This window comes from Hyperolius riggenbachi, chromosome 3 (genome assembly GCF_040937935.1).
Source record: "Hyperolius riggenbachi isolate aHypRig1 chromosome 3, aHypRig1.pri, whole genome shotgun sequence".
Taxonomy (NCBI): domain Eukaryota; kingdom Metazoa; phylum Chordata; class Amphibia; order Anura; family Hyperoliidae; genus Hyperolius; species Hyperolius riggenbachi.
In genome coordinates this window covers 501,453,183-501,741,540 of record NC_090648.1, presented here as the reverse complement: position 1 = coordinate 501,741,540, position 288,358 = coordinate 501,453,183, and the positions used below count along the sequence as shown (strand labels likewise).

The window sequence follows — 288,358 nt, the reverse complement described above, 5'->3', positions numbered from 1 at the left end:
GTGGGGCTCCAGGAGGGAGTGTAGCCTGATTGGCTACAATGTGCCTGCTGACTGTGATGTAGAGGGTCAAAGTTGACCCTCATGATGCACTATTGGGGCAAATCGAACTTCCGGTAAAGTCTGCGGTTTTCTGTGATCGCGAACCCCGGAAGCTCGCCGGTTCCCGTTCGCCGGCGAACCTTTCGTGCCATCTCTACCGGGGGCGGTGTAAGCCTGTGGTCCTCAACTGGCTAAGTGGCACAAATTATTTTGTTGGTCAAGAAGACGTGCAGGATGACTAGCTCCTGGTACGTACGGTATGCACACTGAAGTTAAGAAACACACAAGAACAGTGAAATTGTGCAGAAGGAAAAAAATAGTGCAGGAATAATAGCTGACAAATCAAAAAAACATAATCGGGACAAATATCAAAAAGTCACAATTTCAGACAGGAAGAGGCGGGCTTGTGGTGATGTTCCCTCCCAGTACTCTCCCATTCCCTTCCTCTTAAGGGGAGTGAATGGGGCGGGGAAGAGGAGGGAACAGCAGTAGAGGAACGGACTATGCACAGAAGTGTCCAGCATGAACACACCTCTGTTCTCTGTTCCAGTTACCGAACGAGAGAGGGACTGTAGGTTTGTTTTTAAAGAGATTGAAGCATTCTAAAAAACTTGTTTTTATTTTTCAGTCCTCTTTAGACTTCAAGTCATACCTGAAACACTGCATCCCCACGGCTGAACTGTCAAATAAACCCCCGAAACAAAAATCTACGACTTTCGAAGTCGTGGATTTTGCTGCCCAGGGGAGGCAGAGCTTTGGGCTGTAACTCTGCCTCCAGTCCAATCTCTCTGCTCTGATCGCCGCCTCTCCCCGCCCCTCTCAGTGAAAGAAGACTGAGAGGGGCGGGAGGAGGCCCAGATCCTTGCAGATTGACGGGAGAGGCCCAAAGCTCTGCCTCTACACAGAAGCGATCCCCAAATCTCCCCCTGGGGATTTCGGGGGGTGGGGGGAGGCGCTTAATTGAGAGTTAAGTCAGAACACTGTGCCATCTCTGTCCCCTGTGCCTCCAGTGTCCCCCTCTGTATTACCTCTGCCCCCTGTACCTGCTTATATAAGTTTAAAAGACATTTTTTCTTTGAATTTTTTTTTAAATTGATTTTCTCAAACTACGGCCCATATGCAATTAACTTTTTCTCCTGAGTTTTCTCCCAGGAGATAATTTTTCATCTTTAATTTATAATAACTTTTTAGCAATTTGCCATGGGAAAAAGGACCAAAAAGTTAATGAAAAAGTACTGTCAAAATTTATTTTGAGTTTTTGTTTGCCTGCTGGTGGCTTAAAAGGCGTTGTATTTAGAAGTTGTCAAAATATCAATTTGCATATGGCCCTACAAGTCCAATTTGAAATTTTATTTTTAATTGTTCCCACAGAATCCATGCCGTTCGTATCGGCGGGTCGTTCGTAAGTCGGGGACTACCTGTATATTGAAGGGTATTAATTATATTTGTACGTTTGTTTTAATAAAAATTTCTTAAGCTACATCTCCACTAGGGTGCCGTGTCCGTCTCTGAATCAGACGTTAGAGCAGCCTGTAACTCAGCCCAACTCACAGTAATGAAAAATCAATGGGCTGTTCATAGTAAAAAAATTACAATTTAAAAACAAAACAAAAACAACATAAATGGTTACCTAAGGGTCTGAACTTTTTAAATATGCATGTCAAAGGAGTATATTAACCACTTAAGCCCAACTGGACGAGATTTCTCGTCCAGTTGGGCTGTGCGCACTCCCGCGGGTCGCGCGCGCTCCCGCGGGCCCCCCCGTGCGCGCCCCCGCTGCGGGCCGCTATCCCACCGATCAGTGAAAGGGATTATAAATCCCTTTCGCTGATCGGATCCCCCCAGAGAAAAGCCGACAGCATCTCTTCAGATGCTGCGGCTTTTCTGAGCTCTGGGCTCCTTTCTTCTGCCTGGGAGCGAGATCGATCGCTCCCAGGACTTTTTGATTCTGGCCATCTTGTGGCCAAATAGCTAATTACACCCAAAAAAAAATAGTTTTCAAACTAAACATATACATATATTAAAAAAAACCCTGTTTACCTCCCACACCAAAAAATACCCACATACAAGTTTACATTAAAAAAAAAATTACAATAATAAAAAAAAAAAAAACATAAATAGTTACCTAAGGGTCTGAACTTTTTAAATATGCATGTCAAAGGAGTATATCAATATGATTTAATAAATTATGGGCTTCTAAACAGTGATGGACGCAAAACGGAAAAAATGCACCTTTATTTCCAAATAAAATATTGTCGCCATACATTGTGATAGGGACATAATTTTAACGGTGAAATACCCGGGGCATATGGGCAAATACAATACGTGAGTTTTATTTATGGAGGCATGTATTATTTTAAAACTATAATGGCTGAAAACTGAGAAATAATGAATTTTTTCCATTTTTTTCTTATTCTTCCTGTTAAAATGCATTTACAGTAAAGTGGCTCTTAGCAAAATATACCACCCACAGAAAGCCTAATTGGTGGCGGAAAAAACAAGATATAGATCAATTAATTGTGATGAGTAGTGATAAAGTTATTGGCAAATGAATGGGGGGTGAAAGTTGTTCGGATGTAAAAAAATTTCAACCCTTCGGGCTTAAGTGGTTAATATATTTTTTTTTAAATTGTAGGCTTGTAAATAGTGATGGACGCAAATTGAAAAAATACACCTTTATTTACAAATAAAATATCGGCGCCGTACATTGTGATAGGGATATCATTTAAATGGTGTAATAAGCGGGACAAATGGGCAAATAAAATACATGGGTTTTAATTATGGTAGCATGTATTAATTTCAAACTATAATGGCCAAAACCTGAGAAATAACATTTTTTTTCCATTTCTTTCTTAATCTTCCTGTTAAAATGAATTTAGAATAAAATAATTCTCAGCAAAATGTACCACCCAAAGAAAGCCCTAAATGGTTGCAGAAAAATACAAGATATATATCATTTCAGTGTGATAAGTAGTAATAAAGTTATTAGGGAATAAATGGGAGGTGAAAGTTGCTTGGATACATAAAGTGAACAGCACTGTAGGCTGAAGTGGTTAAAGGGAACCAGAGATGAAGCACCCTTGTGTATTTTACCATATATATCAGTGGGAACATTAGAGAAAACACCTACCCTGCTCTCTGTTTCATCCTCACTGCTAAAAGTGTCTGTTACCAGCTGTGATAAGAATCCCGGACTGAGCATTCAGTCTGACTTTGCAGGGAAAATATATAGCTGAGTCATTATAGCAGAGCCACAAGGGGGCAGGCTTGGGCTTGAAAAGACACCAGAGAAGACAGACTCCGCTATAATCTTTCCATAGCAAAACTAGACTGAGTGCTCAGTCGGGGATTCTTATCAGAGGTGATAACAGTCAGATTAAACAGAGAACAATGAAACAAAGAGCAGATTAGGTGTTTAGTGTCATGTTCCCACTGATTTATAAGGTAAATTACAAGAGGGTGCTTCATCTCTGCTTCTCTTTAAAGACTGCAAAAAAAACCTGACGCAATCAGTTGTAAGTCTCACATCAACGGTGTAAATTTAGCCGAAATAAATTCCTACTTCGGAAGATTCCAGTCCTTTTGCTGAGGTCTTTGAAGTTGTTTATTATGGGGAGAAATAAATATTAATCCCTGCCGGCGTGGGCTTTCTTCCCGGAATAGCTGCCCCTCAATGTCTCTGCGTTCCGCTGGAAATTAGTGGGGACGAATGAAGGGGTTATAAATAGACTGACCCCCGGCCGCCTGGGGATTCTGAGAATGGAACTTCCTCTCTGCGCGGCACTCGCGGTTTCGTTCTGTGCTGTCAGGCTTTGTTCCCAACGACTTGATTAGAGGAAACATCACACCTGAAATGCCAAAGCAGCTTCTCGTAGCGAGACCTCTGGCTACAAATGCCTCCAATTCCTGTCCGGCTGCTCCACACGCAGTAAGGCGACCACCCACGATACAATTTTAAATGAAGAATCGTCTAAACGATCAGATATATGCGAGCAGAAATAAAATGATGTAATACATCGATGATGTCACCATCAATGGGAAAAATCACACTCGATTATAAAAAAACATAACTAAAAACGAAAGTGTCGTCAAACGATAACCATTAAAGCGGGATTGTCAGCCACAAAATCAAATTCCTTTAACCCACTGCTCTGTGTTTATTATGAAGTCTACATCTTGACCCTGCATTGCAGGCATTCCAATATAGTCATAAAGGTTTCTGCTGTAATAAATATTATCTCAGTCAGCCTGGCTCTATTCTGGTACATTGTCGGAGAGAGGGAAGCTTGTTATCTCCCCCTCCCACATTCCTGCTCCTCACTGATTGGCTGAGGGCAGTTCAGTGTGACAGGGGGCTGAGAAGGGAAATACACCTCACACCTCTGCAGAAGCTGCTGAAATATGATCTATGCTGTGCTCACATGTTTACATAGCAAGTTAGATATGACAGTGCAGTTTCTAGGAGGAAAAAAAAGAGTAAGGGAGGAAATGACATCAGGATTGGCTTCAGTCAGAGGTAGTAAAGATGGAAAATGCCTGAAACAGTTTTCTCTTTATTTACAATATAAAATAGAAGTAGAGGGAGGGTTCTGTGTGAGAGTATGGGTTAGGATTAGTTGTAGTTAAATATCGCTAATATATTAGTGTTTTAATATCATTACCTCTGTAAATATTTTTCATGTTCATTTGGAGTTCAATACACAAAGATATTTATCAATCACACTTATTTTAGCTTCACCCCACGCCCTTTTAATACTGTTATTTTCCATATTTATTAGTCTAACAGAAATATTCATGAAATAACAAAAAAAATGGGTATATACTCTATTTTGCACTGTCGGCTTCACCCGATTTAGCCAATTCTCAATCGCTGCGGTGGGGTTACCTCCATCCACTTTCATTGGCATAGTGATTTTTGGAATCGCCGCTTTTTGGAATACCTAGAAAGCATGAATCGCTGCTTAAAGGATACCTTAGCCCTAAATATAATGAGAAATAGACACCCTGTGTGTGTTTGCGGAGAGGTGCGCAAAGACTTACAGCACCTCCTGTGGCCCGGTATCTCCTTCCGATCATCTGTAAACAGCCCCGGTGTAAAGCCCTGGTCAGCATGGTCGGCACGTACGTCCCTGGGAGTACGCGCGCACTGCCGTGGGGAGACGTAGCAGGCGCACGCGGTCACCTGACCTAGGCATACTACGAGCACATGCGCAGTATGTCCACTATGGCACCTGTGACCACTCGCGCCGCCTACATCTTCCCGCGGGAGCGCATGTGTTCATGTGCCTGCGCCGACCCCGCCAACCAGGGCTTTACACTGGGGCCATTTACAGATGATTGGAAAGAGACATCGGGCCACGGGAGGTGCGGTAAGTCTTTGCGCACCTCCCCCTACACACACAGGGTGTCCATTTCCGATTATATTTAGGGCTAAGCCTAAGGTATCCTTTAAAGTGCTCTCATTGGTCCTAGGCCTTCCCGTGATGTTCCTGTTCCCCCCCGCAAAACTTTTATTCTTCCGAAAAATTCTGCAGCCCCCATAAAGGCACGTTTCGCCGCTCCCGTCGATGAAATTTAGCTGTGGAAGACGTTTAAGTGATGCGATTTTAATGAATCATAGCGCTGAATCCTTTGTAAGCCTGACGTTTTAATTGCTCTATACTGGCGACCGGTTCCTCGCCGCCCTCCGTCTGCGGCGGCGGTGTTGGAGGAGGTCGATCAGTCTTCCCATAAAGTCACTTTCTTTGTCCTTCCTGTAGCTAAATCGCCTCTTACAACCGTTTCATAGACTCTCCTCCCTAATGCAGTGCTAGAACGTGGCTGTGAACCAGGAGGAGGGGGGAGGGGGGCATTAGCCGGCCGCCAGAGCCGTCTGCTTCTTTCCCCGCCGCCGCTGCGCCTTATAGATTTATTTTTAAAATCTACATTTTGACAAGGTACCGGATTTTTCTCCGCGTTTGCAGATCCTCGGCCCGCCGTGAAGGTCACTTCAAATGACACAATGCCGTCCTGGCCAAGGTGCATTAAATGGCTTTTTATTGGCTGCCTGGGATGGCTGTTATTGTTAAATTACAGCCTGCAAACACCATTTGCCTGCCTGATTTCAGCAGAGGGATGGAGGGGGGGGGGGGGGGAGATCTCACTTTTTTATCGGCGTTATAAAGATTTGTTACGCTTGGAAAGAAAGCTGACGGAAGGAATTGGCACGAGAGGCCATTATCCTGAGTTTATGGAGAAAATGTTGTATGTGCAAAACTAATAACACCCCCCCTCCCCCCTCCTGCTACCCACCCCTTCAGATTTACCCTTTCCTTATCATTTAGAATTATCTGTTCCAGGGCCGGATTTACTATGAGGCAAGGTAGGCACGTGCCTACAGACGCCTGATAATGGAAAGGCGTCTCTCTTTCCCTTCCTGGCGGCTTCCCTCCTTCCCTATGCAGAGTCCCAATCAGAGTGTAAATGAGGTTACTCCCCCTGCTCTCGGCATTCCACTGACCAGATCTCCCTTCAGTCAGGGGTACCTCTAGCTACTTAATATTAAGGGTACTTCTGTCTACCTAATACCTAGAGGCACCTTTAGCTACCTATGACAGGCAAGGGAAATAAGGAAGAAGTGAGAACTTGGACAGCCAACACACAGTTGCGGAACAGTTTGGTGGGGTTTGTAGGTACATGGAGGGCGAGGTCTCGGGTGCCAGGACATTTGTGCCTATAGACTCTTGTGATGTAAATCTGGGCCTGATCTGTTCCATTACATTTTACTAAAGAGGAACTATCCCGAAATATAGTGGGTGGGAGAATAAATCAATGCATTGCAAAGTGAGAAGTTAAAGAGGAACTCCAGTGCAAATAAAGTAATGAACAAAACAAAAGTGCTTAAAGGGATACTGTAGGGGGGTCGGGGGAAAATGAGTTGAAGTTACCCGGGGCTTCTAATGGTCCCCCGCAGACGTCCTGTGGCCGCGCAGCCATTCACCGATACTCCGCCCACCGCAGACATCCTGTGCCCGTGCAGCCACTTACCGATGCTCCGGCCCCGCCTCCGGTTCACTTCTGGAATTTCAGACTTTAAAGTCAGAAAAACACTGCGCCTGCGTTGTCGTGTCCTCACTCCCGCTGATGTCACCAGGAGCATATTGCGCAGGCCCTGTATGGTCTGTGCCTGCGCAGTACACTCCTGGTGACATCAGCGGGAGCGAGGACACGACAGCGCAGGTGCAGTGGTTTTCAGACTTTAAAGTCAGAAATTCCAGAAGTGAACTGGAGGCGGGGCCGGAGCATCGGTGAGTGGCTGTGCGGCCACAGGACGTCTGCGGGGGACCATTAGAAGCCCCGGGTAACTTCAACTCATTTTCCCCCGACCCCCTACAGTGTCCCTTTAATTTTTACAATAATTATGTATAAATGATTTAGTCATGTTTGCCCATTGTAAAATCTTTCCTCTCCCTGCTAGTGATTTGAAAAAGCTCTTGCTAATGCAATGCTATGGGGATTTTTATAAAATCACATCGCTCAAGTGGGATCACACCCATAGCATTACATTAGCAAGAATTTTTAAAATCGCAAAGCACTCCGAAAATCACTCCTAGTGGGTTTCTGGCCTTACATGGTGATGTCAGTGGAAGGAGATGCTGCTTGCTTTTTTGGCAGTTGGAAACAGCTGTTATTTCCCACAATGCAACAAGGCTCCCACAGTGTGATGTCAGAACCATGGTCATGACATCACACTGTGGGAGGGGTTTCACCACAATATCAGTCACACAGCGCCCCCTGATGATCTGTTTGAGAAAAGGAAAAGATTTCTCATGGGAAAGGGGGCATCAGCTACTGATTGGTATGAAGTTAAATTCTTGGTCACAGGGAAGTAATCACATCACTCTTACAACAAGTGTGTGCTAGGGTTAGTGCATACATGTTCAAGAGAGGAGATAAGCCCATTTAAAATAATAAATATTTTTCATACTTTTTCATATTTATATAGAGTACTGAGATAATCGACACCACAATAAAGCATAAAACAATTAAAACAAAATTATACCATCTGCAATCATAATAATATATCCTAGATGCAATAACAATCCATAATAATATCACCTCATATCGTGACTCATAAGTATAAGGATATTCAATCTAGCAACTATCACCTGAGATGCTCAGTATTAGAGATCACTCAAGATCAGAACCCGGGTTCAGTGTCCACTGTCTAGATGAAAGTGCATAATGCAAAGAGAGTCTCGTATAATGTGCAATTCCTGCCATGTACTGATGAGGGCTAAATGCCCGAAACAGGCTGTCTACATGTGGGGTTGGTGTGGCTGTGTAATATTTAAAGCTATAGACTTGCTATACACCAGCGGTTCTGGATGCTTGTCTGGCTTACAGGGGCGAAAAGAGATAATTTGCATATTCAGTAGTGGTGCATTGTGGGTAACCACAAATGTTCACTTATAGCTGAATTATTGCAAATGTCCATCTGTTTTAAAGAGACTTTGTAATAAAAAAAAAAGTTCCCCTGGGGGGTACTCACTTCGGGAGGGGGAAGCCTCAGGGTCCCAATGAGGCTTCCCCCTCCGCTGTAGCTGCAGGCAGTCCAGCGCTGGCTCCCCCGAAGTGTCCCGCAATCCTTGCTCAACAAGCCTGAGAAGGCTTGCTATATTTACCTTCCCTGGCTCCAGCGGGGGGCGCCGTTGCAGCTCTCAGCACAGAGATAGGTGCTAATAGCCGATCTCTGTCGGGTCCACTTTACTACGCAGGGGCAGGAGACTTGCAGGAGACTTGCGCCTGCACAGTAAAGCGGACTGACATCGATCAGCTATTTCTGCCTATCTCCGAGCAGAGAGCGGATACTGCGTCTAGCTGGAGCCAGGAAGGTAAATATTTACATCACCACTGTTTGGAGGGCCAGAGCAAGACCGCTGTGGGACACATGAGGATGGGGGAAGCCTCGATAGGATCCGGAGGCTTCCCCCACCCGAGGTGAGTACCCCCCAGGGGAACTTTTCAAAGTTACAGGTTTTCTTTAAGAAGACAAATTTCACCAAGTATAATGTGCAAGAATACAAAAATCATATAATGAATGAACAATCAGAAGTTAAACAGCATGACCACACATACCAACCATTGCAGTGAATATCAAATTGCAAGTGTGCTAAATTTGGATAAGACAGGAGAATGATCTAATGTGCAGCGGCGTAGCTACAAACCTCTGAGCCCCCGATGTGGAATTTGGACCCGTGCCCCCCCCCCCCCCCCCCCACACACACACACACACCCTACATTAAATAGCCAGATATCGGTGCCCCAGTATAGGTAACCAGGTATAGGTGCTCCAAAATAGATAAACTAGGAATAGGTGCTCCCAGTATAGGTATAGCCAGGAATAGATGCTCACATTATAGATAGCCAGGAATAGGTGCCTCGGTATAGATAGCCAGGGATAGGTGCCTCGGTATAGATAGTTAGGAATAGGTGCCTTGGTGTACATAGCCAGGAGTAGGTGCCTCGGTATAGATAGCCAGGGAGAGGTGCCTCGGTAAAGAGAGCCAGGGAGAGGTGCCTCGGTATAGATAGCCAGGAATAGGTGCCTCGGTATAGATAGCCAGTAATAGGTGCCTCGGTATAGATAGGCAGGAGTAAGTGCCTCAGTATAGATAACCAGGGATAGGTGCCTCGGTATAGATAGTTAGGAATAGGTGCCTTGGTATGGATAGCCAGAGATAGGTGTTTCAGTATAGATGGCAAGGAATAGGTGCTTCAGTATAGATGGCAAGGAATAGGTGCCTCAGTATAGATAGCCAGGGATAGGTGCCTCGGTATAGATAGCCAGGGATAGGTGCCTCGGTATAGATGGGCAGGAGTAAGTGCCTCAGTATAGATAGCCAGGAATAGGTGCTTCAGTATAAATAGCCAGGAATAGGTGCTTCAGTATAGATAGCCAGGAATAGGTGCTTCAGTATAGATAGCCAGGAATAGGTGCTTCAGTATAAATAGCCAGGAATAGGTGCTTCAGTATAGATAGCCAGGAATAGGTGCTTCAGTATAAATAGCCAGGAATAGGTGCTTCAGTATAGATAGATAGGAATCGGTGCCTCGTTTTAGAAAGCTAGGGATAGGTGCCTCGGTATAGATAGTTAGGAATAGGTGCTTCAGTATAGATAGTTAGGAATAGGTGCCTTGGTGTACATAGCCAGGAATAGGTGCCTTGGTATAGATAGCCAGAGATAGGTGCTTCAGTATAGATAGCCAGGAATAGGTGCTTCAATATAGATAGCCAGGAATAGGTGCCTCGGTATAGATAGCCAGGGATAGGTGCCTCAGTATAGATAGTTAGGAATAGGTGCTTCAGTATAGATAGGAATAGGTGCCTTGGTGTACATAGCAAGGAATAGGTGCCTTGGTATAGATAGCCAGAGATAGGTGCTTCAGTATAGATAGCCAGCAGGGCCGGCTCTAGACAGGCACATATGAGGGGGCAGACAGAAATTTGCAGGGGGCACGAAGAAACCCTGCGCCGCGCGTAGCGCGGCGCGCCGAAAAATGGGCGTGGTCATGCAACAGACCGTGGGCGTGGTCATGGGTGGGGCCAAATATACATGTCATGACCTTACAGTGGTGTTAAAGGTCTGCTGGGGAAGTTTGAGCTCTGCTGTAGTGTATCCCCCAAAAATTTACAGCACAGACCAAAAGTTTGGACAAACCTTCAATGACTGTCATTACATATACATATATTACCACTGTGCCCAGAATTGTCTTGCAAGGAACCTCTGCCAGATTACATGTATTTTTGGTGAAATGCTGTCAGATTACATACTGTATATGTATATATGTAATGACAGTCATCTGAGGTCTTAGAGGTTGAGGCTTTCCAGATGAATAGATCAAGTTGTTTGTAGAGACTCTAGACAGGTGTTCCAGGTTAGTGAAGCTTAGAGTGTCCAGAGCTAAGGAGATTTCACATGTTAGCTCTGGACACTCTAAGCCAAAGTCAGTCCAGGCAGCGTTAAGGCAGATCCGTTAATCAGGCAAAAGTCAGTCCAGGCGGCAAGCTAAGCGTAGTCAAGGTACAAGGGAAGGGTCGGCAACAGGAATCAATACAATGGTGAGCGTTACCCAGCAACAAGCCAAAGCTAATGCTATCATGGGCGATAACTGGGGGCGATCACCGAGATTAACTAACAGGACTAAACAATCAACAGAGAAATCTGCGCACTGCAGATTATCAAAAAAATGTTCTCAGGTGTAACACAGAAATATTTTTCGTCAAATGCTAATATACTGGTATTGCGTGGTGTTTTTTACCACAAATACAGTTCTGCGCACTGCAGATTATCAAAAAAATGTTCTCAGGTGTAACACAGAAATATTTTTCGTCAAATGCTAATATACTGATATTGCGTGGTGTTTTTTTTACCACAAATACAGTTCTGCGCACTGCAGATTATCAAAAAAATGTTCTCAGGTGTAAACACAGAAATATTTTTCGTCAAATGCTAATATACTGGTATTGCGTGGTGTTTTTTACCACAAATACAGTTCTGCGCACTGCAGATTATCAAAAAAATGTTCTCAGGTGTAAACACAGAAATATTTTTCGTCAAATGCTAATATACTGATATTGCGTGGTGTTTTTTACCACAAATACAGTTCTGCGCACTGCAGGTTATCAAAAAAATGTTCTCAGGTGTAAACACAGAAATATTTTTCGTCAAATGCTAATATACTGATATTGCGTGGTGTTTTTTACCACAAATACAGTTCTGCGCACTGCAGGTTATCAAAAAAATGTTCTCAGGTGTAAACACAGAAATATTTTTCGTCAAATGCTAATATACTGATATTGCGTGGTGTTTTTTTTACCACAAATACAGTTCTGCGCACTGCAGATTATCAAAAAAATGTTCTCAGGTGTAAACACAGAAATATTTTTCGTCAAATGCTAATATACTGATATTGCGTGGTGTTTTTTACCACAAATACAGTTCTGCGCACTGCAGGTTATCAAAAAAATGTTCTCAGGTGTAAACACAGAAATATTTTTCGTCAAATGCTAATATACTGATATTGCGTGGTGTTTTTTACCACAAATACAGTTCTGCGCACTGCAGGTTATCAAAAAAATGTTCTCAGGTGTAAACACAGAAATATTTTTCGTCAAATGCTAATATACTGATATTGCGTGGTGTTTTTTTTACCACAAATACAGTTCTGCGCACTGCAGATTATCAAAAAAATGTTCTCAGGTGTAAACACAGAAATATTTTTCGTCAAATGCTAATATACTGGTATTGCGTGGTGTTTTTTACCACAAATACAGTTCTGCGCACTGCAGGTTATCAAAAAAATGTTCTCAGGTGTAAACACAGAAATATTTTTCGTCAAATGCTAATATACTGATATTGCGTGTTTTTTTAACCACAAATACAGTTCTGCCACGCACTGCAGATTATTGAAAAAAATGTTCTCAGGTGTAACACAGTCAGAAATAATTTTCTTCAAATGCTAATATGCTGCGTGTTTTTTATTTTTAGCACAATTACAGTGCTGTGCAGAGGGCCTGAGGTGGCAGCAGATGGCAAAGAACGCACACAAAATAAATGAGGCACTCTGAACTATTGATTTGCCAGAAAGGCTGCAGTGCACTCTGGCAGTGACACTGATTGACCTTAAATGAGGCAATTATCGGATTTGCCAGCCAGGCTGACTATTGGACTGGTCACTGGCAACTGAACTGGCACAGCACACCAGACCTGCAGCACTCTGATCGATTTTGCCAAATGCCAATGCAATTGGCACAGCACACTGCGCAGCCACACTGCCACAGCCAGTGTCTGGAGAGGCGGGTGGCAGTCAGATGGCGGCGGGTAGCAGAAGGCGGGCGGACAAATATGCTGGCTGAAAAAGTTTGCCGAGTGCTGCTCTCCGAGAGGAGTCTCAGCTAGCTCTGACGCAGGCACAGTGGCGGGAGCGGGACCTTAAGAGGCCGCCCTGCATAGAGGAGGAGTCGACTCTCTCAGAGGAGGAGAATTCCTCTTTCTCTGAGAGAGTCGACTCCTCCTCTATGCGGGGCGGCTCTTAATGTCGCCACACTGCCTGCGTCACAGCCGAGACTCGTCTCGGAGAGCCGTCGGAGGAAGAAGCGGTCATGTGACTGATCACATGACCGCTCTGCGCTCCACGCAGGACCAGGAAGCAGCCGCAGCGGCAGAGCGAGAGCCGCTCTGATTTGAGGGGGCAACGAGTCTGTTTGAGGGGGCTCTGCCCCCTCTCGCCCCCCCCTAAAGCCGGCCCTGATAGCCAGGGATAGGTGCTTCAGTATAGATAGCCAGGAATAGGTGCTTCAGTATAGATAGCCAGGGATAGGTGCCTCGGTATAGATAGCCAGGGATAGGTGCTTCAGTATAGATAGCCAGGAATAGGTGCTTCAGTATAGATAGCCAGGAATAGGTGCTTCAGTATAAATGGCAAGGAATAGGTGCCTCGGTATAGATAGCCAGGAATAGGTGCCTTATTATAGATAGCCAGGGATAGGTGCTTCAGTATAGATATCTATGGATAGGTGCCTCGGTATAGATAGACAGGAGTAGGTGACTCAGTATAGATAGCCAGGGATAGGGAGTACATTTGAAATCGGCGCCGGTAGACTTGGGCGCAGGATACAGCGCTATATGGCTGATCCTGCTTCTGCACAAGTCCGGGCCGATTTAATTACTATTCCCCCTCCAGGCCGAAATGGATAGTGGGGGAATGAAATAATTCGGCTTCCAGCGATTGCTCGAGGCCGAATTATTGTGTTTTTAACTTCGGTTCCGTCTTCTGACGGAGCCGACGTTACTCACTGAGCGCCGCTATAGACTGATTCCCATTACAGTCTATGGCGGCGCTGGCTGCGCCCAAATCTAGCAGCGCTGAAAAGCACTGCTCCGAGGGATAGGTGCCTCGGTATAGATAGCCAGGGATAGGTGCCTCGGTATAGATAGCCAGGGATAGGTGCTTCGGTATAGATAGCCAGGGATAGGTGCCTCGGTATAGATGGGCAGGGATAGGTGCCTCAGTAAAGATAGCAAGGGAAAGGTGCCTCGGTATAGATAGTGAGGAATAGGTGCCTTGGTATAGATAGCCAGAGATAGGTGCTTCAGTATAGATAGCCTGGGATAGGTGCCTCGTTATAGATAGTTAGGAATAGGTGACTCAGTATAGATAGCCAGGGATATGTGCCTCAATATAGGTAGCCAGGCGGAGGGGGGATGCAGCTGCACGCACCAGCACCAGCAGAGGGAACATCAAATACTCACTTCACTGCGATCCATGTGCTGCATCTACTTACGTCTTTCTGTACTTGTGTTCCATCTCACAGTAAGAGCGCCCCCTAGGGGGCCCTGTTACAGTGAGCTGGAATGCAGGACAGGAGGAAGTTTGTAGATGCAGCACATGGATCACGGCAAAGTGAGTATTGATGTTCCCTCTGCAGGTGCTGGTGCGTGCCGCTGCATCCCCCCCACACAGCACGTGAGGAGGACGAGCACGTAAGGAGGAGTCGCCGCACAGGCGACTGCCCCTACGCACCTGCCAATGTGGACACAGAGTGCAATAAACAGAGCAATGTTTAGCCGGGTTCAGAGGTGCAGACGCAGGAGGTATGGGAGAAGAGGAGCCCCCGGAGGACTTCTCCACCGGTATCGCGGCCGTCACGCCGCTTTTTCACAGAGCGGGGGAATCTCTAACAATTTACTGGCGTGAGAACAACCAGATTACGCAGTGAGGAGCGGAGGTCATGTGTGCGCACCAGGCGCGCATCACACGTGGCTCGCAATGACAGCGCGGGACAGCCTCCCGGAAGTGCCGGAAACCACGCTGGAACGCATAGACAGGAAGTAAGTATAAGAGAGCAGGGCTGGGCCGAGGCAGAGGCGAGAGAGGCTCCAGCCTCAGGGTGCAGTGTAGGAGGGGGCGCAGGGCTGAGGCAGAGGTGAGAGAGGCTCCAGCCTCAGGGTGCAGTGTAGGAGGGGGCGCACAACTCACTCAGCTATCAGTCCCCTATTGTATTTGCAGCAGAGAGAAATAAGAAAAGTGGTTACATGGCAGTGACTGCAAGCCAGATAACCAGAGATTAAGGTGTTGGGGGCCCTGGGGAGCCTCTTAGTCTAATAGCAATCAGTGTGTGACGGCTGGAGTGGGAGGGATGGAGGGGCGCACTTTGGTGTCTCAGCCTTGGGTGCTGAAGGACCTTGTCCCGGCTCTGTAAGAGAGATCTAAACTTTCTTAGATTTATGTGTAGTGCTACTTCAAATGGGCATATCTCCTTCTCTCTTGCAAGTGAGAAGTAAAAAAAAATAGAAGATAGATCAAGAAATGATTGATACACGCATCATCATCTTTACTGCTGGCAGACAAGAAATAAACCCAGACAACGCACACACGTACGTACACAAGATACTTATTGCTTAGCAGTTGGAAAGAGAGGTTATTTCCCACGATGCAATAAGGATCACAGACAGGAAACAGTCAGGGCCATGGCAATTTCATTCTTTAAAGCTGTAACCACTTCAGGAAGGATCTGGGGTTTTTACCCCTGTAGCGCACCCAATTTCTAGCAGTTTTTATCAGAGTGATCGAATCTGCCGGATATTAACGTGAGAAATCGGTAAGTATATGGCCACCTTTAGCTTAGGCTCATGGTTATTTTTGTATATTATCTGTACTATCGTACTTTACAAGGCACACGATTTTGTGTATTGCACGTCGACCATTTTTGTATTATTAATTTTTTTCTTGTTCTCTAGCTTTCAATGCTGACATCCTACTACGTCATTGTCTGACGCTGCTTGGCTGGACAGAACAAAAGTATGTGAACTGCCTAAACTCCTCCCCCTGTCCCATCATCACTCACAGGCGGTAGACCGCAACGGTGATCAATGAGATGTCAATGTTTCTGAGTTGATTCAAATTATGAAGCTTGAAAATAAACCAAACAAATCCTGCCGAGGTGGAGTTCGGCTGGTCCATTTTTAAGCTGCATGGATTGCGAACAAAATTTGCATGATCCTGCACCAACTCGGAATTATTCATTCACCATCCCTAGAAGACAGGGAGGAGCTAGTGGGGGGAGAGCAGGCAGACATTTTTCTGTAAGAGCAGAATTGGCCCTGCCTACAAGAGGGCGGAGTTGGGCATGGTCCGGTGATGGCTCTGCGTAGAACTGCTTTATACTGAGTGGAACAATCTCTGGGTCACGTGACTGACTTTTCCAAAGGGAATTTCTCTGGATCAGCTGCATCAAATAGGAAATTTGTGTGAGCAGTATAGCATAGTCCCCTCCTATATTCAGTTTTAGTAACAATGAAATATACAGGAGAGTGAACAGTACTTTTAAAAGTCATTGTAGTCAACAATGTAAATATATTGCCTCATTGATTTTACATTTAAAGGAGATGTTGTTGTGAAATATCACCCGTCAGTCTCTGGAAAGTTCAGTATGGATTTATTACCTGCACAGGAGACAAATTACAAGTACAGCAGCAATATGTCCGCCCGAGAAAAGCTTGGACCAGACGGATGGGCACTTGGGAATGAATTACAGATAATTCATCTGCCTTTCTCTTGGCCACACATTGGGTCCTAACTTCTAAATCAACCATTGGATATTACAGCGATCCTAGATAGATGAATACCTAAGGTAGCCTTACATCTAGGGATGAAGGGCAGAGTCTACCAAGAGATAAATCTCTCTCTAATTGATTACAGAGAGATCTGTCGGCTGCCCATACACCCAGGCCCGGATTTAGGCCAAGGCCACCTAGGCCATGGCCTAGGGCACCACGGGAGGAAGGGCACCAAAGCAGCAGGCTAAACTGGTGCAGCATTTGCAAGCTTGCAGATTCTGCAATGCAGGGAGATCAGGCGAGCGCCTGACCGCGGCTTTGGAGACTGAAAGGAAGAGGTCGGTTCTGCAATCTGTACTGGAGACGAGCGGGGAAATGAGTGACACTGATGGCTGCTGCGGTGTGAAGGTGAGCTGGCTACCTATACTGAAGGGGGGTGGAAAATGGAGGGATTAAGGGAGTAATTTGACTACGTATACTGGAGGGAAAGGGGGGAGGCTACCTATACTAGAGGGAAAGGGGGAGGGGTCCTCTGTTTACCTATACTGGAGGGGAAGGGGTCATCTGGCTACTTATACTAGAGCGAAAGGAGGGACTAATCATCTGGCTACCTATACTAGAGGGAAAGGGGGAGGAGTCATCTGGCTACCTATACTAGAGGAAAAGGGGGAGGGGTCATCTGGCTACCTATACTGAAGGGAAAGGGGGAGGGGTCATCTGGCTACCTATACTAGAGGGAAAGGGGGGAGGGGTCATCTTGCTACCTATGCTGGGGTGGGGTCATCAGGCTAGCTATACTAGAGGGAAGGGGGGAGGGGTTATCTGCTACCTATACTGAAGAGAAAGGGGGAGGGGTCATCTGGCTACCTATACTAAAGAGAAAGGGGGAGGAGTCATCTGGCTGCCTATACTAGAGGGAAGGGGGGAGGGGTTATCTGCTACCTATACTGGAGAGAAGGGGGAGGGGTCATCTGGCTACCTATACTAAAGAGAAAGGGGGAGGAGTCATCTGGCTGCCTATACTAGAGGGAAAGGGGGAGGGGTCATCTGGCTACCCATACTGAAGGGAAAGGGGGGAGGGGTCATCTGGCTACCTATACTAAAAGGAAAGGGGGGGTGGGGTCATCAGGCTTCCTATACAGGGAGAGGTCATCTGGCTACCTATACTAGAGGGAAAGGGGGATGCGGTTATCAGGCTAGCTATACTAGAGGGAAGAGGCAGGAGTCATCTGGTTTATACTGGAGGGAATGGAGGATGGGTCATCTCGCTACCTATACTGAAGGGGGGTGGCTGGTGCCAGTGGCCTTGGGCGGTTAAGAGTACAAATCCGGCCCTGCATACACCTCAACCCGATTCCCAATCAATTTCATGCTGAAATCGATCCGGAATCGGCCTTGTGATGCCGCTTCCGCTGCCCCGACGCTTTCCCTCCTAAGGTCCAATGTGTCTTCCCGTTAATGATGCCCAGTGCAGTATACATTACCCTACTGTGTCCGCCGCTGCCTCTCTCCTCCGTCCATACACGCCCCCCACGTGGTTGCCGGAGCAACTTGGGTGCGTATGAGACATCACACATGCACCCACGTGTACGCCGACAACCACATGGGATGTTTGGAAGATGGACGCAGCCTGGAGCCGGTGGTGGACACAGAAGGGTAATGTATAGGGGGGGGGCACATTGAACATTGGGGGGGGGGGAGAGTGTCAGGGGTTTCATCCCGTTTGTCTCTCGCCCTTACCGCTGCCCACCCGATTGACCACGACGGCCTAACATCTTGCAGGATATCCCCTTACATGCTTAGCCCGAAATTGGCCACATTGTCGATTGGGCATGCACTCAATTCCACCAATTCTCCTCCGATTTGATAATAATTATCGGATCGGATGGTCGATCGGCCGCCCAGTCACCTTGATGTGTGGCCACTTTTAGGTTAGCTTGTTAGCAGTTAAAGTGAACCTTCTTGCGCCGTGGGCGACTGACTTTTGTGCTACGGCGTATACTATACTTGCGTATGCACAGTGCTGCCACGCTGGTACACAGATGGGAACGCGGGCGCGAAGAGGATCCTGGGCAGCATAGATGGGGGACAAAGAGTTCATGGGAAGCCTCTGGCTCCTCCCCTGTCCCCTCCACGGTGCCGATCCAGTGCAGGCCCCACCCCCCCACCCGGGAGCGCTTTGATAAGTCCTTGTCAACTGAGCATGGTTGCACTACGCAGGTGCAGATGGCTCACGCATGTGCAGTAGCACTTAACTGAACAGGATGCCAAACACAAGGGAGTGTGGCTGCAGGATTCAAGCAGACCTGAACTCAGAACTTCCTCTCTGCTCTAGACAAGACAAGACAAATAACATTTATATCGCGCTTATTAAGCAACAGCATAATAACCTTTAAAGAAAAAACATTTCTTTGTTACAGCTGATACAAACCCTGCAATTCATCTGCAGTGCTTCTACTTCCTGCTTTCATGGAAGCAGACATATTGTTGACATCCTGTGTTTACAAATTAGCTTCTCTCCCAAGGCAGCCAGCTGACACAGCTGAGAGATCAAATTACACTTGTGATTAGTCACATATGAGGGGGAATTAGACAGGCTAAACTCTCTAAATACACACCGGGTGCATTTCTCTATGCTTTCCTTCTGCCCAGTGCCAGAGTTCAGGTCCATGACTCTTGTCGTCACCTGTTAGTACACTGATGGCAAAATGGGAATAGGTGTTCCCAAAGCTGTTTAAAGTGCCTGCAATCAATGACCACCATCGATAAGATGCTGGTGGTCATTGACAAAGTGAATGTAAAAACATACTGTATGCAGGTTAATTCCCATGTACTGTTCACCATTACCACCCCCCCCCTTCCCCCAAAAAAGTGACATTTAAAAAAATACATAATAGTTGTATAGATTTATTTATTATTTATTTATTGTATTTATAAAGCGCCAACATATTACGCAGCGCTGGACAATAAATAGGGATACATACGGTACAATATTTGGGGGTGACATACAGCAAAATGACAATACATGAATACAAGAAAGACCAGATCACACAGCACAGTATGAGTACAAGGTAATGCTTAGTCACTGGATGGAGCATGGAGATTAGGCAAGTTAGGTTCACTCAGATGCATAGCATGGGTTCACAGTATATAGATACAATAGTTTCCTTAGGCCTTAGGTACTCAACTTTTTAAAGGAAACATCCAAGCAAAAAATAAAATTTAAAAAATCCACTTACCTGGGGCTTCCTCCAGCCCCTGGCAGCCGTCCTGTGCCCTCGCAGCAGCTCCGGTGGCTCCCGGTGTTTTTCGCTGCAGTAGCCGACCTCACCAGGTCAGCTTCCGGGTCGGCTTCTTGTGCGCTCCACGGCGCGAGTCACATGGTCCCGCCAATGTCATCAGGTCTGTATTGCGCAGGCACAGTAGTTCAGTACAGACCTGAGGACATCGGCAGGACCACGTGACCATCGCCGTGGAACGCACAAGAAGCCGACCCGGAACCCGACCTGGCGAGGTCAGCTTCTGCAGCGAAGGACACCGGGAGCCACCGGAGCTGCAGTGAGGGCACAGGACGGCTGCCAGGGGCTGGAGGAAGGTCCAGGTAAGTGGATTTTGATTTTATTTTTTGCTTTGGCCATTCCTTTAATGTGTATGTAATGGGGGTATATTACTGTTATTTTTGCAAATAACGGCTTGTAATTAGTGATACAGGTTAAACAAACACAAAACAGAAAAATACACCTTTATTTCCAAATAAAATACTTTGGCTACACATTGTACTAGGGATATAATTTAAAAGCTGTAATAACCGGGACAAATGGGCAAATAAAATGTGTGGGTTTTATCTACAGTAGCGAAAAAAAACTATAATCGCTGAAAACTGAGAAATATTTTTTTTCTTATTTTTCCTATTAAAATGCATTTAGAATAAAATAATCCTTAGCAAAAATTACCACCTGAAGAAAGCCTATTTTGGTGGCAAAAAATAAATAAATCATTTTTGGTGTGATAAGTAGTGATAAAGTTTATTGTCAAATAAATGGGAGGAGAGCTGAAAGGTGAAAATTGCTCTGGCCCATAAGGGGAACACAACTTGTAGTGGTCAATGGGTTAAATTGTTTTAAACATTTTTGAGTGCCACAGATCAAAAGTTACTTATAATCTAAGGAAGTTAACCAATGTAAAATATTCAAATTATTATATAGGTTAATTTGCAATTGTTAAAAAAAAAAAGATAGTTTAAGAAGGTTGCACTAAAAATCTATAGGTGTGTGGCCAACATAAGTTGTGCTAACGCCTGGCTGTGTAATCCTCTCTCCAGCGATGGCTGCGGACGGCTTGTTCTCCCCGCTGTGTTCCTATACGTTCCCGGCTTATAGGATGGAGCTCACATCTCCCTCTGTTAATAATAGGGGCCATTAGCGCTGCCATTAGGTCTTTCCTCATCTGCTTTTCCATTAGTGTTGTGATCAAAGGTTATTATGAAACTCATTTGCTCTGCTTGTCACCTTAATTAATCACTTTCTTAAAGAAAATTCTAATCTATATATTCGTTAGGCTTCTCTCGAGTTAAGCTGCGGGGGAATGTGGTGAAGGGGGGAAAGGAGATGGTTTACTTCTTTTTCCCCATGACGGCCTTAACTTAAGGTTAGTAATGCTTATAGATAAGTAAAGATGCTAGAGCTTTGCTGTTACTAAATTGTTCAAATGTACCTGAGATGAGGGGGGTTGTTACTTACCTGGAGCCAGGGGCGTAACCAGAAATCTTCAAGAAAATTGACCGTTACGCAGTCACCGCCCATCTGTACAGTGCCTTCTTTGCTATGGATAAGTTAGTTCAAAAGATCACTCCTTTGGTGCAACCGCATATCTCCCAACTTTTTGAGATGAGAAAAAGGGACACTTAAGCCACACCCCTGCCACACCCCTGGCCACACCTCTAGACACATATACCATAAAGATTTCATAAGAAACATGTTTTATAATTCAAACCACACTGGTCCTTTCTATCCTGGTTCATTTTCCTTCATAGTAACATTTTAAAATTAGTAATATATCAATTTAAAGGTTGGGAATAAAGTTTAAAGTCAAAACACATTTTTAGTATAGAAATATATATATTTATATAGAAAGTCCTGAAAGAGGGACAAATGAGGAGGAAAGAGGGACAGAGGGACAGGGCTCCCAAAAAGGGACTGTCCCTCCGAAAAAGGGACAGTTGGGAGCTATGGCAACCGTAATCAACTATTTAAGAACATACAATACATTGGTCTATGCACAGCTTATATGGTGATCAGTGAAAAGAGTTTATTGCACATAAATTCTCCATATTACTCCAAAAAAGAGCCTACCGCAGCACAAATACAGCACAAAGTTTAAACGTGACCAGAAATCACCGGGCCCCTTGCAAAAAATTGGATGCCCCCCCCCCGAGCCGTTTTGGGGGGCAGGAGGGGTGGCAGCATGAGGGGAAAGTGTGGCCACACATCAGCGGAGAAGGAGGAGACCCTCACCTCGGGCTCTCGCCTCAGTGCGCTCCCCACCTGCATCAATCATCAGTGGTAGCGGGTGGAGGCAGGAACACATACCTCCATCCGCCACGGAGGTCCATCTCTAAGTGCCTCATGCTACTTCCTGTTTATACAGGATGTAGCATCAAACACTTAGAGATGGACCTCCGCGGCGGTCTATCCCGCCGCCTGTTACCACTGATAATTGATGCAGGAGGGGAGCGCGCTGAGGGGAGAGCCCATGGTGAGGCAGGGAGGGGACTGTTCCTTTCCCCGCTGATGTGTGGCCACACTTTCCCCTCATGCTGCGAGTCTGCGACCCCTCCTGCCCCCAAAACGTCCCTGAGCAGGCCCCAGAGGCCCCAGCTTTTGCATGCCATTACTATGTGCCCGTTTTTTATCACGGGACAGGCAACTGGAATGCTGGTGTATTGTTCTGATGGATCTTTAGTTTGCTTGTACATGCAATGGTTATCTACCCACTGAGCCTTTGTTTATATATCTGGAACTTGGATGTTGAGATTGGACATCTGTGGACTGCATATAATATCTGATCTCCAGTTTACATTGGCAGCAGGACATTCTGGTCTGCACCTGAGTCAGCTATCTATGAACATTTACCACAATCTACAAGCTTTCCATACCAGCATCAGAGGAACCTTGCTTGATTTCATTGAAGCTATATGGCTACAGACAGTCCCTATGCAATGGAAAACATGCTAAATGCAGATTTTATTTATAACTTTGGAAGAAACTCTAGTATAATCAGGCTGTTCCCTTGAGCTGCGCTGGCTTTCAGACTGTTAACAACATACTCCTTTTATATGCCTATATATGTATGGATATTAATATATTGTTTTCTATGTGCTTTTATGTAATAAATATGTTTCATTTTTTGATAACCACATGACTCATTGAGTGCTTTGGCTTGCAGATGGGTTCTGCTTTTCTTTTACACAGGCCCCAGAGGGGCCCGGGCCCTTACGCCAGTGCCTGGAGCTTCTTCCAGACCCTCCCCCTGTCAGCTCATTCCATCTGCAACAACCTGAGATCAACCTTCTCCAATGACCTGAGCTGGAAGGCAAACCCGCCTCTACCCAGAGAAAAGCCCAACAGAGACTTCCCTTGGCCACTGAAGTTTGGTATGGCCCAGGAGCTCCTGACGAGCAACAGTACTGAATCTGTCCTCTGCTCATCCATCTTAGTCTGGTTCGCTGGTTCCTCTGCCAGCGACAGACAGGGCCGGCCTTTGACCTGAGCGACCTGTGCGATCGCTCAGGGCGCCGGCTTCCAGGGGGCACTCCTGCCGCCTGGCCGCATGTAGCTGGCTGTGTCCGTCTCGCTCCGCCCCCCCCCCCCCCCCCCCGTGCGGCCACCGTGATGGAGGGGGGAGCCGCGGGGAGAGCAGCCCGTCCTCTCCCTCCCTCCTCTCCGGGCGCTCTCCGTGCTCCCCCCTCCGATGCTGCTGCAGACTGCAGAGAGAACAACTCACCTCCCTGGTTCCGATCGCCGGCGCCTCTCACTTGCCGCTGGTCTCCTCTTGTACATTGTCACTGATGCACAATAAACTTCCTGCTTAACAGGAAGTTTACTGTGTATCAGTGTCAATGTACAAGAGGAGACCAGCGGCAAGTGATACACCGTGAGAGGCGCCGGCGATCGGAACCAGGGAGGTGAGTTGTTCTCTCTGCAGTCTGCAGCAGCATCGGATGTGGGAGCACGGAGGGTGGCCCGGAGAGGAAGGGAGGGAGAGGTCGGGCTGCCCTCCCCGCGGCTCCCCCTCCAGTATGAGGGGAGGGGAGCACCTACCTACCTACCTAATCTATACTGGGGGCACCTACCTATCTAGCCTGTACTGGGGGGGCAGCTACCTATCTAATCTATACTGGGGGGCAGGCAGCTACCTATCTAATCTATACTGGGGGCACCTACCTATCTAGCCTGTACTGGGGGGGCAGCTACCTATCTAATCTATACTGGGGGGCAGGCAGCTACCTATCTAATCTATACTGGGGGCACCTACCTATCTAGCCTGTACTGGGGGGGCAGCTACCTATCTAATCTATACTGGGGGGCAGGCAGCTACCTATCTAATCTATACTGGGGGCACCTACCTATCTAACCTATACTGGGGGGGGGCAGCTACCTATCTAATCTATACTGGGGGCACCTACCTATCTAACCTATACGGGGGGGGGGCAGCTACCTATCTAATCTATACTGGGGGCACCTACCTATCTAACCTATACTGGGGGGGGGGGCAGCTACCTATCTAATCTATACTGGGGGCACCTACCTATCTAACCTATACTGGGGGCACCTACCTATCTAACCTATACTGGAGGGTTAGATAGGTAGCCTAACCCCCCCCCCCCCCCCCCCCCCATTAGTGTATGTGTGTGGTGCGCTCACACGCGAAGAGGATGAATTTGGGGGGGGCACCAAAATCTGGTTCTGCTCAGGGCGCTGTGAAACCTAAGGCCGGCCCTGGCAACAGATAAACTACAGAGGGTCATCAGATCAGCGGAGAGGATCATTGAGAAACCTCTCCCCAAAGTGAACCAAAAACGAAGCACCGTCATGTATTTTATGATATATATCAATGGGAACATTAGAGAAAGCACCTACCCTGCTCTCTGCTTTATTCTTCACTGCTCAGCCTGCTTCTAATCAGCCCTGATAAAATCCCCGACTGAGCATTCAGTCTGGCTAACCCAGTGCCTGACCCTAGCCCCCCCCCCCCCCCCTGTGGTGCCTAACCCTAACCACCCCCCTGGCATTGCCTAACCCTAACCACCCCCCTGGTATTGCCTAAAACTAACCGCCGCCTAGATGGTGCCTAACCCTAACCACTCCCCCTGGTGGTGCCTAACCCTAACCACTCCCTCTGCAGAAACACCCTTTTACATATATTAACGATAATACCTTTGAAAACGTAAAATCTGTACTTATTAACGAAATAATATGACAAAAACCATACCGTTGTAAACTTCTAAAACGATAACTACCTCAAAAACTATAATGTTGTAATGTTATTAACTCATTTTTTTGCGGTGCCCTTTTTCTGCTTTTTCACCATATTAACGATAATTGCATTAAAGTCTACGGCGGCGCCCTATTCGTCTGGTATGCATGACTAGGGGTGTGATGGGGGCATGGGGAGTGGCTTAAGTGTCCCTATTTCTCATCTCAAAAAGTTGGGAGGTATGCTTACTCTCAAGAATAAGGTTAAGGTTTCAGGTAGAACGCCCAGGCCGAGCGCTCTCCCTCTGTCAGACCATTTCCTGGTCGCATCTGCGCTCCACTGACAGGAAAACGGAAGTGGTCACTAGAGCAATGGAGTGAACAAATTCCCCTCATCAAAGCCGCATATCCGCGACTCAAACTGCCGCCCAACCAGAGGTGACATCTGTCTACCTGCCCCTCTGCAGCCGCTCACCAATCATATGGCTGCAATATCGGAGTACTATGACCCGGCAAATCAATTGCCATAGCGACCTAGTAAACAATTAAATTGTCAAAATATAAAAAATGACAAATATAATGTGGGCATATAGAATAGAGGGGGAAAAAGATTAATTTTTATAATTCAATAAATTATCAATGAACAACCCTGACGAGGATGACCTACATACAGTGGCTTGCAAAAGTATTCGGCCCCATTGAAGTTTTCCACATTTTGTCACATTACTGCTATAAACATGAATCAATTTTATTGGAATTCCACGTGAAAGACCAATACAAAGTGGTGTACATGTGAGAAGTGGAACGAAAATCATACAGGATTCCAAACATTTTTTACAAATCAATAACTGCAAAGTGGGGTGTGCGTAATTATTCAGCCCCCTTTGGCCTGAGTGCAGTCAGTTGCCTATAGACATTGCCTGATGAGTGCTAATGACTAAATAGAGTGCACATGTGTGTAATCTAATGTCAGTACAAATACAGCTGCTCTGTGGCGGCCTCAGAGGTTGTCTAAGAGAATATTGGGAGCAACAACACCATGAAGTCCAAAGAACACACCAGACAGGTCAGGGATCAAGTTAATGAGAAATTTAAAGCAGGCTTAGGCTACAAAAAGATTTCCAAAGCCTTGAACATCCCAAGGAGCACTGTGCAAGCGATCATTCAGAAATGGAAGGAGTATGGCACAACTATAAACCTTCCAAGACAAGGCCGTCCACCTAAACTCACAGGCCGAACAAGGAGAGCACTGATCAGAAATGCAGTCAAGAGGCCCATGGTGACTCTGGACGAGCTGCAGAGATCTACAGCTCAGGTGTGGGAATCTGTCCATAGGACAACTATTAGTCATGCACTGCACAAAGTTGGCCTTTATGGAAGAGTGGCAAGAAGAAAGGCATTGTTAACAGAAAGCATAAGAAGTCCCGTTTGCAGTTTGCCACAAGCCATGTGGGGGACACAGCAAACATGTGGAAGAAGGTGCTCTGGTCAGATGAGACCAAAATGGAACTTTTTGGCCAAAATGCAAAACGCTATGTGTGCCGGAAAACTAACACTGCACATCACTCAGAATGCACCATCTCCACTGTCAGATATGGTGGTGGCAGTATCATGCTCGGGGGGTGCATCTCTTCAGCAGGGACAGGGAAGCTGGTCAGAGTTGATGGGAAGATGGATGGAGCCAAATATAGGGCAATCTTGGAAGAAAACCTCTTGGAGTCTGCAAAAGACTTGAGACTGGGGCGGAGGTTCACCTTCCAGCAGGACAATGACCCGAAACATAAAGCCAGGGCAACAATGAAATGGTTTAAAACTAATCATATTCATGTGTTAGAATGGCCCAGTCAAAGTCCAGATCTAAATCCAATCGAGAATCTGTGGCAAGATCTGAAAACTGCTGTTCACAAACGCTGTCCATCTAATCTGACTGAGCTGGAGCTGTTTTGCAAAGAAGAATGGGCAAGGATTTCAGTCACTAGATGTGCAAAGCTGGTAGAGACATACCCTAAAAGACTGGCAGCTGTAATTGCAGCAAAAGGTGGTTCTACAAAGTATTGACTCAGGGGGCCGAATAATTACGCACACCCCACTTTGCAGTTATTTATTTGTAAAAAAAAAAGAGTTTGCAAACATGTATGATTTTCGTTCCACTTCTCACGTGTACACCCCTTTGTATTGGTCTTTCACGTGGAATTCCAATAAAATTGTTTCATGTTTGTGGCAGTGATGTGACAAAATGTGGAAAACTTCAAGGGGGCCGAATACTTTTGCAAGCCACTGTATTTAATATAAATATAATATGCAGTCCAGTTTTTAGGCACAGGGAAGGCAGGTCACCCCCGGGGATGAAGTGGAAGCAGAGTTTGCAGAAGAGCAGGACCCAGCAATGAGACACACTCCATACACCTTCTCCATGGCTTCTCCCGATCTCCATGGCTGCAGCAGAGTCTGTTAACACGTGTCCCGCCAGCACCAAAAGCTATGTAAATACACAATAATAATAATGACACATTCATAACAAAGGGAGGAGGAATCTTGCACATTTGGGCAGGGCTGTGGAGTCGAGGAGTCAGAGTTGGGGCCATTTTGGGTACCCGGAGTTGGAGTCGGAGTCGTGGTTTCATAAACTGAGGAGTCGGAGTTGGAATCGGAAGATTTTTGTACCGACTCCACAGCCCTGCATTTGGGGTGCTGGGTATTTGTACACATTAGTTTGAGTAATCACTCCTATCTCAGCAGCGGGTGTCAGCATGTTCAGCAGCATTTGAAGTAGAATGCATGTTTAGTTCCAGAGCTGTTGTCTGCACAATACACCTTGTTAAAGAAGAGCTGTCAGCCATCCTATCTCAGAAACCCCCCCCCCACATATTATTTGGTACACACAAAATGTGGTACACAAAAAGGAAGTTGCAGGGCATGCTGGGTTGTCTTTTTTTGCTGTTCTACTACCCCTCAGACTTAAATAATGCAGCCTGATTGGCTGAAGCCTCTTTCCCTCCGGTCTTCCCCTCCCACACCTCTGTTCCTCTCTGATTTGCCAATATTTCTCATGCTGAGACAATGCACTTTATTTAGTGAAGTGTGGATAAATCAGGCAGAGGACATACTTACATAACACATGTATTGCACTGTCTACATTTTGATTTTAGTGATTTTTCTACAGTAAAAAAAGGGGAAATCCTGCTTAGTATTTCCCATTTTAACTGTGGCTATTTTGAAGCCAATCCTGATGTAATTTCCTCCCTTACTCTCCTCTGCCTGATTTATCCGCACTTCACTAAATAAAGTGCCTTGTCTCAGCATGAGAAATATTGGCCAATCAGTGAGGAACAGAGGTGTGGGAGGGAAAACAGGAGGGAAAAAGGCTTCAGCCAATCAGGCTGCATTAGTTAAGTCTGAGGGGTAGTAGAGCAGCAAAAAAAGACAACCCAGCATGCCCTGCAACTTCCTTTTTGTGTACCACATTTTGTGTGTACCAAATAAGAGTCAGGTAAACTGGGGAATGACCCTTTGTCAACAAGAAAAGTAATAGTGATTTTAACTTTTGGATTGCCTGGTTAGCATCCTTATTACTTGTTTACCAGATTAAAAATAAAGAATTGATTTTGATTTTATGCCCGACAGTTCCAGAGCCTGGAATATATATAAATCTAATAAGAATTACGTTTCAAATAATCTTAGAGACCATGAGCCAAAGCTCAGGTTCAGAAAAACATACTTACCTAAGTAGAGGGAAGTTTCTAGGTCTTTCTGTCTTGTTGGGACACTTCTACACATCAGGGCCATGCCCCTTTTTTGTCACAAGCGCAGGCATGCTGCACCTGCACAAGCATGACCACAGGTTCGCAGTAGCACAGAACCGCTCGTGTATGCGCAGCTGCCTTTGCTCAGGCGCGTCTGTACTAGTGTTGGGCGAACAGTGTTCGCCACTGTTCGGGTTCTGCAGAACATCACCCTGTTCGGGTGATGTTCGAGTTCGGCCACATGGCCGAACTAAGAGCGCATGGCCGAACGTTCCCTGAACGTTCGGCTAGCGCTGTGATTGGCCGAACGGGTCACGTGGTTCGGGCCCGAACGCGCTCTGATTGGCCGAACGGTCACGTGGTTCGGGTAAATAAATACCCGAACCACGTCATATCTCCGCCATTTGTCTGTGGGTTTAGCTTTGGGTAGGCAGGCAGGGTAGTTCGCTCTCCAGCCACGCTAGCCAGGGTCCCCCCCAGTCATTGTGTGTCGCTGCTGGGAACAGTAGTACACCGCTCGCTCAGCCACACTATATATAGCATTGTTTACTGCCACTGTGTACCTCGCTCAGCCACGCTATATATATAGCATTGTGTTTTCTGACACTCTGTGTACACGGCTTAGCCTGACTAATATAGCATTGTGTGTACTGCCACTGTGCACCTCGCTCAGCCACGCTATATATAGCATTGTGTGTACTGCCACTGTGCACCTCGCTCAGCCACGCTATATATAGCATTGTGTGTACTGCCACTGTGCACCTCGCTTAGCCACGCTATATATATAGCATTGTGTTTTCTGACACTCTGTGTACACGGCTTAGCCTGACTAATATAGCATTGTGTGTACTGCCACTGTGCACCTCGCTCAGCCACGCTATATATAGCATTGTGTGTACTGCCACTGTGCACCTCGCTCAGCCACGCTATATATAGCATTGTGTGTACTGCCACTGTGCACCTCGCTCAGCCACGCTATATATAGCATTGTGTGTACTGCCACTGTGCACCTCGCTCAGCCACGCTATATATATAGCATTGTGTTTTCTGACACTCTGTGTACACGGCTTAGCCTGACTAATATAGCATTGTGTGTACTGCCACTGTGCACCTCGCTCAGCCACGCTATATATAGCATTGTGTTTACTGCCACTCTGTGTACACCGCTCAGCCAGACTATATACCGTTGTTTACTGACACTCTGTGTACACCGCTCAGCCAGACTATATACCATTGTTTACTGACACTCTGTGTACACGGCTCAGCCTGACTATAAAGCATTGTGTGTACTGCCACTGTGCACCTCGCTCAGCCACGCTATATATAGCATTGTGTTTTCTGACACTCTGTGTACACGGCTTAGCCTGACTATATAGCATTGTGTGTACTGCCACTGTGCACCTCGCTCAGCCACGCTATATATAGCATTGTGTTTACTGCCACTCTGTGTACACCGCTCAGCCAGACTATATACCGTTGTTTACTGACACTCTGTGTACACCGCTCAGCCAGACTATATACCATTGTTTACTGACACTCTGTGTACACGGCTCAGCCTGACTATAAAGCATTGTGTGTACTGCCACTGTGCACCTCGCTCAGCCACGCTATATATAGCATTGTGTTTTCTGACACTCTGTGTACACGGCTTAGCCTGACTATATAGCATTGTGTGTACTGCCACTGTGCACCTCGCTCAGCCACGCTATATATAGCATTGTGCTTTCTGACACTCTGTGTACACGGCTTAGCCTGACTAATATAGCATTGTGTGTACTGCCACTGTGCACCTCGCTCAGCCACGCTATATATAGCATTGTGTTTTCTGACACTCTGTGTACACGGCTTAGCCAGACTATATAACATTGTGTGTACTGCCACTCTGTGTACACCGCTCAGCCAGACTATATAGCATTGTGTTTACTTCCACTCTGTGTCTGCTGGGCCTGGGAACAGTAGTACACCGCTCACCCGCCACTGTATAGCATTGTGCTCTGTGTCGCTGCTGGGAATAGTGGTACTGTATAGCATTTCTGTACTGCCACTGTACTGCTGCCAGTCAGCGTGTACTGTAAGGATAAGTGAAATGAGGAAGAAATCCGGTGAAAGAGGAAGGGGCAAGGGAAGAGGTGTTTCCCCTGACGGTTCACGTACAGGCCACAGGGGAGCACCCAAGAAAACCCACTCAATACCGCCCATGTTGTCCAGGACAACAACCCTCACAAATCCAAAAGAACAGGACCAGATAATTACTTGGATGACCTCTCAAGCGTCCAGCAGTGGGTTAAGCAGCACCAGCACATCACGCACGAGGTCCGAGTCCTCAGCCAGTTACAAGGAGCCAGTGGGCACAAAGCTGACACAACCGGCAGCGACACCACGCACACAACTGCCAGATAACCAGTCCTATGAATTACCTCAGGACACAATGGGGTATTCGCAGGAGCTATTCCCAGCCCAACAAACTTCCACCTATGAAAGGTCAATGGAGGAACAGCCAGAAATGTTGTGCCCGGATTCACAACCATTAACTGTGGGAAATGCACCGCGCACTGAAATACAAGGCGAGTCCGAGGAGGACTCGGAAACCCAAATCCCAGAGCAAGTTGGGCAGGAGGGGTTGCAATTGCAGGAGGTCGGCCGACAAGATCTGGAAGACGACGTTGGAGTGAGCTGCTCAGAGGTTGTTCTGGGGAGCTCTACTCCACGGCGGCGGCCCCCCACAATGACATATGACGAGTTTGAGGAGATGGAAGAGGAGGGTATGGACAATGTGGACAGAGACCCAGATTTTATTTGTGAACGAGAACATCGCCGTCGTAGCAGCAGCACAGATGAGTCTGTTGAAGAACCCACTGCTGCACGAGTTCGCCTTGTGCCACAAGGTAGGCGGCGCGCAATTTCAGGCACCACAAGCGTGGAAGTTAGAGTGAGAGGCAAAAGAGGAGGAAACAGAAATCGCCAGCAAGGAGGCAGGTGCTCCAAAGTCTGGGCTTTCTTTGAAGACTGCACTGAGGATGTTACCATGGCGATTTGCAAGGTGTGCAAGACTCGCCTGAGCAGGGGGAAAAGTATTAACAACCTCTCCACCACCAGCATGAGCCGCCACATGCTATCCAAACATCCCACTCTGTGGGCAAACGCGGTAGGACAGGGTACCAGCAACACTGCCTCCCTTGGGTTCACCAGACTCACCACCAGACCCGCCTCAGCAGCAGCAGTAGCCCAGCCATTGCGTGGTTCACAACATTCACAAACATCAGACGACGCTGACACTGTCACTTTCCGGAGTAGTGCTCTTGAGGTCTCCCAGTGTTCATCAAACACAACAACCAACAGCCTTTCCGTGTGCAGCGCTACGGTTCAGTTGTCTGTGTCGGAGATGTTTGAGCGCAAGAGGAAATTGCCAGCAAATGACCCCCGGGCCGTGGCAGTAACAGCCAGCATAGCCAAGCTTCTGGCCTGCGAAATGCTGCCATATCGAGTGGTGGAGACAAACAGCTTCAAGGGCATGATGTCAGTGGCCATCCCACGTTACGTGGTTCCCAGCCGCTACCACTTTGCGCGCTCTGCAGTGCCTGAGTTGCATGAGCACGTGGTCAGCAAAATAACCCGAAGCTTGAAGAATGCCGTTGCCTGCAAGGTTCACCTCACCACTGACACCTGGACGAGTGCGTTCGGCCAGGGTCGATACATCTCCCTTACCGCGCACTGGGTGAACCTTGTGGAGCCTGGCAGCGATTCCTCACCTGCTACGGCGCGGGTGTTGCCCACGCCGCAAACAGCTGCACCGCCGTCCCTCCCACTGGATAACAACAGCAGCACCTACCTCTCTGACTCCTTCTCCTCCAACGCATCTCAAAGCTGTACCTCTTTCGGAAACGCTAACCCAGCAGCAGTAGGATCGTGGAAGCAGTGCAGCACAGCTGTTGGCATGCGTCAGCAAGCGTTGCTGAAGCTGATCTGCCTTGGGGATAAGCAGCACACAGGGGAGGAAATTTGGAGGGGAATAAAGGAACAGACGGATTTGTGGCTGGCACCGCTGGACCTGAAACCGGGCATGGTTGTGTGTGATAATGGGAGTAATCTCATTCGCGCTTTAAGGTTGGCTAAGCTGACACACATCCCTTGCCTGGCGCACGTGATGAACCTAGTAGTTCAGCGGTTCCTGAGGACATACCCAGGCGTGGCCGATCTTCTGTTGAAGGTGCGTCGAGTGGCCAAACATTGTAGAAATTCCAGTACTGCTTCGGGGGCACTCGCCAAGATGCAGGAGCGCTTCAATCTCCCCCACCATCGCTTGCTGTGTGATGTCCCTACGCGCTGGAATTCTACGCTGCACATGCTAGCACGCTTTTGTGAGCAGAAGAGTGCAGTGGTCCAGTACATGACGGCGCAGTACCGAGGCGCATCCGGACAGCTGCCAAGCTTCTGTGGATCCGATTGGGCCAACATGTTGGACCTCTGCCAAGTCCTCCAAAATTTTGAGCAATCCACGTTGCTTGTGAGCAGTGACAACTCTTCAGTCAGCATTACCATACCACTGCTGTGTTTACTGAAGAGGTCGATGTTAAAAATCAAGGAAACAGCTGTCATGATGCAACTGGGGGAATCTGAAGGAGAAAACGATCAGCGTGATGGTACCAACATCAGGCCATCCGCCTCAGGGAACGCTGGCCCCAGCAGCTATGACGAAGAAGAGGAGGAGGAACAGCTGGAGTTGGAGCAGGAATTTCATGCCACCACTGACGAGGGCCAGAGCGGTGCACGTTGGACTTCCACAATTCAACGCGAATGGTCAGCAGAAGCAGACCAGGAGGAAGGTGACGACTATGATGCATCACAACAACTATCACAACGCTCACAAGAGGATGATGAGGATTCTGGTAGGACTCTGGCACACATGGCTCAATTCATGCTAGACTGCATTGAACGTGACCCACACATTGTGCGCATTCTGGACAACACCAATTACTGGGTTTATACCCTTCTGGATCCACGGTACAAACACAATGTTCCAAAACTGCTTGAAGAAAGAGTCAGACAGGTCAAAATGGAAGAATACCAGCAGGCCCTTGTGGAGACTTTAGAGAGGAGATTGACATCCTCCCCCTCCTCTAGCCAGTTGTACGCAGACAGACTGACTTCCGCAAACCCAGGATGACCAGGAGGGCAGCAAACAACGCAAGCCGCAGCTAGTACCCAAAAGGGAACGGTATCGGCAGTGTCCTTGGAGTGGGAAAATTTTCTGACACCCATGCAGCAGCAGCCCACTGAACAGCAAGCGTGCAGATCCACCTCCAACACCGATCGCCTGGAGAAGATGGTCAAGGACTACATGTCAGATGACGTAGCTGTGTCGAACAATCCATCTGCACCCTTCAACTATTGGGTATCGAAGCTAGACACCTGGCACGAACTGGCAATGTACGCAATAGAGGTGCTGGCTTGCCCGGCAGCCAGCGTTATGTCGGAACGCTGTTTCAGTGCTGCCGGAGGCATCGTCACAGAGCGGCGTATCCGCCTCTCTACAGAAAATGCAGACCGTCTGACTCAAATTAAAATGAATCAATCCTGGATTGGAAATGACTACGCAACACTCCAGGACCCCAACCAAGTAACATGACCAATGAACATCTGGGATGGTGTAGCGTTTCCGGTCCCTGTTTATTGAACCTCTCATCTGTATTACATTTATGACTGCATGGCGGCAAAAAGCATTGCTGCTATATCCGCACGCTTTTTGTCCTCATGCAAGGCCTGGGTTGTTGTGTCTCAAAAACCGTGGCCTTCTCCTCCTGCGCCTGCTCCTGTTCCATCACGTCTGCTGCTGCTGGGTTAGCGTTGCCGCGTGGTCCCTGTTTATTGAACCACTTATCTTTATTACATTTATGACTGCATGGCGGTACAAAGCATGCTATCCGCACGCTTCTTGCCCTCATGCAAGGCCTGGGTTGTTGTGTCTCACAAAGCGTGGCCTTCTCCTCCTGCGCCTCCTCCTGTTCCATCACGTGTGCTGCTGCTGGGTTAGCGTTGCTGCGTGGTCCCTGTTTATTGAACCACTTATCTTTATTACATTTATGACTGCATGGCGGTACAAAGCATGCTATCCGCACGCTTCTTGCCCTCATGCAAGGCCTGGGTTGTTGTGTCTCACAAAGCGTGGCCTTCTCCTCCTGCGCCTCCTCCTGTTCCATCACGTCTGCTGCTGCTGGGTTAGCGTTGCCGCGTGGTCCCTGTTTATTGAACCACTTATCTTTATTACATTTATGACTGCATGGCGGTACAAAGCATGCTATCCGCACGCTTCTTGCCCTCATGCAAGGCCTGGGTTGTTGTGTCTCACAAAGCGTGGCCTTCTCCTCCTGCGCCTCCTCCTGTTCCAACACGTCTGCTGCTGCTGGGTTAGCGTTGCCGCGTGGTCCCTGTTTATTGAACCACTTATCTTTATTACATTTATGACTGCATGGCGGTACAAAGCATGCTATCCGCACGCTTCTTGCCCTCATGCAAGGCCTGGGTTGTTGTGTCTCACAAAGCGTGGCCTTCTCCTCCTGCGCCTCCTCCTGTTCCATCACGTCTGCTGCTGCTGGGTTAGCGTTGCCGCGTGGTCCCTGTTTATTGAACCATTTATCTTTATTACATTTATGACTGCATGGCGGTACAAAGCATGCTATCCGCACGCTTTTTGTCCTCATGCAAGGCCTGGGTTGTTGTGTCTCACAAAGCGTGGCCTTCTCCTCCTGCGCCTCCTCCTGTTCCATCACGTGTGCTGCTGCTGCTGCTGCTGGGTTAGCGTTGCCGGTCCTTGTTTATGGAACCTCTTATCTTTATTACATTTATGACTGCATGGCGGTACAAAGCATGCTATCCGCACGCTTCTTGCCCTCATGCAAGGCCGGGGTTGTTGTGTCTCACAAAGCGTGGCCTTCTCCTCCTGCGCCTCCTCCTGTTCCATCACGTGTGCTGCTGCTGGGTTAGCGTTACCGGTCCCTTTTCCTGGAACCTCTTATATGTATTACATTTATGACTGCATGCCGACAAAAAACATGTTACCTGTGCAAAGAAAACAGACATTTCCCGCATTTAAAAGACAGTTTTCCCTTTGAAACTTTAAAATCGATTTTCTCAAAAACTATAAGCTCTTTTTGCTAATTTTTTTTTCCTCTTGTACCCACTCCCAAGGTGCACATACCCTGTAAATTTGGGGTATGTAGCATGTAAGGAGGCTTTACAAACCACAAAAGTTCGGGTCCCCATTGACTTCCATTATGTTCGGAGTTCGGGTCGAACACCCGAACATCGCGGCCATGTTCGGCCTGTTCGGCCCGAACCCGAACATCTAGATGTTCGCCCAACACTAGTCTGTACTCATGCAGGCGCAGTACGGCTGCACTCAAGTCTGAAGTGGGGTGCAGGCTGCGGGAAGCCTCTATAGGATCCAGAGACTTCCCTTTTCTTAGGTGAGTATGTTTTTTTTTATACACCTCAGGTACACTTCAAATAATGAACTGTACCATTTATTTAATTTATTTTCTAATCCATTTCAGCATTCAATTCCGAAAAAATGCCAATATGTAGATGGAAACCTATCTGGCTTGTGATCTGCAGTTCGGTCCTGACACGCATGCAGGGTAGCCGGGGTTCCGGATCGCTGACTTCTGGTTGGTTGACGCCTTGCCTGCAGTGAGTGATGTAGCTGCCAATCATGTGTCAGTTTCCCGCTGTTCCCCAGACGCAGTAAAACTCCCCATAGAGACCTCACTGCTGGTGGAGGAAGAATTATTTCACTCTATCCTTTTATCAACCATTCCAGATTCCCTGACATAGCTTCAGAGGTAAAAGCAATGCCTGGGCACTTTGCTATCCGCTGCAGGTGCATTATGTGTATCCAGAAAAGGGAGTCAGTTGCCTTGAAGGACATCTGAAACGAGAGGGATATGGAGGCTGCCATATTTATTTCCTTTTAAACAATGCAGATTGCCTAGCCAAGCGGAGATGTGCATGCAGCGGCGCACGACCGTCTGCAAAAACCAGCCCCAGGACTTTACGCTGATTGGCGTTAGGCTGCCGCGGTCACGCCCATCGGCGTGCCGCGGTCCGTAGAGCAGTTAAAAGGAAATAAATATGGAAGCCTTCACTTCAGGTTTCTTTTAATTTGTTCACCACTGAGGGGTTTCTCCCTTTATGGACCAGAGCAATTTTCACATTTCAGTGCTCCTCCCATTCATTCGCCAATAACTTTATCACTACTCATCACAACAAAATGATCTATATCTTGTTTTTTCACCATCAATTAGGTTTTATTTGACTGGTACATTTTGCTAAGAATTGTTTTATTCTCAATGCATTTTAACTGGAATAATAAGAATTTAAGAAAGAAATGGGAAAAAATATTATTTCGTTTTCAGCCTTTATAGTTTTAAAATAAAATGTGCTGCTGTGGATACAACCCACACATTTTATTTGCACATTTGTCCCGGTTACTATAATGTGTATAGGGACAATATTTTATTTGCAAATAAAGATGTATTTTTTCTGTTTGCATCTGTCACTAATTACAAGCCCTTATTTGCAAAACTGAAAGTATTATACCCTTATGACATACATATTAAAAGGACTTCCAAGGTGAGAATCATAAAAAAAAGTGAAATACCTATGTCAATGTATCATCCTCAGGGGATGCCATCTGCGCCCGCTGTTTCATTCCGCCATGTGTTTTGTTTAAATTACAGGCTCTGGTCCGGTCCCGACCCCATCCCACGGGTTGTATTCATATTCCCCAATTACTGCGCCTGCTCAGTTCTCATAGCCGCAAGTGCGGCCGAGCAGCTCTGAGATCTCCTCCAGCCCCAATCTTGCTCCCAGCAGTCTCGCGCGCATTACGCCCACAAGACCGCCAGAAACAAGGTCAGGACTGGAGGAGGACTCAGAGCTGCACAGCCGCACTTGCGGCTATGAGAACTGCACAAGCGCAGAAAAGACCGGGCGGCCATCTTAATTGGGGAATATGGAGAAGACAACCCGAGGGATGGAGTCAGTATCGGACCAGAGCCTGTAATTTAAACAAAACACACGGCGGAATGAAATGGGAGGCGTGGATGACGTCCCCCTTTTGAGCTTACAATCTTACTAGAGGGTAGTGGGGTAGAGACACTAGGATAAGGTCCCTGCCCTTGGGAGCTTACAATCTAGAGGTTAGTGGGGTAGAGACACTAGGAGGAGGTCCCTGCCCTTGTGAGTTTACAATCTAGAGGGAAATTGGGTGGAGACACTAGGAGGAGGTCCCTGCCCTTGTGAGTTTACAATCTAGAGGTGAGTGGGGTGGAGACACTAGGGGAGGTCCCTGCCCTTGTGAGTTTACAATCTAGAGGGTAGTGGGGTGGAGACACTAGTAGGAGGTCCCTGCCCTTGTGAGTTTACAATCTAGAGGTGAGTGGGGTGGAGACACTAAGGGAGGTCCCTGCCCTTGTGAGTTTACAATCCAGAGCAGGGGTCCCCAAACGTTTTGGGTCGAGGGCCGGGTCAACATGGTTCAGACTGCTGGGGGGCCAGAGTATATATAAAATGATGTAGAAGTCTTTGCGGGCCAGACAGTGAATCATACCCAGGTGACAACCTGCAGTCCAATTGGACAGCAGTGTCACCTGATGTGGAATTTGGAAACCAGCGAATTACTGCTTTCTGGCTTCATTCTATATGCTGACCACCAATATTTCAAGATGTAGCTGACTGCATCTGTAATACATTTTGTGTGTGGGGGCCTTTAAAAAAGCCTCAGAGGGCCACATTCGGCCAGCGGTACCTTAGTTTGAGTACCACTGATCTAGAGGGTAGTGGGGTGGAGACACTAGGAGGAGGTCCCTGCCCTTGGGAGCTTACAATCTAGAGGTTAGTGGGGTAGAGACACTAGGAGGAGGTCCCTGCCCTTGTGAGTTTACAATCTAGAGGGAAATTGGGTGGAGACACTAGGAGGAGGTCCCTGCCCTTGTGAGTTTACAATCTAGAGGTTAGTGGGGTGGAGACACTAAGGGAGGTCCCTGCCCTTGTGAGTTTACAATCCAGAGCAGGGGTCCCCAAACGTTTTGGGTCGAGGGCCGGGTCAACATAGTTCAGACTGCTGGGGGGCCGGAGTATACATAAAATGATGTAGAAGTCTTTGTGCACCAGACAGTGAAACATACCCAGGTCACAACCTGCAGTCCAATTGGAAAACAGTGTCACCTGATGTGGAATTTGATTGGAAACTATGGGGTCATAAGAAAGTCCCGCGCCTCCGGTATGCTTTGCTGTCAAAGAGTAAAATGAGGGGGGGATTGGGCCTACCCGACTTGGAATTGTACCATAGAGCAATAGCACTGTCCCATATAATAGACTGGTTTCACAGTCATGAAACGAAGCAATGGGTTAAACTGGAATCCCAGATAATAGACTTGGATGTCAGGGCATTACCCTGGATCCCTGTGTGTCTTAGAAGGTCTCTAGTTGATATCCCCTTGCTGGTACGGAATGTATTGACAATTTGGGATGCCTTGTTGTCAGGAGGGGGGTCTCATTTACTGTATTCATCTATTCCGAGTCCTCTCACTCCCATTTTTGATAATTTGAGCTTTGCAGTTGCAGTTAGAGCGAATACTTTGTTGGGCCTTAATAGAAGGGACTGGCCAATTATGGGAACTTTTTTGGTTAATGGGTCCCCTCCCCCCATCGGGGATCTGCTATCTGCAGGCAGTAGCAGCCCCAACATCTCACAATGGTTACAATATCATCAATTATGTAGTTATGTTAAATCCTTTTCACTCTCATCTCAGTTAATGAGGAATTGTACAGCCTTTGAGAGCCTATGTCTCAGTGAACATCGACCAGAACATGCCATTTCAAAAATTTATAAAATACTGTTGGATGTTTCTCCCAGTCAGCTTAATCATATCTGCTCACAATGGGAAGCAGACTTAGGCAAACAGTTTACAGCTAGTGACTGGAAAAAGGCATTGGCACTGACGCATGGGGCATCGAGGTCAAGTAAAGTACAGGAAAGGAATTATAGGCTCCTGATCCGATGGTTTTGTACCCCAGCTCAGATTTCAAAATGGCAAGAGGGGGGCTCGGACATGTGCTGGAGATGTGGGAAAGAGGTAGGGGATTATTTGCATATGTGGTGGGGGTGCGATAGCATTTCTCACCTATGGAGACTAGCTTTCGAGTGGTTTGAGGAAATGAACTTATGTCATATAGCCCACTCCCCAGAGATTGCGTTACTCTCAATGTTTCCAGGTCCAATAAAAAACTCAAAGGGGTCTATACTTGGCCATTTGATGTCCTCAGTCAGATATCGGATAGCCAAAAATTGGAAAGTTGACGCCCAACTGGGGGCAGTAGACCTGGCTGAAGCCCTAAATGACACAATGAGGATGGAGGAATTAGTAATGTCGGCACAAAATAAGATGGGGAAGTTTTATAGTCAATGGACAACTTGGTTGGAGTTTAGGGAGAGGCTCGGGGTAACGACTTTGATTGGAGACCATGGGAAGCTGGTGGAGGATAATATGTAGTAGGATCTGAAGGCTGTGCATTTGGTCGAATAATCCAATTGGACTGTTTTTTTTGTTTGTTTTTGTTTTGTTCTGATTTGTTGTGTGATTGGGGTGTGTGTGTTATGTTAGTTCTTAAATTAAATTTGGGTCTGAAATATTTTCAGGACCACCAAGATTTTAGCTACTGAGAATACACCCAGTATTGTGGTGTTGCCATTGAGTTATATCTGTAACGGCATGTTTTGGTGGCTGTACTGTTTTATATTATTGATTGTATATTTTTTTTCCGACTCAAATAAAAAAATAAAGATTTGTAAAAAAAAGAATTTGATTGGAAACCAGCGAATTACTGCTTTCTGGCTTCATTCTATATGCAGATCACCAATATTTCAAGATGTAGCTGACCGCATCTGTAATACATTTTGTGTGGGGGGCCGGTAAAAAAGCCTCAGGGGGCCACATTCGGCCAGCGGGCCTTAGTTTGAGTACCACTGATCTAGAGGGTAGTGGGGTGGAGACACTAGGAGGAGGTTCCTGCCCTTGTGAGTTTACAATCTAGAGGGTAGTGAGGTGGAGACACTAGGAGGAGGTCCCTACTCTTGTGAGCTTAAAATCTAGAGCATACATGTCAAAGTCCGGCCCGCGGGCCAAATCTGGCCCTCATAGCCATTAAATTTGGCCCTCATGTGGTTTCCCCACTTTGCATTATGTTTGGCCCTCTCTAGATCACCAGGGAAGCTATATTGGAGGTGAAGCCCTAGATCACCAGGGAAGCAATACGGGGGAGGTAGGGGGAAACCACTAAACACCAGGGAACTGTATAGGGGAAGGTGGGGGCCTCTAGGCACCAGAGAACTGTATAGGGGAGGGTGGGGGCCTCTAGGCACCAGAGAACTGTATAGGTGTTCAATGCGGGCCATTAGAAATCAGGTAACTTTATAAGGGAGGAAGGTGGCCAGTAGACATTGAGGTCGGTCCACGTCTAGGTCCTAGTAGACAATTTCGGCCCACTTTGCATTTGAGTTTGACACCCTTGATCTAGAGGGTAGTGGGGTGGAGACATTAGGGAAGGAGACACAGACGTTAGCGGATGAGGCAGTGGATCTCCAATGCTACTAATAGCAAATTGTAAGCTATTCTATATACAGTAGGTGTGTCTTGAGAGTATGTTTGAAGATTTACAGGCTCCGAGCTTGATGGTCCAGGTGGAGGAGAGCATTCCTGAAGGAGAGGTGATGGCCATGAGAAGTCCTGGATACGAAAGTGAGAGGAGGTGACCAAACTAGAGGACAGGAGGGTCTCCTGGGAGGAGCGATGTTTCCAGGTGGGAGAGTATCTGGAGATTAACTAAGAAATGTAAGGAGGTGACAACTTATGTAGAGCTTTGTATGATAGAGTGAGCAGTTTGAACTGGATCCTTTGGGTATCAGGCAGCCAATGCAGAGCTGTGCAGGGAGGGTCATGAATTAAAAGAATGGATCTTCCTCTTTGATTATCTAGGAGGCCCATCAAATTGTTAACTGTGATTTGTGGCTTTCACCCTTTAGCAGCCAATTTATTTAGAGGCTTGCAAATGCCCCAGGAAAATTTATTTTATCACATTTTTTTTATTTCCTATATGTTACATTTCCCTGCTTCTAATTAGTACTGCTGTACTGTGTGTTTACGGCCACTTGTCACTAGGGGGCAGTGTGAGACAATAACAGAGGATTTCTGCCTTTAGTTTCTATATGTTCTGCTAGTAGAGAGAGATCAAAGCATTCCAAGAATTTACAGCACAAGAAGTTCTATGGACAGAAGTAAAAAGCAGTGCACTTATCTCAAATGAGATAACTCTATTGAAGATGCTAATGGGTTATAAAAAGGAAAGGAAAGGGAGAATGAGCAATCTGCTAGGTGAAATTAGTAGACTTCAGTCTTTACTTTAGGGGCCTCTCAAATGGCCAGATATTTTAAAAGCTGACTCATCAGCCTGGAGAATGAAGGAATTATTCTCCACACAAGGCAAGTATGAGCGTTGAGTGGTGCCGGGAGACGTTTTAAGCCTTCGAGAATAAAGATGGTATGTTATTAGCTAGAATTTCAAACGTGTAGAACGTGAATAATCATATTCTAGAAATCTTGGACAAAAAAGTGGTTGATAAAATTCTAAGAAACAGGTTATGAGAGTATCATGCACTTAAGACTATAATACGAAATGAAATTATCTACTCATGTAATGTGCTGGACACGGAAGGGGAGTCTTGGGGTTAGGTACTTGAGAACCATACAAAGTCTGGATTAGGAGGGCTTGAGGAGCTGTACAGAAGCTCCATGAGATATTTGTCACCACTGGAAAAGTTTTATGAGGTGGTTGACAAAACTCAGGACCCAGAGATGGTTATATTGGATCCATCTGAAAATGGCGCCTGCGAATAATGGCGCACGGCGTTGCCGCTAATCCGTTTACAGCTTATCGCTATTTATCGTTAAAGCCTTATTGTTATTTAGCGTTAAAGCCTTATCGCTATTTAGCGTCAACATCAGAACCCTCTCTGTACCTATCCCTAACCTCTAAACCCCCCCTGGTGGTGCCTAACCCTAAGACCCCCCAGGTGGTGTCTAACCCTAAGACCCCCCTGGTGGTGCCTAATCCTAACCACCCCCCTGGTGGTGCCTAACCCTAACCACCCCCCTGGTGGTGCCTAACCCTAAGACCCCCCTGGTGGTGACTAACCCTAAGACCCCCCTGATGGTGCCTAACCCTAAGACCCCCCCAGTGGTGCCTAACCCTAAGACCCCCCCAGTGGTGCCTAACCCTAACCTTGACAGTGTTACATTAAATACATTCACATTGATAAATAACGTTAGTGTGTGCCACTATTGTTAAATAACGTTAGTGTGTGCCGTTTTTCTTCTTTTTTCCCTGTGCGCCATTATTATGCAGTACTAACGATAAATAGCGATAAGCGTATCTTTTTAATGCGCCGCCATTTTTATGCATAGGCGCTGTGCACCATTATTCACTGATCCGGGTTAGGATTATCGCTTATCGTAAAGTGATGAAAGAACTTCCTCACTGTCTGGTTTGTGAAGGGTTTCCAAGAGAGGATAAGGGTTAGGTAACTACGAGAGGCACGTTCGGTGGCCGTAGGGGGTCCCAGGTATGGTGGAGGGGGGCAGCTACTTACTGTCACTCCAAAGCAGGGGCTCCTTCTCCATAGCAGGTATTGTGGTTGCCCACCCTTTTTATGGGTAAAGGAAGTCATGGTGGTCAGACTACTTCTATGACCCTCCATGGATAGGTCCATGGCAGTGGTGTAACTCCAATTCATGGGGCCCCCCAGTGAAACTTTGATGGGGGCCCCAATGTTAACACCCCTTCCCTTGCCTCCTATTGGTGCCCTTCACAGCCTGGGGGTCCATCTCACAAGGGTCATAATACAAGTGTGGCAGTCATGATCTTCACACCCATAACAAGTGTGGCCACAAAACACCTGATCTGAGGTATAGCCCCCTGTATCAGAGGAAGGAGAGGTTAGTAGTTGGGGCCTCCACAGCTCTGGGCTGCTCTAGTTACACCTCTGGTCCATGGGCTGCGGAAAACACTGCAGCCAGGAGACGAAAAGGGGGTTGAATGGTGGAGGAGCCCATTGCTGGAGGACCCTATGACTTGTAGTTCCTCCAACGTGAAAGAGGATGATACTTGGCTTCCCACCTCTGGCTGAATGTCGATGTTGTCTTCATTAGGTGAGTATTCAGCTTATCTTCTAGTGCCCGCCATAGATACAGCCTGTTCATGTACTCCCTGCATCCTGGTGCCCCCCTCCCATACACACACAGCCCACTCATGTACTCCCTGCATCCTGGTGCCCCACCCCCCATACACACCCAGCCTATTCATGATCTCCCTGCATCCTGGTGCCCCCCACCCCCACATACACACCCACCCTACTCATGTACTCCCTGCATCCTGGTGCCCCCTCCCCCATACACACCCAGCCTACTCATGTACTCCCTGCATCCTGGTGCCCCCCCCCCATACACAACCAGCCTACTCATGTACTACCTGCATCCTGGTTCCGCCACACACACACACCCCACTCATGTGCATCCTGGTGCCCCCCATACACACCCACCCATGTGCACCCTGCATCCTGGTGCCCCTCATGTACTCCCTGCATCCTGGTGCCCCCATGTACTCCCTGCATTCTGGTTGCCCCCCCCCCCCCCATACACACACAGCACACATGTACTCCCTGCATCCTGGTGCAATCCCCTATACACACACAGCCCACTCATGTACTCCCTGCATTTGGTGCCCCCCCCCCCCCATACACACACAGCACACTCATGTACTCCCCGCATCCTGGTGCCCCCCATACACACACAGCACACATGTACTCCCTGCATCCTAGTGTCCCCCCTATACACACACACAGCCCACTCATGTACTCCCTGCATTCTGGTGCCCCCCATACACACAGCACACTGGTGCCCCCCCTCCCCCCATACACACTCACCCATGTGCACCCGGAATGCTCCTGGTGCCCCCCATGTGCTCCCTGCATCCTTGTTCCCCCCCCTCCCCCATACACACCCCCCACCCTCCCCCGTGCACATGATGCGCTGCCTGCATCCCTCCCACTCACCTCCAGCCAGTCCTGTGCGCGGAGCGGCAGCATCAGCATCCCCATCATCGCACAGCCATTGCCGTTACCGTAGTGTCGGGAGCAGCAGCGCGTCGGGGCTGACTGACAGGCGATATATCCATAGAAACAGAGCCGAGCAGACAGCCGGGGACGAGGCTCTGCCATATACGGCTCTGCTGCTGCCCACCCTACATCCCTGGCCGGGGGCTTCACACACCGATGAGGAGGGAGAGGCTGCTGCGACCCCCGGGGGCTCCTCACGTGTTGCAGTGTGTGCCCACCAGCCTCTCATAACATCATCTGACTCCCCTGGATTGCTCTGCCTAAAATCCTCCATTCTGCAATTTTTTGGGATTTTTTTTTTTTGGCACAATTTTTTGGGGGGTATTTTTGTGTTTTTTTTTGTTCCCCCCTTGGTGCAGCCCCCGTGGTGGCCGGTGGGCTGGGATCCGCAGTGCTCTGCTGCTGCCTGACCGTCTTCTCCTGGTGGTGGTGAGTACAGTGACTGGCTGCTATAGAATGCCTGCAATGTTACAATGTTACATCTCTCCCCCAGTGCCTGGCATATCTGTACATACATAGATTCTGCTGCTGCTGGTGGGTGGAAGGGGGAGGGAGGGGGGATGCATGCTGCTGCTGGGGACTTCTGCAACTTTCAGCCAATGTGGGGGAGCTGAGATGCTGATATATCACCCAGGGGGGGATCTGCTGGGGTCGAGGGGCACCTGTGATGGGCAGTGGCAACAGGGAAGGTTTAAAGACAAAATGGCAAGATAGTGGTTCTAGCTCCCCCCATAGTCTTTTTGGTAATCTACAGTGGTGGAGCGGTCAGAGAAGGTGGACACCGGGCCCCTTGATACCCTTTAGGCCCCAGGCGCTTGCCTTGGTTGCCATCCCGCTCTTAGTGGCCATCTGGGGCTGAAGCAGATTGCTGGGCAAGTGGGCCACACATACAAAGCAGGGCACAATCTGTGTGTGTGTGTGTGTGTGTGAAAGGGATTTATTCAAGTCACACAGAAATGTGTGTGTGCCTATAGAAAACACACACACACACACACACACACACACACACACACACACACACACACACACACACACACACACACACACACACACACACACACACACACACACACACACACACACACACACACACACACACACACACCTGTACATTCTATAAAACACACAGACACAAAACTATATACACCATACACACCTGTACCAAAATATGCTTGTATGGTACTTAGTTTACATCTCAGTAAGCAGTAATTGTAAGAATATATTGCAACAGCTAGCCAGATGGACGTTCCCGCTGCTTTTCTGTATATAGCTGACCCTGCTTTCCAAATATATATATAAAAAACACACACATCACACACACACTGTACACACACTATACACACACACACACACACACACACACACACACACACACACACACACACACACACACACACACACACACACACACACACACACACACACACACACACACACAAACACACACACAAACACACACACACACACACACACACACACACACACACACACACACACACTGTACACACACACATACACCCACACACACATACACACACTGTACACACACACACACATACACACACTGTACACATACACACACATACACACACTGTACACATACACACACACACACACACACACACACACACACACACACACACACACACACACACACACACACACACACACACACTAGACACACGCACGCACGCATACACACACACACACACACACGCATGCATACACACTGTACACACACACACATACACACACACACACACACACACACACACACACACATACATACACACACTGTACACACACACACACACACACACACTGTACACACTGTACACACACACTACACACACACTGTATACAAACACAGACACACACACTGTACACACAAACAGACACACACACAGTACACACACACAGTACACATAGACACACAGTACACACACACACACTGTATACACACACACACACTGTACACACAAACACACACACACACACACACACACACACACACACACACTGTACACACACACACCACACCACACACACCACACCACACACACACACCACACACACACACACACACACACTACAGAGACACACACACTGTACACACAAACAGACACACACACAGTACACACACACAGTACACATAGACACACAGTACACACACACACACTGTATACACACACACACACACACACACAAACACACACACACACACACACACACACACACACACACACACCACACACACCACACACACCACACACACCACACACACCACACACACCACACACACACACACCACACACACACACACACACACACACACACACACACACACACACACACACACACACACACACACACACACACACACACACCCCTTGTATATGTATAATTGCATTGATGCCAGATGACATCTGGGGGGCTCTCGCATAGCGTTTGCTGCACGTGAATGATGTGGATGGCATCACTGGCGATGTGCATAGCAGAGACTATATTTCTTGCCATCTATCATCCCTATTCTTCATTCTATCCGTGCAGGCGTGCAGGGTTAGCGGGCGGCGCTGCGCAGGGCCTGGGGGGCGGCCGTGAGGCCCTCAGACGCCGTCAGGTTGCCTTTGACTTCTGTACGGTGTCGGTATGCATGTATGTGTGCGTGGATGTATGTACGTGTGTGAGGGGGTGGAGGGAACGTCTCATCTCTGGGAGTTAGGAGGCACAGGCCTCATGGATTCCTTTAAAGGGAGGCCTGAAGTGAGAGGTATATGGTGGCTGCCATATTTATTTCCTTTTTAAATAATACCAGTTGCCTGGCTGTCCTGCTGACCTTTCATGCATCAGTAGTGTCTGAATCACACACCTGAAACAAGCATGCAGCTAATCCAGTCAGACCTCAGTCAGAGCATCTGATCTGCTGCATGCTTGTTCAGGGTCTACGGCTATAACGTATTAGAGGCAGAGGATCAGCAGGAAGGCCTGGCAATCTGAGAATATTAACATGTCAGCCTCCTTATTCCTCACTTCAGGTAATATTTCCATGTGTGCAAACTGACCCCCCCCCCCCCCCCCTTAATAATAGATTCTCAGGCTCTGAATCGCGCTGGGCTGCTACGTACGCGTCTTGAATATCTCTCCTCCGCTCGCCGCATCCTTCCTCACCTATAAAAGGCCGATGATTGGGATCTGACAGCTGCATTAGCGAGCAGCAGGGCCGAACGCAAACCGCCAGATCATTTGCAGATGGATTGAAAAATTGCATGCATGATATTGAATTATTTGCTCTCATACATCAGATTCCATTAACTCCTACCTTGGTTTTTTTTTTCTCCCCTGTCGCGGGCCGCTGCTAGCATTAGGCAAATGAGGCGAGAGCAAAAAAAGTTCAGGGTGATAAATTGTCATGATGTAAAAGAAACTCAATTTAATGCCTGGCTGTGCCCTCTGATGACAGATTTGATATTGCGAAAGTAAAGTGGCGATAATAATAATAAAAAAAAAATCTATATAGTTTGTACAAGATGTCATGTACCCCTGGCCCTGATGGACTGGCCAATGGCCATTACCTGGGCTGGATTCATTAAAAAAATCGCCACGTGGATCATATCGGATCATAATAAGGATTGCTAAAATGTGAGTGAGATAGCAGTGTGCATTTGTGATAACACACACCTGTACATCCAGCTTTAACACAGCTATCTAACCTTAAGCGACAACTGAAGTGAGAAGAATATGGACGCTGCCATATTTATTTCCTTTTAAGCAATACCGGTTGCCTGGCTGTCCTGCTGGTCCTCTGATAATATGCATGCTTGTTTCTGGTGTTCGTCAAACACTACTGCAGCCAAATAGATTAGCAGGGCTTCCAGGCAACTGGTATTGTTTAAAAGGAAACAAATATGGCAGCCTCCACATATCTCACTTCAAGTTCACTTTAAAGGACAAATGAAGTGAGGATACAATGGAGGCTGACACATGTATTTCCTTTTAAACAATACCAGTTGCCTGGCAGCCCTGCTGGTCTATTTGGCTGCAGTAGTGTCTGATTAACACCAGAAACAAGCATGCAGCTAATTGTTATAGCACCTGATCTGCATGCTTGTTTAGGGTCTATGGCTAAAAGTATTCGAGGCAGAGGATCAGCAGGACAGCCAGGTAACTAAATAACTAAATAATTATGGCAGCTTCCATATCCCTCTTCCTCCATACGCAGATCATGTCCCCTTGTCCGTTGTACAACCCTAGGGACAAAAAGCTCACCTGCCAAGCTTTTGTATTGCCCTCTGATATACTTATATATGTTAATTAGGTCACCTCTCAGTCACCTTTTTTTTTTAAGCTAAATAAGCCCAGTTTGTCCAACCTTTCTTGGTAAGAGAGCTCTTCTATCCCTCTGATTATTTAGCCTCCCGTCTTTGTACCCGTTCCAGAAGGTCAATGTCCTTTCTATAGTGTGGTGCCCAAAACTGTATTCCATACACCAGATGTGGCCTCACAGGTGATTTATACAGAGGGAGAGTATACTAGCATCCTGAGATATTATTTCCCTTTTTATTCATCCCTGAATTTTTTTTGTTTTAGCTACAGCTGCTTGGCATTGTCAGGGCCGGCCTAAAGGGCCCCCGGGGCCCTGGGGCAAATTGAATGGGGGGGCCCCCTGCCCGAATACCCCCCCCCCCCCCTCTCCTCCCGGCGACTACCTCTGTTCCCCAGGCTCTTGCTAACGAGCTGTAGCAGCAATTACTCATCTCTTCCGGCGTACGGCACAGTCCGGGCACTCTTGCCATGTTGTCCTCCACCTCCTCTTATTTGTAAACACGCGCCGGGTCATAGAGGAGGTGGAGGACAACATGGCAAGAGTGCCCGAACTGTGCCGTCCATCGGAAGGGGTGAGTAATTGCTGCTGCAGCTCGTTAGCAAGGGCCCCGGGGAGCAGGCAGCATTTAGCAGGGTCAGTGGCCAGGGGCCCATGCAGAGGTGCCCCCTTTGCCTCTATGGGAGCACCGGCCCTGGGCATTGTATATGATTACCTAACTTGTTATTAACCAGTATACCGCCGCATACGAGATAAGCGACCGCCGGGAGACTTGGGCACAGGATAGAGCCGGTATATGGCTGATCCTGCTGCTGCACAAGTCCCGCCCATGTTAACTACTATTCCCCCTCCAGGCAGCCATGGATGGTGGGGAATGCGCCCAAATCTCCTGTGCTGTATTCCCTGTGTTCTCGTATTCCCAAGTCCTTCTCCATGCCTGATGTACGCAGCTGTATGCCATTTATTTTATATGGTGATCAACCACTGGTATGTCCAAGGTGCATGACTTTACATTTATCAACATTAAATTGAATCTGCCATGTGCCTGCCCATATGGCCATGTTGTCAGAGTCCTGTTGTAATATGTGTCATATTGTTGATAATTCTGCATAATTTTGTATCATCTGCAAAGATGGCTACATTACTCTGCATTCCGTCTATTTGCGAGATACAATATTGAGCAGAGTCTGGTCTTTGATCGATCAAACGCTAATCAGACTCAGGGCCGGTACGCCCATGAGGCGGGGTGAAACAAATGTTCAGGCGGCACTTCTGGGGGGTCAGACCCCCCCCCCCCCCCACCTCGCCTGGATCTTCCGATCTGCGCTCCCCCTCCAGCTTTAAAGAGGTAAATAGCAGTCGCTACTCGTAAGAGGCAACGGGCGGGGATCACTCACCTCTTCTGCGTTCCAGCGTGCGTTCCACTGACGTCACTTCCTGCAATGCCGTCCACTTACAATACAGTGGGCGGTGTTGCAGGAAGGGACGTCAGGAAGTGACTTAACGTCGAATTACAGCACAGACTCGCCATTCACGCTGCTCCCCCATTTCTGCAGGCCCCCCAGCTCTGCCATCGCTATGAGGGCAGAACTCTGTGAGCCGACCAAGAGCCGCTTTCAGTGGCTCCTGATCCTGTCCATCAATTACAGTGATCATACGGTCAGGAGACAATGAAATCGGCTCCCGACAGGCTCACAGAGTTCTGCCCCCATAAAGACGGCAGAGGGAGGAGCCTGCAGTGAGGAAAGGTGTGGCGAGAGTGGCGGGTCCTTCTGGCGCGGTAATTGAAATGTACTCCCTGGCAGGAATAAGCAGCCACAAACAGGGCATAGATTTCAATGACCTGGCTCCAGAAGCGCTTAATAATCATAAAATACGATTAGTTAACCTTGAGGGAGCCGTGGAGCACAGTCTTTAAAGGATACCCGAGGTGACATGTGACATGAGATAGACATGGGTATGTACAGTGCCTAGCACACAAATATCTAGGCTGTGCTCCTTTTTTTCCTTTCTCTGCCTTAAAGAGTTAAATATCAGGTATATAAGAAATTCCAGCTATAAAACACTTTCCTAGCAGAAAATGGCTTCTGAGAGCAAGAAAGAGATAAAAGGGGGGGGGGGGTTTCTTATCAGTGAGGGTCACACTGTAGTCACTTCCTGTCTGAGTCAGGACTGAGTCAGCCACTTACATACCTGATATTTAACTCTTTCAGGCAGAGAAAGAAAAAAAGGAACACAGCCTAGTTATTTGTGTGCTAGGCACTGTACATACACATGTCTATCTCATCATGTCACATGTCACTTCGGGTATCCTTTAAAGTGTAGCAGAGCTGATAAAATATAAAAATATTATACATACCTGGGGCTTCCTCCAGCCCCATCCGCACGGATCGCTCCCACACCACTGTCCTCAGTCTTCTGCAGCGCCGGTAACTGGTCCCGTCACTTCAGCCAGTCGCGGCCAGTTTACGCAAAAGAAGTGCGCCTTCTACGTATCTCTCTGGCGGCTGCCAGGAAGCCTCAGGTATGTATAAAACGTTTATATTTTATCCGCTCAGGTTTCCTTTAAGCCTCACTTACACCAAAAATTGAAAACGCAAACACAAGCGTTTTGTGTGCTATTTTTTCCCCCTCCTGGCGCTCCACTGCGTGCTGCGTTTCTGGTAAAAGCGCTTTTCTAAGCGCTTTTCCAGAGCTGTTTTGTAATTCATTCCCTGATGCAAGTCAGAAAGTGAACCCGGAAAAGAATAAATACAATGTATTTAATAGTATTTATTCTAAAAAACGCGAACGCAATTGCCGCATAAAGCGGTTTTGTCAGCGTTTAGCGCTCTTCCTTTACCTTCCATTATAGCAAAAAGCCCTTAAAAATGGTACAGGCACCGCTTTGCTGAACGCACAGCGAACAAACCGCGCTGATATGAACCTTTACATAGAGATTCATTGTACAAGCGTTTAGTGGGCGATTTTGAAAATCGCCTGTGCTTGAAAACGGGCCAAAAACCCCCCTCATGTGAACAAACCCACAAACTGCCTAAGAAACTGGCCTTCACCACTGTGAGTTCTGCCGGCGATTTGTGCCGGTTGGTTGAGACTGCTGGTTAGTTGAGTTCAGGATAACCGGGACTCTACTGTATTTATTTCTGCTAAGATAACGCTATTTTTTCACATCTATAAAAGTGTCGTTCAGGGTAAATGATTGCCAGTTTTATACAGCAATAATGGCAAATCAATCGTTTTTTGTGCCATAGTCGTATTTATTAGGTGGCGAGCAGCAAAATAACCACTTTATCGCATCACTTTATCGCTTTGTTTGATTGCGCTGTAAACCTGCATTGTGTTACCGTTTTACGGCAGGGTAACACAAAAGCAATGCAAGGCAATGGGGCTCAGCATACTTAGGGCCCTTTTCCACTAGCTGCGTTTTTGCCAAAACCGCAAAACACATGCGTTTGTTGAATCTTAAGTGCAGCCTGTTTAAAATAAGAATCTTGGGTTTCCTTTTCCACTGCTGCCTTCCGATTTTTTTTTTAAACGCAAACGCATGTCTGGGAGATTATGATGCGTTTTGCATTTCAATGTAAGGTATAGGAACGCACGAAAAACGCATAGAAATGCGTTTTGAGTTTCGTTTTGATTTAACCACTAGTATCTATTTTCAAATATCAAGACAACACTTGCCAATCAGAAAAGCATTAAAAAACGCACAAAGAACGCACATCAAAATAGGTAAAAAGCGCATGCGTTTGCGTTTTGCAGTGGAAATGGGCCCTTACTGCATTGCGCCAAAAGTTTCCAAAAGGCATTGAAATCAATAGGCATCCAATTCATTTTTAAAATGTTGGGCAGGGCGGTGTGGCGCGCATGCGCGGAACAACCGAAATACAATTGAAAATCCGGGGAATGCCAGTGGCTTACTTCCTGTCCAGCAGGGAGTACGTCATGCGGCGAGGGGCCTGTGGTGGGGAAGATGGCGCTATGCATATGACCCCGGCGACGCGCTCTGCCACAGGGTCATATGTTTGTGGTTGGGCCACATCGCAATGACGATCTGTTGTTTACATTGTATATATATGATCTGGAGACAACCAAGGGTACCCCGGAGTGTGTGTGTGTTTGTATGAGGGGGAGGGGAAACGTGGGGACACACCCTGGGAGTGGGACCCTGTGTTCTGGAGGGAATTTTGGACAGTAATATAAGCCTGGCTTTTCACAGCAGCACTCACTTCTGATGGGGCTGTTATGCTGGTGGTTTATTGATTAATGGTGGTTTTTTTTTGTTATATATATATATATATATATATATATATATATATATAATCTATGTACTTCTGACGAAGCCGGTTTATGGGTGAAACATGTTGCGTTTGTGTGTGGCTTAGGGCAAGATTTATACTCCACCCCACTGCCTTGCATGTTGTGATTGGTCACTGGGGTATATTTGGTGTATTATACACTGTAGTGGCCCAGGGCACTTTGCCCAGCCCTACTCCTAACTGGTGTGTATCCCCTCATGTCTCACCTGACCTATTGATGAGTTACACAAACAGGATAAACCCCGGTACCTGTAATGTTTACCTGCTCACACATCATTTCAGTGTTGAAACCGATGACACTGATGTATATAGTATAGTCCTGTTACTTATATTTACGTTGCTACTGACATTGATTTTATCTGACTTAAAGGAAACCAGAGCTGGTGCTAACATATTATACATACCTGGGGCTTCCTCCAGCCCCATACGCACGGATCGCTCCCACACCGCCATCCTCCGCTGCCCGCAGCTTCAATACCGGTCCCGTCACTTCAGCCAGTCGGGGCCAGTCTACGCAGCGACTGCACTTCTCCTGCGTCAGACTGGCCCCGCCCCCGACTGACGTAAGTGACTGGACCCAGTATTGGAGCTGTGGGAAGACTGAGGACGGCAGCGGGGGAGCGATCCGGGCGTATGGGGCTGGAGGAAGCCCCAGGTATGTATAATACGTTAGCTTTATACCAGCTCTGGTGCACTTAAATAACAGTTATGTTTTAACGCCATTGTGACAATCGATCTGTTGTTTGCCAGTTTACTGCTGATTGCCACTTAAAAGTAACACCGAAGAGAAAGAAAACTTATGATATAATGAATTGTATGTGCATTACGATAATTAATGAAACATTAGTAGCAAAGAAAAGGCTCATATTTTTATTTTCCGTTATATAGCTTTTTTTTCCTATAACATTGCATCATTCTCTATTATTTGCAGTTTACACACTACTCTCTGCATTTTAAACTATGAAACAGAGCAGAGCTTATGTCCCATTGAACTTCCCTGCAGTAAAATCTTATCTGAAGTTGTCTTCTTTGATCTATAAGTGCTTTAGAAAATAGCATTGCTTTCTGACTAAATTAGTCTTTGCATAAGTAACACGTGAAGTTTCTTAACTCTTCCTGTGCTGGAAACAATATGAGACTCTTTTCTTTCCTACTAATGTTCTGTTTCTAAGCTGTACTATACATACAATTCATTCTCATAAGTTTATTTTCACTTCAGATTCATTTTAAAGAGGAACTCCAGTGAAAATAATGTAATAAAAAATGCTTCATTTTTACAATTATTATGTATAAATGATTTAGTCAGTGTTTGCTCATTGTAACATCTTTTCTCTCCCTGATTTACATTCTGACATTTATCACACTGGGGCATTTTTACTGCTGGCAGGTGATGTCACTGGAAGTAGCGGCTGCTTGCTTTTTTGGCAGTTGGAAACAGCTGTAAACAGCTATTTCCCACAATGCAAAGAGGTTCACAGACAGGAAACTGCCAGGACCATGGTTTCCTGTGGGAGGGGTTTCACCACAATATCAGCCATACAGCGCCCTCTGATGATCAGTTTGTGAAAAGGAATAGATTTCTCATGGGAAAGGGGGTATCAGCTACTGATTGGGATGAAGTTCAATTCTTGGTCACGGTTTCTCTTTAAGAAGCAACAATACGGGGCAGCAGTGCAAGTCAGTGGGCCGGATACTGCTACATTCTTTGGCGATCTTTAATCATCACGGGTGATGATCCAGTACTCTATAATCAAGCGAATGGGGCTGCGGATTGCCACTTTAGGGTGATTACGATACAGCGATTAATTCACTGTTTGGCATCGTGCAAAATTTTATTTTCCGATTCATAAATCTGGCGTCATAGAAATGGCAATCAAGAGTTTGAAAACCGAGGAGGAGCGGATCATCAATTCTTAGTAAATAAACATCAGCATTCTCAGTTTCATTTTAACGAGGTTGTGCTGAGTAGGAGCATACATTGATGATTTTTCAGTGACCTCTTCCGAAGCACTTTACAGAGTACATAGTCATGTCACTGACTGTCCTCAGAGGAGCTCACAATCTAATCCTACCATAGTCATAGTCTAATGTCCTACCATATTATTATAGTGTAACTGTATTTATATAGCACTGACATCTTCTGCAGCACTTTGCAGAGTACATGGTCATGTCACTGACTGTCCTCAGAGGAGCTCACAATCTAATCCTACCATAGTCATAGTCTAATGTCCTACCATATTATTATAGTGTAACTGTATTTATATAGCACTGACATCTTCTGCAGCACTTTGCAGAGTACATGGTCATGTCACTGACTGTCCTCAGAGGAGCTCACAGTCTAATCCTACCATAGTCATAGTCTAATGTCCTACCATATTATTATAGTGTAACTGTATTTATATAGCACTGACATCTTCTGCAGCACTTTGCAGAGTACATGGTCATGTCACTGACTGTCCTCAGAGGAGCTCACAATCTAATCCTACCATAGTCATAGTCTAATGTCCTACCATATTATTATAGTGTAACTGTATTTATATAGCACTGACATCTTCTGCAGCACTTTGCAGAGTACATGGTCATATCACTGATTGTCCTCAGAGGAGCTCACAACCTAATACTACCATAGTATTAGTGTAATGATTCATCTGATAGCAAGCTACATACATTTTTCGAAGTATTGCAAAATCACGCTCGCCATTACGGTTTACAAGTGTGAATGGGGCCTTAAAGAACAAGTGACCCCCGTGCTAACCTAGAAATAAAAAACACATATGTAAGTAGATAAATACTAGTTCTACTTACATAACAGATGTATTGCACTGTCCACGTTATGATTCCTGTGAATTTTTTGAAGGAAAAGCAGATACTCCTATTCTAGTCAGTTTCCATCTTGGTTACCTTTGAATGAAGCTAATCCTGATATCATTTCCTTTCTCACTCTTTTTTCCTCCTCTTGCTAATTGTGTATTACCCACCTTCCTCCCAGTCTTCAGACACTCCCACTGAGGTCTATACTAGGAAGTGCACTGTCTTATGTCATTAGAAGAAGGGGGAAAAATAGGGAAGAGGAGGTATATATTATAGATAAAAAGACCCCCCCCCCCCCAGCATGCAACTGTTAAGCAATGGCAATTAAAGAGCCAGTGCTCCTAAGGTATGTGATAACTCCAAACCATAACAGCAGAAAAAGATTTGAATGCAGGATTAACATCTTTATCACTTAATACACTCAGACCAGTTGCTGTTGAAATTTGATTTTTATGGTGACAATCCCACTTTAAAGTATAACTGTTGGGCATAAAATCAAAAATCAATTCATTATTTTTATCTGGTAAACAAGTAATAAGGATGCTAAGAGTAGAAAAAGAAGGTAGAAAACCACTCACTCCACGAAGGGCAGTGCCAGACCAGGACAGCTAATCCTAGGATACACTTGAAACGAAAGGTGTCCGCACGATGCTCCTAAAATCCAATATCTTTATTTATGAACGTATCCAAAAAAGTCAACACATATCACCAGCTGACATGTTTCGGACCTACTGGTCCTTATTCATAGCTAGCTAATAAGGATGCTAACCAGGCAATCCAAAAGTTAAAATCACTATTACTTTTCTTGTTGATAAATCATCATTCCCCAGTTTACCTGACTCTTATTTGGTACACACAAAATTTAGTACACAGAAAGGAAGTTGCAGGGCATGCTGGGTTGTCCTTTTTTGCTTCTATATTTCCCCTTAGACTTCACTAATGCAGCCTGATTGGCTGAAGCCTCTTTCCCTCCTGTTTTCCCCTCCCACACCTCTGTTCCTCTCTGATTGGCCAATATTTCTCATGGTGAGACAATGTACTTTCAGAGTGAGTGTGCCATATATACCGTAGCACTGAAAGAAAAGGTCAATCAGAGGTTAATAATTGCAGGTTTGGTGCAAGTTCCAACACTGCAGGAGCGTTCCGTATTTTTATTTTTTGGTATATAAGATGCTCCGGAGTCCGGACTATAAGAGGCACCTGGGTTTAGAGGGCAAAAACCTTTGCTGTGTACGCCGCTCATAGTGAAATTGAACGGCGCTAGCTCCCAACCCGCTGCCAATCGAGCAAAATGACTGACCAAATCGATCAATTCCAACCAAAAATCGATCAGAAATCAGATCAGATTTGGCCCGATATTGATGAGAAAAATCGACTAGTGTATGGCCTCCCTTATTTTTATCCTAAATATAATCTAGCCTCTACATTTGCAGTAGAAGGAACACTGGAAAAAACTGCCCCCCTTACATTGGCCTCAATTCACTAAGGGCAGTTCAGTAAAATAACATAGGTTTGTAAAATACAGCATTCGGTATGCTACACTTCTTTATTTCTCAAATTCACTAAGATTTCCCGCATGCGTAAAAAGCATGCTTCAATTCACTAAGCCCTGCTCGGTAAGTCTCCCCAGCTGTGGAGCAGGTCAGGCAGCAAGCTATCAGTAATGTTCTCTTAGGCACAGTGCACACTGGGCGGATCCGCCGGCCGCATCCGCTTGAAAATCCGCGTGGCTAATGTATCTCTATGGACTGGTGCACACCGGCGGTTTGAGGTTTTTAGCAAGCCGCAAACGTGCCTCTTGCTGCACGTTTGCGGTTTGCTTAAAACCTCAAACCGCCGGTGTGCACCAGCCCATAGAGATACATTAGCCATGCGGATGCGGCCGGCGGATCACATACAAAATCCGCTCGGTGTGCACCCGGCAAATATTGGCTCTCTGCTTCCAAAACCGCTAGCGTTTTGACGATCTGCTAGCGGTTTTGGTTTGCACTGGGCCTAACAAGTTCTGTGCATGAGTCATTCTGTTTTCTGTCCCGGCACCCCTTTAGATGTGCATCTATGTTAACTAGAGAGAGCTCTTCTGTTTAGGTGTATATAGATATGCACATCTAAAGGGATACAGAAATGCCTTTTTAAATGTTTCCTTCTCCTCCTCTGCCGTTCTGAAGTCCCGCCCTGCAGAGTATCGGAGCAAATGGGGTGAGAAGCAGGGCTGTGTGGCTCTCCCTATTGGCTGTCTGCTACATCTGTCAACGCTTGCCGCTCTGAGATCGTGAGTTACTGGCTGAGGTAAATACTGAACACTTTTACTTGATTTACTGAATGCTTTAGGCCCGGTTCACATCTGCTAAATGAGCCAAAAGGATCCAGTGAGTGGATCAGGTCTCTGCTTCACCGGATCCGGATGCCTCAGTCCGCGGCCCGGTTCACATATGAAAACGGATCTGATCAATGATTGATCTGATCCGTTTTCACTCAGCAATACATACCTAATCTTCCGTAGCAGCCGGCAGTAGAGGCTTCCTCTTCTTCTGTGGTGACTACACAGCGCGTCATGTGACTAGTCACATGACGCGGAAAAAGACAGAAGCCTCTGCTGCCATCTGGTACGGAAGATTAGGTATGTATAAACCTTCCCTCACCCACCCACCCGGCTGCTGCACCCTCCCTCTCCCTCCCGTCGCTCAGGTTCGCGTCGGCACATGCCCCCATCCCCCGTGGAACGGGCCGTTTCTTCACTAGTGTGAAGAAACGTTCCGTTTCCCATTGCCCCAATGCTGCTGCATTTTTTGTCCGGATCCGCTCCGCTAAGCAGAACGGTCTGGAAAATTAGGGCCTGCAGCATTTTTTAGGTCCGGGGACTGTAACGTATGGAACATATCCGTACCAACGGACGCATGTGAATGGATCTATAGGCTAACATTGGATCCATTCACATCTGTTCTGTTTGTACAGTATACGTTCCGGTTCCGATCCGGAAAAAAAAAAAAGTGTAAACCGGGCATTAATCTTTGTGAATTGCAATTTCTTGACATTTCTTGAGGTATTCACCACACAAGTCGGTAATTTACCTCACTAGTTGGTAATTTTACTTTTCAGTGCAGTATAGGTTCAGTGAGGGCTGGTGCACACCAAAACCCGCTAGCAGATCCGCAAAACGCTAGCAGATTTTTAAACGCTTTTTTTTATTTTTATGAGGCGTTTTGCTAGCGTTTTGCGGATTGCTGCTGCGGTTTTCAGTATAGTAGATTTCATATATTGTTACAGTAAAGCTGTTACTGAACAGCTTCTGTAACAAAAACGCCTGCAAAACCGCTCTGAAGTGCCTTTTTTCAGAGCGGTTTGCGTTTTTCCTATACTTAACATTGAGGCAGAAACGCACCCGCAATCCAAAAAATGCCTCACCCAGGCATTTTTCGTTTCTGCAAAACGCCCCCCGCTCTGGTGTGCACCACCCCATTGAGATACATTGACCAAGCAGATCCGCAGCCGCAAGCGGATCTGAAAACGCCCAAAAAGCCGCTCGGTGTGCACCAGCCCTGAATTGGCATTTGGCAAGGTGATCGGTGACATCAGCAGTAGCGAATGCGGTAACACTTAGTGAATTGGGGCCTTGCTGCCCTTCATTGCTGAGCTGAAATGTCACTTCAGATGTCAGACATGTCCCCCCTCGGGCGGCGCTGGTGACAGACAGGCTGAGGGAACAGATTGCAGGTACCGATGGCAGATTGCGAGTCCCTCCGTGGCTCTCTGTGACCAATTGACACAGCCGCCGTTCCAATGTGACCTTGAACTTCATGTTTTCTCCTTTGTTAGTAACCTGCAGGATAGCTTATCGCTAGTGTGACCTGGAGCATTGTGGGCCCTGCTGACGCTGTCTGTTATTTCGGGGGGATTATGTCACGGCTGACGTTAATCGTTCTCTTTTATGCGTGCCGCCGCCCTGTGCTTTTTGTCACCGACTAACGAGCGTGACGTAATTAGTCCTCTTACCAAAATGAACAGCACTAATCACTACTGCTCTCTTTTCAGGTCGTGTTGACAGAAAATTGTTACAAAGCGGTTTTCGTAACGGTTTTTGTTTTTATAGCGTGGAAAACTAACCTTGCTTAAAGGTTGTTTGTGTGTGTTTATACCCCTATGTCAATCTGCTTTACTTACCTTTATAGCCATTGTTCCGTATGTTTTTGTTTTTTTTTAATACTTTGTAATGCCTATTGCGTGGCGTATACTGTAAGGTCAGATACAGTTTTGTGCTTTTCACTTAAAGCGGGCCTGAACGCAAAACTTCTTCTCAGCTCTAAAAGATAAGCAACAGCATAACAAACTTTAATGAAAAACATTCCTTTGTTACAAATTCTGCAATAAATCTGCAGTTTCATGGAACCAGATATATTGTTACCATCCTGTGCTTTCCAATTACCCTCTCTGCCTTGGCAGTCAGCTGACACAGCTGAGGGATCAAATTACAACTTGTAATTTCATTACACAGATGAGGGGGATTAGATTAGCCAGATGTGCCCCCCTTTAGATCAGCCAGATGTGCCCCGCGAGCTCCCTCTCATGCACATGGGGGTGCAGCGGCTGTGCTGAGCACTCTCACAGTGCTGCGCCCGGGGCAAATGCCCCTCCTCGCCCCCCCATAGGTACGCCTCTGGATCGCAGCTGATGCTGTGCGATCCATGTAGCATCGAAGGCAAGATAAGGGGATCTACTGCAATGCAGTGTTCTCCCCAGGCTCTTTTAGCCGGGTGCCCCACCCGGCTAATTTTGGTGAGCACCCGGCTGTCATTGTCCTGCCTCCTCATTCTCCCCCCCTGCATTCGCTCGTCACACCTCACCTGGCTACTTTTCCATGCCACCCGTCTGGAAAACATTTTTGGGGTGAACACTGGTTGACGTCTGCTCCGGAAATCTCGGCAAAATCCCGGACTTCCGTTATTACAAAAATCAAGTCGCAAAGGGCCGTCAGTCCCAGGCCTAAAGGTGCGTACACACATGCGACTATAGTCGTTTGTAACGATCGTTCCCCGATCTTTACCAACGACGATCGTTACAAAAAACGAACCACCGACTATTAAGGCAAACGACGAACGAGCCAAATCGCTACAAAAGAAAGTTCTGTCTCGGCGGATTTTAACCAACGACGATCGTTTGCAAAAGTAGTACATCGTTGGAAACGATCGTTCGTACTAGGCTTGACATGCGCATTTCACTATTTCTCCATGGAACTTCTCATTTTTATGCGCAGGCGCAATAGTTGCTTTACGTGATGTAACGTTCGTTCTAACGATCAGATCGTTACACACATTTTAAAACTACCTTTACTTAGGTCGTTCTTTCATCAATTAAAAGTTCGTTCGTCGTTCTTAACGAACGATCGTTGTCGCATGTGTGTACGTAGCATTAGAGCGTTCGATTGGTCTGGTTCCCAGCTGCATACAATTTGCATGCGAGCTGAAATTTATTTGCATTTCATGGACTCTTCTCTACTCATTACCGGGGAGAATGCTGGTGAATATGCCCCTGAGTGCACTAATCATTTTTCTTTGCAAAGGGAGAAATACGTAGTCGCTGCTTTGCATCTTTATTTATTAGTCAAAGCATTTTTATTTGGCTATTTAACTCTAGGGATGCCTTTTCTGTTTTATTTTATCTGCTTTCCGGAAGCTTTATGGACGCTACGCAAACCACAAAGAGGGCAGAATTTATTATGCGCCTGATATATTATCACTTTAAATCTCCCCGCTTGTGTCCTCACAGCAGGGCTGCTGGTATTGTTGCCATAAACAGCCACCGATAGCTCAGTCTAACGTTGTTGAGAACCTGCACTGCGCTTGCGTTGTTTGCAGCACGTCAGTAGAAATGTTTGGTTGTAAACAGAAGGATGTTTTGGGTGTTTTGCTTGCACTCTATAGCGCTGATTGGGTAGGTCAATCAGAGGCTAATAATTGCAGGTTTGGTGCAGTTTATGTAGTTTTGAAATGGACCAAACATTGCAGGCCAGGAACATTCATCATTTTGTTAGATCCTTGCCAGGCATTTGTCGTTCAACCAGACAGTTGACCGTGTCCCATACAGTGGGAGTTTGAACTACTCATAAGCGGATACGAACTTGAATTGTGTCATATTTTACTTGTTGCGAGTAACCAGTCACTTTCAGTTTATGGGCTGGTGCACACCAAGAGCGCTTCTGAGTGCTTTTTAAAATGCTAGTGCTTTGAAAAGCACTTGGCTGATGTATTTGAATGGGATGGAGCACAGCAGAGCGATATGATTTTCTCCCAAACGCAAACGGTCCTGCAGCATTTCTGCTGATTTCTGAGGCGATTCAGCCTCAATGTTAAGTAAAGGAAAGTGGAAAATCACTCTGAAAAGCGCTAGAGCAGAGCGATTTTCCAAGCGTTTTTGTTACAGAAGCTGTCCAGTTACAGCTGTACTGTAACAAAATGTAAAAAACGCTACACCAAAACGCTCCAAAAATCGCTAGGCTTGTTTAGAAAATCGCTAGGCACATGCCTAGAATCGCTCTGAAAAATCACTTCAAAAAGCGCCGAGCGTTTTTGATTATTTAGCGCTTTTTGGTGTGCACTGGCCCTAAGTTTGCTTTTAGTTTTACTGTTGTGTATTATAGGGAACCGAGGTGAGAGACCTATGGAGTGTAACGATTGGTGTCAGCACACAGAGTGTATCTGATTATTGATGATCTGCAGACTGCAGTATCACCAATAATACAGATGTTATACCTGATTATATGGTGATCTGCAGAATCACCAATAATACAAGTATAGCTTGACACAGGACACCTAATGTAGTGTGAGTGTTTGGCGCAACAGTAAGAAAGGTTATCTCCCGAGGAGTGGGAGATACAGACACTATTGCAGCCAAGGATTCCCTGAAGAGCAGGGAATTGGACTGCACTGCAGCCAGTGGACACCTGAGGTGCAGATGACCTCTGACTATGTAGACACTAACCTCCTTAAGAGGAGGAGATGGAGATTGTACTGCAGCCAGGGATTCCCTGTGGGATCGGGAATCAGACTGTACTGCAGCCAAGGATTCCCTGATGGGCTGGGAATCAGACTGTACTGCAGCCAGTGGACTCCTATGGGTAAAGTCCCCTGACTGGACACAATAGAGACTAAAGCGGAATCTGGCTAAGTGTGAATTCCCAGCTCCAACTGGTTCTAACACACTGTAAGATCTGACTGAGGTCTGAGTGCTCACACATGAGTATTCGCAACGGCAGACAACCTGCAACTGAAAAGCAAGTCCTATATATACTTGCAGCGCCGCCCCAGCCACTCAGCCAATCCAGAGTCCAGCTGGGATCAGCTGATCGGCCTGATCAGCTGATTTCCCTTCTGCTGGCATAAAGGTCCTGTTGCCTGGCGTGCACGCGTGTAGCTCTCCATCTGTGTGCACTAGAAGGACCAGGCGAACCAGAGACATGTTGCTGCGCGGAAAAGGCCGCCGGCTTGAACGCGGAGACCGCCGCCCTGCCGCTTGCCCGCGCGGCGGTATCTCCGCTATTCATTACATGGAGGCTGACATATTAATTTCTTTTTAACCACTTCACTACTGAGGGTTTTTTTCCCCATTCTGTATCAGAGCAATCTTCACTTTTCAGCACTCCTCCCTTTCATTCTCCAATAACTTTATTACTACTTATCACAACAATCTATATCTTGTTTTTTTCATTACCAATTTAGCTTTCATTGGGTGGTACAATTTGCTAATAATTATTTTATTATGAATGCATTTTAACGGGAAAAATAAGAAAAAAAATTATTATTTCTCAGTTTTCGGCCATTGTAGTTTTAAAATAATACACGCTACTGTAATTAAAACCCACACATTTTATTTGCCAATATTTTAAAATTTTTCCCTAGTACAATGTATGGGAACAATATTTTATTTGGAAATAAGGTGCATTTTTTTCAATTTTGCGTCCATCCCTAATTACAAGCCCATCATTTCATAAATACCACTAATATACCCTTTTGAAATACATATTAAAAAAAGTTCAGTCCCTAAGGTAACTATTTTTTTTAATTGTCCTTCATTTTTTGTGTTTATATGCATATAATTTATTTACTTAACTATGGGAAAGTGTGAGAGGTAAGGGGTTAATTTTAACTGTATGTGAGGGTCTTTGTATTAAAAAAAAAAAAAATTGCATGTAGGTGTAATTTTACTATTTGGCCACAAGATGTCCTCGCACAATTTTTCATGTCAGCGTACTATAAGTAAGCGAACAGGAAGGAATGCGTGGATGTGTTACTTTATTTTGTTACTATGACTGCGGCATCTCATTGACGCATCTCATCGATGCCGGTGATCAGTGACATGGGGACTTAGATTGATGAATAGGAACTGTTTTCCCATTCATTCATCACCCATCTAACAGGCGGAAGCAGCAAGAACGCGCACAGGAGCGAGCGGTGGACATCCACTGCAATAGACGAATATCTACGTCCCTGTGCAAGAACTGAAGTCCTGCGAGACGTAGGTATACCGTCTTGAGCCACATAAGTGGTTAAGCAATGCAGATTGCCTGTCCTGCTGATCCTCTGCCTCTAAAGACTCGTACACACGCCTGACTTAAGTCGGCTGAAGTGGTAGAGATAACGACCGCCTTAGCCGATAATCAGGCGTGTGTATGGCAGCCGGCAACCCGCAAGCAATCCGCCTAGTGGATCTTCTCACTCCTAGCGATGCCAACCTCCCACAGATGCCATTGATGCCACTTCCTGATGTCTAACCTTAACCGCCTCCCCCGGTGCAAACCCCCTTCCTGAAGTCTAATGACAAGTGACATGATGAGATAGACATGTGTATGTACAGTGCCTAGCACACAAATAACTATGCTGTGTTCATTTTTTTCTTTGTCTGCCTGAAAGAGTTAAATATCAGGTATGGCAAGTGACAGTTTCTGTCTGGGCCAGGACTGGGTCAGACTACAGCGTAACCCTCACCGATAAGGAATTACAGCCATTAAACACTTGAAAAAAAAAAGTCATTTTTAGGAAGAGGAGGACAGATACAATTGTTTATCTCATCAGTTCATTTTCACTTCGGATGCACCTTAAACCCCCTTCATGACGCGTAAAAGCGTTACCTTATGTCCACACACAAAAAACAGAAAACATCAGAGTTACTACATAGACGATAAACTATTTCATCAAGCAGGCAGACAGACAAATGACAGCGCTCAAGGCTGCATCTGAAATGCAAACTAACAGAGGCATGCAGAGCCCCACTGAAGGTAAGTATACTAGTGGCTAGCTGCATTCATTGCTTCAAATCTACATTCAAAATTTTAGATTAAAATGAGTACAGAATTGTGCATCTGTTTTGCAATCAAGGCATGTATTTTGCCCCAGTAGGGCTCTGCATGCCTCTGTTAGTTTGCACTTCAGGTGCAGCCTTGAGCGCTGTCATTTGTCTGCCTGCTTGCTACTATTTATGATTAGCAGCACAAGGAATATTATGTTTTTATTGCTAGACTAGTGTTAGGCCTTCCTCGAGAGGGTCCATCATTGCCGTGGGGAAGACTATTAGGTAATAATCTGTGCACACATTATTTAGTGAAGCTAACACCCTCCTTTGCCTGTTTTGAGTGTTAGGTGTGTAATATAGTCCAGTTCCTGGAGCTCTGCACATCCATGCAGATAGATCATTCAGGTATGTTTGAAAGCGCTGCCATGTCTCCCGCTGTACAAAGTGATGAACTATGATGTTAACAATACATTTTACAGGGTGCCCACATTTCTGCTTGAGCACCTGCTTACTGCTTATTCACTTTAGTGCCTATGGTGACGCCAAATTGTCCATTTACTGCTGGTGCCCAAATCCCCTCGCAGATCTTGTATATGTTACGGCCAGAACCCGAAGTGTGGCCACTTCTAGTTCTGGCCGGCCACTTCGGGTTCTGGCCGGCCAATGCGCGAAGTGGCCGCAGCTCAGCGGCCAATGTTAGAAATGGAATGTTTCCTTTTAATATTAATGTAGTTTTCCTGGCCGTCTCCGGCCAAATGTAGCAAAAAAAAAACCAGTTCGTTCATTGAATGAGATGAAGCCGCCCGGCTTCTGCTCCGCCTCCTCTCCTCCGCCCCTGCCTCTCTTCTCCCCGACACTGGCAGCGGGGGACATGCGTGTCCCCTCCAGAGTCGTTCGTCGCGGCAGGCAATCCTGTCGTTCATCCCTGCAGAGCGGGGGCTGGCAGAAGCAATGTCTGCAGCCTCCCCGCTCTGCTTTCCTGGCGCCACGAACGACTCTCGGGGACACGCGTGTCCCCGCCGGCTGCCGGAAGAAGAGAGAGAGAGGCAGGGGCGGAGGAGAGGAGGCGGAGCAGAAGCCGGGCGGCTTCATTTCATTCAATGAACGAATAGTTTTTTTTTGCTACATTTGGCCAGAGACGGCCAGGAAAACTACATTAATATTAAAAGGAAACATTCCATTTCTAACATTGGCCGCTGCGCTGCGGCCACTTTGCGCATTGGCCGGCCAGAACCCGAAGTGGCCGGCCAGAACTAGAAGTGGCCACACTTCGGGTTCTGGCCGTAACATATACACATCGATCATTCATAAACCTAAAATAGCGTCATCCCGGGTAAACGGCTAAACTTGCCCACGATCCGGTAACCAGTCCACATGAGACAACTTATAATCAGCATTCCGGGAATGCTGAGATGCATGATTAATGCTTGCCATACGCTTCTTACCATCTCGCAGGACCACAGAGTCCCCATCCAACCAATTATGACAAGTTTATGAAATAACAATAGAGATAATGGCAGCATTACTGGTCTCAAGTTTGTAATTTGCTTCCCTTTGTTAATGCACGGCACTGTATACGATGTGTTGGCCGCTAAATAAAAGAAAATGATAATAATGAATGCCGGGATTTTCTGAACAGTAAAAATGTAGGAGGAGAAAAGTGCACTTGCATGGAAAAACAAGTAAACAACCAAAACAAACAGACAAAAAAGAAATCATCGCTTGTAAAACAAGGAAGTTATCAGCACTGATGTTTTGTGCTCTGCTGGTTGTTGTGTCATCAACAACTTGTACTTGTGGCTAGAATTAATCGCTCTCTGTCGAGGGGTCAGCCACTTCCACTGTTAGAGCTAGTCCACACTAGGTCCGGAAACGTATCCGTGGCTGCATTTTTCAGCCCTGATGAAAAACGCTTTTCTAATGAAAGTGTATGGAAATGAGCTTACTAGAGAGATTGCAATTTTCAAAATCGCAATTGCAGGACATGCAACAATTTGTGAGCGCTTTTGCTTCAATGCACAGCATAGGAGTACGGGCAAAGCGCAAATACATTATAAATGTTGGAACTACCCAGAAGCACAGTGCATTTTAATGCACTAATCAAATTGAGATTCGCACGCGCTATGAAATCGCTGACACTTAACAAATCGCTACCTTAATCGCCGGAAAATTGCAGTTGCAATCGCCTGCAAAGCGCTTACATAAATACATTTGGCGATTTCTAGGTTGTCTCAGCCCTTACCCAAAGTAAAAAAAAAAAAGTAGAAAATCACTTTACATGTACCTGGTCAGGAACCACTAACTGTCATGGCAGCCTTCTCAATGAAAAGTCTGTGCCCAGCCCCATAACAGTCTGAAAAGCAGGATGATGCAATCCGAGCAGAAGCAGCTCCACCCACAGAAGCCTACAACAAACACTCTCAACTCAGCTGCCTCCAGTTAAAGTGGTCCTGAACTTCCTCTCTGCTCTAAAAGATACGCAACAGCATAATAAAGGACAACTGTAGTGAGAGGTATGTGGAGGCTGCCATATATATTTCTTTTAAAGCAGGAGGATTAGCCATACTATGCCAGGGGGGAAAAACCATATATACAGTAAGTAGATAAATACTTGATCTACTTACACGTTCCACGTTTTGATTTCAGTGAATTTTATGTTCAGGGAATCATGTCTTTTGCCCACAGTTTGAGGCTAAATACTGATGTCACTTCTGCCAGGGCCGGATTTAGGCCAAGGCCACCTAGGCCATGCTTGTTTAGGGTCTATGGCTAAATGTATTAGAGGCAGAGGATCAGCAGGACTGCCAGGCAACTGGTATTGTTTAAAAGGAAACAAACATGGCCACCTCCATATCCCTCTCATTACAGTTGTCCTTTAAAGGAAAAAAAACAACTTTGTTACAACCGATACAAATCTTGCAATAAATCTGCAGTGTGTCTACTTCCTGCTTTCATAGAAGCACACATGTTAATATCCTGTGTTTACAAATTAGCTGCTCTGCTGTGGCAGAGGAGATTCTTGAGCTGACACAGCTGAGAGATGAAATTACAGTGGAGATTAGTCACCGGTGAGGGGGAATTAGAGAGGCTAAACTCTGTAAATACATACAGGGTGCATTTCTGTAGGTTTTCCTTCTGTCCCGTGCAAGAGTTCAGGTCCACTTTAAGGGCTCAGACACACTATGGCCTGGTGCACACCAAAACCCGCTAGCAGATCCGCAAAATGCTAGCAGATTTTGAAATGCTTTTTCTTATTTTTCTGTAGCGTTTCAGCTAGCATTTTGCGGTTTTGCGAAGCGTTTTTGGTGTAGTAGATTTCATGTATTGTTACAGTAAAGCTGTTACTGAACAGCTACTGTAACAAAAACCGCCTGGCAAACCGCTCTGAAGTGCCGTTTTTCAGAGCGGTTTGCGGTTTTCCTATACTTTACATTGGAGGCAGAAACGCATCCGCATTCCAAAATCTGCAGCAGCCCGGGAGTATACGTTTCTGCAAAACGCCTCCCGCTCTGGTGTGCACCAGCCCATTGAAATACATTACCCTAGCGGATCCGCACCCGCAAGCGGATCGCAAACCGCAGCCGAACCGCTCTGGTGTGCACTAGGCCTATAAGTGCTTTTTTGAGCGCTTGTGATTGATTAGCGCTTTTTAAAAATCGCGATTGTGTATGTTTTTACGGGTATGCAATAGCGCGATTGTGGTGCTTATAGTGTGTCTGAGCCCTCAGAGAGACTCTCCTTAACACAAAGAGGTGTGCACTCTGATTCACTGTATTGCATTGATAAATCTGTGCTGATACTGGTGTGTTTTCATGGATCGCTCCTTACGTTTCATTGCACAACTTTCAGGCGGTACTGAAATGGGATTACTAATTCTCAACTGTGATGTACGCACACTTAGAATTTTTTATATTGGATCCAATACAGATCTTTGTATTGAATCCAATACGAAAAAATGTGCCGCTGGATGTGATGTGATGTTGCGTACGCCCGACACCAGGGGGCGCACACAATGTCATCAGAGGGTCACAGCGGGGGACGTGATTGCCGAGGGACAGGAAGTAACAAAGGAGGAAGAAGAGGAGATCCCTGCCGAGGATCGCGGAGAAGAAGATGGGAAAAATGCGCGCAGGGAAGCTGTGAGGTGCCAGCGAGAGATACCACATGCCAGCACCGCCGCAGGTGAGAAATTGTAATTACTGGACGAGCCTGACTCGTCCTTACCTATAGTAGCTATTTTTTTTAGGATGAGTCATGCTCGTCCTTAAAGTGTCTAGTCTTGGTGTGAGGTCCGGGGTCTCCACACCCTGGAACTAGTCTGATGCATAACATAAATGATAATACAGTTCCCTAGTCTTGGGTGTGAGTCCCGTGATCATCAACACCCCGGAACTAGTCTGGAGCATAACATAAATGATAATACAATTCCCTAGTCTTTGGTGTGAGTTCCGTGATCATCAACACCCTGGAACTAGTCTAACAAATAACAATAGTACAAAGTAATCTGGCTCAGTGTGAATTCCCAGGTCCACCTGGTTCAAACACACTGTAGGATCTGACTAAGGTCTGTATGCTTCCACGTAAGTGTTCGCAATGGCAGACAACCAGCAACTGACAAGCAAGCAGAATATATAGTAGCTGAACTCTGCTGCCCCGCCCGAGCCACTCAGCCAATCATGAGTCCAGCAGGAATCAGCTGATCGTCCTGATCAGCTGACACTTCCCCTGCTGGTATAAAGGTCCTGACTTCTGGCCAGCGCGCGCGTAGCTCTTCATCCATCTATGTGGATTAACAGACCCAGCCACTCCAAAGGCACGCTGCTGCGCACAAACCGTCACCTTGGACGCGGAAACAGCCGCTTTGCCATCAGAGCATGCGGCGGCTTTTCTGCGTTCTGCCACATTACCAGACGCGTGCCTACGCGTGCAAACCGCCGCGTTGGACGCGGAATCAGCCGCCTTGCTTTCAGCGCACGTGGCGGCTTTTCCGCGTTTTCTCACAGTAACACAGCAATCCCCTAGTCTTAGGTGTGAGGCCTCCCCCGGTGCAAACCCCCTTCCTGAAGTCTAATGACAAGTGACATGATGAGATAGACATGTGTATGTACAGTGCCTAGCACACAAATAACTATGCTGTGTTCATTTTTTTCTTTGTCTGCCTGAAAGAGTTAAATATCAGGTATGGCAAGTGACAGTTTCTGTCTGGGCCAGGACTGGGTCAGACTACAGCGTAACCCTCACCGATAAGGAATTACAGCCATTAAACACTTGAAAAAAAAAGTCATTTTTAGGAAGAGGAGGACAGATACAATTGTTTATCTCATCAGTTCATTTTCACTTCGGATGCACCTTAAACCCCCTTCATGACGCGTAAAAGCGTTACCTCATGTCCACACACAAAAAACAGAAAACATCAGAGTTACTACATAGACGATAAACTATTTCATCAAGCAGGCAGACAGACAAATGACAGCGCTCAAGGCTGCATCTGAAATGCAAACTAACAGAGGCATGCAGAGCCCCACTGAAGGTAAGTATACTAGTGGCTAGCTGCATTCATTGCTTCAAATCTACATTCAAAATTTTAGATTAAAATGAGTACAGAATTGTGCATCTGTTTTGCAATCAAGGCATGTATTTTGCCCCAGTAGGGCTCTGCATGCCTCTGTTAGTTTGCACTTCAGGTGCAGCCTTGAGCGCTGTCATTTGTCTGCCTGCTTGCTACTATTTATGATTAGCAGCACAAGGAATATTATGTTTTTATTGCTAGACTAGTGTTAGGCCTTCCTCGAGAGGGTCCATCATTGCCGTGGGGAAGACTATTAGGTAATAATCTGTGCACACATTATTTAGTGAAGCTAACACCCTCCTTTGCCTGTTTTGAGTGTTAGGTGTGTAATATAGTCCAGTTCCTGGAGCTCTGCACATCCATGCAGATAGATCATTCAGGTATGTTTGAAAGCGCTGCCATGTCTCCCGCTGTACAAAGTGATGAACTATGATGTTAACAATACATTTTACAGGGTGCCCACATTTCTGCTTGAGCACCTGCTTACTGCTTATTCACTTTAGTGCCTATGGTGACGCCAAATTGTCCATTTACTGCTGGTGCCCAAATCCTCTCGCAGATCTTGTATATGTTACGGCCAGAACCCGAAGTGTGGCCACTTCTAGTTCTGGCCGGCCACTTCGGGTTCTGGCCGGCCAATGCGCGAAGTGGCCGCAGCTCAGCGGCCAATGTTAGAAATGGAATGTTTCCTTTTAATATTAATGTAGTTTTCCTGGCCGTCTCCGGCCAAATGTAGCAAAAAAAAAAACAGTTCGTTCATTGAATGAGATGAAGCCGCCCGGCTTCTGCTCCGCCTCCTCTCCTCCGCCCCTGCCTCTCTTCTCCCCGACACTGGCAGCGGGGGACATGCGTGTCCCCTCCAGAGTCGTTCGTCGCGGCAGGCAATCCTGTCGTTCATCCCTGCAGAGCGGGGGCTGGCAGAAGCAATGTCTGCAGCCTCCCCGCTCTGCTTTCCTGGCGCCACGAACGACTCTCGGGGACACGCGTGTCCCCGCCGGCTGCCGGAAGAAGAGAGAGAGAGGCAGGGGCGGAGGAGAGGAGGCGGAGCAGAAGCCGGGCGGCTTCATTTCATTCAATGAACGAATAGTTTTTTTTTGCTACATTTGGCCAGAGACGGCCAGGAAAACTACATTAATATTAAAAGGAAACATTCCATTTCTAACATTGGCCGCTGCGCTGCGGCCACTTTGCGCATTGGCCGGCCAGAACCCGAAGTGGCCGGCCAGAACTAGAAGTGGCCACACTTCGGGTTCTGGCCGTAACATATACACATCGATCATTCATAAACCTAAAATAGCGTCATCCCGGGTAAACGGCTAAACTTGCCCACGATCCGGTAACCAGTCCACATGAGACAACTTATAATCAGCATTCCGGGAATGCTGAGATGCATGATTAATGCTTGCCATACGCTTCTTACCATCTCGCAGGACCACAGAGTCCCCATCCAACCAATTATGACAAGTTTATGAAATAACAATAGAGATAATGGCAGCATTACTGGTCTCAAGTTTGTAATTTGCTTCCCTTTGTTAATGCACGGCACTGTATACGATGTGTTGGCCGCTAAATAAAGGAAAATGATAATAATGAATGCCGGGATTTTCTGAACAGTAAAAATGTAGGAGGAGAAAAGTGCACTTGCATGGAAAAACAAGTAAACAACCAAAACAAACAGACAAAAAAGAAATCATCGCTTGTAAAACAAGGAAGTTATCAGCACTGATGTTTTGTGCTCTGCTGGTTGTTGTGTCATCAACAACTTGTACTTGTGGCTAGAATTAATCGCTCTCTGTCGAGGGGTCAGCCACTTCCACTGTTAGAGCTAGTCCACACTAGGTCCGGAAACGTATCCGTGGCTGCATTTTTCAGCCCTGATGAAAAACGCTTTTCTAATGAAAGTGTATGGAAATGAGCTTACTAGAGAGATTGCAATTTTCAAAATCGCAATTGCAGGACATGCAACAATTTGTGAGCGCTTTTGCTTCAATGCACAGCATAGGAGTACGGGCAAAGCGCAAATACATTATAAATGTTGGAACTACCCAGAAGCACAGTGCATTTTAATGCACTAATCAAATTGAGATTCGCACGCGCTATGAAATCGCTGACACTTAACAAATCGCTACCTTAATCGCCGGAAAATTGCAGTTGCAATCGCCTGCAAAGCGCTTACATAAATACATTTGGCGATTTCTAGGTTGTCTCAGCCCTTACCCAAAGTAAAAAAAAAAAAGTAGAAAATCACTTTACATGTACCTGGTCAGGAACCACTAACTGTCATGGCAGCCTTCTCAATGAAAAGTCTGTGCCCAGCCCCATAACAGTCTGAAAAGCAGGATGATGCAATCCGAGCAGAAGCAGCTCCACCCACAGAAGCCTACAACAAACACTCTCAACTCAGCTGCCTCCAGTTAAAGTGGTCCTGAACTTCCTCTCTGCTCTAAAAGATACGCAACAGCATAATAAAGGACAACTGTAGTGAGAGGTATGTGGAGGCTGCCATATATATTTCTTTTAAAGCAGGAGGATTAGCCATACTATGCCAGGGGGGAAAAACCATATATACAGTAAGTAGATAAATACTTGATCTACTTACACGTTCCACGTTTTGATTTCAGTGAATTTTATGTTCAGGGAATCATGTCTTTTGCCCACAGTTTGAGGCTAAATACTGATGTCACTTCTGCCAGGGCCGGATTTAGGCCAAGGCCACCTAGGCCATGCTTGTTTAGGGTCTATGGCTAAATGTATTAGAGGCAGAGGATCAGCAGGACTGCCAGGCAACTGGTATTGTTTAAAAGGAAACAAACATGGCCACCTCCATATCCCTCTCATTACAGTTGTCCTTTAAAGGAAAAAAAACAACTTTGTTACAACCGATACAAATCTTGCAATAAATCTGCAGTGTGTCTACTTCCTGCTTTCATAGAAGCACACATGTTAATATCCTGTGTTTACAAATTAGCTGCTCTGCTGTGGCAGAGGAGATTCTTGAGCTGACACAGCTGAGAGATGAAATTACAGTGGAGATTAGTCACCGGTGAGGGGGAATTAGAGAGGCTAAACTCTGTAAATACATACAGGGTGCATTTCTGTAGGTTTTCCTTCTGTCCCGTGCAAGAGTTCAGGTCCACTTTAAGGGCTCAGACACACTATGGCCTGGTGCACACCAAAACCCGCTAGCAGATCCGCAAAATGCTAGCAGATTTTGAAATGCTTTTTCTTATTTTTCTGTAGCGTTTCAGCTAGCATTTTGCGGTTTTGCGAAGCGTTTTTGGTGTAGTAGATTTCATGTATTGTTACAGTAAAGCTGTTACTGAACAGCTACTGTAACAAAAACCGCCTGGCAAACCGCTCTGAAGTGCCGTTTTTCAGAGCGGTTTGCGGTTTTCCTATACTTTACATTGGAGGCAGAAACGCATCCGCATTCCAAAATCTGCAGCAGCCCGGGAGTATACGTTTCTGCAAAACGCCTCCCGCTCTGGTGTGCACCAGCCCATTGAAATACATTACCCTAGCGGATCCGCACCCGCAAGCGGATCGCAAACCGCAGCCGAACCGCTCTGGTGTGCACTAGGCCTATAAGTGCTTTTTTGAGCGCTTGTGATTGATTAGCGCTTTTTAAAAATCGCGATTGTGTATGTTTTTACGGGTATGCAATAGCGCGATTGTGGTGCTTATAGTGTGTCTGAGCCCTCAGAGAGACTCTCCTTAACACAAAGAGGTGTGCACTCTGATTCACTGTATTGCATTGATAAATCTGTGCTGATACTGGTGTGTTTTCATGGATCGCTCCTTACGTTTCATTGCACAACTTTCAGGCGGTACTGAAATGGGATTACTAATTCTCAACTGTGATGTACGCACACTTAGAATTTTTTATATTGGATCCAATACAGATGTTTGTATTGAATCCAATACGAAAAAATGTGCCGCTGGATGTGATGTGATGTTGCGTACGCCCGACACCAGGGGGCGCACACAATGTCATCAGAGGGTCACAGCGGGGGACGTGATTGCCGAGGGACAGGAAGTGACAAAGGAGGAAGAAGAGGAGATCCCTGCCGAGGATCGCGGAGAAGAAGATGGGAAAAATGCGCGCAGGGAAGCTGTGAGGTGCCAGCGAGAGATACCACATGCCAGCACCGCCGCAGGTGAGAAATTGTAATTACTGGACGAGCCTGACTCGTCCTTACCTATAGTAGCTATTTTTTTTAGGATGAGTCATGCTCGTCCTTAAAGTGAACCTCCAGACTAAAAATCTACTCAGCAGCACTGGAGAGGCTTGATGATTCTTTAACAGTTTCACAGCATCAGAACTTTTACCCGAACCTCATTTTTAGCTGCACAGAAGAAAACTGCCCAGGCATTTTTCCCCTGATGCTGTGCAAAGCATGATGGGATTTCTGATGTTGTTGTTCTCCTTCTGCTGTTTTGGTGCAAATTTGCTTTTTTAATGTTTAATTTTGAGATGTGAAGCCTAGTGCGCATAGCTGGGAGAGGTGATCAGGACACAGGACAGTTGGAACTGTGTCTCATGCTCCCTGTCACCTCCTTCCAACCAAAAAGATGGCTGTCCCCATGAAAAAGATGGCAGCCTCCATGAAATCACAAACATTTGCCTGTTCTTTTAAAACAGGGTGGGTAAGAGATTATATTACCTATCTATTTTAATTAACATAACTAATGTAACTTAATGAAAGTATGTTTAGGCTGAAGTTTCCCGTTAACGCTAGGGAAGTTAACCAGCTGAGCGGTCTGGACGAGCTCAGCTCGTCCAACACCGCCAGCGGCTGCCGCTCAGGCCCTGCTGGGCCGATTTTGATGAAATAAAAAGCAGCACACGCAGCCGGCACTTTGCCAGCCGCGTGTGCTGCCTGATCGCCGCCGCTCTGCGGCGATTCGCCGCGAGCAGCGGCGAAAGAGGGCCCCCCTAGCCGCCTGAGCCCTGCGCAGCCGGAACAAAAAGTTCCGGCCAGCGCTAAGGGCTGGATCGGAGGCGGCTGACGTCACGACGTCGGCTGACGTCGATGACGTCACTCCGCTCGTCGCTATGGCGACGATATAAGCAAAACAAGGAAGGCCGCTCATTGCGGCCTTCCTTGTTTATTCTGGGCGCCGGAGGCGATCGGAAGATCGCCTCCGGAGCGCCCTCTAGTGGGCTTTCATGCAGCCAACTTTCAGTTGGCTGCATGAAATAGTTTTTTTTTTATTTAAAAAAAACCCTCCCGCAGCCACCCTGGCGATTTAATCAGAACGCCAGGGTGGTTAAACTAGCGGTACTGCCCCATTGGGCTCCTGGCCTCTCTCTGTTTGCCACCTAGGTGTTCCGGGGGTGCGGACCTACTATGCAAAACACCAAAACCTTTCTATATACAGTCTATAGCTATAGTCCTGGCCAAAAGTTTTGAGACTGTCAAAAATATTGGAAATTAGAAAAGTTGGTGGTTAAGTTTTTATAATAGCAATTTGCATATACTCCAGAATGTTATGAAGAGTGTTCAGATGAATTGCATAGTCCTTCTATGCCATGAAAATTAACTGAATCCCAAAAAAAACCTTTCCACTGCATTTCACTGCTGTCATTAAAGGGAAGGTTCAGGGACTGTTTAAAAAAAAATAAAAATCCGCATCCACTTACCTGGGGCTTCCTCCAGCCCGTGGCAGGCAGGAGGTGCCCTCGGCGCCGCTCCGCAGGCTGCCGGTGGTCTCCGGTGGCCGACCCGACCTGGCCAGGCCGGCGGCCAGGTCAGGCTCCTTCCGCGTTACAAAATGCGCCTCACGGCGGCGCGCTGACGTCATCGGACGTCCTCCGGGCTTTACTGCGCAGGCTCAGTAGTTCTGAGCCTGCGCAGTAAAGCCCGGAGGACGCTCGATGACGTCAGTGCGCCGCCGTGAGGCGCATTTTGAAACGCGGAAGGAGTCCGACCTGGCCAGGTCGGGTCGGCCACCGGAGACCACCGGCAGCCTGCGGAGCGGCGCCGAGGGCACCTCCTGCCTGCCACGGGCTGGAGGAAGCCCCAGGTAAGTGATTGCGGATTTTTATTTTTTTTAAACAGTCCCTGAACCTTCCCTTTAAGGCCTCCTTGCTACAGACTGTTGATAGGCAGTGAAATCCAAACTCTCACAACTGCTCACTGCTGCCTAGTAATTGCTCACTGCTGCCTGATAACTGCTCACTGCTGCCTGGTAACTGCTTGCTGAGCACACAGCTCAACAGTCCGTGGAAAGGAGGCCTAAAAGACCTGCTGAGATCATTTCAGTAATCGTCTTGTTAACTCAGGAGAGAATGCTGACGAGCACAAGGCTGGAGATCATTAGGTCAGGCTGATTGGGTTAGAATGGCAGACTTGACACGTTAAAAGGAGGGTGATGCTTGAAATCATTGATCTTCCATTGTTAACCATGGTGACCAGCAAAGAAACGCATGCAGCCATCTAATTGCATTGCATAAAAATTGCTTCACAGGCAAGAATATTGTGGCTACTAAGGAAAGGGGTTCAAGGGGTGTCCAAGAAAGTCCAGCAAGCGCCAGGATCGTCTCCTAAAGAGGATTCAGCTGCGTGATTGGAGTGCAACCAGCGCAAAGGTTGCTCAGGAATGGCAGCAGGCAGGTGTGAGCGCATCTGCACACACAGTGAGGCGAAGACTTTTAGAAGATGGCCTGGTGTCAAGAAGGGCAGCATAGAAGACACTTCTCTCCCCCAAAAACATTAGGGGTAGTGGCGGCGCCAGGGGGGTGCTTTGGGGTGCTGAAGCACCCCCTAAAATTGTTCAAGCACCCCTAAAGCACCCCCAGCGTGAACTGACTTTCGGCATCTAGAGTTCACCGGCAGCAGCCCGCAGCTCATAGCGCAGCTCCGACAGCAGCAGAGCAGGGCTACGGTAAAATGGCGTCCGAAGCCCTGCTCTGGAAACTTCGAGTGGGCAGTGCAGGGCTTCGGGCGCCATTTTCTCGTAGCCCTGCTCTCAGCGTGGGAGTTTCAGTTGCTGGCTGGTAGAGGATCATGGGAGCTGCGTGCCTGATGGAGGCCGGGACAGGAGGTCTTCTGCAGGTGAGTAAATTGTTTTTTTTTATTTAATAACATAGGTGTATTTTTTGGGAAAATCTGCCACATGATTGAAGTGTTTTCTGGTCAAATCTGCCACACAATTGAACGTGTTTTCTGGGCAAGTCTGCCACATGATTGAATGTGTTTTCTGGTCAAATCTGCCGACATGATTGAACGTGTTTTCTGGTCAAATCTGCCACACGATTGAACGTGTTTTCTGGGCAAGTCTGCCACATGATTGAACGTGTTTTCTGGTCAAATCTGCCACATGATTGAACGTGTTTTCTGGTCAAATCTGCCGACATGATTGAACGTGTTTTCTGGTCAAATCTGCCACATGATTGAACGTGTTTTCTGGTCAAATCTCCCACATGATTGAACGTGTTTTCTGGTCAAATCTGCCGACATGATTGAACGTGTTTTCTGGTCAAATCTGCCACATGATTGAACGTGTTTTCTGGTCAAATCTGCCACATGATTGAACGTGTTTTCTGGTCAAATCTGCCGACATGATTGAACGTGTTTTCTGGTCAAATCTGCCGACATGATTGAACGTGTTTTCTGGTCAAATCTGCCGACATGATTGAACGTGTTTTCTGGTCAAATCTGCCACATGATTGAACGTGTTTTCTGGTCAAATCTGCCGACATGATTGAACGTGTTTTCTGGTCAAATCTGCCGACATGATTGAACGTGTTTTCTGGGCAAATCTGCCACATGATTGAACCTATTTTCTGGGCAAATCTGCCACATGATTGAACCTATTTTCTGGGCAAATCTGCCGACATGATTGAAGTGTTTTCTGTTCAAATCTACCACATGATTGAACGTTTTTTCTGGTCAAATTTGCCGACATGATTGAACGTGTTTTCTGGTCAAATTTGCCGACATGATTGAACGTGTTTTCTGGTCAAACCTGCCACATGATTGAACGGGTTTTCTAATCAAATCTGCCAACCTGATTGAACGTGTTTTCTTGTCAAATCTGCCGACATGATTGAATGTGTTTTCTGGTTAAATTTGCCACATGATTGAACGTGTTTTCTGGCCAAATATGCCACATGATTGAACGTATTTTCTGGGCAAATCTGCTCACATTACGTGTATTTTCTTGAGAAAACCTGCACAATTATGTGAATTTTCTGGGGAAAGGGTCACCAAAACTTGGGCCCACTGTCTTTGCATTGCACTTTTAAATTACAGTTAGCTCCTCCCTCATCAGGTCATGGCCGCGTCCATTTTTTTTTGCCGGGTCATCAGCTACCCCTGAAGTCGGTCCAGCACCTGCATAGCACTCCCCAACCCCCCAAAAAATCCTGGAGCCACCACTGATTAGGGGCAAAGTCATATTCTCCGTTGAAGGCCCTTTCCGATTGTTTGGGGCATCTGGAAAAAGGCTTTTAAGGAGAAGAAAAGGTGAGCGCTACCATCAGTCCTGTGTCATGCCAACAGTAACGCATCCTGAGACCATTCATGTGTGGGGTTGCTTCTCATCCAAGGGAGTGGGCTCGCTCACAATTTTGCCAAAAACACAGCCACGAATAAAGAATGCTACCAAAACCCCTTCACATAGCAACTTCTTCCAACAATCCAACAACAGTTTGGTGAAGAACAATGCATTTTCCAGCACGATGGAGCACCGTGTCATTAGGCAAAAGTGATAACTAAGTGGCTTGGAGACAAAAACTTTGAAATTTTGGCTCCATGGCCTGGAAACTCCCCAGATCTTAATCCCATTGAGAACTTGTGGTCATTCCTCAAGAGGCGGGTGGACAAACAAAAACCAACTAATTCTGAGAAACTCAAAGAAGTGATTATGAAAGAATGGATTGCTATCAGTCAGGATTTGGCCCAGAAGTTGATTGAGAGCATGCCCAGTCGAATTGCAGAGGTCCTGAAAAAGAAGGGCCAACACTGCAAATACTGACTCTTTGCATGAATCTCATGTAATTGTATAGCTACCAACTGTCCCTCTTTCGGAGTACCAGTCCCTCTTTGGGAGCCCTGTCTCTCTTTCCTCCTCGTTTGTCCCTCTTTCTATGTAAATATATATATATTTCTCTACTAAAAAATTGTATTTGATTGACTCTAAACTTTATTCCCATCCTTTTAAATTGATATATTACTAATTTTAAATTGTTACTATGAAGGAAAATGAACCAGGATAGAAAGGACCAGTGTGGTTTGAATGATACAACAACATATTTTTCTTATGAAATCTTTATGGTATGCATGACTAGGGGGCGTGGTGGGGTGTGGCATGGGTGTGGCTTAAGTGTCCCTCTTTCTCATCTCAAAAAGTTGGGAGGTATGTAATTGTCAATAAAAGCCTTTGAAACGTATGAAGTGCTTATAATTATATTTCAGTACATCACATAAACAACTGAAACATAGATCTAAAAGTCAAAACTTTTGGCCAGGACTGTATAGCAGAGTTTCATCCTGTTTTTCGTTTCTTTACCCCTCGGTGAACTTTAGAGCAAGTTTTTGCTGTCGGCAGCAGAGTACGGCCGGGTACATCTTTGTTTCAAGGACTCGACGTTCATTTTCTTTACGCAAGAACAGGTTCCCTGTCGCTGACTGGGGTGATGACTCAGTACGGTTATCTAACTGCGGGATTTGTGTGGCAGCGGTTTTCAGAATGACATCTTACAGGGTGCTAAATCTTTCATCGACGCCGGCTTGTAATGATGGAAGAGGCACGCGCTGACGGCTAATGGCGGCCACTGAAGGTGACAGCAGGTGACAGAGCAGTGACAGTCCGTCCGTTCATGTTGCGTAACCAACCGAGTCACCAGCGGACATCATCTTAACTCCTTTCTAACAGCTTAATTGTAAATCAAAGTGCAAATGAAGTCTTGAGACTTAACCTCCCTGGCGGTAAGCCCGAGCTGAGCTCGGGCTATGCCGCGCAGGAGGATTTCTCAGGGCCTGCTGGGGTGATTCGCCCCATTCAAAGTGCTGTGCGCGCAGCCAGCACTTTGCTAGCCGCGCGCACAGCTCGATCGCCGCCGCTCTGCGGCGATCGCCCGCACGCAGCGGCGAAAGAGGGCCCCCCCCCCTGCCAGAGCCCTGCGCTGCCCGGACCAATGACTTCCGGGCAGCGCTATGGGCTGGATCGAGTGCGCAGGACGTCAGGACGTCGGCTGACGTCCATGACGTCATGCCGATCGTCGCCATGGCGACAGGAGAAGCCAAACAGGGGAACGCGTTATATACGCGCTCCCCTGTTTGCTATTGATGCCGGCGACGATCGCACTAGAGGGCCACATGCGCCCTCTAGTGGTGTTTCATGTAGTTACCACTCTGGTAGCTTTACATGAAACAAAACAAAAAAAATTAAAAAAAACGATTGTTTTTGCCCATTTGCAAAAAAAAAAATTAACCGCCAAGGAGGTTAAAGAGAAACCGTAACCAAGAATTGAACTTCATCCCAATCAGTAGCTGATACCCCCTTTCCCATGAGAAATCTTTTCCTTTTCACAAACAAATCATTAGGGGGCTCTGTATGGCTGATATTGTGGTGAAACCCCTCCCACAGTGTGATGTCAGGACCATGGTCCTGACAGTTTCCTGTCTGTGAGCCTTGTTGCATTGTGGGAAATAACAGCTGTTTCCAACTGCCAAAAAAGCAAGCAGCATCTCCTTCCAGTGACATCACCTGCCAGCAGTAAAAATGTCACCATGTGATAAATGTCAGAATGTAAATCAGGGAGAGGAAAGATTTTACAATGGGCAAACACTGACTTAGTCATTTATACATAATTATTGTAAAAATGAAGCAATTTTGAATTACATTATTTTCACTGGAGTTCCTCTTTAAGGCTACGTTCACAGTGGGAAGTTGCGTTGTGATACGATGTTAAAGTCACAATGCAGCATTACAACATAACGCAAAAAAAAAAAAGGAGGTAGCGCACATTAATGCTGCATTGCTGTCGCATTAAGTAGGTACAGTAAAGAATACAGACAATCAAAAGTATGCTTCCCTTTACCCGTTAATGTGTGTGTTTAGAGGTAAGGCATTGCAGCAGTGCGTTACCAATAACGCTACATGTTACAATGCGATGCTAACGTCGCACTGTGAGCGTCCCATAGGATTAGCATTGCAGTGCGGTAAGCTGCGGTATAAGGGCCCGTTTCCACTATCGGGGAAACTGCCACGATTCCGCAGAGTTTCCCCGCACATGAATCGCACGGGGAAACTCTGCCATGGGGAGATTGGCGCCACCGGCGAATCGCCTGAAGTAGCGATTCGGCCGGTACTAGCTACAGAATTCGCTGCGGAGGCTGCGATTCCTATAGCCGTGCATGGCATGGCTCATGGGATTCGCCTGCGATCCCGCTCAGTGACGGCTAGAGATGTGGCGAACGGTTCCCGAACCGTTCGCCGGCGAGCATCTCTAAATCCATGGGCCTCTTACTACTTCCGGGTCGCAATGACCCGGAGTAGTACGCCTGCGCTGCCCGGCGGAGCGCGTCCTAGATTGCGCTCCCGTTGCCGGGCACTCTCTGCGCATGTGCGTGATGTCATGAGTGACGTCACGCTCATGCGCAGAGAGTGCCCGGCAACAGGAGCGCGATCTAGGACGCGCTCCGCCGGGCAGCGCAGGCGTACTACTCCGGGTCATTGCGACCCGGAAGTAGTAAGAGGCCCAGAGAGGTTCGCCAGGCGAACTGTTCGGCCCAACACTAGTGGAAACGAGCCCTAAGAGTTTCCACTGTGAATAAGCCCTCAAGCAAACCTGAACTCAAGACTTCCTCTCTGCTAAAAATACACCCCCACTGACTTGACAATTGCCGTAAAATCAAGCCAAATTTGCTGCAAATGCGATTTTTTAAAAAAAATGTTGCCTCGATTTTACTGCAGTTGTAATGCAAGTCAAGGGGAGCGTGTTTTTAAAAACAAAAAAAATGGATTACACAGCGCTCTGCAATGTGTCTTTGCACTTACTGGGAGTTCTAAAGCCAGTATCCAAGATCTCTGGTCTCCCAGTATGTTTTGTGGGGAGGGGATAATTCCGCATATTAACTACATAACGACCACATCAAGCCAATGGGTGTGATTGTGGCGGTAGCCCCGGGAACGCCTAACGCCAATTGGCATCAAGTCCTGGGGCTGGGTTTTGCAGGAGATCTATTTAGTTAGATCTCCTGCATCTATTTAGTTAGTACAGCACTGCGATCTACAGCAGCGCTGTACTGGGGACACGGCTGTCCCTCTGGGGGACACAGGACTGATCGACAATGATAAGCTGAAGCCTATCACAGCCGATCGCTGTGATAGGCAGACGGGGGGAGGGAGGGGAATGAAAATAATAAAAGAAAACAGCACAATTTAATAAAAAATAAAGACATATATATTTCTATAAAAATAAACAAACATCTGGGGGGGGGGTGATCTTTTCCCACCAACAGAAAGCTCTGGTGGTGGGGAGAAAAGGAGGGGGGAGGGGAATAACTTGTGTGCTGAGTTGTGTGGTCCTGCAGCGAGGCCTTTAAGCTGCAGTGGCCATTTTTGTGAAAAATGGCCTGGTCTTTAGGGGGGGGGGGGGTAAAGCCTGTGGTCCTGAAATGGTTAAACAGCCTAGGGTACGTCTCACTCAGAGGGCGGGGCTATGTACCAGTATACAGAAATATATAGGTATAGGACATTTTTCTGATGCTGAAACCAGGATACTTATCCTGGTGGGGGTCACCTCTTGATGCATGATGGGGAGGGGGGCACCTCCTGCTTAGTAGAGCTGAAGATTTGCAAATGGATTCCATTTTTGGAAGGCAAAATTGCACCTGTTATGCTTCAGACCATCTCGCAGCTAGCGAAAATCAATTAAATAGCTTTCTGCTTAGGCCGAATTTTGCTAGGAGGCTGCGATCATCCAGATAAAAATGCTGCGACTTTTCATTTGACCTTGGAAAGGCTCAGTTTACGGTTTACATTCTATACGCAGGCTCTTGTAACTGGAAAGCTATTGACTGAAAGAGGATATATATATATATATATATATATATATATATATATGTAGCCTAATGGATCTATTCTGCGAGACGCTCTGTTAAAGATGCATAGAGTAAAAATAAGCGTACTATGCCAATAATACTGCAGCGTATACTATAACTAAACTGCTTCTTTCTACCTTGCCGATAGTGAAACGAATCTGCGGTCAAAACCTCAGCATCTCGTCTCCTCAGCTATATTTCTAGCCGGCGTATATTACCCACTTAAAGGGACTCCGAGCTCATCTAAAAAATAAAAGTTGTACTCACCCGGGGCTTTTTCCAGCCCAGTGCTGGTCGGGAGGTCCCACAACGGCGTCCTGGCTCCTCTCGAACTCCCCGCTCCGGAATGGCTGACCGGCCGCAGCCCGGGCGACACTCGGCCGAGTGTCGGGCTGCTCCTTCCGCGTATGACGCGGCTGACGTCACACGCCGGCCGCCTCGCCTCATCGCGGCAGCCGGCGTGAAAGTACTGCGCATGCGCGATTAAAGAGCGCATGCGCGGTACTGCCACGTCGGCTGCCATGATGACGCGAGGCGGCCGGCGTGTGACGTCAGCCCCAGGTGAGTACAACTTTTATTTTTTAGATGAGCTCGGAGTCCCTTTAATGATAACTGGACATTTATAAACATCCAGTGTATTTGTGGAGAGTACACCAACAGTTTGTTACTAAATGAGGCACATGTGGCATTTTAACCGTGACGAGTTGTAGAATACATCTTGGTGTGTCTTAAAGCTTGGACACACGTCACATAAAAAATAGGTACGGACAAACTTAATCCAACATAAAACAGTCGTTTTCTAAATTCTGATTAAATTTGGGAAAGTTTTAGCAAAACTACAATAGACATATGTGGTAACATTTTAACCCTGATAAGTAGTAGAATAGCGTTGATAAAGTTTTAGGGTTGAGGCCCATGTCTTGTGTATTCTTTTTTAGTCACAAACTGAATCAAAGGCAATTACATTTTTACATATCTTGTACCAAAATGAAAGACCTGTAAAATGAAAACGAAGTGACAGAATATGAAAGAAACAACATATATTGTTACCTTAGAAACTTGGCTTTTTAAATATGTATGCCATGAGGGTATATTACTATTATTTTTGCAAATAAGGTCTTATAATCATCAATAGTGTACAATGAGAAAACAAAAGCAAAAAACAGAAAAAAGACAACTTTATTTCCAAATACAATATTGTCACCATACATTGTGCTAGGGACATAATCTAAATGTTGTTGTAACCAGGATGAGTAAGCAAACTTAGTGCGTTTAACTTATAGTTAGCACTGTTTATTGTAAAACTATAATGGATGTAAATGGAGAAATAGTGTTTTTTTTTCATTTTTTTTCTCTACTTTTCCCTTTAAAATGCATTGAAAATAAGGTAATTACTAAACAAAATTATCACACAGTAAAAGCCTAATTTGTCCTGAAAAAAACAATATATAGATCATTTAGGTGTGATTAGTAGTAATAAAGTTATTGGTGAATGAATGGGAGCAGTGCTGATATGTGAAAATTAATTTGGTCCTGAAGTGGTTAATCTAGGCATTCATGTGTATTTGAGGTATAATCTAATCTGTTTCCTATAACCTGACTCACCGACATGTTATTGCCGAATCACTTACTAGGAAACACCGGCTGCAGAGACAGACACACAATGGCAGCTGATGCTAGAGGGGAAGAGGAAGCTTCGGCACTGGAAGTGAGCGGAGAGGTGAGTGACTCTCTCACTGGGCTGGCTACTTCTGGTCCTCTCTCCTCTATCTGCCGAGCTGCCCCAAACCTCCTTGGGGGGAGGGGGGGGGGGCTCTGGAGCTGCTGGGAAAGCCCCCCTCTGAGCTTCTTCTGGTCACAAGGCTAAACATGTTACATTTGCTATAAAAGGCAAATTCACTGTCTGTCAGCTGCTCGCTTTGTACCAGCGTTGGCTGGGAGTGTCCTGTGCTTGCCCTGAACACTCCAAGCCATGGCAGCACTATCGAGGAGGCGCATGCGCAGTTGCCGGCAACTGGCTGAGTTCGCCAGCTTCCTGAGGGCTACAACTGCTGCATCATGGCTGAGAGCAGATCGAAGGTGAAAGACCAGAACGACTACAGGGGGCAAGAGGAAGCCCTGGGTAAGTTAAACTGGGGGAAAATTTCCACTTAAAGGAAACCTGAGACGACGGTAAGTAAAAGTTTTGTTCACACCTGGGGCTTCCTCCAGCACGCCCCCCCCCCCAGCAGATCACTCCCACGCCGCCGTCCAAAGCCTGCTGGATTATCCGGTAGCAGCCCCGTTCTCTGCGGCCAGTTGGGCGTACTGCGCATGCGTGTCGCGGCCATGCGCACCTGCCCCGCTCCCGTCGCCGGGAGCGTTCTATGCCTGTGCATTACTACAGCGCATGTGCAGCTGCGGGAGCGAGACGGGGAGGGTGCATGGCTGCACTGCGCCTGCACCGACTGGCAGAAGAAACCGGGGCAGCTATGGGAGGATCCGGAAGGTGTAGGACGGCGGCGTGGGAGTGATCTGCTCGGACGGAGCTGGAGGAAGCCCCAGGTATGTATTAAACTTTTACTTCCCATCATCTCAGGTACACTTTAACATACCCTTTAAATGCACTATTTTCTTGCTATCTGATAGAAGCTCTTAGTTACGAGAGGACTTGCGTAACAGCGATCTACGTCACAGCAATTTTTTAACAAAAGTCATGCCTCGCTATAACTATCATCCATTGTGAATAAGATTATTTCTTTTCCCCGTTGTAAGTGGTGATTTAGATCACAGCGGGGGAGGCAGGAGTTAGGCCAGACCCTCTTTCATGCCGGTCGGAGTTGCCCCGTAATGAGGTCCGTTGCCCCCTGCAGTCAGCGTGAGATGAAGAGAGCAGTGTGCGGGCCCAGGGGGATTTCTCCTGCCCCCCTATTCCCCAGTGCCCAGGCAGGCAGCGCGGGATGGAGAGAGAGTGTGGTGTGGGCCCAGGGGGGCTCCTCCCCCCCCCCCATCCCCCAGTGCCCAGGCAGGCAGCGCAGGATGGAGAGAGAGCGTGGTGTGGGCCCAGGGGGGCTCCTCCCCCCCCCCCCTTATTCCCCAGTGCCCAGGCAGGCAGCGCAGGATGGAGAGAGAGCGTGGTGTGGGCCCAGGGGGGCTCTCCTCCCCCCCCCCCCCCCCCCTTATTCCCCAGTGCCCAGGCAGTGATATGATTTAGCAGCTCTGCTCATGCAGGCTGAGATATCTTTTAAACATGAGAGCGTTCTGCTGTTTGCCATCACGTTGAGGATCGGAGATCATACATGCACGCAAATCGTTTCCTCGCAGTGAGGTTTACCCTTTACATGCCACACCGCTGTCATTAAGCGGGGGCATTTATTAAAGAATAATCAAGACAAACGAAGAGGGGATCAATGAAGGACATTCCAAGGTCACACGTTTCCCTTCTCTGTTTCATGTTTGTTATGTTTTGTTTAAAGGAAATCTAAAGTGAGAGGGATATGGAGGCTGTCATATTTATTTAATTTTAAGCAATACCAGTTGCCTGGCTGCCCTGCTGATCATCTGCTGTCAATGCTTTGAGCCATAGACCCTGAATAAGCATGCAGCAGATCAGGTGTTTCTGACTGAAGTCTGACTGGATTCGCTGCATGCTTGTTTCAGGTGTGTGATTCAGACACTACTGATGCCAAAGAGATCAGCAGGGCTGCCAGGCGACTAGCATTGTTTAAAAAGAAATACATATGGCAGCCTTCATATACCTCACACTTCAGGTTCCCTTTAAAGGACTACTGAAGTGAGAGGGTTATGGAGGCTGCCATATTTATTTTCTTTTTAAGCAATACCAGTTGCCTGGCTGTCCTGATGATCCTCTGCCATCAATGCTTTGAGCCATAGACCCTGAACAAGCATGCAGATCAGGTGTCTCTGACTGAAGTCTGACTGCATTTGCTGCATGCTTGTTTCATGTGTGTGATTCAGACACTACTGATGCCAAAGAGATCAGCAGGACTGCCAGGCGACTAGCATTGTTTAAAAAGAAATACATATGGCAGCCTTCATATACCTCTCACTTCAGGTTCCCTTTAAAGGACTACTGAAGTGAGAGGGTTACGGAGGCTGCCATATTTACTTCCTTTTAAGCAATACCAGTTGCCTGGCTGTCCTGATGATACTCTGACTCTGATACTTTAGCCATAGCCCCTGAACAAGCATGCGGCAGATCAGGGGTTTCTGACATTTTGGTCAGATCTGACAAGATTAGCTGCATGCTTGTTTCAGGTTTGTTTCAGGTGTGTGATTCAGACACTTCTGCATTACTTAAAAGGAAATCAATATGGCAGCCTCCATGTCTCTCTCACTTCAGTTGTCCTTTAAAGCGGGCCCAAACCAAATATTTTTTTAATTCAAAGTATTTAGTTGCACCGCTCTGACACATACAAAGATAAATAAACACTCTTTCAAGCCTATAAGCATTTCAGTGCATGCTTTTCACCCTTCTCTTTTCATAACACGGGTTATACAGGTGGCAGCCATTAGCAATTCCTCCTTTGCTGGACACCATCTACTCCACCAGTTTGCCGAATTCTGTCCCGGCAATATGAAAGGAAGGGCGGTGTTCCTCCAATAAATGTAAAATATTTTATATTTGTCATTATGCAGCTGAAAAAAGGCTGCTATTTATTATCATAATTTAGAAAATAGATTTTATTTCTGAAATCTTGTATTTTTAGTTTGGGTTCACTTTAAGTGAACTGTAATCTTGCTGTGGAGGGAGGAAGGAAAAAAAAAACTCTCCGAAGTATATGTTGTAAAGTTTGCACCAATGTTAAAGAGGAACTGGAGTAGAAATAGCATAATGAATAAAACAGTTTATTTTGTTTTTTTTATTTTTTGCAATATACATGCATAGGTTATTTAGTCAGTGTTTGCCCATAGTAAAATCTTTCCTCTCCCTGATTTACTTTCTGAAATGTATCCCTGGTGGCAACATATTTAATCCTGTCAGGTGCATCTCTGCAGAATGTTTGTTTCTAAGAATTCCAAAAGCAGTACAAAATATACCTGTCTCCCAGAATGCTGTAGGAGGAGAATGCTGCATAGGTAAACACCCTAGACTAGGGGTAGGGAACCTATGGCTCGGGAACCAGATGTGGCTATTTTGATGGCTACATGTGGCTCACAGACAAATCAGTAGGGGTTGGTTCACTAAGCTACACTGCTCAAGCAGCGCAACTTAGTGTGGCAGCGCAAGTCACATTTTCAAAGTCGGCAAACTACTGCTGTAGCACTACTAATTTACTCGCACTATCCCAAAACTAACAGCCGCTCCAATTTCTCCCACTCTGGGTCCTTTCAGGTCCAGTGACTTTGTAGGACAAGATCCCCACACTTTGATTGGCCCAATAGGCTGTCTATCACTTGACAGGCAGGATATTGGGCCAAAATGCGGGGATCTCGTCCTACAAAGTGAATAATCCCCCAAGTCAGCTAGCTAATTGTACAAGCTGTTAGTCTGTATTTCTCCTGTCTGGGGAATTGCTGATGTTGCTGAAACCCAAGAGAAGCTAAAGAACGTGTCTGACACTTCCACTCAACTGTATTCACATCACCATGGCAACAGGAACGTGAGCCCTACTGTCCCAGTTTGAAACATATCGTATGGCTCTCACGGAACTACATTTTAAAATATGTGGCGTTTATGGTTCTCTCAGCCAAAAAGGTTCCTGACCCCTGTCCTAGACTAAGCATAACTGGCAGGGTGGAGCTACATACCAATATAAGGCAATGTATAATATAGGATTTCTTTCTGATGCTGTAACCAGGATAATTACCATAAAAGTGGGTATCCTGAATAATTTACTGCATTATACTATATGTCACTACAGGGCCTCTTTACTGCATTCTGCTATATGTCACTACACGGCCTCCTTACTGCATTCTGCTATATGTCACTACATGTCCTCTTTACTGCATTCTTCTATATGTCACTACAGGGCCTCTTTACTGCATTCTGCTATATGTCACTACAGGGCCTCTTTACTGCATTCTGCTATATGTCACTACAGGGCCTCTTTACTGCATTCTGCTATATGTCACTACAGGGCCTCTTTACTGCATTCTGCTATATGTCACTACGGGGCCTCTTTACTGCATTCTACTATATGTCACTACGGGGCCTCTTTACTGCATTCTACTATATGTCACTACGGGGCCTCTTTACTGCATTCTGCTATATGTCACTACAGGGCCTCTTTACTGCATTCTGCTATATGTCACTACAGGGCCTCTTTACTGCATTCTGCTATATGTCACTACGGGGCCTCTTTACTGCATTCTACTATATGTCACTACGGGGCCTCTTTACTGCATTCTACTATATGTCACTACAGGGCCTCTTTACTGCATTCTACTATATGTCACTACAGGGCCTCTTTACTGCATTCTACTATATGTCACTACGGGGCCTCTTTACTGTATTCTACTATATGTCACTACGGGGCCTCTTTACTGCATTCTACTATATGTCACTACAGGGCCGCTTTACTGCATTCTGCTATATGTCACTACAGGGCCTCTTTACTGCATTCTGCTATATGTCACTACAGGGCCTCTTTACTGCATTCTGCTATATGTCACTACGGGGCCTCTTTACTGCATTCTGCTATATGTCACTACAGGGCCTCTTTACTGCATTCTGCTATATGTCACTACAGGGCCTCTTTACTGCATTCTGCTATATGTCACTACAGGGCCTCTTTACTGCATTCTGCTATATGTCACTACAGGGCCTCTTTACTGCATTCTGCTATATGTCACTACACAGCCTCTTTACTGCATTCTGCTATATGTCACTACAGGGCCTCTGCAGATTTATCTCTAAACCTGCTCTGTAGATACTGAGATACTGCAAGTCATTCTTCTGCACTTGCTTGGATCAATGTGAAGCACAATATACACATCGGAAGGGGGTCAGATAAGCATCTATACAGCTGATCTCTCCCATCTCTCTCTTGTCTATCTGTGGTGGTACGTATGGATTTAGTGGAGTGGTTTTGAGCACCAGCCCTCTGACCTACCCTACCGAACATTAACTCATTCCTAGTGCCCAAGGATAAGGAATGAGGATTGCAAATGACCCCCCACACCCAGGCCACTGCTTCTTTAGTCAGCTACCATCAGGCTGCAGGGTCAGGACCATCTCCACTAAAACTTCAAGACATAAGAACTCCTTTTTTCCCCTCTGCAGTCAAACTCTTGAACTCCCTCCAGGCCCTCCCACTTCCAGCACCTCCCCCAAGGGCGCAATAGAGATAGACTCAGTGGCGTATCTGAGTAATAAAGTGCCTATGGAAAACTCTAAAAATGCACCCCCCAGTCAGAGCCCCTTTCCCCTCTAACCCCCCATTCCCCTTTACAGACCCCTCTCCCTCTAATAACAGCATCCTTTTTCGCCTACATGTTTTATGGTTGCCTGTGTTTTTTGGCGATTGGTCGCCATAGGCAGCAATGCAATGTGATTGGTCCATGTCCATGTCTTGTTACTTTATAAGGCCTAGTGTGAATGTTATGTGATTTTAGACACGGACATAAGCTTGAGAAAGGAGGAGCTTCCTCCGAAAAGTCGCATGATGTTTGTAGTGTCTTTTTATTATTAAAGGGCAATAATACATCTGGGTGGTGCTGGTCTTTACTTTCTGCGGGGTGTTTTTTGGCTCAGGATATTGCTGAAGTTACTTTTATGGAAATATCTCTTATTCCCTCTCTGTCCTCTTTTCTAACTCTCACCCTGCATACATGAGTTAAGTACCAGAGTGGAAAGGAAGGTAGAAGACTAGGGATGCTCATTCGGATTCCACGGAAATGCAATTTCCGAAATTCCGATCGGAAATTGCATTTCCGCATCGGAATGCGGAAATCGGTAATGCAATTGCGTTAGGCGGATTTCCGCCAGAAATTGCGGAAATTCCGCCCGACTTTAACATCGATTTTCTCAAAAACTATAACGTCTTTTTGAAAACTGTTTTTTGCATCTTGTTCAGGAGATTCTGCTTAATAAACCCTAAAAATTTGGTGTTTCTAGGACTTACGGGGGCTTTGCTATTAACCGCTAAGTCGGCGGATGTTTACTGTAATGTAAAATGCAGAAATCTGCATCTGCCTATTTTCTGCATTTACATTACAGGAAAAATCCGCCGACTTTAGCGGTTAATAGCAAAGCCCCCGTAAGACCTAGAAACACCAAATTTTCAGGGTTTAATAAACAGAATCTCCTGAACAAGATGCAAAAAAAGTTTTCAAAAAGACCTTATAGTTTTTGAGAAAATCGATGTTAAAGTCGGGCGGAATTTCCGCGATTTCCGGCGGAAATTCCGCATTGGAATGCGGAAATTCCGCATTGGAATGTGGAAATTGGTAGCGGAAAGCGGAATCGGTATTTGGCAATGGCGGAATGCGGATTTACCGCGGAATCGGAAGTTGGCATTTCCGACCATCCCTATAGAAGACCGCTCACTCCACGCAGGGCAGTGCCGGACCAGGACAGCCAGTCCTAGGACACACTTAGAACGAAGAAAGTCCGCATAATACTCCTAAAATCCAATATCTTTATTTATGAACGTATCCAAAAGAGTCAACACATATCACTAGCTGACATGTTTCGGACCTACTGGTCCTTAATCATTGTTTCCCATTGTTTTGCGGGAGTGATTTTCCCGCGATTAACGCAGAAAAATCACTGGACACTGCGGCGGTTTTGGAGCGATCGCGATTAGCGTGCTTTCCGCGCTAATCACGATTGCTAATCGCGGAACGCTCGTCGCCGGCAAACCACTGCATGCAGCGCGGTTGCGGTCATCGCTAACCGCAACCGCAGCAGTGAGAACACTGCCACTTGCTACATTGTGTATATTGTGTATATTGTTGCTACAATCTGTGCTGCTGAAATTCACGTTCGTGGCTTAATCGCGCAGACCTGTTAAATAGCAGATGCTGCTTAGTGAGTCAGAATTTCCTCCCGTTGTGTTTTTAAAATATAAATCCCGCCTCCTTCTATAAACTTATCGGCCCCCGATACACAAAATTTTTTACTTGAGATAGCACTTTCTATCTTTTCCCCACCTTAGTTATGTAGTAACTCCTTCAGAGCATGGCAAGCAAAAAACAAAAACATGACTGACCCACCCGACAGCTGCACCCAGAGGGGGTGAAGGAGAAAGTTGCAGTGGAGTTTGTCTATACACTACATAATATAAATATATATATATATATATAAATATATATATATATATATATATATATATATATATATATATATATATATATATATATATATATATATATATATATATATATATATATATATATATATATATATATATATATATATATATATATATATATATATATATATATATATATATATTCACCTACCGTCCTGATTACCATTAGAATTTGCCTTGTTGAGTTCTTACATGTAGCTGTGCTTTAAACACCTAAATATTAATAAAACAGAATAACTAAACAAATACAATCAGAGTCATGAGGCATCTGTTTGTTATTTTCGCTAAACGTTGCTTCCAGCGGGAGAAAGCAGCACATGTTTTTTGAAGTCGGTGTCTTTTATCCCGTTTTGTAATGCTAATTCCCGCTGCGCGACGTGGAGATTTAGGCTACTCGGCGAGTCGCTAATGGAAATGATGGCCCTGAGTTTGCTTCAGACGCGCTCAGCCCAGCGACCGGCTCGCTCGGGGATCTTATTTGTGGGGTTATAAATAGCATCTCCGTGCCAAGCCTGAGTCATGACTGTTAAAAATGAAGCTTTAAAGATTAGGATGCCCGGGCTGGGGGGGAATGTAACGGAATCAGTGGCAGACGGTGATGGAATCTGCAGTCTTTGCATCTTATTTAAAGAAATCCTAAATCCGCTAAAAGTATAAAAGTTAGATACTTACCGCATTAGTAGGAAGACTCTGGATAGTCGAGAGGCCTTCAGGATCCTTTTCCAGTGCTCAGATCCACCGCTGGGTACCCCTGTATCTGTTGGCTCGCATCACGGCCGTGATGAGCTGATCTAGGTACGCTAAAAACACTGGCGGAGGCCCTCATGATCAAACAAGTGACAGCGCTCCAGGCTGCAAACTGAAATGTAAGCCAACAGAGGCATGCAGAGCCGCACAGGGGCTAAATATATGCCTTGAATGCAAATCAGATGCAAAATTATGTACTAATTCCTAATCTAAGAATTTGAATACAGGTTAAAGCACACGAATGCAGCTAGCAAAATAGTATACTTACGTTAATTTTGTACAGCAGGAGGAAGTGGCAGCGCTTTCAGACAGGCTGTCTGGCCCGAATTAGCTATTTGCAAAATGTGCAGAGCTCCACAATGTGGCCAAAATGACACAGGCATTCAAAACAGGTACAGCAAAGGAGGGCGTTCTCTTCAGTATTAATAATATGTGCACAAATTATTCCCTACTGGACTTCTCCACATCGTTGTGGGGAACTCTAGTAGGGAATAATTTGTGCACATATTATTTATACTGGCGCTAACACCCTCCTTTGCTGTACTTGTTTTGAATACATGTTGTGTAATTTTGTCCACATTGTGGAGCTCTGCACATTTTGCAAATAGCTAATTCCAGTACAGCCTCTGTCTGAAAGCGCTGCCACTTCCTCCTGCTGTACAAAACATAGTACTGTAAATGTTTAAGGAAATGAGAAGGACAAACTGTAGGTTAATGGAAATGGTAAATGTATTAATGCATGATAGACAACGCGTTTCACGGGTCTCATTCCGCTTCCTCGGGTCAATACAAGTGCCTATAAATAAAAACATATACAGCAAAGTCCCCATTATCCGGAACTCAGGTAGTTGGAAGTCTCAACTAACCGACATGCCTGAGGGATAACAAGACTTTGTTTTGGGGGGTGTTTGCAGGTTCTAAAATACTTTATGCACCTCTAGCGACATCTTGCAGCCTCCCGGCAGTACCTAGTGGGCTTCTAACGACTTCTGGCATCTGTGCACGCAAGTTGGAGTGTCACATGAGCCCATTTCTGAAAGGCACCTGGCTTTTTTAGAACGATATGGTGGGGTCTAGCATCCTCCAGGCCCCTATACTCTCTCCAGGCCTGGGCAGCTGCCTAGGTTTGCCTTATGGATGACGCTCTGCTCTGCCTAGAATACTTTTGAGTGACTGACCCCGTGCAAGTATGCAAATCAACTGTTCTGATTCAACTCCAACTGCGCAGGCTCTTTCTGGTGTGACTCATGCTGTCCACACACTGGCAGATTGATCTGGCAGAAATGTGTCAGATCAACAGAATTTACCTATGGAGTTGGTGACGAACACTAGGGGCTTGATTCACTAAACCGTGCTAATTCATAACACGGCTGCGGTAGACTTTTTGCGTGCGCAATTGCAATTTTACACAATTGTGCGCAAAAAACGCACACAACGCGGGAAAACGCACGCAAAACGCTAATGCGCCCGTGCTATGAGTTAGCACGGTTTACTGAATCAAGCCCTAGGAATTTCTTTATTCTGTATTGTACTAGTTTTCAGAAAAGACAGCCCAGGTACTTTTCACTTCCTGCAGGTGCACTATTGTTGCTTGTTTTCTACACCTGCACAAACTGCAATCTCTGTAGCCTTTTGAATGCGTATGATCCATTATTCCTTACAATATGGCTTTGCTTATTTCTCAACAGTGGAAATTTACTTTAAAGCCCCATTCACACTAGAGCGTTTTGCCGCTTTTGAAAGCACTAGTGCTATAATAGACTATGAGCCCGTTCTTACTTGGGCGATTTGTGTTAATCGCCGGCGATTAACGCAAATCGCCAAACGCGTAGCCTGCACCATTTTCAGGCGATTTCCCGGCAATCGCGTTTCAGTGCTATAGAAGCGCTAAACACGATCATGGAGAAATCGCTGCAGTGTCCACTCCCGCAAAATGCCGGCAGAGCTTTCTGTTGGTGGGGTCTGATCGCTCCCCCAATGTTTTTTTTATTTTTTTTTATTTATTTTTTTGCATAAATATTTATGTTATTTTATTAATAAATTTGTGTTTTTTTTTTTTTATTTTTTTTGTAATTTTACCCCGCTCCCTCCCTTCCTCTCTCCCCCCTGCCAGCCAATCTGGGTGATCGGCTGTCATAGGCTTCAGCCTATGGAGGGGACAGCCGTGTCACGCGATTATCACACGGTAATTAGACGGCGATCTCCTGCAAAACGAAGCCCAAGGACTTTACGCCGATCGGCATTAGGCGGTCCTGGGGCTGCCGCCACGGCCACGCCCTTCGGCGTGACGTGCTCGGCAAACAGTTAAACAATACCAGCTGCCTGTCTATCCTGCTGATCCTCTGCCTCTAATACTTTTATCCATAGACCCTGAGCAAGCATGAAGATCAGATGTTTCTGACTGAAGTATGTCAAGATTATCTGCATGCTTGTTTCAGGTGTGTGATTCAGACACTACTGCAGCCTAAGAGACCAGCAGGACTGCCAGGCAACTGGTATTGATAAAAAGGAAATACATATGGCAGCCTCCATATTCTTCTCACTTCAGCTGTCCTTTAACACATTTGGCATCCACAGTTGAGTGGTAAAATAGTGTTGATATCAGTGTTACTGAATCTTCGAGGATGCGAGTCCTGGGCGTCTTTTATCCTGCGACACCTGTTCATTATCTGCCGTTTGATTTGTGTGGGAGATAAAATAATAAATGCGCAGGATGCTCTTGTGTACTTTTCCGCGTACGCGTTACGCATTTCTTACTGCCGCTAATGCGAGCTTTGGAGGTGAGTATTCGAGGAATAGCGCCGGCGCGGCATTGTGTAACGCCGCCGTGAGTGGGCTGCCTGCCGCACACAATGCAGGTGCGAGTCGCAAAACAAGATATAAACTTGAGATGGCCGCAGAGACCTCTGCTGAATAGTCATTGTCGGAGGAATACATTAACCGTGTCACTTTGACGAATTATCTCAGGCCATGGCGCTGACAATGGATAAGGTCCGCCTCCCGGCGCTGGCTGCGACAGAGGTGAGCATCCGCCAGACTATATATTCCAGGAATCGATGACTAAGTATGATTTATGAGACTGTTTTCCTAAGGAAGAGAAAAAAAATATTTTTCTAATCCTCTTTATATATTACTACTGATTTCCTGGAATGTACCCCTGGTCAGTGCTGCTCGGATACCACTTTTCACTATCTGGATCTAATTCGGATCCGGATACCCAGATATCCGATCCGGGTCGGATATCCGAGTTTAAAATTTTCCAGTCCGAATCGGATATCCGACCTCAGTATCCGGCCGGATTCAGATATCCGGATAGAAATCCGGATAGAACACCGGAAGTGTCTCTTGGATAGTCTATTCGGATTTTAAAAAATATCTGAATTGCTACCGTATTCAAAGTTCAGATAGTGGAAAAAGTTCGGATTATCTGGGTAGTTCGGATATCCGGACTCTGGATGAGCACCACTGCCCCTGGTCACCTTCCTCTCACCCTCTCCATGTGACAGGAAGGGACGGGGAATTGCTTCATTGGGGGAATGGGGGGGTGTCACTAGACAACAGAGAAGCTTTATTGGGGATTGAGGTGGGGAACTACTAGACACCGGGGAACTTTATAGGGGAGGCGTCACATGTTAAATTATGGCTAAGGGCGTGGCTGGGGTGGGGCTTAGTCTCCACTTTTCCTGGCTCCAAAAGTTGGGAGATATGCGTTCACATTAGGGATGCTCAATGAGAAACCAATTGGAAAAGCTCTTGTTGAATATGTTTAGAGGCACTAAGACTGTGTAGTGTAAGAGGGTCCTCCGGATCTCTGGTCATCATGCAAATAGCGAAAGCGCACGATGCATACAAATTATACTCCCCCCCCCCCCTACCTCCCATTACACTTTAGACCTGATGCATGAAACAGTGGTTAAATACCATGCGTAGACATCGTACGGCAATTTTACCGGCACTAACAGAAAGAAGCCAGCACGCCCGGGTTATAGGCGTAGCGCTTTCCGATTACTCTGGGATTGTAACTCGGCAAGGGGAACCACCCCAATAGGGTTCCACTCTTGCAGTGCTTTGCAGTTCGCCGACGATTGGTAAGCCCTGCAATAGCGCTCCCAGTGGGCCTCAAGTCTAACAGATTCTCCCAAGACTGGAAGATACTTTGATGCAAACCTTCCCTTCAGCCATTCATTTTGTGCAGGTGTGGAAAATAAGCAACAATACTTCCTGTTCGCTGTGATGCATTACTCATTCAGGAAAAGGAAGATACCTGAACTGTCTGTACTAAGCACTAGTGTCCAACACAGTTCATATTCCAGACTAGGCATGTATCGCAGTTTGGGCTTACAGTCCGGTTTGGAAATTCATAGCTGTCTGCTGCTGAAATTTCTTACATTAAAGAGGAACTTTAACTCAGGATTGAACTTCATTCCAATCAGTAGCTGATACCCACTTTCCCAGGAGAAATCTTTACCTTTTCTCAAATAGATCATTGGGGGGGCTGTCTGTAGATCATAGTCTGTCTGTATGGCAGATATTGTGGTGAAACTCCTCCCACAGTGTGATGTCATGACAATGGTCCTGACAGTTTGCTGTCTGCGAACCTCATTGCATTGTGGGAAATAAAGGCTTTTCTCCAACTGCCAAGCAAGCAGCATCTCCCTCTGTGCATAGAACTCTCAGTAACGAACATTCCACACAGATCACCTGACAGAACTAAAGATGTCACCACCAGTGATACATTTCAGACTGTAAATCAGGGAGAGGATGTCTATCAAACGGGCTTTATGCCAGGGAAGGGTACAGATATCAATCTTAGAAGGCTACATACTAACCTTGTGACTAACCATGATAATAAAGGGGACAGGGTGGTGGCCTCGCTGGACAATGAAAAGGCTTTTGAGTTTCGGTGGAATGGAAATACCTCTGGAAAGCGATGGCTAAATATGGCATTGGAAATAATTTTATAAAACTAGTCCAACTCCTTTACAAAAACCCTACTGCTACACTCCGTATTAATAACAAGACTACGCAAGCCTTTCAACTAACTAGAGGTATTAGACGGGTCAGGGTGTCCCCTTTCGCCGGGTCTATTTTCCTTGGCCATCGAACCGTTGGCAATCAGACACTCCAGTAACATTGTGGGATTGAAATTGGGGAGATTAGAGGAAACAATGTCACTTTATGCAAATGACGTCCTATATTTAGCAGATTCGGGTCTCTCTCTTACCGCAGCTCTGGAAACTGTTGACTATTGTGGCCGATGATCGGGATTGAAAATGAATAGAACAAAGTCCATCCTATTCCCACTAGATGATAACTCCTCACTCAATAACAAACCCTGGCCTAGTGCTACAGTGGTCAAATAAATTCACATATCTAGTCCTTGTGATACAAAAAGACATTAAAATGTTTTTAACCAATAACTTTATCCCCATCATTTAAAAAGTGAAAGATAAATGTGGTGCCTGGCAGAACCTACCCTTAAAGCGGAATATAACCCAGCATTTCAACTTTGCTCTAAAACATTATTTACAGCATATTCTATGCAACCAGCATTTTTTTTTACTAGACCAGCATTGGAAGGGTTACACACAGAGCTTTAAAGTTCCGAGAGAAACGCTGCATCTGCTGAGGTTTACATAGATACATTTAAGTAAACACAATGTAACAAGTGTGGAATGTGACACACTCTCTGACTGTGCAGGAGCTCCCTGACACAGAGAGAGAAGTCACATACCTCACTTGTTACATTGTGTTTACTTAAATGTATCTATCTAAACTTCGGCTGATGCAGAATTTCTCTTCACGGAACTTTAAAGCTCTGTGTGTAACCCTTCCGATGCTGGTCTAGTAAAAAAAAAAATGCTGGTTGCATATAATATGCTGTAAATAATGTTTTAGACCAAAGTTGATATGCTAGTTTATATTCCGCTTTAACCTTGATAGGGAGAGTTAACGCTATAAAAATGATGCTACTGCCTAAATTTACATAATTCACCAGTCTGGATACCTAAAAAATACTTTACTGAACTAAATAAAATTCTGCTCCCCTTTATTTGGTCCAATAAGCTCCCACGCTTATCGCTTAAAACCTTGGAATGACTGGCGACAGAGGGAGGCGTATCTATGCCCAATTTTTACTATTACTTTCTGGTGTCAATACTAGTTACCATTAGATGGTGGTTTTCTAGAGATGAGCCGTAGTGGTGCAGGCAGCCATCATGGGCTCCTACGAAGCTCTCCTTAAATTACCGTTCCGAGGTTCTAATTCCTCTTCTGATATAACAACAGTTATGAAAACCACAATCCATGCTTGGCAATATCTCCACAGCAAATTAGCTATGCAACTTAGGTGGTCCCCATTAGGGATGCTCACCACATTCCGCGGAATTCCGTTTTCCGCGATTCCGGTCAGAAATCGGAACGGAATTGTTATAGTGTTCCGACGGAATTCCGGAATTGTTATGTGGAATTCCATCGAAATGTGGATTTTTTTAAGCCAATCACAAGGAAGCCCCTAGAAGAAGCTTAAAGTGAAAACAACAAGATTTCTGCATGAAAATCGGAATTTCAGCACCAATTAGAGGCTTAACAAAAAACAACCAACAGGATTTCTGCATGAAAATCGGAATTATTTCAGCACCAATTGTAATTTGTAATGACCGCCGTGGAACCACCTCTAGGTCCCATAGCTTATGCAACAACTCATGCTGCTCCAAACCAAAATTACAATGACTGCCGCGGAAGCACCTCTAGGTCCCATGGCTTACGGGACAACTCCTGCTGATTCAAACCAAACTTATAATGACCGCCGCGGAACCACCTCTAAGTCCCATGGCTTACGCGACAACTCCTGCTGATTCAAACCAAACTTATAATGACCGCCGTGGAACCACCTCTAGGTCCCATGGCTTACGCGACAACTCCAGCTGATCCAAACCAAACTTATAATGACCGCCGTGGAACCACCTCTAGGCCCCATGGCTTATGCGACAACTCCTTCTGCTGCTGCAAAAAAAAAAAAAAGACCGGTGGAACAGCCACTAGGTCCCATGGCCTACGATTTATCAAAAACAAGGTTTCAATTGAGATTACTGAAATGTTTCCATCGGAACGCGGAATTCAGTGGAATTACGCAAAATTCAGACGGAAGGTAACGGTTACGGAATTCAACGCGGACGGAATTCCGCAATTCCGCGGAATCGAAAATTGCACTTTCCGATCATCCCTAGTCCCCATATACAACGTTATAGGGTAATCCCAATATTCCCCATTTTTCTACCATTCTTTCTACAATTCTGAAAGATATAGCCCCAAACAGGACTCTGCTGTCCTTTTCGGAACTGCAACAATTGTATGGTCTTCCTAATTACATGCGTTTTAGATTCCTACAACTCTCACATGCATTTATTGCCCAATTCGGTAGAGAAAGATTGCAGTTGGCATCTGACCCACTCGAATCTCTTCTTATAGTGGAGAGACTGACTAAGCCATTATCAGCCATTTACGAAGAACTCCTCCTTCAACTGGGTCACAACGCTAATAAAATCTACAGACAATGGGTAAACGACCTGAGAGAAATAGAAGAAGAATAATGGGAGTGTAACATTTGCGGAGTTGTTTCCATGGTCAGCGCACAAGATGCGCGTTGACACAGCGGAAATCCTCCACAGACGTGTAATTTGGAGAACCCAGGTTAGGTGCAATGCACCAGCAGAGGGCAATTCCCACCGGCAGATGGCGCTGTGGAGTGCAGACGAGCACAGCCTCTGCACAGCCACAGATGCCAGTTGTAAATTGTACAGATAAAGGCAAGGCAGGGCTGAACAGCCCTTAAAGAGAAAGAGCACAGATACAGGATGAATGTGTGTCCACCAATCTAGTCGCCACCCAGCGACGGTGAACACACATCAGCAGAAATAAAGCAAGAACGCAATCGCGAAGAATGGCGATTGCCAACAGACACCAGACAGAGAAGGACAGAACACGAGAGTAGCAAAGGCACAGCAAACAACAATAAGAAGATAACGAAAATAACAAACACTAGCTAAACGCGAACACCGCACTCATTCGCAACAGCGAACGCGTTTACGGCGCGGTCTCCGCACGAAAAGCGCAACAGAGACAAGCACGTCACCCTGACTAACCAATGACAGACAAACACGAAATAGACTGAGACAGACAGAATGAACGCTTGCGAAAGCAAGCGATCAACACAGACAAACAGGATGCGTAGACGCTTGCTAATCGGTTGCCTCACACCAGGCAACAGCAGGCGTAAACACAGGACAAGACAGACAGATGAAAACAGGAATAAGGTAGGATATACCGCTCTTCCGCCAGAGCAAGTGTGATCCAAGTACAAGCAGGAACACAGATCAGAAGGATCCACAGCTGCTACTACTAGAGGCTAGTGCGATCCAAGCAAGACAGACAGATGAGGTAGCCAGTAGCAACCGCTGCTCTAACTTACACTCCAAGAATGCAAATCAGAAGGATCCACAGCCGCTACCGCTAGAGGCTAGTGCGTTCCAAGCAAGACAGACAGATGAGGTAGCCAGTAGCAACCGCTGCTCCAGCTACACTCCAAGAATGCAGATCAGAAGGATCCACAGCCGATACCGCTAGAGGCTAGTGCGATCCAAACAAGACAGATGAACAGAAGGGGCTACCAGTAGCAACCGCTGCTCTGGTTAGCACCCCCAGACAGACAGAGAACGATTTCCTGTCGACCACCGCTGGCGACAGGACAATCGCAGCAGAGAGGCAACATAGACAAAACAGATAAGCAACCTAACTGCACTAGAGGAGCTGCCTAGTGCTGTCCCAAGAATTACTCTAAGATAAACTTTAGCAAACAAACAGGGCTGATACTCTAGGAGAGTTCATCAGAAACAAACCATGAAGGATGACCAGCAAAGGATTCTGGGAGAACATGGCTTTTATACTGCCAGCCTTCAAAGGAGGCAGGTAGGCGATTTGCATAACGAATGTATGCAAATTCCTCAGCAGCAGAGCAGGTCAGAAACTTGCAAAGGAAAGACAGGTCTCTCTTCCAGAGACCTGCATCCCACAGACTAGAGGGATGGTCAAACAGCTGTCTGCCTGTGCAGCCAGCTGAGCGGATCACTACAGAGAGGAGGTGGTGGGCAGGGGAGCTGGGGTTCTGATCTCGTCCAGGGATAGATTGCTTCAACTGAAGTACCTACAGGGTATATTTTACCCCTAGCAGACTACACAAAATCAACCACTCCCACTCTAACCTATGTACCAGATGCAGGGCAGCAGAGGGAAGCTTTCTCCATATGTTCTGGACATGTCCAGCATTGGCAAGATATTGGGATCAGATTGAAAACACTATAGAAACTGTTTTAGATACACCTTTTAAGTTTGAACCGAAAATGGCCACGTTGGGTATATTCAAAAAAGATAGCTATGGTAAGCATAGACAAGCGATGCTATTTACACTTTGTCGTGTAGCTAGGAAAGTAATTTTATCTCATTGGAACCAGACTACTGAACCCACTAAAGCAGAATGGATTAATGCAGTTAACAAAATCCTTCCATTATGTAAAATGACGTACAAAAGTCAGAACTGCCCTAATAAATTCGATTATATCTGGTCTGGATGGTGCTACAAGTATTGTAGGACTGTACTGACAGACATCTAACAATACATACTGGATGAGATACTTTGGTGTATGTTTCACGACATGCATGCTTGTCTCGTGAAGGGAACTAACCTCCAACAGACTGATTTCCCTGTCGATATACAGAGATCTATGCTCGATAAGCTCCAGTGGGTGGAAAGGATCCATATGAAGGTACCTAGAACTACTTGTATTTGAGGAGACTCTTGACATCGTATAAGTTGATAACCTTAAATATATAACCAGTGACTCTGAATCAACAGATGAATGAAGATCTTTTATTTGATATATGATAACGTTCCATGAAATGTGATGTACAGTATCGAGACTGGCTGTAAGACAAATATGTTCTGATATGTATAACATGTAACGGAGATACTTCTCTTCTTTTTCACTTCCTCATATGTTCTTCATATAAGGGAGCCTCTATCTTTCTTCTACATTTTCTCCTCTAAGAATGTACCAACTTACCATTAAGTTTTTGTTCTGGTATGTTGAAATGTTTTTTATGTTGTATTTTGTATGCAAAACTAAAAATACAATAAAAATGTACCTGTTAAAGTGTAACTGTCGGGCATAAAATCAAAAATCAATTCTTTATTTTTATCTGGTAAACAAGTAATAAGGATGCTAACCAGGCAACCCAAAAGTTAAAATCACTATTACTTATCTTGCTGATAAATGATCATTCCCCGGTTTACCTGATTCTTATTTGGTACGTTGCCGCACAAAGGAAGTTGCAGTGCATGCTGGGTTGTCCTTTTTTGCTTCTGTACATTAGTTTAGTCTGAGGGGAAATAAAGAAGCAAAAAAAGACAACCCAGCATGCCCTGCAACTTCCTTTTTGCGGCAATGTACCACATAAGAATCAGGTAAACTGGGGAATGATCATTTATAAACAAGAAAAGTAATAGTGATTTTAACTTTTGGATTGCCTGGTTAGCATCCTTATTACTTGTTTACCAGATAAAAATAAAGAATTGATTTTTGATTTTATGCACGACAGTTACACTTTAAAAAAAAAAAAAACTCAGGGAGAGGAAAGCTTTTACAATGGGCAAACACTGAGTACATAATCTATAAATGAATATTGTTAACAATAAGAAATTTTATTAATTATGTTATCTTCACTGCAGTTCCTCTTTAAATTGTAAAAACGTTTGTGCAGCCCTGATGCACGTTCATATAGCAAGTTTGTAGCGAGGGCGGGGTTCCTCTTTAACAAAGCTAGCATTCAGCCACCCCGACAGCTCTTCCTCTCGGTTAGAAGCTCTTTACTCGTGAGACCCTCTGTCACATCTACCTCAGGTAACCTTTTGTGAGGCTGACATTCAGAATGTGACCCTTTCACCGCAGACACACGGCGCAGCGCGCTTCCTGCGCATCCCAACCCCCCCACCCCCGCAGGGCATTCCTTTCATCCTCGCAATCATACACAACCAGAGTGAGAAGACCCAGTGTGAACCAGAGTTCCTGGAACTGCACAACTTCCTCCCATTCTCCTGCAACCAACAAGAATCACGAAACTGACATAATTCATGATGACAAATTAAATTCCACTTTGCTTTCTTCAGATCAGTCATATGATCGATGTACAGGCAGGGCCAGATTTAGACCAAAGCCTCCTAGGCCATGGCCTAGGGCACCACAGGAGGAAGGGCACCAAAGCAGCAGGCTAAACTGATGCAGCATTTGTAAGGTTGCAAATCCTGCAATGCAGGGAGATCAGGCGAGCTCCTGACTGCGGTACTCTGCTGCTAGCCACCTGTGCAGCAGCCACCTGGCGGCTATGGACTTGGGCAGCATTGGAGACGAAAAGGAAGAGGAAGCTTCTGCACTGGAGACGAGTGGAGAATTCAAATGAGTGACACTGATAGCTGCTGCGGTGTGAAGGTGAGTCACTTACAGTAGGTAGTAGAAATCTCGCCATTAAATTTCTCCCTCCTAATGTGCCCCCTTCCTGCAGAGTAAAGTGCGCAGCGGAGCGGGCTGTCATTTAATCTTACCATTGCCTCTCCATGTGTACTGGGAATGGGATCTCATCTGGTCTTCTCGGCTTCCTGCTTCCTGTGACGAGAAGAGCCAGATCCCGGTACGCACGGACAGGCAATGGTAAGATTTACAGCCCGCTACACTGCGCACTTTACTCTGCAGGAAGGGGAGGACACTGGGGCACATTAGGGAGGGAGAAATTTAATAGCAGCGGCCATCCATCCTGCATACCGCATCCCCGGGGCTGGTGCCTCGATCAGTTTTTTCTCTCGCCTCCTCCCCACCCACGGCCACCCTCATCCTCCTCCCCACCCACGGCCACCCTCATCCTCCTCCCCACCCACGGCCACCCTCATCCTCCTCCCCACCCACGGCCACCCTCATCCTCCTCCCCACTCACGGGCACCCTCACGCTCCTCCCCATTGGGGGGTAATATACCTCCCAACATTTTAATTAATAAAAGCGGGACACTTAGACCACACCCCTAACCCCCCCCCAAACAACCCCCTAGTCACGCCCACCAAAAAGTTTTTTAAATAAATATTTATTTCCATTAATATTACGAATAATATTAATATTACTCCCCAAGGGGAGGGGCGTGAGGGTGGCCGTGGGTGGGGTGGAGGGTGAGGGTGGCGTGGGTGGGGAGGCAGGTGAGGGTGGCCGTGGGTGCGGAGGCGGGTGAGGGCGGCCGTGGGTGGGGAGGAGGGTGAGGGTGCCGTGGGTGGGGAGGAGGGTGGCCGTGGGTGGGGAGCAGGGTGAGGGTGCCCGTGGGTGGGGAGGAGGGTGAGGGTGCCCGTGGGTGGGGAGGAGGGTGAGGGTGCCCGTGGGTGGGGAGGCGGGTGAGGGTGGCCGTGGGTGGGGAGGAGGGTGAGGGTGGCCGTGGGTGGGGAGGAGGTGAGAAAAAAACTGATCGAGGCACCAGCCCCGGGGATGCGGTATGGATGGCCGCTGCCATTAAATTTCTCCCTCCCTCCCTCCTAATGGGCCCCCAGTGTCCTCCCTGCCTGCAGAGTAAAGTGCGCAGGGGAGCGGGCTGTAAATCTTACCATTGCCTCTCCGTGCGTACCGGGATCTCATCTGGTCTTCTCGGCTTCTGGCTTCCTGTGACGTCACAAGATGCAGGAAACTGAGAAGAGCCAGATCCCGGTACGCACGGAGAGGCAATGGTAAGATTAATGACAGCCCGCTACGCTGCGCACTTTACTCTGCAGGAAGGGGGCACATTAGGAGGAAGGGAGGGAGAAATGTAATGGCGGCGGCCATCCATCCGCATACCACGTCCCTGGGGCTGGTGCCTCGATCAGTTTTTTCCCCCTCTCTCCCCAGCGGCCGGGACCAAGGGGGGGCAGCGCGGGATAGCGGGAGGGCCCCCCAAAATCGGGACAGTCCTAACGAAAACGTAACGGTTGGGGACTATCACATAGGAGAAAATAACGTATGGCTCATTTTACTCTGGGAGAACCGTACTTCTCATTTATAAGTGTTTACATGTATTTTAAATTTTAACCATTTCGTAATAGTGCTCCTTTAAAGTGATCCTTAAGTGAACTATAAAAAAATGAGATTTACTCACCTGGGGCTTCCCTCAGCCCCCAGCAGCCGATCGGTGCCCTCGCAGCCCCGCTCTGACGCTCCAGGACCTGCCGGCGAACACTTCCGGTTTGGCCGTCACCGGCCGACAGGCATGGGAACGCGAGTGATTCTTCGCGTTCCCAGCCTGTATATCGCCCCCTATGCTGCTATTGCGACCTTCTGGCCGGCCAAACCGGAAGTGTTCGCCGACGGGTCCTAAAGCGTCAGAGCGGGGCTGCGAGGGCACCGATCGGCTGCTGGGGCTGAGGGAAGCCCCAGGTGAGTAAATCTCATTTTTTATAGTTCACTTTAAGTGACATAACGATATACTGTGTACAGCGCTGCAGAAGATGTCATTGCTTTATAAATACTAAATGCTAATAATAATATAGTGTGCATATTGTTTGGACCAGGACTGTGGAGTTGGTACAAAAATGATCAGACTCCTCAGTTTATGAAACCTCCGACTCTGGGTACCCAAAATTGCTCCAACTCCTCAGCCTGCCCTGGTTTGGGCATAGCGGGAATAGAGCCTAGAGGTAGTTTCCCCAACTCTGCACCGGAATCATTACTATCACTGGGATGTTTGGGGTTTGGTAGTTGGAGGTGGTTGGAACAATAACAGATTAGCTTTACGTATCCTAATAAAAGCTAACTGTCCCTGCGTCATCCTCCTGTCCGCGTGTCCATGGTTTTGCGCTAGTGCACGTGTGTTGGGACAGGAGGAGGATGGGGACAGGGGGGCGGGCGGCTGTTGGTGCGGGAGGCGGGCATGCGGGTGTGCGGGCGCTTGCGCACTGACATGCGGGACAGACCTAGAGCCCGTTTTTAAACCCCTAGAACCTAATAATACTTCAGCCTAGGACAAGTTCATTTTTGCATGCTTTCGTTTTGTTTGTTTCCCAAAATAGCGTTGTTATTTAATGCCTCCAGAGGAATGGATTAATTGATTTTAATTACAAGAAAATACACACCATTGATGCTGCAAATAGATTTTATGGTGATTACACCGAAGAAAGTATATTGTTTCCTAAAGGCATTTAGCTAAAAAAAAATAAATAAATGCAATTTTCGCTGTTTTTTGCATTTAACCCTTAATACTTAGCTTGTAGAGATTTGCTCCCTGTTTTTCTATGAGCCACGGCTCCCCTCGTTTTTTGTCCTTCATAAGCCCACAACGCACACCCCTCCGCTCCCCGCGTGTGCCAGCCCTATGCACTCAGCCCAGCGCACACACCCCTCTGCTCCCCACGTGTGCGAGCCCTATGCACTCAGCCCAGTGCACACCCCTCTCCCCCTGCGTGTGCCAGCCCTATGTACTCAGCCCAGCACACACCCCTCTGCCCCCCGTGTGTGCCAGCTCTATGTACTCAGCCCAGTGCACACCCCTCTTCCCCCCCGCATGTGCCAGCCCTATGTACTCAGCCCAGCACACACACCCCTCTGCCCCCTGCGTGTGCCAGCCCTATGTACTCAGCCAAGCGCACACACCCCTCTGCCCCCCGCATGTGTCAGCCCTATGCACTCAGCCCAGCACACACACCCCTCTGCCCCCCGCATGTGTCAGCCCTATGCAGGGCCGGATTACCGACCAGGCAACAAAAGCAGTCGCTTGGGGCCCCATTCAGAGTCAAATGGGGCCCCATCAGCACATAAACCAGCCCTTGCCATCCTGTCAGTGGTGGCTGGATGGTATAATGGTTAAAGGGACTCTGAGCAGTGCAGTAACTATGGAAAGATGCATATCATTTTAAAGCTCTCTTTCTCCTCTTTCCAATGATATATAAACGGCCACCCTATGCCTTTTAGTTTTCGCTATTTTCGCGATCGAAATTGCAGCCACAGGACAACTTTTCTCCAAAGTCGGCAGCTCGATTCAGCACAATGCAATGAAATATAAAGAACCCCGGGATATATAATTATAAACATCATGCTGGTAGGTGTGAGGATGTAATTAATTAGTTGTGGGTATGCTTAAAGGCATACCCACAGGCACTGCTCGGAGTCCCTTTAAGGGCTCTGCCTCTGACACAGGAGACCAGGGTTCGAATCTCGGCTCTGCCTGTTCAGTAAGCCAGCACCTATTTAGTAGGAGACCTTAGGCAAGTCTCTCTAACACTGCTACTGCCTATAGGGTGCGTCCTAGTGGCTGCAGCTCTGGTGCTTTGAGTCCGCCAGGAGAAAAGTGTGATATAAATGTTATTTGTCTTGTCAAATGATGCCGTGCGCTGCTGATTGTCTTCAGAGCCAGGCTCTCCTCCTAGGTCCCCCTCCTGCTACTGTGCTCTCTGCCGCTGCCCACTCTGCCCTCCCTTCCCACAGAGAACCACAGCTGCAGCAAGAATGATAGCAGCAGATGGCAAATGCTCACTCACCTATCCATGATCCAAGCAATAGAGATCCCGTCATCTGAAACCCATCTGTCTCTTCTACAGTGCAGCCGCTCGCTCTGAACTTCCTGATTCTCAGATCAGACAGGAAGTAGGAAGTAGTAATAGCAGTAGTAACAGAGCGGCAGCACTCTAGAGGAGACAGATGGGCTCCGGATGACGGGACCTCTATTGCTTGGATCGCAATAGGTAAATGTGAGTCATCTGGTGCTGTCATTCTCCCCCGCTGCGTGTAACGATCGGTGTAGCACAGAGAAGGTCTGATTACCGGTGATCTGCAGTATCACCGAGAATGCAGAATATACCCGATTATTGATGATCTGCAGTATCACCGATAATCAGATATATATTCTAACCTCTGGACACCTGAGAGATAAGAGTGTTTAGGTGTAACCGTAATACTTAGAGTAATGCACCTTAGGAGAAGGTACAGAAGCAGTAAGGAGTACTGCACAGAAGTAAGTTCCTTCCGTATGCCTAGACTCTCCCAGGGGAGGAGCTAGGCTGAGGGTAGGAAGGACAGAACGTGAGTGACACCAGTGAGGGAGTGTCGCTAACAGATCTGGGAACTGCCTCTAACAGTAAGGCCAGTTCTCGAGGTCGGACAAGCCAGGTCGTCAACACACAGACAGATAAGGTACCAATACAGGAGACAGAAACGTAATCCAATAGACAGGCAGAGTTTGGCAACGGGGTATCAGAATAGCGAGGTACAGAGTCAGAAGGCAAATACAGGGTTCAGGAACAAGCAGAGGTCGGCAACAGGATATCAGAAATAGCAAAGTACAGAATCAGAGATCAGGAGGATAAGTCAGGCAAGCAGAAGGTCATAACAAATAATACAGTTCAATTTCCTAACGCTAAGGTGTGAGGTCCGTGATCATCAACACCTTTGGAAACTATGCTAGAACATAGATATGACAAGGTCTGAGTGCTACCATGTTGTGATCGCAACGCCAGACGCCAGAGAAATGACCAGTACCCAGTATATATACATCAGCGCTTCCAGCGCCTCCCCTAAGTGTTGGACCAATGATAGGTGGTGGAAATGTCAGCTGACCAGCTTGGTCAGCTGACCTTCTTTTGGCTGTCATATAAACTCTGCCTCTCAGCGCGCGCGCGTCATTCTGAACCTGTGTGGACTATCAGTCCCAGCCACACCAGTCACACTTTGCAATGTCTCCGCTGGCCTGCATGCAGGGTGGGACGCACCGCTAACAGCCCATGCGGTGGCCTCCCCGCGCCTGGTCATACTGTCAGTAGCAGGCCTATGCGCGCAAACCGCCACGTCAGACGCGGCGGTTTCTCCCCGCTCCGCCATGCCAGCCGCGGAAACAGCCGCCTCATCCTGCGTCCATGCGGCGGCTTTTCCGCGTTTCTTCACACTGCGGCTGCCTTCTCTGCTGGACTATCGTATTCACTGGGATGGAGGCTGCATGGCGGCTGTCTAGTTTGGGAGAAAATCGGTTGTTCGGTGGTGGGGTTGGTTATGTAATTCTGTCTGGGGAACGGCTTCCGGGTTGGCGGTGTCCAGAGCTTTCTGCTATTGCCAGGCTAGAGATGCAGGGGGAAAGTGCTGCTGCTATGATATCTGACGCCTTCTTCACAGGGGTGCCCCAGCCCCTGAGTGCAAATGTCCCAGCCATTCATCTCTCACTCTGCATTTTGCCGCTGCTATTCCCTGCATTGTGCACCCACAGAGGAAAGCGGGCTGTTGCCCATAGCAACCAGTAGCTCGGCTGCCCTGGTGTGTGCGGCATGTTGCTGTGCAGCTGCATCTTCTGATTCTATTACGACATGATGGGGGCCCAAATCAGTTACTTTGCTTAGGGCCCCATTTAGCCTTAATCCGGCTCTGGCCCTATGCACTCAGCCCAGCACACACACCCCTCTCCCCCCCGCGTGTGCCAGCCCTATGTACTCAGCCCAGCGCGCACCCCTCTGCCCCCCGCGTGTGCCAGCCCTATGCACTCAGCCCAGCACACACACCCCTCTGCCCCCCGCATGTGTCAGCCCTATGCACTCAGCCCAGCGCACACACCCCTCTGCCCCCGCATGTGCCAGCCCTATGCACTCAGCCCAGCACACACCCCTCTGCCCCCTGTGTGTGCCAGCCCTATACACTCAGCCCAGCACACATCCCTCTGCCCCCTGTGTGTGCCAGCCCTATGCACTCAGCCCAGCGTACACCTCTCTCCCCCCACATGCACCAGCCCTATGCACTCAGCCCAACGCGCACAGCCCTCTGCCCCCTGCTGAAAGCGATTTTGGAAGCAGCGGGGTTCAGACCTGGGAGGGGAGGAGAGATTCGGTCTCTGGCAGGCACCGTGCGAGGCAGGGAATTATCTGAGCCAGTCGTTTCATCGGGGAGCAATTATACACAAGTGGAAGGCATGTTTTTGTAGAGCAGCAGCTGAGGACGCGGACCGGGAGTCGGGCAGAGGGCCAGCTGTGAACCGTTCTGCGCAGAGGTCTGCTGCCGCCATCGTGTACTTTATACTGACAGGGTCTGAATAAATTATGCAGTATTTATTTTTGCATTACTGATCAGGTAGCTATTTAAAAGTTTTGTTTTATTTTTTTAGTAAAGTAGCCTAATGTACGTCGCTAGCTATCTCCTTTATTAGAAATGATATCTACAGGGCCGGATTGAGGCCGGGAGCACACATAACATAACATGAAACGCTGCATTTTATGTCATGTTTCATTTCATGTTGTGTATGTTTTTTCTTGCTTTATTACTGCATTTTTGGTGCGTTTGCATTAGCGGTTTTTTTTTACAGCAGATGCGTTTTACTAGCGTTTTGCGTTCGTTTTAATGCGTTTGCGATTCGCTTGCGATGCGTTTTTTCAATTCCGTTTTTGTGCAAATCAATAGGAAGACAACAGGAGGCGGAAATACATCAGAAAACATTTTTTTTCCCAAAAATTCATAGAAAAACGCATGGAAACCGCACACCATTGCGTTTCCATTGATTTTCATTATGTGCGTTTTTGCTGCGTTTTTGAAGATTATGCAACAAAACCTGCGTTTTAGAAAAGGCACGCATCAAAAACGCATAAACGTTTTTCCTGCGTCCCATAGACTTCTATTAGTGGCAAAAACACAGCGTTTTCCACAACGCTAGAATTTCTGCTTTGTGTTCACCTAGCCGGAGAGGAAGGGGAAAAGCATTAGACACCAGGAAACTGTATGAGGGGGGGAGGGGGGGTCACTTGACACCAGCAAATTGTTAGGGGTGTGAAGGGGTACTACTAGACACCAGGGAACTGTTTACTGGTATGTGGAGAATCACTAGACACCAGGGAACTGTATAGGGGAGGGAGTGGAGCCACTAGACACCAGGGAACTGTATAGGGGAGAGAGGGCACCATTAGACACTAGGGAACTGTATAGGGGAAGGAGGGGACCAGTAGAAACCAGGGAACTGTATAGGGGAGGGAGGCCACTAGACACCAGGGAACTGTATAGGGGAGAGGACCACTAAGCATAAGAGGATTGTATAGAGGAGGGAGGCAGGATCACTAGACAACAGGAAAAGGTATAGGGGAGGAAGGAGGCATTAGACACCGAGGAACTTTATAAGGGAGGGATGAGGGCCAGTTAACTTCAAGGAACTGTATAGTGGAGGGGTACACTAGTCACCAGGGAGATGTATAGGGGAGGGGGGCACTAGACATCAGGGAATTGTACAGGGTAGGGGGCCACTAGACACCAGGGAACTGTATAGGGGAGGGGGACCACTAGACACCAGGGAGCTGTATAGGGGAGGGGGGCACTAGACATCAGGGAATTGTATAGGGTAGGGGGCCACTAGACACCAGAGAACTGTATAGGGGAGGGGGACCACTAGACACCAGGGAGCTGTATAGGTGAGGGGGGGAACTAGACATCAGGGAATTGTACAGGGTAGGGGGCCACTAGACACCAGAGAACTGTATAGGGGAGGTGGACCACTAGACACCAGGGAGCTGTATAGGGGAGATAGGGCACTAGACATCAGGGAATTGTATAGGGTAGGGGGCCACTAGACACCAGGGAACTGTGTAGGGGAGGGGGACCACTAGACACCAGGGAGCTGTATAGGGGAGATAGGGCACTAGACATCAGGGAATTGTATAGGGTAGGGAGGGGCCACTAGACACTAGAGAACATGACAGGGGGGGGGGGGGGGGCGTGAGTACTAGACAATGAAGTTGGTCCACGGGTGTTCAATTTCAACTCACTTACTATTTGAGCGTGACATCCCGCTCTAGAGGTATGGGTAGAGCCAGCACATGGTATTTTCATTTACCACCCTCCGCTGTTTAGCTTAGCTCTCATTTTCCAGTTTAGGATCATACACTGAGTCACAGTTCTAGCAGGGCTGTGGAGTCTATACGAAAATCATCTGACTCCGACCCCTCAGTTTATGGAGACTCCAACTTTGACTCCTGGTACCCATAATTGCTCCGACTCCTCGACTCCAACTCCACAGCCCTGATTTCTAGGGTGTATCTGATATTGACAAACAATTGTGAGGATCGGAAGCTGCGAGTTCTGCTTCCGCGTAGATGCTAAACGTAATTATTGTGCCACGCTGCATTCTTGAGAAACCTGGAATTCTCAGCTTTACAAGGCCGCATGGCCCCGCTGTTTGGATTGTTTGAAGTCAGGACTTCAAGTGGAATTCACCTGGATTAACTGCATATTCAGAATCCTTACCATTCTGAAGTAATGACAATGTAGATTGTTGGATGGCGCCTATCTGGAGAGGTCACTCACAGGTCACCTAGATTTGCTAAAAACAAACAAACAACCTTTGAATGTGTATTGGATATGTGTTTGGAGCACAAAAACTCTTGTAGAGACTTGTTCAAGCTCCTGCGCACCCATTATTTACAGTTTTATGGCATCTTGATGATCTCTGTTTTTTAAACTTTGTCTTCTAAAGGCTCCTACACATATCCAAACTATCTTCCAAACTTGGTTTGTTGGAAGACAGTTGGGCGTCTGCCCAGCTGGCAAAACAACCAGATAACCAACTGGATAACAGGTTGTTTGCCAGATCCAACCGGCGGATCAATCTGCCCAACTATCATGCAGGTTGGCCACGGGAGTACAAGTCTTTTGAACAACTTTGTTGTTTTTGAATGCGGACATGTGCAGTTTGTCGTTTAGCTTGCACACTAAGGGCTTGATTCACAAAGCGGTGCTAACTGTTAGCACGCCTGTGAAAACCCCCTTAGCACGTCTAAATGAGCTTTTCGCACGCAAAACTTTATGCGCGTAAAACTTTACGCGCGCACTGCACAGAGCACAGGGCACTCCGCGTGAAGTGCCCATTAAAGCCTATGGGACTTAGCACGCGCATAGGACTTTGCGCGCGTAAAACTTTGCACGCGATCTGATTGAGAAATTCGGTGCTAACCTACTTAGCACCCTGGTTAGCACGTCTAAAGACTTTAGACGTGCTAAGTAGGTTAGCATCGCTTTCTGAATCAAGCCCATAGTATTTCAGTGAGTTGGATGTTTAGTTGGTTGGCGTGTGTATACGTATTTGTCAGGTAAACAGCTTGTTGTGCGGTTGGTTGTGCATTATGTTGGACAGGTGTATGAGTCGGAAGTGGAGAATGGTCTCTGTTTCTAAAACTCTGTCTAAAGAGAAACTCATTACATCATCATAAGATTCCAAATCTTGAATTCTATCATGGATTTTTGTAAAGACATTTACAGAGAGTCTGGCACCTGCCAATTCTTATGCTGGGTACACACGTTGCGATTTCCTGCTCGATCCGCAGCATCGATCGGGATTATTTCCGACATGTTCGATCAGGTTTCGATCGATACAGCTGTCGATTTTGCATTCTTAACATGCAAAATTGACGACTGTATCAATCGAAACCCGATCGAAGATGTCAGAAATAATCGATTGATCCCGCTCGATCCCACGGAGCCAGACCCCAGAGGTTAGCAGAAGTGGACAGTGTAGTGTCCGCTCCTATGTACTGTTTGGGGTCTACTTGGTGCCTCGGGCAGATGCGTTACCCCCATAGGCTATATGGGAACCGCATTTAGGCGCCATTGGAGGGTTAGGCACCTCGGGATGGGGGGAGGGGTCTTAGGGTTAGGCATCAGTAGAGGAAGGGTTTTTGTGTTAGAGTAGGGTTAGGTTTAGCCATAGTAAGTTGTCGGTAAAAGCTACCGATATTTTACTACTGGAATTCAGCAGCAGAATATTGCTAATTTTGGCAAAATTCTAATGGCAATCCCCTGCGGCCTTTTTTCCAGGCGCCTTTATTTAATGTATGCGCCATAGCTTGCCCGCTCCTGCTTTAGCAGCACTTTTTTCAAATGTCGTCCCTCCCTCTTCTCTCACTGGCTGGCCACAGCAGCACTAGGATTGGCTAAGGGAAGCTGGTGCTGCCCCCATTGGCCAGAATCTCTCCTCAGTGCTGCGCTGCCCATGATCATCTGTGACTGCAAGACCATGGGACATAAAATCAGTGTGTGGCGGGACAGAGCCTCAGAAACATTCAGGGCACTCTGCATCCTGACGACTGGATCGCATTGGGCGGAGATTCAGGGAAGTCCATATTCCTCTCTCTTCAGGTGTGATTTAAAGAGACACTGAAGCGAAAAAAAAATTATGATATTATGATTTGTATGTATAGTACAGCTAAGAAATAAAACACTAAGATCAGATACATCAGTGTAATTGTTTCCAGTACAGGAAGAGTTAAGAAACTCCAGTTGTTATCTCTATGCAAACAAGCCATTAAGCTCTACGACTTTTCAAAGTTGTGGAGAGGGCCATCTTCTGACTTTTATTATCTCAACTGTTAGTGGACAAATTTATTTTCCTCTGCCAGAGGAGAGTTCATTAGTTCACAGACTGCTCTGAAAGAATCATTTTGAATGCTGAGTGTTGTGTAATCTGCACATATTATAGAGTGATGCAATGTTAGAAAAAACACTATATACCTGAAAATAAAAATATGAGAATATTTTCTTTGCTGCTAATCTTCTAGTAATTATTCATAGTACACAACCAATTCATTATATCATATTTTTTTCCGCTTCACTGTCTCTTTAAGAGTAGACGGTAGGGCCTGGAATCCACTAGAGAGCTTTTCTGAGTGTTTAGGGATCATTTTAAATCGCTACCTAAACGCTCTGCCAATGTAAGTAAATGTAACAAATTCCACAGTAGGGATTGCGATTAACAAAATCGCAATCGCATGAATGCAGCATTTTGGAAGCGTTTGCGCTCCAGTATAAAGTATATAAGCGCTGGCTAATCGCTCATGAATCACTACACATAGGGATTGTAAATTACTGCAAGCTGTAAAAAAAAATTATAATAATTTGAAAGGGCCAATCAGAATTAAAATCGCTAATTGCAAATCGCTACACAATCGCTGGCAAAAAGCTTACACTTTTTAAAAATCGCTCCCAAAATCGTCAGAAAACGATCATGAAATCAATTACAAACCGCTAATTAAAAATGCTAGCGAATGCAATTTGCCACCTGTAGTGGGTTCCAGGCCTAAAGGGCGGGCGGTGGTAATGGAAGGAGCTGGCTGTGGAAGCAGCAAATTTGGGCGCATGAGACAAGTAGACAAAAAGGGCGCCACCATTTAGGCCCCGTTCACACTTGCGGTTTTGTAAAAAACGGAACGGATGTCTGGACCGCACCGGATCCGGACCGGACCTGATCCGTACGGTTCCTATCCGGATCCGTTCCGGATCCGGTCCGTTTGCATCCGTTTTCCGTGCGGTATGAACACGGTTGCGGATCCGTTTTCTTAAAGAGATAACAACCTGTCCCACAGGGCTGGTATCTGCTGCACCTGTAGGATGAGGTCTTCTGCTGTGTAGGGCCTCACCCCCTCGTTATCAGACAGATCGTCGGACATGTTGCTGCCAAAGAGCTCCAGCATGAAATCACTGCTGCTCCACTCTGTGAACGCTGGGCCCATGTGGTCCCCATCCAAAATGGCCGCTATACCATAGAAAAAGCATAGGAAGAGGGGTAGAACGTCCGGTTTTTATAGCCAGTGTGTTGTGCGCTCTCCGTTTCTCATTGGTTTGTATTGGACGGATGCAACAGTCAGGCTCCGCTCCGGATACGTCTGCTGGAGGAGCCGGACCAAAAAATAGTGCATGTTGGATCTTACGCCGGAGTCCGGATCTGGTCCGGCTCCGGTCCGCATGGTACGGACGCATGCGAACGGACGCATAGACTTTCATTGCTATGCCATGCGTCCGTTACGCATGCGGTCCAGCTCCGGCACGGCGATTTCGGACGGCGACCGCCAATGTGAACCGGGCCTTACTCTCATAATAAATATTGTTTAATGGGTGCCAGGAAAAAAGGGCGCCCGGAGATTAACGTTTTCAAACTGCGCTTGTGTTGATTTCAGTTTACAAAATGCGCCGTGACGAATAACGTTTACAGAAATACTAAACATATCTATCGTATTTAACTAAAACGTTATTTAAAATTGTATACCTTACTGTTTGTAAAACATTATTATTCACATAATAAAGCGATCAGTAAGTAAATTATAACATATTTTTTACAGTCACTATTTGTAAAACATTATTATCCACACAACAAAGCGATAACTAAGGGAGGTCTTAGGGTTAGGCACCACCAGGGGGGATTTAGGGTTAGGCACCACCAGGGGGGATTTAGGGTTAGGCACCACCAGGGGGGATTTAGGGTTAGGCACCACCAGGGGGGGTCTTAGGGTTAGGCACCACCAGGGGGGGTCTTAGGCTTAGGCACCACCAGAGGGGTCTTAGGGTTAGGCACCACCAGAGGGGATTTAGGGTTAGGCACCACCAGAGGGGATTTAGGGTTAGGCACCACCAGGGGGGGGGGTCTTAGGGTTAACACCACCAGAGGGTATTTAGGGTTAGGCACCACCAGGGGGTGTAATGGTTAGGGATAGGTAGAGTTCTGTGTGAGAGGTTAGGTTTAGTTGTAGTAAAATGTAAGTAATATTTACTAATGTTTTACAACAGTTATTACGAACGTACTTATATATTTTTTTCATTGTTATTAACAATATTTTCAGATTTTATTACATGAAGAAACGATAAATTAAGGTTATACACAATATTATACAATTATAACGATTATACTTATATTATCGTTTTTCAACAAACGTAATTATAAGTTTCACTTTTAAAACGGAAGATTATCGTTTTCACAATTTGCGATTTCATACTCATTATTAAAGAGAACCCGAGGTGGGTTTGAAGAATTTTATCTGCATACAGAGGCTGGATCTGCCTATAAAGCCCAGCCTCTGTTGCTATCCCAAACCCCCCTAAGGTCCCCCTGCACTCTGCAATCCCTCATAAATCACAGCCACGCTGCTGACAAACAGCTTGTCAGAGCTGGCTGTGTTTATCTCTATAGTGTCAGTCTGCTGCTCTCCCCGCCTCCTGCAGAACTCCAGTCCCCGCCTGCATCCCTTCCCTCCCTGCTGATTGGAGGGAAGGGACGGGGGCAGGGACCGGAGCTATGCAGGAGGCGGGGGAGCAGCTGAGACTGACACTACAGATGTAAACACAGCCTCACAGCACGGCTGTGATTTATGAGAGATTGCAGAGTGCAGGGGGACCTTAGTGGGGTTTGGGATAGCAACAGAGGCTGGGCTGTATAGGCAGATCCAGCCTCTGTATGCAGATAACATTACACCTCGGGTTCTCTTTAAAGGTTTTTTTAATTTGTAAAAAATTATTGTAAACGAAATACAACACAATATTTTTATAAACACTATTACCGCTTATCGCTTACACCACGCGCCCTTTTTTCCCTGACGCCCTTTTTGCATATATGCGCTGACTGTTAGAAGTATGACAGTGAGGTGGAGCGAGGGAAGAAACCAGCGAGAGGAAGTGAATGTGGGAGAAGAGAAGGGCAGAAGTGTCTGTAGTAATGACTCCCAGCCTGAGTGACAGGACTCACCGACTTGCGTCTCACCTGCTTGAGAGCTCTTCCTCAAAGGAGAGTTTAGACCTGTTCCGAATCTCCACTAAAATACGAGAACCTGCCAGGAAGCGAACAGAGGTTGCCAGACATGGAATCCCGCATCATTACAGACAAGGCAGAGAACGGAACATGACACTGTGAGACATGCGAACAGCTCAAGGATTCTATAATCTGCACAGTCCTGCGGCACAATCTCTCATCCTTAGAGGAGCGCCTGGTTTAGTAACACACGTCAAATACCACGCTGGATCCAGAAAATTAATCCAACTGTCATCGCTCAGGTCAAGGGGGGGAGGCGTTTACAGACCATCTCTCCAGGCAAAGAACTAAATATAACGTCTTTTAATTAGCTGAATACCCAAATGCTCTTTTTTTTTTCATCGAAGCGACAGTTCTGTGGCTAAAATTCCTTTTTTTTTTCAATAAAATGACTGTGTTTTCTGACACAGCTCAGCTGAAGGAGTTAAAGTGGAACTCTTGCACAGGACAGACGGAAAACATAGTGAAATATACCTTGTATGTATTTAGAGTAGTGTTGGGCGAACATCTAGATGTTCGGGTTCGGGCCGAACAGGCCGAACATGGCCGCGATGTTCGGGTGTTCGACCCGAACTCCGAACATAATGGAAGTCAATGGGGACCCGAACTTTTGTGGTTTGTAAAGCCTCCTTACATGCTACATACCCCAAATTTACAGGGTATGTGCACCTTGGGAGTGGGTACAAGAGGAAAAAAAAATTTAGCAAAAAGAGCTTATAGTTTTTGAGAAAATCGATTTTAAAGTTTCAAAGGGAAAACTGTCTTTTAAATGCGGGAAATGTCTGTTTTCTTTGCACAGGTAACATGCTTTTTGTCGGCATGCAGTCATAAATGTAATACATATAAGAGGTTCCAGGAAAAGGGACCGGTAATGCTAACCCAGCAGCAGCACACGTGATGGAACAGGAGGAGGGTGGCGCAGGAGGAGAAGGCCACGCTTTGAGACACAACAACCCAGGCCTTGCATGAGGACAAGAAGCGTGCGGATAGCATGCTTTGTACCACCATGCAGTCATAAATGTAATAAAGATAAGTGGTTCAATAAACAGGGACCACGCGGCAACGCTAACCCAGCAGCAGCACACGTGATGGAACAGGAGGAGGCGCAGGAGGAGAAGGCCACGCTTTGTGAGACACAACAACCCAGGCCTTGCATGAGGACAAAAAGCGTGCGGATAGCATGCTTTGTACCGCCATGTAGTCATAAATGTAATAAAGATAAGAGGTTCAATAAACAGGGACCACGCGGCAACGCTAACCCAGCAGCAGCAGCAGCAGCAGCACACGTGATGGAACAGGAGGAGGCGCAGGAGGAGAAGGCCACGCTTTGTGAGACACAACAACCCAGGCCTTGCATGAGGACAAAAAGCGTGCGGATAGCATGCTTTGTACCGCCATGTAGTCATAAATGTAATAAAGATAAGAGGTTCAATAAACAGGGACCACGCGGCAACGGTAACCCAGCAGCAGCAGCAGCAGCAGCAGCACACGTGATGGAACAGGAGGAGGCGCAGGAGGAGAAGGCCACGCTTTGTGAGACACAACAACCCAGGCCTTGCATGAGGACAAAAAGCGTGCGGATAGCATGCTTTGTACCGCCATGTAGTCATAAATGTAATAAAGATAAGAGGTTCCATAAACAGGGACCACGCGGCAACGGTAACCCAGCAGCAGCAGCAGCAGCAGCAGCACACGTGATGGAACAGGAGGAGGCGCAGGAGGAGAAGGCCACGCTTTGTGAGACACAACAACCCAGGCCTTGCATGAGGACAAAAAGCGTGCGGATAGCATGCTTTGTACCGCCATGTAGTCATAAATGTAATAAAGATAAGAGGTTCCATAAACAGGGACCGGCAACGGTAACCCAGCAGCAGCAGCAGCAGCAGCAGCAGCAGCACACGTGATGGAACAGGAGGAGGCGCAGGAGGAGAAGGCCACGCTTTGTGAGACACAACAACCCAGGCCTTGCATGAGGACAAAAAGCGTGCGGATATAGCAGCAATGCTTTTTGCCGCCATGCAGTCATAAATGTAATACAGATGAGAGGTTCAATAAACAGGGACCGGAAACGCTAAACCATCCCAGATGTTCATCGGTCATGTTACTTGGTTGGGGTCCAGGAGTGTTGCGTAGTCGTTTCCAATCCAGGATTGATTCATTTTAATTTGAGTCAGACGGTCTGCATTTTCTGTGGAGAGGCGGATACGCCGATCTGTGATGATGCCTCCGGCAGCACTGAAACAGCGTTCCGACATAACGCTGGCTGCCGGGCAAGCCAGCACCTCTATTGCGTACATTGCCAGTTCGTGCCAGGTGTCTAGCTTCATGCCCGGTTTCAGGTCCAGCGGTGCCAGCCACAAATCCGTCTGTTCCTTTATTCCCCTCCAAATTTCCTCCCCTGTGTGCTGCTTATCCCCAAGGCAGATCAGCTTCAGCAACGCTTGCTGACGCATGCCAACAGCTGTGCTGCACTGCTTCCACGATCCTACTGCTGCTGGTGCTGGGTTAGCATTTCCGGATGAGGTACAGCTTTGAGATGCGTTGGAGGAGAAGGAGTCAGAGAGGTAGGTGCTGCTGTTGTTATCCAGCTGTTTGCGGCGTGGGCAACACCCGCGCCGTAGCAGGTGAGGAATCGCTGCCAGGCTCCACAAGGTTCACCCAGTGCGCGGTAAGGGAGATGTATCGACCCTGGCCGAACGCACTCGTCCAGGTGTCAGTGGTGAGGTGAACCTTGCAGGCAACGGCATTCTTCAAGCTTCGGGTTATTTAGCTGACCACGTGCTCATGCAACTCAGGCACTGCAGAGCGCGCAAAGTGGTAGCGGCTGAGAACCACGTAACGTGGGATGGCCACTGACATCATGCCCTTGAAGCTGTTTGTCTCCACCACTCGATATGGCAGCATTTCGCAGGCCAGAAGCTTGGCTATGCTGGCTGGCTGTTACTGCCACGGCCCGGGGGTCATTTGCTGGCAATTTCCTCTTGTGCTCAAACATCTCAGAGACAGACAACTCAACCGTAGCGCTGCACACCGAAGGGCTGTTGGTTGTTGTGTTTGATGAACACTGGGAGACCTCAAGAGCACTAGTCCGGAAAGTGACAGTGTCAGCATCGTCTGATGTTTGTGAATGTTGTGAACCACGCAATGGCTGGGCTACTGCTGCTGCTGAGGCGGGTCTGGTGGTGAGTCTGGTGAACCCAAGGGAGGCAGTGTTGCTGGTGGTACCCTGTCCTGCCGCGTTTGCCCACAGAGTGGGATGTTTGGATAGAATGTGGCGGCTCATGCTGGTGGTGGAGAGGTTGTTAATACTTTTCCCCCTGCTCAGGCGGGTCTTGCACACCTTGCAAATCGCCATGGTAACATCCTCAGTGCAGTCTTCAAAGAAAGCCCAGACTTTAACTGGCTGAGGACTCGGACCTCGTGCGTGATGTGCTGGTGCTGCTTAACCCACTGCTGGACGCTTGAGAGGTCATCCAAGTAATTATCTGGTCCTGTTCTTTTGGATCTGTGAGGGTTGTTGTCCTGGACAACATGGGCAGTATTGAGTGGGTTTTCTTGGGTGCTCCCCTGTGGCCTGTACGTGAACCGTCAGGGGAAACACCTCTTCCCTTGCCCCTCCCTCTTTCACCGGATTTCTTCCTCATTTCACTTATCCTTAAAGTACACGCTGACTGGCAGCAGTACAGTGGCAGTACAGAAATGCTATACAGTGGTGGGTGAGCGGTGTACCACTATTGTCAGCAGTGACACAGAGCACAATGCTATACAGTGGCGGGTGAGCGGTGTACTACTGTTCCCAGCAGACACAGAGTGGAAGTAAACACAATGCTATATAGTGTGGCTGAGCCGTGTACACAGAGTGGCATTAAACACAATGCTATATAGTCTGCTATATAGTCACCCCGAACAGGGTGATGTTCTGCAGAACCCGAACAGTGGCAAACACTGTTCGCCCAACACTACTGGGAGGGAACGCAGATTTTAGTACCTAAACACACGATACAACATGTTTTCCGGGGTCGGACTCTGAGGCACATACAGATGGTCCCGATCATCATCCTCATCATACAACTCTTCTCCTGAGTCTGACCCACCCACCACCTCTGCCACCCCAACATCCCCAGACACAGACCCCTCATCGTCCTCAACATTAACTTGGGATGCTGGCCTGAGCCAGACCTCCTCCTCCACATCAGGCCCCATCATCTCCTCAATGGCAGCCCTCATTAATCGCTCTGGCGACGGACTGATGGACACAACGTTCTCCTCCGGGGAGGGCTGCTGCTGACCACTGGCTGCTGGGGTGGATGTTATAGCTTGCGTGGGGCGTTGGCTGTTGCTGTTGTTGGGAGTGCTGCTCACAGCGGAGGTCTCTGGGGAACTCATGTTGAGCTCATATAGTGGTTGACGGTGAGTGGAGTATTACTGATCCCAGCAATATACACACTGACTGGCAGAGTACGCAATGCTATATAGTGTGGCTGAGCGGTGTACACAGAGTGGCAGTAAACACAATGCTATATAGTCTGGCTGAGCGAGCGGTGTACTACTGTTCCCAGCAGAATCAGAGTGGCAGTAAACAATGGTATATAGTCTGGCTGAGCGGTGTACACAGAGTGTCAGTAAACAATGGTATATAGTCTGGCTGAGCGAGCGGTGTACTACTGTTCCCAGCAGAATCAGAGTGGCAGTAAACAATGGTATATAGTCTGGCTGAGCGGTGTACACAGAGTTTCAGTAAACAATGGTATATAGTCTGGCTGAGCGGTGTACACAGAGTGTCAGTAAACAATGGTATAATAGTCTGGCTGAGCGGTGTACACAGAGTGGCAGTAAACACAATGCTATATAGTCTGGCTGAGCGAGCGGTGTACTACTGTTCCCAGCAGAATCAGAGTGGCAGTAAACAATGGTATATAGTCTGGCTGAGCGGTGTACACAGAGTGTCAGTAAACAATGGTATATAGTCTGGCTGAGCGGTGTACACAGAGTGTCAGTAAACAATGGTATATAGTCTGGCTGAGCGGTGTACACAGAGTGGCAGTAAACACAATGCTATATACTCTGGCTGAGCGAGCGGTGTACTACTGTTCCCAGCAGACACAGAACAGTGAACAGAATGCTATATAGTGTGGCTGAGCGAGCGGTGTACCACTATTCCCAGCAGACACAGAACAGTGAACAGAATGCTATATAGTGTGGCTGAGCGGGCGGTGTACCACTATTCCCAGCAGACACAGAACAGTGAACAGAATGCTATATAGTGTGGATGAGCGAGCGGTGTACCACTATTCCCAGCAGACACAGAACAGTAAACAGAATGCTATATAGTGTGGCTGAGCGAGCGGTGTACCACTATTCCCAGCAGACACAGAACAGTGAACAGAATGCTATATAGTGTGGCTGAGCGAGCGGTGTACCACTATTCCCAGCAGACACAGAACAGTGCACAGAATGCTATATAGTGTGGCTGAGCGAGCGGTGTACCACTATTCCCAGCAGACACAGAACAGTAAACAGAATGCTATATAGTGTGGCTGAGCGAGCGGTGTACCACTATTCCCAGCAGACACAGAACAGTAAACAGAATGCTATATAGTGTGGCTGAGCGAGCGGTGTACCACTATTCCAAGCAGACACAGAACAGTGAACAGAATGCTATATAGTGTGGCTGAGCGAGCGGTGTACCACTATTCCCAGCAGACACAGAGTGGCAGTAAACAGAATGCTATATAGTGTGGCTGAGCGAGGTACACAGAGTGGCAGTAAACAGAATGCTATATAGTGTGGCTGAGCAAGCGGTGTACTACTATTCCCAGCAGACACAGAGTGGCAGTAAACAGAATGCTATATAGTGTGGCTGAGCGAGGTACACAGAGTGGCAGTAAACAGAATGCTATATAGTGTGGCTGAGCAAGCGGTGTACTACTGTTCCCAGCAGTGACACAATGACAGGGGGGACCCTGGCTAGCGTGGCTGGAGCGCGAACTACCCTGCCTGCCTACCCAAAGCTAAACCCACAGACAAATGGCGGAGATATGACGTGGTTCGGGTATTTATTTACCCGAACCACGTGACCGTTCGGCCAATCAGAGCGCGTTCGGGTCCGAACCACGTGACCCGTTCGGCCAATCACAGCGCTAGCCGAACGTTCGGGGAACGTTCGGCCATGCGCTCTTAGTTCGGCCATATGGCCGAACGGTTTGGCCGAGCACCGTCAGGTGTTCGGCCGAACTCGAACATCACCCGAACAGGGTGATGTTCTGCAGAACCCGAACAGTGGCGAACACTGTTCGCCCAACACTAATTTAGAGCAGAGGTCAGGAACCTTTTTGGCATAGACAGCCATAAACGCCACATATTTTAAAATGTAATTCCGTGAGAGCCATACAATATGTTACAAACTGGGACAGTGCGCATGCACAGCAGAGGGCTCACGTCCCTGTTGCCATGGTGATGTGTATACAGTTAATCCGCCGGGCAGCGGAAGTGTCAGACACGTCTTCAGCTTCTCTTGGGTTTCAGCAACATCAGCAATTTCGATCTACACTGCATATAGAGCCAGACAGGAGAAATACCAACTAACAGCTTGTACAATTAGCTAGCTGGCGTGGGGGTTAATTCACTTTGTAGGACGAGATCCTCGCACTTTAGCCCAATAGGCTGCCTGTCAATTGACAGACAGCTTATTGGGCCAATCAAAGAGTGGAGATCTTGTCCTACAAAGTCACTGGACCTGACAGGGTCCAGAGTGGGACAAGTGGAGCAGCTGTTAGTTTTGGGGGGAGTGCGAGTAAGTTAGTGGTGCTACAGCAGTAGCGTACCTACTTTGAAAATGTTGCTTGCGCTGCCACACTAAGCTGTGCTGCTTGAGCCGTGTAGCTTAGTGAATCAACCCCTACTGATATGTCTGTGAGCCAGACGTAGCCATCAAAAGAGCCTCATCTGGCTCCCGAGCCATAGGTTCCCTACCCCTGATTTAGAGAGTTAAAGAGAAACTCCGATTAAGAATTGAACTTTATCCCAATCAGTAGCTGATACCCACTTTTACATGAGAAATCTTTTCCTTTTCACAATCAGACCATCAGGGGGCGCTGTATGACTGATATTGTCTTGAAACCCTTCCCACATGAAACTCTGAGGACCGTGGTACTCCTGGCAGTTTCCTGTCTGTGAACCTTGCTGCATTGTGGGAAATAGCTGTTTACAGCTGTTTCCAACTGCCAAAAAAAGCATGCAGCACTTTATCACCTGCCAACAGTAAAAATGTCACCATGCGATACATGTCAGAATGTAAATCAGAGATTTAAAATATTTTACAATGGGCAAACACTGAGTAAATAATTGATACATAATTATTGTAAAAATGAAGCACTTTTTTTTATTACATTATTTTCACTGGAGTTCCTCTTTAAGCCTGTCTAATTCCCCCCTCATCTGTGACTAATCACACCTGGAAATTGATCTCTCAGCTGTGACAGCTGGCTGCCTCGGCAGAGCAGATAATTTGTAAACACAGGATGTTAACCCTTTGTCTGCTTCCATGAAATCTAGACGTAGACACACTGCACATTTATTGCAGGATTTGTCTCAGCTGTAACAAAAGAAATGTTTTTTTTCTGTAAAGGTTATTATGCTGTTGCTTATCTATTAGAGCAGAGAGGAAGTTCTGAGTTCAGGTCCGTACTAATAGCAGAGTTTAAAGCTGGTATTCACTGAATTCTGATGAGTAAATACTAAACGTTATGTGAACGTTTGTTGAAATGTTTTGGGTTTTTTATGTGAATAGCGAATAAACGAGAAGTTAAAAACAATTTGTGAGCTACCGTAAGCAAGCTAGTTTCTGCTGAAGCATCAAAATGGAAATTTTTAATTAATTAAAGTAATTTAGCACTTTTACCATTTAAAGAAAACCTGTAACTAAAAAAAGTTCCCCTGGGGGTACTCACCTTGGGTGGCGGAAGCCTCCGGATCCTATCCTGGCTTCCCCCGTCCTCCTCGGTCCCACGGCGGTCTCGCTGTGCCCCTCCGAACAGCGGGGATGTAAATATTTACCTTCCCAGATCCAGCGCAGGCGCAGTATCGGCTCGGAGATAGGCGGAAATAGCCAATCGCTGTCGGCCCGCAGGGGCAAGACTCCTGCGTAGTAGAGCGGACCCGACAGAGATTGGCTATTTTCGCCTATCTCCATGCTGAGAGCCACAACAGCGCCCCCCGCTGGAGCCAGGGAAGGTACATATATCAGGCCTTGTCAGGCTTGTTGAGGGAGGATTCCGGGACACTTCGGGGGAGCCAGCGCTGGACTGCCTGTAGCTACAGGGGAGGGGGAAGCCTTATTGGGACTCTGAGGCTTCCCCCTCCCGAGGTGAGTACCCCCCAGGGGAACTTTTTTTTTGTTACAGATTCGCTTTAAATTCACAAAATTCGAGGTTTTGGTAGATTCAAAATTCCCCAATTCAGTATCTTGTTCAGTATCTTGTTCAGTATCTTGAGTTGGCAGTTTCTCCTGTTGTACATTAAAGCTTTGTATGCACACTAGATAATCCATGGTCGAGACGGTCATGCTAAGCTGTCTTGGCTGTGAATATATTGTGCGCACAGCCGCCCTGGTGGATTACAGATAGGGCCGGTTCTAGACTTTCTGCTGCTTAAAGCAAACTTTGGAGGTCACCCATACCTCCCAACTTTTTGAGATGAGAAAGAGGGACACTTAAGCCACGCCCCTGCCACACCCCCGTCACACCCCTAGTCACGCATACCATAAAGATTTCATAAGAAAGATATGTTGTTTTATAATTCAAACCACGCTGGCCCTTCCTATCCTGGTTCATTTTCCTTCATATTAACATTTTACAATTAGTAATATATCAATTTAACCTCCAGAGACTGATGCAATGTTATTGAAAAAAAAAGAGCTATATAACTGAAAATACAAATATGAGACTCTTTTCTTTGCTACTAATGTTCTATTCATTATCCGTACTACAAATACAATTCATTATAACATAAGTTGTTTTTCTCTTCAGTGTCACTTTAATGGATACCCGAGGTGACATGTGACCTGATGAGATACATGTGTATGTACAGTGCCAAGCACACAAATAACTAGGCTCTGTTCCTTTTTTACTTTCTCTGCCTGAAAAAGTTAAATATCAGGTATGTAAGTGGCTGACTCAGTCCTGACTCAGACAGGAAGTGACTACAGTGTGACCCTCACTGATAAGGAATTCCAACTATAAAACACTTTCCTAGCAGAAAATGGTTTCTGAGAGCAGGAAAGAGATAAAAGGGATCAATAGTTCATAGATTTTAGCTCTGGCATACTTCAATGAATGTGTCATTGAGCAAAAACAATAAAACAGTTAAAACTTAAAAAGTAGATTTAAACAGAAAATAAAACCGTGGAATATCTTAAGTCATTTTTAGGAGAAGGAAGATGGATACAATTGTTTATTTCATTAGTTTATTTTCGCCTCGGGTGTCCTTTAAGGATGTTCCTAGCATATGGAATGGCACATACACAGGCAATTCTCGTAAAGCAGGAATCCCATTAAAGGTCCCTGAGATAGATATTGCCCTCTGCAGTAATAATCACACACACAGTAGGCTTCTCGGGGTGTTCAGCATCATTGGCGTTCAAGGACACACAGCGTCGCCGCTTCCTGCGGAGAGCGACAGATGCAGCTCCGCCCTCTCCGGGCCGCGGGCCAAACATCACATATGTCCCCGTGCCATCGATTAACTTGTGCCGCATACTGGGAACGCGCTCTTACATACACTGGATGCCAGGATGGAGGTGGTTAGAGGGAGAGTGCCAGGAACTAACCGGTGCGGCACATCTAAGGTGTTCCAGGAAACCGTGCCGCTGGCAGAGCGAAAGAGGAGCATCATCTGCGCTCGCTCATCTGTAGCTACCGCTGAACTCCGTGAAATGACCAGGCCAGCTCCTCCAGCTGCGGCAGACTGAGGGGCGGGAGGGTCAGCTGACCTATCTCTCTCACCGCTACAGGTGCTCAATGAGATGCTAATAAATACAGCTTGCATGCAAATATACAGCAATTTGCATGCGGTCTGGGGCATTCAGAGCCTGTAATAAGGTTCTCCAGGAGTAGAGGCGGAGATTCCAAAGTGCCCTCCCCCGAATCGTGCCCTCCCCAGTGTAAGCGACCACAGATAACAAAATTAATCACAGGTGGCGACATCTTTAGTCCTGTCAGGTGAACTCTGAGGAATGTTTGTTAAAGAAAATCTGTACTCTAAAATTCTTACTATAAAAAGCATACCATTCTAGTCATTATGTTCTCTTGGGCCCCTCTGTGCTGTTCTGCCACTCCCTGCTGCAATCCTGGCTTGTAATTGCCAGTTTTAGGCAGTGTTTACAAACATGGCTGCTAACCAGCATGTGATAGGCTGAGAGAAGCTCAGTCTGTGACTCATACAGAGCCTGCAGGGGGTGTGGAGAGGGTGTGTATAACTTCTATCCTATCACAGCAGAGCAGCACATTCCAGCCTGAGCCGACAAAGCCGGCAAAGGAAAGAAGATTAGATAACAGAGATAATACAGCCACTGTGCAACTAGGAAAGGCTGCAGTAATCCAGACCACATTAGAACAGGTATAGGAACTTATAGGATAGAAGAAATAAGGCTGCAAATGTTGTTACAGAGTCTCTTTAACTGAGAATTCTAAATCAGCCTAGGCTAAGCATCACTGAGAGGGCGGGGCTTCATACCAGTATACAGTAATATATAGCTATAGGAAGTCTTTGTGATGTTGAACCAGGAAAATTAACATAAAAGTAGGTATCCTGAACAGTGGCGTAACTAAAGAGCTTGGGGCCCCAGTGAGAGTGTTACATGGGCCCCCAAGCTCTCTATTGATATGGAGCTCCAAAACCTACCAAGGCCAGCTGCAGTGTCAGGGTAGGAACACACTAGGCAGAAACGCTAGCGTTGTGAAAAACGCTAGTGTTAGCTCACATAATGGAAGTCAAAGGGACGCATGAAAAAAACGCATGTGTTTGCGTCCTGCTATGTGCGTTTTAGAAAATGCTGAACTTGCTGCATATTTTTCCAAAACGAATCTAAAACACACCTAATGTATGTGAATGGTGACGCAGAGGTATAGCGGTTTATTGCGTTTTGTATGCTTTTTTTTTAAAGCAAGTTGGATTATGTATGTCCGCTTCCTGTTGACTTCCTAGTGATTTGCATTTAACACATATAAAAAATTCATACAAAATGTACTTGCGATTTATATGTGTGAAGCGCAAACGCATTAAAACACAGGAAAAACGCATGCACGAAAACGCGAACAAAACACACTTAAAATGCAGCAAAAACACAGCCTTTCACGCAACGCCTAACGTGTTCCCAGCCTCAGAGAGGTGTAATCAGAAAAGTCAAACAATTGTTAGTTTAGGGTAAGAATTAGGGGTGTAACAATAGACCCTGCAAGGGATGCATCCGCAGGGGAGCCCAGAAGCCACAGGGGGCCCCTTGAGGGAGAGGTTTTTTTCCCCTGTCCTGTCCTGGGGAAAACACATTGAAGTATGCACTAGCCAATTGAATAACATTGGTTCTCAGTTTACCTGTGCAGAAGGGGGGACGGGGGGGGGGGCATCCAAGGTTCCGCAGGGGGGCCCAGTGATTTCTAGTTACGCCCCAGCCCCCCTGCGAAACTTTGGATGTGCCCCCCGTCCCCCTTTCTGCACAGGTAAACTGAGAACCAATGTTATTCAATTGGCTACTAGTGCACACTTCAATGTGTTTTCCCCATGCAGATAAAACCAGACAGTAGTCAAGCACTGCTGCAGGCCTTTTCTCTATCAATTACATTAGCTTCTGTGATAAACCATGCATGTTTTCACACATACAGACACACAACGGCGTGCAGAAAACGCATACAGAAAACTGACAGTTCAGTGTGCTCCCAGCCTCAACTTATTGCACTCACTCTGTCCATCTCTGATGGAGCAGAACTGGTTCTGCAGACTTCTCCAGCATCACTACAGTATACAGCACTTGGGGAGGGGTAGAGAGGCTGGGGGCGGGGCTCTGCAGACTCCCCCAGCATCACTACAGTACACAGCACTTGGGAAGGGGTAGAGAGATTGGGGGCTGGGCGCTGTACGCAAGACCATGCTGCACACTGAATAGAGACTGTCTACAAAACTTTGTATGACTTCTTATCATTGGCTGAGAAGATGCAGTCATTAGAACAATTGTGCAGAGAGCAGAAAGCTTTTTCTCTCCGCACCTTTAGTTGTCAGTCTCTCAGGACAGGGAAAAGAAACCTCTCCCCCCAAGGGGCCCCTTGCGGCTTCTGGGCCCCCCTGCGGCTGCATCCCTTGCAGGGTCTATTGTTACGCCCCTGCAGGGGGGCCCAGTGATTTCTAGTTATGCCCCAGTAGTAGGAATACACTAAGCAGAATTGCATGTGCGTTTTCTACTATGTGCTATGTAAAACGTATTTTGCGATTTTGCCTAGTGTGTTCCTAGCCTAAGGGTTACCACTATTCAATGCGCATAAAGAGGAGTTCATTACCAGCTTAGCAACAATAAATAGTTTTTTTTTAATACCCTCTCCTTCCTCCCCCCCCTCCCCCTTTTTTGTTTTTTTTCTATCTTTCCTCCTCTTTTCTCTCTTCTGTTTTCCGCATAGTAAGAGATTAAATAAGAGATCTGTGTAGGATAGAGGAGTACATAATAAGGCAATATATCCAGTGATGTATAGGGGTTAAAATATGCTGACGGCCGGGTATTGCGTGACTTCATGTAATAGGGATTTTGTATGGTTATAGTGAGATTCTACTCATTGTAATAATAAGTATATTTTTATGAATGTTCTAATAAAATTTGATTTTCATAAAAATAAAGTGGATGACGGAGGAGTCGGACCCCTAGTGGGCACCTCTGGTCCAGGGGCCCTGGTTCAGCCGCAACCTCTGCACCTTCTATTGCTACACCACTGATCCTGAATCATTTACTGCATTCTATTACATGTCACTGCAGTGCCTCTTTAAACGATACCTGAAGAGAGTGGTATATGGAAGCTGCCATATTTATTTCCTTTTAAGCAATACCAGTTGCCTGGCAGCCCTGCTGATCCTCTGCCTCTAATGCTTTGGGGCTGGGAATACACATAACGTAACATGCAACGCTGCGTTTTATGTCATGTTTTCAAATTTTATGTTGTATGCATTTTTTTACTGCAAGTGTTTTGCATGCGTTTAAATGCGTTTGCGGTTCGCATGGTTTTTTTTCTTTAAATTTGAGATTTTAAGCTTAGTGCCCGCAGCTGGAAGGGGTGATCAGGACACAGGACAGTTGGAACTTCTTATGCTCCCTGTCACTTACTTCCAACCAAAAAGATGGCTGCCCCCATGAAAAAGATGGCTGCCCCCATGAAATCATAAACATTTGCCTGTTTGTTTAAAACAGGATGGGTAAGAGATTATATTACCTATCTATTTTAATTAATGTAACTTAACAACAGTATGTTTGTTTAGGCTGAAGTTCCCCTTTAACCCATTTTAGTTCCTGGACGTAGAAACTACGTAGAAACCATGCACGCTACCGCGCGCTCCCGCGGCCGATCGCACGCGTGCTCCCGCCTCGCGGTTCGTTAGCCAGGCAATCAGTGAATCGGGCTATGGTGCCCGATTACTGATTCCTCTCCCCCACTGCTCCCCCGACAGCTTCTCTCGGAAGGTGCGCTTTTTCTGGCTGTTGCCTCCCCCATGCGTCTCTCTAAGCGTATGTTACGCTTAGAGTGACGTCATGTAAACAAACTCATGGCCGCCATCTTGTGGCCAAAAAGTAAAACTACAACTAAAAGTAAAAAAAATAAAACTCAAGACACATTTACATTATAAAACTATTGTTTACATCCCACCCTCCCAAAAATACCCAAATAAAATTTTTAATATAAAAAAACAACAAAACATTACAATAAAAAAAAAACATGTAAATATTTACCTAAGGGTCTAAACTTTTTAAATATCAATGTAAAGATGAAATATATCTATATTTTTTTTTTATTTTAAACTTGTAAATAGTGATAGATGCAAAACGGAAAAAATGCACCTTTATTTCCAAATAAAATATTGTCGCCATACATTGTGATAGGGACATAATTTTGTAATAACCGGGACATTTGGTCAAATACAATACGTGAGTTTTAATTATGGAGGCATGTATTATTTTAAAACTATAATGGCTGAAAACTGAGAAATAATGAATTTTTTCCGTTTTTTTCTTATTCTTCCTGTTAAAATGCATTTACAGTGAAGTGGCTCTTAGCAAAATGTACCCCCCAAAGAAAGCCTAATTGGTGGCGGAAAAAACAAGATATAGATCAGTTCATTGTGATAAGTAGTGATAAAGTTATAGGCTAATCAATGGGAGGTGAACATTGCTCAAGTGAAAACGACGGAACGCGAATGGGTTAAGCAGCACGTGACCTCAGGCACGATGTGGAGATAGCGCTGCTGACAGCTATTGGCCGGGTACTTTTATGACAGTAGCAGCTGAGCTGAGGATACAGTTGTGGCCCAGCGAGGATGAGATCTTCCAGATGCTGTTGCCGTGCCCTGGCTTGGTTACCCTCCATTGCATCCATCTCATCTTGTCACAGCACAGACATGTCGGTTCCTCTCAGCCTGCTAGGTGAATGTCCTGATTTATGAAGTGGTAGCATTAAATCCAATAAGAACGCTACAAGATCATCCATGCTCCGATAAATGAGATTTCCGCGTAACACGCTCTGCATAATTACTGCTCGCTTGTTTAATTATCTCCAGACAATCACGGCCTAAAAACTGGAACGTGCCTTGTGGGCAGTGGCTTGCCTGCAGGAAAAGGGGACTAATTTGTAAAAAAATTAAAATCAAGTTATTAGACTTAGGCCTTCTGGGTAGTCACCTAGGGCATGGAGTGGGTGGCGGCGGAGAACTGTGTCATATTTGGCAAACATACATTGGGTATCTCTATATATAATAGAGTAAGTGCCTCAACCTTCAAGCAAGAAGAAGAAGTACTTTGCATGAGAAAATGTATGCGTGCTCAAACACCAAGTTTAAGGCCTCTTTTCCACGGACTGTTGAGCTGTGTGCTCAGCAAGCAGTTACCAGGCAGCAGTGAGCAGATACCAGGCAGCACTGAGCAGATACCAGGCAGCAACAAGCAGTTACCAGGCAGCAGCAAGCTGTTACCAGGCAGCAGTGAGCAGATACCAGGCAGCAACAAGCAGTTACCAGGCAGCAGCAAGCAGTTACCAGGCAGCAGCAAGCAGTTACCAGGCAGCAGCAAGCAGTTACCAGGCAGCAGCAAGCAGTTACCAGGCAGCAGCAAGCAGTTACCAGGCAGCAGCGAGCTGTTACCAGGCAGCAGTGAGCAGATACCAGGCAGCAGTGAGCAGTTACCAGGCAGCAGTGAGCAGTTGTGAGAGTTTGAGAGGCATTTCACTGCCTATCAACAGTCCATGGAAAGGAGGCCTTACCCTAACAAGTCTGACTTTGCAAATCTGGCCTAATTGGCTATTCATGAGGCAATGCTCATGCAAATGCATGCACAAACCAATACCACAAAGCGGTCACACCCTGCTACATGCTACATTAGCACTATCCAGGAGCGCCACGGGGAGGATTCCCAATGCCCCCTTTTTATACAACTGGGGGGACCGCAGGGTCCCAGGCTCTCTCACTGCCTGGAAACCACAGCGGCACCCCGGATGGGGAGACTGGGTGGCGCAGGCGACCCCCCCCCTCCCCCCAGTGTGGCCAGCACCGAGGAGAGCCGTCCGCACCCAGCTCCCAATATTAAAAACAGGCACTTACCTTAACGTCCATTGCGTTCTGCTACATGCGCATTAATTTGGGGGCACCACATGAGAAAGGAGAGAAGCATGGGTCACCCCGAGCTTTAGAGCTCAGGGCTGGCTCACATACAGCACTCCAGAGGGGGGGGGGGGGGGGGGGAGGACAGGCGCACTCACTCCAGGGTTCACACCAACGGAGCAAGCCATCCACCACCTGCCTCCAAAGGATACAAACTGCACAAAATGCTTTCCATGAGAAAATTAATGCGCATGTAGCAGAACGCAATGGACGTTAAGGTAAGTGTCTGTTTTTAATATTAGGAGGTGGGTGCGGACGGCTCTCCCCGGCGCTGGCCACGCTTGGGGGGGGGGGTCGGCTGCGCCACTTAGCCTCCCCCTCCGGGGTGCCGCTGTGGTTCCCAGGCAGCGAGAGAGCGCTTTGCGGTATTGGTTTTTTGACCCTGCATAGTTTGGCATGCAAAAGCAAATGCATATTTGCATGAGCATTGCCTCATGAATAGCCAATTAGGCCAGATTTGGAAAGCCAGACTTGCTAGGGTTAAACTTGGTGTTTGAGCACGCATAATTTTTCTCATGGAAAGCATTTTTTGCAGTTGTATCCTTTGGAGGCAGGTTGTGAAAGGCTTGCTCTGGTAGTGTGAGCCCTGGAGTGAGTTGTCTGCGCCTGTCCTCCCCCCCCCCCCCCCCCCTCTGGAGTGTTGTATGTGAGCCAGCCCTGAGCTCTAAAGCTCGGGGTGACCCATGCTTCACTCCTTTCTCATGTGGTGCCCCCAAGTTAATGCGCATGTAGTAGAACGCAATGGACGTTAAGGTAGGTGCCTGTTTTTAATATTGGGAGGTGGGTGCGGACGGCTCTCCCCGGCGCTGACCACATTTGGGGGGGGGGGGGGGTTAGCTGCGCTACCTAGCTTCCCCCTCCAGGGTGCCGCTGTGGTTCCCAGGCAGTGAGTTAGTCTGGGACCCCGCGATCCCCCCGGTTGTATGGGGGCATTGGGAAGCCTCCCCGTGGTGCTCCTGGATAGTGCTAATGTTGCATGAACTAATTCCCGCAGGGCGATCGCTTTGCGGTATTGGTTTTTGGACCCTGCATAGTTTGGCATGCGAAAGCAAATGCATATTTGCATGAGCATTGCCTCATGAATAGCCAATTAGGCCGGATTTGCAAAGCCAAACTTGCTAGGGTTAAACTTGGTGTTTGAGCACGCATACATTTTCTCATGGAAAGCCTACTTCTTCTTGCTTCAAGGCTGAGGCGCGTACTCTATTAGATAGAAGATGCGGCGTATGCTACGACGCGGGTTGTCTAGTTGGTGTATAACAGAAGAAGTATATAATATTTGGAAAACATACATCATGTATTGATTTATCCTATATAATAAAATACAAGTGTCCCTGCGTCTGTCCCTGTGTCAATGCTTTATGCTACTGCACATGTCAAGCACTGACAGCCGTTGGGACCGGCTGGCAGAGCGGCGGACTAACGTGTGCACGCGCTCTGACTGGCGGTGTGAAGAGACCTAGAGCCCATTTTTATACAGGCTTGGGTCAACTAGTTATATAATAAGTATATAGTATTTGCCCAACATAGATCAGGTATTGGTGTACAGTTCTCAAAATTTCATTTGTTTGTATTGCAATGTATTCTCAATCCAAGGTTTTAGTGTGTGTGTATAAATTATTATTATTATTATTGATAAATTATAAAGTGCTGACATATTCTATATATAATAACTATATAATATTTGGAAAACAAACATCAAGTATTGGCATATTATAGGCATCCTATATAATAATAGGCAACTGTCCCTGCGTACAGCAGGGACAGTTGTCTCTGTGTAGCTGGGTCTGTGCTTTTTGCTAATGCGCATGTGCTCAGCACGGACCCAGCCTCAGACAGGAGGACGGGGCCAGGGAGCCAGGCAGGCGTGTGAGCGGGCACCGGGTGTGCGGCGGGTGCGCGAGCGTGTCGGGTGCCCGTGCGCGCGGCGGACGTGCGCAACGGGCGGGTGTGCACATGCGCGTGACAGGCGCGTGGAGACAGACCTAAGGTCACTAGTATTATATAATAACTTTATATTTGGCAAACATAAATCAGATATTGGCATATTATATAACTATATAAGATTTTGTGACTATACCTCAGGTATTGGCGTATTATATAACAACTTTATATTTGGCAAACGCGCATCAGATATTGGTGTATTTTATACGAACTATACAATATTTGGAAACATACATCAGGTATAGGTGTATTATATGAAAACTACATATGTACATATTGCCCACGTACACCAGGTATCCTATCTGATAAAACGGCAGGTGTTTGCGCTCTCCTGATTCCATGTGTGGTAAAAGTCATACTGCGCAGGGCGGGGGAGGGGCGGGCCTGCGTGTATACGCCACTGTGCAACCTTGAGGCCTGGAACCCACTGCAAATCACTATCGCAGTCGCTAGCGTTTTTAATGAGCGTTTTGTAAGCGATTTCTTGAGCGTTTTCTTCCAATTTTGGTAGCGATTTTAAAAAGTGTAAGCTTTTTGCCAGCGATTGTGTAGCGATTAGCGATTTTAATTCTGTTTGGTCCTTTCAATGTATTATAATTTTATTTACAGTGTGCATTCATTTAAAATCGCACTCAAATCGATATGTGTAGCGATTTATGAGCAATTACGCCAGCGTTTATATATTTAACTTTGCAGAAATGCAAACACTCACGCCACCAAAATGCTGCATGTCCTGCGATAGCGATTTTGCTAATCGCAATCGCTCCAGTGGAATTAGGCCCATCCATTAACATTAGCTGAGCGTTTAGGGAAATCGCTAGCGTTTTCGCTCCCTAAACGCTCTAGTGGGTTCCAGCCCTGAGGGCTCATTCACACTAGGGGTGTTTTTGTCATTTTTTTAAGAGCTGCGATTTTCAAAATCGCCCTGAAAGTGCTTGTGCCATGATTCTCTATGAGAGAGTTCACATCTGAGCAGTTTGTTTGCGATCCGCTCAGATAAGCGTTGCATGGGCCATTTTTGAGGCGATTCCGCATCAATGTAAGGTATAGGAAAACGCAAAACACTCACAAAATCGATTTGTGCAGCGATTGCGTTCACAATTTTAAGAATAAATACATTGTATTTATTCTTTTCCAGATCAAAGAGTTCACTTTCTGACTTGCGTCAGGAAGTGAAAAAATGCAATCGCTCTGCAAAAGCGTTTAAAAAAGTGCTTAAAGGAGTTATCAGGCAAATCGTCCAAAAAAGGCTTTACTCACCTGGGGCTTTCTCCAGCCCCTAGCGGCCGACTGTCCCACGCCGACCGCTCTGCGCCGCCGTCCCGGTCTCCATGCTCGGTGCGGAAGCTGACCCCGAGGTCGTCCGCACTGCGCCTGCGCGAACCGCCGCTGTCAATGAAGCCCACGTTGTATGCGGTGATATGGTATTCACATAAGGCATAAAAAATAGTTTGGTTGTATGTATTTAGAGAGTTTAGCCTGTTTAAGGCCTTGTTCACATCTAAAATCGAAAACGCAAATACGTTTTTCCTAAAATCGCTTTTCTAAGCGCTTTTCCAAATCGTTTTTTTCATTCACTCCCTGACACAAGTCAGGAAGTGAACTCTTTGATCTGGAAAATAATAAATACAATGTATTTATTCTTAAAAACGCGAATGCAATTGCTGCACAAAGCGATTTTGTGAGCGTTTTGCGGTTTTCCTATACCTTCCATTGAGGCAACATCGCCTTAAAAAATGGTACAGGCAGCGCTTTGCTGAGCGGATCGGAAACAAACCGCTCAGATGTGAACTCTCTCATAGAGAATCATTGCACAAGCGCTTTCAGGGCGATTTTGAAAATCGCCTGCGCTTGAAGAAAGGGCAAAACCGCCCGTAGGGTGCGTACACACATGCAATTTTGATTGGCCAATCACTGACCAATTTTACCACCTCCATGTAGAAGGAGGGTCAAATAGATTTTTAACACTATGAACAGAATGTATAGGTACGCTCTTATACAACATGAAAATGGTAAAATTGGCCAATCATTGGCCAATAAAAATTGGATGTGTGTATGTGCTCTTAGGGCTTGATTCACAAAGCGGTGCTAACCTACTTAGCACGTCTAAAGTCTTTAGACATGCTAACCAGGGTGCTAAGTAGGTTAGCACAGAATTTCTCAATCAGATCGCACGCAAAGTTTTGCGCGCAAAGTTTTACGCGCGCAACGTCCTATGCGCGCGCTAAGTCCCATAGGCTTTAATGGGCACTTCGCGCGGAGCGTCCTGCGCTCTGTACAGTGCGCGCGTAAAGTTTTACGCGCATAAAGTTTTGCGCGCGAAAAGCTGGTTTAGATGTGCTAAGGGGGTTTTCACAGGCGTGCTAACAGTTAGCACCGCTTTGTGAATCAAGCCCTTAGTGTGAACGAGCCCTTATTCCCCACTCATCAGTAACTAATCATCACTGTAATTTGATCTCTCAGCTGTGTCAGCTCAGGAATCTCCTCTGCCTCAGCAAAGCAGCTAATTTGTAAACACAGGATGATAACCCTATGTCTGCTTCCATGAAAGCAGGAAGTAGATACACTGCAGATTAATTGCAGGATTCGTATCAGCTGTAACAAAGAAATGTTTGTCTGTAAAGGTTATTATGCTGTTGCTTATCCTATAGAGCAGAGAGGAAGTTCTGAGTTCAGGCCTGCTTTAGAGTCCATAGTCAGGATTGTAGAAAATTCCTGTATGGAAGTACTGATCAATTCAGGGGATATCCACTTTCATAAATGACAATCTGCAGATCTCTAGAAAAGTGTTATTTCTGCAACAACAGGTTATATAAACACACCCTGTATTAAAGGGAATGTATTCATTCCATTCTCAACTGTTTCGTGAATTTGATTTTTGTCTACAGGCTTTATTAAAGAGACTCTGAAGCGAGTTAGATAGCATTTGATTAGTGTAAAGCACCTTACATAGTGCTAAATCGACGCTATTCCGCGGCAAAACGAGGGGTTTGTACCCCCCAAATCCCCTCTTCTAGGTCCTGGGAGCGCTTCCTGCTTGAGGTAGAGCTTATGACTGTAGCTCTGCCTCTCAGCACGTCAATCCCCGCCCCTCTCAGTCTTCCTTCACAGAGAGGGGCGGGGGAGAGGCGGAGATCAGCGGGAAGATTGACGCGCGAAGAGGCAGAGCTACAGCTCATAGCTCTGCCTCCATGAGCAGCAAAATCCACGACCAGGAAAGTCGTGGATTTTGCAGGGGGGATTTGGGGGGTAAAAACCCCTTGTTTTGCCACTGGATAGCAGCGGTTGAGCACTATGTAAGGTGCTTTACACTAATCAAATGCTATCTCACTCGCTTCAGAGTCTCTTTAAGGGCCGGTGCACACCAAGAGCGGTTCTGAGCATTTTCTAAAATGCTTTCGGGCTGAAAACCGCTTGGCTAATGTAATGCAATGGGCTGGTGCACACCAGAGAAGTTCGTTTTTTCCCCAAACACAAACGCCTCGGATCCTGCAGCATTTTTTGCAGATTTCTGAGGCGTTCTGCCTCAATGTAAAGTATAGGAAAATGGAAAACCGCTCTTAAAAGCGTTAGATCAGATCGATTTTCGAAGCGTTTTTGTTACAGTTGCTGTTCAGTTACAGCTTTTACTGTAACAAAATATAAAAAGCGCTACACAAAAACGCTAGGCATGATTAGAAAATCGTTCAGAAAAAATGCTTCAAAAACCGCTAGCGTTTGCGGATACACTAGCGGTTTTTGGTGTGCACTGGCCCTAAATTAGGTTTTCTAATGATTACCAACTCGCATACAAATTTGATGCAAATTATATTCCGCTTGGAAGTGGACCAATCAGAGTGGCAGGATTGACTGGCCCGATTCCGAGCTGTATACAACTTGCGTTTCATTTTGCATGCAAGTGGGACATCTCATGGACATCGTCTTCTGTGCAGACCCTTGGGAAAAGCTATAAGCCAATCGCAGAAGCCGGGGCATGAGGATAAAACAAGGGAACCCGCTGCTTTCTGCACAGAATAGAATGTGAACTGAGGGGTGGAAGGCATATATGTCTGCGCCTCCCCTGTGGACTCTCTCTTCTCTATGTTCCAAACTGTCAGTGTATGTCAGCTATTTCCGCACTCGCACTTTATTAATATCGATTTTTCTCTTCCCCTCCCCTCGTTTCAGTCACAAAATCCGCAAAGCTGTATCCGACTGGGGGATCCCTCGATTTTTCCCACATTATGATGCAGGGAGATGGACGGCGGAGGAGAAATGACAATTATTTTGACGATATTCCGCGGTCGAAGCTGGAAAGACAGATGGCGCAGGTAACCGCTTTGTAGAATGGTGTATTGGGGCTCATGTGTTGTGAACTGGGGCTTGCCGCCCTGTTGATGGTGACTTAAAGAGACACTGAAGCGAAAAAAACATATTATGATATAATGAATTGGTTGTGTAGTACGGATAATTACTAGAACATTAGTAGCAAAGAAAATATTCTCATATTTTTATTTTCAGTGATATCGTTTTTTTTTTATAACCTTGCATCATTCCCTAATATTTGCAGTTTACACACTACTCAGCGTTCTAAATGATTTTACAGAGCAGGCCAGTGAACTTTTGAACTGTTTTCTGCAGAAAAAAAAACAATACAATGACTGACAGTTGAGACAGAGCTCTCTGCGACTTTGAAAGTCGTGGAGCTCAGTGGCTCTTTTGCATAGATAAAAACGGGAGTTTCTTAACCCTTCCTGTACTGGAAACAATATTAGACTTATGTCTCTGCTCCAAGTCCTAATGTTTTATTTCTTAGCTGTACTACACAACCAATTCATTATATCATATTTTTTTTCCGCTTCAGTGTCTCTTTAAAGGGAACCTGAAGTGAGAGTGATATGGAGGCTGCCATATTTATTTCCTATTAAACCATACCAGTTGCCTGGCAGCCCTGCTTATCTATTTGGCTGCGGTAGTGTCTGAATCACACCAAAAACAAGCATGTGGTTAATCTTATCAGATCTTACAATAGTGTTAGAAACACCTGATCTGCTGCATGCTTGTTCAGGGTATATGGCTGAAAGTATCAGAGGGAGAGGACCAGCAGGACAGTCAAGCAACTGGTATTGTTTGAGGTCACATTCACAGTGCCAAGTTGCGGAGCTGCGTTGTAAAGTCTTATAACGCAGCTTGCCGGCCTGCAATGCTAATCCTACATCCTGCAATGCTAATCCTTAAGTTCACAGTGCGATGTTAAAGTCGCGTTGAAAAATGTTACATTGTGGTAACTCACTGCTTGCAGATGCGCTGTGACTTTAACGTTGCATTAAACTGCAACGTCCCACAGTGAATGCGACCTAAAAGCAAATAAATATGGCCTCCATAGTCCTCTCATTATGGGGCATTGGCAAGGTCAAATGAGGTCAAGGTCAAATGATAGAACCAACTCAGCATTGTTTACATTTTTAGCATCTAACCAGTCATAAGTTCCCCCCCCTCCTTTCTAGAATAAATATCTTTAACATCCTATCAGAACCACAACGATGCAACATAGAATGATTATGATGCAAAATCATAATGCAACATTTCTGGAAAAAAATATAATTCATTTCATTTGAAAAATCAGGAACCATAATTTTGCGTAATTTTCGTGTAATTTCGTGCATCACACCATTGTCACATACGGTATGTTAAAGAAAATCTGTAATGAAAAAAAACTCCCCTGGGGGGTGCTCACCTGGGGTGGGGGAAGCCTCCGGATCCTATTGAGGCTTCCCCCGTCCTCCTCGGTCCCACGGTGGCGGCGAAAATCCTCCCGGAGCGGCTGCGATGTAAATATTTACCTTTTGGCTCCAGCACAGACGCAGTATCCGCTCTTCCCACAGAGATAGGTGAAAATAGCCGATCTCCGTCGGCCCGCTCTACTGCGCAGGCGCAAGTCTCCTGCTCCTGCGCAGTGGAGCGGACCCTATGGAGATCGGCTATTTTCGCCTATCTCCGTCAGAAGAGCCGCAACAGCGCCCCCGCTGGAGCCTGTAAAGGTAAATATTGCACAGCCCAACAATTGTCGCCTGTGCGTTCCGGGGGCTGCAGCGAGACCGCCGTGGGACACAGGAGGACAGGGGAAGCCTCGATAGGGTCCAGAGGCTTTCCCCTCCCGAGGTGAGTGCCCCCCAGGGAAACTTTTTTTCAGTATGGGTTTTCTTTAAGGAGAAGAGTGGGAACAGGTAAAAAGAAAAAGTTTCAAAAAGACCTTGTAGTTTTTGAGAATTGCGTTCTTAAAAATGCAAAGGAACAATTTTTTTAAGTTGTCATTTTTCTGAGTTTAAAAAAAAACAAACATCTTTTTCTTTGCATTTTTAAAATTTGATTTACTCAAAAACGACAAAATGTTTTTGTAAAAAAACGTTGTTTTTTTTACTGTTTCCCACTCTTCTTAACATATTTAGCAATTTAGGTGACAATAGCGCATATAGGTGCTTTGCTATTAACCGCTAAATTCGGCACAAAATTACCTGAAATTACGAATGTATCACACTGAATCCATTGAATGTCTAAATCGTAATTGCACCAATCAAATGCGGTTCCTGTTAATTGGCCCAGTTCCATTTTGCATACAGTTTGCATGCAAGCTCTACAATCAGCTCATTGACCATCTGTAATCTTCAGTATTAAGCCATGGGGAAGTTGCTGTTATGCCTGCTACACACAATGCAATTTTACCGTCATATTGACGTTCAAGTCGATTACTTCCGACAGGTCCAAACTGATTTCTGATCGTTTTTTCTGATCGATTTTGTATAGAAGTGATAAAAAAATCGATCAGAAAAACGTTCAGAACTGTTGGTAGTAATCGATTTGACAGAAAAATGTCATTGTGTGTACCAGGCATTAGATGTACCTGGTCATTTGCATACATATTTGATGAACTAGGCTAAACTCACAGAAAGAGGGATCTGTCTTCACAGAAAGAAGTAAAGTGAACATTAACTCATTCAATTTTCATATTTGATGCAGCTGTTTCAGAGGCGTCCCCTTTGGAAAAGTTAAGTCAGTCACATGGCCCATTAAGGTCACATGACCTCTGCAGAACAGATACTATATATCGGTGACAGCCGAGTGGGAGTTTCTTTCCCAGCAACTGACTACGCCCACCTCTTCCTGCTGCTCCTTCCTGAGCAGTGCAGGGAGAAGGTAGGCGGGGTCAGCTGTTTGTTAACAGGAAGAGGCTGGCTCGTGTTCCCCTCCCTGCAACACTGCGAGAGACCCCAGAGTAGTACAGCACATCTGCATACAATACAGAGACAGGTCTACTCCGGCTTGCTCCATTGCAGGGAAGGGGCCTTATCCACTAGAAGCTCTTTTCAATCTTATTCCGAAACGCTAGGTACTTAAAAACAACAGTGAATGTTTCCATTTGTTTGATGCGTTTGCCATCCTGCGGCAGTTTTCATGAACTTGAGCTCCTATAGCACTAGAGGAAAATTGCACAGCAGTTGTGTCACTATGCGGTATTCCTGTGATCCGGTAGCTCATAATATTTTACTACTGCTTTTTTTCCTCCCATCTGACATCCTCAATGGATACAGCTGTCTCCAACTGCCAAAAAAGCAAGCAGCATCTCCTTCCACTGACATCACCCGCCAGCAGTAAAAATGTCACCCTGTGATAAATGTCAGAATGTAAATCGGGGAGAGGAAAGATTTTACAATGGGCAAACACTGACTAAATCATTTATACATAATTATTGTAAAAATGAAGAACTTTTTTTATTACATTATTTTCACTCAAGTTCCTCTTTAAGTCACTTCTGGCTCAATCTGTAAAAGAAATGTAAGATACAATGAGCTGAGCTTTTTTTTGTAAACGCCATGCACTTAGGGACCAATAATGAAACTGACAAAATGTCATCCATATAACATAAAAACTTCAGAGTGATGAGTAAAACTTTACAGTACACCCTTGTATGTTATGCCTAATGATGCCTAAAGGCTGGTACACACTTTATATTATGATTGGCCAATCACTGACCAATATTATCACCTCCATGTAGTATGGGAGCTTACCTACACAAATCTGTTTTGTACCCTCATACTACATAGAAGTTGTAAAACTGGTCAGTGGTTGGTCAATCAAAGTTGGATGTGTGTACATTGTTTAAGAGCATCGCTACCTGCCATTCGTTGGCCAGAGGAAGGTAGCGGTTGGAGACTTTTTTGCCATTGTTGTTGAACTTTTATACATGTATGAAGAATCTGCCAAAGCAGTACAACTGAACGTCCCCAGCGTACATACAGAAGGGTACAAAGTTAGGCCTGGAACCCACTGGAGCGATTTTGTGAGCGTTTAGTGAGCGATTCAAACCACTAGCAATTTCCATAAACGCTCAGCTAATGTTAATTGATAGGCCAAATTCCACTGGAGCGATTGCATTTACCAAAACGCAAAACGCAGGACATGCTGCATTTTTAGCGTTTAGCGCTAGCGTTTCTGCAATGTAAAGTATATAAAAGCTGGCCTAATCGCTCCTCAAAACCTACACAGAGCGATTTAGTTAGTGTTTTGCTTGTCTGAAACGCTACCCAGAAGACCTTGTGCTTCCCAGAAGGCCTTAAAAAATTTCCTGGTGACGTCTGCTGGATGGTCGGAAGTGCTACAGAGCTGCAGGCTCTGTACACAGAATACATCACTCCAAAAATACTGGGGGTTATGTGTGCTTCATACAGATACAACGTTGTATTTGAGGTTGTTTTTCTCAAAAAAAATTTAAGAAAAAGATGCCAAACATTAAAAAAGCAAAGAGAAAATAAAAGTTAAGTAAACTACCACTATTGTTTCTGTGTGAGTACTTATTAGTATTATTATCATTATTAATTGTTTGCAGTATGGGATGCTGCCACTCATACAGGTGTGTAGGCCCCTTTAAGGCCTGGTGCACACCAAAAACCGCTAGCAGATCCGCAAAATGCTAGCAGATTTTTAAACGCTTTTTCTTATTTTTCTGTAGCGTTTCAGCTAGCATTTTGCGGTTTTGTGTAGCGGTTTTGGTGTAGTAGATTTCATATATTGTTACAATAAAGCTGTTACTGAACAGCTTCTGTAACAAAAAACGCCGGCAAAACCGCTCTGAAGTGCCGCTTTTCAGAGCGGTTTGCGTTTTTCCTATACTTAACATTGAGGCAGAAACGCATCCGCAATCCAAAAAAATGCCTCACCCCAGGAGTATGCGTTTCTGCAAAACGCCTCCCGCTCTGGTGTGAACCACCCCATTGAGATACATTACCCTAGCGCAGTGGTTCCCAACCTTTTCCGGCCCGGGGAACACTGCCTGACCAATTTTTTTCTCCGGGGAACGGCGCGGGGGGGGGGGGGGGGGGGGGGGAGCGACGGGCGGGGTTGCGGCTGCATAGCTAGCATAGTTGCCCCAGTGTAGGGAGTTTAGTTGCCTCAGTATAGCTAGTATAGTGCCCCAGTATAGTGCCCCAGTATAGCCAGAATAGTGCCCCAGTATAGCCAGAATAGTGCCCCAGTATAGCCAGAATAGTGCCCCAGTATAGCGCCCCAGTATAGCCAGCATAGTGCCCCAGTATAGTGCCCCAGTATAGCCCCCCAGTATAGCTAGTATAGTGCCCCAGTATAGCCCCCCAGTATAGTGCCCCAGTATAGCCAGAATAGTGCCCCAGTATAGCTAGTATAGTGCCCCAGTATAGCCAGCATAGTGCCCCAGTATAGTGCCCCAGTATAGCCCCCCAGTATAGCTAGTATAGTGCCCCAGTATAGCCCCCCAGTATAGTGCCCCAGTATAGCCAGCATAGTGCCCCAGTATAGCCAGAATAGTGCCCCAGTATAGCCAGCATAGTGCCCCAGTATAGCCAGCATAGTGCCCCAGTATAGCCCCCCAGTATAGCTAGTATAGTGCCCCAGTATAGCCCCCCAGTATAGTGCCCCAGTATAGCTAGTATAGTGCCCCAGTATAGCGAGAATAGTGCCCCAGTATAGCCCCCCAGTATAGTGCCCCAGTATAGCTAGTATAGTGCCCCAGTATAGCCAGAATAGTACCCCAGTATAGTGCCCCAGTATAGTGCCCCAGTATAGCCAGAATAGTACCCCAGTATAGTGCCCCAGTATAGCTAGTATAGTGCCCCAGTATAGCCAGAATAGTACCCCAGTATAGTGCCCCAGTATAGCTAGTATAGTGCCCCAGTATAGCCAGAATAGTACCCCAGTATAGTGCCCCAGTATAGCTAGTATAGTGCCCCAGTATAGCCAGAATAGTGCCCCAGCATAGCCAGAATAGTGCCCCAGTACAGTGCGCCAGTATAGCCAGTATAGTGCCCCAGTATAGCCAGTATAGTGCCCCAGTATAGTAACCCAGTATAGCCAGAATAGTGCCCCAGTATAGCCAGAATAGTGCCCCAGTATAGCTAGTATAGTGCCCCAGAATAGCCAGTATAGTGCCCCGGTATAGTGCCCTCCCGCCCGTCCCCGCGGCCAACGCTGTTATTACCTTAACAGCTGCCGCTCTCCCCTCTCCAGCGCGTGTATATTCTAGCAGCGTATCTCCGGCTGCTCTGTCTGTGTGATGCGGAAGGAAGCAGCCGGGCAGCGGCTTCCTGTAACGGCGATATGTATCGCCGTTACTATGGGAACCGAGCCCTCCCTCCTTCCGCATCACACAGACAGAGCAGCCGGAGATACGCTGCTAGAATATACAGGCGCCGGAGAGGGGAGAGCGGCCGCTGCTATGCTAATAACAGCGGCGGCACGGGCAGGAGGGGGAGAAGAGGACGGCACACCAGGCAACGTTCCGCGGCACACTAGTGTGCCGCGGAACACTGGTTGAAAAACACTGCGGATCCGCACCCGCAAGCGGCTGCAGAAACGCCGAAAAAGCCGCTCGGTGTGCACCAGCCCTCAAAGCTCAAAAAATCCAACACTGGCTAAATTTGATTAAAAAAAAATAAATTTTGAATTAACCAATCATATTGCAAAACGCTAATTGCTATCGTTCACAAAACGCTATGCACTTTTTGCAAAACACTCACCAAAACGCCAGAAAACGCTGATAAAATCGCTGACAAACCGCTCACAGAAAACGCTAGCAATTGCGATTAGCGATCGCGTTTTGTAGTGGGTTCCGAGCCTTAAGGGCACATCACCCCCGGAGTGCAAAATCATGACTCAAAATCAATCATTAGTCATGAATTGTAATGACAGTTTTGATTAGGCATTATTAAAAGAAAAATGAGGTGAGAATAAACGGATGCGATAAACAATTGTATCTATCCCCCTTCCCCTAAAATGACTCTTTTAGATATCACAGTGTTTTATTTTATTTCTAAATCTACTTTTTAGTTTTTACTGTTTCATTGTCTCTGCTCAATGATCACTAATTAAAGTATTCCAGAGCTCAAATCTATGAACTTTTGACCCTTTTTTATCTCTTTCCTGCTCTCATAAAGCCATTTTCTGCCAGAAAAGTCTTTTATGGCTTTAATTCCTTAACAGTGAGGGCCCGTTTCCACTTGTGCGTTGCGATTCCTGTGCGGAAAAAGCATGTGCGATTTCGCATGCGGATGCGTTTTTCCATGCGTTTTTCTATGCGATTTCGCATGCGTTTTGTGACCAAGCGTTTTTAACCATGTCAATGCTGGTGTGCTTTTTACATTGTTTTTACACAAACGCATAGAAAACCGCATGCGAATTTCCTATTAAATCCATTGTATGCGAATCACATAGCGGTATGCGGTATCCAAATTCCAATGGCTCTGCCGTGCAGATTTTTTCTGCACAGAAAAACGCTAAGAAATCCTGACAAGTGGAAACAGTCGCACCCACTTGTATTGTCTATGCGAATCTGCATGCAGAAAACGCAGCTTCGCTCTAGTGGAAACGGGCCCTGAGGGTTACCTTATAGCCTGACCCGGACATAAACTTTTACTTGCATACCCGATTTTTAGCTCTTTCAAGCAGAGAAAGAAAAAAATGGAACACAGCCTAGTTATTTGTGTGTTTGGCACTGTACATACACGTGTCTATCTCATCATGTCACCTCGGGTATCCTTTAGGCCTCTTTCACAGTGCAACGTTAAAGTCGCACGTTAAAACAACATTTAACGCAGTATAACTCACTGCAATGAAAAATCAATGCCCCATTCACAGTGCACACGTTGCGTTGGTGACTAACGCTGCACATTAAGTGAAAGTACTGCATGCAGTGTGTTATACACGTTGTTAGCTGCGTTGGACTGTTTGCACATGCTCAGTAATGACTTTCATTGCCTGTATGCTCTACTGTATGCGACCGTAACGGGACATTAAGTTGCGTTGCGACTTTTTGGGGGCATTGCGTTGTAATTTGCGTTGCGACTTTAACGTTGCATCAAAACGCACTGTCCTACTGTGAAAGAATTAACATTTTAAAAACATACAAATAAAAAGTACATTTCTCCCTGAGCAAAATGAGCCATAAATTACTTTTCTCCTATGTTGCTGTCACTTACAGTAAGTAGTAGAAATCTGACATTACCAACAGGTTTTGGACTAGCCCATCTTCTCATAGGGCCCTTTTCCACTAGCAGTCGCTAGCGTTCACACTGAACGTTAGCGACTGCTCAATCGCAAAAGGTAATAAATTACCGGCGATTTCTCGACGTTTGCGGCCGCGATTTTGCTATGCTATGCACTGCATAGCAAAATCGCGGCAAATATCGCTCCGCGCCGCGATCGCGTTTCAGGCAAAAACGAATCGCGGTAGTGGAAATACCCTACCGCTATTCCTATGTTATTTAGCAAACCCTAGCGATTGTAAAATCGCTAGCGGTTTGCGATTTTGCGATTCCACTACCGCAAACGCGCTAGTGGAAAAGGGCCCATAGGGGGGTTCTCAGGGTTTTGTTTATTTTTAAAAGCATTTAGTGAATGGCAGTTGCTCCGTCCAACTTCCAAAATAGTGAGCATGGAGGCTAGACAGCATCTTTGTATAAATCTTTTTCAGGGAGTGTCTTTATAAAGAATGCAGGCCATGCTGAGAATCCCCCTTGAAGAGATGGACTAGCCCAAAACCTGTCGGTAATGTCAGATTTCTACTACCTACTGTAAGCGACAGCAACATAGGAGAAAAGTAATTTATGGCTCATTTTACTCTGGAAGAAATGTACTTCTTATTTGTATATGTTTTAAATTTTAATATTTTCGCGACAGTTCCTCTTTAAGGATTGATTTAGCATATTTTTTTTACAACTTACTTTACAAGTAACTTCTCCATTACTTCTAATGCAAACAAGGTTATTAAAGCAAACCTAAAGCGAAAATAAACATATGAGACAATTAATTGTATGTAAAGTCCAGTTATGAAATAGAACATAAGTAGCAAAGATAAGAGGCTCATATTGAAGAGTTTAAAAAAAAAACCTTGAGGGCTCGTTTCCACTATCGCGAATCCGCATGCGTCCAACGCATGCGGATTCGCACATGGTATGCAAGTGAATGGGCCTGTTTCCACTGTTGCGTTGGTGATGTGCGTTTTTTTCAGCGGTGAAAAAAACGCACAAAAGAGCCAATGATTTAGCCTGAGAGTGGAATGCATGCGAATCGCATACAATGTATTTAATAGGGAAATCGCATGCGTTTTCCCCATGCGTTTTTTGCCGCAAATTCGCATGCGAATTCGCATAGGTACGATGTAAATTCACACAGGCAGTGACATGGTTAAAATCGCATATACCCTCACCTATGCGAATTCGCGGCAAAAAACGCATGGGGAATCGCATCCGCATGCTATTTTATCAGCGGTGGAATCCAGGCGATTCCGCACCGCAACAGTGGAAACGAGCCCTATATTGTTATCTATGCAGAAGAGCTTCTCTGAGCTCTTTGACCCACTGGGTTGAATATAGTCCTGTTTTCTAAAGCACTTAAACAGTCAAGAAACAGTGAGAGACAGCTTAAGATAAGGTTTTACTGCAGGAAAGTTCAAAGGGTCATTATGTCTTCTTTGTTTTATAGCTTAATAGACAGAGTGTGGTTTTAAAACTGCAACTGTGACAGTATGATGCAATGTTATTAAAGCTATATAACTGAAATTAAAAAATATGAGACTCTTTTCTTTGCTACTAATGTTCTATTCCTTATCCGTACTACACATACAATTCATTATATCTAAAGTGAACCAGAGACGAAGCACCCTCATGTATTTTACCATATATATCAGTGGGAACATTAGAGAAAACATCTACCTTGCTCTCTGTTTCATTCTGCACTGCAACAGCTTCTAATCAGCCATGATAAAATCCCCGACTGAGCATTCAGTCTGGCTTTTCTGAGGGCTCGTTTCCACCATAGCGAATCCGCATGCGGCGACGAGATGCGGATTTGCTTGTTACACTGAAGTGGCCGGGGCTGTTTCCACATGTGCGGCGTGCGGGAGCGATTTGGCGGCGGGCCAAATCTGCACGACGGGACCCACCGAATTCGCCTGCGTCGGGAATCCGTGCGAATTGGCGCTAATGTATTTAATAGTAAAAACGCATGCGTTTGTTACATGCGTTTTTACCCGCGATTTTGCGTGCGATTTTGCACCTTTTTCAATGTTATTTTGCCCTGGCAGTGTCATGGTTAATTTCGCATGGCACCCTGCCATGCGAAATCGCACGCGAAATCGCGGGTAAAAACGCATGCGGAAACGCATCCGCATGCGTTTTTACAAGCGTCGGAATGCCGGCGAAATCGCGTCGCAACAGTGGAAACGAGCCCTGAGGAATATTTATAGCTCAGTCTGTGTTCTCTCATGTCTTTTCAAGTCCAAGCCTGCCCCCTGCTGGCTCTGCTCAGGAATCATTATAGCGGAGTCATTATAGCAAAGCCAGACTGAATGCTCAGTCTGGGATTTTATCAGGTCGGATAAGAAACAAGCTGTGCAGTGCAGAATGAAACAGAAAGCATGGTAGGTGTTTTCTCTAATGTTCCCACTGATATATATTAGTAAAATACATGAGGGTGCTTCGGCTCTGGTTCACTTTAAGGGTTTTTTTAAGCTTTAGGTTTGCTTTAAATACATTTCAGGAAAAAAAGATTGATGTTTTCATATCACGCCGGCCATTACTGTAGCACGCAGACTTAATAAATTATACGAGCCTTTACTGAATATACGGCGGACCTTACCAGATTTTATTTATCCGTCCCCATTAAACGGAACTTTATGTAGCCTCTAAAACGGCAATTATACCATTAATGCTGTCCGGAATAAATGTATAACTTAAAAGCAGGGAGTGTAAAATAAAAAGTTTTGGCGTTGACGTGGCAGTGAGATCATCCGGTTATTAAAAGCGGATTTTATGCTAACGCTGAACTGCGTCCTATGTGCCATTAAATAATGGACTGGGGAAATAGGATATAATATACTGCCACGGCCATTAGACAGTTGATTGGACATTACTAACAGCGTCGCATTTTATCTTTCATATTCCCGTCCTGAGGGTATTTTTAATAGCCTCCTGTAAATGACAATTAGATGGGACGTTAATGCATGAAACCGCATAACACCGACCTCTACTCTCCTATGTTTACCCCTCCGGAACCTGTAGAAGTAATTAGGGGAAGTTAGTGTATATGTTACGGCCAGAACCCGAAGTGTGGCCACTTCTAGTTCTGGCCGGCCACTTCGGGTTCTGGCCGGCCAATATGCGAAGTGGCCGCAGCGCTGCGGCCAATGTGAGAAATGGAATGTTTACAGCCGTCTCGCCCGGCCAAATTGATGACAAACTTGCTTAATTTTAATGAAATGTAGCCGGCGGCAATGTCATAGAATAGATGAAGCCGCCGGCTTTCGCGCACTGCCTCTCCCCGATCCCCCCCTCCCTCCTCTCGCCGCCGCCTCCCATTACAATACGTAGCAGCCGGGCGGGGACATGCAGCCGGAGAGTCGTTCGTCGCAGCAGGGGCAGCAGAGCGGGGGAGGCTGCAGACATCGCTTCTGCCAGCACCCCGCTCTGCAGGAACGGCAGGATTCCCCTGCCGCGACGAACGACTCTCCGGCTGCATGTCCCCGCCCGGCTGCTATGTATTGTAATGGGAGGCGGGGAGAGGAGGGAGGGTGGATCGGGGAGAGGCAGTGCGCGAAAGCCGGCGGCTTCATCTATGACATTGCCGCCGGCTACATTTCATTACAATTAAGCATCATCAATTTGGCCGCGGCGAGACGGCGTCAACAAAACATTTCTCACATTGGCCGCAGCGCTGCGGCCACTTCGCGCATTGGCCGGCCAGAACCCGAAGTGGCCGGCCAGAACTAGAAGTGGCCACACTTCGGGTTCTGGCCGTAACATATATAAAATTCAGCCGTGCTATTTAATTTGACCATTAGGCTTTGTTAGTAACTTTGACTATTTAGGGCCTGTTCACACCGAGGCGGGGCAGTGCAATATTTTTACTGCACCCCACCGCCGGGCAATGAAAGTCTATGGAGACTTTCAGACTTCCGAGACACAACGGAAGTGACGTTTTCGCCGCATCCCCAAAGCAGGTCAAGAACTATGTTAGTGGTGCGTTGAGTTGCAGCGATCTGCGTCGGCCCAGAAGTCATGTTAGTCTATGGCAGTGTGTGGATTCTCAGAAAAAAGTCGACGCAGCGGTGTGGCGCACATGCGCAGAAGCGTATTTTAACAATACACTTCCAAGCGCTTCCACATTCCCGAAGGAAGTGACGTAGCGTCATGCGCGCTCCGTCACTTCCTGTTTGGCCGCTGGCCAGACGGGGAACACTGCGCAATAGGCCTGTTTTTCACAGTGCGCTGCGGAGCGTCAGGCAGTGTCGGACTGGGAGGTGGTAAAACTGAGGAAATCCAGGTAATCCAGTAATCGGGTATTGCTGCCCACAGTGAGGACTTGCTACAGGTTTCTATTGGGAGTGATAACACAGGGTTTCGGCCTGGAACCCACTGCAAGTCGCTAATCGCAGTCGCTAGCATTTTAATGAACGTTTTGTAAGTGATTTCATTCTGCCGATTTTGGTAGCGATTTTAAAAAGTGTCAGGTTTTTGCCAGCGATTGTGTAGCAATTTGCGATTAGCAATTTTAATTCTGATTGGTCCTTTCAATTAATTTTCATTTTTTTTTTTGACAGTGTACAGTCATTTAAAAAACGCTAGCAAATCGCTCTGTGCAGGTTTTGACGAGCAATTACACCAGCGTTTATATACTTTACATTGCAGAAACGCTAATACTCAAAAAATGCTGCATGTCCTGCGTTTGCGATTTTGGTAATCGCAATCGCGTTTTAAAAACCTCCCTAAACGCTCAAAAAAAATCGCTCTAGTGGGTTCGAGCCCTTCTGCTGCTTGGCCTGCAGGTGGATTTCCTCAGTTTTTCCACCTCCCAGTCCAACACTGGCGTCCGCCACAACCCATCGCATCGCTGATGCTGGTTTCTGGTGTGAAACTAGCCTCATAGGGTACCTGAAGTGAAGAAAAGAAAAAAGATAGAGACCTCCGTTGGGGAAAGGGGTGTGTGGCTCTGGAGCATACATTTAAAAACGCAGCATGCTAATTTGGGTGTGGCATATTCGATAGAAAAAAACAGATGATCTTCTCTGCAGCATGACTCTTTGAAGTTTGTGCTTGCGGTTGCGCCTGCGTACCAGACAATGATGTAGGAGTAGAGGATAGGTTTGCTGGTGGCAGTTTAGAAGCTGGTTAGCAGCTCCCTCTGCATTCCAAACTTCCTCAGGAAGAACAACCTCTGCTGAGCTTTTTTCTGGGTCTTAGTTAGTGGTGTTTTTGCCCCCATCTTAAATTAACCCGAGCACAGGGCAGGCGCTACCATAGAGGCAAAGGAGACAATTGCCCCAGAGCCTGTAGAGGCCCCCAGTGGCTACAAGAGGGAATTTTTTTTTTTTCAAAAAGACCTTATAGTTTTTGAGAAAATCAATTATAAAGTTTAAAAGGAAAAAGTATACTTTTAAATGCGGTAAATGTCACTTTTTAGTAGCAAACCTAACGGTAGTGTAATTTTACATGCATCAAAAGAAAGAGCAATGAATTTTTCCTGACGGGGCTTCCAGGGGGTCCATATGCAGTACGTATGGACCCCCTGGACACCCCTCCGCAGCCACAACGCTTTGGCCAGGGATCGCTATACAGCCGCAATATGGCTGTTGGGGGGGGGGGGGCAGGTTTATTTTGCCCTGGGGCCCCATTGTTACTAAAACCGGCCCTGCCCGAGCACCTTTTTTTTTTTTTTAGCACCCAGGGCATCTAAAGGCACATTAAAAATGCATACTAACAATATCTACTTCTTCCATCCACAGAAAATGTAAGGCAGATAAGCACATGGCTGGATAGTGTGATGGTTAATGGCTCTGCCTCTGACACAGGAGACCTTGGCTCCAATCTCAGCTCTTGTAAACCAGCACCTATTCAGTAGGAGACCTTGGGCAAGACTCCCTAATACTGCTACTGCCTATAGAGCGCATCCTGGGGGCTGCAGCTCTGGAGCTTTGAGTCCACCAGCAGAAAAGCGTGATATAAATGTTCTGTGTCTATAAGGACCCTTCTAATTAGACTTAATTTCCCAGGAGCTAAGATCAGACACACCCATTCAGCATCAGTGAGGGAGGAGGAGGGGGACACTGTCCTTCAAACAGATAAGATAGGTCACGCTTGATGAACTTCACACCAACCCTGGATAATGGCAGTGAAAAGGGAGCAGGAAGGGGGGTTCACTTCTCAAACATGGCAGCCCTTTCAGCTATTTGAAACCAGGGGCTGCTAAGATCCCTTTAAATCATTGGTGATGGTGATGCCTAGAAACGGAACGCACAGTAAGGGCCAGTGCACACCAAAAACTGCTAGCCGATCCGCAAACGCTAGCGGTTTTTGAAGAGGTTTTTCAGAGCTATTCTAGGCATGTTTTAGAGAGATTTTATATACATGCCTAGCATTTTTTGGAGCGTTTTGTTTAGCAGATTTTATATTTTGTTACAGTAACAAAAATGATTGGAAAACCGTTCTGATCGAGCGTTTTTCAGAGCAGTTTCCACTTTCTTGTACTTTACATTGAAGCAGAAACGCCTTAGAAAACCGCAAGAATGCTGCAGCCCCCCCCGAGTTTGCATTTGGGGAAAAAACGAACCACTCTGGTGTGCACCAGCCCATTGAAATACATTAGCCAAGCGGTTTTGCCCCCCGCAAGCGTTTTAAAAAACGCTCAGAACCGCTCTTGGTGTGCACCGGCCCTCACTTGGAGACCTTGGTGCCTTCCATGAGGGCCAGCCACTCTGGCACAGTGTACGCCTTTATCTAGAACACCAAAGTGAGACCAGCTGATGGTGGCCGTAGTATTTCTCCTTTATCAGTTACTCCTTTCATAATTATTTTTGTGCCAGTGAATTTTTTACAATTTATTTTTTGTCTCCTGTGTGGCAGGAGACTGCAGAGGTATAATTATCGGGTTCGGTTGTCATTTTGTTTGCGTTTTTGTGTAAATGAGATAAACTTCTCCTGCCCCGATCGGGCTACCGTGTAATTATTTCCCACACACTGAAGCGCGCCGTACTTCTGGGCGCCCGATTGTTTCCTCCTCGCCGCTGATGACGGAGGAGGAGCCGCAGTGTGCGTCTGGGGAACCCGCCACGGGGAAAACTCCACGTTTAGCTCCACTAGAGAGTTTTATTGAAGTTCCATAGTAAAGGTTCTGAGCAGATGTGTCTCGGAGTATATTACGTGACAACAGCAGGAGGCATTTTAGGACTAATATCACGCCTTAGTTATTTAAAGAGGAACTGTAGTCAAGGCCGGATTTATACTTTATGTTCCCCTAGGCCGAGTGTGTTGTGGTGCCCCTTTCATGAGCAGCAGCGCCCCTCCCATCACATGTGTAGGCCCTTCCTCAATGTGTATCATCCATATATGCAGCCCCTCCCATTCCATGTGCAGCCCCCTCTTCTATGTGTAACATCCATGTACAGCAGCCCCCTCCCATTCCATGTGCAGCCCCCTCTTACTTGTGTATCATCCATGTACAGCAGTCCCTCCCATTCCATGTGCAGCCCCCTCTTCCATGTGTTTCATCCATGTACAGCAGTCCCTCCCATTCCATTTGCAGCCCCCTCTTCCATGTGTAACATTCATGTACAGCAGCCCTCTCCCATTCCATGTGCAGCCCCTTCTTCCATGTGTAACATCCATGTACAGCAGCCCCCCTCCCATTCCATGTGCAGCCCCCTCTTCCATGTGTAACATCCATGTACAGTAGCCCTCTCCCATTCCATGTGCCGCCCTCTCTTCTATATGTAACATCCATGTACAGCAGTCCCCCTCCCATTCCATGTGCAGCCCCCTCTTCCTTGTGTATTATCCATGTACAGCAGTCCCTCCCATTCCATGTACTGCCCCCTCCTCCATGTGTAACATCCATGTACAGCAGCCCCCTTCCCATTCCATGTGCAGCCCCCTCTTCCATGTGTAACATCCATGTACAGTAGCCCTCTCCCATTCCATGTGCCGCCCCCTCTTCCATGTGTAACATCCATGTACTGTAGCCCCTCCCATTCCATGTGCCGCCCTCTCTTCTATGTGTATTATCCATGTACTGTAGCCCTTCCCACTCCATGTGCCCCTCCCATTCCCTTGGCCTTCAGCCGCCTAAGGCCTGGGCCCTTGTTGCCTCTTTCACAGAAATCAGTACCGACTGTACTTAAAATTACATCATGAATAAAGTTGCTTCATTTTTTGAAATATTAATTTATGAATTGTTTAGTCAGTGTTTGCCCATTGTTAAATCTTTCCTCTCCCTGATTTACATTCTGGTGACATGGTGACATATTTAGTTCTGTCAGATGATCTCTGCGGAATGTTTGTTACTGAGAGTTCTATGCACAGAGGGAGATACTGCTTGCTTAGCAGTAGTGACATCTTTAGTCCTGTCCGGTGTGTCAATGCAGAATGTTCGTTTACTAAGAGTTCTATGAACAGAGGGAGATTCTGCTTGCTTGGCATTTGGAAACAGCTGTTATTTCCCACAATACAACGAGGTTCACAAACCGCAAACTTGTCAAGGCAATGGCCCTGACATCACGCTGTGGGAGGGGTTTCACCACAATATCACCTATACAGACCCCCCTGATCACCCCCGGCCCACCCATTTTGTTTAGAAGTGATCTTGAAAATGGATCAGAAGAACGATCGGGAATGAGATTGGACCTGTTGGAAATAATTGATTTGACTGTCAATCTGATGGGAAATTGCATATTGTTTACCAGGCATAATATACTTTTTTTTTTAGCCTGTGCTGTAGCTACAGCCGAGTCTCTCAGCGATTAGAATCTGGTGTAGCTGCAGTGCTGGCTGCAAAGAGTTAAATGTGAAGCAGGATGGGGAGGAGTTGGGTAAACTTACTGAGTGCTCAGCAGTGAGAGCTGTTGTGTAGCTGCAGAACCCCCTCTGCAGAACACCCTCAAGGCTGAGTTTTCCAAAGGGACTTTATCTACAATAGCTGCATCAAATATGAAAATGTTGAGAGTAATGGCGCATTCAAGTATTCACCTTTTCTGACAATTAAACATTTAAAAGGCTGAACATTTAGGGCTCGTTTCCACTAGTGCGGCGTGCGTCTCGTAGACGCACGCCGGCACTGAGCGGGTGGGCGGGATCGCAGGCGATTCCCATCAGCCGTGCCATGCACGGCTATGGGAATCGCAGCCTCCGCCGCGAATTCTGTGGGGGTTTCCGGCCGAATCGCTACTGCAAGCTATTCGGCCGGCGGCGCCGTTGTCCCCTATGGCAGAGTTTCCCCGCGCGATTTGCCTGCGGGGAAACTCTGCGGATTCGCGGCCGTTTCCGCGAGAGTGGAAACGGGCCCTTAGAGGATTCAATATATAAATAAAATGAGGAACAATTTGGTAAAGATTTCTCCAGAGTTTACTCCTGTGAGAAAATTTGTTAGAAACTATCAGGGCTCGTTTCCACTATTGCGGTGCAGAATCGCCTGGATTCCACCGCTGTTGAAATTCCATGAAATAGCATGCGGATGCGAATTTTTGCGCGTTTTTTGCCGCGAATTCGCATGCGAATTCGCATAGGTGAGGGTATATGCGAATTTAACCATGTCACTGCCTGTTTGAATTACATTGGTACCTATGCGAATTCGCATACCATAGCCGCATGCAAATTTCCTATTAAATACATTAGCGGCGATTCGCATGCATTCCACTCGCAGGCGAATTCGTTGGCTCTTTTGTGCGTTTTTTTACCGCTGAAAAAAACGCACCTCAACAACGCTACAGTGGAAACAGGCCCATCCACTTGCATTACATGTGCGAATTCGCATGCGTTGGACGCATGCAGATTCGCGATAGTGGAAACGAGCCCTCAAAGAATCAGAGTTCTAATGAAAAGAAAATATTTTTTTTTTGTTTGTTTTTTTAGAATCCCACAGTTTTATTTCCTGTTTAAAAGCTAAACAACTAGGTTTAATGTTTTAGTGTATGAGAGCTACAATCTATGAACTACTGACCTTTTTTGAATGATTGCCCTTTTATCTTTTCTGCACACTCAGAAGTGGTTCTCTGCCTGGCTAGAGTTTTAAGCCTCGTTTCCACTGTAGCGGTGCGGAATCGCCTGGATTCCACCGCTGAAGAAATCGCATGCGGCTGCGTTTCCGCATGCAGATTTACCCGCGATTTCGCATGCGATTTCGCATGGCAAGGAGCCATGTGAATTTAACCATGTCACTGCCTGTGTTAAGTTCCATTGGCTTTCATGCGAAATCGCGGGGAAATCCGCATGACAAAGCCGCATGCGATTTCCCTATTGAATACATTAGCGGCGATTCGCCCGCATTCCTGCCGCACGCGAATCTGCACGACTCTGTTGTGCAGATTTTCCCCGCACCGAAAAACGCCGCCGCACACGTGGAAACAGCCCCATCCACTAACATTAAGTATGCAAATCCGCATGCAGTGCCCGCATGCGGATTCGCTATAGTGGAAACGAGCCCCTATGGCTAACATTAAGTTATCAGTAAGAGGTATTCTATAGTCAGACTAGGTCTAGAATGAGACTCTCATTTGCCCACCTGAATGTTTAACCCTTTCAGTGACAAAAAGGAAAGACTTGAACACAGACTAATTATATGGAGGAATGGCACACTGTGCAAACACATGTTTACCTCTTCATGTTACGTGTCAGTTCAGGTGTACATTAATGTGTGCAGACTGCACACTTTATCGTGATTTACAAATATATGTAATTCTGCAAGTTACATATGCAAACCTGTACGTATGCTCACACACCACGCATGCATGTGCGCTTTAGCAGAATAGCTGGACTTCTATAAACACCCTATTTGCCCTGAAGGTGTACATATTGGACTTTTATAAATTTCTATTTTACAATCAGTGGTTAAACATCCAACACTGATGTCACCTGTATAACAGGCAACTTAAAGGGAACTCGAGTTAAGAAACATATGGGCGGCAGGGCCGCAGGGCAAAATAAACCTGGGAGGCCCCCCCAACATATACCCCGGAACAAAAATCGGCATTAGGGGACCTTTTTTGCAGCTGGTTCCGGAGGGGGGACCCCACATAATTTTTTTTTTCCCACACTCTAAGGGCTCGTTTCCACTATCGCGAATCTGCATGCGTCCAACGCATGCAGATTCGCACATGTAATGCAAGTGGATGGGCCTGTTTCCACTGTAGCGTTGTTGAGGTGCGTTTTTTTCAGCGGTAAAAAAACGCACAAAAGAGCCAACGAATTCGCCTGCGAGTGGAATGCATGCGAATCGCCGCTAATGTATTTAATAGGAAATTCGCATGCGGCTATGGTATGCGAATTTTCATGCGAATTCGCATGCGAATTCGCATAGGTACCAATGTAATTCAAACAGGCAGTGACATGGTTAATTTCGCATATACCCTCACCTATGCGAATTCGCATGTGAATTCGCGGCAAAAAACGCGCAAAAATTCGCATCCGCATGCTAATTCATGGAATTTCAACAGCGGTGGAATCCAGGCGATTCTGCACCGCAATAGTGGAAACGAGCCCTAAACATAAAAAAAAATTGGGAAAATAGGAAAAAATGCCAGGGATCTTCATACAGCCATATTGCGGCTGTATAGAGATCCCTGGCCAAAGCGCTGCGGCTGCGTATCGACCCCCTGGAAACCCCGTCAGGAAATTTATTGTGCTTTCGTTTGATGCATGTAAAATTACACTACCGTTAGGTTAGCTACTAAAAGTGACATTTACCGCATTTAAAAGTATACTTTTTTCCTTCTAAACTTTAAAATCGATTTTCTCAAAAACTATGAGGTCTTTTTGAAAAATTGTTTTTTCCTCTTATTTCTAATGATCTCCTTAACATATCCTGCAAATTTAGGGTTTCTAGCATTTAAGGTGGATTTGCTATTAACCATTAAAGTCGGCAGGTTTTTAAATGTGTATTTTTTTTTTCCTTTGAAACTTTAAAATCGATTTTCTCAAAAGCTATAAGGCCGATTTGAATTTTTTTTGCTCTTGTAGCCACTGGGGGCCCCTACAAGCTCTGGGGTCCTGGGGCAGCTGCCTCCTTTGCCTTAATGGTAGCACCGGCCCTGATGGGCGGTGACATATTTATTTTCTTTTAAACAATGCACATTGCCTGGCTGCCCTGCAGATCATCTGCCTCTAAAGCAGGCCATACACTGGCTCGATTCGCGGCTGTTTCGACAGCAGATTCGATCCTGGGATCGAATCTGCTGCCAATCGTTCGCGGTAAACGCAGCCGCCGATCCGATTTCCTCCCGAAATCGGATCGGTCCGTCGATCGCGCCATGCAGGAAATTACCCTCGATCGCCCGCGGGTAAAGCGCGCGTCGCTAGCGGCTGGCCAATCCGATCAAGTATACATTACCTGAGGCTGGCTCCCGGGCGTCTTCTCCGCGCTGCACGGCTCTGTTCCGGCTCCATCCATCCCGGCGCTTCCTGTGTCACTGCAGTGACCAGGAAGTTCAAATAGAGGGCGCTCTATTTGAACTTCCTGGTCACGGAGTAACACAGGAAGCGCCGGGATGGAGCCGGAACAGAGCCGTGCAATGCGGAGAAGATGCCCGGGAGCCAGCCTCAGGTAATGTATACGGGGGGGGGGGGGGGGGGGGACAGGCGGCAGGAGTAGCTCAACAGATTGTGATCGGTTTCAGGCTGAAATCGATTCACAATCTGTTTGCAGTAAAGGCAGCCATACGATCCCTCTCTGATCAGATTCGATCAGATAGGGATCTGTCAGCTGGTCGATCTAATGGCACATCGACCAGTGTATGGCCACCTTAATGCTTTTAGCCATAGACCCTGAACAAGCATGCAGATCAGATATTTCTGACTGAAAAATAAGCAGGGCTGCCAGGCAACTGTTATGGTTTAAAAGGAAATACATATTGGGGACTCCATATGTCTCAACTCTGGTTCCTTTAAAATTAAGCATGCCTATAGCTGGTTACACAAACACGAATATGGTAAAATTGCACAAAACACTGTAAACTTAACGTGTGTAATTGGTTCAATTACCATCTAGTCCTAGTGCCCTTATCTTATCTGGAATAGGAAGCTTTTTGTTATTTGCATTCTGAGATAAGCTTGTTACTGTGGCTGATTTTTTTTTCCCCCCACAATCCCGCTGGCACTGTTCAGTTCTTGTAGTTAGGCAAGGGCACCCAGACCATGTATGCTGGGGCATTTGCTATCTTTTGTCTTTTATTTTTAGATGTTTCAACCCCCTTTAATCCATGCCCTTGCCTCTTCCCCTCTTACCTTTTATACGTGTCTCCGTGTGTCGCGGCGGTTGTCGCTGTCCCGTCTCGCAGTGCGTACAGTCATGTCCGGTGGTGTTCCATGTGCACTCACCAGCTCTTGAGCCTCCTACTAAACTGACACTTGTTACTTTTAGAGTAAATATGATTTTCAGACAGGAGATTGGGGAGAACAACCTTCCATCAGCTTGCGTGGCCCCAACGAAACCACCGGCTCCATACCCTTCCAGTACTGGCAGCACCATCCCGAAAAACTCATCTTCCAGGCTTGCGACTACAAAGCCTATGTAAGTATCGCATCGGTATCTTTTCTGTTCCTGTGCCTCTCTCTAACTCTGCGGACTTTATTGTTGGAATGTTTTACTGTCATAAAGTTTACCTTTGTTACCTAACTACTAACTAAAGTTGATTAACGTTACAGCATTGGCCCTGCCTGGTAAGTTTATCAGTTCCTGCAACGTTCTATCAGTACAAATTCAGCCTTAAAGTGTAATTGCGCATAAAATTAAAAATCAATTCTTTATTTTTATCTGGTAAACAAGTAATAAGGATGTTAACCAGGCAATCCAAATGTTAAAATCTCTATTACTTTTCTTATTTATAAATGATCATTCCCCAGTTTACCTGACTCCTATTTGGTACGTTGCCACACAAAGGAAGTTGCAGGGCATGCTGGGTTGTCTTTTTTTGCTTCTTTATTTCCCCTGAGACTTAACTAATGTACAGAAGCAAAAAAAAGGACAACCCAGCATGCCCTGCAACTTCCTTTGTGCGGCAACGTACCAAATAGGAGTCAGGTAAACTGGGGAATGATCATTTATAAACAAGAAAAGTAATAGAGATTTTAACATTTGGATAGCCTGGTTAACATCCTTTATTACTTGTTTACCAGATGAAAATAAAGAATTGATTTTTGATTTTATGCCCGACAGTTACACTTTAAGCCTGGTACACACAGTGTAATTTCCCGTCAGATTGATGGTCGAATCAATAATTTCCGACAGGTCCAATCTGATTTCCGATCGTTTTTGTGATCACATTTTTCCAATCCCTTTTATACAAAATTGATCAGAAATCAAATCGGACCTGTCGGAAATGATCGATTCGACTGTCAATCTGACGGGAAATTGCATGGTGTGTACCAGGCATTATGTAAAGAGATCATGTTTAGGATTGTGTTTCATAAAGTGACCTGTATTTCACATCGTTCAGTCAGTAACCAAGCTTAAAGGACAACCAATCACAAAAAAAGTTAAAATGTAAAATACACACAAATAAATGTACATTTATCCCCGAGTTAAAATGAACTATAAATTACTTTTTTTTTCTTTTTTACTGTCACTTGTAGTAGGTAGTGAAAATTTGACAGATCGGTCAGGTTTTGGACCAGTCTATCTCATCACTGGAGATTTTCAGGTATTTCTTTAATTAACAAAACAACTTACTAAACGGCATTTGCTCAGTCAAACAGCCAAAACATAGTGCAAATGGGTTGGGAAGCTGGCTCATGTCTTTGTATAGTTCCTTTCCAGGGAATAATTTTGCAAATAATTAAGGTGATACTGAAAATCCCCCTACTGAGATGGACTAGTCCAAACCCACATTTTTCAGTTTCTTACGACATACTGCAAGTGACAGCAACATAGGAAAAAAGTAATTTAAAGTGCATTTTTTCAGGTTGAAATGTACATTTTATATATATGTATTTAAAATGTTTCAATTTTCAGGATAGTGGGCTTTTAACAACTGATGAGAAAAGCAGTGTTATTAGAGATAAATAGATATGGCCTATATGGAGAATTTCTGCAGAATAAATTCATTGTCCCCTACCTTCCTAAAGGTTATTCCTGTTGTTTCTGTCCCTGCTGAGAAGATTTGACCTCATTTGATTTCCTGTATCTAGGACCTCCATTAACACGGCTTTAACCAGGGCCCAGGTGGTCCTGAGGACAGGGAATTAGGGACAGCAGTGGCAACTTTACAGAAGTTGTAACATCCCCCACTTTACACAGACAGCAGTAAAAACACTTTTTTGCAAGGTGGGAAGACACGCCTTCTCTTATTCTGTATCAAACGCAGATAGAACAGAGGCGCCAAAAAGAGTAAAAACACTATTATTTAAAAACAGTAAAAAGAGGGAAGGTAAGGTGGACTTACCTCCCTCTAGCAGTGGAAAACAAAACTCTGAGGTAGAGTAGAATGCATTTATTAAACAGTGTAACTCCTAAAGATGCAACGCGTTTCGCGGGCCACAGCACCGCTTCCTCAGGCTATACAGGAGTTCAAAAAAAGCTGTATCCAATCCAAGTATTGAATGAGCGCCTCTGTCTCTGTCTCTGACAAAGGCGCTCATTCAATATTTCAATACTTGGATTGGATACAGCTTTTTTGAACTCCTGTATAGCCTGAGGAAGCGGTGCTGTGGCCCGCGAAACGCGTTGCATCTTTAGGAGTTACACTGTTTAATAAATGCATTCTACTCTACCTCAGAGTTTTGTTTTCCACTGCTAGAGGGAGGTAAGTCCACCTTACCTTCCCTCTTTTTACTGTTTTTAAATAATAGTGTTTTTACTCTTTTTGGCGCCTCTGTTCTATCTGCGTTTGATACATATTACTTATCCACCCTTGGTGGAGGGGTACGCCCCCTTTTTTCTCCTGTCTACAGAGAGCGACTTTTATACCCGAGTGGGGTCGGGTACCAATTCTCCCCACCTGCCTTTCAAGTGGTTGCCTGCTGGTGACCCTTTTTTGTGAGTATATTTCTGCACGAACTATCTAGACAGATTTTCTCTGTTAAAACTATATTGCACTATTGGGCTCTCGGTGCCCTGTTTTTTCTTTTGTTTTACTTCTCTTATTCTGAGTAAACGACCCATTTCCTGCTGCCAACAGTGGCCTCTAGTGGTCATAGGTATTAGAAATTGTTAATTATGAGTCATTGTAGTGCTGGCAGCTGTGGAAGACTCAGCTTGCTTCAGAATAATCCAGTGGTTTGTATGTCTACTCACTGCCCATGCAATTCTATGGGCCTGTTTTCTGCATTGTAACAGATCGCATTATTCTACCTCACTGCTTGCAAGTTTTGAAAGAATGCTGACACTTTCGATTTTAATAAGAACCATTTTGTCTGGTGCGGAGCAGCCCACAGGATTTAATTGTCCAATCGCTTTTCAAAGTATTAGCAAGAGCTGGCAATCTGAAAAGCTCTTCACAAGTGCTCTTGGTGTGAAACAGCCCTAAGCCCGCTGGTTTCTTGTTGTTGGGATTTGGGGCAGGTTTGCTTTAAGCTGAGTGGAAAACGCTCTGTGCAGAGAGCAGGAAAGTGCGGGAATTTGGAGCGCCATGTGGCAGGAGCCGCAGACAAAAGCCTCGACGCCTCCTGCAGTCACTCCTTTTTGTTACATTGAAATTGTTTAAAGAGATTCCTTTTTAACTCCTGGCACTTTTCTGTGTGGCAGACATTGCAGGCGACTCTAGTCACATTGCTAAACTGAGCCAAGAAAGCCATTATTTTACCTTACAAATGTTGTTTTACTTCCAGTAAAAGGGGGAGGGGGGGGGGGGGGGGTCATTTGCAGGGGCGTGTGTATGTGCATAGGGGGAAGGTTGGGTGGTGGAACATTAGGAAGCCGGCCATTAAAGTTGTCTTGGTGACCTGTGATTTATGTCTGCTCCTCTTGTCTTGCCTCTAATAATAAATTGATATTTTTTAATCAACCTGAATGCAGAGCTGGCAGCACATTAGCCGTGGCTGACTGGATGGATGACAGGACTGCAGCTTTCTGCCCGGCCTGCCGACGTTCCACTGCTATTAGGATGCGTGCCCATGTCAGAAAAATAGATCTTTAGCGCTATTGCAGTGGTTCTAATACACCCCCCACCTCCCAGGGGCATAAATAGACTTAATAGGGCCCCCTGCAAAAGAGATAGCATCAGGCCCCGTGGTCCCCAATCCCCCTCCCCCCCCCCCCCCACATGTAGCCAATGAATAATTACACTCACCTAAAGGATTATTAGAAACATCATATTAATACGGTGTTTGACCCTCTTTCGCCTTCAGAACTGCCTTAATTCTACGTGGCATTGATTCACCAAGGTGCTGAAAGCATTCTTTAGAAATGTTGGCCCATATTGATAGGATAGTATCTTGCATTTGATGGAGATTTGTGGGATGCACATCCAGGGCACGAAGCTCCCATTCCATCACATCCCAAAGATGCTCTATTGGGGTGAGATCTGGTGACTGTGGGGGCCATTTTAGTACAGTGAACTCATTGTCATGTTCAAGAAACCAATTTGAAATGATTCGAGCTCTGTAACATGGTGTATTATCCTGCTGGAAGTAGCCATCAGAGGATGGGTACATGGTGGTCATGAAGGGATGGACATGGTCAGAAACAATGCTCAGGTAACCCGTGGCACTTAAACGATGCCCAATTGGCACGAAGGGCCTAAAGTGTGCCAAGAAAACATCCCCCACACCATTACACCACCACCAGCCTGCACAGTGGTAACAAGGCATGATGGATCCATGTTCTAATTCTGTTTATGCCAATGTAAGGCTTGGTGGTGTATTCTCCACAGTCAGCATGCAACGCATGAGCTGACGTGGAGGAGGTACACACACTAGCACCAGGAAACAGGCTATCCCTTAGTATAGTGGAGGGGAGGACTGACTCCAATAGGAGATTGTGGCGCACAGAGCCGGTGCAGATCTGACAGCCACAAACAATGCTTTCGTATAACGTCTCAGCGCAAAGTAGCGCTGAGCGCATAAACCGGAACTGAGGAGATCAGGACAGGTAGACAGAATGAACGCTTGCTAGCTAGCGGCTACTTAGCGACAGCAAGCGTCCAAAACCAGACAGACTGGAATGAGGCAGCCAATGCGATGCGGCGATGGCGTGCCTCACAAAGACTGGACGGGATAGTCAGAAAATAGCAGGATTAAGATAGATGAACGTAACACAGATAAATATACAATAAGTATGTTTTCCTAGCGTATTACAATTACAGCTATCAATGAAACTATTTGTAACGTCTGACTAACATATGTATATATCGGCAATGAACCGATATATGACATAAGCAGGAACGCTGACTAGGAATGGAGTAACACAGGGAACAGGACTCAGAAGGATTCGCTATCTCTTCGCAGAGATGAACGCAATCCACAAACGGTAACAGAACAGGATTCAGAAGGATTCGTTATCTCTTCGCAGAGATGAACGCAATCCACAAACAGTAACAGAACAGGATTCAGAAGGATTCGTTATCTCTTCGCAGAGATGAACGCAATCCACAAACAGAACCAGGAGCAGGGTAACTACCTCAGCACGGGTGGTCACGGTACGCGCAACCTACCAAAACGTGCTGGAAAGCTGACTAACTGCACACAGGATATAAACAGTTCGTGTACGTATACATCAGCGACACTGATGTATTAACGTAACACAAATACAAGGAAAATAATAAACGTGCTGGTATGCATATATATTGGCAATGAACCAATATATGATGCAAAGACCAGCAAAGTATCTTTATAACAATAAACACGATCGGGGGCTAAAGCGACAGCAAGGCAGGCTTAAGCTGAAGCTATGAAAACCCAAGGAAACCCTGCAGGAAGCAGATCTTTATACTGAGGTCATCCAATGGGAGCAGACATGCAGATTCCCACACAGGTGAATGATAATCAGTCACAAGCTGACAGCAGGGAAAGACAGACAAAGCTATGCAACTTGCATGGAAATAGATCAGAACTGCCTGAGCTGCAGCACTACTTCCAGCAATAGCTGCTGCAGCAGCGATCATTACAGCCAAATTCTGACTCTATCGAGACTCATCAGACCAGGCAACGATTTTCCAGTCTTTAACTGTCCAATTTTGGTGAGCTCGTGCAAATTGTAGCCTCTTTTTCCTATTTGTAGTGGAGATGAGTGGTACCCGGTGGGGTCTTCTGCTGTTGTAGCCCATCCGCCTCAAGGTTGTGCGTGTTGTGGCTTCACAAATGCTTTGCTGCATACCTCGGTTGTAACGAGTGGTTATTTCCATCAACGTTGCTCTTCTATCAGCTTGAATCAGTCGGCCTATTCTCCTCTGACCTCTAGCATCAGCAAGGCATTTTCGCCCACAGGACTGCCGCATTCTGGATGTTTTTCCCTTTTCACACCATTCTTTGTAAACCTTAGAAATGGTTGTGCGTGAAAATCCCAGTAACTGAGCAGATTGTGAAATACTCAGACCGGCCCGTCTGGCACCAACAGCCATGCCACGCTCAAAATTGCTTAAATCACCTTTCTTTCCCATTCTGACATTCAGTTTGGAGTTCAGGAGATTGTCTTGACCAGGACCACACCCCTAAATGCATTGTAGCAACTGCCATGTGATTGGTTGATTAGATAATTGCATTAATGAGAAATTGAACAGGTGTTCCTAATAATCCTTTAGGTGAGTGTAAATATAGAACTCTCCTCCTCCCTCTCCCCACCCGCAAGTGCTGCCAATTAGCAAAGACGTGTTTAAAAAAATTAAAAAGCCTCCCCGTTCGCTCAGAATAAACTGTCCTTGCCACCTCCTCTCGACATGTAGAGTAGCTGGAGTGGGTGTAAACTTACCTACTTCCAGGCGCCGCAGGTCTCCTCCATGCTTCACAGCTGAATATTCTCTGCTGCCATTTGCTGGCTCCTGATCAGCAGTCAACCAATGGAAGCAGAGAGTGTTCTGCTGTGATGCAGCATCTGAAAGCAAGATAAAATTACACCCGCTACTCTGCATGGCTGGAGAAGGTGGCGGGGACGGTTTTTGTGAGCAAACGAGAATGCTCATTTGCTAATTAGCTGCACTTGCAATTGGGAAGAGGGGGGGTGGGCCCGGGCCCCCAAAGCCTCTGGGCCCCCCTGCAGTGGCGGGGGTCGCAGGGGTGATTGTTACACCCATGCCGCCTCTACTCTGTGTAAGCCATGATGATAGGGGAAGATCTGAATTGTTCAGTGCAGAGAAGGATTAGGATGAAATGGGACTCTAGGCAATGCTCTTTTAGTAAGATGTGGTGGGGCTAGCATCCCAAAGGCCCCTAGACCAGTGATCTGCAAACGTGGCTCTCCAGCTGTGAAGGAACTACAAGTCCCATAATGCATTTGTCTTTATGAATCATGACTGTGGCTGTGAGACTCCCGCAATGCATAGTGGGACTTGTAGTTCCTTAACAGTTGGAGAGTCAAGTTTGCAGATCACTGCCCTAGACTCTCTCCAGGCCCTAGGCAACTGCCTTGTGGATGACCTGGCTCCTGTTCTGTGTAACGTAGCGCTAAAATGAAGAGTTTCATATATCTTTTTTTTTTTTTACTAGAAAAAATGGTATTGAAACTAATAAATATTTAAGGACTCCAATGCAGGCACAAATATTTTCCCAGATCTGTATAGTCACTTAAAAATCAGAGGCTGCCATATATATTCCCCTTTAAGCAATACCAGTCTCCTGGCTGTCCTGTCATCTCTAATACTTTTAGCCATAGCCCCTGAACAAGCATGCAGCAGATCAGGTGTGTCTGACATTATTGTCAGATCTGCCAAGATTAGCTGCATGCTTGTTTCTGGTGTTATTCAGACACTACTGCTGCCAAATAGATCAGCAGGGCTGCCAGGCAACCGGTATTGTTTAAAGTGGACCCAAATTAAAAATACAAGATTTCAAATATTTTACATTTATTGGAGGAACCCCTCCCTTCCTTTCATATTGCCGGGACAGAATTCGGCAGACTGGTGTAGGAGATAAAAAACAAAAACAAAACACAGGCTGCTACTGATGATGTCACAGGGGAGGTGATCTCAGCTTGTGTGAGATCTCACATAGACTCCGCCCCTGTGAGGGAGGGTAGCTGATGACAAACACACCCATGATCTAAAACCTCCTACTAAGCTCAGAAGTAATGGCTGCCACCTGTATAATCCTAGTTATGAAAAGAGAAGGGTGAAAAGCATGCACTGAAATGCTCATAGGCTTGAAGGAGTGTTTATTTATCTTTGTATGTGTCAGAGTGGTGCAACTAAATATTTAGAATTAAAAAAAATGTTTGGTTTGGGTCCGCTTTAAAAGGAAAGACATATGGCAGCCTCCATATTCCTCTCACTTCAATTGTCCTTATAAAAAATCGTCGGAAGAATCGCGGATGAATTCGCGAGGTGGGAACGACCTTTAGACAGCAGTAAACCAGCCTCTATTCGTTGTTGGTCTGACATCATGAATAGCCGGGGTCATATTTGGCCAGCGCACCCGGTGTGAAAGCTCGCGATTAGTCAGAAGCTGCTTTTCCCCGAGTCGATGAATCTAGCCGTGGCACACATCACGAGGTGGCTAACCTCTGCGACTACCCCGCGCTCAGATTAGCACGCCGCTGGGTAATAATCCATGACTTCTCGTTTTATTTAACCGAGTGGCGCTGCAGCTTATTCTTAATACAGCGAGCCAGCTTATATTCTGTGGCCCTCAGCCAGCTCCTATTCATATGTAAAGCGACAGAGAGTGTATCTAGGACACAGCGGAAGGTTATTAGAGAAGCCAGATTGCAGGCTGAGGAACTCGTCCTGTGCAGCAGTGTGTGTATCAGGAGAGAGATCGGCCATGCATTCCACACTGCATGTGAGCCAGATCATCTATGAGGCAACCTAGGCATGTGCCTAAGGACCTGCTGTGTGTCTAGGGGCTCTGGCCAGATTGCAGGCTGAGGAACTCGTCCTGTGCAGCAGTGTGTGTATCAGGAGAGAGACCGGCCATGCATCCCACCCTGCATGTAAGCCAAATCATCCACAAGGCAACCTAGGCATGTGCCTGAGGACCTGCTGTGGGTCCAGGGGCTCTGGCCAGAATGCAGGCTGAGGAACTCGTCCTGTGCAGCAGTGTGTGTAACAAGCAGCAGAGAAACTGGCAGTGGATCCAGGGCCGGATTTACCATAAGGCACTGTAGGCACTTGCCTACAGGCGCCTGATGATGGAAAGGCGGCGCACTGCCCTCCTCGAGTGCCTCCCTCCCTCATTCCCTATGCAGAGTCCTGATGAGATAGTAAATAAGAGATTATGAAACCTACTCTCTGCATTCACCTGACGAGATCTCCCTTCAGGTTTCTATATAGGAAGATCGATTTGAAAAATGTGAAGCCACAAATCAGCAATCTGCTTTTAAAGTTTTAGTTTCACACTTTATTATATTCAAAAAAATCTTTTTTTCTTCAAAAAGGTAAAAAAGTTTTGTGGTACAGACATAGAAAATCAATTTGTAGAGAAGATCATAGACACTGTGTGCTTTGTTTGATGAAAAAAACTATTTCAAAGGTTATTTAGTTCAGGCGACGACACTAGTCCGTTTCGGGATGTTAACACTTCGTCAGGCCTTTACAAAGCATAAAAAATATCTTAATCAGTGTAACGATTGTGGAACTTTCTCCGTGATCAGCGCACAACGCGTGCGCTGATACGGCGGAAATCCTCCACAAGCGTATAATTGCAGGAACCCAGCAAAAGGTGCTAGAGGGAAATTCCTGTCGGCAGATGGCGCTGGGGAGTGCAGAGGTACCAATCCTCTGTACCTCCACAAATGCCAGACAGGAATTGTACAAAACGCAGAACGCAATCGCAAGAGAAGCGATTGCGAATGAGAACGAGCAAAGGGACAGGTTGTATGTGTGTGCGCCAATCCAGTCGCCACCCCGCGACAGCGCACACACAACAGCAGATACGAAACAGAAACGCAACTGCAAGAAAGGCGATTGCCAGAAGTGACACAAGGCAGATCAGAACAGAATACGAGGATAGCAAAGGCACAGCAAATCATACAATGAGGAGATGCGGAAAATAACAAACGCTAACTGAACGCGAACACCGCACTCATTCGCAACAGTGCACGCGTTCATGCGCGGTCTCCACGTGATAAGCACAATAGAGACAAGCACGCCTAACTAACCATCGACAGACAAACATGAAACAGAGGACGCGAGCGCTTGCTTAACGGTTACCTCACCGAGCCTCCAGCAAGCGTTCGTAGCAGACAAAACAGACACACGAAAACAGGGACAAGCGAGAGATAGGATCCACAGCACTAGCGAAAGTGGCTAGCGCGATCCAGGAAGACAGAACAGAAGGATCCACAGTACTAGCGCAGGATGCTAGTGCGATCCAGGTACAGAGTAGCAGAACAGAAGGATCCACAGCACTAGCGCAGGATGCTAGAGCGATCCAGTTACGGAGTAGCAGAACAGAAGGATCCACAGCAATAGCGCAGGATGCTAGTGCGATCCAGGTACAGAGTAGCAGAACAGAAGGATCTACAGCACTAGTGCAGGAAGCTAGTGCGATCCAGTTACAGAGTAGCAGAACAGAAGGATCCACAGCACCAGCGAAAAGAGGCCAGTGCAATCCAGGAAGACAGATCAGTAGGGGCTACCAGTAACAACCGCTGTTCTGGTTAGCACCCAAACACACAGAACAATTTCCTGTCGACCACCGCTGGGACAGGACAATCGCAACCGACAAACAAAACAGATAAGCAATCCTAACTGCACTAGGGAAACCTGCCCAGTGCAGTTTCTAGGAATTACTCTAAGCTGATCTTCAAACAGAGAGTATGGCTGACACTCCTCCAGGAGTGTTTCACAGGAAGGAATCCTTATGACCAGCCAAGCATTGTGGGAAACACATAGTACTTATAGTACACGCCTCCAATGAATGTGGCCAGGCAATTTGCATGACAACGTATGCAAATTCCTCTGCAAGCACAAGCTGCAAAACTGACAGAAGGTCTCCTTTCCAGAGTCCTGCAGCATGCAAACCAATCCTCTGTACCTCCACAAATGCCAGACAGGAATTGTACGAAGCACAGAACGCAATCGCAAGAGAAGCGATTGCGAATGAGAACGAGCAAAGGGACAGGTTGTATGTGTGTGCGCCAATTTAGTCGCCACCCCGCGACAGCGCACACACAACAGCAGATACGAAACAGAAACGCAACTGCAAGAAAGGCGATTGCCAGAAGTGACACAAGGCAGATCAGAACAGAATACGAGGATAGCAAAGGCACAGCAAATCATACAATGAGGAGATGCGGAAAATAACAAACGCTAACTGAACGCGAACACCGCACTCATTCGCAACAGTGCACGCGTTCATGCGCGGTCTCCACGTGATAAGCACAATAGAGACAAGCACGCCTAACTAACCATCGACAGACAAACATGAAACAAAGGACGCGAGCGCTTGCTTAACGGTTACCTCACCGAGCCTCCAGCAAGCGTTCGTAGCAGACAAAACAGACACACGAAAACAGGGACAAGCGAGAGATAGGATCCACAGCACTAGCGAAAGTGGCTAGCGCGATCCAGGAAGACAGAACAGAAGGATCCACAGTACTAGCGCAGGATGCTAGTGCGATCCAGGTACAGAGTAGCAGAACAGAAGGATCCACAGCACTAGCGCAGGATGCTAGTGCGATCCAGGTACAGAGTAGCAGAACAGAAGGATCTACAGCACTAGCGCAGGAAGCTAGTGCGATCCAGTTACAGAGTAGCAGAACAGAAGGATCCACAGCACCAGCGAAAAGAGGCCAGTGCAATCCAGGAAGACAGATCAGTAGGGGCTACCAGTAACAACCGCTGTTCTGGTTAGCACCCAAACACACAGAACAATTTCCTGTCGACCACCGCTGGGACAGGACAATCGCAACCGACAAACAAAACAGATAAGCAATCCTAACTGCACTAGGGAAACCTGCCCAGTGCAGTTTCTAGGAATTACTCTAAGCTGATCTTCAAACAGAGAGTATGGCTGACACTCCTCCAGGAGTGTTTCACAGGAAGGAATCCTTATGACCAGCCAAGCATTGTGGGAAACACATAGTACTTATAGTACACGCCTCCAATGAATGTGGCCAGGCAATTTGCATGACAACGTATGCAAATTCTTCAGCAAGCACAAGCTGCAAAACTGACAGAAGGTCTCCTTTCCAGAGTCCTGCAGCACGCAAACCTAAATAATGGTCAAAAAAGCTGCCTGCCTGCACAGGCAGCTGAGCAGATCATTACAGTACCCCCCCCCCCCCTCCAGGGTCGAATTCCAGACCACCCTCAAAACTGCTATTAGCAAAAGACTCCAACCGAAGACTCATGAAGGTCGGGACAGCCCGACAAGGTCCAATTCCAGAGGCAGTCCACCCGAAACCGACCTAATCGGAAACAGAAGCCACCGAAACATGCCCATCAGCACTACAAGTCTCAGCGTAACACCCATCAGGACTGTGGATACCAGAGAAGAAGCCATCGACACCCTCCAGACAATACCCACCACCTTCCAAGGAGCGTCCGAAAATACCAAATCTGCCACAAAACCTGTTCGAAGTGTCTCTTTCAAAACAAAAGCCGCTGTTGATCGTATTCAGGGTACCAAGCAAAACTTCTCGCGGAATCTCCCAGAACGCCTTGAAGCTCCGCAGAGATTCCAAGAAGCTAGAACGCTCACCAGGCTCACATGGAGAGCTACCAAGCACCCCCATGGAACCTATGACAGTTCCAGATTCAGAATTAGCAGGACACCCATCAAGATCAGGACTTTCAGGGACCACTTCTGGGCATGCAAGCAGGCAGGCTAAATCAGAACATGTCTCCACCGAGGAAGCATCTGAGTACGCTGGTAACCAAGGCACACTTGGGCTTTCTGGGTCACAGAGCACACTGGGGTACACCAGCACAGGAGAAACCTCAGGACATGTCGGGGAACTGCCAACCTCAGAGTCCGGCATGACCAGACCAAAACCAGGACCGGGCAGAAAATCATCACGAGTAGAGGTCACAGGTACTGGTATTTCAAAAGAAGACTCGGTCTCAGGCTTAGAGATCTCAATGACTGTAATGGTATCTGACAGAAATTCATCATTGACTACCCATGACTGAAGCTCCACCAGAGCTGAAAAGGTAGCCAGCAAGGCAGCAATGCCCACGGAAGAGGGCAACACCTCAGAAGGACTTGGGGGGCAGGAGACATCTCCTACAAGTTCTGCCCCCTTTGTGAGATACTCGGAGACCTCCAGAACATCAAACAAGACCTCAGGAACATCATTTTTAGGTTTTCTAAGAAGGATTCTGAACTATCCATGTTACAGGGCTGAACATTAAATACCTCCTGCAGGCAGGGCAGATGTCCCAGGAATGGTTCCACCATAACCTGAGACTGAACTTCATCATAATTAGCGGGATGTACAGGAATATTTACTGGAACACACACTGACTCCCTAACTTCATTCTCACTGTACCCAAAATTCTGTGTGGCAGTCAAAACTAGCTTGTAACTCCCAAACTGCAGAAAAACAGGTGAGTATAGTGGCAATACCTAGACAAGCCTCTAGGGACACTGCAGGGGATTCTAAGCAAGGCCACATTGACTCATCCAGAGTACAAGGTGCAGAATCAGCACTTCCCTCAGAGCAAGAAAGGGGCTCACAAACGTCAGTGCGAAAGGAAAACATGTTTTCATTCATGGTACAGGGCATGTTCAGAGAAAGCGTCTCTGAACAAGGCAAAGAAGGTTCAGCATCAGATTCGCAAAACCGAAGCGCTGTCTCACTCTTAGATTCGGCTAACAATGTCGAATCCGAGGAATCAGAACGCAAAAACCTGCGAATCAAAAATCACTTTAGGTTGTTAAACTGACGCTTTCATAGCGCAAACCTCCGCGATCTGCGGAGCAGACTGCAAGGCATCTAGGACCGAAACACTGGAGCAACTGTCATCAGGCAACGGGTCCTTACAGGTGTGAACAGGGTGAGACAGAGACTCATTTGCAGAAGAAATAGCGACATCAACAGGATAAACTTTATTAGGCATATTAATTTTACTTTTGACGCTGCATAGTCGAGAAATTTTCCCCATAGCAGGGTCACAGACGGAAGATCTCAAAGATCTGTTTCTAAATGAAAAAGGATCCCACACATCCTTGAGGAAACCGGCAGACTCATGCCGATCACAATCTGCAGGAACATCCGAGAAACAGGCATCAGATCGCACAGATTCAAACTGCACGCTGTCAGGAGAGAATCCTTCAGGATTCGCACAGGAATCAACCACAGCGGCACACTCATTCATTTCAGATTGCACAAAGTCAAGACTTACATGCTTTACCCCAGAAAGGCAGGATCAATCATCCGACAACGATGTCTCTTTATTGGAATCAATTGGTTGGTGTGTGTCCAACTCATCCAAAATCGTCTGCCACACATAAATCAGCAGATCCACATCACCCTCGTCACATTCATCGGACTCAATCAAAAGGTATATAGAATCGAGACAATCATTCAAGACATCCTCGCTTTTTGCGATGTAAAAATCGCAAAAGGCTTTCCAATCAAAATCGAATTCCTCCAGCAAGGCCCCAACATCCCAGGAAGCAAATGGGGGTTCAAACAGGCCAGTATCCAGATAATCTCCATATGGGTGGAGTTCAGGAACAAGAACAGATTTTTTAACTGCTTTAATATCGTGTGCGATCCTACCTATAATAGGATCCACATAAGCTTTGGATTGGGGCAACGAAACCTGAGACTGAGAAGTCTCTCTGAAATCATCACATTCAAGTGCTTTCCCTACTTCAGAGTTTACAGAACTAATTTCTTTATTTGTAGTTGCTATGGGCAACGGATTTTTCCACTGGGAAGTCTTCCTAGATCTTTTACGTTTAGACTTAGCAGCTCTGGATGGCTGCTTTTTGGATGAAAGAGTAGCTGGAACAGCTGATTGAGCTGCTGACAACAACTCATTAAGGGGGTATGGTAATTGAGGTAATCTCAGCCAATTGTGAATTAAAACGGCCAAGAATTCCAGGGGTCTTTGACTCAGGGTGGTATGATCTAACACATCATAAGCCCACATTGACATTTCGCCCCCCAACAGAATGTAGACCATTTGGGGGGCCCAGGTAGACACTGGGGTGCATTGGAATTCAGGGTTCGCTAACAGTTTAGTGCACTCAGACAAAAACTCGTCTGCTGATTCAGGTTCAAGATTTTTAAATCTCTTAAAGGTACAAGAGCCGTATTCGACAAAATCGTACAAATCGGAAATTCCGTCTACACTGGGGTTTTGGGTTGGGCTGGTCATACTGTAACGATTGTGGAACTTTCTCCGTGATCAGCGCACAACGCGTGCGCTGATACGGCGGAAATCCTCCACAAGCGTATAATTGCAGGAACCCATCAAAAGGTGCTACGCATCCGTAGAGGGAAATTCCTGTCGGCAGATGGCGCTGGGGAGTGCAGAGGAACCAATCCTCTGTACCTCCACAAATGCCAGACAGGAATTGTACGAAGCACAGAACGCAATCGCAAGAGAAGCGATTGCGAATGAGAACGAGCAAAGGGACAGGTTGTATGTGTGTGCGCCAATCCAGTCGCCACCCCACGACAGTGCACACACACAACAGCAGATACGAAACAGAAACGCAACCGCAAGAAAGGCGATTGCCAGAAGTGACACAAGGCAGATTAGAACAGAATACGAGGATAGCAAAGGCACAGCAAATCATACAATGAGGAGATACGGAAAATAACAAACGCTAACTGAACGCGAACACCGCACTCATTCGCAACAGTGCACGCGTTCATGCGCGGCCTCCACGTGATAAGCACAATAGAGACAAGCACGCCTAACTAACCATCGACAGACAAACATGAAACAGAGGACGCGAGCGCTTGCTTAACGGTTACCTCACCGAGCCTCCAGCAAGCGTTCGTAGCAGACAAGACAGACACACGAAAACAGGGACAAGCGAGAGATAGGATCCACAGCACTAGCGAAAGTGGCTAGCGCGATCCAGGAAGACAGAACAGAAGGATCCACAGTACTAGCGCAGGATGCTAGTGCGATCCAGGTACAGAGTAGCAGAACAGAAGGATCCACAGCACTAGCGCAGAATGCTAGTGCGATCCAGTTACAGAGTAGCAGAACAGAAGGATCCACAGCACTAGCGCAGGATGCTAGTGTGATCCAGGTACAGAGTAGCAGAACAGAAGGATCCACAGCACTAGCGCAGGATGCTAGTGCGATCCAGTTACAGAGTAGCAGAACAGAAGGATCCACAGCACCAGCGAAAAGAGGCCAGTGCGATCCAGGAAGACAGATCAGAAGGGGCTACCAGTAACAACCGCTGTTCTGGTTAGCACCCAAACACACAGAACGATTTCCTGTCGACCACCGCTGGGACAGGACAATCGCAACCGACAAACAAAACAGATAAGCAATCCTAACTGCACTAGGGAAACCTGCCTAGCGCAGTTTCCAGGAATTACTCTAAGCTGATCTTCAAACAGAGAGTATGGCTGACACTCCTCCAGGAGTGTTTCACAGGAAGGAATCCTTATGACCAGCCAAGCATTGTGGGAAACACATAGTACTTATAGTACACGCCTCCAATGAATGTGGCCAGGCAATTTGCATGACAACGTATGCAAATTCCTCTGCAAGCACAAGCTGCAAAACTGACCGAAGGTCTCCTTTCCAGAGTCCTGCAGCATGCAAACCTAAACAATGGTCAAAAAAGCTGCCTGCCTGCACAGGCAGCTGAGCAGATCATTACAATCAGAAAAAATATATAGTCTTGAAAGACCATGCATACATTTATTTAGTTTAGGGGTATCTGTTCCAACCAGACACAACCCGGCACCTGACTGATGGCTGGCATGTGGGGAATCAGCTGCAAACACAGCCGTATATTTACAAGCGACGGGTCCGTCCGACTCTCCCGCAAAGCAGTCGTTCTGCTGACAGTAGCACGTGTGTACAAGCTATCGGCAGTGCGGATCAGTCCAAAACAGTCTTATCAGTCTGCCGATAGCTTGTACCACATGCTACTGTCGGCAGAACAACTGCTCCACGGGATGGTCTGACGGACCTGTCGCTTGTAAAAATATGACGTGTATGCGCCTTTAGGCACCAGGACATCTATGCCTATAAGCTCTTCTGATGTAATTCTGGGCCTGGGTGCATCCACCCTGCATGTGAGCCAGATGATCTATGAGGCAACCTAGGCATGTGCCTAAGGACCTACTGGGTGTCCAGGGGCTCTGGCCAGATTGCAAGTTGCAAGATGGGAAATTCATCCTGTGCAGCAGTGTGTGTGTAACAGCAGAGACACCAGCAATGCATCCACCCTGCATGTGAGCCAGATGATCTATGAGGCAACCTAGGCATGTGCCTAAGGACCTACTGGGTGTCCAGGGGCTCTGGCCAGATTGCAAGTTGCAAGCTGGGAAATTCATCCTGTGCAGCAGTGTGTGTGTAACAGCAGAGACACCAGCAATGCATCCACCCTGCATGTGAACAAGATCATCTACGAGGCAACCAAGGCATGTGCCTAACTACCTGCTGGATGTCCAGGGACTCTGGCCACTATTTGTTCTAAGCCCCTGCCCCCATCTTACCTTACCAAACATATATTTATATTCTTCTAAACAATACCAGTTGCCTGGTTGTCCTGACGATCTCTTTGGCTGCAGTATTGTCTGAATCACACACCTGAAACAAGCATGCAGCAAGCGTCTCTCTCAGTTCAGGTGTCTACTTGCCGACTGCTCCACGCCAATTGTCGTGAGCACTGCGGCAGCCCCAGGACCGTTATGCGCCGATTGGCGTGAATGGCCGTCTATGGGGCTAGCAGGAGATTGCGCACACGCATCTCCTGCTTGGGGGGGCAGAGCTCCGCCCCGCCTTCAGTCTCCCAACGGCAATCGCTGCTCGGAGACTGTTAAACGGCGATCGCCGTCTATTAGGGTAGTACAGCGCTGCGATCTAATGCAGCACTGTACTGGGGACAGCCGTGTCTACTGGGGACAGCCGTGTGACACGGCTGTCCCCCTGGGACACCAAAGAGCGATCGGCTCTCATAGGCAGAAGCCTATGACAGTCGATCGCTGTGATTAACCGGCTGCAGGGAGGGAGGGGAAAAAAATAATTAAAGAAATAGTATTTTTTTATATAAAAAAAAATATAATAATATTTGTATAAAAAAATAAACATGGGGTGAGCGATCAGACCCCTCCAACAGAGAGCTCTGTTGGTGGGGAGAAAAGAGGGGGGGGGGAGGGGGAGAATCACTTGTATGCTGAGTTGTGCGGCCCTGTGGCGAGGCCTTAAAGCTGCAGTGGCCAATTTAACAAAAAAAGGCCTGGTCTTTAGGGGGGTTTAACACTGCGGTCCTCAAGTGGTTAAAGGGAACCTGAAGCGAGAGGGATATGGAGGCTGCCATGTTTATTTCCTTTTAAGCAATACCAGTTGCCTGGCTGTCCTGTTGATCCTCTGCCTCTAATACTTCTAGCCATAGCCCCTGAACAAGCATGCAACAGATCAGGTGTGTCTGACATAAAATAATGCAGTGTTCTCCCCAGGCTCTTTTAGCTGGGTGCTCCGCCCGGCTAGTTTTGGTGAGCACCCGGCTGTCATCGGCTCATCTCCTCCTATGCTGTAAGCAGAGTTGTGCAGAGACGCGGGCCCTGCATTCTCTCATCTCGCCCCACCCGGCTACTTTTTCATGCCACCCGGCTGGAAAAAAAATTCTGGGGTGAACACTGTAATGCATATATTAAAAGCTGTGCCCAAACACACCAGCGTTATACCCCCTAAAAACACAGCTTATCCACGCAGGCCATTGTGAGTCATCCCTGGAGGGACATCTGTAGGCCGAGGTGTTTCCTCTCCAATCTGACCTGTGAGAGAAAAACTCCTATTTACCGATTTCATTCTCTCACCTCCAGAAGGTGTAAAGAAGATAAAGCAAATAACAACTGCATGGAACACGACTGTAGCAATCTCCATCATGTTTCATTTCATGTCCAGGCAGAAAGAACATTTAGAATATGAAGTGTACACCCTTTTTGCCAGAAAGGGAACCAGAGACGAAGCACCCTCATGTATTTTACCATATATATCACTGGGAACATTACAGAAAACACCTACCTTGCTCTCTGTTTTATTCTGCACTGCACAGCTTGCTTCTAATCAGCCCTGATAAAATCCCTGACTGAGCATTCAGTCTGGCTTTGTTTAGGAATATTTATAGCTCAGTCTGTGTTCTCTCATGTCTTTTCAAATCCAAGCCTGCCCCTTGCTGGCTCTGCTCAGGAATCATTATAGCGGAGTCATTGTAGCAAAGCCAGACTGAATGCTTAGTCTGGGATTTTATCAGGGTTGATAAGAAGCAGGCTGAGCAGTGCAGAATGAAACAGAAAGCAGGGTAGGTGTTTTCTCTAATGTTCCCACTGATCTATATGGTAAAATACACGAGGGTGCTTCGTTTCTGGTTCACTTTAAGTTTCTTTTTTTTGTCTTCTACTAAAGAATAACTTCACCATGGTTTCCCTAGGACTAGGTCACCTGGTCTGAACCTCCAGACTTGTGGCACCAGTATTTAAAGGAACACTATAGCGAAACATTTTAAAATGAAAAATAATTGTAAATACACATACAAATAACTGTTTCTTTCAGAGTAAAAAGAGCCATATACTGTATTACTTACTATGCTGTTGTCATTTACAGTAGTGGAATGGAACTGACAGGGTTTTGACTAGTCAATCTCTTCATGGGGGATTCTCAGTACGTAATGTATTCTTTACAAAAGCACTCTCCAGAAGGGATCTATACAAAGATGCCGCCCTCTCTCTTACCTTATTCCCATTGGCTCACTAATCTGGCAGTTGGGCTGAGCAACTGCCATTCATGAATTGCTTTTGAAAATACAGAAAACCCAGAGAATCCCCCATGAAGAGATGGACTAGTCCAAAACCCGTCCGTTCTTTTACATTTCTACTGTAAGCGTCAGCAATATAGGAAAAACGTAATTTATAGCACATTTTAATCTGGAAGCAATGTACTTTTTATTTATGGGTCTTCATGTAATTTAAATTTCACATATTTTTTTATTTTTTTTTGCAATAGTGATCCTTTGATAGCTGCAGAATTTATTACATGATGTCAGATTCGCACTTTCACATTGCAAAGTTTGATAGGAGTTGAGTAGGGGATGGTGCCTTGTGAGCCAGAGCCGAGCAGCTCCACCTAGAGGCCAGTGTTATGACTGGCAGAATGCTACAGCCTAAAAAGTCATACGCAGGGGGTACCTGTTGGCAGCTTACACTGTTCCTCCTCTTAGATTATATTATTTAAAGTAAGACGAGAAGAATCCTGTTAATATGACCAGATCCAGTATCAGTATATGAATCTGGCTGGGTGGCGTAATGGTTAAGGGCTCTGCCCCTGACACAGGAGACCTGGGTTTGAATCTCGGCTCTGCCTGTTCAGTAAGCCAGCATCTATTCAGTAGGAGACATTGGGCAAGTCTCCCTAACACTGCTACTACATATAGAGCGCGCCCTAGTGGCTGCAGCTCTGGCGCTTTGAGTCCGCCAGGAGAAAAGCGCGATATAAATGTTGTTTTTTGTTTTTATATGAATGCAATACTACAAAGTGTGCAGCTATGGAATTGGACCCTGGTACAGATATTTTTTTTTTTTTTTTTAATTGCCGGGATTTAAAGTGTAACTGTCGGGCATAAAATCAAAAATCAATTCTTTATTTTTATCTGGTAAACAAGTAATAAGAATGCTAACCAGGCAATCCAAAAGTTGCTGATAAATGATCGTTCCCCAGTTTACCTGACTCTTATTTGTTACATTGCGGCACAAAGAAAGTTGCAGAGCATGCTGGGTTGTCTTTTTTTGCTTCTTTACTTTCCTCTCAGACTTAACTAATGCAGCCTGATTGGCTGAAGCCCCTTTCCACCCTGTTATCCCCACCCACACCTCTGTTCCTCTCTGATTGGCCAATATTTCTCATGCTGAGACAATGCACTTTCCATTGCAGAGATGGGTGGGGTTTCCTGGAGACTGGGAGGAGGATGGGCAATGATACACAATCAGGCAGAGGAGAGTAAGGGAGGAAATGACATCAGGATTGGCTTCAAAATAGCCACAGTTAAAATGGAGAATCCTAAGACGGATTTTCTTTTTCTTTTTTTTTCACTATAGATAAATCACTAAAATCAAAACATGGACAGTACAATACATCTGTTATGTAAGTAGAGCAAGTATTTATCTACTTATATATGTGGGGAGTTGTCTGAGATAGTATGGCTGACAGCTCCTCTTTAAAGGAAAAGTGAAGTGAGAAGAATATGGCAGCTGCCATATTTATTTCCATTTAAATAATACCAAATGTCTGGCAGCCCTGCTGATCTAATTGGCTGCAGTAGTGTCTGAATAACACCAGAAACAAGCATGCAGCTAATCTTGTCAGATCTGATAATAATGTCAGAAACACCTGATATGCTGTATGCTTGTTCAGGGTCTATGGCTAAAAGTATTAGAGGCAGAGGATCAGCGGGGCTGCCAGGCAACTGGTATTGCTTAAAAGGAAATAAATATGGCAGCCTCCACGTACCTCTCACTACAGTTGATCTTTAAGTGAGCAACTGTGATTTCCCATGATGCATTACTCCCAAATATGCAAATCATCTCTTTATGCCCCTGAAAGCCAGGTACACATCTGCAGCTGCTGGGGTATAGCAAGCCTATAGCTTATACGTTTCACAGAGCCCCATCAACGCAGCGTGCATACAGCCTGTTTTGGATGTATTGGTCCTCATCAGTGCATGGCAGGGATTGATATGGCTTTATGACAGGGGTAGGGAACCTATGGCTCGGGAGTCAGATGTGGCTCTTTTGATGGCTACATCTGACTAGCTCGCATACAAATCTAGTACTGCTCAAGCAGCGCAGCTTAGTGTGGCAGCACAAGTAAAATTTTCAAAGTAGTGCAGACTACCACTAACTTACTTGGGCTACCCCAAAACGAACGGCTGCTCCAGTTGTCACACTCTGGATCCTGTCATTTGTAGAACGAGATCCCCACACTTTGATTGGCCCAATTCACTGACTGTCACTTCCCGTCCTACAAAGTGAATCAACCCCCAAGTCAGCTAGCTAATTGTACAAGCTATTAGTCTGTATTTCTCCTGTCTGGGAAATTGCTGATGTTGCTGAAGACGTGTCTGACACTTCTGCTGCCTGGCGGATCAACTGTATACACATCACCATGGCAACAGGGACGTGAGCCCCATTGTCCCAGTTTGAAACATATTGTATGGCTCTCACGGAATTACATTTTAAAATATGTGACGTTCATGGCTCTCTCAGCCAAAAAGGTTTCTGACCCCTGCTCTGTGATATACAAATTATCTCTGTATGCCCCTGAAAGCAAGGCTGCACATCCAGAATCGCTAGTGTGAGCCTATAGCTATGTCATAATACGTCATCGGACTTCAGTCTGGCCACGGCGGAAGCTGTGCCATTTATCTGTCTGGGGTTAGTTTTTATACATTGCGGGTGGAGGAGCTGCCCTATATAGAAACCAAATAAGTCACAGAGAAATGTCTACAGTTTGCTGGGAATTAATGATATCCTGGCATCCCACATCTCCCGAGTATTGTCAGTGGACGTGAGAATCTCGTGAACTCAGCAAAGTCTTCACGTGAAAGTAACGTTTCCTTGTAAAGAATTGACCTAGTTACTCAAAGCCTGTTCTATCTCTAGCTGCAGATGTTAGTCCCAGACATAAATAGGCTTTCATGTCTTTTGAATGGCGTGCTTTCTGCAGAGTCAATAATGCTTTTCGCTAGGACAAGTGCTTCTGAATGTCCGTTTGTAGATCGAGACTTCAGTCTGCCCCTCTTTCATGTTCGCTTCCGTCTCGTAATTTATTCCTGGTCCGGAGACCTTTGGAAATTTGGAATGATGCCACTCGAATAGGATCTTATTGGTTTACTGTCGTTTTTAGCTACCCGAGATATTTTACCGCCCTTCCACGCCAAAGTGGTCTGGGTTGTGTTAACCGTTTGGTTTCTTCTGCCCACCAGAAAACAGTGGGCCTTCTTTGGACTGTTCTTCAGAGCGTGAGAACATTGGAGGGCAGAGGTGATCCTGTAGATCAGGGATGTCCAGGCCTGGTCCTTGAGGACCATTTTCATGCCAGTGTTTAGGGTGGACAGAGTAATGGAGAAATGTGTTCTACTCTTCCCTAATTCCGTCCCAGAAATTAATTCAAGTTGTGCCTAAAATTGTGTGCGGACCTCAGTCTTTGAGGACAGCTTAGAATCCTCCATTTTGCATAGCAGTCTCTAGTAACACTCCACTTAACGGCTCAGGCCAGGTGATAACTCCTCACACACTTTACAGTTGTTATCATTTGCATTCCTCTCTATGAATTGACATCCTGTCTTGAAGTTTAGAATTCTGTAGTTAGAAGGGCTATAGACCCTTCAGATGGTAGTGGTGATATAGACCCTTTAGACCAGTGATCCCCAACCCTGTCCTCAAGGCCCACCAACAGTGTATGTTTTTTATAAAGCCACAGAGGTAGTTAATCAGCTCTGCTGCAACATTAATTACCCACCCTGTGCATGTGTGTGGTTTCCTACAAAACATGTACTGTTGGCGGGCCTTGAGGGCAGGGTTGGGGAACTCTGCAAGACGGTTGTAAAAAAAAATGCAAGTAGTGTAACCCTTTCTCCACAAAATAAATAAATAAATAAATGATTTTACTGCTGTCTGTGTTCTGTCAGGTTCTAACATGTTCTCATTTAAAATTAACATGATACAAATGACTGAAGTTTTAGCGTTTTGAAAGTGATTTTGGAAGCGATGTCCCTGCTCCTATACAATTCATTGGAATGGAAACGCTCCTAAAATGCTGCAAGTCCTGCGATTTCCCAAATCGCAATTGCTCTATTGGAATCTGTCCCATCCATTTACATGGCAGAAAGCGTTTAGGGAAATCACTAGCAATTTAAAGCGCTCCCAAAACGCTAAAAAAAAAACACTCTAGTGGGTTCCAGTCCTCACTCTACTCAGCTAAATACTTAGAAAGATAGGATTTTATGGGCAGTTAGTAGTCCAGAAAGAGGACAAGTTCCACTGTAACAACAAAAAGTGGCTTTTCAATGTAAAGTCTGAACTGGGTTGCGGATCAAAAACCTTTGCAGCATTGATTTTATATTTATGGAAGTCTTTGAACAAACTTAGGCTCTTATTCAACTTACTTTTTCTCCTAAGTCCAGGGTCTGAGTCTGTGTAGGCATTAAGTAAACCAAGGGTCTCATCTATTTGCCATAAATCCCTCACAATCCTTGCAAAATCCCTTGTAACTATCTGGATGACACTTACATTTGCACAACTATCCCTCAACCTCCTTCTGATTGTATGTTCTAACATTGTCAGTCAACAGGAATAGAATCTAAAGAAGGCTTAGAAGCTGAAAGCTTACTGTATTTCTTTAAAGGGAAGGTCCAAGCAAAAAAAAAAAATGAGTTTCACTTACCTGGGGCTTCTACCAGCCCCATGTAGCCATCCTGTGCCCTCGTAGTCACTCACTGCTGCTCCAGTCCCCCGCTGGCAGCTTTCTGACCTCGGAGGTCAGGGCCGCATTGCGTACATTTTTACGCATTCCCGCTAGTGCAGGAACATTAACATATACATTTTTACGCGTTAGTGGTGCAACGCATACATTTTTGTTCCTGAACTAGCTGGAATGCGTAAAAATGTATGCAATGCGGCCCTGACCTCTGAGGTCAGAAAGCTGCCAGCGGGGGACTGGAGCAGCAGTGAGTGACTACGAGGGCACAGGATGGCTACATGGGGCTGGTAGAAGCCCCAGGTAAGTGAAACTCTTTTTTTTTTTTTGCTTGGACCTTCCCTTTAAAACTAGACGATACACTATAGCTTGTTTTTTACAGCCATGAAGTTTTGAATCAGGATAAAAACCTTGATTCATAACTCTGGTCTCCAGCAATGCTTAGCTACTAAGATAAGGAATCACACACAGTGTTTCTTTCCCTCCTGCCTCTTTCCCCTCAGCTTGCTTGTACAGTTGTCAAACACAGGCTGAGGACTGGAATGATTTGTCTGTGATCTGTCCACACAGTAGCAGCTTGCTAGCAGGTTAGGATTAAAGCATGCTAGCAAACTAGCCAAATACATCTGTAGGAAACCTTTCTTCAATAATAGCACCATCATTTGGACAATATGCTCTGCTCAAAAGCTTTTGAGTTCTGCTTGTGAAGTTTACATTTGGTTGCTGTTATTGCTGAATTAGTTTGCCTTAATTTTATCACCTGAGTTAGGCAAAAAATAACTGAAGCTCGCCATACAAACATCGATTTTAATCACTCAAATGGGCCCCGCCAGCCAGTCATCGTGCCCCTTTATGCCCCCCCCCCAAAAAAAAAATTAAATAAACAAACAAAAAAAGTGAACCTGGAGCCGACACTGCTTTAGTCACAAGGGAAAGGTTAGGGTTAAGTTGGTATTAGGGCAGATTGAGAGTTTATGATGACAGCAATGGAAAAATATTCTATACAATGTACCATGTCTTTACTGAAATTATCTCATGCATGTTTTTTTTCCAGTACTAAAAGTGCCTACATCACAGCGCATTGAAACACATGGCACCAAATTATTGCGCACAGAAAATGCTGTGATTACAAACACAAAAATAATGTATTGCTCTTTGCGCGCTGCTTTTCATTAAAGTGTTTCCAGCACGGTAAATTAAAGGACAACTGTAGTGAGAGGTATATGGAGGCTGCCATATTTTTTTTCCTGTTAAACAATATTGGTTGCATGGCAGCCCTGCTGATCTAGTTGACCACAGTAGTGTCTGATTAACACCAGAAACAAGCCTGTGGCTAATCTTGTCAGATCTTATAAAAATGTCAGAAACACCAGATCTGCTGCATGCTTGTTTAGGGGCTAGCCTATGGCTACAAGTATTAGAGGTGGAGGATCAGCAGGATAGCCAGGTAACTGATATTGCTTAAAAGGAAATAAATATGGCTGCCTCCATATACCTCTCACTACAGTTGTCCTTTAAAGAATGACTCTAGTTACAAACAGCAGTTGTTCAGTATCAAACTTCTGACAGTGGCCCCAGACCACCAGTACCTGCTGCTAACTAGTCTGCACCCACATGTATTAAAGTTCTGAGTTGGATTTTCAACAAGCGCTACAAGTCCTCCGACCCGCTAGGTGGCCCTGTTGAGTAGAAAGTCCTGGATTTAAAATTCTGGCTTTTCAGGTGGCTACAGGGATGGACAAAGATGGGGGCAGTTTCTGGGATCTGGGCCATTCAGAGGCAGAGATTTTGGATAAATGTACTTTGTAAATAAAGTTGTCCTTTAATCAAAGTCCTAATTCATCCTCCCATTTCTGTTAATTGCCAATGCACAGAATAATGTTTGTTGCACATCTGTACATTTTGCAATGATTATATTGAAATAACCTCGATGACTGGCTTCTGTAGCTCCTTACTGCCAGGAGAAGGGGGAGTTGCTGCCTTAGCATGGGGATTGCCTGACCCTGCCCACCCCTTTCCTCTGCTACATAGAAATTAACTCTTTCTGGCCAGCACTGCACAGTTTCAACATCTTCCCGCCCATTGTGTTATAAAGCATTTAACCCCTCCCACACCCTCTCCAGTGTTTTTTGGTGTTCACATTGAGCAGGTACAGGAAGACAAGACTCTGCTGATCTGCAGCTTGGGTGCTGGTCACAACGTTAATTTCTCTGCAGCACATGGAAGAGGTGGGCGGGGTCAGCTTTATGCAAACAGGGAAAGACTGGCTGCTGCATCTGCCAGCTAATCCCTGTGACTACCTCATATGGGCAAGGATAGGATGGGGGGAGGAGTTCTGACAGCTATCTGTCCAATAAAATTGCACTGTCATGTCAAGAGGAAAGGAAGCTACAAGACCCAGCCAGTCAGTACTTTCAATAAATGTATGGCATAAAGCACAGATGTGCAATGCACTAGTGGATTTCTAAGTCATGCAAATTGACTATCACAGGTATTAAAATTGGAGTCTGAATAAGGGAACCTGAAGTGAGAGGGATATGGAGGCTGACATGATTATACATTTTAAACAAAACAGATTGCCTGGCTGTCTTGCTGATCCTCTGCCTCTAATACTTTTAGCCATAGACCCTAAACGAGCATCCAGATCAGGTGACTGAAGTGTGACTGTATTAGCCACATGCTTGTTTCAAGTGTGTAATTCAGACCTTACTGCAGCCAAAGAGATCAGCAGGCCTGCCATGCAACTAGAATTGTGTAAAAGACAATAAATATGGCTGCCTCCATAGCCTGGCTTCAGAGACACAGAATGGATGAACCAGTAATACAGTATAAGGTTTCCTTAGTATTTTACCTTATCAATGTTATTATAATATGATGAAGGTATTTTATTATTGTTTTGATAATGTGTTTGTTTATATTCTAATTATGTCCTGTATTTTTAGTCACATAATCTTACTGCCCAACTGCATGCACAGGAATACAAGGAACAGCTCTATCCTCCTCCCTCCATGCCCCTTCCTGACTTGGGCACAAAGTATAACTTATTCTTGCTGTAAAGTTGTGATCACATGTCCCCTTCCAGCTGCTGCTCTGTGGTCCTATTCTCAGCCCTGGATGATTATATCACAGACTGGTGGTCTGCTACCCTTATTAATTAATTACCCTTATTAATTAACTTGCACAGAGTAAAAAAAAGGGGTGTGTCTCAGACCCCCTCAGTGTCACTTGGTGGTTTCAGGTTGGTCCAGAATTAGATGGAAATGGTCGTGTTGAAATAAGGCAGGGATGTCGAACTCCAGTCCTCAAGGGCCGAGGTCCTCAAACATTTTTGGGACTGCTCAAATTAATTATTGGCACTGAATCAGGAAAGGGGCGGCTCATCAAGTAAAACGCATTCCATCCTAAACACTGGCATGGATGATGCGCTTCGAGGACTGGAGTTCAACACCTGTGAAATAAGGTAAAATGATCCGTATAATTGAATTCTACATTTATATCAAAATGGACAGAGGTTGGGGGGTGGAGTTGGGTTCTATATTTACTTGATATTATGAACTGTCAAACTGCCTCTCTTTTACCCTAGCTTTATTGATGCTGTGACTCTCCAGACATTTTTCGGACCTCCACTCCCATCATGCCTTGCAGACTTCTGCCGCTAACAGGCATGCAGGAATGGGTGGGGCCACAACATTTCCAGTCAAAGACCAGTGTGGCTGATCTATCAAGAATGGTGCGAAGAAAGCTGTAGCAGCATCAGAGCAACCAATAAGGAATCTTGTTCTCTGAAATGATCCCTGATTGGTTGTCAGACAGGAAGTACATCAGCTGTACTTCCTGTCCAGTTTTCTTCGTACCTGTCTTGCCGCATCAGTCCTTGTGTGTGTACCACTGTCCTATGCCCTGTGCATAGTTGTCTGTGATATTGGCACATTATCTTTAGTCTTCCTCTGTCCAGGACTCTGGAATGCACTCTTCCCCTGACTCCCTCCTCCCTCTGTGCCTTTTGCAATCCCTTCCCTGTTCCTTCTTATAGAACTGTTGCTTCTTTCCCATGTTCCGCTGTATTGCCTCCTTCCGATCTTCACTCGTAGAGGTCATACTCATTGCATTTATTCGGGGGGGGGAAGGCGTCTCGTTATGCCAACGCATCCCTGCTTGCAGCACCGAGATATCCTGCATATCACATACCTGGAATGACGCAAAGGCTGCTGGGTAACCATGGCGGGACATTCCCAAGAACTGGTTCACAGAAACTGCCGATGTAACTAATGCGAATCAATCATGTACTTGTATTCCATTCCAAAAATAGCAGTGTGGAATTTGCAGAGCACTTTGTGGATTGCGGTATCTTTTTTGTTCTGTTGAACCAGTTCTCAAACATCTCCCATGGTATGCTAAATCATAATAATTGATGGTCACATCACTTTAAGGGGCTAGTCCACCCTAGACATGATATTCCTGTTACAGGTAGACAGACGTTAGCTTGAATACGTCTCACGGGGACTCCGGAGATGGGATTTTCCCATCCGTGTTCCTATTCTTGTCACTCAGTCTTGTCTCCTGTGGCCAGGACGTGAAGTCTAAATTTAGAGAGTGCCAGATTTTTGCATATGGTTAGACTTCAGGTATGAAATAATTCTTCACAGGAGTTCCTGAGAGATGTAGGCAACGGGTGATTATTTAATTCCAATCACCTGCGTTTATCCAAAACTGTAATATCAATTTTGAGCAGCACACTCACTTAAAGAGACACTGAAGCGGAAAAAAAATATGATATAGTGAATTAGTTGTGTACTATGAATAATTACTAGAAGATTAGCAGCAAAGAAAATATTCTCATACTTTTATTTTCAGGTATATAGTGTTTTTTCTAACATTGCATCATTCTATAATATGTGCAGATTACACAACACTCAGCATTCAAAATGAGTCTTTCAGAGCAGTCTGTGAAGTAATGACCTCTCCTCTAGCAGAGGAAAAGTAAATAGTCCAGGAACAGTTGAGATAATAAAAGTTAGATAACAGCCCTCTCCACGACTAACTTAGTCGGAGAGCTTAATGGCTTGTTTGCATAGAGATAACAACTGGAGTTTCTCAACTCTTCCTGTATTGGAAACAATTACACTGATGTATCTGATCTTAATGTTTTATTTCTTAGCTGTACTACACATACAAATCATAATATCATCATTTTTTTTTTTCGCTTCAGTGTCTCTTTAAACTATCATCTCCAACAAAACCAGCGTGGTTAAAAAGATAGAACTTGCCAATGTTGACTTGTTTTCCGAGGGTAGGCTCTAAAGACTGCCATCCTTATATGAGTGTCTCTATATAGTAAGTCGCTGATTTTGAAAAAAACTCATTGGTCTGCACAATGATTCTACTGTAGGTCATTGACTCACAAGATATCAAAACTAGAGTTAAGATGACAATCCGGGGAAATGAAATAGAACCAGGACTCCACCTTGATTACAGCTATGCTGCTTTATTGGGTTACTTACCAAAGCCTGCAATACAGCATGACTAGGGGGTTGGTCCAAGGGCCTTGAGAGAAAAACACAAAAGCAGGGCAGTAGCCCAATATAGTGTAGTTTGCTCGACACTCGGGTGGACACGTGTGATCAAAAAACGAGGTACTCACAAACCAAGGTTGCTGGTGGCAACCAGCTTGTGCGCATGTGGAGAACACCCATCCCGCACTCGGGTTGTGAAAAGGATCTTTCTCTAAAAAACTAAAATGGGGCCAAAGGTCCGTCCCTCCCAGGGAGGGTGATAAGGTAGTGGGGAGCTGGATGAGGGGCACCCAGGATGATGTAGAAATTGTATAAATATCACAGTTATACATATTTAGAGGTGTCTTACCTCAATAAGATATCTAGGCTTTTTTTCTCGAAAAGACTAATTTATTTGCATTGTAAAGACGACACATTTCCATTTAGGCACAGCATTGACCTAAGGAAGTGAGCATTAGACTCACGAAACTCGGTCTTTATCGTGCAAAAAAATTGTCTTTTTAAACAAAGCTTAGACATCTTATTGAGGGTAAGACACCTCTAAAACGTTATACCTGTGATATTTACACACTGTTACATCATCATGGGTGCTTCTCATCCAGGTCTCTAATACAGCATGATGTTTTGGTCAATGGACCTTTTGTCAATGCTTGCAAGCATCAGTGAGTGGACCTTTATCCAATGCTTGCAAGCAACGGTCGATGGGCCTTTATTCAATGCTTGCAAGCAACGGTCGATGGGCCTTTATTCAATGCTTGCAAGCAACGGTCGATGGGCCTTTATTCAATGCTTGCAAGCAACGGTCGATGGGCCTTTATTCAATGCTTGCAAGCAACGGTCGATGGGCCTTTATTCAATGCTTGCAAGCAACGGTCAATGGGCCTTTATTCAATGCTTGCAAGCAACGGTCGATGGGCCTTTATTCAATGCTTGCAAGCAACGGTCGATGGGCCTTTATTCAATGCTTGCAAGCAACGGTCGATGGGCCTTTATTCAATGCTTGCAAGCAACGGTCGATGGGCCTTTATTCAATGCTTGCAAGCAACGGTCGATGGGCCTTTATTCAATGCTTGCAAGCAACGGTCGATGGGCCTTTATTCAATGCTTGCAAGCAACGGTCGATGGGCCTTTATTCAATGCTTGCAAGCAACGGTCGATGGGCCTCTATTCAATGCTTGCAAGCAACGGTCGATGGGCCTTTATTCAATGCTTGCAAGCAACGGTCGATGGGCCTTTATTCAATGCTTGCAAGCAACGGTCGATGGGCCTTTATTCAATGCTTGCAAGCAACGGTCGATGGGCCTTTATTCAATGCTTGCAAGCAACGATCGATGGGCCTTTATTCAATGCTTGCAAGCAACGGTCGATGGGCCTTTATTCAATGCTTGCAAGCAACAGTCGATGGGCCTTTATTCAATGCTTGCAAGCAACGGTCGATGGGCCTTTATTCAATGCTTGCAAGCAACTGTCGATGGGCCTTTATTCAATACTTGCAAGCAACGGTCGATGGGCCTTTATTTAATGCTTGCAAGCATTGGCCAAAAGTCCATTGACCAAAACGTCCTGCGGTATTTAAATCTTTGGTATGTAACACAATAAAGCAGCACAGCTGTATTGTAATCTAGGTGGAGTCTCGGGTCTATTTCATTTCCTTGGACTGTTTGGGATTGGGGGTTCCTGGTCTGACTCCCCAGTGCACCTATTCTTCAATATCCCCAGGTTGAGCGTGTGGTAACCCCTTCTTCATGGATTAAGATAACAATACCACAACAACTTGTCCACATAACAAAATGTGTAGCAAGTTTTAATATATTTATTTTAATTGTTGTATATATACAGTATATATATATATATATATATATATATATATATATATATATATATATATATATATATATATAATTTTTAAAAAATAAATATATATAAATATATATGTGTATACACACACACACACACACACACACACACACACACACACACACACTATACACACACGCATACACACACTTCATACTTTGGTGTCACTCAACCGGTTTAATTAGCAGGTTTAGTACACAAAAAAGTGCCTCGGTTTATTATTTCTGAAAACAAGTCTTTAAATTCACTGTAACCAAGCGTCATATCTTTATTATTATAATTGTTTATAAAGTGGCAACATATTCCGTGGCACTGATACCAAATCTCTCTTATTTCTGTGGACTCCTATATTTAGACCACAGAGCACATGAATAAATAACTGCAAAGTGTGTCAATTAAACCAGCAGGCAGCATTTAAAAATAACTTCAAATATTTAATATTTGTAAATATAAAAAAACATATTTTTGATACTGTATTGTACATTAAAACTAAAACAAAAATAAAAAAATACTACCCATTCTTTTTTAAAACAGGTTAATAAAGGTGCTGGTGATATTTTTCTCTGTGTAGGTTCCCTCTACAGCTCAGGGAAGCATAAGAAGATTTAATAATTAAGAAACACAGTGGCAGATTAGCGTGATTTTTGCCAAGTCAGTTTAAATAAATCTTGTCTATATTTAATTTCCCTCCCCATCGGTATTATGTAAGCAGAAAGTGAAGTCTGCATTTCTTCTCGGCGAGGAATAATTGAGGAACGCTGTTTTCAATTATTCTAATGTATATTTAATTTGACTTTTTATGATAATGAGGAAAAAGTGATGTGACATCAATTTTTATGGCCATATACTCACTGCATTAAAGAAGCCCAAGAAAGAAAGAAAACATTTTCATAATTACATATAACATTCATTCAAAAATAAAATAAAACAAAAAAACATTTCTGAGTAAGACGATCACAGGGTGAAGTTCCCGCTTTCTCACCCCTCCACTGCTTGGACCTTTAAAGAGACTTCCAAGCGAGTCTAAATTCATGTTTCTAACTTTAATGTTAAGCACTATAGCTAGTGGTAAACCGCAGCATCCCCGCGGCAAAACGAGGGGTTTATACCCCCCAAATCCCCTCTGCTAAATCCGGGGAGCGCTTCCTCATGAGGCAGAGCTTAGGGCTGTAGCTCTGCCTCTTCGCGCGTCAATCCCTGCCTTTCCCCACCCCTCTCAATCTTTCTTCACAGAGAGGGGCGGGGAAGAGGCGGAGATCCGCCGGCAGATTGACGCGCATGGAGGCAGAGCTGCAGCTCATAGCTCTGCCTCCATGGGCAACAAAATCCACAACCAAGAAAGTCGTGGATTTTGCATTGTGATTTGGGGAGTATAAACTCCTCGTTTTGACGCGGGATGTGGCGGTTTAGCACTAGCTATAGTGCTTAACATGAATAAAAGTTAAAAACGTGAATTTAGACTCGCTTCAGAGTCTCTTTAAGTGGTGAAAGTACAACCTAACTTGAAGTTATTTCTCTGGGAGGCTTGGGTATCCTGTTCTGGAAAAAAAAATGGTTCTCGAAAATGGCCACCAATAAGGCATAAAGAAATTTTCCAAGAGTCCAGAGAAATACGGTTTCCTTTGTCTGTTTTGCACTTGAATTAAAAAATGGTGTTCCTTAAAGCATCACCCCTAATAATTTCCTATTTGGCTTACAATAATTTCCAAAACTGCTGTAAAATTAGAACTGCATGTATTTTATTATTTGTAATGTTCTGAAATAATTCTTTATTATGAGCATTTCAATATGTACAAATATTTTACGACAAATTGAGCTGCTGATCATATTGTAAGCGCTGACTTCTTTGCCAACATTCGTTCACTAGTCATTTCACTATTTTATATCAAACTAAAAGGGAACATTCATCAGCCAAAGTACAGGTGAAACTCGAAGAATAAGAATATAGTGCAAAAGTACATTTATTTCAATAATTGAACTTTAAAGTTGAAACAAATATATGTAATAGACTCATGACATGCAAAGTGAGATATTTCAAGCCTTTTTGTTATAATTTTGACGATTATGGCTTACAGCTTATGGGAAACCCAAAATCAAAATCTCAGCCCATTAGAATATTGGGAAAATGTTCACTAGTCTAGGCTCAAAGTGTAAGACTTGATAGGGTAACCGGAGCCTATAGATTTTAAACAGGGAAAACAAAAAACGTTGGCTATGGATTCCTAATTAGGGCTAGGCCTCAGTCGACTTTCAGTGAGAAGAAGAAATACATACAGACAGGGTCAGGTCTGCAAATCTTCTCTAATTCACAGGGTCTTACAGTATCCTTTATATAGGATTCAACTCATGTGACATGAGTTACAATAAATATTTGCAAACACATAAACTTAGTTGTGGTTATCACCTTATATGGTGTTGTGTACATCAAAGAAAGTATGTTGGGAATGTATTACCCTGTTTTGGTATTATACTTTATTTGGGGTAGTAGTCTTCCCAATTACACAGGAATGTTAGTCAAATGGTTAATACTGTTCAATAGGAGAAGAATAACAGGAAAGTATTTGATCAGACAAGATAACAAAAACTGTGCACAGTTAGACAAGCCAATCTGGTTTCATACTGACTAGACAAGTTTCAGTACATCTGTTCAGAAAAGAATTTGCTGGACAGCTTAAGGGGGCCATACACTAGGCGACCAACCTATCGACCATCCAATTCGATTATAATAATCAAATTGGATGAAAATTGGTGCTGCCAAGTGCATGCCCAATTTCAGGACAGAAATTGGCTGCACAGTGGATCGCGCATGTTGGAAAGTGTCAGGCCGAGGTCGGTCGGTCGGGTGCGCGGCGGTACGGCGGCCGATTTGCGAACGAGCGACGAGACGATGAAACCCCCGCCGCTGCCGCCGCAATGTATAAATGTATGCAGTGTGTTGTGCATTTATACAGACAGATGCTATGCGCCGCTAGCGTGTATGTGGCTGTTACCCGGTGAGATGGACGGACACCGTGCAGAAGCTGCTACAGGAAAGGTAATTTATAAATGCACTACATTACATACATTTATATATTTTGGGGCAGCGGCGAGGCGGACGCGGCCGTGGCGGCTCAGCCGATTCCCTGATGATTTCATGCTGAAATCGGACAGGAATCGGCCTGTAATGTATGGGCAGATTCGATTAGAGACAAATTTATCTCTAATTAGATTCGATTAGAAATAAATTTGTCTCTTGGTCGAATCTGCCCATATTCGTTCTAATGTATGGCCACCTTTACATATATATTCAGTATACAGGATGCAGTATAAACATTGTAAATATAAGAATTTTACATTTCCCCAACAGCCTCTATTCAGCTAATTAATCCAAAACACCTGCAAAGGGTTCCTATTTCATATATTAGTTTCACCTTTTATGTTGAATAACTGAATTAAATGGACTTACGCATGATATTTTAATTTTTTGATTTTCATCTGTATACGGTTGCCATTTTTATTTGCCACTCAACTGAATGGTCATGTGGTTCAGCATGAAACCGAATTTGCACCCCAATAGCAATGCATGTTGATTATGGAAAGGGGCATGGTGCTTTAAGGCTCTTGTTTCCTCTAGGGTGACTGTTAATTTTCTAGACCAATTTTGTTTGATCCAAAAAAAAGGATTCCTTTATGTGTCTAGTTTCAGAAAATGTCTAGTATGTTTTTCTTTGTTTAGAGCATGCCATTTGGGGGAAAATATGGACCTATTTTAAAACCCGTACCTCACCCCCAGTGTTCCTGGTCTGAGATGATAAAGGTATACAGTGCACTTATATTTATATTCACTTTGTTGCGTGTTAGGAAAGAGAAAAACAAAAATCAGATCATCAGTCTTTATTATATTTGATCTCCGATACAAAGCCCAGTTCAAATCAATGGGTATTGTTATTTAATTTTGTCAATTATGGGGATAAGAAACCAGGTTTGGTCTTATATCATCTCAACAAACCATATTAACTCTCACAATGACCAAACAGGAAAGTGGAGCAATGTTAGTACCCATCGCCGTACCATATAAATTAAAACTTTTGAAACTACAAGTATGGGATCTGTCACCCAGGATTCTCTGGATACATTTTGCATACAATATCTTTTGTCTGTATGGAACTAATACAATTCTGTCATTTTAAAATATATATCTATTAAACTAAGTATTAACCCTACAATTTTTGAATTACATAAAAAAATCATTTCAAAAAGAGCATAATGACTGATTATGTAGTGTTTTTAATTGATAGTAGTTCCTTATTATTTCCATATATTTAGAATTGCGGATAACAGAATTTCTGGATTCAAGATCTCATAGCTGTACTTTAACTTTATATGTTACGTTAATGGGGTTTTCACAAAGCGCTTGTGGCAGCTTAAAAAGCTTTTTTGCTGGTTTTGCCTGTTACATATTTAGCTTTTTTGCCACAATTATTACTGTCATTTGATATGCAAGTTTATTAACTAGTCCTTTTAACCAATCTATATATCTACAGAATTCAGTAAATTCTTCTAAACAGATTATCTCTGTGTAATGTTTTCTACGGGGCAAGCAAACTATCATTAGATTTGAAATGGACTGTGGTTGACTTGCTTTATGGCGGGGTCCGTTTATATTTTATAGCACCTGTAGGCTGTGGTATATTTTTATTTCCTATTGTTTATTTCAATAGTGTTATTGTTGTCAAGTAGTGAATTCCACTCACTTCTTGTTCCTTGGTTGTCATTCTTTTTTTAAATTTTTGCAATTCATCCAGAAAACAAATGTAATTGTGGTAACATCCTGTCCCATCGTGTGTGCTCTCTGTGCTTCCCACACAAATCTAAGTGCATTTTTATTTTAGTATTTAGGATCGATGCTGATAAAGGAATTGAGGGGGACGGAGTCAACACAGGACGCTTGTTCAAAAATGAGGGTAAGACGTGCATAATGAATGTCGTAAAGTTTGTTCACAGCAGGAGCCTGTTTTTACCTTAAAGCGGAATATAACCCTGCATGTCAACTTTGCTCTAAAACATTATTTACAGTATATTATATGCAACCAGCATTTTTTTTTACTAGACCAGCATTGGAAGGGTTACACAGTGCTTTAAAGTTCCTGGAGATTTCTGCAGACGCATCCGAAGCTGACATAGATACATTTTGTTTACATAAATGTATCGAAGTGTTGAATGTGACTCAGAAGGAGTTGGAGGACAGCCAAAAAGTGTGTAACATTTCTTAATAGATACATTAAACTAAATAGAATGTAACAATCTGAACTTCTGCATATCTCTCCACGGAACTTTAAACCTCTGTGTTTAACCCTTCCAATGCTGGTCTAGTAAAAAATAATAATTCTTTTTGCATATAATATGCTGTAAATAATGTTATAGAGCAACGTTGAAATGCAGGGTTATATTCCCCTTTAATCTTCCATGTTTCATCATCAGCTGCTGTATGTCTTATGTAACCCCATCTCTCTAGTAAAGTTTAGATGTCATGCTGCTTTCTGCCCCAGAGCACTCTGGGAGATCGTATGATGTTCCTGCTCACTTCAGAGCAGGGACATCACATGATCCCCATTGATTTACTTTGCCAGGAGTAAAGGTGCTGGCATCTCTGATAATTTTAAGAATGTTAACTGTGGTGAAGTTAGATTTTATAAAGGGCAAACATTGACTAAATACCGGTAATGAATATTGTAAAAACAAGTACTTTTTTAACTACTTAAGGACCGGCGTAGTTGAAATCAACGCCCTGTTTTTATGGCTATCTGGCTGCCAGGGCGTAGATTTCAACTCATCGCCGCTACACGCATCGCCGTTTTCATCGCTCCTGTCAATCTCGCTGCCTTCTGCAAGTCACTCGCTCTGCCTGTCTCTATGACGGCAGAGCCCTGTGAGCGGGTCAGGAGTCGATTTCATTAGCTCCTGGCCCTGTCTTACGATGTAAGCAACTCCCATTGGCTTACATTGAAAGACAGGGTCAGGAGCCAGTGAAAGCACTTTTGTAAATGTTTTATTCTATATTTTCATGGGATAAAACTGAAGGGGGTTGATTCACTATAACAAATAGCGTGCCTTATCAGAGTTAACACACCTTATCAGAGTAGCACAGCGAGCGCTACGAACTTATGCCTGCTAATTGGCAATGACGAGAGCTCCACTCGTCCTGCCCTGAGCCCCTGCGGGTCCAATCACTTTAAAGGACATAATCCTCGCACTTTGATTGGCCCAATAGGCTTGCCTGTCAAATTTCCCGTCAAGTGACAGGCAGCGTATTGGGCCAATCAAAGTGCAAGGCTTATGTCCTTTAACCACTTGAGGACCCACCCTTTACCCCCCCTTAAGGACCAGCGCTGTTTTAGCTGATCTGTGCTGGGTGGGCTGTGCAGCCCCCAGCACAGATCAGGGTGCAGGCAGAGCGACCAGATCGCCCCCCCTTTTTCCCCACTAGGGGGATGATGTGCTGGGGGGGTCTGATCGCTCCTGCCTGCCTGGGTGTTGCGGGGGGGGGCACCTCAAAGCCCCCCTCCGCAGCGAAATTCCCCCCCTCCCTCTCCTCCCTCCCTTCCCCGGAGATCCGAGGCTGCACAGGAACAGCGATCCCCGGCCGCTGATTGGCCGGGGATCGCTGATCAGGTACAACGCTGCTACTGTTAGCAGCATTGTACGAATGTAAACAAAGTGGATTATTTCCGCTTGTGTTTACATTTAGCCTGCGAGCCGCGATCGGCGGCCCGCAGGCTATTCACGGAGCCCCCCGCCGTGAATTGACAGGAAGCAGCCGCTCGCGCGACCGGCTGCTTCCTGATTAATTAGCCTGCAGCCGGCAACGCAGAACTGCGTCGCTGGTCCTGCAGCTGCCACTTTGCCGACGCGCGGTATGAGTGCGCGGTCGGCAAGTGGTTAAAGTGATTGGACCCTCAGGGGCTCAGGGCAGGACGAGTAGAGCTCTCGTCATTGCCAATTAGCAGGCATAAGTTTGTAGCGCTCGTAATGCTACTCTGATAAGGTGTGTCCACTCTGATAAAGCGTGTTAACATTGATAAGGCGTGTTAGCTCTGATAAGACATGCTATTTGTTATAGTGAATCAACCCCAAGATGTGACAATTTGATACAATGTAAAGTAGTCAGTGTACAGCTTGTATAACAGTGTAAATGTGCTGTCCCATCAAAATAATTCAACACACAGGTATTTGCTTTCCTAAAACAGAAAGAATTTGCGATAATTCAGGTTGGAGTGAGCTCGAGATGTCTCCCAGAGCACCACTGCTGAATATATGCAAATTAACCATTGTACCCTTAGAAGCTAAACACACCTCCAGAACCGCTGGATTGCAATGATGTGTCAGCTTGTTAAATTGTACAGAGCCATAATAATCCAACATGCATACAGACTGTTTCGGATTGTTTGATCCTCATCAGTGCATGGCATGGATTAATTTGGCTCTATGGAGTAGGGCTTGTAAACCGAGAGGTACAGACTAACCAGCAAGCTCATGGTGACCCAGAACTCATTGGAGTGTGTAAGGGACTACAATGGTCCTAAAAGCCCCCTTACTAAGATGTTAAGAAAAACAAAAATTTGCTTTCCCTTACACACTCCAATGAGTTCTGGGTCACCATGAGCTTGCTAGTTAGTCTGTACCTCTCGGTTTACAAGCCCTACTCCATAGAGCCAAATTAATCCATGCCATGCACTGATGAGGATCAAACAATCCGAAACAGTCTGTATGCATGTTGGATTATTATGGCTCTGTACAATTTAACAAGCTGACACATCATTGCATTCCAGAGGTTCTGGAGGTGTGTTTAGCTTCTAAGGGTACAATGGTTAATTTGCATATATTCAGCAGTGGTGCCTGGGAGACATCTCGAGCTCACTCCAACCTGAATTATCGCAAATTCTTTCTGTTTTAGGAAAGCAAACTTTTGTTTTTCTTAACATCTTAGTAAGGGGGCTTTTAGGACCATTGTAGTCCCTTACACACTCCAATGAGTTCTGGGTCACCATGAGCTTGCTGGTTAGTCTGTAACACACAGGTATAAATGTCTAAATCACTGGCAACAAAAGTGAGTACACCCCCTAAGAGAAGAATGTTTAAATTGTGCCCAAAGTGTGAATATTCTGTGTGCTCACCATTATTTGCCAGAACTACCTTAACCTCCCTAGCATTATGATTTATTTTTCAGATTTAGGCTCTAAAAGACATGCAGTTTTTTCACAACCTTTTAGACCCTAAAAAACAAAACAAAAAAAAACATACCACAGGGAGATCTGCAACAGCTCCTGCATATAACTCATTCAGGCGCGGGATTACCGATTTCTGCTCCGAGCCTGACTCGGGATTACTGCTAAGGAGGCTGACTTTCTTGGGCATGGAGGTCTTTAGAGCTTCTCATGTTGCCACTGGAATCCTCTTGCACTCTTGCATGATGGTGGATGTTAGAGACCTTGAGCTCCTCCACCTTCCATATGAAGATGCCCCACAGATGCTAATTAGGATTTAGGTCCAGAGACATGCTTGGCCAGTCCAGCACCTTTACCCTCAGTTTCTTTAGCAAGGCAATGGTCGTCTTAGAGATGTTTGGGGTCATTATCATGTTGGAATCCTGCCCTGCGAACTGTGAATTGTAGATGTAGTATGTAGAGCTTTCCTGGTATCTGATAATTTTGTAGAGTGCTGGCACAGTTGTCAATTAGCATATGAGTTAAAGGATACCCGAGGTGACATGATGGGATAGACGTGTGTATGTACAGTGCCTAGCACACACATAACTAGGCTGTGTTCCTTTTTTTCTTTCTAGGCCTGAAAGAGTTAAATATCAGGTATGTAAGTGGCTGACTCAGTCCTGACTCAGACAGGAAGTGACTACAGTGTGACCCTCACTGATAAGAAATTCCAACTATAAAACACTTTCCTAGCAGAAAATGGCTTCTGAGAGCAGGAAAGAGATAAAAAAGGTCAATAGTTCTTAAATTTTAACTCTGACTGACTGTGTCATTGAACAAAAACAATAAAACAGTTAAAACTTAAAAAATAGATTAAATAAAACTGTGAAATATCTTAAAAAGTCATTTTTAGGAGAAGGAAGAAAGATACAATCGTTTATTTCATTAGTTTATTTTCGCCTCGGGTGTCCTTTAAAGAGAACCAGAGACTAAGCACACTCATGTATTTTACCTTATAAATCAGTGGGAACATGACAGTAAACACCTAATCTGCTCTTTGTTTCATTGTTCTCTGTTTAATCTGACTGTTATCACCTCTGATAAGAATCCTTGACTGAGCACTCAGTCTAGCTTTGCTACAGAAAGATTATAGCCGAGTCTGTCTTCTCTGGTGTCTTTTCAAGCCCAAGCCTGCCCCCTTGTGGCTCTGCTATAATGACTCAGCTATAATTATTCCCTGCAAAGCCAGACTGAATGCTCAGTCCGGGATTCTTATCACAGCTGATAACAGACACTTTTAGCAGTGAGGATGAAATAGAGAGCAGGGTAAGTGTTTTCTCTAATGTTCCCACTGATATATATGGTAAAATACATGATGGTGCTTCGTCTCTGGTTCCCTTTAAGTGGAACTTTGAGTTATTAACCCTTCCAGTTACTTTACACCAGTATTTTTTTCTTATAAGTTTAAATGCTCTGTTTAATCTTGTAGAGCAAAGATGAAATTTTAAACTTCACATAGCTGTAAATGGATAATTAAAATTCAGTTTACATTTGAAAAAAATACAAATCAGGTATTCTTGCTATAGCAAACCTGTAACATGTATGATCGCGTTAATAGAGCAGATCACTGTCTTGCCTTCCATACTTCTGGTATACAGGGCTCCCGTTTGCCCCTCCCTCGTCGCCGACCGCGATGGCTGAACTGTGGGGACTGTCACAGCGGCTAACCACGAGACTCCGCATCAACTGCAAAATATCTAAAGGCTCTGTGTGTTCCTGTCTCCATTCCATTTCGACTGCCAATATCGCTTAACTCCTACACCCTTCAGTCTTATTGCATTATCAATAGGCTGTTTAAATCACCCGTCAGAAAAGTACCAGCACAGCAATCGTTGCGAGGGACATAAATTACTTTCCAAACAGAATGCATAATAAATGAGGAGATAGTGAGGACCACGGCTGCGATTACATGCTCGCTTTTCTTGTTCTCCTGGCTTATTGCTCAGCCGCTTCAAATGAATTGCCAGTTGGGCGCCGCACATGTTGTATGTCGGATCAGCCAGGCATTACATGTTGCTGTCAGAGTCGTATCCCTCCCATTAACTCTTATAGATACCAGTGAATTTATTATATTGTTGTTGTGTCCGCTGATGTGTATTCTAAGCCAGAACAGCGCTGGAGGACATGCATGCAAAAATGGCGGGGGTAAATTGGGGCACAGGGTGAGGCTAAAAGACAGCTCATCCTGATCTAGCTATTCCCAGGCGTATATGTAAAAAAGGTGCTGAAGACAAAGGGCTTAATGTACTGGAGTGTGGGCTATGCCTGCCGTACTTAGCAGCGATCACTGCCATGTAAGGAGCGTGCCTTCCCTTAGTTACGCGAGCTGCTTCTGTAGCAACGCACGTAAATGTACCCACTTCAGCACAACAGACTTTAACCCCCCCCCCCCCTTCCCCCCAAAGACCAGGCCATTTTTTGTAAAATAGGCCACTGCAGCTTTAAAGCCAAGCTGCAGGGCCACACAGCACAGCATACAAATGATTTCCCCCCCCACTTTTCTCTTGGGGTCTGATCGCTCCCCCAGTGTTTACTTTTGTTTTCATAAATATTTGTTTTATTTTGTAATATTTTTACTTTTTTTTTTATATATATTTTATCCCATCCCCGCCCTCCCTCCTCCCACCAGCCAATCACTGTGATCGGCTGTCATAGGCTTCAGCCTATGACAGCGGATCATCTTTGAGCTGATGGAGGCGACAGCCATGTCACACGGCTGTCCCCAGTACAGCGCTGCTAACAGTCTCCGAGCGGCGATCGCCTGAAGGCAAAGCGGAGCTCCGCCTACCAAGCAGGAGATGCGTGCGCGCGATCTCCTGCAAAACGAAGCCCCAGGATTTTACGCTGGCGTGACGCAGTCGGCAAGCAGTTAAAAAGGAACTGTCCCGAAAATCTTAAAGTGTAAAACACATAGAAATAAGAAGTATGTTTCTTAGAGAGTAAAATGAGCCATAAATTACTTCTTTCCTATGTTGCTGTCACTTACAGTAGGTAGTAGAAATCAGACACTACCATCAGGTTTTGGACTAGTCCATCTCTCCATAGGGGATTCTCAGCATGGCCTTCATTCTTTATAAAGACATTCCCTGAAAAAGATTTATACAAAGATGCTGGCCAGCCTCCCTGCTCACCGTATACTTTTTTGGCAGTTGGACGAAGCAACTGCCATTCACTAAGTGCACTTTGAAAATAGAGATCCCTGTGAATCCCCATTAGGAGATGGGCTTGTCCAAAACCTGTCAGTTCTATCAGATTTCTACTACCTACTGTAAGTGACAGCAACATAGGAGAAAAGTAATTTATGGCTCATTTTACTCTGGAAGAAATGTACTTTTTAATTGTATACATTTACATATATTTTAAATTTTAAGATTTTAACAACAGAGGTCCTTTAAGTGTAGGCGATCCTGTGACGTATCGCTACCGCAACACTTCTCCAGCGGCCGCTACTGTGACAATTAACATGCTTTAGCAGCGCATCTTAATGAATCAAGCCCAAAATTACCAATATTTTACGATAACCTAACCCTACTTTCACCTAGGTGGTGCTTAACCTTATCCCCCCCTCTTGTGTTGCCTAACCTCAACCCCCCCCCACCTTGCGGTGCCTAGCATTACCACCCCAATGTGGTGGCTAACCTGAACCCCCCCTTGCGGTGCCTAACCTTAACCTCATCTGGTGGTGCCTAACCTTAATCCTCCCACCCCGTGGTGCCTAACTTTATCACTAAACACCACTGCCTCCTAACTTTAACCCCCAATGTTTTTTGTTAACCTCTTGAGCCCCCAGAGGTTTATACCCCAAATACCCCCCGCCCCACCCCCCTACCAGGCCATTTTTTACAATTCAGCACTTCACAACTTTAACGTCTTATTGCACGGTCATACAACTTAGCACCCACATTAATTTTACCTCCTTTTCTTCTCACAAATAGCACTTTCTTTCTTTTGGTGGTATTTGATTACTGCTGCTATATTTTTTTTGGTTAATCAAAATATACCAACATTAGGTGGACAGGAAGCGGTTAAAAGCCATGATTGGTGGCTATAAACAGTAAATAGCGGCAATATACTTCTAAATTGCCTCTATACATAGCTATAAATGGTAAATAGCGGGCGCCTGGGCCTCCCATTATGCAAATTAGGGCTATACATAGTGGGGTCTTCGTGCCTACTATTTACAGCCTCAGTTTGCATAGCGGATGGCCCCGGCACCCAAATCCCCATTTATAGCCATTGGTTCTGGGCTTGCTCTGTTTTTACCATACTTGCTTTGCTAGTCTCCTGCCTATTTATAAAATCTATTCCTCTACTGGCTACTTCATCATTTGGACTCCGGCAATTGCCAGTGCCAAAATTAGTCAGTAAACGTCGTTATAGCCAGGGCTGTGGAGTCGGTCCAAAAATCCACCGACTCCGACTCCGACTCCTCAGTTTAGGATTCCACCGGCTCCGACTCCGACTCCACGACTCCAACTCCTCTAATTTGCATATTACAATTTTGTTGATTAAAAGTATGTAACATGAATTTCGTCTCTTAACTGCCAACGCTTAGGAATTTTACAAGACAACTGAAGTGAGAAGGATATGTAGACTACTATATTTATTCCCTTTAGACTAAAACTAGTCCTTGGTAAGAGTACTTGTAAAAGGTACAAACCGGAACAAAGAACATCTATCAGGCCCTAGGCAATGTAACTGTGGGTACATGTAAGAATGATGTGCAGGCACTCTGCAGGGGAACGAGGAGATTGTAAACAGACAACACCTCTGTGTTCAATGTGGACAGCATTCTCAGTGGATTCCCTGCAGCTCTGTGGGGAGTGCATATGTAGAGTATAGTACTACTGTGTAACAAAGTAAACCTGAGACAGATGAAATTAAAGTTTTATACATACCTGGGGCTTCCTCCAGCCGCCTTCAGGATAATCAGTCCCTCGATGTCCTCCTCCACCAACTGGATCTTCTGCTATGAGTCCAGGTACTTGAGCCAGTCAGGCGTAGTGCGCATGCACACACTCCGCCGCCAGGAGCATACTACACCTGTGCAGCACTATTGCGCAGGTGCAGAATGTTCCTGGCTGTGGGAGCGGCATGCGGCCGGACAGCGCTGACTGGCTGAATTACCAGGACTCATAGCAGAAGATCCGGGTGGTGGAGGACAGCGAGGGACTGTTTAGCCTGAAGGGGGCTGGAGGAAGCCCCAGGTATGTATAAAACTTTACTTTTCATCCGTTTCAGTTACCCTTTAATTTGTAGTCACCAAACCAAATTTTAATAACATATCACATTATTTGATTTCATCAGCAAAGGGAGTGCATACATTTGCATAAATCAGCATCAATGCAGAATTATTTCCATCTCGTTGACCATCTCTATTAGTGACACAGCTACACATCAGGCTTTATTCTTACAGCATAGATGTTATTTAGTATATATAAGAGATTCCTGTATACACATCATATATACAGTCACAATCAGATATGTATATCTGACCTTAAAAATACGGGGACTGCTTTATTGAAGCAGCACAAGTAACTAATTTTGATTGGTTTATTTCAATTTTGTGGACTAAGCACAGCTATTACTGTATATATACTGTATATATACATTATTTTTAATGACTATTATCTGAGAAATAGAACATTTTATCATATTTTCTATTTTAATTACAGTTACAAATTCATTAGGAGTCGGAGTCGGTGCATTTTTTCCCGACTCCGACTCCAGGCACCCAAAATTGCCCGACTCCACGACTCCGACTCCGACTCCACAGCCCTGGTTATAGCCATAATTCACCCGGTGCTCACATCCCAGCCACCGTGATTGAATGCAAATTGTATGCAGCATGGAATTGGCTTAATCGAAGTGATTTCGGTTGGCCCATTTCCACGCTACTTGCAGTCTAAATTACATTTCCATGCAAACCATAATTATATGCACCTTATTGACCATCTCTCCTCAGGACGGTAAAAAGGAAAATCAGGTCTTCCCCAGCAAAATTTTTAAGGAGGCCCCTCTCCATGTTTACTCCTCCCCTGACCATAGTGTCCGCCCATGGCCCACCTGCCACAAGTCACATGACAAGTGTGGCTGCCATCTTGCCCCTCCCTATAACAATTCAGTCACTGGGACTTACTCCATCCATAAGAAATGTGGCTATCATAGGGTCCGCCCTCCTTCCTGTAACAATGACTATTATCCCAGTATTTAGTCATGCACCCCTCTTCCCCCCCAGTAATGTCAGGCTGCTCATCCTCCCCATGCAAAGCCATAAAGTAAAGCAAGTGTCATTATAGCTACCCATCTCCGTGATCACTACAGTCCCTTTTCTTGTGCCTGTGTCACTCTGCTGGTGGCTCCCTTATCCTGACATCTCCATGTCTCACGGTTGGTGTTTGTGTGATGTCAGAGAAGAGCCAGCAGGAGATTAGTGCAATAAAAAGAGGAGGAGGTGGGGAAGAGGAGTGAATGGGAGGGTGATAGGAGGGATAATCGAAGCAAGCCTGCCTCTTCCTGTCTGGAAATTTGACTGTAGCTGAAACTCACTACGCGAGTCTTGGTCTTTCCACTGCTCAATTTTCGGTGGCAAAGAGTACAGATGGCATTGCTCTCATCTGAGGCAAACACACAAAAAAATGTCCACAAGGCTGAGCTCTGGGGTGATGGCACTTTGGTGGTGGCGGCCGACTGAGTAGTGTTGGGCGAACAGTGTTCGCCACTGTTCGGGTTCTGCAGAACATCACCCTGTTCGGGTGATGTTCGAGTTCGGCCGAACACCTGACGGTGCTCGGCCAAACCGTTCGGCCATATGGCCGAACTAAGAGCGCATGGCCGAACGTTCCCCGAACGTTCGGCTAGCGCTGTGATTGGCCGAACGGGTCACGTGGTTCGGACCCGAACGCGCTCTGATTGGCCGAACTGTCACGTGGTTCGGGTAAATAAATACCCGAACCACGTCATATCTCCGCCATTTGTCTGTGGGTTTAGCTTTGGGTAGGCAGGCAGGGTAGTTCGCGCTCCAGCCACGCTAGCCAGGGTCCCCCCTGTCATTGTGTCACTGCTGGGAACAGTAGTACACCGCTTGCTCAGCCACACTATATAGCATTCTGTTTACTGCCACTCTGTGTACCTCGCTCAGCCACACTATATAGCATTCTGTTTACTGCCACTCTGTGTCTGCTGGGAATAGTAGTACACCGCTTGCTCAGCCACACTATATAGCATTCTGTTTACTGCCACTCTGTGTACCTCGCTCAGCCACACTATATAGCATTCTGTTTACTGCCACTCTGTGTCTGCTGGGAATAGTGGTACACCGCTCGCTCAGCCACACTATATAGCATTCTGTTCACTGTTCTGTGTCTGCTGGGAATAGTGGTACACCGCTCGCTCAGCCACACTATATAGCATTCTGTTTACTGTTCTGTGTCTGCTGGGAATAGTGGTACACCGCTCGCTCATCCACACTATATAGCATTCTGTTCACTGTTCTGTGTCTGCTGGGAATAGTGGTACACCGCTCGCTCAGCCACACTATATAGCATTCTGTTCACTGTTCTGTGTCTGCTGGGAATAGTGGTACACCGCTCGCTCAGCCACACTATATAGCATTCTGTTCACTGTTCTGTGTCTGCTGGGAATAGTGGTACACCGCTCGCTCAGCCACACTATATAGCATTCTGTTTACTGTTCTGTGTCTGCTGGGAATAGTGGTACACCGCTCGCTCAGCCACACTATATAGCATTCTGTTTACTGTTCTGTGTCTGCTGGGAATAGTGGTACACCGCTCGCTCAGCCACACTATATAGCATTCTGTTTACTGTTCTGTGTCTGCTGGGAACAGTAGTACACCGCTCGCTCAGCCAGAGTATATAGCATTGTGTTTACTGCCACTCTGTGTACACCGCTCAGCCAGACTATATACCATTGTTTACTGACACTCTGTGTACACCGCTCAGCCAGACTATATACCATTGTTTACTGACACTCTGTGTACACCGCTCAGCCAGACTATATACCATTGTTTACTGACACTCTGTGTACACCGCTCAGCCAGACTATATACCATTGTTTACTGCCACTCTGATTCTGCTGGGAACAGTAGTACACCGCTCGCTCAGCCAGACTATATACCATTGTTTACTGACACTATATAGCAGACTATATAGCATTGTGTGTACACCGCTCAGCCAGACTATATACCATTGTTTACTGACACTCTGTGTACACCGCTCAGCCAGACTATATACCATTGTTTACTGCCACTCTGATTCTGCTGGGAACAGTAGTACACCGCTCGCTCAGCCAGACTATATACCATTGTTTACTGACACTCTGTGTACACCGCTCAGCCAGACTATATACCATTGTTTACTGCCACTCTGATTCTGCTGGGAACAGTAGTACACCGCTCGCTCAGCCAGACTATATAGCATTGTGTTTACTGCCACTCTGTGTACACCGCTCAGCCACACTATATAGCATTGCGTACTCTGCCAGTCAGTGTGTATATTGCTGGGATCAGTAATACTCCACTCACCGTCAACCACTATATGAGCTCAACATGAGTTCCCCAGAGACCTCCGCTGTGAGCAGCACTCCCAACAACAGCAACAGCCAACGCCCCACGCAAGCTATAACATCCACCCCAGCAGCCAGTGGTCAGCAGCAGCCCTCCCCGGAGGAGAACGTTGTGTCCATCAGTCCGTCGCCAGAGCGATTAATGAGGGCTGCCATTGAGGAGATGATGGGGCCTGATGTGGAGGAGGAGGTCTGGCTCAGGCCAGCATCCCAAGTTAATGTTGAGGACGATGAGGGGTCTGTGTCTGGGGATGTTGGGGTGGCAGAGGTGGTGGGTGGGTCAGACTCAGGAGAAGAGTTGTATGATGAGGATGATGATCGGGACCATCTGTATGTGCCTCAGAGTCCGACCCCGGAAAACATGTTGTATCGTGTGTTTAGGTACTAAAATCTGCGTTCCCTCCCAGTAGTGTTGGGCGAACAGTGTTTGCCACTGTTCGGGTTCTGCAGAACATCACCCTGTTCGGGGTGACTATATAGCAGACTATATAGCATTGTGTTTAATGCCACTCTGTGTACACGGCTCAGCCACACTATATAGCATTGTGTTTACTTCCACTCTGTGTCTGCTGGGAACAGTAGTACACCGCTCACCCGCCACTGTATAGCATTGTGCTCTGTGTCACTGCTGACAATAGTGGTACACCGCTCACCCACCACTGTATAGCATTTCTGTACTGCCACTGTACTGCTGCTAGTCAGCGTGTACTTTAAGGATAAGTGAAATGAGGAAGAAATCCGGTGAAAGAGGGAGGGGCAAGGGAAGAGGTGTTTCCCCTGACGGTTCACGTACAGGCCACAGGGGAGCACCCAAGAAAACCCACTCAATACTGCCCATGTTGTCCAGGACAACAACCCTCACAGATCCAAAAGAACAGGACCAGATAATTACTTGGATGACCTCTCAAGCGTCCAGCAGTGGGTTAAGCAGCACCAGCACATCACGCACGAGGTCCGAGTCCTCAGCCAGTTAAAGTCTGGGCTTTCTTTGAAGACTGCACTGAGGATGTTACCATGGCGATTTGCAAGGTGTGCAAGACCCGCCTGAGCAGGGGGAAAAGTATTAACAACCTCTCCACCACCAGCATGAGCCGCCACATTCTATCCAAACATTCCACTCTGTGGGCAAACGCGGCAGGACAGGGTACCACCAGCAACACTGCCTCCCTTGGGTTCACCAGACTCACCACCAGACCCGCCTCAGCAGCAGCAGTAGCCCAGCCATTGCGTGGTTCACAACATTCACAAACATCAGACGATGCTGACACTGTCACTTTCCGGACTAGTGCTCTTGAGGTCTCCCAGTGTTCATCAAACACAACAACCAACAGCCCTTCGGTGTGCAGCGCTACGGTTGAGTTGTCTGTCTCTGAGATGTTTGAGCACAAGAGGAAATTGCCAGCAAATGACCCCCAGGCCGTGGCAGTAACAGCCAGCCAGCATAGCCAAGCTTCTGGCCTGCAAAATGCTGCCATATCGAGTGGTGGAGACAAACAGCTTCAAGGGCATGATGTCAGTGGCCATCCCACGTTACGTGGTTCCCAGCCGCTACCACTTTGCGCGCTCTGCAGTGCCTGAGTTGCATGAGCACGTGGTCAGCTAAATAACCCGAAGCTTGAAGAATGCCGTTGCCTGCAAGGTTCACCTCACCACTGACACCTGGACGAGTGCGTTCGGCCAGGGTCGATACATCTCCCTTACCGCGCACTGGGTGAACCTTGTGGAGCCTGGCAGCGATTCCTCACCTGCTACGGCGCGGGTGTTGCCCACGCCGCAAACAGCTGGATAACAACAGCAGCACCTACCTCTCTGACTCCTTCTCCTCCAACGCATCTCAAAGCTGTACCTCTTCCGGAAATGCTAACCCAGCACCAGCAGCAGTAGGATCGTGGAAGCAGTGCAGCACAGCTGTTGGCATGCGTCAGCAAGCGTTGCTGAAGCTGATCTGCCTTGGGGATAAGCAGCACACAGGGGAGGAAATTTGGAGGGGAATAAAGGAACAGACGGATTTGTGGCTGGCACCGCTGGACCTGAAACCGGGCATGAAGCTAGACACCTGGCACGAACTGGCAATGTACGCAATAGAGGTGCTGGCTTGCCCGGCAGCCAGCGTTATGTCGGAACGCTGTTTCAGTGCTGCCGGAGGCATCATCACAGATCGGCGTATCCGCCTCTCCACAGAAAATGCAGACCGTCTGACTCAAATTAAAATGAATCAATCCTGGATTGGAAACGACTACGCAACACTCCTGGACCCCAACCAAGTAACATGACCGATGAACATCTGGGATGGTTTAGCGTTTCCGGTCCCTGTTTATTGAACCTCTCATCTGTATTACATTTATGACTGCATGGCGGCAAAAAGCATTGCTGCTATATCCGCACGCTTTTTGTCCTCATGCAAGGCCTGGGTTGTTGTGTCTCACAAAGCGTGGCCTTCTCCTCCTGCGCCTCCTCCTGTTCCATCACGTGTGCTGCTGCTGCTGCTGCTGCTGCTGGGTTACCGTTGCCGGTCCCTGTTTATGGAACCTCTTATCTTTATTACATTTATGACTACATGGCGGTACAAAGCATGCTATCCGCACGCTTTTTGTCCTCATGCAAGGCCTGGGTTGTTGTGTCTCACAAAGCGTGGCCTTCTCCTCCTGCGCCTCCTCCTGTTCCATCACGTGTGCTGCTGCTGCTGCTGCTGCTGGGTTAGCGTTGCCGCGTGGTCCCTGTTTATTGAACCTCTTATCTTTATTACATTTATGACTACATGGCGGTACAAAGCATGCTATCCGCACGCTTTTTGTCCTCATGCAAGGCCTGGGTTGTTGTGTCTCACAAAGCGTGGCCTTCTCCTCCTGCGCCTCCTCCTGTTCCATCACGTGTGCTGCTGCTGCTGCTGCTGCTGCTGGGTTAGCGTTGCCGCGTGGTCCCTGTTTATTGAACCTCTTATCTTTATTACATTTATGACTACATGGCGGTACAAAGCATGCTATCCGCACGCTTTTTGTCCTCATGCAAGGCCTGGGTTGTTGTGTCTCACAAAGCGTGGCCTTCTCCTCCTGCGCCTCCTCCTGTTCCATCACGTGTGCTGCTGCTGGGTTAGCGTTGCCGCGTGGTCCCTGTTTATTGAACCACTTATCTTTATTACATTTATGACTGCATGGTGGTACAAAGCATGCTATCCGCACGCTTCTTGTCCTCATGCAAGGCCTGGGTTGTTGTGTCTCAAAGCGTGGCCTTCTCCTCCTGCGCCACCCTCCTCCTGTTCCATCACGTGTGCTGCTGCTGGATTAGCATTACCGGTCCCTTTTCCTGGAACCTCTTATATGTATTACATTTATGACTGCATGCCGACAAAAAGCATGTTACCTGTGCAAAGAAAACAGACATTTCCCGCATTTAAAAGACAGTTTTCCCTTTGAAACTTTAAAATCGATTTTCTCAAAAACTATAAGCTCTTTTTGCTAAAAATTTTTTTCCTCTTGTACCCACTCCCAAGGTGCACATACCCTGTAAATTTGGGGTATGTAGCATGTAAGGAGGCTTTACAAACCACAAAAGTTCGGGTCCCCATTGACTTCCATTATGTTCGGAGTTCGGGTCGAACACCCGAACATCGCGGCCATGTTCGGCCTGTTCGGCCCGAACCCGAACATCTAGATGTTCGCCCAACACTACGACTGAGTGTTAAGTGGGGTGCCAGAATCAGAGCAGGAGGAGGAAGATATGTAATGCTTCCGTGCGGAAGCTGAGAAAGATGAGGTGTTCTGTGTTAAATAGTCAACTACATCCTGACAATTTTGGGGGTTGATGGCACGTGCCTTCTTCTGAACACTGTACTTTGGTCGAGGGCCGCACGAAATCACGACAGCATGACCTCAAACAGACCTGCCAGGTGGCCTGCCTCTGCTTTTTGTTTTGTCCATATTGGGGGGATGAAGTGAAAGATATGCACCGACTTGACTAATACAATATGCAGTCACACAGGTGCAGTTAACAGGTATGCATGGAGTGGTATATCACACTGCGTGCACTCACGTAGGTAGGTGGGTGCATTGAACACAACAGGTAGGTATATGCAGTGATGGGTATTACAATGTGCACCTGTCACACACAGACAGGTACCGGACAGGCACAGTGACACTGCGTGCGCTCACGTAGGTAGGTGGGTGCACTGAAGTGAACAACAGGTAGGTATATGCAGTGGTGGGTATTATAATGTGCACCTGCCACACACAGACAGGTACCAGACAGGCACATTGACACTGCGTGTGCTCACGTAGGTAGGTGGGTGCACTGAAGTGAACAAGAACAAGATTAGCTCTCAAAAGAGCTGTTGTGGGGTGCTTTTTTAGCAATAAGAATCAGCAAGGAGCAAGCTAAGAAGCCTACAAGAGGCTTACTAAGCTTTCCCTATAGGCCTCTGCAAAGCAGCTCTCCCTTCCCTAATTACTGCAGGCACACGAGTGAGTCCAATGCCTGATGCTGCCTGCCTTTTATAAGGGGGGGGGGGCTCCAGGAGGGAGTGTAGCCTGATTGGCTACAATGTGCCTGCTGACTGTGATGTAGAGGGTCAAAGTTGACCCTAATGATGCACTATGGGGGCGAACCGAACTTCCGGAAAATGTTGCAGTTCACCGCGAACGCGAACCACCGAAATTTGCCGGGAACCGTTCACCGGCGAACAGTTCGGGCCATCTCTAATAGACATATGCCTACGGTAGGGATTAGATTGCGAGCCCCTCCGAGGGACAGTTAGTGACAAGACTATACTCTCTACAGCGCTGCGTCAGTATTTAAATACTTTTTTTGTTTAATTTAAAAAAAAAAAACAGCCTACCAGCGCTGATCAGCAGCTGGCAGGCTGATCGCTGGAGCCCGCTGTGTACACCCACCGGGCCACAATCAAATCTCTCAAGCTCCCTTCAAATCTCGCTCGTCACAAGATGACGCCATATGGCATTGCAATGCTGAGACATGAAAAGGCCACTCTCCCGCCAACATCCTGCGTTAGGCGGACAGGAAGTGGTTAAAAGCCACGATTAGAGGCTAGAATCAGTAAATAGCAGCAGTATGGTTCTAAATTGCTTCTAAATGTGGCTAAAAACGGTAAATAGCGGGGCCTCCCATTATGCAAATTAGGGCTATAAATAGTGGGGTCTTCATGCCCACTATTTATAGTCTCAGTTTGCATAGCGGATGGACCCAGCACTCAAATCACCATTTATAGCCATTGGTTCTGGGCTTGGCTCTGTTTTTACCATACTTGCTTTGCTAGTCTCCTGCCTATTTATAAAATCTATTCCTCTGCTTCATAATTTGGACTGGCAATTGCCAGTGCCCAAATTAGTCAGTAAAGGTCGTTATAGCCATAATTCACCCGGTGCTCACATCCCAGCCACTGTGATTGAATGCAAATTGTATGCAGCATGGAATTGGCTCAATCAAAGTAATTTCGGTTGGCCAATTTCCACGCTAATTGCAGTCTGAATTACATTTCCATGCAAACCATAATTATATGTACCTTATTGACCATCTCTCCTCAGGGAGGTAAAAAGGAAAATCAGGTCTTCCCCAGCAACATTTTTCAGCAGGCCCCTCTCCATGTTTACTCCTCCCCTCGCCATAGTGTCTGCCCATAGCCCACCTGCCACAAGTCACATGACAAGTGTGGCTGCCATTTTGCCCCTCCCTATAACAATTCAGTCACTGGGACTTACTCCATCCATAAGAAATGTGGCTATCATAGGGTCCGCCCTCCTTCCTGTAACAATGACTATTATCCCAGTATTTAGTCATGCACCCCTCTTCCCCCCAGTAATGTCAGGCTGCCCATCCTCCCCATGCAAACCCATAAAGGAAAACAAGTGTAGCTACCCATCTCCGTGATCACTACAGTCCCTTTTCTTGTGCCTGTGTCACTCTGCTGGTGACTCACTTATCCTGACATCTCCATGTCTCACGGTTGGTGTTTGTGTAATGTCATAGAAGAGCCAGCAGGATATTAGTGCAATAAAAAGAGAAAGAGGCGGGGAAGAGGAGTTAATGGGAGGGTGATAGGAGGGAACATCGCAGCAAGCCTGCCTCTTCCTGTCTGGAAATGTGACTGTATCTGAAACTCACATTTTTGTGGGGACCAGGGGGAGTGAGGAAAGGAACAGACAATGCACAGAGATATATGGATCCAGCATGAACATATCTCTGTACTAATCTTAAGTAGGTTTGTCTCAGGTCAGGAATACTTTAATTCTATTGACTTATCGATACACAAAATCGAGTCAATTATTCTGACCACTGCCTTTCTCTGACGTTCGAGAATGTACTGCCAGTGAGCAAACACAGGTTTTAAGACAAGGTGGCATGTCAGCAAGTATCCAATATAGCAACCATGGCTGTCAGTGGGCAAAAGCCCAACTTATCAGATATTGAGAAAGGCATGATCATCAGCTACTGGGCTTGGGGTGGCAGCATTTTTTTTAGAAATGACGAAGCTTCTTCTTTATAGGCTTCTGTGGTTAAGGTGTACCATGAGAGGATGAATTGAACCTTTTTCATATCCCAACATGGTAATTGTGGGGAAGTCATTGATTTGAGAGATGAACTTTGGCTGTACAAGTTGTGGAGGAGCCAAACCGCACTGTACCATGGAGCAACTCACTCTACAAATGAACCAGGGGCTCCCTGGCGCTTGTCGAAATCAACTGTGCAGTGAACCTTTGTTGTGTAAAGGGGATTTGGAAGGAAGCATCTGGTAGCTCCACCCATGCTTACAGAGGGAGCCAATGGCATCTTTCATCAGCACAATGGGACATATTATAGCGGAAGAATTTTTTGTGAGCCATTTGTAGAGCACAGTCAAGAATCCCACCGATTTCATTGGTCTCTAAATTCCCCAAATCTTAAACCGGTTGAGCACATGTTGGATCCACCTTGATCGGGGCTGTGGAGTCAGTACAAAAATCATCAAACTCTAACTCCCACTCCTCAGTTTATGAAACCGCTGACTCCAATTCCAGGTACCCAAAATTACTCCAACTCCGACTCCTCAACTCTGACTCCACAGCCCTTGCAGGGCTATGGAGTGGATACAAAAATTTTCAGAGTCCGACTCCTTAGCTTTTGAAACCAACAACTCTGACTCCAGGTACCCAAAAATTGCTCCAACTCCTCGACTCCGACTCCACAGCCCTAATCTTGATTAACATGTTCAACTACTGGCTCCACCAACTGGCACCCATCAGCAGCTGTCTGCCTGGCTCCAGGTTCCTCTCGCAATCATTCGGCATCTTACTGAGTCCCTCCCACCACGTCAGACTGCCATCTGTACTGCCAGTGGCATTAATCAGGTGGTCCTAATGACGTGACTTGACCGTGTAAATGATTGGATCATCCCTGCTGGATAAATAAAGGAAAATAATTTAAGGACTTTCCAAGGGCACGGTATAATTAAATTCTGAGAAACAATGCTTCATGCAAGAGCCCAGGTAAGAGATAACCCCGTCACAGGGATTTGTCGGCATGCTTCCAGCATTTATTGGATCGTATTATCTGTAAATAGGGTTGTGTAGCCGCGTACGTTAAAAAGGGGCGATGGGAAAAAAGGGCGCCGGGTTTTTAACGATAAACATGGATTACGTTTAAAAATGTATTTCGTTTAAAAGTAATGTTTTTAAACGTTATAAATCATTAAATAATGTGTATTAAATCGGCAATTGTAAAAACGTTAATCTTTCGTTTAAATAATGAAACGCATAATAACGTTTAAAAAAAAATTACTAAGTAACCCTCCCTGTACCTACCCCTAACCCCTAGACCCCCCTGTTGATGCCTAAACCTAAGACCCCCCCTGTTGGTGCCTAAGTAACCCTCCCTGTACCTACCCCTAACTCCTAGACCCCCCTGTTAGTGCCTAAACCTAAGACCCCCCTGTTGGTGCCTAAACCTAAGACCCCCCTGTTAGTGCCTAAACCTAAGACCCCCCTGTTGGTGCCTAAACCTAAGACCCCCCTGTTGGTGCCTAAACCTAAGACCCCCTGTTGGTGCCTAAACCTAAGACCCCCCTGTTAGTGCCTAAACCTAAGACCCCCCTGTTGGTGCCTAAACCTAAGACCCCCTGTTGGTGCCTAAACCTAAGACCCCCCTGTTGGTGCCTAAACCTAAGACCCCCCTGTTGGTGCCTAAACCTAAGACCCCCCTGTAATTTTTTTCGTTTAAAAATAATGTTAAAAAAAAAAAAAAAAAAGTAATGTTTTTCGTTTAAAAATAATGTTTGGGAAAAATATTGTACTGGTTTTCGTTTAAAAATAATATTTAAACATGTATAAATCATTAAATAATGTGTAATCATGAGAAACAGTAATAAAACATTAAGTCTCCGGGCGCCGCTTTTAAAACGTTAGTTTTCTCCGGCGCCCTTTTTTCCTACCGGGCGCCCATTAAACGATATTTATTATAGAAGTGAATGGCGGCGCCCGATTTGTCCACTAGCCTCAGGCGCCCGAATTTACTGTTTCCTGTGTAGCCACCTCTAGAGCATTTGTACCTCCTCATTGGCCTGGGTTGTGTTTGGAGGTCATGCTGCCTCATGTACCAGGCACGCCACTTACGTTGTTTGGTTGAAATATGGACCCCACCCCCTCCTCTTGTCAGTTTTATGGACTGCCTGGAATGCAGGTCATCCTCGCTATTCTGGTGACTTTGAGAAATGAAGACAATCATCCCTTGTACTGAAAAAGAGAGAAAAAAAGAGAAGAAAATCAATGACTCTTAGGACAATTCCCAAGTGGGGTTGAAGCTCAGGTCCTTTCTTTCCCGGCTGCTTTCAGAAGCACTATAGATGCATTGATTTTCATTAGATCACCGTACGGTATTACTTTCATTTTTCAGTCCTTTGAGGGGAACCATCCGGTGGGTTTATTAAAGGCTGAGATTGAATAGAAACAAGATTCGCTGTCGGCCCAGCGGAGGTTCAGCAGGTGACGCCACATCTCATCCCGTAATGTGACCCTCCAGAGGGCTCTGTTTTGCTTTTCGGAGATTAATTCCGACAAATGCTCTTGATCAGTCCTTGCGCATTAAAGACGCGGCCTCATTCAGCGGCGCGGTCGTCTCCTTTGTTCACCGCTAAGAGTTTTTGCTTTATTTATTTAAATGGTTTAAGATTTGCATTTTTTTTTTCTGTTTCAGATGACGTTATTCAGATAACGTGAAAAAGGTAGAAACTGCTGAAGTTGTAGTTTTTCACGACAGGCACATAACCAGGGGGGAGCAGCACCGGCGACTGCAGGAGGGCCCAGAGGTGTGGGAGGGCCCAAACTACTAACCTTCCCTCTCTCCAGATCATTTTTTATGTGGCTCTGTTCTCCTGCATAATTAAAGAGACCTTGAGCCGTCATTAAAGGATACCCCAACTGAAATGTGACATAATGAGATAGACATGTGTATGTACAGTGCCTAGTACACAAATAACTATGCTGTGTTCCTTTTTTCTTTCTCTGCCTGAAAGAGTTAAATAGAAGGTATGCAAGTGGCTGACTCAGTCCTAACTCAGACAGGAAGTGACTGCAGTGTGACCCTCACTGATAAGAAATGCCCCTTTTTTATCTCTTTCTTGCTCTCAGAAGTCATTTTCTTCTAGGAAAGTGTTTTATAGTTGTCATTTCTTATCAGTGAGGGTCACACTGTAGTCACTTCCTGTCTGAGTCAGGACTGAGTCAACCACTTGCATACCTTCTATTTAACTATTTCAGGCAGAAAAAGAAAAAAAGGAACACCGCATAGTTATTTGTGTACTGGGCACTGTACATACACATGTCTATCTCATTATGTCACATTTCAGTTGGGGTATCCTTTAAAAATGAAATTGTGACTTACTTGGTGCTTCCTCCAGCCCACTGTAGTCCGCAAGGTCCCCCGGCGTCTTCCTGGCTCCTCTCCCGCTCCCGGCTGACGGTTCCTTTATTGTACAACTTCAGCCTGACATTGTCAGGACTGCTTCTCGCTTTGCCGATATGCATCATCACGCCGGCCAGCGTGACAGTTGTACGCATGCGCGGCTCAATATTAGAGAGCCACGCAAGACTCTCACGCCAGCTGGCATGATGACGCGTATCGGCAAAGTGGAAAGCAGCCCCGATGACTTCAGGCCAAAGTCGTACAATAACGGACCTGGGAGCGGGAGAGGAGCCAGGAGGACGCCGGGGGACCATGCGGCCTACGGTGGGCTGGAGGAAGCCTCAGGTAAGTCACTATTTCATTTTTAATGACTGCTCATGGTCCCTTTAAGGGGAAAGTTTTGCTGGGGGGGGGGGGGGGCTATAATTTGTAGTTGCTCCCATGTTTTTCAAATTTAATGAGTAAATGCTTTAGCAAGTGGCGTTACTACAATTCGTGGGGCTCCCTAGTGAACTTTGATACGGCCCCCCCAATGTTTACACAACTTCCTTTCCTCCCCTTGGTGCCCTTTATGGCCTCAGGGCCCATCTCACAAGGATCCTATAACAAGTGTGGCCATGATAAACTTCACACCCATAACAAATGTAGCCACAACAACAACTGATCTGAAGTATAGTTCCCTGTATCGGAGGAAGGGAAGGTTAGTAGTTGGGGGCCCCCACAGCTCTGGGACCTCCTCTAATCGCAGGGAATGCTACCCTCTAGTTAAGCCCCGGATTTGGCAAACAAACAGATTTCCACAGTCCTTTCTGTCTGTTAGGATGCTTCGAGTTTGTTCTGAGCAAAAATAATTACATGGTGACTGATAGGGGTGGTCAATGGGATGCTGTGTACAGCCCTTGGCCCAGCAGCACTGGAGCACACACTCTGACTGTCATACTATGACATCAATCAAGCTAATTAACGATTTACCAATAGTGTAGTGATAGTAGTGAAGGGGTTAATCAATGAACAGCTTTAGGTTTATCACTGTGTACAGCCCTTTGTAGGCCACCAGCACTGGAGCATGTCTCTCAGTGAGCATTCAGCAAGCTAAGACGATATGTCTCATCATGGCAGCCCTCCTTATTATACAGGGGGGCTGGCCAGTGTTCCTTTCTGTGATTGGGTGCCAGGGCTTAGGCTGGGAGGCCTCTGATTGGCTCAATGAGGACAGGTGGGGCTGGCCATGGTTCCCCTCTGTGATTGGTTGCTAGGGCTTCTGCTGGGAGCCATCTGATTGATTCCAGGACATCATCTCCTTAGTAGAGATGTCGACGAACTCCTCACCTGTACTACTTCTGGGTTGCTATGACCCGGAGTAGTATGGCTGCGCTGGCCCTGTGGTACGCGTCTTTGATCCTGTTGCCGGACACTTTCTGCGCATGTGCGTGACGTCATGAGTGACATCACGCGCATGCGCAGAGAGTGCCCGGCAACAGGAGCGCGATCAAAGACGCGCACCGCCGGGCCAGCGCAGCCATACTACTCCGGGTCATAGTGACCCGGAAGTAGTACTGCCCCCATAGAGATTCACCTGCGCACAGTTCGGGCCATCTCTACTCCTTAGTTACAGTATTTCGGATCCGGATATCCGTGGATATTCAGGTTATGCGGCCAAATATCCACAGATAGCTATCCGGATTTCTATAGAAATCTGGAATCCGGAATCTGATCCGGATAGCGTAAAAATGTTCGGATATCCGGGTTACCTGGATATCCGGAATCCGGATGAGCACCCCTGGTGGCTACCTATATGGGGGGACACTAGAAAATGATGCAGAATATGTAAATCTTTGAGGACCCTTTTACACTTTGCCAGTACGTCTCCCGGGTTACGCTTCCTTGCCGCATCCCCGCCACAAGGGCCATGCAAGTCTATGGGGAGTTAGCACACTTAAAGAGACACTGAGGCGAAAAAAAAATGATGATATTATGATTTGTATGTGTAGCACAGCTAAGAAATAAAACATTAAGATCAGATACATCAGTCTAATTGTTTCCAGTACAGGAAGAGTTGAGAAACTCCAGTTGTTATCTCTATGCAAACAAGCCATTAAGCTCTCGGACTAAGTTAGTAGTGGAGAGGGCTGTTATCTGACTTTTATTATCTCAACTGTAAGTGAACTGTTTACTTTTTCTCTGCTAGAGGAGAGGTCATTACTTCACAGACTGCTCTGAAAGAATCATTTTGAATGCTGAGTGTTGTGTAATCTGCACATATTATAGAATGATGCAATGTTAGAAAAAACACTATATACCTGAAAATAAAAGTATGAGAATATTTTCTTTGCTGCTAATCTTCTAGTAATTATTCATAGTACACAACCAATTCACTATATCATATTTTTTTTTCGCTTCAGTGTCTCTTTAACGCAGTACGCCGGAAGTATCCAAACCGCTGCATTACTGACGCAAAGTTTACCGTACTTTGTCACATGATCCATTCCTACAGCACGGAATATGCTGCGCGGGCCGACAGGAATCCCAGTGACGTACTTCCCATGTCACTGAGTGGGGGGCTATGCATATGACCCTGTGGCAACACCGCGGCACTGGGTCATACGAAGACTGATCTCTGCGCTGCTCGCGCAAGTGTAAAACCGCCCTGAACCAGATGTTCTTTCACTGTGGCGCTCATAGGTGTCCTTATAGCTCTTTTGAGAATCAAGCAAAAATTGCTTATTTTTTACAATATTTGTTCAGAATTTATTTAATCAGTGTTTGCCCATTGTCAAATCTTTCCTCTCTCTGATTTACATTCTGAAATGTATCACTGACGGTGACATCTTTAGTCCTGTCAGCTCTGCGGAATGTTTGTTCACTGAGAGTCCTAAAGCCAGTAAAAAGGACCTCTGTTCTCCCAAAATACTTGCAAGGGGGGATTCCACATAATCAATAGCCTAAGCTAAGCCTCAGTGGATGGATGGGGCTACACACAATATGATCAATGCTATAGTGTGCGGGGTACGTAAGGGTAATTTGGGGTTACGGCATTCGCTGGACCCCAAATTACTCCTCCCTCCAAGTTGCTACGTCTCGGAGGGGTAATAGTAGGTTTTTTTTTTCATCAATAAAGTTTTTTTATTGAGCAAATTGTTTAAAAGTTACAACTTCGGTAAAGACAGGTAAATGCGAAAACACATTTCAATAACGAAAGTATAGTTACAATGATAGTGCAAGCTGCTAAAGATTCTTCAGTGTGGAAAATGTCCATTGGAGTTTACAGAACCTTTAAAGTATCCAATAACAGTTCCTCATAATGCAAATCTCTGGTGACATCAGACGGCCATTGCCGTCACCAGAGGAGAGACTTTGTAGCTTGCCGTCTTGTAGGTTGCTAAGAGTAACTGCTCTAAAACCATATCTATCTATGATAATGAAGGACCACTAGGGCCCGTGAACCAGGCAAAGATAACAACCTGTACCTGTACACATAAACACAGGTCTAGCTCATATTACAACTATCTAACTAACTAGCTACTATCCTCTCTACTCTAGAGAATCCCCACTTAGTTTGGGGACAGGTTTGTCACATGTTCTGTTAAATCATAAAGGTGGTGTGGAGTTGAGGTGATGGGGGGGTGGGGGGGGAACCTTTCAAATCCTACATTCCCTATTCTAAAAGAGACTTTGGCGGCTGGCGATTCCGTATATATTACCATAGTACAGGAATAGAGTAATTTTCTCTGGGGATGCCGAGCCTACCTCTGATCCTATATTCCATATGTAGGTTGAGTTTAGTATTGCTTAGGAGGTGTGTTAGGGGAAAGTCATCTGCAGATTTCCAATTTGAGAGGATCAAATGTTGGGCACTAAAAATGAGGTGGCTAATGATGCTTCTGTGTTGCTCAGGTAATTCACCTACGCCTACAAGAAGCAGGGCCAATTTAGAGGTGAGTTTGAAACTCTTCCACACAGTGCGTTTAATTAATGATTCCACCTTGGACCACAGTCGGGAAACCGTAGGGCACTCCCAGAACATGTGTAGATATGTGCCTACATCCGTCTTACATTTCCAACAGAGGTTGGAGGAGTTAGGTGAAAAGGCAGCAATTTGTCTGGGGGTCATATACCACCTAAAAAAAAATCTTCCTCGAAGTTTCCCAGTGAGTGTTGCATTTAGAAAGGGACATCGTGATTTTGTTGGCCATGAGTAGTTGCTCTGTGGTTATACAGCAATTAAGGTCAGTGGACCATACATCAGTGTACCTTTTGAGGGGGGTGTTATGTGTTGTATTTAATGCTTGGTACCAGGTGGCTGTACCACTTTTAGGAGGGCCCTTGTAATTGAGCATAGTAGCTATCCCAGCCTGTAGGGATGGTGGGGATAAACCCTGTGTTTTGACCAAGTGGGCGATTCTGTGGTATGTGAATAATTGCGATTGGGGCAGGTGGAATTGTTTAGTGATTGCTTGAAAGGATTTAAGGCGCGCCCTGTCAAAGATGGCATGCAGATAAACTATCCCGGCTTCTTTCCAAGCTGCCAGATTTAGATCCTGTGTAAAATGTTCAAGGACTGTAATTGAGGTAGCGATGGGGATTGTGTCCCCGAAAGGGGGAGGGTGTTTCACAAACGATTCCCAGGCTTTAAGCGATGCTTGTATGGTCGGGAAATTGGAGATGGGAGGTTTTGCTCCCATTAAAATGCTGGTTAAGAGAGGTCTAAAATCTGTCTTTAAAATGTGAGATTCACCCAGGGTTTCGCAGAGGTCTGGTCCCACCATTGCCTTATTGTTTCCAGGAGTGTGGCACTATAATAAAATTCTAGATTGGGAAGACCCATCCCTCCCATTTTTTTGCTAGAGTCATTACTTGATAAGAGGTGCGAATTTTCTTTCCTTTCCAAATAAAATTGTTCATACATTTCCTCATATCGCTAAACCAGGATTTAGGAACTAGCGTGTGTACAGTACGAAAAACATATAGTATCTTGGGCAGGAGGAACTGCTTGAAAACTGCAATTCTTCCTGACCAAGACAACCACAAATTGGACATATCCGCACAATCTTTCCGAATAGCATCCAGCAGAGGTAAATAGTTTAGTTTAAAAAGTTTGGAGGTTTGCCCAGATAATTGAGTACCCAGATAAGTTACCGCTTCATCCGCGGGGTAATAGTAGTTAACGCTGCCGGGTATTTGAGCGGCAGCAGGGCGAGCCCGTCCTTCGCCTCACCCTGCGCGCAGCTCACCGACGGCACACTAGTACGCACGTTTTTTTTCTATGTCTTCTCTCCTTCCTCATTTATGCTATATAATTGCTCCCACAGGACATTTCTGGCGAGGAAGAATTGTCTTTGACTCTGCTTCTATTTCTTCTGTGCCTTGTGTTTTTGTTATTATCATATCTATCTGTATAAAACAGACTTGCTTAAATTCTCGTTCCCAGAAATCGACGGAACAGATGAAAAAAGTCCCCACAATTATCTTGACGGTTTCCTACAAAGGAGTAAAGTTCATGGATGCAGCGAATAAGGTGAGTTTTGTTTTGTTTTTCTGTCAGTGTTTCAGCATTTTATGATTTCTTATTTCTTTTTTTAGAAAATGAAGGGTAAAGCTGGACTGGTTGGCATGGGAACCACAATTCTGACTTGTTTTTCGCCTTTGGTTTAAATCAGCCGTACTGGGACTATCTCATCGCCCGCCCAGCTCCAAATTCAGTTATTTGACTATTTTTTACTCTTGCTTCTGTTTTACCAGAATGAGGTTCTGTATTTCAGCTTCCGGGCACAACACCCTGGATGTCATTGGAGACACAAAACACGGGCGTATACCGCGCTGTGCAGCGTGCAGGAAATAGGGGCGGGGGAAAAATGGGCGCTTGTTTTCATTGATAAAATTATTGTTACTATCTAGTGATATTCTTTGTTTTTAAAGTAAACAGTGTAAATTATCATGATAAAATATCGGTATAGAATAGATTAATGATACAGGTAAGCGCTGGAAGATGCTAAAAAAAAACTGCGCACAGAAACGCAAAACCCGAGCGCTGACAATTTATGATGTGAACAAGGCCTAAAGGTGGTCATACGTTAATCTCTCTGGCGTCATGATTATTTCCAGATTTTAGGGTCATATTAAAACGTTTCAGACCCTAAAATCAGGAAATAATCATGCTGCAATTTAACCTCCATCCTCTGGGTGGCGCTGTAACTCTTTGGTGAGATTGATGACGGCGATCTCACCAGAGTGATTCAAAGCCTCAGAAGACGGAAAGTAGAACGGCTAGCGATGTCAGGATCCCCCAGGAGGTGAGTAAAAGCGCCCGTTGCGTGCAATATTGTGCATTGAGCTCCCAGCGGCTAGCCTGAGCTACACTCGGGATTATCACCAGGGAGGTTAAGGCTTATTTTCCACAGGCAGCAGAACTGCGCTCTTCATGGGAAGTTCTGTCCACCGTAGTGGATTCACTGTAGTGCTCTTGGTAAACAGGGCCTAACCAAATGTCACCACTTCCATCTCTAGTATGAGGGCTTACCTATACAAGCTTTTCACAGTGCTTAAAATCTGCTGGCTCTCCTACTACATGGCAGTGGTATAATTGCCCAATCAAAATAGGATGTATGTACGCATCCTAGATATTCTAATACTTTAAAGGGAACCTAAAGCAAGAGTCATACGGAGGCTGCCATATTTATTTCCTTTTAAACAATACCAGTTTCCTGGCAGCTCTGCTGGTCTATTTGGCTGCAGTAGTGTCTGAATTGCACACCGGAAACAAGCATGCAGCTAATCTTGTCAGATCTGACAATAATGTCAGAAACACCTGATCTGCTGCATGCTTGTTCAGGGTCTGTGGCTGAAAGCATTAGAGGCAGAGGATCAGCAGGACAGCCAGGCAACTGGTATTGTTTAAAAGGAAATAAATATGGCAGCCTCTATATCTCTCTCGCTTCAGGTATCCTTTACAAGGAAATAAATGTTACCTCCTGCATCTCTCTCACGTTAGGTTCGCTTTCAACGACACCTAACGTGAGAAGGATATGGAGGCTGCCATATTTATTTCAGCAATACCAGTTGCCTGGCAGTCCTGCTGATCTCTTTGGCTGCGGTAGTGTCTGAATCACACACCTGAAACAAGCATACAGCTAATCCTATCAAACGTCAGTCACACCTGATATGCTGCATGCTTGTTCAGGGTCTGTGGCTCAAACTATTAGAAGCAGAGCATCAGCAGGACAGCCAGGCAAGCTGCATTGTTTAAAGTGGACCTGAACTCTTGCACAGGACAGAAGTAAAACACAGAGAAATGCACCCTGTATGTATTTAGAGAGTTTAGCCTGTCTAATTCCCCCTCATCTGTGACTAATCACAAGTTGTAATTTATTCTCTCAGCTGCGTCCGCTCAGGAATTAGCAGAGCAGCTAATTTGTAAACACAGAATGTTAACCGTATGTCTGCTTCCATGAAAGCAGGACGTAGACACACTGCAGATTTATTGCAGAATTTGTATCAGCTGGAACAAAGAAATGTTTTTTTAAAAGCTTATTATGCTGTTGCTTATCTTTTAGAGCAGAGAGGAAGTTGTGAGTTCAGGTCCACTTTAAAAGGAAATAAATATGGCAGCCAGCACATTCCTCTCCTTTAAAGGGACACTTAAGTCAAAAAAAAAATGAGTTTTACTCACCTGGGGCTTCCAATAGCCCCCTGCAGCTGTCCGGTGCCCTCGCCGTCTCCCTCCGATCCTCCTGGCCCCGCCGGCAGCCACTTCCTGTTTCGGTGACAGGAGCTGACAGGCTGGGGACGCGAGTGATTCTTCGCGTTCCTGGCCACAATAGCGCCATCTGCGCTGCTATACCATACATCATATACTATATAGCAGCATAGAGGGTGCTAATGTGTCTGGGAACGCAAAGAATCACTCGCGTCCCCAGCCTGTCAGCTCCTGTCACCGAAACAGGAAGTGGCTGCCGGCGGGGCCAGGAGGATCGGAGGGAGACGGCGAGGGCACCGGACAGCTGCAGGGGGCTATTGGAAGCCCCAGGTGAGTAAAACTCATTTTTTTTGTTTGACTTAAGTGTCCCTTTAAGCTATTGCTATTCATACATCTGTGTTTGCTTGCCTGTCTCTTTGCCTGGTGATTGTCATCCTTACATCTCCAGGCTGTTTGGCGGCGTGGCGGATGACACACTTTAGCACGCCGGCGTATGGGCTGCGCATACATTACGCCGCCTTCCATGCAGGTTCCTCGCTGTATTATCATTCACAATGAAGCAGAAGCATTAGTGTCCCCAGTCTCCAGCTCGCTTCATTAAACATCAAAACACTGCAGAGGCGACCGCGGCGGAGAGGGAATATGAAATAATCCGTCATTGCGTAACTGCGCCGCTAAAGCACTCAAGGTGAGGCGGCGTCACAGCGCGGCGATTACCGGCGGAATACAAATGCCTTTTGTGAGACAGAAGGGTTTGAAGACGTGCCGGGGGCCGAGGTGTGAGTCACAGCGACTCTGCCCCCCGAGACGCTCCGATCCGCCGCTTCAATTCACCAGATTATTCCGTCTTCTGAGCTGCGATTCATCATCACCGAGACAACAGAGGAGCTGCGGGAGGAAAACGAGTATTACCGGCGTGCGGCGGGACGCATGGCTGTTGTGACCGGCAAGGGTGTCTGCTGCGACCCGCGCAGCAGCCAATCCTGTTGCAGATGACATTATTTGTCGCGCGCGGTGAAAATGCAGACTGTGGCGACAGAGGAGGTTTTAAAGAGGAACTCCAGTGAAAATATTGTAATAAAAAAGTGCTTCATTTTTACAATAATTATGTATAAATGATTTAGTCAGCGTTTGCCCATTGTAAAATCTTTTAAATCCCTGGTTTACATTCTGACATTTATTACATGGTGACATTTTTACTGCTGGCAAGTGATGTAGCTGCTGCATGCTTTTCTGGCAGTTGGAAACAGCTGTAAAAAGCTTTTTCCCACAATACAACAGGGTTCACAGACAGGAAACTGCCAGGAGTACCACGGTCCTCAGAGTTTCTTGTGGGAGGGGTATCACCACAATATCAGCCATACAGCGCCCCCTGATGGTCTGTTTTTTCGGCCTGATGTTGGTTTCTTCCTTGTTTTGTTCCTACCATGTATAGCCAAAAGGGTCAATAGAAAGTGCTTCACACTGACGTCTGACTTCACACTGGTCTGACGAAGGGCATTGTACGCCCGAAACGAGCGTGTCATTGCCTAAATATTTTCCTTGAATGTATTAAGCCTATACTACTATCGATTGTTACATCCCTGTTTTGGATGACTGCTCATAAAGACAAGGAGCTCCTTACAGAGACATTATATGAATTTGTTTGTATATGTGTCCATAAAGATTTTTGATATTTTTGTACCGCAAGACTTTACAATCATTTCTGTCTAGGGTCCTTTCTAATTATTACGGGAGACCTCCCTTCAGTCAGGGGCACATCTAGCTACTTAATATTGGGGATACCCATGGGCGTCCGCAGAAAATTTTCCAGGGGGGGGGCAAAAAGTGGGGAGCAAAAAGAGGGGCGGCGTGCGTAGCGCGCCGCGCCGCAAATTTGGGGTGGTGAAAGTTGAGCTACGTCATGCGGAGCGCGCCGCGCTGAAAAATGGGTGTGGTCATGAACCAGAATGTGGGTGTGGTCGTGGGTGGAGACAAGTTTACATGAACTAAGCAATGGTGGGACATTAGATTAGGACAGTGGTGGCGAACCTTTTGGAGGTCGAGTGTCCAAACTGCAAAGTCACTTTACTATCACAAAGTGCCAACAGCAATTTAAACTAAATACAAACGTTTTAACTCATACATGAACATTATGGAAAATTAAGTTGAAAATAAACTGTGAAGATAAACAATTTCATCCATCGTACTCCTGAAAAAAATTATTCATTTTTTTTAGAACCTCCCAGTTTACTTTTCTGTTTTAAAAAGCGGAAAAAGTAAGTTTAATGCTATTGTCTCATATGATGATGATTCAGCTTTTTCCATAGTCTCGCAGTTAGCAATCATGTGACCCCCAACAAGACAAATTCAGCAATCATGAGCCCCCCCCCCCCCCCCCCCCCCATCAAGACAAATTCAGCAATCATGAGGCCCCCAACATGACCAACTCAGCAATCATGAGGCCCCCAACAAGACAAATTCAGCAATCATGAGACCCCCAACAAGACAAATTCAGCAATCATGAGGCCCCCAACAAGACAAATTCAGCAATCTTGAGGCCCCCAACAAATCATGAGGCCCCCCAACAAGACAAAGTCAGTAACCATGAGGCCCGCAACAAGACAAATTCAGCAGTTATGAGTCACATAAATAGACAGCTTTTCACATAAATAGGCAGAATGCCCCCTTAATATGTAGACACCTCTCACCTGGCAGCAGTTCCCCAAAATACACTCAATCTGACAGCAGTGGTTCCCCAAAAATAGGTAGCCCCAGGTCTATAGGTGTCCCCAGAATAGGTGGCCAGCGGTATAGATGTCCCCAGAACTGGTAGCCAGGGGTAGAGATGTCCCCAGAACAGGTAGCCAGGGGTATATGTGCCCAGTATATGTAGGCAGGGGTATATGTGCCCAGTATATGTAGGCAGGGGTATATGTGCCCAGTATATGTAGGCAGGGGTATATGTCCCCAGTATATGTAGGCAGGGGTATAAGTCCCAGTATATGTAGGCAGGGGTATATGCCCCAGTATATGTAGGCAGGGGTATATGTCCCAGTATATGTAGGCAGGGGTATATGTCCCAGTATATGTAGCCAGGGGTATATGTCCCCAGAAAAAGTGGCCATGTGTGCAGGAGGAGGGGAGCAGAGAAGAGGGAGAGCTATGGGCACTCACCTTAGGGGGCTCTCCCTCCCTCTCTCACTCTCCCCTCCGGAGTCCGGGAATGAAGTGTGCAGCGGCTGGCAGCGGGCGGAACTTACCTCCTCTCGTCGCACGCGCCGGATGGATTAGCCGCTACCCTGGTCTGATCCAGACCAGAGTGCGGCACCAGAACTTCCGCCGCAGGAGCGAGACGAGGTAAGTTCCGCCCACTGCACAGCACACTTCATTCCGGAGGGGACAGCGAGGGAGAGTGAGCCCCTTAAGGTGAGGGAAGGGGGGGGGGAGACGTCCGCCCTTCCCCACTGTGCTCATAGCTCTCTCTCTTCTCTGCGCTGTTCCCCTCCTGCTGGCTGCACGGGCACGCGTCCAGGCTCGGGCAGATGCCCGGTTTTGCCGTATGTGCGGACCCCCATGGGGATACCTCTGCCTACCTAATACTAAGGGGTATGACTGGCAAGGGAAGAAAGGGTTCGGAGGGGGTTTGTAGGTTCATGGAGGGCGGAGTCTAGGGTGCCAGGATATCTGTGCCTATAGGTTCCTGTGATGTAAATCTGGGCATGGTTCTTATAGATCAGGAAGTTATATCTTCTCCACGGTGTCTTCCCCTCTGTGATTGGCTGTTTTCTTCTCTGTACAGGCCGTCATCGCTGAACACGAAATCCGCAATATCTCCTGCGCTGCTCAGGACCCAGAAGACCTCTCTACCTTCGCATATATCACTAAAGACTTGAAATCTAATCTCCATTACTGTCATGTCTTCACAGCTTTTGATGTGGTGAGTTCCAGCGTAGATAAATGGTCATTTTTTTTCTTTATTTCCGTGACTTGCACGCGTATTTAATGCAAATTGTTAAATTTTTTTTGCATTAAATTTGCATGCAAGCATGAAAAATTTGCATCTTGTTGACCATCTGCATTCCAGTGTCATTATTATTTATTATTTAAAGGGAACCTTAACTGAGAGGGATATGGATGCCAGTTGCCTGGCAGTCCTGCTGCAGTAGTGGCTGAATCACAGACCTGAAACCAGCATGCAGCTAATCCAGTCTGACTTCAGTCAGAACACCTGATCTGCATGCTTGTTCGGGGGTGTGGCTGAAAGTATAAGAGACAAAGGATCAGCAGGAGAGTCAGGCAACTGGTGTTATTTTAAAAGGAAAAATCCATATCACTCTCAGTTTAGGTTCCCTTTAAATGTGGAGTTGTTGGTTGGGAACCTGTTGTGAGTTGAATCATGGATCAGCTCTAGGGGCCGCACCTGTAATTAAGACACCAGGAAATTTTGGCGCAGGGCAAAGCTTAAAAAGGGCTCACCCTGTTACTTCAAAAGTCCCCGCGGCGTTAATTACTATTCACCCTCCACACTCCAATGGACTGAGTAGGGAAGATGTAATTTTGCTGCCAGCTATTGCTGGAGTGGGTCAATGAATGGGGGCGGGGCTATGCATATGACCCTATCAGCACACTCTGCCCAGCAGGGAGTATGTCACTGAGCGGGGGTGGTGCTATGCATATTACTCTGTCAGTACACTCTGCCCAGCAGGGATTACATCACTGAGCTGGGGGCGGGGCTATGCATATGACCCTGTCAGCGCACTCTTCCCAGCAGGGAGTACGTCACTGAGCTGGGGCGGGGCTATGCATATGACCCTGTCAGCGCACTCTGCCCAGCAGGGAGTACGTCACTGAGTGGAGGCGGGGCTATGCATATGACCCTGTCAGCGCACTCTGCCCAGCAGGGAGTACGTCACTGAGTGGAGGCGGGGCTATGCATATGACCCTGTCAGCGTACTCTGCCCAGCAGGGAGTATGTCACTAAGCGGGGGTGGCGCTATGCATATGACCCTGTCAGTGCACACTGCCCAGCAGGGAGTACATCACTGAGCGGGGGCGGTGCTATGCATATGACCCTGTCAGCGCACTCTGCCCAGCAGGGAGTACGTCACTGAGCAGGGGGCGGAGCTATGCATATTACCCTGTCAGCGCACTCTGCCCAGCAGGGAGTACGTCACTGAGCAGGGGGCGGGGCTATGCATATTACCCTGTCAGCGCACTCTGCTGCAGGGTCATAGGTTTGTCATATTTTTTCATTGCAATGTTTGTAATTGTGTTTGTAATTTATCAGGGTTGTTGAGGTTATGAATATATTTTGATATACCAATATACCTGTGTCCATAATTGGCCACATGTTGAAATATTTTTAAATGTCCAAATAACAGCATCAGTTAAGCATCCTCTGCACACTGCCAATAAAGTTACTTTATTCACCAATTGCCTGTAGGACACAGGACTACACTACCCATAACTCCCAAGTTTTCCTTTTTCGGAGGGACAGTCCCTCTTTGGGTACCAAAACCCTCTGTCCCTCTCTCTTCCTCAGTTGTCCCTCTTTCAAGAATGATGTACAGAACTGTGTAAATATGTGTGTTTTTCTACTAAAAATATTTTAACTGACTATAAACTTTATTCCCATCAATTAAATTGACGTATTTCTTATTTTGAAATGTTAAAATGAAGAAAAACTAATGATGATAAAGAGGACCTGTGTGAATGATAAAACTACATCATTTGATTCCAAATTCTTTGTGATATGCATGACGAGGGGTGTGGTTACAGGCAGAGGCGTGGCTATAGGAGGGCAAGGAGGGACATATGTCCCCAGGTGCAGCACGGAGACATATGTCCCCCCTTGCCCACCTATAACAACATATATCTAAACAACATTTGACTCCACCAATGACCACGACCTCATTCTGATGCGTGGCGACATCCATTTTGTCCAGAGGAAGGCACAAAAACTGTCTTTGCCCCCGGGCGCTGAAAGCCCTAGCTACGCCTCTGTTACAGGCCCAACAGGGGCATGTCTTAAAGTGTCCTGCTTTCTTATTTCAAAAAGTTGGGAGGTATAACGCTACCCATAATGCCTAGCAGTGATTGGCCGCTGCTTATATGGCTGCTTGACTACAAATGCCTGCTGGCCATCTTGTAACAACAGAAGGAGTAAATTCTCACTCATACTAATTACGGCTGTCACACTAAAACAAGAAATGTGATCTTAATTTTTCAAGAAGATACAAGTGATAAATGACAAGGAAATGTGCAAAAACAGCCTCATTAATCTCTACACAGATGGAGTTACATCTTGTTGTTGTTTTTGTGTTTTGCCCAGACCCCCTCGTCAAGTGACATTTTATGTTTGTTAATAACAGTACTCATTTCACATTTAGATATCAAAATACTTCTGGGCAAGGGCCGGGCTGAGGCAGAGGTGAGAGAGGCTCCAGCCTCAGGGCGCAGTGTAGGAGGGGCGCACAACTCACTCAGCTATCATTCCCCTGTTTTGTTTGAAGCAGAGAGAAATAATAGAAAGGGATACATGGCAGTGACTGCAAGCCATATAACTAGATATTAAGGAGTTTGGGGAGGGGGGGGGGGGGGGTTGGGGGCCCTGGGGAGCAATAGCAATCAGTGTGTGATGACTGGGGTGGGAGGGATGGAGGGGCGCACTTTGGTGTCTCAGCCTTGGGTGCTGGAGGACCTTGTCCCGACCCTGCTTCTGGGAAGCGGAGTTTTTTGTGTGTGATTTTTTTCAGCTTGGCAGTGTAGTGATTCGCACTCTCGCTTTTTTACTGCTGGGTCCCTGGTCTGAATCTGGGGCAGGTCACTATCTGCATGGTATTTGTATGTTCTCACTACTTTTTGACTACGGTAGGATTAGATTGTGAGCTCCTCTGAGGACAGTCAGTGACATGACTATATACTCTGTAATGTGCTGCAGAAGATGTCAGTGCTATATAAATACATAATAATAATATAGTAGGACATTACACTATGACTATGGTAGGATTAGATTATGAGCTCCTTTGAGGACAGTCAGTGACATGACTATGTACTCTGTAATGTGCTGCAGGAGATGTCAGTGCTATATAAATACATAATAATAATATGATAGGACATTAGACTATGACTATGGTAGGAATAGATTGTGAGCTCCTCTGAGGACAGTCAGTGACATGACTATGTACTCTGTAAAGTGCTTCAGAAGATGTCAGTGCTATATAAATACATGTTAATACTATTGTAAGACATTAGGCTATGACTATGGTAGCATTAGATTGTGAGCTCCTCTGAGGACAGTCAGTGACATTACTATGTACTCTGTAAAGTGCTGCAGAAGATGTCAGTGCTATATAAATACGTAATAATAATATGGTAGGACATTAGACATATGACCATGGTAGGATTAGAGTGCAAGCTCCTCTGAGGGCAGTCAGTGACATGACTATGTACTCTGTAATGTGCTTCAGAAGAAAGTCAGTGCTATATAAATACATAATAATAATAATATGGTAGGACATTATACTATGACTATGGTAGGGAATCATTGTGAGCTCCTCTGAGGACAGTCAGTGGCATGACTATGTACTGTGTAATTTATGTACTCTGTTTTTCTTACCTTGATTTATAAGAAAAGATAACAGCAGCATGCCATAGTTTTTTTTTTTTTAATTTTAGATTAGTGCAGGTGTGGACTTCTTCAATGCAATGCATTCCGTTCTGTGCATTTAGAGGGGAGTTATTGTGACAATACTTGGTGGCCCATACTCAAGTGCCCTAAAAAGTACAGATTTTATGGTTGGAGGGTAAAAAAGGCTATTTAAGCTTGAAAGCTCTTTATAGACATGCCTAAACTGAAAGGGAAGTCCAATTATTACCAATATTAAATTACAGAATTACTAATGTATCGCTGAGATATGTCATAGTAACTTTTTTTAAGAGAACCCAAAGAGAGAGGTATATGGAGGCTGTCATATTTATTTCCTTTTAAACAATACCAGTTGCCTGGCAGGGATCTCTTTGGCTGCAGTAGTGTCTGAATAACACCAGGAACAAGCAACCAGCTAATCTTGTCAGATCTGACAGATCTGATCTGCTGCATGCTTTTTCGGGCATAAACTATTCGAGGCACAGGATCAGCAGGACAGCCAGGCAACTGATATTGTTTAACCACTTCACCCTATCTGAACGGATATATCCATCCAGATAGACTGTGCTGCTCCTGCAGCGTGGTGCGCGTGATCGGGCACGCTCCCGCGCGCGTTCCCGCTGCCTGCCGCTAGCCCTCCGATCAGTGAATGGGAATATAATTCCCATTCACCGATCTAAGCCCCCCGGAGAAATACCGACACTTTCTAAGAAGAGAGCGCGGTATTTCTGCTCGGAAAAATTGTTTGCCGCCTCCTAATAGTTCCTGGCAGTGTGATCGTACGCTCCAGGAACTTTTTTGACTGTAGTAAACTGCACCCACATACATTTTTTAAATAAAGAATTACATTATATACATCTAAAAATTGCTGTTTACCTCCCAAGCTAAAATCACCCACATACATTTTTTAATTAAAAAATAAATAAATATTACAATAAAAAAAAAAAAAACTACATAAATAGTTACCTAAGGGTCTAAATTTTTTAAACATACATGTTAAGAGAGCATCTTATTCATTTTTTTTAAATTATAAGCTTGTAAATAGTGATGGACGCAAATTAAAAAAATGCATCTTTATTTCTAAATAAAATATCGGTGCCATAAATTGTGATAAGGACATAATTTAAAAGGCGTAATAAGCGGGACGAATACGCAAATAAAATACATGGGTTTTAATTACAGTAGCGTATATTAATTTTAAACTACAATGGCCAAAAACTGAGAAATAATGATTTTTTTCCATTTCTTTCTTAATCTTCCTGTTAAAATGGATTTAGAAAAAAAAAATTCTTAGCAAAATGTACCACCTAAGGAAAGCCTAATTAGTGGCGGAAAAAACAAGATATAGATCAATTAATTGTGATTAGTAGCGATAAAGTTATTGGCGAATGAATGGGAGGTGAACGTTGCTCGGATGCATGAGATTTTCCGCGCTGTAGGCTGAAGTGGTTAATATTAAATAAACATGTCCGCCTCCATATCCCTCTCGCCACAGGTTTCTCTGTAGGCCGGTTTGACAGGGTTTTTTGCGTTGCGGTGGTGCTTCTGCCACATCCCGCCACAATGAAAAAAACGACAAACATATGACTCCGTAGCAGAGTGCGCTGACAGGGTCATATGCAATGCACCGTACTCCCAACGATTAAATTCCTGCGTCGCCCTTTGAATCCAGTAACTGCCGCCGCCACCAAATTCATATGGTAACATGCTGCCTACTTTGCGTTGGCTCGGCTGCAATTTGGAAGCTTCTGGTGTGACGCGGCAAGTGTGCAAGACCCCATACACTTGCATTGCCGTTGCATTACCCTGCGGTTAAAACAGATGACGCAACACAGAGTTGCAATGCAAGGGTAAAAGGAGTCCGAGGTGGGCTAATGAAGGTGATGGGGGGGGGGGGGGGGTGGCGGGGAGGGATGAGCCAATCAGGTAGCCGCAAAAAAACGCCACTCCTGTGGGCTCACTTTCACTTTCTTGACCTCTGGGTCATGACACTGGAATGGGAGACTGTGTCTCTAACGGTGTGCAGGGAGGCGGGGGAACGGCAGGAGGCGTGGCCATGGAGAGAGAGCCCAATGGCAGCTCTGGAAAGCCTGTAAGAACGCCCCTGGCGGGCATTTTGAACAGGGAATCCCTCTCCCCCATGTTTACCTCCCACGAAGTGACAAATATTATTGCTAATCTCGGGGGGCCATAGGGCGGCGAAGGGGGGGGGGGGGGGGGGTTGTCAGAGAGCGGTGGTGTGGGGACACAGTGGCATGTCAGGAGGCAGAGAACATGCTTCTATGTCCCATCTGCCCCCCTTGGAACCGCCTCGGGTTCTCTTTAAAGATGAAATATAGTTTCAAGGAACATTTTATTGCTTCTGAAATGGATGGGGAGTGCAGAGCGGAATTCATTTAAACAGCACAGTCCCCATCATCTGGAGCTCAGGCAACTGGAAGTCTCAACTAACCGGCATGCCTGAGGGGATAGTGGATTTTGGAGGCATTAAAATACCTACCGAGCCTCCAGGGATGCCTTGTAGTCTCCCTGCAGCTCCCAGCAGCTTTCTGGCGCCGTGCATGCGAGCTGGTGTGTCACCTGACCCGATGGGGTGACAGGTGACACATTTGCTCACGTGCACGAAGGACTCCGGAAAGCTGCCAGGAGCCCGCTAGGAGCTGCAGGGAGACTACAAGGCATCCCTAGAGGCTCAGGGATTTATGGGAGGGGGGGGCGGGTTGTGCTTTTTCATCCATTGCTCAAGCATCTGGAAGGCACATGTATCTGGCACATGTATCTGGTATCAGGCGGCCCCCGCCGGTCCCGGGTAGTGTTGGGCGAACATCTAGATGTTCGGGTTCGGGCCGAACAGGCCGAACATGCCCGCGATGTTCGGGTGTTCGAGCCGAACTCCGAACATAATGGAAGTCAATGGGGACTCGAACTTTCGTGTTTTTTAAAGCCTCCTTACATGCTACATACCCCAAATTTACAGGGTATGTGCACCTTGGGAGTGGGTACAAGAGGGAAAAAAATTTAGCAAAAAGAGCTTATAGTTTTTGAGAAAATCGATTTTAAAGTTTCAAAGGGAAAACTGTCTTTTAAATGCGGGAAATGTCTGTTTTCTTTGCACAGGTAACATGCTTTTTGTCGGCATGCAGTCATAAATGTAATATAGAGAAGAGGTTCCAGGAAAAGGGACCGGTAACGCTAACCCAGCAGCAGCACACGTGATGGAACAGGAGGAGGGCGGCGCAGGAGGAGAAGGCCACGCTTTGAGACACAACAACACAGGCCTTGCATGAGGACAAGAAGCGTGCGGATAGCAATTTGCTTTTTGTCGGCATGCAGTCATAAATGTAATACAGATGAGAGGTTCCAGGAAAAGGGACCGGTAACGCTAACCCAGCAGCAGCACACGTGATGGAACAGGAGGAGGGCGGCGCAGGAGGAGAAGGCCACGCTTTGAGACACAACAACCCAGGCCTTGCATGCGGACAAGAAGCGTGCGGATAGCAATTTGCTTTTTGTCGGCATGCAGTCATAAATGTAATACAGATGAGAGGTTCCAGGAAAAGGGACCGGTAACGCTAACCCATCACAGATGTTCATTGTTCATGTTACTTGGTTGGGGTCCGGGAGTGTTGCGTAGTCGTTTCCAATCCAGGATTGATTAATTTTAATTTGAGTCAGACGGTCTGCATTTTCTGTGGAGAGGCGGATACGCCGATCTGTGACGATGCCTCCGGCAGCACTGAAACAGCGTTCCGACCAGTGGCGTAGCTAAGGAGCTGTGGGCCCCGATGCAAGTTTTGCAATGGGGCCCCCCAAGCACTCTATACATAACAATTGATACAGCGCACCAAAACCTGCCAATAGCAACTACAGTGTCAGGGGTGCATGAAGGGGATGGGGAGCAGTTTGTTAATGATTACTACTATTCAAAGTATCTATAGAAGTTATTATTACCAGCACAGGACCAATAGAGAGCTAATACTGTAGTTGAGGAACGGCCCTTTGGGGCCCCTCTGGCCCAAGGGCCCCGATGCGGTCGCTACCTCTGCACCCCCTATTGCTACGCCCCTGGTTCCGACATAACGCTGGCTGCCGGGCAAGCCAGCACCTCTATTGCGTACATTGCCAGTTCGAGCCAGGTGTCTAGCTTCAATACCCAATAGTTTAAGGGTGCAGATGGATTGTTCAACACAGCTACGCCATCTGACATGTAGTCCTTGACCATCTTCTCCAGGCGATCGGTGTTGGAGGTGGATCTGCACGCTTGCTGTTCTGTGGGCTGCTGCATGGGTGTCAGAAAATTTTCCCACTCCAAGGACACTGCCGATACCATTCCCTTTTGGGCACTAGCTGCGGCTTGTGTTGTTTGCTGCCCTCCTGGTCGTCCTGGGTTTGCGGAAGTCAGTCCGTCGGCGTACAACTGGCTAGAGGAGGGGGAGGATGTCAATCTCCTCTCTAAAGTCTCCACAAGGGCCTGCTGGTATTCTTCCATTTTGACCTGTCTGACTCTTTCTTCAAGCAGTTTTGGAACATTGTGTTTGTACCGTGGATCCAGAAGGGTATAAACCCAGTAATTGGTGTTGTCCAGAATGCGCACAATGCGTGGGTCACGCTCAATGCAGTCTAGCATGAATTGAGCCATGTGTGCCAGAGTCCTGCCAGAATCCTCATCATCCTCTTGTGAGCGTTGTGATAGTTGTTGTGATGCATCATAGTCGTCACCTTCTTCCTGGTCTGCTTCTGCTGACCATTCGCGCTGAATTGTGGAAGTCCAACGTGCACCGCTCTGGTCCTCGTCAGTGGTGGCATGAAATTCCTGCTCCAACTCCAGCTGTTCCTCCTCCTCTTCTTCGTCATAGCTGCTGGGGCCAGCGTTTCCTGAGGCAGATGGCCTGATGTTGGTATCATCACGCTGATCGTTTTCTCCTTCAGATTCCCCCAGTTGCATCATGACAGCTGTTTCCTTGATTTTCAACATTGACTTCTTCAGTAAACACAGCAGTGGTATGGTAATGCTGACTGAAGAGTTGTTACACAAGCAACGTGGATTGCTCAAAATTTTGGAGGACTTGGCAGAGGTCCAACATGTTGGCCCAATCGGATCCACAGAAGCTTGGCAGCTGTCCGGATGCGCCTCGGTACTGCGCCGTCATGTACTGGACCACTGCACTCTTCTGCTCGCAAAAGCGGGCTAGCATGTGCAGCGTAGAATTCCAGCGCGTAGGGACATCACACAACAAGCGATGGTGGGGGAGATTGAAGCGCTCCTGCATCTTGGCGAGTGCCCCCGAAGCAGTACTGGAATTTCTACAATGTTTGGCCACTCGTCGCACCTTCAACAGAAGATCGGCCACGCCTGGGCATTCCTCAGGAACCACTGAACTACTAGGTTCATCACTTGCGCCAGGCAAGGGATGTGTGTCAGCTTAGCCAACCTTAAAGCGCGAATGAGATTACTCCCATATTCACACACAACCATGCCCGGTTTCAGGTCCAGCGGTGCCAGCCACAAATCTGCCTGTTCCTTTATTCCCCTCCAAATTTCCTCCCCTGTGTGCTGCTTATCCCCAAGGCAGATCAGCTTCAGCAACGCTTGCTGACGCATGCCAACAGCTGTGCTGCACTGCTTCCACGATCCTACTGCTGCTGGGTTAGCGTTTCCGGATGAGGTACAGCTTTGAGATGCGTTGGAGGAGAAGGAGTCAGAGAGGTAGGTGCTGCTGTTGTTATCCAGTGGGAGGGACTGCGGTGCAGCTGTTTGCGGCGTGGGCAACACCCGCGCCGTAGCAGGTGAGGAATCGCTGCCAGGCTCCACAAGGTTCACCCAGTGTGCGGTAAGGGAGATGTATCGACCCTGGCCGAACGCACTCGTCCAGGTGTCAGTGGTGAGGTGAACCTTGCAGGCAACGGCATTCTTCAAGCTTTGGGTTATTTTGCTGACCACGTGTTCATGCAACTCAGGCACTGCAGAGCGCGCAAAGTGGTAGCGGCTGGGAACCACGTAACGTGGGATGGCCACTGACATCATGCCCTTGAAGCTGTTTGTCTCCACCACTCGATATGGCAGCATTTCGCAGGCCAGAAGCTTGGCTATGCTGGCTGTTAGTGCCACGGCCCGGGGGTCATTTGCTGGCAATTTCCTCTTGCGCTCAAGCATCTCCGAGACAGACAACTGAACCGTAGGGCTGCACACTGAACGGCTGTTGGTTGTTGTGTTTGATGAAGACTGGGAGACCTCAAGAGCACTATTCCGGAAAGTGACAGTGTCAGCGTTGTCTGATGTTTGTGAATGTTGTTGTGAACCACGCAATGGCTGGGCTACTGCTGCTGCTGAGGAGGGTCTGGTGGTGAGTCTGGTGACCCCAAGGGAGGCAGTGTTGCTGGTACCCTGTCCTAGCGCCCACAGAGTGGGATGTTTGGATACCATGTGGCGGGTCATGCTGGTGGTGGAGAGGTTGTTAATATTTTTCCCCCTGCTCAGGCGGGTCTTGCACACCTTGCAAATCACCATGGTAACATCCTCACTGCAGTCTTCAAAGAAAGGCCAGACTTTGGAGCACCTGCCTTGCTGGCGATTTCTGTTTGCGCCTCTTTTGCGTCTCACTTGAACTTCCACGCTTGTGGTGCCTGAAATTTCGCGCCGCCTACCTTGTGGCACAAGGCGAACTCGTGCAGCAGTGGGTTCTTCAACAGACTCATCTGTGCTGCTACGACGGCGATGTTCTCCTTCACATACAAAATCTGGGTCTGTGTCCACATTGTCCATACCCTCCTCCTCTTCCATCTCCTCAAACTCGTCATATGTGATTGTGGGCCGCCGCCGTGGAGTAGAGCTCCCCAGAACCACCTCTGCGCAGCTCACTCCAACGTCGTCTTCCAGATCTTCTCGGCCGACCTCCTGCAATTGAAACCCCTCCTGCCCAACTTGCTCTGGGATTTGGGTTTCAAAGTCCTCGGACTCGCCTTGCATTTCAGTGCGCGGTGCATTTCCCACAGTAAATGGTTGTGAATCCGGGCACAAAATTTCTGGCTGTTCCATTGACCTTTGAAAGGTGGAAGTTTGTTGGGCTGGGAATAGCTCCTGCGAATACCCCATTGTGTCCTGAGGAAATTCTTCGGACTGGTTATTTGGCAGTTGTGTGCGTGGTGTCGCTGCCGGTTGTGTCAGCTTTGTGCCCACTGGCTCCTTGTAACTGGCTGAGGACTCGGACCTCGTGCGTGATGTGCTGGTGCTGCTTAACCCACTGCTGGGCGTTTGAGAGGTCATCCAATTAATTATCTGGTCCTGTTCTTTTGGATTTGTGAGGGTTGATTTCCTGGACAACATGGGCGGTATTGAGTGGGTTTTCTTCGGTGCTCCACTGTGGCCTGTACGTGAACCGTCAGGGGAAACACCTCTTCCCTTGCCCCTCCCTCTTTCACAGGATTTCTTCTTCATTTCACTTATCCTTAAAGTACACGCTGACTGGCAGCAGTACAGTGGCAGTACAGAAATGCTATACAGTGGCGGGTGAGCGGTGTACTACTGTTCCCAGCAGAGACACAGAGTGGCAGTCAACACAATGCTATACAGTGGTGGGTGAGCGGTGTACTACTGTTCCCAGCAGCGACACAGAGCACAATGCTATACAGTGGTGGGTGAGTGGTGTACTACTGTTCCCAGCAGCAACACAGAGCACAATGCTATACAGTGGTGGGTGAGCGGTGTACTACTATTCCCAGCAGCGACACAGAGCACAATGCTATACAGTGGCGAGTGAGCGGTGTACTACTGTTCCCAGCAGAGACACAGAGTGGCAGTAAACACAATGCTATATAGTGTGGGGGAGCGGTGTACTACTGTTCCCAGCAGCGACACAGAGCACAATGCTATACAGTGGTGGGTGAGCGGTGTACTACTATTCCCAGCAGCGACACAGAGCACATTGCTATACAGTGGTGGGTGAGCGGTGTACTACTGTTCCCAGCAGAGACACAGAGTGGCAGTAAACACAATGCTATATAGTGTGGGTGAGCGGTGTACTACTGTTCCCAGCAGCGACACAGAGCACAATGCTATACAGTGGTGGGTGAGCGGTGTACTACTATTCCCAGCAGCGACACAGAGCACAATGCTATACAGTGGCGGGTGAGCAGTGTACTACTGTTCCCAGCAGAGACACAGAGTGGCAGTAAACACAATGCTATATAGTGTGGGGGAGCGGTGTACTACTGTTCCCAGCAGCGACACAGAGCACAATGCTATACAGTGGTGGGTGAGCGGTGTACTACTGTTCCCAGCAGCGACACAGAGCACAGTGCTATACAGTGGTGGGTGAGCGGTGTATTACTATTCCCAGCAGCGACACAGAGCACATTGCTATACAGTGGTGGGTGAGCGGTGTACTACTGTTCCCAGCAGAGACACAGAGTGGCAGTAAACACAATGCTATATAGTGTGGGTGAGCGGTGTACTACTGTTCCCAGCAGCGACACAGAGCACAATGCTATACAGTGGTGGGTGAGCGGTGTACTACTGTTCCCAGCAGCGACACAGAGCACAATGCTATACAGTGGTGGGTGAGCGGTGTACTACTGTTCCCAGCAGCGACACAGAGCACAATGCTATACAGTGGTGGGTGAGCGGTGTACTACTATTCCCAGCAGCGACACAGAGCACAATGCTATACAGTGGTGGGTGGGTGTGCGGTGTACTACTGTTCCCAACAGAGACACAGAGTGGCAGTAAACACAATGCTATACAGTGGTGGGTGAGCGGTGTACTACTATTCCCAGCAGCGACACAGAGCACAATGCTATACAGGGTGAGCGGTGTACTACTGTTCCCAGCAGAGACACAGAGCACAATGCTATACAGTGGTGGGTGAGCGGTGTACTACTGTTCCCAACAGAGACACAGAGTGGCAGTAAACACAATGCTATACAGTGGTGGGTGAGCGGTGTACTACTATTCCCAGCAGCGACACAGAGCACAATGCTATACAGGGTGAGCGGTGTACTACTGTTCCCAGCAGAGACACAGAGTGGCAGTAAACACAATGCTATATAGTGTGGGTGAGCGGTGTACTACTGTTCCCAGCAGCGACACAGAGCACAATGCTATACAGTGGTGGGTGAGCGGTGTACTACTGTTCCCAGCAGCGACACAGAGCACAATGCTATACAGTGGTGGGTGAGTGGTGTACTACTATTTCCAGCAGCGACACAGAGCACAATGCTATACAGTGGTGGGTGGGTGTGCGGTGTACTACTGTTCCCAGCAGCGACACAGAGCACAATGCTATACAGTGGTGGGTGAGCGGTGTACTACTGTTCCCAACAGAGACACAGAGTGGCAGTAAACACAATGCTATACAGTGGTGGGTGAGCGGTGTACTACTATTCCCAGCAGCGACACAGAGCACAATGCTATACAGGGTGAGCGGTGTACTACTGTTCCCAGCAGAGACACAGAGCACAATGCTATACAGTGGTGGGTGAGCGGTGTACTACTGTTCCCATCAGAGACACAGAGTGGCAGTAAACACAATGCTATACAGTGGTGGGTGAGCGGTGTACTACTATTCCCAGCAGCGACACAGAGCACAATGCTATACAGGGTGAGCGGTGTACTACTGTTCCCAGCAGAGACACAGAGCACAATGCTATACAGTGGTGGGTGTGCGGTGTACTACTGTTCCCAGCAGAGACACAGAGCACAATGCTATACAGTGGTGGGTGAGCGGTGTACTACTGTTCCCAGCAGAGACACAGAGTGGCAGTAAACACAATGCTATACAGTGGTGGGTGAGTGGTGTACTACTATTCCCAGCAGCGACACAGAGCACAATGCTATACAGGGTGAGCGGTGTACTACTGTTCCCAGCAGAGACACAGAGTGGCAGTAAACACAATGCTATATAGTGTGGGTGAGCGGTGTACTACTGTTCCCAGCAGCGACACAGAGCACAATGCTATACAGTGGTGGGTGAGCGGTGTACTACTGTTCCCAGCAGAGACACAGAGCACAATGCTATACAGTGGTGGGTGAGTGGTGTACTACTATTTCCAGCAGCGACACAGAGCACAATGCTATACAGTGGTGGGTGGGTGTGCGGTGTACTACTGTTCCCAGCAGCGACACAGAGCACAATGCTATACAGTGGTGGGTGAGCGGTGTACTACTGTTCCCAAAGGAGACACAGAGTGGCAGTAAACACAATGCTATACAGTGGTGGGTGAGCGGTGTACTACTATTCCTAGCAGCGACACAGAGCACAATGCTATACAGGGTGAGCGGTGTACTACTGTTCCCAGCAGAGACACAGAGCACAATGCTATACAGTGGTGGGTGAGCGGTGTACTACAGTGGCAGTAAACACAATGCTATACAGTGGTGGGTGAGTGGTGTACTACTATTCCCAGCAGCGACACAGAGCACAATGCTGTACAGGGTGAGCGGTGTACTACTGTTCCCAGCAGAGACACAGAGTGGCAGTAAACACAATGCTATATAGTGTGGGTGAGCGGTGTACTACTGTTCCCAGCAGCGACACAATGACTGGGGGGACCCTGGCTAACCTAGCTGGAGAGAGAACTACCCTGCCTGCCTACCCAAAGCTAAACCCACAGACAAATGGCGGAGAAATGACGTGGATCGGGTATTTATTTACCCGAACCACGTGACCCGTTCGGCCAATCAGAGCGCGTTCGGGTCCGAACCACGTGACCCGTTCGGCCAATCACAGCACTAGCCGAACGTTCGGGGAACGTTCGGCCATGCGCTCTTAGTTCGGCCATATGACAGAACACCATCAGGTGTTCGGCCGAACTCGAACATCACCCGAACAGGGTGATGTTCTACAGAACCCGAACAGTGGCGAACACTGTTCGCCCAACACTAGTTCCGGATACCAGGGTCTGTGCTGTATATTTACTGCTTTGTATTAGATGCAGTTTGTGGTCACCGTGCATCGCGTCTGTTGGCTCGGTAACTGCCCTGCCACCACGTATGCACTGTGTGACGAGAGCTGCTGTATATAGAGTTCATTAATAATCTGTTTTCCTTCCCTGCAGAACTTAGCCTATGAGATCATCCTGACATTAGGACAAGCGTTCGAAGTCGCATATCAGCTCGCACTGCAGGCCAGGAAAGGCGGCCACTCCTCGACACTTCCAGAGAGCTTCGACAGCAAGCCTACAAAACCCATCCCCAAACCCCGCGTCAGCATCCGAAAGCCAACGGTAAGCCAGCACCGCCCACCGCAGGAAGAGGAAGTGTGTGACACCAAAAACCTCTGCAGCCAATCAGGGCGTCACTTCTAGCTCTTCTGGGAGGGGAACTTGCAAATTCCTTCTGTTTAATCCAGCACCTAAATATGAAAATATATAAAATGAATCTCCCTATAAGGGATGTTCATAATAGATTGTGCCCTTGGGGGCAAGGCCAGTTCTAGGTGCAGTGGGTGCGCTCGGGGAAAATTAACCTGGGGGTCCCCCTGATAGAGCTCCGCCCCCAAAGCAGCATTAGGGCTAACAAAAAATTCTCCTAACACCCCACCCCACCAGGGCCTGCCAGGTCCCACTACACTGCAGGAGTCCAGGGGCAATTGCCCAGGTTACCCCTATGGTAGGACCGGAGGGGACAGGGGTTGAGGCAGCTCCTCTGGCCCCCCATCCGTAAGAAATTTGTCATGTTCCCCAAGAGAAAAACTGGAGGGTGCAGCAGATTGAGTGTTGCGCGCCTCCGACCGCCGCAATGCATGCCGGGAGATGTAGTTTTCTTTATGCGAGTACATCTCCCAGCATGCACTGTGGTACTTGACATTTCTGGTAGATGGTGAATCCCATGCAGACGGATGTGGGGTGGACGGCTAGAGAAGCAGGTAAGTAATGATGACCACCCCAACCCTCTCCCCCACTGATAATACTTATCGAATCTGATGGTTGATCGGCCACTAAATCTACAGATGTATGGACACCTTTGAAGGACACCCGAAGCGAAAATAAAGTAATAAAATAAACAATTGTATCTATCTTCCGTCTCTTAAAAATGACTTTTTAAGGTATTCCACAGTTTTATTTTATTTTTAAATCTACACTTTAAGTTTTAACTGTTTTATTGCTCAATGACACATTCATTGAAGTATGCCAGAGCTAAAAACCTATGAACTATTGACCCTTTTTATCTCTTTCCTGCTCTCAGAAGCCATTTTCTGCTAGGAAAATGTTTTATAGTTGGAATTTCTTATCAGTGAGGGTCACACTTTAGTCACTACCTGTCTGAGTCAGGACTGAGTCAGCCACTTACGTACCTGATATTTAACTGTTTCAGGCAGAGAAAGAAAAAAAAGAACACAGCATAGTTATTTGTGTGCTTGGCACTGTACATACCCATGTCTATCTCATCATGTCACATGTCACTTCGGGTATCCTTTAAGTATTAAGTTGTATCTCTGGCATCTGCATAGAAAGCCTGGAGGAGAAGGCAGTCCTTCTCCCGCATTCCTTGGACCAGAGGGGCTCACTGGGGGCCACAGTATTAGCTCTTCAATGGTGCAATGCTGGTAATGATGACTTTTATATGTGCTTTGCATAATGGTAATCAATTAACAAACTGTTCCCCTCCTCTGCTTACACCTCTCATACTGTGGATGTCTCCTCCCCTGCTTACACCTCTCATACTGTGACTGTCCCCTCCCCTGCTTACACCTCTCATACTGTGGATGTCCCCTCCCCTGCTTACACTTCTCATACTGTGGATGTCCCCTCCCCTGCTTACACCTCTCATACTGTGGATGTCCCCTCCCCTGCTTACACCTCTCATACTGTGGATGTTCCCTCCCCTGCTTACACCTCTCATTCTGTGAATGTCCCCTCCCCTGCTTACACCTCTCATACTGTGGATGTCCCCTCCCCTGCTTACACCTCTCATACTGTGAATGTCCCCTCCCCTGCTTACACCTCTCATACTGTGAATGTCCCCTCCCCAGCTTACACCTCTCATACTGTAAATGTCCCCTCCCCTGCTTACACCTCTCATACTGTGAATGTCCCCTCCCCTGCTTGCACCTCTCATACTGTGAATGTCCCCTCCCCTGCTTACACCTCTCTTACTGTGATGCCCCCTCCCCAGCTTACACCTCTCTTACTGTGATGTCCCCCCCCCCGCTTATACCTCTCATACTGTGGATGTCCCCTCCCCCGCTTACACCTCTAATACTGTAGAAGTCCCCTCCCCCGCTTACACCTCATACTGTATATGTCCCCTCCCCTGCTTACACCTCTCATACTGTGGATGTCCCCTCCCCTGCTTAAACATCTCATACTGTGGATGTCCCTTCCCCTGCTTACACCTCTCACACTGTGCATGTCCCCTCCCCAGCTTACACCTCTCTTACTGTGGATGTCCCCTCCCTTGCTTACACCTCTCATACTGTGGATGTCCCCTCCCCTGCTTACATCTCTCATACTGTGGATGTCCCCTCCCCTGCTTACATCTCTCATACTGTGGATGTCCCCTCCCCTGCTTACACCTCTCATACTGTGGATGTCCCCTCCCCTGCTTACACCTCTCATACTGTGGATGTCCCCTCCCCTGCTTACACCTCTCATTCTGTGAATGTCCCTTCCCCTGCTTACCCCTCTTATACTGTGAATGTCCCCTCCCCTGCTTACACCTCTCATACTGTGAATGTCCCCTCCCCTGCTTACACCTCTCATACTGTGAATGTCCCCTCCCCTGCTTACACCTCTCTTACTGTGATGCCCCTCCCCCGCTTACACCTCTAATACTGTGGATGTCCCCTCCCCTGCTTACACCTCTCATTCTGTGAATGTCCCTTCCCCTGCTTACACCTCTCATACTGTGAATGTCCCCTCCCCTGCTTACACCTCTCATACTGTGAATGTCCCCTCCCCTGCTTACACCTCTCATACTGTGAATGTCCCCTCCCCTGCTTACACCTCTCTTACTGTGATGCCCCCTCCCCCGCTTACACCTCTCATACTGTGGATGTCCCCTCCCCTGCTTAAACATCTCATACTGTGATGCCCCCTCCCCCGCTTACACCTCTCATACTGTAGATGTCCCCTCCCCTGCTTAAACATCTCATACTGTGGATGTCCCTTCCCCTGCTTAAACATCTCATACTGTGCATGTCCCCTCCCCAGCTTACACCTCTCTTACTGTGGATGTCCCCTCCCCTGCTTACACCTCTCATACTGTGGATGTCCCCTCCCCTGCTTACATCTCTCATACTGTGGATGTCCCCTCCCCTGCTTACACCTCTCATACTGTGGATGTCCCCTCCCCTGCTTACACCTCTCATACTGTGGATGTCCCCTCCCCTGCTTACACCTCTCATTCTGTGAATGTCCCTTCCCCTGCTTACCCCTCTTATACTGTGAATGTCCCCTCCCCTGCTTACACCTCTCATACTGTGAATGTCCCCTCCCCTGCTTACACCTCTCATACTGTGAATGTCCCCTCCCCTGCTTACACCTCTCTTACTGTGATGCCCCCTCCCCCGCTTACACCTCTAATACTGTGGATGTCCCCTCCCCTGCTTACACCTCTCATTCTGTGAATGTCCCTTCCCCTGCTTACACCTCTCATACTGTGAATGTCCCCTCCCCTGCTTACACCTCTCATACTGTGAATGTCCCCTCCCCTGCTTACACCTCTCATACTGTGAATGTCCCCTCCCCTGCTTACACCTCTCTTACTGTGATGCCCCCTCCCCCGCTTACACCTCTCATACTGTGGATGTCCCCTCCCCTGCTTAAACATCTCATACTGTGATGCCCCCTCCCCCGCTTACACCTCTCATACTGTAGATGTCCCCTCCCCTGCTTAAACATCTCATACTGTGGATGTCCCTTCCCCTGCTTACACCTCTCACACTGTGCATGTCCCCTCCCCAGCTTACACCTCTCTTACTGTGGATGTCCCCTCCCCTGCTTACACCTCTCATACTGTGGATGTCCCCTCCCCTGCTTACATCTCTCATACTGTGGATGTCCCCTCCCCTGCTTACACCTCTCATACTGTGGATGTCCCCTCCCCTGCTTACACCTCTCATACTGTGGATGTCCCCTCCCCTGCTTACACCTCTCATTCTGTGAATGTCCCTTCCCCTGCTTACACCTCTCATACTGTGAATGTCCCCTCCCCTGCTTACACCTCTCATACTGTGGATGTCCCCTCCCCTGCTTAAACATCTCATACTGTGGATGTCCCCTCCCCTGCTTACACCTCTCACACTGTGCATGTCCCCTCCCCAGCTTACACCTCTCTTACTGTGATGTCCCTCCCCCGCTTACACCTCTCATACTGTGGATGTTCCCTCCCCTGCTTAAACATCTCATACTGTGGATGTCCCCTCCCCTGCTTACACCTCTCACACTGTGCATGTCCCCTCCCCAGCTTACACCTCTCTTACTGTGATGTCCCTCCCCCGCTTACACCTCTCATACTGTGGATGTCCCCTTTCCCGCTTCCACCTCTAATACTGTAGAAGTCCCCTCCCCTGCTTACACCTCTCATACTGTGATGCCCCCTCCCCTGCTTACACCTCTCATACTGTGATGCCCCCTCCCCTGCTTACACTTCATACTGTGCATGTCCCCTCCCCTGCTTACACCTCTCATACTGTGCATGTCCCCTCCCCTGCTTACACCTCTCATACTGTGCATGTCCCCTCCCATGCTTACACCTCTCATACTGTGGATGTCCTCGGAAGGTTTTATGTGCCATATGAATTGTTTTTATACTTTTTCTGCCCCTAGGCCAAATGTGTTGTAACGCCCCTTCCTTTCCATGTGCAGCCCCTCTTTTTCTTGAGCAGCTGGCATAGACATCAGCTTCCTTTTTCATGTGTTGATCCTCATTTTCATCCTCCTTCTTCATATGCATCAACCTCTTTCTCATGATTGGCTGCTCCCTTGGGCTGCAGCCACCCAAGACCTGGGCCTTTGGGAGCATTTCCAGAAATCCGGCCCTGCTAGCTACGACACTGCAGCTCACTATGCTGTTGTCAGCTAGACTCGACAGCCAGATGAAAGGGTAAAAATAGAAAACATTAATAAAAAAATAAAGATATCACTTTGATACTGACAGCTTACATCACTTTTAATTAAACCTAGCATTGGTTGTCATCCTTAAAATGTAATGGCACGGAGGCAGTTTACATCTGTGTATCCATTAAAAACATGTCAACGTTGTCAAGTCTCGTCACAAAGAGAAAGATTAACCTACATAAAATCTCACGGGCCACGATTTGGCAGGACTGCCTGACGTATTTCTCATCTTTCAGCGGAAAAACGTTCTCAAGGACAACCGGGGACATTTACAGATAATCTATTTTTTTATGCACGTTACAGGGATGTTTCATGCACGTTAAAGGGCCCATTTTCAGGGAGTGTCTCTAAAGTACCGTATATATTTGCATATAAGCCAACCCGCATATAAGCCGACCCCACAACTTTTACCTCAGAAATCAGGAAAAAGTAATCGACTCGCATATAAGCCCCCTCCCCACTATAGCCCCCCTCCCCCATAGGATAGACAGGTGTGCCTTAAGTATGAAGAATCCCCGGACATAGTTATAAATAGCCAGATGTGCCCCCTGTATTACGCATCCTCCCATAGCCAGATGTACCCCTTGTATTAGGCAGCCCAATAGCAAGATATGCCCCTGTATTAGGCAGTCCCCTATTACCAGATGTACCACCTATTTTGCTTCCCCCCATAGCCAGATGTGCCCCTATATTAGAAATCCCCCCATAGCCATATGTGCCCCTCCACTATAGCCATATGTGCCCACTATATTAGGCATTCCGCCTCAGATGTGCCCCCTGTATCTCCCTATATTAGGTGCAGTAGATGCTCTCCTCCTCTCCCCTCCCCCATGCTTGCAGAGCGTGCAGTAGTGGCTTACCTATCAGCGCCGGGGCTTTCTGCCAGGAGATATACCTCTTTGTGAAAAAAGCTGTCTGCATCCCAGCCAGCGGCTCCGTGCCCACAGGAATGTCCCCGGCCACTTGTACGGGATCACAGCAGTAACGTCAGCGCCGGGGTATCCTATTCCGCTTGTGAGACATGCACACTGTGTACCAAGACGCCACTAGAGGGCGTCATAAAGATGAGACAACGTGAGCGTCACATGCTGAATAGGAGACCCCGGCACTGACATCACCGCTGCGATCCCCTACAAGTGGCCGGTGACATTCCTGTGGGCACGGAGCCACCGGCTGGGACGCAGAAACCTGCTTTCACACGGCGGTATATCTCCTGGCAGCATACTTAATGCAGACGGCCCGGCGCTGATAGGTAAGCCACTACAGCACGTTCTACATACTTCATGCAGGCAGCAAGGGTCGCCGGCCGCTCCACTCTGTAGACAAGCACCCACTGCCGGGGGCTGGAACACACAGGCAATGACAGACATCTCCCGGCAGCATATGGAGGGGGAAAGGGGTGACACAGCCAAACATGACTTGCATGTAAGCCAAAAGGGGGACTTCTGAGCACATTTTTTGTCAGTACAAAAATATACTAAACCTGGTGCATCCATGTTCCAGGAACATCTTGTAGATGTTCTCCTCCAATTATTGTGTCCTCCTGTTCCCCCCATGTGTCCTCCTGTTTCCTCTTCTGTGACCCATGTGTCCCCTTCTGTCCCCCGTGTCCTCCTTTGCTTCACCCGTGCCCTCCTTGGCCTTCCCTTCCGTACTCCTTGCCTCCCCTTCTGTCCCTCTGTGTCGTCCTTGGCTCCCCTTCTGTCCTCCTTTGCTCTTTCCTTCCCCCCGGTTTCCTTGACTTCCCCCACCCCTCCTGGTCTCCTCTGCCCTCTCCATGGTCTCCTCTGTTCCCCGTGCTTGAACACATTTAGTGGCAGCGTGGCTCACCTAATCGTGTCATCAGCAGAAGCCGGCACTACGGGAACAGTGAAATAGAGGAGAGGCCTGTGATCGCCGCTGGAGCTGTGGATTACTTGAGCTGCTCTGGCGCTAATTGAGTTTATGCACGGCGAGGACACAGGGGACAATACAGGGAGTCCACAACATCGCGATGGTTCGGCGGTTCAAATCAGCGCTCATTCCTAAGTTGGGGACTCTCTGTATTTGGCATATAAGATGCAGAAACGTTATCTCCTCATTTTGCTTATATTCTGAAAAACACGGTAACCACTACACTATACAGGGTTCCTGTGCTTTCTGTGTTTCTTTGGTTCTTCTGGAAGGGTCTTAAAGGGATACTGTAGGGGGGTCGGGGGAAAATGAGTTGAAATTACCCGGGGCTTCTAATGGTCCCCCGCAGACATCCTGTGCCCACGCAGCCACTCACTGGTGCTCTGGCCCCGCCTCCGGTTCACTTCTGGAATTTCAGACTTTAAAGTCTGAAAACCACTACGTCTGCGTTGCCGTGTCCTCGATCCCGCTGATGTCACCAGGAGTGTACTGCGCAGTCCCAGTATGGTCTGTGCCTGCGCAGTACGCTCCTGGTGGCATCAGCGGGAGTGAGGACACGGCAACGCAGGCGCAGTGGTTTTCAGACTTTAAAGTCTGAAATTCTAGAAGTGAACTGGAGGTGGGGCCGGAGCATCGGTGAGTGGCTGCGCGGGCACAGGATGTCTGCGGGGGACCATTAGAAGCCCTGGGTAAGTTCAACTCATTTTCCCCCGACCCCCCTACAGTATCCCTTTAAGACCATCTTGCGAGTTTATTGTAGAATTGGCAAGTATGTGCTGCCTATCCTTATCGTATTCTAATCTTTTCCCAAAAATTCCACCCAACAGATAGATCAATCTGACCAAAAGACGCTCGCCAACCTGCCGTGGATTTGTGAGCCAGGACAGGAGAAACGAGGGATCAGCACTAAGTATGAGACCACCATCTTTTAAAAAATCCAGCGGTTCCATCTCCTTGGTGTGCCTTCATACATGGGCCCACAAGCATCGACCACTCAGACAGCGGCCTGCTCTCAAGCGCAGTAGAACAAGCCTTTGGCGCGGACCATCCAGCATCCAAGAGAAGCGCCAGTTCTCCAACAATACTTCAAATACTGCCAAGTAAAGGAACCTTATACATTTTTTGGACAATTTTTTTTCTCTCGTAATCTCGATCGCAGTGTTTTTGTTTTCTTTTTCATCATTTTCATTTTTTTTCTTTTTTAATTCGTTTAGACTTGGATTTGGATTTATTGAAAAAGAAAAAAAAAACCCTAATTCTTCATGTAAATTTTGTTCTAATAATTTCATTTGACGGTTGGTTTGTGGCAGTGATATCATCAACAGCCTCCTGAAGCAGTATTAGGACTAGCGGTGTAATTACGTACTACAAATAAAAAATAAAAAAATATATTGAAAAAAAAAGAAATGTCAATAATAATATTAATAATAATAGAACAGAACATTGAAACTGCCAAGAAATCGATTAATTTTTATGCACAAACGCATCTTTCTATCTATTGTATGTGATTTAATTACGTACTCAATCTTTCGGAAGGAATTGGGTTTGCAACAATGTAAAGAATTCTTTGTATAATATTTTATAGGCTATTGAAGTTGAAGCCTTGTTATTAAATTGTAAAAAAAAAAATTCTATTACTGTATCCATAAAGAATACGATATTGTCAGTAAAATGACACAAAAAGATGTCTGATTACAGTTGACTTTTTATTGAATGTATTTATTTCACTTGGCATACCGTAGATGATGGTTTTGGATTAGATTTTTTTTCTGGGTGGGGTTTGGCCTCTTGATACTGGTTATTGAACGCTGTATATGGCCTGGAACCCACTGAAATCCGCAAAACGCAACCGCTAGCGTTTTGTCTGAGCGGTTTGCAAGCGGATTCATGCGCGTTTTCGTTCGCGTTTTGCAACCGTGTATTTTTTTGCTCAGCGGTTGTGTAGCGTTTTGCGTTTCGCGTTTTTATCCTGATTGGTCCTGTGAATTATTTTTAATTTTGTTACAGTGTGCTGAACCGCAAAACGCTAGCAAAACCGCTCAGTTTAGGTTTTGCTGAGCGTTTCTGCTAGCGTTTCAATACTTTACAATGAAGCGCTAACGCTCCCAAAATGCTGCAGGTCCTGCGTTTGCGTTTCTGGGAAACGCAAACGCTCCTGTGGAAGTTGCCCCATCCATTAACATCAGCTGATCGTTTTGGCAAAACGCTAGCGTATCGCAGCGCTGCCAAAATGCTCAAAAAAACGCTCTTGTGGGTTCCAGCCCTATGAGTTTAGAATTACCAAGAATTTCCTTAATTATAAAGAACAAACCACAAAGCAGCCAATCTACCCACACAGGCAGCACATGTGTAATCTACTCTGCGCTGTGCAAGGATTTGTTCACATCTAAAATCGCAATCGCTGAGGCCAGCGTTTTGCGATTTTGTGAGAGATTTTTTTTCCCCCTCCCGGCACATTTTTTGTAAAGTGCTTTTCTAAGCACTTTTAGAGAGCGATTCTGTTTTTTCACTTCCTGGCTTCAATGTATTTATTCATGAAAGCGCAAACACAATCGCTGCATAAAGCGATTTTGTGAGCGTTTTGCGCTTTTACTATAACTTCCATTGTAGTAAAATCGCCCTAAAAATGGTACAGGCAGCGCTTTGCTGGCAAAGCGCGCTGATATGAATGATCCTATAAGGATTAATTGCACAAGTTTTTTAGGGCGATTTTGAAAATCGCCGGCAATAAAAAATAGGCGACAACTATCTATCACTATAAGCGCTTTTCTGAGTGCCTTGTGATTGATAAGCGCTTTCTGATCCCTTTTTTAAAAATTGTTCCCATTCACTTTCATTAAAATCGCGGTAAAAATCGATGCGATCGCGCAATTGTGTATGAGAAAAATCACTGCAATTTTTACTGCGATTTTTAATGGGAGCAATTTTTTAAAAAGCGCTCAGAAAGTGCGAATCAATCACAAGCGCTCAGAAAAGCGCTTATAGTGCGGCTGAGCCCTAACTCTGTGAGCAGCAAAGAGCTAGAGGACTGAGATGGGGGCGAGGTTGCTAGGTATTTTAAATATACTTATTGCAAAAAAAAAATATATATATATATATATATATATATATATTTACTATCTACTCCTAAAATACTGTATTACTAATATTTAACAATTTCATCCCAAAGGCTATTTTACCCTTGCCGCCAAGAACCATTTTCGCCTTTCAGCTCTCCTCCCATTCATTTGGCTTTAACTTTATCACTGCTTATCACACCAGAATGATCTTGTTTTTTTGGCAAAAAATTTGGGTTTTTGTGGAGGATATTTGTTTCAGTAATTACTTTATTTTCCATGCATTTGAAAAGGAAAAACAATATGCTATTTCGTCAATTTCAACCACTATAGTTTTAAAATAGACAGTGCTACTGTAGATGGCTCGGGGGAGGGTTATTAGTTGCTTAGGGGGAGAGATATTAGTTGCTCGGGGAGGGATATTAGTTGCTCGGGGGAGGGTTATTAGTTGCTTGTGGGAGGGTTATTAGTTGCCTGTGGAAGGTTATTAGCTGTCTGGGGGGAGTGTAATTAGTTGCGGGGGAAAGGGGAGTTATTAGTTGCCCACCATTGGTTCATTGTGTACCGATGAGAGTCCTCCCCGTTGCTGCGTGCTAGCTAGGTAGGACTCCTGTTGATTTTTTACAGTCCAACAGGTAGCCCCATGCTTCTACCATGCTCAGATCGGTTTCCTGATGAGCGAAGGAGCAGCAATGGCGAACGGTACAGCACATGAAGCGGACAGGTGGTGATGCGATTCAAACAAAATGGCAGGTATGTGAACAGCGCGGCGTGGAGGCATCCAGATGTGCTTACTGCTCCGTTACTGCATCTGCTGCATAGTGGTGATTATACCGAGTAGCTACAAGTATGTAGCTACCCACAATCGAAATTTAAATGAGATTGGGCTGCCCGCATCAGAGGGGGGTTGACTTACCCAATGCACCCGCCTTAGACGATGCGCTCCATTCGAGCCCCACGTTGCGTTCCACATCACTGCCATTATTTCTTTTTTCGTGTTAAAGAAGGAAGCATGGGACTGACGTGGAACACAACATGGGACGCAAATGGAGCGCATCGTCTAAGGCGGGCGCATTGGGTAAGTCAATCCCCCTTCGCTGCTGGCAGCCCAATCTCATTTATAGTAATGGGAATCAGATTTAAAAAAAAAAAAGCCAGATACTTACCTAAGGAGAGGGAAGGCTTTGGGTCCTAATGAGCCTCCCCTCTCTGTCTCCGCTCCAGCGCTGGCTCTCCCGTAGCAGTATTGTACCAATTTGGTCAAATACTGCTGTCTCCACCACCGAAGGGAGGCCTTGGGAGCCGGAGTGCCCTCGAAGACGGGCCGCTCCATACTGCACACGCGCGATCGCCCTCTCTCACGCACTCGCGCAGTATGGAGCCGCCTATCTTCAGGAGGACTCAGCTCCTGAAGACTTCCTAAGTCCTCCGCGGCACGGGATTCAGAAGGAGGAGCTGCCGCTGCAACGAGGGGATCGGGAGAGGAAAGGGATGGCTCTATAAGACCCAGAGCCCTCCCTCTCCTTAGATAAGTTTCTGGCTTGTTTTTTTTTTATCTGATTCCCATTAACTTAAATTTGGGGTCTGAGTAGCTACGTACTCAAAGATACTTGGTATGATCACCAATACTGCTGCATTCACACATTGTTATGCTGGGAATGAACAATGCGTTTTTTTTCAGTTGATTTTCCATCCGATCGATTTTCGATTCGATTTCCCGCTTGATTCACTTATCTTTTCTTATCCATTTCCATTCACTTCTATGAGAAATGGATCAGAAAAACGACCAAAAATAAGATCGGACATGTCGGAAATTATCTATTGAACCATCTGTATGCTGAAAAAACGTATGGTGTATTCCCAGCATAAACCGGGCCCTACTCTGATTTTCATTTCATTGGTTTTGGCGTCTCAGTACTTCTCTCCTTTGCCAACTCAGTCTTTGCCAAATGCAATGACATATTAACGACTGTCGCACAGGGCCATCGATATTACATGGTCCTGCAGCTCTCAGCCACAGTCGCTCGGAGGGCAGCGGCCGGCCATTAATTATGCCCCGGGCAGATGGTAATGGTTCTGTCCGGGAAGAGAGGAGACGGTTTCCAGGAAAGGCCAGCTGAAGAAGAGCCAAAGGACCGGCCGTCACTTTCTATCTGCACTACATCCATGACTTCTACCCACCAGAGTCTCATTAGCAAATTTAGAAAGAAAATTGCCTTTTCCGGCTCACGGTTTCTCGATTGTCTGTGTTTTTAAAGCCCCATTCAACACACAAATGTTTCCCCAGTCCTTTGTTGGGCACTCAGCCACAGATCCTGTTTTTGTTTGATTTACTGACAAAATTAACGTTTTTTAAGGCCGGTGTCAGGGGCGTTTCTAGGATCCTAAGAGATCAGGGGCACTTTTGGGCACCCCAGATGGAAAATGAATGTGGCCATGCACCAGAATGTGGGTGTGGTCATGAGTGGGGCCAAATTTACATGAACTTAACAGCGGTCAAAGTAGGCCTGCCCAGCAAAATGTTGGATGAAACCCCCTCTTTAGTAATACAAAAATAAAATCCAGCATATCACATAAATAGGTCATGTCACTTAAACATAACTAGGCAGAGTTACCTGGCTTCTGTGCTGGCCGGTCTGGCTTTCTGCTGGGCAGGCTGGCCTGCTGTAGGGTTATCTGGCACTCCCCCCATAGCATTCACCGACCTTCTAGTTGACTCCCTCTCATGGGCCGCCCATTGAGGCACCACAACTCTCAGCATGACACCACAGCACCCAGCATGCCCGCCATTGAGGCACCCCAGCTGACTTTGTCTGGGGGACATTTGGGGCAAACCAGAATAGATCAGGGGCACATGCCATTGATCTTTGGGGCTAGGAACACCCCTGGCCGGTGTAAGCTCCTTTTCACACTGCCTTTCACGCATGCTCAGTGGGAACTTAAACATAACCCCCATGAAATATCTCCACTTCCATGCCTTCTACACTCCCCAAATTTTCAGGGTAGGGAGGGGACCCCCTGAACACCCTCTGTGCCAAATAGCCCCCCCCCCCCCCCCCCCCCTGCTGGTTCCCGAGATAGATTACAGAAACCTATCTCTGGAACCAGCAGGGCTCAGAGGCTGCAATATGGCACAGGTGTAGTTCTGGGGGTCCCCTCCCTACCCTGAAAATTTGGGGAGTGTAGGAGGTGTGGCTGTGGATACTTTCAAAAGTTCACTAGCCTGCTCTAGGCAATCGTTTAGAATGCTGAGTCTAACGTGTAAACTGCAAATATTAGAGAATGATGCAATGTTATTTAAAAAAAACGGTACTTATCCGTTAGCCGGGCGCATCCTCTAGGTGGCGACAAATCACCAGAGTTACTGCTTTCCCTACTATCCATGTCGGCCTGGAGGGGGAATAGTAATTAGCGCCACCTGCTGGATGCGCCCGGCTAACGGATAAGTACCAAAAAAACACTATATAACTGAAAATAAAAATGAGTTTTCTTTGCTACTAATGTTCTAGTAATTATCTGTACTACACAACCAATTCATTATATCATATATATTTTTTTCGCTTGAGTGTCACTTTAAAGCCTGGTACACACCTTCAATTATGATTGGCCAACCACTGACCAATTTTACCACCTCTATATAGTATGAGGGACAACAGATATTGAATACTATGAGATGAGCAGAATGTATAGGTCCCTCATACTACACAGGGCTGGTAAAATTGGACAGTGGTTGGACAATCATAATTGAAAGTGTATGCCAGACTTAACGCTGGCTGTACTGTATTTAAGGTACTTATCCGTTAGCCGGGCACATCCTCTAGGTGGCGACAAAACTCCACCAGAGTTACATCTTTCCCTACTATCCATGTCGGTCTGGAGGGGGAATAGTAATTAGCGCCACCTGCCGGATGCGCCCGGCTAACGGATAAGTACCGTATTTAATTATCACTCCATTTTTTTTCAATCAATATTGCAATCGATATTATGCACGATATTAGGATCAATTATTTTATCAGACTAATATGCAAGATTGCGGATCTATCTTTCGATCGATTTTAGCCCTTAATTTTCGATCGTGGAAAAAAAATTCAAGTGATAGTTGAATAGTGTATGGTAAGTCTAGTTCAGACAGTTTGGCTTTTGTTTTTATATGCCTGAAGCCTTGTACACACATCAAATGTTGATTGGCCAATGATTGTCCAATTTCACCACTTTGTAATATGAGGGTTTACCTACACCGTTTGTTAGGCCAGAAACCCATTAGGAGTGATTTTCTGAGCGCTTTGTGATTTGAAAAACTCTTGCTAATGTAATGCTATGGGTGTGATCCCACTTGAGCGATGTGATTTTATAACAATCCCCCGTAGTATTGCATTAGCAAGAGCTTTTTCAAATCACTGGCGCTTAGTAAAGGCTGCTAGTGGGTTTCTGGTCTTCACGGCATTCAAAATCTGCTGGCCTTCATTAGGACTAAAGTGCGGTCAGTGATTGGCCAATCAGAATTGGATGTGCGTATGCACCCTTAGAATAATATTCAAAATGAACCATGTATCCACAAAATTGTGGAACATGGCAGCTCTTACAGAGAAAGAAAATCAAAATATGACAGTGCGCAGCAGTGATTGTTTTGTCTGCTGAGGCCACACATACCCGCTGATAACATATTGGGATTGTCAATCTCTACAATAGAGGTGTGGCCTTACTGGGAGACGGGTAATGAGGAGGCAGCTACTAGTTGCTGAGGATATGAAAATCTGTGAAATGGTGCAGTACTTTTAAAGGACAACTGAAGTGAGATTGATATGGAAGCTGCCATATTTATTACCTTTTAAGCAATACCAGTTGCCTGGCAGCCCTGATGGTCTATTTGGCTGCAGTGGTGTCTGAACAACATCAGAAACAAGCATGCCGCTAAACTTGTCAGCACTGACAATAATGTCAGAAACAGACAATAATGTCAGAAACACCTGATCTGCTGCATGCTTGTTCAGGGTCTATGGCTAGTAGTATTAGAAGCACAGGATCAGCAGGACTAAGAGGCAACTGGTATTGCTCAAAAGTAAATAAATATAGCAGCTTCCACATACCTCTCCCTACAGTTGTCCTTTAAAGCAGAGTTCCCCAACCCTGTCCTCAAGGCCCACCAACAGTACATGTTTTGCAAGAAACCACAAACATGCACAGGTGGGGTAATTAGTGTCTCAGCAGAGCTGATTACCTACATTACCTACCTGTGTGGATTTCCACAAAACATGCACTGTTGGTGGACCCCGAGGACAGGGCTGGGGAACACTGCTCTTTAAAGGATAAACTTAGTCCTAAAAATATGGACAAAATGATGCCCTGTGCGTATGGGGAGTTTACTGCGCCTTCCTTGCCCCGGAGTTATTCTGAAGTCCTGGTCCGCAGCAGGGTCGGCGCGGTATGTCCGCTTGGACACCTTGTGGCCGCTCTCCCCGCCGACCTCCAGTCCAGTGCGCATGGGCAACATGTACATCTTTCCGTGGTCGTGTGCGCGTGTACTTCCGCGGACATACTGTGCTTGCTCCACCCCCCACCGACCAGGACTTCGGAATGGGAAGCTTTGCAGGGATACTCCCCATATACACACAGGGCATCATTTAAAAAAAAAAAACAATTACATTGTTTTTAGGCATAATTAATTGTAACCAAGGCATTGAAACTTTGAGATGCTTATCATGCCATCTTGCATCCAGTTTAAAGAGGCCCTGTAGTGATGTATAGAATGCAATAAATGATTCAGGCTACCCACTTTTACATTATTTATCTTGGTTTCAGCATCAGAAACATTTCCTATATGTACATATTGTTGTTTATTGGTATGTAACTCCACCCTCCCAGGGATGTCGCAGCCTAGGCTGTTTAGCTATGCGGAATTCTCCTCCCAGAGCATTCTGGGACACCAGGTATACTGTATTTTGTACTGGCTTCAGAGCTCTCAGTAATAATGAATCATTCTGCAGGGACTGAAGATGTCACCACGAGTGATACATTTCAGATTCAGAATGTAAGGGCTCGTTCCCACTGTTGCGACGCGATTTCGGCCGCATTCCGACGCTTGTAAAAACGCATGCGGATGCGTTTCCACATGCGTTTTTACCCGCGATTTCGCATGCGATTTCGCATGGCAGGGTGCCATGCGAAATTAACCATGACACTGCCAGGGCTAAATAAAATTGAAAAAGGTGCGAAATCGCACGCGAAATCGCGGGTAAAAACGCATGTAACAAACGCATGCGTTTTTACTATTAAATACATTAGCGGCGATTCGCACGGATTCCCGACGCAGGCGAAATCGTTGGCTCTTTTGTGCGTTTTTTTCACGCTGGAAAAAACGCACCTCAACAACGCTACAGTGGAAACAGGCCCATCCACTTGTATTACATGTGCGGATCTGCATGCGTTGGACGCATGCAGATTCGCGATAGTGGAAACGAGCCCTAAATCAGGGTGAGGAAAGATATTACAAGGGGCAAACACTGACTAAATCATTTGTAAATGAACATTGTAAAAAAAATTGCATCTCATACATAGACTATCTTTAATTAAAAGTGAGGGAAATATTTTCTGATCTCTCACGAGAAACCTTTCATGCAATGAACGCCAAGAGCCGCTTCTTAAGAAATTAAAGTTTATTAGGAAGTACAGAATTTTACTGACGGCACAGATGGATTTTTGTCACTTTATGCCACCTTCTTGCTGACTCTCTTAAAGGTGATACCGCCGGCTATGGAGGTCTGCAAGGAGAGAAGAAAGGGCAATGACGTCAGTTATTATATTATTTTATATAAACAATAGCTGCTGTATTCATAAAATAAATTCATGTTCCTATTCATTTAGATTATAAGCTCCTCTGAGGACAGTCAGTGCTATATAAATACATAATAATAGTATGGTAGGACATTAGACTATGACTATGGTAGGATTAGATTGTGAGCTCCTCTGAGGACAGTCAGTGACATGACTATGTACCCTGTAATGTGCTGCAGAAGATGTCAGTGCTATATAAATACATAATAATAGTATGGTAGGACATTAGACTATGACTATGGTAGGATTAGAGTGTGAGCTCCTCTGAGGACAGTCAGTGACATGACTATGTACTCTGTAATGTGCTGCAGAAGATGTCAGTGCTATATAAATACATAATAATAATATGGTAGGACATTAGACTATGACTATGGTAGGATTAGATAGTGAGCTCCTCTGAGGACAGTTAGTGACAAGACAATATACTCTGTAATGTGCTGCAGAAGGTGTCAGTGCTATATAAATACATAATAATAATATGGTAGGACATTAGACTATGACTATGGTAGGATTAGAGTGTGAGCTCCTCTGAGGACAGTCAGTGACATGACTATGTACTCTGTAATGTGCTGCAGAAGATGTCAGTGCTATATAAATACATAATAATAATATGGTAGGACATTAGACTATGACTATGGTAGGATTAGATAGTGAGCTCCTCTGAGGACAGTTAGTGACAAGACAATATACTCTGTAATGTGCTGCAGAAGGTGTCAGTGCTATATAAATACATAATAATAATATGGTAGGACATTAGACTGTGACTATGGTAGGATTAGATTGTGAGCTCCTCTGAGGACAGTTAGTGACATGACTATGTACTCTGTAAAGTACTGCAGGAGATGTCAGTGCTATATAAATACATAATAATAATAATATGGTAGGACATAAGACTATGACTATGGTGGGATTAGAGTGTGAGCTCCTCTGAGGACAGTCAGTGACATGACTATGTACTGTGTAATGTGCTGCAGGAGATGTCAGTGCTATATAAATACATAATAATAATATGGTAGGACATTAGGCTATGACTATGGTAGGGATTAGATTGTGAGCTCCTCTGAGGACAGTTAGTGACATGACTATGTACTCTGTAAAGTGCTGCAGAAGATGTCAGTGCTATATAAATACATAATAATAATATGGTAGGACATTAGACTATGACTATGGTAGGATTAGAGTGTGAGCTCCTCTGGGGACAGTCAGTGACATGACTATGTACTCTGTACAGTGCTGCAGGAGATGTCAGTGCTATATAAATACATAATAATAATATGGTAGGACATTAGAGTATGATTATGGTAGGATTAGATTGTGAACTCCTCTGAGGACAGTCAGTGACATGACTATGTACTCTGTAAAGTGCTGCAGAAGATGTTATTGCTATATACAGTAGTAAATACATAATAATAATAATAATAATAATATGGTAGGACATTAGACTATGACTATGGTAGGATTAGATTGTGAGCCCTCTGAGGACAGTCAGTGACATGACTGTGTACTCTGTAAAGTACTGCAGAAGATGTCAGTGCTATAGTAGTAAATACATAATAATAATAATATGGTAGGACATTAGGCTATGACTACGGTAGGGTTTTCTTTAGCCTCATGTGTCCTTTAAAGGAATCAATTTGTCCTTTCATGGGATCAAATGAGAAAATCGATGTGTGTATGGACACCTTTACTGTCCTTCCGAGGGGCTCTCTATGTTATGTCCTTCCTTACTGTAATCTAGGGACAGTTAAAGCGGAACTGAAGATCTTAAAAAAAACAATGCGTTTCACTTACCTGGGGCGTCCCCAAGCCCCCAGCAGCCTTCCGGTCCTCCACAATCCACCGTTCTCCCACCGCCAGCTAGTTTCATTACTGTCGACTTTTAAGTCCATGGCAGCTGCGCCTGCGTGCCCCAGGCTACGCGTAGCTTTCTTTGCGTTCCCGCCTGCTATAGCAACCTGCTATTAGCGCAGGACGCTATTGCGGGCTGGAATGCGAAGAAAGCTACGCGTAGCCCAGGGCGCACAGGCGCAGTTGCCGTCGACTTACAAGTCGACGGTAACAAACCTAGCTGGCGGCAGGAGAACGGAGGATCGTGGAGGACTGGCACGGGGCAGGAAGGCTGCTGGGGGCTTGGGGACGCCCCAGGTAAGTGAAATGCTTCGTTTTTTTTTAAGATCCTCAGTTCCGCTTTAAGGTGGCCACTAATGATACAATCTTAATATCATACCAATTCTAAGTTTTCTCATAGAAAAAGCACCAAAAAGTGTGTGAAAAAAATACTGTCAAAATTAAGTATTCTCTTACTTGCTGGTGGCTTAAAGGGCATTTAATTCATAAGTTGTGAAAATATTGACTAGGAGAAAACATTGGAGAAAAAAGTGAACTGAATAAGGGCCAAACAGTACAACCTCTGTGGGGGTAGTGGCGTGTCCACACTCTTGGGTCAAACCCAAGACCCTAGCCACACCGCTACCAACAGAAACTTGCAGACTGGAGGAAAGAGTGTCTGTCATGGATTAGAGCGGGTGTTGAAAATAAACAAGTAACCATTCCACCTTTTCTGCGATGCGAAGATTATTATTTAGGTAGCAAAGCAGCAATTTTGAGGGAATCTGTGCTCTAAAGCAGTGTTTCTCAACATTTTATTGGTATGTACCCCTTTTAAAACCCTGTACTCACCAAGTACCCCTTAGCATAGTAAACATTATCACAAGTACCCCTTGACAAATATATATTTAAAGCTAGTACATGATAATTGGTTCTAAACTATTTCCAAGCCTTTACTATTGCTTTTAAATAGCTAAAACACTAATTTGGTGTTGTTTAAATAGGATTTATCATTTTCTACAACTCTAAATTTGTTATTCTTGGTTAAGTATATAAAGCCCGAGTACCCCCTGGAACCATCAGAAGTACCCCCTGGGGTACGCGTACCACACGTTGAGAACCTAGGCTCTAAAGAATATACTGTTACCATGGAGGAAAGAAATGCAATTTTAGCTTCCTGTCTTTTTTTTTTTTAATTCCCTAGCTGGTTGCAAATTGAATGGAAAGTTAATTTGTTTTATACGCTAGGTATCCATGGCAAACTTATAGCGGAAGCTACATTTCTATAGAACATTCTGGAGTTCTCCTATAATGTAATAACTAAACTAAACTCACCTCCACCAACTTGCCGCCTGCAATCTCCGTGGTGTGGACGTAATTGGGGAAGTTGGTCACCAGCTTTCCATCTTCCAGTTTCACAGTTGCCTGCAATAGAACATCGACATTAGAAGTGCACCGGCCAGACAGCCCCAGGCTCTGCACCTAAACGTTCTGTGAGAAGGAGGACTCACCTTAAACTTCTTCCCACCCATGGTCTCCATGTCACTCTCCTGGTTTACGGTGAACTTGTTGGTCAGGGTGTATCCTGGGTAGATGTTGGACCAGGTGAAGTCGTTCCCATTCTGCACCACCTCACAGGTGTACTTGTAGTCTCTTCCCTTCTCAATCTTCTCATCGGGAATGCCTAGAAGAAAAATGTTCATCAATTAAATAAGGACTTCCAGAGTTATATGTGTTATTGTAGCCAGAATACCATTTCTCACAACCTCTTGAAGAGACTTTGTAACAAAAAAAAGTTCCCCTGGGGGGTACTCACCTCGGGAGGGAGAAGCCTCAGGGTCCCAATGAGGCTTCCCCATCCCTGTAGCTGCAGGCAGTCCAGCGCTGGCTCCCTCGAAGCGTCCCGCAATCCTGGCTCGACAAGCCTGACAAGCCTTGATATATTTACCTTCCCTGGCTCCAGCGGGGGCGCTGTTGCGGCTCTCAGCACGGAGATAGGCGGAAATAGACGATCTCTGTCTGGTCCGCTCTACTGCGCAGGTACAGGAGTCTTGCGTCTGCACAGTAGAGCGGCCCGACAGCGATCGGCTATTTCCGCCTATCTCCGAGCAGAGAGCCGATACTGCGCCTGCGCTGGAGCCGGGAAGGTAAATATTTACATCCCCGCTGTTCGAAGGGGCACAGCGAGACCACCGTGGGACCGAGGAGGACGGGGGAAGCCTCGATAGGATCCAGAGGCCTCCCCCACCCGAGGTGAGTACCCCCCAGGGGAACTTTTTTTAGTTACATGTTTTTTTTAAACAGGATTTCTTCAGCATGGCTATATGGGCAGACAGATGAAAGTCAATGTTGATAAATGTAAGGTCACGCACCTTGGACCTGCCACAGGTAGAGCACGATATAAGATAAATAGCTTACAACTTGCAAAGCAGAACAAACAGAGGCGCCAAAAGAATAAGATCACAATCTTAAAAACGTTTTGATAAAAATTGCTTAGGGGGCAGTGGTGGGCTTACCCCCCACAAGCAGACACTGAAAAATGTCTATTTCAGAAATAGATTATTTTATTGGTACACTCCAATGGGGTTGCAACGCGTTTCGCAGGCGTAGACCCGCTTCTTCAGGCAATACAAGTAGGAGTACACAACAATATCAGGTTCAGGATACACTTGGCACCTCTGTCTTAGCTTACAACTTGGAACAACATACTTTGAGAAGGACTTGGGAATACTGGTTGGTAACAAGCTGAACACCTGTATTCAATGCCAAGCAGCAGCAGCTAAAGCAAATACAATTCTGGGATCCATATAATGGGAAACAAATCAATAGATGCTAGTATACTACTCCCTCTGTATAACTCACTTGTGAGGCCACATCTGGAGTATGGAACACAGTTTTGAGAACCACACTGTAGGAAGGACATTAACATACTAGAACAGGTACAAAGACAGACAACTAATTAAAGCAGAGGGATAGAAAATTTCACTTGCCAAGAAGGATTGGACAAACTGAGCTTATTTAGCGTGGAAAATAGGTGACTGAGAGGTGACCTGATGTAGAGGTACATCAGAGGCTCAGGCAATACAAAAGCTTGGCAGATCAACTTTTTGTCTCTAGGCTTGTACAAGGGACAAGTGGACATAATATGCTTACGGAGGAAAAAAGGTTTTGCCATCTATTTAGGAAGGGGTTCTTTACAGTAAAAGTTGTTAAAATGTGGACTATTGTACCACAGGAAGTAGTTATGGCAAACTCTATATCTGCATTTAAAAAAAAAATGTGGATGCTTTCCTTGCATTGAAGGACATCCATGGCTATAATTACAAGTTAATTCCCAGCAGAGTTGATCCAGGGATTTTACCTGACTGCCACCTGGAATCAGCAAGGAAGTTTTACCTCTTAAAGGTTACTTGGCCCAGGCCTTGTAGGGTTTTTTTCCTTCCCCTGGATCTACTAGGATATGTGAATGTGCAGGAGAGAAAGGTGGTAACAGTAAATTCGGGCGCCTGAGGCAAGTGGACAAATCGGGCGCCGCCATTCACTCCCATAATAAATATCGTTTAATGGGCGCCCGACATGAAAAAAGGGCGCCGGAGAAAAATAACGTTTTATAAGCGGCGCCCGGAGACTTACTGTTTTATAACTGCTTCTCATGATTACACATTATTTTATGATTTATAATTTTTTAAACATTATTTTTAAACGAAAAACAGTACAATATTTTTTTCACACGTTATTAATGCTTATCACAGGGGGGGTCTTAGGTTTAGGCACCACCAGGGGGGTCTTAGGTTTAGGCACCACCAGGGGGGTCTTAGGTTTAGGCACCACCAGGGGGGTCTTAGGTTTAGGCATCAACAGGGGGGTCTTAGGTTTAGGCACCACCAGGGGAGTCTTAGGTTTAGGCACCACCAGGGGGGTCGAGGGGTTAGGGGTAGGTACAGGGAGGGTTACTTACTATTTTTTTTAAACGTTATTATACGTTTCACTTTTTAAACGGAAGATTAACGTTTTCACAATTGCCAATTTCATGCACATTATTTAATGATTTATAACTTTATAAAACATTATTTTTAAACGAAATATAGTACATTATATTTTTAAACGTTATCCATGTTTATCGTTTAAAACCCCGCGCCCTTTTTTCCCAGCGCCCCTTTTTAACATCCGCGAGAAAGGTACCTGGGGCCATATGCAATTCAGTTTTCACCTGAGTTTTCTCCTAGGAAATAATTTTTCATCTTCGAATTAAAATTACTTTCCAGCACTGTTCAACTAAAAAAAGTACCAAAAAGTAAACGAAAAAGTACTATCAAAATTATTTTGAACATGTTCTTGCCTTCTGATGGCTTAAAATGCATTTTATTGACAAATTTAAAAATATCACCCAGGAGAAAAACTGAATTGCATATGGGCCCTAATGTTTACTTATTTAGTATTTTTTATTTCTTTATTATTTTAAAAAGGAGGAGTGAGGAGGACAGGGAAAGCCTCCATCGGATCCAGAAACTTCCTTCTCCCGATGAGGTAAGTACCCCCAAGGGGCGTTTTTTTTTTCAGTACAGGTTCAACTGTTGGATTGACTTGAGCTGCATCTTATCTGTTGTTTGAACATTAGCAAACAACTTTTTTGATTTGTTTCAATGACAAAAGTTGTTTGATAACTGTGCATTTAAAAGACTTTTGTTGAGCATGCGTATCAGCCTTTGGAAAGGCATTTTATTGATAAGATATGAAAATTTCACCTAGCAGAAGACTAACGGTACACACTATACAATTTTCTGGCAGATTTATCTACCAGATCGATTATTTCCAACAATTCCGATCTGAATTTCGACCGATTTTTCAATTTTCTGATCTTTTTTTAACGATTTTTTCAATCGTTTTTTATTTATTTTCGTTAAGTTCTATGAAAATCTATTTATAAAACGATTGAAAAAACGATTAAAGATTAACATTCGAAGATCTAAAAATAAATTGCCTTTAACCAGCAAGCAAGAAAATACTCAAAATTATTTTGACAGTACTTTTTCACCTACTTGTTGGTACTTTTACATTGAAATGTTAAAGAGAAAATAAACATGTATCTCCCAGGAGAAAAAGTTAATTGCATATGGGCCTAATGAGAATGCAGGATCCATTGGAGAATACCTCCACATGGATTCATCTGAAAATGGCGCATGCGAATAATGGCGCACGGTGTTGCCACTAATCCGTTTGTCCCTTATTGCTATTTAACGTTAAAGCCTTATCGTTGTTTAGCTCTGTTTATTTTATTGAAAGTTAGCGTTAACACACAGAACCCTCTCTGTACCTATCCCTAACCCCTAGACCCCCCCCCCCCAGTAATGCCTAACCCTAACCACTTCCCTGGTGGTGCCTAACCCTAACCACCCCCCTGGTGGTGCCTAACCCTAACCACCCCCCTGGTGGTGCCTAACCCTAACCACCCCCTGGTGGTGCCTAGCCCTAGCCACCCCCCTGGAGGTGCCTAACCCTAACCACCCCCCTGGAGGTGCCTAACCCTAACCACCCCCCTGGTGGTGCCTAACCCTAAGACCTCCCTGGTGGTGCCTAACCCTAACCACCCCCCTGGTGGTGCCTAACCCTAAATCTCCCCTGGTGGTGCCTAACCCTAACCTTGACAGTGTTACATTAAATCCATTCACCGTTTTGCATCTAAATAACGTCTGCTGTTTGGCTTATGTAGGGCGCTATTGATAAATAACGTTACTGTGGGCAATAACGTCTGCTGTTTGGCAAATGAACAGCACTATTGATAAATAACGTTACTGTGTGCCGTTTTTCTTCTTTTTTCCCTGTGCGCCATTATTATGCAGTACTAACGATAAATAGCGATAAGAATATCTTTTTAATGCGGCGCCATTTTTATGCATAGGCGCTGTGCGTCATTATTCACTGACCCGCCTCCACATACCTATCGCTTCAAGTTCCATTTAAGTCCTTTGTTAATTTTGTTGAAAATCACCAAACTACGACATGTCCCAGCATGGAACCACAGCAGATCTGGCAACAGGCAACATTTTTAAGACACAAGTCTGTATGAAGCCCAGTTCACAGTGGTCAGTTGTGTTGCAGAATAATTCTGCGTGTCATCTCACTGCCCATTCAATTCTAAGGGCCTGTTCACAAAAACGGATTGCTTTATTCTAACTCGCTGCATGCAGGCTTTGTATTTAGTCCATGGCCAGTCTCCATTGCAGTTCACACTTATTATATAACACGTGTCTTATGCAACTGACCACTGTGAACCCAGCCTGAATGAATAGACAGTCTTCCGCAGCACAATACGCAAGAACGTTGTTAACTTTGTTAACTTTGGTGTGTTAACTTTGATAACGTGTGATGACTTTGATAACGTGTGATATCTTTGATAAGGTGTGATATTTGAGTTATCCCGGTTTAGTGAATCAACCCCTAGGGGGCGTTTTGGGGATTTTTAAGCGCTGGCGATTTCAGAAATTGCCCTAAAAGCGCTGAGCAATGATTCCCTATGAGAGAGTTCACATCTGAGCGGTTCGTTTCCGATCCGCTCAGCAAAGCGCTGACTGTACCATTTTCTGAGCGTTTTTGCTCAATGGAAGGCATAGGGAAATTGCAAAGCACTTGAAAAAGCACTTTGTATAGCGATTTCCCCAGTGCTTTTATGAATAAATACATTGTATTTATGCATTTCCGGGTCAAAGAGTTCACTTCCTGACTGACGCCAGGAAGTGAAAACATGAAACGCTCTGCAAATGCGCTTAGAAAAGCGATTTTCTAAGCACAGTGAAAAGCGCAGAAAAAACTCTCAATAAATCGCTCAGTGCTTGTGATAGCGCTGGTGATTTATGATGTGAACAAAACCTTATGGCTACACAGTGCCAGCATAGTCACTGGAAAACAGAGATGGTCGGTGAGAGACTAGTAATTCCAACCAACTATCAGTCTGCAGCTTGGAATTGGCCCAATCTCTGCACTTCCTGCTGATTGACGCAATGTCAAACTGCATACAATTCTCATTAAATTTGCATGCAAGCTGGAGTCCTTAGCATCTCATTGACCATAGAGAGCCAGAACCCTCACAAAGCGGTCTAATAATAAAGAGGTCTATAAAAATAAGATCTGATTATATTTTTAACACCAACAAAAAACTGTCACCCTGATTTACATTCTGAAACTTATCACAGGCATCAACATCTTTACACCTGTCAGGTGATCGCTACAGAATGTTTATTAAGGGCCCATTCACACTAGAGCGTTTTGCCGGCAATTTCGGCAAAATGCTCAAGAGCTAGCGCTTTTTAAAGCGCTAGTGCTATAATAGGTACTTATCCGTTAGCCGGGCGCATCCGGCAGGTGGCGACAAAACTCCACCAGAGTTACATCTTTCCCTACTATCCATGTCGGCCTGGAGGGGGAATAGTAATTAGCGCCACCTGCCGGATGCGCCCGGCTAACGGATAAGTACCCTATAATACCCTATGGGCCCGTTCTTAAATCGCCAAACACAAAAGTATAGCCTGCACCATTTTCAGGCGATTTCTCGGCGATCGCGTTTAGTGCTATAGAAGAGGAAAAATTGCTGCAGTGTCCAGTGATTTTTCCACGTTAACCGCAGAAAAATCACTCCAGCAAAGTTTTGCGCTTTTAAGTGTGAATGGGGTCTTACTGAGAGTTCTGAAAACAGTTAAAAATATAACTGGTTTGCCAGAATGCTTAGAGGCAGGAAATCCACATAGCTAATAAGCCTAGGCTAAACATCACTGGGAGGGTGTAGGTACAGTCCAATATACAGAAATATATAGATCTAGGAAGCATTTCTGAATGCTGAAACAAGGAAAAATTACTTAAAAGTGGGTATCCTGAATCATTTACTACATTTACTATATATCACTACAGGGCCTCTTTAATACAGATGCAATTGTTGAACAGAAGTTAATTCTCCCCTTGCTGGTGTACTCGGACATCCCTAGAGATCTCAGCGCATCTCCAGGGGATCCAGCAAGTTATTCAGCCAACCTGGAGTGAGTTAATTATTGGGATTGGTCACACCCCCCACCTGGGTCATAGTAAATCATAGTGAGGATTGCTGAGAGTTGTGCGAATTAGGCCTCTTTTCCACGTACTGTTGATAGACAGTGAAATGCCTCTCAAACTCTCACAACTGCTCACAGCTGCCTGACAACTGCTTATTGCTGCCTGATAACTGCTTATTGCTGCACGATAACTGCTTATTGCTGCACGATAACTGCTTATTGCTGCACGATAGCTGCTTATTGCTGCACGATAACTGCTTATTGCTGCACGATAACTGCTTATTGCTGCCCGGTATCTGCTCACTGCTGCCTGGTAACTGCTCACTGCTACCCGATAACTGCTTGTTGCTGCCCGGTATCTGCTCACTGCTGCCTGGTAACTGCTTATTGCTGCAGGATAACTGCTCACTGCTGCCTGGTAACTGCTCACTGCTGCCTGGTAACTGCTCACTGCTGCCTGGTAACTGCTTGCTGAGCACACAGCTCAGCATTCCGTGGAAATGAGGCCTTGGGGCCTGTTCAGACTATGCGCGTTCCTAGCCGTTTTCAGGGAACGCGTACGGGTACCAAAAACGCATAGAAACGGCTCCTAATGCTTTTGAATGGGCTAGTTCACATGTAAGCGTATGAGACGCATACGTTTCTTATCCGCATTGCTGCACGCAGTTCTGTGCGTCACGCATAGAAACGGACGCAATGAAAGTCTATGGACGCGTATCAAAAACGCGTACTATTGCGTTTTTAGCGTACGTTTCCCTCTGCGGTTCCCATAATTCTTTTTTTTCTCCTGGGTCACGTGTGTGTGCAAAACGCAATAGAAAACGCATTAGAACGCAAGAAAAACGCATGCGTTTTTCAACTTGCATTTCTTTGATTTTATACGCGTTCTTCATATGCTGACAGTCTGAACAGGCCCTTATAGTGTCTGCATGAAGGCAACTGCTGCATGTGACTTTTGAATGCAACACTTGTTTTGCTAATAGCTTTATTTTTGTATATGGTGTTAAAGGACAACTGAAGTGAGAAGTATATGGAGGCTGCCATATTTATTTCCTTTTAAACAATACCAGTTGCCTGGCAGTCCTGCTGATCTATTTGGCTGCAGTGGTGTCTGAATCACACCAGTAACAAGCATGCCGCTAATCTTGTCAGATCTGAAAATAATGTCAGAAACACCTGATCTGCTGCATGCTTGTTCAGGGGCTATGGCTAAAAGTATTAGAGACACAGGATCAGCCGGATAGCCAGGCAACTAGTATTGCTTAGAAATTAATAAATATGGCAGCCTCCGTATAACTCTCACTTCAGGCAGGGGCATAGCAATACAGGTTGCAACCGCATTGGGCCCTTGGGCCAGAGGGGGCCCCGTGGAGGGGAGCCCTACCTCAACTGCAGTAATAGCTCTCTACTGGTCCTGTGCTCATAATAATCACTTCTATAGATACTTTGAATAGCAGTAATCATTAACAAGCTGTTCCCATCCCCTTCTTGCTCCTCTGACACTGTAGTTGCCATTGGCAGGTTTTGGTTCGCCGTATCATTTGTTATGTATAGAATGCTTGGGGGGCCCCAATGTAAAACTTGCATCGGGGTCCACAGCTCTTTAGCTACGCCACTGTCTTCAGGTGTCCTTTAAACACATTTTATTATTTTCTATCCAGGTGTTTCTTAGCATTATTACAGCTTGTACCACTTTATCAAACGTGGCATCTGCTGAATATTATCATGAATGCCTCACCTCAACTACTCCTTGCCTCATCTATATTTGCTGGGAGTCCTAGATATTTGTTTGCCAAATTAATTGTTTTTCAATTCATTTGCCTGGCAGTCCTGCTGATATCTTTGGCTGCAGTAGTGGCTGAATCACACACCTGAAACAAGCATGCAGCAAATCCAGTCTGACTTCAGTCAGAGCACCTGCTCTGCTGAATGCTTGTTGCCAGAGGATCAGCAAGACAGCCAGGCAATATGCATTGTTTAAAAGGAAATAAATATGGCAGCCTCTATATATCATCCACAAGGCAAACCGAGGCAGTTGCCTAGGACCTGGAGAGAGTCTAGGGGTGGATCCTACCCCCACCAAAAAGTCAGTTGACCATCAACGATGGGCAAAAACTGCTATCTTGCCTAGAGCCCCATTTAATTTAAACCATTTCTTCCTGTATATCCCTCTCGCTTTAGGTTCCCTTAAATACATGATTTATCACTTTAACTGCAAAAACCACTGAAATAAAGTATGACAGGTTGGACTGGAGTACCCCCTAAAACCAACACAAGTACTCCCGAGGGTGCGGATCCCAACAGACTCTATCTTGCTGTTCTTCCACCAGGTAATGAAAGGCGCTTGGCTTAGTCCTAGACCTGCATTGCCGTATACTCCATCCCTAATGCCTGATGAAGCAGGGTCATTCCAGCGAAACGTGTTGTAACGAATCTTGGAGTGTATAAATAAATTATTTTGTTCATACAACATCATTACTGATTTGTGTCTACTTGGAGGAGGTAAGTCCAGCTCCGCCTCCTATTTTGCAAACATTTTACCTTTTTTTTGTCCTACTGGCGCCTCTGTTTACCTTTACATTTCCATTAGATAATATACACATAGGAGGTGGGTAAAGTATCGGTGCAGGATCGAGTTTATCTTAATGCCAGATCAGTTTAATACTCACCGACCAGCTTCATGAAGCTGTCGTAGTTCTCCTGAGATTCCATCTCCCATTTGCCGCTGAAAGCCATGGTGAGGTGTCTGGTGTAGAGAAGGTGAGGTGAGGCTTTGTGTTGTCGTTTGGCGAGAGGTGCAGAAGAACCAGCGGCCCTGGCTTATATTCCTTGCACCAGGGACACCGCCCTCTGACTTATCTCACCATGATATCAGGTGCCATCTGATAAGACGGTGTGTGTGACCTGCAGGTGAGACCAAGTTCAGCCGACCATAAAACAATAAAAGTGGATTTTTTGTCCTCTCCTTGTAATATCCCATATCTTAAAGAGGATCTGTAACATAAAAAATTCACCTGCGCGGTACTCACCTCTGGATCCTCTTCAGGCTTCCCCTGTCCTTCTGTGTCCCACGGCGGTCTTGCTGTAACCCACTCAACAGCGGGCATGTAAATATTTACCTTCCCGCCTCCAGCGCAGGCACAGTATCGGCTCTCCACTCGGCGATAGGCGGAAATAGCCGATCGCAGTGGGGTCCGCTCTACTGCGCATGCGCAAGTCTCCTGCACCTGCGTAGTAGAGCGGACCTGACTCCTATTTCTGAGTGGATAGCCGCAACAGCGCCCCCGCTGGAACTGGGAAAGGTAAATTTTGCACAGGCTGACAAATTGTTGGTTGTGCGTTCCGGGGGCTGCAGCGAGACCGCCGTGGGACACAGGAGGACGGGGGAAGCCTCATTAGGATCCAGAGGCTTCCCCCCCCCCCCCCCCCCCGAGGTGAGTACCCCCAGGGGAACTTTTTTTTAATTACAGAGTCTCTTTAACCTGTGAGTTAGCAGGAGGGTCGGCAGATTTAGCATACAGTACCAGGCCCCATGTCACCCTCCCAGGCAGTGATGGATTCTAGGTGGATTCATAATGATAGCCCTACATCACTCTATGGGCCTGATTCACAAAGTGGTGCAAAGTGTTTGCACGCCTGTGAAAAGCCCTTTATCACGCCTAAACTCAGTTTAGGTGTGATAAAAACAAACTCGCGCGAAATTCCCGCGTGCAAAGTTTAGTGCGCATAAAGTTTTGCTTGCGTAAAGTTTTATGCACCCATTAAACCCTATGCAACTTTCTGGACTTTGCGCACAAGTTTTATTCCTGAAAACGGTGCTAACCTACTAGTGCAAAGGTTATCACGCCTAAACTACTTTAGGCGTGCTAAGTAGGTTAGCACCGCTTTGTGAATCAAGCCCTATGTGTCATCAGATTGACCATGAGGCAGGGGCATAGCAATAGCCATAGCAGCCATAGCATCTGCTATGGGACCCTGGAGCATATCTATCTATCTATCTATCTATCTATCTATCTATCTATCTATCTATCTATCTATCTATCTATCTATCTATCTATCTTTCTTTATACCCCTCCATTCATCCATCCATCTATCTAGCTATTTATCCATATGTTATATCTATCTATCTATTTACAGTATAATCTCAGTTATCTGGCACCTTTATAAATGTTGGATAAATGTAGTTCCTGGACCTGGTTGCTTGAGAGTTACTATTAAAATATTAATGATTTGATTTCCTGAACGATTGATTGTCTGATCAGATTGTTGCGATTGATCAGAAACGATGGTTAGGCCCACCAATGGAGGGAAAAATGATAAGCAATCTGATCATCAACCAAAAGAATCGTTCCAAAATTTGGATCAGTGGAACGATTGTTCGTTCTCAATAGGTACCATTAAGGGGACCCGATTCAATCGATGGTAGGGTTGATTGTTGGGGGATTGTACCATTAATGGGCACTGTAATTAATACTGTAATATACCATTTACTACAGTCACACCATAAACCACGTATTAATGTTGAAATACAGTCATTAAAAATAAGGTAAGACTAATAAAGACAAAGTTCACTTAATGTAAGTTTTTATTTACAGTTTTATTCCTGTATAATGTACTGTAAAAACAGGTACACTATAGTAAAAAAGGATTGTAGTCTGGCACTCAAATGCTTGCTCCTGAGGGTAAGAAGAGCGCGCTCAGAAGGCACCTGCATTACATACAGTGTTGAACATCTTCACCTTTCATTAGATAAGCAACTTCTATTTGGCTCACAACATGAACTTGGAGAAGTGCAGCAACTCGGACACGCATGTGAGCAAGCGCCCGAGCGGCGTGAAACGGCTGTAGTGCCGTCCAATCTTCCCCTGGTCACCTCTCCCTCCTTCACCGCAGCAACTTCCATCACGCAGGTTTGACGTTTTTCCTTTATACATGTCAACAGTGTTCACTTTTGGCTGAAGAATGCAATAAACATCAGAACTGTTCTTGAGACAGGTGCACAGTACTCTTTCTTCATATGTGCTAAACGTAGTACTGTAAAAACAGCTTTGTGAATCTGGCAAGGCTGGGATTTTTTTCTGGTTTCTATCTCTCTGTCTGTCTGTCTGTCTGTCTATCTATCTATCTATCTATCTATCTATCTATCTATCTATCTATCTATCTATCTATCTATCCATCTATCCATGTGTTCTCTACAGCAGGGGTCCCCAAACTTTTTCGGTCAAGGGCCGGGTCAACATACTTCGGACTGCTTAGGGGCCGAAAGATAAATAAAAACGATGTTGAAAAACATTACATTGAATCCAGGTATTGATTCCCCCCCAATCATGCCCGGAAGAGAACTCCCAGCAGCAGCCATTCAGTCATGCGGCACCCAAAGAACGTCTTTGCGCACCAGACAGTGAAGCATACCCAGGTGACAACCTGCCCTCCAATTGGACAGCAGTGTCACCTGATGCAGAATTGGATTGTAAGCCAGCGAATGACTGCTCACTGGCTTCTACAGTATGTGGATGGGTGGGGCCAGCACTGCTATTCTATATGCAGGCCATCGATATTTAAAGGTGCAGTGAGCTGCATCTGTAAGTTATATATTTTGTGTTTGGGGGGCCAGTGAAAAAACCTCGGTGGGCCGCATTTGAGGACCACTGATCTACAGTATCTGTCAATTGACTCCACATTCTGGCCCATATGCAATTAACTTCTCCTGAGTTATCTCCAAGGAGATCATTTTCTTCTTCTCTTTAAACTAACTTTTCAGCATATTACAATTGAAAAAGTACCCAAAAGTTGGTGAAAAAGTACTGTCAAAATTATTTTGAGCATTGTCTTGCTCTCTGGTGGTTTAAAAAGCATTTTATGACAAGGTGTGAAAGTATTAGACAGTTGAAAACTCAGGAGAAAAAAAGTCAATTGCATATGGGCCTCTGTATCTTGTACATAGGATTAGTCGATTGATGGGCTGACCCAGGGCCCCCAACCGCCCCGTTTTCGGCGGGACGGTCCCGATTTCGGGGGGCCGTCCCGCTGTCCCGCGCTGCCCCCCCCCCCCCAGGTCCCGGCCGCTGGGGAGAGAAGGGGGAAAAAAATGATCTAGCCACGGATGCGGCATGGATGGCCGCCGCCCGCCGCTATTACACCTCTCCCTCCCTCCTAATGTGCCCCCCAGTGTCCCCTTCCACCCCGTAGAGTAAACCGCGCAGCGGAGCGGGCAGTAAGTCTTACCACTGCCTCTCCGCTGTGTACGGGGATCTCCTCTGGTCTTCCTGCTTCCTGTGACGTCACCGGAAACGAGATGACCAGAGGAGATCCCCGTACACAGCGGAGAGGCAGTGGTAAGACTTACTGCCCGCTCCGCTGCGCGGTTTACTCTGCGGGGTGGAAGGGGACACTGGGGGGCACATTAGGAGGGAGGGAGAGGTGTAATAGCGGCGGGCGGCGGCCATCCATGCCGCATCCGGGGCTGGTGCCTCGATCGTTCCCCTCCCCCCCTCTCTGCCCACCCACTGGCACCCTCACTCCCTTTCGGGAGTAAATGAAAAAATGATTTTACAAAAAAAGTGGGGTTTTTTTTGGGGGGGGGGGGCGCGTGACTAGGGGGTTGGGGGTGTGGCCAGGGGTGTGGCCTAAGTGTCCCGTTTTCTCCCCTGAAAATGTTGGGAGGTATGCTGACCACTGACAGCTACCGACTGATCACTAACTGGTCTAGCTTCTGCAGATGACCAGGAGAATTTCTGCTACAAGGAGAATTTATGGAAAAGCAAGTATTCCGTTGGTTAGGTGATGGATTTTGTCCTCCTGTGGCTGACTGGCTGCAAAAAGCCTACATAGGAAGAAAAGTGAGACATACTCACTGCCAACCAATCAGTGCTAATCCATCACCTAATAAACCAATTATGTGTGTCTCTGTGGACTCTGCATATGACAGAGATTCTCCTAGGAGGGGTGTGGCCTAGCTAGGCATGTGGGCGACTTCACTGAGCTCTGACCTTTGATATTGACCATCCCCATCACTACATTCTCCTTTCTGTAACAGCTGGATGCAGAGCCAGATTTACATCACAGGAGCCTATAGGCACAGATGTCCTGGCACCCTAGACTTCACCCTCCACGAACCTACAACCCCCCGCCAAACCGCCCCGCAAGCATTGGCATAGCTAAGGAGCTATGTGCCCCAGTGCAAGTTTTGTAATACTGTGGATGAGGGAGAGACGCTTGGGGCCTCTCTTGCCCAAGGGCCCCGATGCGGTCGCAACCTCTGCATTCCTTATTGCTACGCCACTGACCGCAATTGTGCTGGCTGACCCAGCTGTCACTTCTCCCTAACTTCCCTTGCCCATCATAGGCAGCTACAGGTGCCCCCAAGGTGTACGTTAAAAAAGGGCGTCGGGAAAAAAGGGCGCAGGGTTTTAAACGATAAGCATGAATAACGTTAAAAAAAATTGTGCTATATTTCGTTTAAAAATAATGTTTTATAAAGTTATAAATCATTAAATAATGTGTATGAAATCGGCAATTGTAAAAACGTTAATCTTCCCTGTTTAAAAAGTGAAATGTATAATAACGTTTTATAAAAGATTAATAAGAATTTTACTAAAACTATACCTAACCCTACTCTCACACAGAACCTGTAACGATTGTGGAACTTTCTCCGTGATCAGCGCACAACGCGTGCGCTGACACGGCGGAAATCCTCCACAAGCGTATATTTGCAGGCACCCAGCAAAAGGTGCTACGCACCCGTAGAGGGAAAATTCCTGTCGGCAGATGGCGCTGGGGAGTGCAGAGGAACCAATCCTCTGTACCTACACAAATGCCAGACAGGAATTGTACAAAACGCAGAACGCAATCGCAAGAGAGGCGATTGCGAATGAGATGAGCAAAGGGACAGGTTGTATGTGTGTGCGCCAATCCAGTCGCCACCCCGCGACCGCGCACACACAACAGCAGATACGAAATAGGAACGCGATCGCGAGAGGTGCGATCGCCAGACGTGACACAAGGCAGATCAGAATAGAATATGAGGGTAGCAAAGGCACAGCAAATAATTCAATGAGAAGATGCGGAAAACAACAAACACTAGCTAACCGCGAACACCGCACTCATTCGCAACAGTGCACGCGGTTATGCGCGGTCCCCACGTGATAAGCACAACAGGGACAAGCACGCCTAACTAACCAACGACAAACAAACGTAAAACAGAGGACGCGAGCGCTTGCTCAACGGTTACCTCACCGAGCCTCCAGCAAGCGCTCGTAGCAGACAAGACAGATACACGAAAACAGGGACAAGCGAGAGATAAGATCCACAGCACTAGCGAAAGTGGCTAGCGCGATCCAGGTACAGAGTAGCAGAACAGAAGGATCCACAGCACTAGCGGAAAGTGGCTAGCGCGATCCCAGAAGACAGAACAGAAGGATCCACAGCGCTAGCGAAAAGTGGCTAGCGCGATCCCAGGAGACAGAACAGAAGGATCCACAGCACTAGCAAAAAGTGGCTAGCGCGATCCCAGGAGACAGAACAGAAGGATCCACAGCGCTAGCGAAAAGTGGCTAGCGCGATCCCAGGAGACAGAACAGAAGGATCCACAGCGCTAGCGAAAAGTGGCTAGCGCGATCCCAGGAGACAGAACAGATGAGGTAGGCAGAAACAACCGCTGTTCCAACCTACACTCCAGACACAATCAGAAGGATCCACAGCCGCTAACGCTAGGGCTTGTGCGATCCAAACACAAGACAGACGGAACAGGCAAAACAGATAATGCAATCCTAACTGCACTAGGGAAATCTGCCTAGCACAGTTTCCAGGAATTACTCTAAGCTGATCTTCAAACAGAGAGTAAGGCTGACACCCCACCAGGAGTGTTACATAGGACGAAATCCTTATGACCAGCGAAGCATTGTGGGAAAGACATAGTACTTATAGTACACGCCTCCAATGAATGTGGCCAGGCAATTTGCATGACAACGTATGCAAATTCCTCTGCAAGCACAAGCTGCAAAACTGACAGAAGCTCTTCTTTCCAGAGTCCTGCAGCATGCAAATCAAAACAATGGTCAAAAAGCTGCCTGCCTGCACAGGCAGCTGAGCAAATCATCACAGTACCCCCCCCTCCAGGGTCGAATTCCAGACGACCCTCAAAACTGCTATTAGCAACAGACTCAAACTGAAGACTCATGAAGGTCAGGACAGCCCGACAAGGTCCAATTCCAGAGTCAGTCCACCCGAAACCGACCTCATCGGAAACAGAAGCCACCGAAACATGCCCATCAGTACTACCAGTCTCAGTATAACACCCATCAGGACTGTGAACGCCAGAGAAGAAGCCATCGACACCCTCCAGACAATACCCACCACCTTCCAAGGAGTGTCCGAAAATACCAAACCTGCCACAATACCTGTTCGAAGTGTCCCTTACAACACAAAAGCCACCGTTGATCTTATCCAGGGTACCAAGCAAAATTTCTCCCGAAATCTCCCAGAACCTTTTGAAGCTCCACAGAGATCCCAAGAGGGCAGAACAATCACCAGGCTCACATGGAGAATTACCAAGAACCCTCATGGAACCAATGACAATTCCGGATTCAGAATTACGAGGACCCCCATCAAGATCAAGACTTTCAGGGACCACTTCTGGGCATGCAAGCAGGCAGGCCATATCAGAGCTAGAGTTGGGCCGAACCTCCGATTTTAGGTTCGCGAACCTGGTTCGCGAACTTCCGCGGAAGGTTCGGTTCGCGTTAAAGTTCGCGAACCGCAATAGACTTCAATGGGGATGCGAACTTTGAAAAAAAAAAAAAATATGCTGGCCACAAAAGTGATGGAAAAGATGTTTCAAGGGGTCTAACACCTGGAGGGGGGCATGGCGGAGTGGGATACATGCCAAAAGTCCCGGGGAAAAATCTGGATTTGACGCAAAGCAGCGTTTTAAGGGCAGAAATCACATTGAATGCTAAATGACAGGCCTAAAGTGCTTTCAAACATCTTGCATGTGTATACATCAATCAGGTAGTGTAATTAAGGTACTGCTTCACACTGACACACCAAACTCACCGTGTAACGCACCGCAAACAGCTGTTTGTGTAGTGACGGCCGTGCTGGACTGGTGCGCACCATGGCGAGAGTGCAGGTTTTGGTGGCTTTACAGCCCATATGGTCGCCTGGCTGATGTAGCTGAATGACAGAACAGTGACTGTCCAGCTGATCAAATTTGGTCTGACCACAATGAAGCAACGACCTTATTATCTTTTGTGTGCCCCCCGAGACACTCATCTAGGCGCCGGTCATTGCTTCATTGTGATACGCAAGCCCCTTCACCACGGCAAGGTAATGATCACGAAGGGGAATGGGCGCATGTACATGCCTTTTCTTTTGTTGTTGCAGCTGCCCGCAGTGCAGCCAGAAAAATTAGGCAGTCATGTACACGCACCAGAAAAATTATTACAGCGGCCGCTGCTAGCAGCGGCCTAAAAAATTCAGCAATCCGCCTGGAGTCCCGGACCCTGTTGGTGGTGGCGGAGAAGGTAGTCAAGCGGCCTGCAGGCAGACATGCTGTGTGGAGGGACTGGGAGCGACTTAGTCTTCTTGGGGCAGGCCAGGCAGCCAGTCACACGGCGTGCAGGCAGAGATGCTGTGTGTGCGGGGACTGACTTAGTCTTGGGGCGGGCAGCAGCCCTCCGGGATCCTTGCCTCATTCATTTTGATAAAGTTGAGGTACTTAACACTTTTGTGACTTAGGCGACTTCTCTTCTCTGTGACAATGCCTCCAGCTGCGCTGAAGGTCCTTTCTGACAGGACGCTTGCGGCAGGGCAGGAGAGAAGTTGGATGGCAAATTGGGACAGCTCTGGCCACAGGTCAAGCCTGCGCACCCAGTAGTTCAAGGGTTCCTCATCGCTGTTCACAGCAGTGTCTACATCCACACTTAAGGCCAGGTAGTCGGCTACCTGCCGTTCCAGGCGTTGGTGGAGGGTGGATCCGGAAGGGCTACGGCGAGGCGTTGGACTAAAGAACGTCCGCATGTCCGACATCACCATGAGATCGCTGGAGCGTCCTGTCTTTAACTGCGTGGACACGGGTGGAGGATTAGTGGCAGTGGTACCTTGCTGGCGTTGTGCCGTCACATTACCCTTAAAGGCATTGTAAAGCATAGTTGACAGCTGGTTCTGCATGTGCTGCATCCTTTCCACCTTCCGGTGAGTTGGTAACAGGTCCGCCACTTTGTGCCTGTACCGAGGGTCTAGTAGTGTGGCCACCCAGTACAGGTCATTCCCCTTGAGGTTTTTTATACGGGGGTCCCTCAACAGGCAGGACAGCATAAAAGACGACATCTGCACAAAGTCGGATCCAGTACCCTCCATCTCCTCTTGCTCTTCCTCAGTGACGTCAGGTAAGTCAACCTCCTCCCCCCAGCCGCGAACAATACCACGGGAAGGTTGAGCAGCACAAGCCCCTTGCGATGCCTGCTGAGGTTGTTCTCCTGCCGCTGTCCCCTCCTCCTCCTCCTCCTCCCCCAAAGAAACACCTTGCTCATCATCCTCTGAGTCTGACTCGTCTTCTGCACACGACTTCTCTTCTTCCTCCTCCTCCTCCCCCCTCTGTGCTGCCGCAGGTGTTGAGGAAACAGCTGGGTCTGATGAAAATTGGTCCCATGCCTGTTCCTGCCGTAACGGTTCCTGGTCACGCTCATTCACAGCTTCATCCGCCACTCTACGCACAGCACGCTCCAAGAAGTAAGCGTAGGGAATTAAGTCGCTGATGGTGCCCTCACTGCGGCTCACCAGGTTGGTCACCTCCTCAAACGGCCGCATGAGCCTGCATGCATTTTCCATCAGTGTCCAGTTGTCGGGCCAGAACATCCCCATCTTCCCAGACTGTTTCATTCTACTGAAGTTGTAGAGGTAGTGGGTCACGGCTTTCTTCTGTTCTAGCAGGCGGGAGAACATGAGCAGGGTCGAGTTCCAGCGAGTCGGGCTATCGCAAATGAGGCGTCTCACCGGCATGTTGTTTTTGCGCTGAATTTCCGCAAAGCGTGCCATGGCTGTGTAAGACCGCCTCAAATGCCCACAGAACTTCCTGGCCTGCTTCAGGACATTCGCTAAGCCAGGGTACTTTGCCACAAATCTTTGAACCACTAGATTCATGACATGTGCCATGCAGGGTATGTGTGTCAGCTTCCCCATATGCAAAGCGGCAAGCAGATTGCTGCCGTTGTCGCACACCACGTTGCCTATCTCCAGGTGGTGCGGGGTCAGCCACTCATCCACCTGTTTCTTAAGAGCAGCCAGGAGAGCTGCTCCAGTGTGACTCTCCGCTTTGAGACAAGACATGTCTAAGACGGCGTGACACCGTCTTACCTGGCATGCAGCAAAGGCCCTGCGGAGCTGGGGCTGTGTAGCTGGAGAGGAGAACTGCCACTCAGCCAAGGAGGAGGAGGACAGCGAAGAGCATGTAGCAGGAGGAGAGGAGGTGGCAGGAGGCCTGCCTGCAAGCCGTAGAGGTGTCACAATTTGGTCCGCTGCGCCCTGCTTGCCATCGTTCACCACCAGGTTCACCCAATGGGCTGTGTAGGTAATGTAGCGGCCCTGCCCGTGCTTGGCAGACCAGGCATCCGTGGTCAGGTGTACCCTTGACCCAACGCTCTTCGCAAGAGATGACACCACTTGCCTCTCAACTTCACGGTGCAGTTGGGGTATGGCCTTTCTCGAAAAATAAGTGCGGCCTGGCATCTTCCACTGCGGTGTTCCGATGGCCACAAATTTACGGAAGGCCTCAGAGTCCACCAGCCGGTATGGTAACAGCTGCCGAGCTAACAGTTCCGCCACGCCAGCTGTCAGACGCCGGGCAAGGGGGTGACTGGCCGAAATTGGCTTCTTCCGCTCAAACATTTTCTTCATGGACACCTGACTGCTGCTGTGGGCAGAGGAGCAGGAACCGCTCAAGGGCAGAGGCGGAGTGGAGGAGGGTGCCTGTGAAGGTGGAAGGGAGAAAGCGGCAGAAGCAGATAATGCACCTGATGGAGGAGGAAGAGGAGAAGGAGGGTGGCTTTGCTTTTGTGTGCTGCTGCTGCTTTTGCTCAGGTGGCCATCCCATTGCTGTTTGTGCCTTTTCTCCAGGTGCCTTCGTAAGGCACTTGTCCC

The 288,358-nt window shown here is 46.3% G+C and overlaps 2 protein-coding genes across 4 annotated transcripts; one reads left to right on the top strand and one right to left on the bottom strand.

Moving 5' to 3' along the window:
• The first annotated feature begins 45,059 nt into the window (after positions 1 to 45,059).
• LOC137561761 (ankyrin repeat and sterile alpha motif domain-containing protein 1B-like) lies at positions 45,060 to 257,047 on the top strand. 3 transcript variants are annotated; one of them, XM_068273113.1, is made up of 8 exons: positions 45,060 to 45,514; positions 142,085 to 142,227; positions 163,838 to 163,969; positions 200,353 to 200,424; positions 227,625 to 227,711; positions 233,671 to 233,808; positions 248,572 to 248,739; positions 256,296 to 257,047. In XM_068273113.1, the coding sequence occupies exons 2-8, from the start codon at positions 142,141 to 142,143 to the stop codon at positions 256,398 to 256,400; spliced, it is 789 nt and encodes a 262-aa protein (XP_068129214.1). In that variant the 5' UTR covers positions 45,060 to 45,514; positions 142,085 to 142,140; the 3' UTR covers positions 256,401 to 257,047. The 3 variants fall into 3 exon arrangements, with proteins under 3 accessions (XP_068129214.1, XP_068129212.1, XP_068129213.1); XM_068273111.1 differs by having other exon boundaries at positions 163,820 to 163,969; positions 256,296 to 257,046; XM_068273112.1 differs by lacking the exon at positions 45,060 to 45,514 and adding an exon at positions 86,138 to 86,159 and having other exon boundaries at positions 163,820 to 163,969.
• Positions 257,048 to 265,159: 8,112 nt separating this feature from the next.
• LOC137561760 (gastrotropin-like) lies at positions 265,160 to 278,026 on the bottom strand. Its single transcript, XM_068273110.1, has 4 exons — positions 277,891 to 278,026; positions 268,694 to 268,866; positions 268,518 to 268,607; positions 265,160 to 265,282 (listed from the first exon to the last, which is right to left on the bottom strand). The coding sequence occupies exons 1-4, from the start codon at positions 277,955 to 277,957 to the stop codon at positions 265,229 to 265,231; spliced, it is 384 nt and encodes a 127-aa protein (XP_068129211.1). The 5' UTR covers positions 277,958 to 278,026; the 3' UTR covers positions 265,160 to 265,228.
• Positions 278,027 to 288,358: the final 10,332 nt, after the last annotated feature.

What these genes read in the sequence shown, in the direction of transcription:
- LOC137561761 (XM_068273112.1), top strand. Translation starts at nt 142,141, where the DNA reads ATGATGCAGGGAGATGGACGGCGGAGGAGAAATGACAATTATTTTGAC. An exon ending in CTTGCGACTACAAAGCCTAT is followed by an intron (nt 163,970 to 200,352) that starts GTAAGTATCGCA and finishes TTTTTATTTTAG; the next exon opens with TATTTAGGATCGATGCTGAT. An exon ending in TCAGCATCCGAAAGCCAACG is followed by an intron (nt 248,740 to 256,295) that starts GTAAGCCAGCAC and finishes TCCACCCAACAG; the next exon opens with ATAGATCAATCTGACCAAAA.
- LOC137561760 (XM_068273110.1), bottom strand. Translation starts at nt 277,957, where the DNA reads ATGGCTTTCAGCGGCAAATGGGAGATGGAATCTCAGGAGAACTACGAC. An exon ending in CAGCTTCATGAAGCTGGTCG is followed by an intron (nt 268,867 to 277,890) that starts GTGAGTATTAAA and finishes TTTTTCTTCTAG; the next exon opens with GCATTCCCGATGAGAAGATT. An exon ending in TGGGTGGGAAGAAGTTTAAG is followed by an intron (nt 268,608 to 268,693) that starts GTGAGTCCTCCT and finishes GTTCTATTGCAG; the next exon opens with GCAACTGTGAAACTGGAAGA.